The 214,858-nt window shown below is 52.2% G+C and overlaps 7 protein-coding genes, 1 non-coding gene and 1 pseudogene across 26 annotated transcripts; 6 read left to right on the top strand and 3 right to left on the bottom strand.

The window, feature by feature from the left end:
• Positions 1-31,699: 31,699 nt before the first annotated feature.
• LOC123611813 (5S ribosomal RNA) lies at positions 31,700-31,818 on the bottom strand (annotated as a pseudogene).
• A 6,720-nt stretch (positions 31,819-38,538) lies between these two features.
• Positions 38,539-118,146, top strand: ARHGEF18 (Rho/Rac guanine nucleotide exchange factor 18). 3 transcript variants are annotated; one of them, XR_012501661.1, is made up of 29 exons: positions 38,539-38,916; positions 51,946-52,067; positions 56,496-56,755; positions 57,531-57,681; positions 58,343-58,457; positions 59,112-59,169; positions 59,512-59,556; positions 60,107-60,184; positions 61,105-61,207; positions 61,348-61,489; positions 98,902-99,040; positions 100,441-100,553; positions 100,710-100,850; positions 102,202-102,452; positions 103,112-103,237; positions 104,669-104,786; positions 105,676-105,924; positions 106,906-106,982; positions 108,423-108,601; positions 109,359-109,450; positions 111,465-111,647; positions 112,338-112,475; positions 112,737-112,861; positions 113,548-113,604; positions 113,697-113,744; positions 113,865-114,335; positions 114,685-115,018; positions 115,148-115,909; positions 115,998-116,029. XR_012501661.1 is itself a non-coding variant. In XM_074350935.1 (29 exons), the coding sequence occupies exons 1-29, from the start codon at positions 43,886-43,888 to the stop codon at positions 116,147-116,149; spliced, it is 4,260 nt and encodes a 1,419-aa protein (XP_074207036.1). In that variant the 5' UTR covers positions 43,810-43,885; the 3' UTR covers positions 116,150-118,146. The 3 variants fall into 3 exon arrangements, 1 of the variants encoding a protein (XP_074207036.1); XM_074350935.1 differs by lacking the exon at positions 38,539-38,916 and adding an exon at positions 43,810-43,961 and having other exon boundaries at positions 115,793-115,909; positions 115,998-118,146; XR_012501660.1 differs by lacking the exon at positions 38,539-38,916 and adding an exon at positions 43,811-43,961.
• On the bottom strand, positions 97,791-97,867 carry TRNAS-AGA (transfer RNA serine (anticodon AGA)). The gene has a single exon. It is a non-coding gene; the product is annotated as a tRNA-Ser (tRNA).
• Positions 118,147-120,026: 1,880 nt separating the features above from the next.
• On the bottom strand, positions 120,027-127,024 carry PEX11G (peroxisomal biogenesis factor 11 gamma). The gene is made up of 5 exons (XM_010966795.3): positions 126,892-127,024; positions 125,385-125,570; positions 123,906-124,084; positions 121,225-121,287; positions 120,027-120,603 (listed from the first exon to the last, which is right to left on the bottom strand). Exons 1-5 carry the CDS (start codon positions 126,949-126,951, stop codon positions 120,372-120,374), a joined length of 720 nt encoding a protein of 239 aa, XP_010965097.1. The 5' UTR covers positions 126,952-127,024; the 3' UTR covers positions 120,027-120,371.
• Positions 127,025-133,537: 6,513 nt separating this feature from the next.
• Positions 133,538-137,984, top strand: SAXO5 (stabilizer of axonemal microtubules 5). Its single transcript, XM_074350934.1, has 8 exons — positions 133,538-134,090; positions 135,207-135,313; positions 135,406-135,506; positions 135,749-135,861; positions 135,943-136,052; positions 136,399-136,600; positions 137,163-137,248; positions 137,757-137,984. Exons 1-8 carry the CDS (start codon positions 133,538-133,540, stop codon positions 137,982-137,984), a joined length of 1,500 nt encoding a protein of 499 aa, XP_074207035.1.
• Positions 137,985-143,208: 5,224 nt separating this feature from the next.
• Positions 143,209-147,230, top strand: ZNF358 (zinc finger protein 358). Of its 4 annotated transcripts, none has more exons than XM_074350927.1 (3): positions 143,220-143,363; positions 145,070-145,132; positions 145,413-147,230. In XM_074350927.1, exons 2-3 carry the CDS (start codon positions 145,123-145,125, stop codon positions 147,152-147,154), a joined length of 1,752 nt encoding a protein of 583 aa, XP_074207028.1. In that variant the 5' UTR covers positions 143,220-143,363; positions 145,070-145,122; the 3' UTR covers positions 147,155-147,230. The 4 variants fall into 4 exon arrangements, with proteins under 4 accessions (XP_074207029.1, XP_074207028.1, XP_074207031.1 ...); XM_074350930.1 differs by having other exon boundaries at positions 143,233-143,363; positions 145,070-145,175; XM_074350928.1 differs by lacking the exon at positions 145,070-145,132 and having other exon boundaries at positions 143,209-143,363.
• A 1,773-nt stretch (positions 147,231-149,003) lies between these two features.
• On the top strand, positions 149,004-156,810 carry MCOLN1 (mucolipin TRP cation channel 1). 2 transcript variants are annotated; one of them, XM_074350932.1, is made up of 14 exons: positions 149,007-149,173; positions 150,500-150,705; positions 151,448-151,615; positions 151,704-151,869; positions 152,261-152,369; positions 152,612-152,708; positions 152,913-153,012; positions 153,170-153,276; positions 153,381-153,530; positions 153,681-153,782; positions 154,169-154,291; positions 154,627-154,842; positions 156,350-156,480; positions 156,579-156,810. In XM_074350932.1, exons 1-14 carry the CDS (start codon positions 149,143-149,145, stop codon positions 156,613-156,615), a joined length of 1,743 nt encoding a protein of 580 aa, XP_074207033.1. In that variant the 5' UTR covers positions 149,007-149,142; the 3' UTR covers positions 156,616-156,810. The 2 variants fall into 2 exon arrangements, with proteins under 2 accessions (XP_074207034.1, XP_074207033.1); XM_074350933.1 differs by lacking the exon at positions 154,627-154,842 and having other exon boundaries at positions 149,004-149,173.
• Positions 156,811-156,831: 21 nt separating this feature from the next.
• PNPLA6 (patatin like domain 6, lysophospholipase) lies at positions 156,832-179,472 on the top strand. Of its 9 annotated transcripts, none has more exons than XM_074350924.1 (34): positions 156,832-157,022; positions 158,251-158,319; positions 158,655-158,742; positions 158,876-158,958; positions 159,141-159,238; positions 161,107-161,247; positions 161,335-161,494; positions 161,817-161,897; positions 162,087-162,215; positions 162,580-162,660; positions 162,754-162,916; positions 163,272-163,355; positions 163,663-163,772; positions 163,891-164,058; positions 164,141-164,218; positions 169,076-169,281; positions 169,497-169,628; positions 169,708-169,831; positions 170,284-170,397; positions 170,670-170,745; positions 172,444-172,587; positions 172,817-172,880; positions 173,184-173,352; positions 173,521-173,703; positions 173,829-173,947; positions 174,147-174,303; positions 174,587-174,703; positions 174,787-174,856; positions 175,299-175,415; positions 177,223-177,524; positions 178,370-178,486; positions 178,732-178,828; positions 178,940-179,049; positions 179,178-179,472. In XM_074350924.1, the coding sequence occupies exons 2-34, from the start codon at positions 158,293-158,295 to the stop codon at positions 179,250-179,252; spliced, it is 3,984 nt and encodes a 1,327-aa protein (XP_074207025.1). In that variant the 5' UTR covers positions 156,832-157,022; positions 158,251-158,292; the 3' UTR covers positions 179,253-179,472. The 9 variants fall into 9 exon arrangements, with proteins under 9 accessions (XP_074207025.1, XP_074207023.1, XP_074207024.1 ...); XM_074350922.1 differs by having other exon boundaries at positions 158,514-158,742; XM_074350923.1 differs by lacking the exon at positions 156,832-157,022 and having other exon boundaries at positions 157,899-158,319.
• A 20,093-nt stretch (positions 179,473-199,565) lies between these two features.
• CAMSAP3 (calmodulin regulated spectrin associated protein family member 3) lies at positions 199,566-214,015 on the top strand. 5 transcript variants are annotated; one of them, XM_074350915.1, is made up of 19 exons: positions 199,566-199,834; positions 204,882-205,135; positions 205,388-205,510; positions 205,598-205,693; positions 205,878-205,910; positions 206,805-206,852; positions 207,109-207,247; positions 207,832-207,971; positions 208,058-208,151; positions 208,233-208,287; positions 208,429-208,502; positions 208,819-208,888; positions 209,035-210,439; positions 211,759-211,898; positions 211,981-212,288; positions 212,609-212,705; positions 213,055-213,167; positions 213,255-213,373; positions 213,457-214,015. In XM_074350915.1, the coding sequence occupies exons 1-19, from the start codon at positions 199,687-199,689 to the stop codon at positions 213,760-213,762; spliced, it is 3,762 nt and encodes a 1,253-aa protein (XP_074207016.1). In that variant the 5' UTR covers positions 199,566-199,686; the 3' UTR covers positions 213,763-214,015. The 5 variants fall into 5 exon arrangements, with proteins under 5 accessions (XP_074207016.1, XP_074207012.1, XP_074207013.1 ...); XM_074350911.1 differs by having other exon boundaries at positions 208,984-210,439; XM_074350912.1 differs by lacking the exon at positions 205,878-205,910 and having other exon boundaries at positions 199,567-199,834; positions 208,984-210,439.
• Positions 214,016-214,858: the final 843 nt, after the last annotated feature.

The following is a 214,858-nucleotide window of genomic DNA, read 5'->3' as shown; positions in this document are numbered from 1 at the left end:
TTTGTTGGCCCGAAGCAGGGCCCACTGTTCTTCCGACCCAAACCTATCCCTGCTTCCTGGCCTTTCCCTGGGCTGTTCCCCCAGGCCATCTTTCCAGCGCCTGGCTCCACCTCTCTGTTCCAATAAGCCACCCCTGACCACCCTTTGCAAATGCTCCCCGTCCCCTCCTTCCTTGGTGCTGGTCCCTGTTTCTACATCCCACCAGTGTCTCCATCTGAAATTTGGAGTTATTGTGTGTGTGTCTTTGTCCCTTCCCAGGAAGGCAGAAATCTTGTCAGTCTTGTTCACAGTTTTACACCCCGGTGCCTGACATCTCCATGGCTTAATAAATATTTGTTGAATGGAAGGATCAACATGCAGTAATGGGGATTTGCGGTGAGCAAAATAAACACAATCTATTTCCTTGTAGACTTCACAGTCTAGCGGGAGAGAGTGCTAGTAATTAAACATCGTACGTGTTGTAAGGTGGGGTGGGGAAGGAGGGAAGGAGGCTCCAAAGAAGTGATTTTGAACTGAAATCTGAAGATGAGGAGGAGCCGGCCAAGGGAAACATCACAGAAGTGTTCCCGGTAGAGGGAACAGCACGTGCAAAGGCCCAGAGGACAGGCTGGTGTTCTCACAAATGAATCAGGCACTGTAGCTGGAGCACGGGCAAAGAAGAGGGGAAGCTGGGCTCATAGGCAGGACTAGAAGGGGTAGAACATCGGATACACGATGTGAAAGGTTCTCCCCACCCCTGCTTTTATCCTAAAAGCAACAGAGAGGCAATAGAGGGTTTAGACAAAAGTGCTAACATAATCGGATTTTCTTTCCAATGTATCTCGGTCAAAAATGGAGCAAGAATGGACCCAAGGAAGGGGAGAGGGTATAGCTCAAGTGGCAGAGTACATGCTCATGCATGAGATCTGGGAATCCCCAGTGCCTCCTCTAAAAATAAATAAATAAACCTAATTACCTCCCCCCTCCAAAAAATCATTAAAAAAAAAAATGCAAGAATGGATCCAAGGAGAATGAATAGGAGGAAGTTGCAGTCCCAGGGTTTCAAGAATTGTGGATTAGGTAAATGTTCCCCTTCCTTCTTGAGCTTCCCTCTGATGCACCAGAGTCCCCACAATTCCAGACAGGCAGCCCACGCTGAAATTCCAGGCCACATGCTGCCCTCTGGAAATCCTTCTGCATGCAGGACTTCCATGCTGGGTGTGAAGTCAGAAGAATCATTCAGTTGGGACTTGCTGGGAGAAGATTAAGACACCACCACTTCCTACAAATACTCACTGTTTCTTTTGTGAATTCCCTTCCTTCCCCCCTACCCCCAAAAAACCCAAGCATCTAAACACTGAAAGTCAACCTCTGCCTTTTATTAAAATCATGAGAATGGAAGTAAAACATCACCATTCGCTAAAATCCAAAACAACTGACTCCTGCACGAACCACAATGTATGCTAAAACGAACAGTTGGAGGTTTGAGAAGTAACACGATATTTCCACGGTCTCCAAGTACCTCTGCACAGGACACTTGCCAATAATGAAAGAAAGGATAAACAGTAGCTTCATAGAGGAGAGACCTGGCAGGCATTACCCTAACTCAGCGATCAGAGTTGTTCCTGGATTTTCTTTTGGAGCTGCACACTGAATGATCAATGTAGGGGTTAAAAAGCTTAATATCTGCAACTTACTCTCAAATGGTTCAGAAAAAAAAGAGAGAGAGAGAGAGAGAGGACAAAGCAGATTGATAGAAAGCGTGAGAAAGTCGGTAAATCTGGTTAAAAGTGGGCATGCAAGGATTGACTGTACTATTGGGGCAGCTTTTCTGGAGGTCTGACATCAGGTCAAAATAGAAAGTTTTAAAGTTTTGATAAATTGTTTGGGACTTTTTGTTTGGCTTTGTTTTCTTCGTATTAACGTTTTAAACACACTACTTGGAAGGCATGGGCTAAAGAGAGAGAGATCGTTTCACAGCTCATGCATATAAGCACCAAACACTGCTCTACTTCTGTTTTTACCAAGGAGGGCTTGGGGGGCCCCCACCACCACCCTGCTGGGGTCTTCCTTTAACAGGGCCCTTCGGTGCAGTCTCCCTCAATCTAGCTGTTTTCTGTTCCATTAAAGCAGGAAACCAAATATAAATCCTAATTCCCTTGTTGTCACGGAAACTTGCTTTAATACATTACGTTTAGGAGGGGGAGGGGGGCGTGGGGGGACTATGGACTGATTGCACTTGTGAATAGTAGTGCAAAAACCCAGCAGCGAGGATTTACTGCAAGAACCAGGCAGAAGATGAAAAGAACACGACACTTCTACCAGGATCAGGTTGGAACGTGAGCCAGGAAAGCGAAGATGGTTCAGTGCTAGGGAACTTAAGTCATTAAGATCGCAGTACTCGTAGGTCCAGGAAGAGGAGGTGCACGGGCATCTCCATGCTGCTAAAAATGTACTTGATGAATTCCACAGCCATTCAAAAATGAAACTATACACCCCTACGATGTGGAAATTGTGCTTCATCCTTGCAAAGCGGAGAACATCTCTTTAAGCAAGACGCAGATCCCAAATCTAAAATCTAAAAATAACTGAGTTGACTATGTCAAAATTATGCTGGATGAATAGCAAAAAAAAGCGTACATGAAGACAACCGTCAGATTTTTTAAAGTGAGAAAAATATATGCAACTTAAGTGACAGATAAAGAACACTGTGTTATATGATGTTACAGAACATATGATACATAATATTAATTTTTTTCAGCGAGAAAAAAACACATGAAACTCTTGTTTGCCAAAATTAAAATGGCAATAGATATGAATCGGCTGCTCACAGAAACAGACCACTGACAAGGGAAAAAAAAAAAAAGAATGCAAAAGGTGGTCAAGTGTATAAAAGGATGTTCAGCCTTCCTCATAGTTAGAGACGTGCCCGTGTCATTTTCACCAAGTTTGCCAACAATTAGGAAATCAGGAAACCCAATCCAAAGGATTGTGAGAATACATCCATACATTCAATACATTGTGAGAACACTTGGATACATGAGTTCGACCAATTGTGGGGGACGGGGGGAAGCAAGCAATTTGGCAAAAATTTTCTTTTTTTTTTATTTTTTAGGGGGAGATAATTGGGTTTATTTATTTTTATTTATTAACAGAGGTACTGGGGACTGAACCCAGAACCCCGCGCATGCTAAGCACACTCTCTACCACTGCGCTGTACCCTCCCCACCATGACTTTCAACGTGGAAATTGCCTTGATGCTTTTTCCCACTGGTCTCACTTCTAGGAAATTACAGGCTGCACAAACATCCTCCCATGGGTGTAAAAAAGAAATATTCACAAGGATATTTATTGCAGCAAAGCCTGGAATCAACCTGAATAACTTTCCCCCCAAGAAACGGGGCTACCTAGACATTCTCCTGAAAATACCTAATCAAGTCAGATATTTCAAATTTTCTGGATTTTCCTTGTACTTTCTCTGTCTTTTCTTTCTTCTCGGATACCACTCCCATATGATATCTGTCGACAAGCCATAGGAACTTGCAATATTCTCTTATGTGTTTTTCGTGGACTTTATTTTTCCTTTGGGGAACTTTAAGGAGATAAAGGCAGGATGGGAAATGGACAGCTTGCTGTCTGCCCATCCTGCTCCCCGAGGGTGTGTTTCAGCACGCCCACGTGGCTCTGTGAGCCTTAAAAATGCCCATTTCTGACCCTTATTCAAACCCACTGAGTTATTATTTTTCGTTCGATTGTTTTTTATTGTGGTAAAGTACACATAACATAGAATTTACCATTTAAACCCTTTTAAAGTGTCCGGTTCAGTGACATTCAGTCCATTCACAGTGTTGTGCAATTTTTACCACTCTCCAGTTCCAAAATTTTTTCATCGCCCTGAACGGAAACTATTAAGCAATGATTTCTCGTGCCCTCTCCCCTCAGCCCTGGGCAACTGCTAATCTACTTTCTGTCTGTATGGATTTGCCTGTTCTGGACATTTTATGTAAATGAGACCATATAATATGTGATCTTTTGTGACTTGCTACTTTCACCACTTAGCCTAATGTTTTCAAGATTCATCCATATTGTAGCATGATTATTACTTTATTCTCTCTTACGGCTGAATGATATTCCATTATCTATTGGATTTTGAATGCTCAGACCCACTCCAGGATCCCATCTTGCACCCACACTTGAATCCACATTCCCTTTTTTTTTTTTAATTGAAGTATAGTCAGTTACATTTGTCAATTTCTGGTGTACAGCATTATATCCTGGTCATGCACATATGTACTTGTATTTGTTTTCACATTTTTTCATTAAAGATTATTATAAGATATTGAATATAGTTCCCTGAGCGCTACAGAATAAATTTATTTTTTTATCTGTTTTTATATACAGTGGTTAACATTTGGAAATCTCAAACTCCCAAATTTATCCCTTCCAACCCCCTCCCCCCCAAGTAACCATTAGATTGTTTACTATGTCTATGAGTCTATTTTTGTTTTGTAGATGAGTTCATTAGTGTCCTCTTTTTCTTTCTCTCTCTCTTTTTTTTTTAGATTCCAAATATAAGTGATATCATATGGTATTTTTCTTTCTCTTTCTGGCTTACTTCACTTAGAATGACATTCTCCAGGGACATCCATGTTGCTGCAAATGGCGTTATGCTGTCATTTTTATGGCTGAATAGTATTCCATTGTATAAATAAATTTTATCCAGTCATCTGTCTATGGACATTTAGGTTGCTTCCATGTCTTGGTTATTGTACATAGTGCTGCTATGAACATTGGGGTGCATGTATCTTTTCCAATTAGAGTTCCCTCTGGATATGTGCCCAGGAGTGGGATTGCTGGAATACACAGTATGTCTACCTTTAGTTTTTTGAGGAATCTCCGTACTGTTCTCCATAACAGCTGCACCAAACTGCATTCGCACCAGCAGTGTCGGGGATGGACCCACACTTTCTGAAGCCTGCGCTGTGGCTGAACTGCAGCCCGTGGGGATTTCTGAGTGAGGGGCTTCTCTTGGTTTCTGAAGCTGTTGGGCCATTGGTAAAATTGAGGCTTCCTCTTAATTTCAGGGAATTTAGACTGTGACTGGACTTAACAAATAAAATGCTTAGGGGATGGGAAAGAGTCCATGGTGAGCTATTTGTACCTGAATAATACAAAAATATTAAGAAAGAACCACCAACGTATCTGAAAACGTTATCACTGTGATGTTTGCCTCCCCTCTGCCTCCTTTCCTCCTCGCAGCATAATTTTCAAGAAAGATGAAAGATACTACATAGCACAGGGAACTATATTCAATATCTCATAATAACCTATGTTGAAAAAGAATATGAAAAGGAATATATAGATGTGTGCATAACTGAATCCCTGTGCTGTACACCAGAAACTAACACAACACTGTAAATCAACTATACTTCAAATAAAATTTTTAAAATCTTTTTAAAAAGAAAGATGAAAGATGTGATGGAATGCATGTAAAATACTTTTATTTCTCAAAAGTATTTCCTTTAATTGTTGCAATGTAGAGGATTCTTCCCTACTGGCTGAGAGTGACAGTTACCAGAATCTAGATGGAAAAGAATAGTATATAAAAATGTATAATGAAAAGAAAACTGTTTTCTAATATAAATAAATAATGGAAAAATATTCAGTGGGATTCTGTGACCTTAAGAAAAGACAAATTAAATCCACATATGCTGAGATGACAAAATCTCCAAGACATAGATTATTATACCTCCCAAAATTAAATGAATAGCAGTGTAAGTGGAATACCATCATTTGCATTTTAAAGGGGAGGGGGAGAGGTGCGGCACCACAGTGAACATATCCACATTCACAGATGTTTCTAGATTCATGAAGTATCTCTCAAAGAAGACACGGGAAACTGGTAATCCTTTTTTTATCTCTTTGGATTGTTTTAACCTGTATGTTAATTTCCTTTTTAAGAATCAGCATAAGACAAACATTTTTCAGAACAGCATCACCATAGCTACAAAGGGACATAAAATAAAATACAGAAGAAAATTTTAAACACCAATAGCTTTGACCTATTAAAAAAAAAGATAGTATTTATAGTGACATAAAATAAGACTTGAATATATGTAAAGAAATATACTTTATTTCTGGTTAAGAAAAGAGAATATTGTATAGGAGCCATTCCTCCTCCCCCTCTCCCAAAATAATTTATATATTAAAATCTGTGTCTAAAGAATATAGGAAAATTATTCTGAAATTCATCTAGAGAAGGGTTTCTCAACCTCAGGACTATGGATATCTAGGGTCAGATAACTCTTTGTCATGGAGGCCGTCCCATGCATGTGGGACGCTTAGCAGTACCCCTGGTCTCTAGGCCAGTAGCACTGTCCCAGTTGTGACAACCAAAATGCCTCCAGGCATGGCCAAGCGTCCCCTGGGATGCAAAATTCTGATGGAGAACCACTGGTCTAAAAGAATAAGCAAATCAGCATTGAGAAGAAAGACTCAGAATACAAGCGTAATTAGGAAAGGCAGTAACACTTTCAGATATTAAAATGTTAAAATCTTATAAAGCTAAAATAAATTTAAATAGACACAAGTGTAGGCAGTTGAATCAATAGATCAGGAGGAGTAACTGAGAAATACACCCTCATTTCTAATCACGTATTTGTAAAGGTGACCCCCAGTCAGCTGGAAAGAGAAAACTCTTCAGTACCATCGTTCAGTAAAAGGAGCCTGGATAATGGTTTGGTAAATTGAGAAGGAATTCTATAGAGTCGTTAATGAATGGATTTCAAAATTACATCGAAAAGTGCACTTAAATGTAATTTGCTAAATTGAACATTTTTAATTGTCCTGTTCTTCTAGAACAATCTGGAAGAATGTAGAATTGAGTGTGTCTTAATCTTCCAGAGAGAGCACTTGCTAAGCCTAAAGTCACCCCAAACAGGATCATAACGACTTTAAGACTTCACCCCACAAAAATAAAAATGTCGACACACCCAAAAAGAAATGACTAAAATGAAAACATAAGCAACCGGAGGCAAGAACACATTCAAGAAGCGTGACACAAAGAGGTTCTTATCGATGTCGCATAAAGGGTGTTTGCAAGCTGATAAGGGGTTAAGAAAGATACCCCAGCAGATGACAAGCAAATGCCACCAAGGGGCTGCTTCCAAGAGAAAATGCAACCACCAAGAAACTGAGGATTCAGCTTAACTCTTAACCGAAGAACCAGGAGTGAGAACAATTCAGGTGAGGGCGCTCATTCCTCTACCACATTTGCCGGTTTAAAGATGAGGCACAGAAAGACAGAGATGACTGTCCGATCCAGCGAGCCCACTCCTAAGTGCGTACCCCCCAAGAAGGGAAGGCAGGGCCTCCGATGCTTGTACACCCGTGTTCGCAGCAGCATTATTCACAACGGCCAAGAGCTGGAGGCAACCCACGTGTCCATCAGTAAGTGATGGATAAACAGAATGCAGTCTGTGCATACAATGGAACACTATTCACGCTTAAAAAAAATAAATTCTGACACCTGCTACCACATGGACGAGCCTTGAAGACATGATGCTGAGTGAAATAAGCCAGAGCGAAAAGGACAAATATTGTTGGACCCCATTTCTGCAAAGTAGCTACAGGAGTCAAATTCCCACAGAGGAAGCAGGTTACAGGTTACCAGGGGCTGGAGGGAGGGGAATGAGAAGTTGTTTAACTGTACAGTGTTTGGGATGATTTTTTTTTTTTAAGTTCTGGAAATTTGCCAAGAGATTAGATTGTAAGCATTCTAAAAAAAAAAAAGTAACTATGTGAGACGATGGATGTGTTAATTAACTGGATTGTGGCAATTATTTCACAAAATATCTATATGTCAAATCATCACATTGTACACTTAAAATGCAGACAATTTTATTTGTTATGTAAAGCTGGGGGGTCAGTTCTGGAAATGGACAGTGATAATAGTTATACAAAGTTGTGAATGTATTTAATGTACTGAAATGTACACTTTAAGTCATTAAAATTGTGACTTTTATGTTATGTATATTTTATCATTTTTTTAAGGAACAAAAAAGACGTGGAGGAATCTGCAATGCATCGCCCTAAGCGAAAGGAGCCAGTCTGAAAAGGCCATGCGTGTGAGTCCAACTACGCGACATTCTGAAAAAGGCAGAATTACAAAGATAGAATAAAGACTGGTGCTTGCCAGGGGCTCAGGGGTGGGAGTGGAGGGGAGGGTGAGAGGGATAAATAAAAGGAGAGAAGGGCTTTTTAGGGCTGTGAAACTATTCTGTGTAGTCCTGCCATGGTGAATTCATGTCAAAATCAAAGAAGACACAAGGCCAAGAGTGAACCCTTGGGCGAACACCCAACTTCAGTTCAACATTGGCTCCTCAGTTGTACCAAAGGCACCACACTACTGTGAGAGATGTTAGTAACAAGGAGAGTTCAGGGGAGAAGGAGGAAAAAGTAGGTGGGAACTCTATACCTTCTGCTCAATTTTTCTGTAAACCTAAAGTTACTCTGTAAAAAAATTTTTTAGAATAAAATTATTTAAAAATTTAAAGGGGGCTGGTATAGCTCAGTGGTAGGTTCAATCCCCAGCATCTCCATTAACAAAAAAAGAAAAAGGACGGAAGGAAGGAAGGAAGGAAGGAAGGAAGGAAGGAAGGAAGGAAGGAAGGAAGGAAGGAAAAGAAAGAAAGAAGAAATTAAATTTTTAAAATTTTTAAAACAAAACAGAAGAATACATCTGGGACCCCAAGGCCACATCAGTGGGATGCAGTGAAAACAGCCGTTGGTGGGGAGGGTTGGAGATGGATCCAAAAAGCCCTTTCCTGTCTCTGAACTGTTCCCAGGCGGGGCATGTGCCAGCTCTGACCTTGAACTCCACCCCACCCCCACCCCCACGCGCCCCAGTGTGAAGGGGCTGGCCTGACCCAGGCGTCTCCTTTGACTCCGGGACCCCCACCCCACTGCTGGCTACCTTTCAGCAACTTTAACCTCAGCTTTGCTGTACCGTCTCCAGCCCTGAGTCCTGAAACCAGTCCTCCCATCATTCATTTAGCACACATTTACTGGGCATTTACTAGGTGCCAGGCTGAGTGTATCTGTTCCCTGCTGCTCCTGTAAGGAACTGCCTCAAACTCACAGGTTTAAAACACATTTATTATCTGATGGCTCTGGAGGTCAGAGGTTCCAAATTGTCTGGCTAAGCAAAAATCAAGATGCTGGCAGGGTTGGGGTCCTTCTGAAGGTTCTAGAAAATCCATTTATTTGCCTTTTCCAGGGTTCTGGAGGTCGCCTGTGTTCTTTGGCCCACAGATCACTCCTCCAGCTTCAAATCCGACAACGTCAGGCCAAGTCCTTCTCACGCTGCCGTCTCTCTGGTTCTCTCTCCAGCTTCTCTCTTCCACAGTTAAGGACCCTTGTGATTACACTGGGCTCATCCAGATAATCCCGGATCATCTCCCATCTCCAGGTCAGCTGATTAACAACCTTAATCCCTCTTTGCCACGTCAGCTGACATATTCACAGGTTGGATCAGGAAGTGGATGTCTTTGGAGGGGCTGTTGTTCCCCCTTGTGGACATGGGCTTAAGTAAAACAAACACGATCTCTGCCCTTGTTTGCAGAGCTGACAGGCTAGCGGCCGAAAACAAGCCATAAACGTGGGGTGGGAGGGAAGCGATAGTAAAGATGATTGCTGATAGCAAGGAAAGCTGTGAACAGAATGAAACAGCTGGAGCTGCTAAGAGGGGATAGAAGTGCCACGTGCAGGAGGATGAGCCCTGCGGCGCGCCCCGCGGAGGCCGCCCAGCGGCGTGGCACTGTACTGGGAAGGCCCAGCTGTACCCGGCTTTTGCGTTAAGGCCACACCGCTAGCCGGAGGGAGGAAACACGAAGACTCATAAGTGCATGTCGCCTTCGATGCTACCCCTCTGCCACCACCTCTAGTGACAAAGTGGCTCAGTGAGACTCCAACTAAAAGCCGCAGAGATCCGGGCAAAGGGGGCGTCGTAAGGAGCAGGGCACAGCCCCACCCCCAGGGTGACTAACGGGAGGCAATGTGCCGGCATATAAATGTGTGAGGCTCAGAGAGCAGACTGGACTAGAGGGCCTCCGGGGAAGAGAGGGGAGCCCCACATGGGTGAGGAGGTGGAGGAGTGACCCCAGCCTCCGAAGTCCGGTAAGGAGGGGTTAGAACTAGATCCCGAATGCGATGGGAAGCCAGCCACGGGAGGGCTTGAGACAGAAACGGGGCGCCGTCCCTCCGTACCCAAGCTTCTCCTCCATCATTTTTCCCATCTTGGTCAAGGGAGGTTCCTCCCCTCCCGCTGCACCAACCAAAATAGTCATTGGAGTCACCTTATCACTCACTTCCAGTCCTTCAGAAGATTTTGTTGACTCTGCCAGCAACATCCATCCACCGTCTGATCACTTCCCCGACTTGGTCCAGTCCCCATCATCATCGTCTGCACCAGTGCTGTCCCGCCATCCTGCCATCCTGGTCCCCCTGCTCCCGCCTTCGCCTTTCACAGTCTGTCTTCCCCTCTTCGACCACCAGAGGGCGCCAGTGAGCACCTGAGTCAGGCCCCGCCCTCCTCTGCCCGCAGCCCTGGGGGCTCCCACCTCCCTCCGTCAGGGTGGAAGTCCAGGTCCTCCCTGCTCCCGTCGCCTCCCGGGACTCACCCCTTCCCGCTCCCCCACTGGCTCTTGCTCCAGCCTCCTCACTATTCCTCCAACGCCTCGGGCAGTCCTGCCTCAGAGCCTTTGTACCAGCTGTTCCTTCTGCCTGGAACACTCCTGCCGCGATATCCCCATGGCTCCCTCTCTCCCGTTTCGTCACCGCTCAGGGAGGACTGCTCCGATCACTCCATTTAAAATCCGCAGGGGAGTGGGGAAGGGAAATAGCTCAGTGGTGGAGCCTATGCTTAGGATGCACAAGGTCCTGGGTTCAATCCCCAGTACCTCCAATAAAGAAAAAGAAAAATCTATATCACATCCCCAGTGGTTTCTATCCCCCATTCCTCTGTTTCTCTCCCTGTGATTTTTGTTTATTGTTTGTTTGTTTTTTTAACATTTTTTATTGATTTATAATCATTTTACAACGTTGTGTCAAATTCCAGTGTAGAGCACAATTTTTCAGTTTTACATGAACATACATATATTCATTGTCACATTTTTTTCTCCGTGAGCTACCATAAGATCTTGTATATATTTCCCTGTACCAGTATAATCTTGTTTATCTTGTATACAATTTTGAAATCCCAGTCTGTCCCTTCCCACCCTCTGCCCCCTTGGCAACCACAAGTTTGTATTCTATGTCTATGAGTCTGTTTCTGTTTTGTATTTATGCTTTGTTTGTGTTTTTTTTTTTTTTTTTTTAGATTCCACATATGAGTGATCTCATATGGTATTTTTCTTTCTCTTTCTGGCTTCCTTCACTTAGAATGTCATTCTCCAGGAGCATCCATGTTGCTGCAAATGGTGTTATGTTGTCGGTTTTTACAGCTGAGTAGTATTCCATTGTATTCTCTCCCTGTGTTGATCACATCTGAATATGCTGTCAGTTCTATACTTTTATCATTTCTTGCCTGGCTTTCTCCTCTCAAGCACAAGATTCATAAGGGTGCGTGTCTCCCATGCGGAGCACCGCTAACCCCAGAGCGTGATTACTGAGCAAGGAGCACCCATTAGCTGGAGGGATGGGCGACCTCTCTTCTAAGATCACTTCGGCTGTTGGTGGAGAATGCATTCTGGAGCAGGGGTGGAATCAGGGGTCATGTGGTGCAGCTGTTGTAGAAAACAGTTTGGTGGTTCTTCCACAAGTTGAGCACAGAAGTACCATCCGAGAGAGCAATCCCACTTCTGGGTATAGACTCACAAGAACCGAAGGCAGGGTCTCGAGGCGATATGTGCGCACCCGTGCTCCCAGCAGCATGGTTCACCACAGTCGGAAGGTGGAGACAACTCAAAAGTCTGTTGATGGATCAACAAAATGATGGTGGTGATGGCTGGACAAATGAGAACCCACTTAATGAACTGGACACTCAAAAACAGCTAAAGCGGTAAATTTTCTGTTATGTATGTTTTGCCACAATAAGAAGATAAAAATAAATCTTAGGGGGTCAAGGGAAAGAAAAAAAAAATTACTTAGAAAGTAATAGCGTGGTGGAAGATAATTTAGTGACTGGTGAGGACAGAAGACTCCTTAACGGATACTTAGTTCATCGCGTTTACCATGCCCAGGTGCTCTTCTCAGTATTGGCACCTTGAATTGGTCCTACAGACAGGGAAACTGAGGCACAGAAGCTATGGCCACACAGCTGGCATGTAGACAACAGTAGGACTAGATTTTGAACTCAGGCATCCTGAACCACCATAAGGCTGGTCCTTTACCCTCCCCCTTCCCACTCTACTCACTCATCTGAAAAATGATTTAGGCTTCCTATATGTCATGCATTGAGTCCAATCCTTTGCATATATTAACAGAGGTATTCAAACATCCATATGTGGTAGATATTATTTTTTGTGTATATATTTTTTATTGAAGAATAGTCAGTTTACAGTGTTGTGTCAGTTTCTGGTGTACAGCATAATGCTTCTGTCATACATGAACATACATATATTCTTTTTCAGACACTTTTTCACCATAAATTACTACAAGATATTGAATATAGTTCCCTGTGCTATACAGAATGAACTTGTTATTTATCTTTTATGTATACTGGTTAGTATTGGCAAATCTTGAGCTCCCATTGTATCCCTTCCCACCTCCTTCCCCCCACCTGGTAACCATAAGTTTGTTTTCTATATCTGTGAGTCTGTTTCTTTTTGGTAAATAAGTTTGTTTGTCTTTTTTAGATTCCACATATAAGTAATATCATATATTTTTCTTTCTCTTTCTGGCTTACTTCAATTAGAATGATGATCTCCAGGTCCATCCATGTTGCTGCAAATGGCATTATTTTACTCTTTTTATGGCTGAGTACTATTCCATTGTATAAATATGTGTGGTAGATATTATTCCCATTCTACAGATGAGAAAACTGAGTCATGCACTCTTCTACAGAGGCTCTGACCTTCTTACTCCCCAGCTAGAAACCTTCCATGATGCTCCACTGCCCTCAGGCTGAAAATCTGAGTTCGCCTAAGCACCACATTCAAGGCTCCTGTCTAGCTCAGTATCTTATTTTCACTTCTCAGTGCAGCACATGCCTTTGCCTCTGGCCATTCCCAACTTTTTGCAGAGGTGAATGGAAAAACCTTTTTCCAGCCTCACAGTCTTTGCACGGGCTGTGTCTTCTGCTTACAAAGCTCTCTCCTTCAGCCCCATGAACCATGCTGTTGCAACGCCCAAGGCTCACCTCTGCCCCAGGTATTTTTCTCTGTCAGTTCTTTTGTTAATGTCTCCATTGGGATTGTAAGCTGAGAGCAGAGACGTGTGTTAGTGAGATGCTAACAGCTGCTAGTGTTAGAGACTCCAACTGGAAGTGACTTAAATCTTAAGGGACAAATACTGTATGATCTCACTTCTATGTGGAATCTAAAAAAGCTGTACTCGGAAAAACAGAGAGGAGAGTGGCGGTTACCAGAGGTGGGGGTGGGGGTGGGAGCTGAGGAGACGTTGTTTAAGGGTTCATACTTGCAACTAACTTATAGTGGATAAATACACCTAGAGATCTAATGTACAGCATAGTGATGATAGTCAGCGATACTGTATTATAAACTTCAGAGTTGCTGAGGGTTGCTTCCTTAATTATTCCCACCACAAAGAAGAAAAAAAGGGAAATGATAATTATGTAATGTGACAAATGTGTTAGCTTAACGCCGTGGTGGTAATCATACCGCAATATACAACCTAGACAACTGCCTTTCATTTTAAAAGATCATTTAAGGGAACATATTATCTCATAGAACAAGGAGGTTTGATGTGGGGTGGCTCCAGCATTCCAAAATTCAGCAGAATCAGAATCCAAATTGTTTCCATTGTTTCACCCTTTCATCAGCAGTGTGTTAAGTGAATGAAGATGCTGAGTTCTGTTTGGGGACACGTTGAGTGTCAGGAGCACTCTCCTCCGCGGTTGTGACAGTCAACAGTGTCTCCAGACTCGGCCAGATGTCCCCTGGAAGGCAAAATGACCTCCAGGTGAGAACCGCTGCGTTAGGATAACGCCAGCTGCTATAGCAAGTACAGCCCAATGTTTTAGTCCCTTCCTGCTCATTTATGTGACTGTCTCTTTCCAGACCTCAGTTTCTACTTCTGTAAAATGGGAGCTCTGGGTTGACGGCTGATGATTTAGGGATGTAGCCCCCTCCTGTCTTGTGCCTCTGACATCCCTTGGCTCCCTGGCACGTGTTTGCAGCAGCATCCCTTGAAAGAGAGGGTGGGAGAGGGAGCAATCCAACTGTCCATCAGCAGAGAACTAGGTAAATAAACACTAAAGAACATTCACAGCGTAGAACAGGGGCTGGTTTTCCTACACAAGGTTTTATTGGCACACAGTGATGCTCGCCCGTCTCTCCATGGTCTGTGACCACTTTGCACTACAACAGCAGAGTTTTAATTGCAACAGAGACCATCAATCTGATCCATAATGCCTTCACATTTACTCTCTGCCTCTTAAAGAAAAAAGTTTGCCAAGTCCTTCTGTGGGATATTATACCATCCTCAGAAGCGGCGGGTTGCCTTTCCGGCCCCCTCCAGGTAACGACATGGAAAGATGAAAACAATCTATTATTATGGGGGTTTTATTGCACAAATTATGCATAGGACAACTCCATTTTGGCAAAATGTTATGGGTATTATTTATTTACTTGAGTCTAGGTAATTATCTTAATTATGGTGATGATTTTATGGTTGTGCAAGTATGTACGTCAGAACGCATCAAAAATTTGACTTTAAATATGTGCCGTTTATCGTACGTCCGTTATGCCTTAACAAAGCCACTAAAAACAAAAACAATGGAGATGCATTTAGTCCAAAGGGGCTCTGCTACACACACAGCTGCCAAAGAGGATCATTTCCATCCATCTGGATCCTTCATCTCCCACCTGTACCACGAAGCGCCTCCTCCCCGAACACCCAGCTCCCGCTCCTGCCCCCTAGAGGCCGTTCTTAACACTGCAGCCATGGGACTTTTCCCACCTGGGGTCCCTCCCGGGTCTCCGGAGGGCTGGCAAGGCAGCTCCTGGCTCCCTCTGCTGACCTCCTACCACCTGCCTCTGGCTCCCCATGTTCCAGCCTTAGGAGGTCTTCCAGCATCACTGTGTCCCCGGTAGGTGGAAGGAGTCTTGGCGCACAACAGGCATTCTGGGAATTTATTGTTTCCTGCACAAATATTTATGGAGCGCCCACTTCGGACCAGTTCCTCAAGTTGGCAGTAGAAAACTTTGGTCTCTGCCTTCACGGAGCTTACAGCTGGATCAAACAATCATACAAATAAATATACGAATATGTATTATGATATATTTATTAAACATTTTGTTTATTCAATTATGTCATAAATGTACTGATTATATTACATTATGAAAATAATAAATATATTATTACAAATGCCATTCATTTGTCTGCTTAACCGCACCGTGCCAGTGATCCGTTCTAGGACACACCTGGCCTTTCATCCCTCTGTGGCTGGTGTCTCAGCTGGAAAGAACCTCTTCTCCATCTAGAAAACTCCTAGTCATCCATCAAAGCCCAGCTTAAAGTTTCCATCCCCTGACTCTCCTCTCTCCTACACTTCATGAAATTAACACCTCCCTCCACTGCGCTGCTGCGGAAATAAATGAACTGCTGAAGCATTTAATTCAAGAAGTCAGAAAGGGAGAAATAAAGCAAGCTGAGGAAGGAATTCATAATGAGTAACAAACCAGTTCTCCACCAATGAGAACACATAAAAATATTAGAATAAAGAAAGGAATTCAGGAACCGAAGAGTCATATCTCTAGCCAGTTTATTCAAGAAATACAGAAATCAAGCACAGTTACCTAAAACGAGATATGAAGGGATTTTTTAAATTAAAAAATATGACATACAACTCTAGGCTGAAAAAATCGAAGAATTTCTCATAAATGTGAATGAAATCATAAAAATTTTTAGGGATATAAAAAACTAAAGTGAAATTGAGCTTTCTACAAATATATGCATTACCAACATTAACTCAAGAAGGAATAAAACATCTGACTGAATAAATAAATCATGATGGGAAAAAACTAAAGATGTTATAAAAAAATAACCCCTCCCCAAAAGGTCAATCTCAAATGGTTATGCCATTTAACCTTTGAAAGTTCAAGCTTCAAAAGTTCAAGAAATAGGTAAAGATTTCTAAGCTAGATGGAAAATTTGCTAATCATTCCATAAACAGCCCGACCCTGATACAAAACCTGACAACCTAGAAAAAAATGTTTGAAGACTAAACACACCCCCAAAAAAGAGCAAAAGTACTAAATAAAACCCAGGTTCACAGACTCTTTTTTTTTCCCACACTCTCATCCATAATTCTGAAAAACCAAAACGCTCGGCAAAGTGAATGTTTTGGCTAAGTTTGGCATCAAAACTAAGTTGGTAACCAACGTGACCCAAAGGCATGAGAGCCTCTTTATGTTGATGACAGAAAATGTGAGTATTCCTGCATTTTATTTTTTGCTGCTGAAATATTAATGTGCTTGATTACAAGGTCTCCTGCGTAACCCACTAGGGATGTTATGTGACAGACAGTACGATAGTATATGCACTCTGTTGTACATGTATGTGTTAAAATAATCATTTGCCATGACTGTCGAGATTTATGCTGGGAATGCAAGTATGAATCAGTGTTGGCTGCTGAGTCACAAGAAGCAACAGGGTGCATTTCCTCCCGTCTCCTCACTCGGCGATACCACGTTGGTAGCTTGAAGTCATCCGTGGGAAGAGTATTTACACCACAGAAATTATTAAATGCTTGTCAGAACTCCCGCCCCACCCCACCCACCCCACAACTAACCAGCTCTCTACTGAACACTGAAAAGTCTTTTAAATAAAACTCACTCTCAGTAACTAAGAGAAAAAACAGTAGATGCTCACCACCAGAGTAGTCAGAAAGTTATTTGATAAAAATCTCGATCCATTCCTGATAGAAAAATTTATTAAGTTAGTAATGCAAGAACATTTTTGTTGTCCGGGGGGGACGTGACAGCACACGGCTAAACAAAGAGGCTCAGAAGTTCTGTTCCCTTTTTTTAATCTGGATTCTTCCACTGGCTCGTTTTTCTTGAGTTCTCTGAACCTACATTTCCTCCTATGAAAATAGGAATAGTAATAGTACCTACCTCTCAGGGCTGTTTGAAAGAATTAAATTAAACAGTTCTATAAAACGCTTAGAAAAGTGACTGGCAGATAGAACCTCACAAATGGTAGTTATTGCTGCGAATTGATAAATATGAAACCATATATAATACTTTCGTGACAGTGAGTTGTTTTATCTCAACCAGTCTATTTTGTTTAACAGAGAAACATAAGCTTACTTGTTACAATTAAGGAAAGGATATGTCCCCATTATTAGTTGACATTTGGATGTTCTAACCATCACAATGAAACAAGAAAAATTAAATATCAAGAGGAAAGGAAGGGAGGAGGGTATAGCTCAGTGGCAGGGAGCATGCTTAGCATGCATGAAGTCATAGGTTTGATCCCCAGGACCTCTGTTAAATAAAAAATAATAATAAATAGTACTAATAATAAATAAGTAAACCTAATTGTCCTACCCCAAAAAAAAGAGGATAGGAGATCAAATAATCTGTATTTACAGGTAATAATCTTGTTTGCCCTAGAAAATCTAGCTGAAAAACTATTCAAGTTAACAGGAAGTCAGGAAGGCAACAGAGAACAACAAAATACACAAATACTAATCAGTTTCTTACAGACTAGCGATCACCAAAAAAATATTCTTGGGAAATGACTCATTTTATAATAGCAACCCAAAATATGTACAAGCTAGGAATAAATTTGATCATAGCTATATAGAGTTAATGTGAATGAAATCATGAAAATTTTAAGGGATATAAAAAACTAAACAAATAAATATTCCTGAATGAGAAGAATATTATGAAGATGTTGTTACAGCACAGATAACCAAAAAAAGACAAATTTATAGAAAAGAACAGAAAAAATCCTTAAATAGACCCAAATATAAATTATTATTTGCATTTATAAATGAGGAACTTCAAATCAGAATGCAAACGGCTACTTATTCAATAAAATGGATCTGGGACAACTGACTAAACATTTGGAAAAAAAGCTACATTTGACCTTCATTTCAACCCTCACAACCAAATAAATTCCAGATGGATAGAGAAGTTAAATGTAAAAAAAAAAAAAAAAAATTGCACTCACACACCACAAGAAGAAAATACAAAATGAATATTTACCAAAGGCGTAAATAATAAAAGAAAAGACTGAGAAATTTGACTAGATAAAAATTTTAAAGTTCTGGGGGGAGCCAAAACTATTTTCAAAAAGTTAAAAGACAAAGGGAAAACTTGAAAAGGCTAAAGGAAGCTTTATATGTGAGAAATCTTAGGAATTAATAAAGAAAAGACAAAAGACAAATGACCAAAAGACACATAAAGAATGCTCAAATATGCAGATACTGACTACTACATATGAAATAGATAAGCCACAAGTTTCTACTACAGAGCACAGGGAATTCTATTCAATATCTTATAGTAACCTAGAATGAAAAAGAATGTGAAAACAAACATATGTATGTGTATGTATGACTGAAATATGATGCTGTACACCGGAAATTGACACATGGTAAACTGACTATATTTCAGTTAAAAAAAAAAAAAAGAATACATAACTTCATTAGGCATCAAAATTTTACAAATTAAATTTCTTTTCCTATTATTTTTCATTATAGGCTATTACAAGGTACTGACTATAGTTCCCAGTGTTCTTCAGAAGGACCTTGTATGTATAACTCAATCACTATGCTGTACACCAGAAATTAACATAGCATTGCAAACCGACTATACTTCAATTTTCAAAAATAATAAATCAAAAAAATGTTTAAACAAAAAAATTTTACAAGTTAAAATGAGATGCAGTATTTGTCTATCAGTTTGGGAAAGCATATTAATACCCAGTGCCGTGAGAATATTGGAAAACAAGGAAATTCGTGCATAGCATGTAAAAGAATAAATTGGGTCCATCTTTTCTGAGATCGATTTTATTTTAGGTATAAAATATACACACCATTCTACCCTGAAGTCTTCCGAAGATTCATTTCTGTGACCCAAGAGTAGCTATTCACTCAAAAGAAATGAAAACTATGTTCACCAAAAACAACCCTTATGGGTGTGACTGTGTATAGTGGCTTTATTTATAACTGCCAGAAACTGGAAGCTACCCAAATGTCCTTCCACAGGTGAATGAATAAACTGCGGCTTAAGCCAAATCCTAAAATGTTTCTCAACAGCAGAAAGGAACAAATGACAGACACACACAGCTACAGAATCTCAAATGCTTTTTGCCGAGTGAAAGATGCCAGGTTCAAGGAACTAAATCGTGCGTACCTCCATTTATATGATATTCTGGAAAAAGCAAGGCTATAGTAACAGTAACAGACATCAGAACAGTGGTTTCCAGGGATGTGGGTGGAGGAAAGAAGTTGACTGCGAAAGAGCCTGCAGGAATCTGGGCAGACGATGGAATATTCCATATCTTGATTATGACAGTGGTTATATACGGCTTGTATTTGTCAAAACCAAAAACAAAAATTACAGACGAAACTGGGAGAATCTTACTGTGTTTGCATCATACCCCAATCAACCTAAAAGTTTTTAAAGAATCATCCATCTTAATGAAGAGTACATGCAGAGAACTTTACATACAGGCAGTAACCATAGCATAGCACATAAGAATACATCATTCAGTACAACCTAATTGTATAGTATCTGAGACCCGACACCGTAAACCATGGAATATATTCCATATGGGATCCTGGCTTGAACCCTGGAACAGAAAAAGGACGTTCGTGGAAAAACTGATGAAATTCAAAGAAAGTTTATAGTTTAGTTAATAGTTACGTACCATGATGCTAATTTCTTTGTTTTGATCGCAGTTCCATGGTTGTATAAGGCAGTAACTTTAGGCTTTAACCACTTTTCTGTAAATCTAAAAATTATTTACCAAATATATTTTTAAAGACCGTTTAAACATTTATTTATTTTCTTAAATCTAATTTATTGGGTCATTTATTACTGGTAGAATTATTTTTTTCTTTTTTTTCATTGAAGTCTAGTCAGTTTACAATGTTGTGTCAATTTCTGGTGTTTCAGTCAATTGTGTACATACAAATATTCTTTTTCATATTCTTTTTCATTCTAGGTCACTATAAGATACTGAATACAGTGCCCTGTGCTAGACAGTAGAAACTTGCTGTTAAACATTTGTTCTATAGACATTGATAAGAACTCTGGCTACGTGTACCAAAATGTTGACGTAAAATCACAGCCGGCTTTTTTGTTATTCCCTTTATCCGCTCTTGCATTTTTTCACAATGTAAGTACACATGACGTGTGTAAATTTTTTTAATGGTATTAAAATTAAAAAAACAAGAAGTCAGTATGATCTTGCATGAAGCTTGGTCTCTAAGCTCACCTTCTGAGTTTACTAGTAATAAAGTACCTACTGTGTGCCAGATACAGAGACGACTTTTGGACAGATAATGTCTTAATTTCACACAGACGCACACACACACACACACACACACACAAACCCCGAAGTGACAGGCTGTGTGTTTTCATTCCGAGTCATCAGTGTCATGAGACAAGACCATCCAAGCCCAGGCTCCAAGAATTGCATTGGTGAGTTGTGACTACATAGTAATTTCCTCAAAGAACAAGTGGGCACATGTTTTCAATATTACTGCACACTTAGCAGTTCAAAACAACCCTCATTTACTGGCTCACGGGTTCCGTAGGTCAGCAGTCCAGACACAGCTTAGCTGGGTGCTCTGCGAGGCTTCAGTCAAGCTGCCGGCTAGGGTGGAGTTCTCCTTTGCAGCGTTCAGTTCCTTGCAGGCATTGGGATAAGTGCCTGTTCTTGCTGGCTGTTGGCCAGGGGACACCCTCAGTCCCATGCCCTGTGGCCCTAGGGTAGCTCACAGCTTGGCAGCTGGCTTCTTCAAAGCCATCAAGGTTGAGAGAGAGAGAGAGAGAGGAAGGGAGGGAAAGAGGGAGGGAGAGATCCCTACCGTTTTAACATCACAGAATCCTGAGCGCATAGTCTCAAGCATCCCATCACTTCTGCCATGTTCTGTTGGTTAGAAGCAAGTCACAGACTGAGCTCCCACTCAAAGGAGCGGCTTCCACGAGGATGTGAATCCCAGAAGGGAGCCACTTCTGGAGGGGAGGGTGGCATTCTAGAGTCTGCTTGCCTCTCTAAATCTAATCACTGCTTCAACCTCGTTTTAGCAAAGAATCTCAAACACAGCAGCCAAGAGATCCCATCGGGGATGAAGGCTGGGAACACTAGGCTGGGAACATCAGAACGTTAGGAGCTGCCCAAGATCACACAGCGCATCAGTGTAGCCAAGCCTGATGGGCACATATGTATGACTGTGACACCAGTCTCCAAGTGGGGGGTTTTCTCCCCAAGCAATTCTCAGACAGCAGCTGGGTGTCCGGCAATTTGACTCAGTTCTGACGCTATCTATCGAGATGGCAGTCAGATCCCACAGGTTAAGAGCTCAGCCCCACAAAACTGTCCCTCCCCCACCTTCAGGTGCCAATTGTAAATCCAGGTTGTCACCTGTCCTTCTGGCCGAACTGCTTATAGATCAGAAGTTCCCAGGCACCCCTCCTGGGGTTTGATTAATTTGCTAGAGCTGCTCACAGAGCTCAGAGAAACATTTTACTTACCAGATTACTGGTTTATTATAAAAGGAAATAACTCAGGAAGAGCCAGATGGAAGAGATGCACCCGCCAAGGTGTGGGGTGATTGATTCAACCTCCAGCCTCTGTCTCCTCCCCAGAGGTCAGGGGCTGAGATTGAGAGTTCCAACCTTCTAATCACCTGGTTGTTTCTCCTGGGGACCAGCCCCCATCCTTTGTCGACCTAGGGGCTTTCCAAGGTCACCTCATTAACATAACAAAAGACACCTTTATGCTCTCATCACAGGAAATTCCAAGCATTTTAGGAGCTCTGCACCAGAAATGGAACAAAGACCAAATGTGTATTTCTTCTTACAAATCACAAAATTGTAATATGCTACACCAAGCTGTGGCTTCCTCCTCCAGGAAGCCTCCCCTGATGCCCAGCATCTCTCCCACCTGTAGTCGGAAGAAGTGCCAAGTGGCATTTTCTGAGCTGAGCTCAGACCCTCTTCAGAGATGCTAAAAGCCCTTTGGTCTCTCCATTTCCCCTGCCACTACTCTGTCCACACAGTGACCCTGTTGGGACCCTCAGTCAGAATCATCTTCCTAAACTCACCCCAACCTCCCTGACCCAGGGGTTGTGATTTGGCCTCCAGCCCTGGCCCAACTGACTCGGTCACCCTCACAGATACGGGCAGGTGGCCTCTGCATTCTGTTTTGTCATGTTTTTTAATTCTGGTAAAATCCACATAGCACACAAATCACCATTTCAGTCGTTGATAAGTGTACAGTTCCATGGCGTTAAGAACGCTTTCAATGTCGTACAACCTTCCCCACCATCCGCCTCCAGAACTTTTTCATCTTCCCAAACTGAACCTCTGTCCCCGTGAAACACTGGCTCCCCCTCCCCCTCCCCAGCCCCTGGCCCCACCACCCTGCTTTCTGTCTCTATGAATTTGGCTCCTCTGGGGACCTCGTATAAGTGGGATCACACAGTATTTTGGGGTTTTGTGACTGGCTTATTTCACTGACCATCGTGTCTTCAAGGTCCATCCATGTTATGGCCAATGTCAGAATTTCCTTCCTTTTTAAGCCTGGACAACACCCCCTGGTATGCAGAGGCCACGTTTGTTCACCAGACGGCCCTCAGTGGGCACCTGGGTTGCTCCCGCTTCAGGCTGTTACGCCCGTGCGCACCTACACATCCTTCACCTAACGCAGCGCTGCCGTCTGTACTCACCACAGTGTGCCTTAGTTCCCTAGGGCTTTCCTTGCTGCCGCTGCAAGTCTGTGCCCTTTAATATCTGCCCTCTCCCTCTATCCCCCATCCCCGGGAAACCAGCGTTTCGCTCTGTTTTTACAAGCGGTATCATACAGTACCTGCCTTTCTCTGATTTATCTCACTTAGTATAATGTGCTCAAGGCCCATGCATGTTGCGGTAAATGACAAGGTGTCCTTCTTTCTCATGGGTGAATAATATGTTTTTATGCCATATCTTTTTTATCCATTCATCCATCAACGGGCATCTAGGTTGTTTCCGTATCTCGGCCACTGTGAGCAGCGCAGCAATAAACATGGGCGTGTAGATATCTCTCTTATATTCTGTCTTCATTTCCTTTGGGTGGTTACTCAGAAGTGGAATTACTGGGCCATATAGTATTTCTATTTTTAGTTTTGAGGGGAACCACCCTACTGTTTTCCACAGCGGCTGGACCGGTTGACGTTCCCGCCTGCAGTGCCTGGGGCTCCCTTCTCCCCACATCCTCGCCAACACTTGTTACCGCTTGTCTTTTTGGTAACAGCCATTCTAACAGCTGTGAGGTGCTATCTCAGTGTGGTTTTGATTGGCATTTCCTGACGACTAGCCACGTTCAGCACCTTTTCCTGGACTTGTTGACCATTTGGATATTTCTTTGGAGAAATGTCTATTTAATTTCACTATACATTTTTTTAATTAGATTGTCATATTGTTTTGATTTTTTTTAAACAAATCTCAGTTGACAAGGGAAAGCAGTGCATTGGAAAGGAACCAAGTAGAGAGTGTTCGAGCCACCTACAGACTGTGTGCTTGAGGGGAAGATACCTACTTTCTCTGAGCCTCGACCACCTCACCTGGAAAATGAAAACACCTCCCGGGGAGGGGATGGAGATTCAGCGAGGCTGGCATGTGGCACGTGCTCGGCATTGACTCCGTGGCATCGTGATTACTGTCACCTTTGAACTTCAGCCTCTCTGGTGTGAACTTCCTGGTCTGTGCCTCTCCTTTGTAGTTAATACATGGCAGGTTCTCAACATATTTCTGTTGAACGAATGAATCCTTGCATTAATGGAGCTGTATGCCCACGGGCTCTTCCATCCTTCCTTCCGAGATTTCTTTGAGTGCTTGATCAAGATAATGAACAACTTTTGAGCCCACGTGTGCCAGACACTGAATTCTAAGCACTTCCCGTGGGTTTACTCAGAATTAAGAAACATGATCATACCTATTTTATAGACCAGAAAAAGGAGAGATGGAGATGTTAAATTGCTTGCCCACATGGATGGTAAGTAGTGGAGTTTGGGATTCAGTTGGAAATAGACTGGCCAAGACCCTGACCACACAAAGCTCCCATTCCAGCTGCAGAGAAAGAACAAGCCCGGTAACCATGAAGAAATTCAGAGTCATGAATGTAATAAAGAAAATAGGGTCAAGTGATGTGACAGTGAGTGATGAGGCCAGTGATTCCTCTTTGGAAAATGGGGAACACTTGACCTAAGACCCAGTGAGTGAGAAGGGACAGCCATGAAGATCTAGGAGGGAACAGCGCCCTGGGGAGACATTAATAGCAAGTGCAAAGGCCCTGAGGCTGGAGAGAGGTCTGTCTGAAGGACAAAAGAGGCAGCTGGTGAGGCTGGAGGGCCAGGAGCAGGAGGAGAAGGGTCCGGTTTGTTGGGAAGAAAATGTAAAACAGCGTTTATAGCACCTCAGCCTTGGGCCTGGCACCCAGCCCATACTCCATAAATATAAAGATTGTTAGGACTGCATTCAAAGAGGTGGGAGCCATCTTTGCTGAGCTGGAGGCTGAATTTTGGGAAGTTCCCTGGCCTTGAGGCGTGGCTGAGGGACAGTCAGCTGTGGGAACCTCTCCAGGGCCTGGCTCAGGAAGACCCTGCTGGGAAGGCCCTGACCAGTGGATGCATCCTCTTTCCTCAGGTCCTCAGACGCGGCCCTGCCTTCACCCACACCCACCTGCCGGGAACAGGGCTGGAGTCACCACCAGTTTCCCAGTTCCCCAGGAAGCCTCTGTCAGATGTCAGTGACTTTTTTTCACACAATAGCCAAGCTCAGGAAAGGAACAACAAAGGAGAAGAAGGATGAGGGGGAGGAGGAAGAGGAGGGGAGGAGGGGCAGGGGGGAGGGGGAGGGGGAAGGGAAGAAGAAAAGAAAGGGAAAAAAGAAAGAAACTGTTCAAAACATCTTTTTTTTAAGAATTCTTTTTTTTAAGAATTTTTTTAAACTTCTATTTATTTTTTGTACATGGTGGGGGTGGTAATTAGGTTTTTATTTATTTATTTTATCTTCAGAGGAGATGCTGGGGGTTGAATCCAGGACCTCGTGCGTGCTAAGCACACACTCTACCACGTTAGCTATACCCTCCCTGCCCCAAAACATCTTTATTCTGCATAACAGAATCACTTTGCCATACACCTGAAACTAACACTGTAAGTCAACTACACTTCCATAAAATTTTTTCTAATCTTTATTCAAAATACTTGTAGGCACACACTGCATTTAAGGCACACACTGCATTTAAGACACACTGCAGTGACTGCCGAGAGTACAGGATTCTTAAGAAGCCAAAGGATTGACAGTTTAATGGACGCCTGTGCCAACCAGAGACTTAAGATCCTGAATGGTGGGGCATCATGAGCCCTAAGCCCTGGGTCGTAAGGCTGAGCAGCTCTGTTCTGCTTGATCAGAAAACACGACTGTAATTCTCTGCTCGTCAGTCTGTCAGGAAGTGGAATCCTCTTCCCTAGCCAGGGAATCTGGGCCAGCCGTGTGAATTTATGACTTGGTGTGACCGACAGAATGTGATTTCACCATCTAACCACTAGCACCACTAGCAAAAGCGTGGAGGGTTCCAGTTGCTCCATGATTTTGCCAACATTTGGTATCTTTGGAAATGTCCACTTTGGCCATCCTGGTGGGTGTGTTGTGGTGTCTCGTGGTGGTTCTAATTTGCATTTTCCCAATGACTAAGGAAGCTGGGCGTCTTTCGTGGGCTCACTGGCTAGTCATCTGTTCTTTTGTGCTGAAGCATCCATCAAGGCTTCTGCACCTGAGATACCCTTTGTGTCTCCAAATTCAGCCCATGCTCTGGGATCCTGCCTGTTCCCCAAAACCCTCACTGGAGAGTTTCTCAGCCTCAGCACTTCCGACATCTGAGGCTGGCTCACTCTTTGCTGTGGCTGGGGAAGGTGTGGGGGGTGCTGTCCTTGCCTTGTAAGATGTTTAGTGGCACCCCTGGCCTCTACTCACTAGCTGACAGGAGCATCCCCTTCTGCAGACGTGACACTCAAAACCATCTCCTGTCATGTCCCTGGGGGACAAAATCACCCCCCAGTTAAGAGCCACTGGCTCAGAGTTACCCAAATTTGACTTAAATCCCTCTGGGTCTCCCCAGCTCTGAAATGGGGACACTGTTGACAATGCCTCTCAGGGTGTGCTGAGGGTTTTGTCCCAAAGCCTCCCAGATGCGCCATCCGGGTACACACCAGCTGCCCGATAGCACGTGTCTATTTTGTTCCTATCAGCCAGTTCCCCGTGGGAACCCAGCAGTTAGGTGGTGGAGCTGGATCACACCGGCGGAATCAGCTCCTGAACATCTCGGTATTTGTGGGCCCAGGTCTTGCCCCCTGGGAGCCAGGAGCCCCTTCCAAGAAGATTGTTCCCACACCAGATGGCTCTTGATCCCTCCATGGGAGCCACCGGGAGGCCCGGAAGCTGCCAGAAGGAATTTCCTCCACTGCATCCCGGTTCTTTGAAGGAGAGTTTGCCTTGGGGGGTGGCCAGAGGGGCTCGGGGTCAAGGTTGGGGGAGAGAGGAAGTCACGTGGGGCCAAGCTCCTAGCGGGGTCTGACATGAGCCAGTGCTGCAGGTCAGGAGATCCCCTGGATCAGGACAGGACAGCACTGAAGGCACATGGGTGCCACACACGGAGGCACTCACACTCACGTGGGTGACGCACTCACACTCACATGGGTACACACTCAGGCACGCTGGGGAAACGCATGTGTCGGCGTGGACACACGCACACTTCTGCACATTAGTAAGCACGCAGACAAGAATACTCTCAGATCACCCATGCAAACACACACACCGACATGCCTGGGTACAGGGGGGCACCGTGCGATCACACGCTCACGGACACGCCCCAACACAGCCACGCGGGCTCAGGTGCGTGCATGCGCCTGTCGGGCCGAAGCGCACAGATTCCTCTGCACGCAGGTACCCCCGTGTGGGAGGACACACGGGGACACGTGTGGCAGGCACCTTGGCCTCGGACACACGTTCTGACGTGCTCAGCACACACAGGCACATGCACGACACATGCAGAGATGAGCTGTCAGGCTCACAAACGTCTACTGAGCGCTTTGTGTAGCGCGGAGGCGCTCTGCGCGCGGCTCTTGGGGTCCGTGGGGGTTAATAAAACGAGCTGGTCTTGCCCCGCGGACGTGCGGAACGCGAACCTCAGCCCTCCTGCCAACACAGACCTCAGGTGCGGAGAAGAGCCGGGGAGACACAGTGCCCGAAGGGGTCCACCGGGGCCGGGGGGGGGGGGAGTGGGGGGAGCTCGGAGTCTGGGGGGCGACTTCCGCGTGAGGCTTCGACGGTGGGTGGGCTGTTTCGCAGACACGCACACAGGCCGCGCCCAGGACACGCGCACACGCTGGTGGACACACACACACGTTTGCGCCCCCACCTCCCTCGTCCCCCCAACCCCCGCACTTTCCCCGCACGATTTTTATCCCCGAAGTAGCGGGAAGAGCCCCGGAGGACTCCAGGGGAGAGGACGAGTCAAAGGGCCACAGAGACGCGCCTCCAGGCCTCTCCTCGGGCCTCCAGTCCGAGGGCTCTCCCGCCTGCTCAGCGCCCCTACGTGGGGGTCCCGCGAGTATCTCGCACCCAGCACGCTCACACCCAGAGTCTGGCCTTCCCCGCAGCCGGCTGCTCCTCCGTCTTCTGCATCTCAGTTACTCCCCTGGACCGGAGCGGGTCCACGCTCTCATCCAGGCTCCGGCTCTCGCCCCCACTAGCTGTCCTCCCCGAATCAGCCACCAGAGGGCGCGTGTGAGCACTCGAATCAGGTCCTGTCCCTCCTCTGCCCACAGCTCTCCCGGGTTCTTACCTCCCTAGGGGTAAAAGCCTGAGTCCTCTTCTCGGTCCACAAGGCCCTGCATACGTCCTTGTCCTCCCCCTGCCCTCACCTCCTTCCTTTCCCCCCCGGCTCACCCTTCCCCAGCTACACAGGCCTCCTTGCTGGTCCTCCAACAAGACAGGCACAGCACTGCCCCAGGACCTTTGCACAAGCTGTTCCCTCTGTCCAGGCCATCCTTCTCCCTGATATTCCAATGTCTCACTCCTTTAACCTCCTTTGGTCTTCATCTTTATTCTCTGTCCCTTGCCTCTCAAAAGGTCACTCCAAACAGGGATGTCTGTGGGCTTCATTCTCTGCTGCTGTCCCAGTTCCAAATGGTGCTGGTGCCAGTGCCAGGGACATATTCCATAAATATCCCTTAAATGGTGAGTAAAGGTTAGACATTCTTGTTGCTGTTCTTAATCTATTTTTTGTCTGTCACTTCCCCCGGGACAGGGGCTTGCTCCTCCTTTTAACAAATATTTATTGAGCACCTGCTGTGTGCCTAGTGGACAAAGGAAAAAGGCACACACACACAAAAAAAAAAACCAGAAAACCTACTTTCAAATGCAGAAGGCAGATCAATGTATACAAAGCAAGAAATGATTTCAGACAGTGGCAGGAAAATACAGACAGGAGAGAAAATACAACTGGGGGGAGGTTTGCAGAGTGGCTGGAGGGGAGGCAGAGAAGCTGAGAGATGGGGTGAGGGAGGGGGACAACGTTAAATCAGGCTGGCGCTGTCACTGCAGTTCCAGCTGTCGTGGGCAAATGAATGAACGAAGAAACACACACAGAAGCAGAAGTATGTGCTCCGTCCAGCGGGCAAGACGCACACCCCAGGGCCGTGTGCACACATGTGTCCAGAGGACCAGCCCCCCACCCCCCGCAGACCTGGGCTTCCTTGACCCCTGAGTCCAGGAGGGCGTGGGAAGAAAGTTCCCTGTGGCTGAGACGCCCTGCCCTTCCTCCAGGGTTCCCAGACGCCCCGCCACGGGCTCCCCCGGAGGAAAAGGAAGAGCGTCAGCCCAGGGCAGCCTCTGCCTGGTGGGCCAGCTGCTGGGGTGGGGGGCCTTCTTCCCGGCCCTCTCCCTTCCAGCGTGACCGGAGGAGTTGCTGGAAAATTCCAGGCACAAGAAATGCAAAGGGGGAAATGGTGGGAATCAGGCGGGGATGTTACACCCACAGACTAGCGGGAACTGAGGCCATGCGTCCAGAGCGCTGACCCAGGAGCCTCCCCCAGGGCCTGCCTGCTGGGGAACCAGGCTCTGATCCAGGAGGCAGCCCCGAAATCCAGCTCGTCCTGCCTCCTGTATCCCCCTCAAAGCCACCCCCGTCTGTCCTCCCTGTGCTGGTGCTAAGCGGCCGCTCTCTCCTCATGGGTAACAGCACTCCCCGCTAACCTGCCTTCCGCCTTCCTGGCGGCACCCCCTCTCCAGTCTCCCTTCACCCAGCCAGGGGCATCTTTCTAAAACAAAGCCTAGACTTTGCCAGCCACCCCCTGCATAAAGCCTCCCATGGCTCCCCCATTGCCCTGGCAGCAAAATCTAAATTCTTTCCAAACCCACATCCTCCGACCCAGCACAGCATGGCCTCTGCCTCCAGCTTCCTTCATTATGGCTTCTCCCTCTGTGGTTCTCATTGCTGCAGGCAGGACGAATCACTCTGGGTTCCCCCACAGTTTGTCCCAGGGTCCCCCAGCCTCAGGCATCCTTCAAGTGTCTGCTGAGCATCACTCCCAGAAGAGGCCTTCCTGGACTCCCAAGTCCGAGTTCACCCAGGCTCCCACGGGAGCACATGCTATGCTGCTCTGTTCTCACCCGGATCTCTGTCTCCCCAGCAGACCTGAGCTCTGCAGGGGCCTCCCGCACGTGGCACAGTGTCTGGTCCAGAAGAGATGCCTGCTAGATAACACTCACTGTCCTGTACAGGGAGGTGGGTTTCAGGCCGACTGTGCCAGGCAGGGGCCAGCCTGCTGCTGGCCTAACCCCTGTCCCCTGGTTGAGGGGGGTGGACGGCTACCAGGCACTTCCTGGTAGCTCTTCACTGTCCACACTGAGGGCGGACACAGACGTCTTCTGTTTCCTTAGCCAAAATGATCTTCATGGGCCAAAAAAGAAACTTTCCCAGCGGGGCAAAGTGCAGAATTAGAGTCTAAATGTGAAAAGCCGAACTCCCCCTAGCATGGGTGGGGGGCTTGGATGGTCCCGGTGCCCGGATGCTCACTACCTCTCACCGTTGATGACTCTGATCGTTGGAAGGTAGGTTTTGGCCCCATCTCTCTCCAGCCTCTGTGTACCCCTCCCAGCAGCCGAGGTCGACCCTTGCCCTGCCGCAAACAAACCTCAAGAGGGAGCTTTGGATGGAAGAAGTCACAGAACTTGAAGTCATATGGTGAGACGCTGGCGAGGACAGCAGTGCCCCAGTGATGTCCAGGAAGGCTGAAGACCTGAGCTGGGGGAGCCTTGTGGAGAACGCAGTGGTGGGAAGGGAGCAGCTGGGGCATGGCGCTGCGTCCCCTGGCGTGTCTCCCGTGGGTGCGGGTTGGGCAGAGGCCATCCATGCCACCAGCCACATGAGCCCAGAGCCAGGCAGGGCCAGCAGTACAAGCGCATGGGCAGCACCCCCAACCTGGCGGCTGACGCAGCTCCCCAGAGGCTGTCTCTCTTAATGTGCCCTTAATCAGGCAGATGCGCTAAACGTTCTGCCCACCACAGCCCCTGGTGGGCAGGGTGTCACAAGGCCTCACCTCACTGACCCTCAGTTTCCTCATCTGCAAAATGGGGCCACTGGGACCCACCTCCCAGGGTAGCTGTGGAGATTCAGTAAGTCACAGAGAAAGTGCTCACAGAGTGGTGACCTGTCTTGTACGATGTGTAACCAGCCCTGGAAGCCACTGCAGGACGCATCTTCCAATTGGAAGTATGTAAGGATACAATACCACGCTTCTGTGGGCATCTCGTTATGAGAACGTTGGTTTCTTGGGTTATATTAAGATGCGGTTTTCCTGTTGAAGACTCTCAAGTCCTCTGTGGTTTCTCTGGGGTTTCAGCAGCAGGGGAAGGAGCGGGTCCTCGGTGAGGAGGCGGCAGGAGAAGGAGCCCAGCCTCCCCCACCTCACGGTGTCGTCTCAACTTGGAAACCAGCCCCCAGGAGGTCAGGGGTCACCCCAAAGTGTCCCCCAGAAGGGCTGCCACAATTGGCAAATAAAAATATAAGCTGTCCAGTTGCCTGTATTTTATCCGGCAACGCTGAGTCTACAGGCATGCTAGGGACCCTCTCCTGTCTGAATAAATAATGTGTCCTGGGTATATGCTGGTCTATTTTTGTAAGGGCAGGAGTGGGTGCTGTTTTGCAAAAATACAAATTGATGAAAGGCATTAATGAACTAATCTTAGCTTTGGTTTTTCACTTAAAAATAGTTGTATTTAACAAACAAATAAATAGTTGTATTTATATTCCAAAACTTACCCTGCAGCACTCCGTATTCGCATGTGGTCTCCCATCCAAGTACTTACCAAGCCCCATCCTGCTTAGCTTCCGAGACCAAAGGAGATCAGACACGTTCAGAGTGGTATGGCCATAGACTAATTTTAGCTTTTTGCGCACACACACACACAGAGTTATGCAGTTGAAAGGGGACCAGAAGAAAAATATTCCAACACAGGGACTTGCAAGTGCAAAGGCCCTGAGGCTGGAAAGCTGTCGGCAGAGGAAGCTGTGAGAAGGCCTGCCTGCTGTCTACACTGCTGCCATATCCTGTTCCGAGCCCTTTATCTGCATCATTTCATCTAAACCTACGACACGGGACTGTTACAGAGGGGCAACTGCAGCACAGAGGTAGTTGCTTGTCCACACAGGTGCACAGCAAGGAGTTGGCAGAATCAGGAGTAGAACCCAGACCCCCACACTCTTAACCCCCGCAGGCTCTATCACCTTCACTCTCCATCTGTGGATATTTAAAGCCCCAGTAGAAATCATCCACATTTTCTGATGTTACAGATATAGACAACAAACTAGTAGCTACCAGTGAGGAGAGGGAAGGGGTGAGGGGCAGGACAGGGGTAGACGATTAAGAGGCACAAACCACTAGGTATAAAATAATTAAGCTATAAGGATATATTTTACACTGCAGGGAATATAGCCAATATTTTATAACAACTTTAAATGGAGTATGATCTATAAAAATATTGAATCACTATGTTGCACACATCAAGCTAATATAATGTTATCAATTAACTATACTTCAATTAAAAAAGAAAGAAATCAACATCGATAAAAGTAACCATTAAAATTTTTTTCTGATGCTATAAAGGGGCCCTAACACAATGAAAAACCACTTACAGAGCAACTGGAAAGGCTAAAATTAGTAAGTGACAACACCAAGTGCTGACTAGGCTGTGGGGCAACCAGAACTCTCAAACATTGCTGACGGGGATGCAAACTAAATGCCCTTCAGTGGGTGAATAAATAAACAAAACAGTGGTACGGCATGCAATGGAATACCACGCAGAGATAAAGGCAATCACTGATACACACAGCAACATGGGCAAATCTCAAATGCATTACACTGAGTGGAAGTAGTCAGACAAAGCTAAAAAGCTGAGTGATTCCGTTTATATAATATCCTGGAAAAGACAAAACTATAGGGACAGAGAAGAAATCAGTGATTTCCAGGGCTAAGGAAAGAGGATGCCTGCAAAAAGGCACGAGGGACTTTGTAGGGGGCAACTGAATTGTTCTATGTCCTGATTATGATAGTGGATATATGACTGTCTGGATTAGCCAAAACTCATGCAAGCGATAAATTTGGGAGTTTGACATTTGCAAATGTTAACCACTATATATAAAAATGGATAAAAAACAAATTTCTTCTGTATAGCACAAAGAACTATATTCAAAATCTTATATTAACCTTTAATGACAAAGAATGTGAAAATGAATATATGTATATATATATGCAAAACTGGGACATTATGCTGTACACGAGATTGACACATTGTAATTGGCTATACTCAACTAAAAAATTTTTTTTAAACTCATTGAACTGTAAGCTAAAAGAACTGAATTTTACGATATGTAAGTCATGTCTCAGTTTTTAAACACTGAAAAAATGGGGAGCCTATACTCAGAAAATGGGACCCTATTGGGTATCTTCCTCCTTGGGTCTTACATGAAATGGGATGGGAAATCCTAGAATGTAAGCTCTACTTCTGAAACAGGATGCCAGGGAGCATGACAGAGATGCTAAGGGGTGTTGACCTCAAACAATCAAACAATCAGTTATTTTATCAGCAAAATGGGTTTATTCAGGTACAGCAAAGAAATTTGGAACACACAACCAACGTCAAATCACAGGCAAATCCAAAGAACGAAGAAGAGGAACCTTCTTTTATAGAGAAGGGGAAGTTGGGTGGGGCTGTTATGAACCAAAAGTCCATTGGAGGAAACTGGGGAGCTCGAAGTATCATGGCTTTTTATTGGCTGAGTTGTGACAGACTCTCATTGGCTGAGCTGTTGCTGGGCAAGAAGAAATCCCTCCTTCGCCCTGCTGGCTAGCAAAGCAGTAACCTTCTTTCTGCTGGGGATGCAAAGGAATACCTTTTCCTGCTGGTGATGCGATTGACACAGAGTGATAGGGCATGAGAGCTCCTCCTTCTGGCCTCCTGACTCCATTTTTGATGAGGTTTCTATTTATTAATTTTCACCCAGGCAGCCTCAGCTGTTTACGATCTAGCCAAGATAGGGGAAGAGTTTCTTAAGTATATGATAATATGTACCAGTACCCTTTTCTCTGCATCTCTGTCAGCAGTAGGTGTTACCATTTTTTAACATTTTTATCACTTTCTAAAGCATATTTTATGACAATTGCTTGAAAAAAACCTTTGTTCAATTTTAGAAAATATTGGATTTCCAATATCAGGGACAAATTAAACCTGTAGGACTTCACCAATTTCCTGATTTCCGCTACAATTTCAACTACAGTAAGATGATAATTAAATACGTGTTTCCACTCTTTTGTTGTTGTCGTTTTTCCCACTTGCTTGGGTGTGAAGTGATCCCTCACTGTTACTGAAGTGCACACTCTCTGGGCTCCCGTGACTACACTTTCACGTGTTCTTTGGCACTTGGTTCAGGGAAGGGCCTCTTCATAACTTTTCTAAATTTCCTGTTTATCTTCTTTGTCTTTTTCTCACCAATGTGTAGAAACTCTTTACATTTGTATATAAAGGTACGCACCATTCTCAAACAGCTAATTGATCTTATTGTTTTGGTTTATAATACTATTCCCCTAAAATTTTGTAGGTTTATATATAATCATATGTTTTTGTCTTTTCTTACACGTCTTCCAAATTTCCTGTCTTAGATTTTTTTTAAAGCAGGTTTTTAACCCTAAGTTGTAAAAGTAGCCTTGAAATTCCTTCCACAATATATTTGAGGGGTGGGGAGGTCGGTTTCCTTGTAGTCTTTGCTGGAGACGCCCTGGGAAAGTACTGCCCTCTAGTGGCTATGAAAGTGATAGCAGCTACAATCCGAAATAAAAACCATCTCTTGACGCTAAAAACAAGATCCATTCTCAGGTTTAGGCTTAAACTCTCCAGCAGCTGTTACCCAAAGGGATTGAAATCAAGGACTCAAACAGGTATTTGCACACCCGTGTTCATATCAGCGTTATCACAATAGCCAAAAGATGGACACAACCCAAGTGTCCGTCGACAGATAAATGGACGAACAAAACGTGGTCCACCCACACGCAGTGGAATATTATTCACATTATTCAGCCTTAAAAAGGAAGGGCACCCTGACACCTGCTCCACCATGGATAAACTTGAGAGCATTACGCTCAGTGAAATAAGCCAGACACAAAAGGACAAATACTGTTTTTTTTTTCTTCTTAGCCATTTTCTTTTTATTTACTTATTTATTTTTAAGTGTTTTGTTTTGTTTTGTTTTTCTTAATGGAAGGAAGTGAGGATTGAACCCAGGACCTCATGCAAGCTAAGCGTGTGCTCTACCACTGAGCTATACCCACCTTACCCGCAGGACAAATACTGTTTGATTCCACTAATATGAGCCCCCTAGAAGAGAAAAATTCATGGAGATGAAAAGTTAAACATGTCACTAGGGGCTGGGGAGGGGAATGGGGAGTCAGTGTCTCAAGGAGGCAGAATTTCAGTTTGGGAAGATGAGAAAGTCCTGAAGGTGGTGGTGTGATTGCACAACCATGTGAAATGCACTTAATGCCACTGAACTGCACACTTAAAAATGGTTAGAATGGCACATTTTACATTATGGATATTTCACCATCAAGGGAAGCAGGAAAGGGTGGTGCGGGTAGAGGGGAGCCCTTGTGGAGGTGAGACAGGGTAGTGGGTGGGGACAGGGGAGCCAGGTGCACACAGCTGGGGGGTCTGCATCCAGGAGGCCAGTGGGGGCCTCAGCAGGGAGCCGACAGCACAGTGGGGATGGAGGCCAAGGTGCAGGGGGTGAGAAGCCCGGACTGAAGCACATGGACCATAAGAGGGAGGAGCAGGACAGGGGTGGCAGGGAGGGGGCCATGGAGTCAGGAGAGAAGCCTGAGAAAGTTTAAATTCTGGGGAGGCAGAGCCTGGAAAGGGGAGAGGAAGAAGAGAGACAGAGAGAAAAGCAAGGTAGAGGAGGGAGAGACACAGAGAGAGAGAGAGAGAGAGAGAGGAGGAAAGGTGAAGTGAGCCAGGAAGACAGAGAGGCAGAGAGCAGCCCCTTCCGGTCCCGGGCACAGGATCCTGAACCTGCCTTCCCCCCCATCACTGCCTTGTGATGGCATCTGTGTGGGTCTCTGAGCCTCCTGCCCGCTCTGAGCCACCTTGTCCCCAGTTCTGCCCGTTCATTCCCTGCTTGAGCCCCTCCCGTGGTGCCCATCCATCACACCTACAGTCTGGGTCCCCAGGGTCCTGCAGGTCTGAGCCCTGCCAGCCTCACTGCCTCTGACTGTCCCCACCAGCCTCCCTTTATTCCTCACACACATCAAACTCAGTCCTGCCTCCAGGCTTTTGCCCCTGCAGGTCCTGCCACCTGGAATGCCCTTTCCCCAGATTTTCATTTACACGCCTGGCTTCTTCTGGGCGGGCACTTGGGTCTCAGCTCCACTGGCCTCCCCCACCCCCACTCTCACCCCCACCCCCGCTAAAGCAGCCACCACCCTCACCCAGTCTCTGTCACACCATGGTGTTTACTTCCTGTCCCAGCAAAAAACACCATCAGAAGCTACCTCGTGGGTCTGTTTCCTGGTTCACAGTCTGCCTCCCCCACTGAACCGTGAGCTGCCCCAGAGCAGGGGGCTGTGTCTGCCTTGCTCCTCCGTAATCCCCGCCTCCAAAAGGGCCTGGCAGACAGTGGGCACTCAGTGGGCATTGCAGTAAATAATAAACTGGTTACAGAATGTGTCGTGCACACAAATCTGTGTGCTTTCATGTGTCCTCGTGTCCCAGGTGTATCCACGTTGGTACATTTCTGTGCACTGTCCTGTGTGTGTCCCTGAGGACAAGCATGGAGCTCTGGGTCACAGCGGGTTTGTGTTAAAGGGTCTCTGGGTCTGGGGGTTTGTGGTTTTGAGGGAGTGTCACACGGCAACCAGTGTTTCCCGGTCTTCGTGTGTGTTCTCACAGGTGCCCAGCATCTGCTCTTGGCTGTGTCTGTGTGTGTGAGTGACTGTGTGACGCCCTGTCTGTCCAGAGGTGTCCACTGTGTGTGCGCACGCGCCTTCACGTCTGTTCTGTGTGTCCGCACGGCGGCGCGGGCTCGTGTGTGGCCACGCGTCTGTGTTAGTGCCTCCTTGCCCGCCCCCTCTGGGTGCGTCTCTGCAGATTCACACTGTGCCTGCGAACCTCTCAGGTGTCCTGCGTGTTTCCCCGTGGGCTCCTGCATTCACGTGTGTGACTGTCTGTAGTGTCACGAGTGCATGTGTGTGTGCCCTGTGGGTGGCGGTGGGCTGATAAATGGCTAACAGCCAGCTCTCAGGTGGGGGCCGCTGATTTGTAACATCTGCCCATTTGCATGCTGTCAATACCCTCCCCGGGGTCGATTTCAAAGGACCAGTGTGATGTCACTGAAGGCGAAATTGCAAAGGCGTGGCACGGCATATATCTTGATGGACAGATCTACATAGATACGTAGGTGCAAAGCGTATGGAATGCCTTTATGTGCTGTGTCCATCAAACACTTTCCGCACCTATAAATAGCTTCAGGAGCATGACTAAGCAAAAAAGGTACCCAAATAACTAGGAAGTGAGGAATCACTTCTTTTTAATTGTATTGTGGTAAAACACACAAGACACAGAACTTACCACTTGAACCACGCTGAAGCGGGCAGTTCAGTGGCACTAGCGACACGGTGATGGATTTAAGGGATCATTACTCTGGTTCTTAATGTAATTTAACCACAAATTCATATGACTACACTTTTTTACGATGGCGGCTTATAACCACCGGCTCACAAAATTCCTACACGTTTAAGAACCGGGTCTCAGGAGCCGAGAGGGCTGGCTCTGCCTGTCTCCGTGTCTCCTCACAGACTCCCACTGGCCTCAGCGTCCAGGTGTGTGTCCCGTGCGTGTGGTTCCATGAGTTTGCTTGCATAATGCTGTGTGTGCCTGTGCACTGACCTGTCTCCGAGTGTAAAGGAGCTTAGGTGTGCCTTGCACACATGCAGACGTGTCCGCGGGGCAGACCGCCCTGTCCTCACACCCCTGTGTCTTCTGGACCCACAGGTATCTCGGCATCTGCAGGCTAGGGAGCCCGTGTCTCTCTGCAGGGACCCACGTGCCCGAGTCCCCCCTGCAGCGGCCCTGCTGGAGCCAAGCCTGAGCACTTCTTCCTGACCCCACCCTGACCGACTTCAGGTCAGCAGTTGCAATCAGCCGTGATGGGAGTATTTCCATCACAGCAATCAGCAAATACTCCACATCTGGGGTTTCTGGGGTTTTTTCGGTCACTAGAGGTGGTTGTTGGGGGGAGGGTGGAGCTCAGGGGTGGGCGTGTGCTCAGCAAGCACGAGGTCCTGCGTTCCATCCCCAGGACGGCCACTGTTTTCAAAAAGTTAAATAAAACTAATTACCTCCCCCGCAAAAAAATTTAAATGTAATTAAATAAAAAAAAAAAAAAAAAAGAAGTGCCTGTTACACCTTTAGCAGCTCAGCACACGGCCCCGGGCGTGTGAGCGCCCGTGTGCTGCGGGCGCACGTGACGGCGTCTCCGTGCAGCTGTGCGTACCGTGTGCTCGGGTGAGGCCCTAGCGCCCGGTTCCTCCTCGGCAGTTGGTTCCACAGGAAGCTGCCGGGGTGGGGGGTGGGTGCTGAGGCTCCCCCACCCCTGCGCCCGGTGCCCTGCCCCGCCTCCTCAAGACACCCACACGGCCCCGGCGCCGGGCCGAGGGGGCGGGCTCCCCCCCTCTAAAGCCGGTCCTGCGGGGGGGCGCAGGCCCCTGCCTCCGCCGCAGCCTGGGGGTGCAGGCGCCAGCCAGGCGGGCACGCAGCTGAGGAAGAGGAAGCCGGGGCAGAGTTGGGTCATCCTGCGGTTACCCCGGGCCCTGGCCCACAGATGCTCCCCAGCCCTGGGCGGGTCAAAGCCCTGACCCTGGGTCGTGGGGGCTACAGGAGCCCGTAGCCGGGCTGGCAACCCACAGCAGCGAGGACAAGGCTCCGTCTGGTGAGTGACCATCGCCGGGGAGTGGGGGACAGGTGCACCAACAGAGACAGGGCGGCAGTGGGGCCTGGGGGACAGCAGACAGGCCATCCAGAAGGTTCTTCTCCACCTTCTTCTGGTCGGCCTGCTTCCCAAGTGAGGGGGGGAGGCTCTTTGACCAGCGTGTTTGTTCTGCAAAGGTCTGTGGTCGTAAGAGGTCCTCCCAGGGGGGTGGGGTCCATGATGGACGACAAAGCAAGACAGGAGGATGGAGTCCCTTGCGGCCAGCGTTTGCATGGGGGACAAGAGCCAGGGATGGATGCGGAGGGCGAGGGGATGAGGCTCCTGGTGGCAGAGTCGCCAGGAATACTTTGCTTCTTAAACCAGAGATTTGGGGTGAAGAGAAAGGCCATGGCCCTCCCTGAAGCCAAATCCGAAAAGTGGGGTCAGGGAGTCTGACCTTCAAAGCAAACTCCCCTCCAGGCTGATGTCTGAGAGCCAGTCCTGAGCAGGGCTCCACCCAGGTCTTCCGAGGTCATCTGAGGAGGAGGACCCTCTGCCCAGGCAGCCCTCCAGATGGGAGTCTTCCCTGAGGGGAGGCGCCCCCGGGGGCTGCCGTAGCCTCACACAGCCGGCTGCTGCGGTGGGGCGAGGTCGGGGAGGAAGGCTGTGGTTTCTGCAGGGCACACCCAGGCCTGCTGCTTCTGCCCAGCCCCTGGTGCCAGCGCGGCCACCAGGTGGGTTTCAGGCACCCTGGGGCCTGGGAAAGGGGTCCGGAGCAGCCAGGAGGGGGTGGATTTGGAGTGCACAGCTGGGGCCAGAGAGGATGGAGCTGGTGAGTTAGGCTGGGGTTATGTCGGGGGAGGCCTTGAATGCTGCCCTCAGAAGCCTGACTCTCCACGGAGAGCTCCGCTGGCCCGGCCGCCTGTGGTTTGTGGGGAAGGGCCTGACAACCAGTGGCGGCCGAGGAAGCGCTGCCCCTGCTCTCAGCCACCTCTGAGCTAGCTGAGCCCCACCGTGCGTGAGTCCCTCTGGGGGGCTTCCTGGCAGAGGCAGGCTTTTCGCTGGACCTCGAAGCGCCGGTGGAATGTCAACTGCAGACCCATCAGAGTGTCTGGTCTGGGCCATTTCCCACATGCCCCCCGGACCCCCCACCCCTGCCCAGGGCTAGACACCTGCCAGTACTCCGTGCTGTTACTGTGATGACAGGATGTCTGTCGGCCAGTCATGGGCTCACACCCCGGCTCCCCTGCCTCTGTGTGGCTGTAGGCAAGTGACCTCACCACTGGCTTTTTGCTTGCTCCTCCGTAGAAGGGTTGTCGGAGACCTTGCATGTGAAATCATGACCCGGTGCCCAGCGTGCAGTGGGCGCTTCGAAAACATGGTCAGCTGTGCTCATTCTCTCATATTCTGTCCCTGTCCCGAAGGCTGGCTTCCCTGAGCAGCCCCTCTCCAGGCCACATGCGTGCATCCTTGGAGACTTTCTGTGGCACCCCAAGGAAGAGGGGTGAATGGTGGGTCTCAGCCTCTATCCAGCATGCGGGGTGGGGCTTTGGAAGAGTGCCAAACAGAGATGGCCACCACCTCCTTGGACTCTGCTTGAGGTTGGCTCTTCCTCAAGAGGGGTGGGGTTTCAGCATCCACAGGAGGGTGGGAACACAGCAATGGGGTTCACTTTGGAAGATCCCTTGGGACCCCCCATGGAGAAGCAGCTGGATTGAAGGGGAGAGACTGGGGACTGGGAGACTGTCTCAGGAGAAGGTGGTGGCCAGACCAGGTCAGGGCAAGGAGGGCACAGACTGAGGGGAGGACCGGGGACAGGACCTGGGGACTCTGGTGGCTCTAGAGAGGGTCTGGGTCGTTAGGGAGTCCAGGACAAGGTGCTGATTTCTACTTGAATGATGGGCTAGAGATGGGGGCTGATTGGTTGATTTCAGAAGAGGCTGTGTTTGAGATGATGGTTATTTAACTGCCTTGCGTCTCAGTTTCCTCATCTGGACTATGGGGGTGAGGGAAGCGCCACTACCGTCATCCTGCTGCGGCTGTGAAGGCTGAATGAGCTACTGCTGTAAAACCTTTGGACCAGTGCCCGGCGCACTTGGAGGCTCTGGTCAGATGTGAGCTTGTGTTGCTATTACTTCATCCCTGGGCTTCAGGCTGGCATGACCCCACCCCTGGCCCCCTAGTTGGCATCCCTCCCAATGCCTATCTTCTTACCTGTTCCCACACCTGCCCACCTGGACTCCAGGCTCACACAGTCTTCCAGAATCCTGCCTCTCCCCACCAAGAGGCGGGTCAGGGTGGAGCCCCTTCTGCCTGGACCTGGGCTGCTTCCACCTGGATCTCTCTCTCCTTCTCTCTTTCTCTCTCTCTTTCTCTCTCTCTCTCTCCCTCTCTCTTGACATGCACCTTGGGAGCCCTGAGCCTCTAGGAGAGGATTCCTTGAGGATGACATACAGGGGAGACAATAACAAAAGACCACATAGAGACCTATAAAGAGAAAACTGAGGAACCCCAGTTGTTGGAGCCTTCCCAACCATGTGAGCAAAGATGCCTTGTAGATGGCCCAGCCCCGACCCATGCCTGGCTAGGATCTCATGAGCAGTCCTATGCCAGAACCACCCAGTCAGGCCATTTGCAAATTCCTGTCCCATGGAAACCTTGAGAAGTAATGAAAGATGGCTGCTGTTTTAATCCACTAGGTGTTGGGGTGATTTGCGATACAGCAGTAGACAACCAAAACACCCTGCACTGCACCCCAAAACGTAGTCGCTTAAAGCCACAGCCACACATTTAGCTCACGGTTTTTCTCCTTCCAGGTTTATTGAGATACAACTAACGTGTGGCACCGCATAAGTTTAAGGTGTGCAGCGTAACAATCCGTCCTGCGTACAGCATGAAATGATCCTCACACTGTTTCGTGAACATTCATCATTTCATAACAGATACAAAGTTAAAGGAATAGAAAAAAATTTTGTGCGTGGTGAGAACTCTTAGAATTTACTCTTTTAACAAGAGTAAGGTGAGGAATGCAGGAGGTGAGGAATGCAAACTTAGAGCACAACAGAGGAGGTGATATTTTTAAACCTCCCTGAGCTGTTCTCTGGATTTCTACGTGTGCGTCTGGCTGTTTGTATATAACTGCCTGTTTGCGCATGTGTGCGTGTGAACGTATGTCCAGCTGTTTGCGTGTTTGTGTCTGCCATTGTCTCCACGCACTGGAGAGTGTGTTTGGCGGATGTTGGTTGAATCGAGTGTGTGTCTTTCTGTGAGTGAAAGGTTTGGGGTCACCTACTCATAATAAGATAGCGGAGGTGGTAAACGGGGAGCAGATCGGATCCCTAGGGCTACTGGAGAGAGCATGGAGTGGCCGAGGACAGAGCCCTGGGGACACAGAGTTTAAAGGTCACGCAGAGAAAGGAAGAGGAGCCAAGTCAGGAAAGGAGACTGAGAAGGAGCGGACAGAGGAAGAAGCAGTGTGGGAGAAATAGATTTCGAGAGAGTGTCCAGTAAGGGTGAGACTGAAAAGTGCCCATTAGATTTAGCCCCGGCAAGAGCTAGAAGACTTGAGGAGATGGAAATAAGACTTCAGTGAGTGGTGGAGTCGAGTAGGTGTGTGCAGGTGAAGACAGAAGTGTGGGTAACTCTTTGAGAAGGGAGGGTGGAGGCTGAGAATTCCCTGAGGAGAGAAGGGACTGTCAGGAATCTTTCAGACACTCATGGAAATGCAAGAAAGGAGGCTTCCACCACCAGGGGGCAGCACTTGTATGGACAGGCGCTGGCTGGCAGGCACACAGAGACACAGACGTAAAGACAGAAAACACGCAGACACAAAGAAACCCAGGCAGACACCAAAACCTCCTCACAGATACCAGAAGCAGGTCTCCCCAAGTCCCAGATGGGTGAGTAGATCCAGCCCCCCAGAGACTGTACACACACACACACACACACACAGAGGATCACAGAGATTTTTAAAACCACTGAAATCGTATCATTCAGCCATTTAAAAAAGGAAAGCTTGCCATTTGCCACAACATGGATGGACTTAGAAGGCATTATGCTAAGTGAAATAAGTCAGACAGAGAAAGTCAAATTCTATGTGATCTCATTTATCTGTGGAATCTTAAAAAATAGCAACAACTAGACTCATAGAAAAAGAGACCAGATATGCGGTTACCAGAGGCAGAAAGGTGGGGCCGGGGGCACTGGATGCAGGTGGCCAGAAGGGGCAAACCTCCGGTTTATAAGATGAGTAAGTCCTGTAGGTAACACCTGCTGTGTCGTGTGTTTGAAAGTTGCTAAGAGAGTAAATCCTAAGAGTTCTCACAAGAACAACAACAAGAAACCTTTTCGTCTTTTTTCTTTTTTCATATCTATACGAGATGATGGATGCTGACCAAACTCACTGGGCTGGTCATTTCACAGTACCTGTCAGTCCAGTCATTATGCTGCACGCTTTAAAGTGATACAGGGCTGAATGTCAATGATGGCTCAATACACTGGAGAAGAAACACTTAAATGCTTATTTATAGCCCCCCTCCATAGACAAGTTGACACTCAAGACTTGAAAACACACACTTGTGCTGGCACACAAATGCACGCCCAAGCATAGAGACAATGACACACACACACACACAAGCACTCAGACACTCACGCGTACCTGGGCCCACCTAGGATTCAGTCTATGCTTGTTTTCTGAGGACCCCTCACACTGTGCCCTTCGGCTCCTCCTGGGAATGTCTTGTCCAGCCGGGGTGAGAGCCCCGGAGGGCCAGGGAGGTGGGGATAGTGCTAAGGGCTTGGCCCCCCCCAAAGCTGGAGTCCCCGGGGCCCCTCTGCCCCGGCCCCAAGTTCCCGTCAGCTGATGCAGCTGGCAGGCCCTGCCAGCAATCTCCGCCCCTCTTGCTGGCAGCCTGGCCTGGCAGGGATTCCCAGCCGATTGCCTTCTTCATCCCGCTGTTCACTCACTCACACTCTCACACAGTCAGCCCCCATGGCTAGCTCGGCACTCAACCACTCCTGGCCAGCCCTCTCCAAGCTCTGGCTGAAGCGATGGGCCTTCAAGAGAGGTAAGGGGGCAGGCAGTGAGCCGCGGGCACCAGCCACCCGGGTAGGGCTCCCTGGACAGCCTGCCCACCGTCCCATCTCGCGCCTTCCCTAAACCTCGGGCACAGGCTCTGCCTGAGCCAGCCCCAAATCCCATGATCTCTGGCTCCTCAGGGCCCCCACAGAACATCACGGACTTGTGGGGTTCCTCTTATCTCAAGGAAACATCTCTCCAGGCTCAGCCAGGAACTGGTCTCAGGAGGTAAATTTGCTGCCCTGGGGCAGCCTGGTGGCCTCCTGCGGGGCTCCCACTGCTGTTCGCTCCTGGATGGCTGCCGGACAGAGGCGCAGGGAGGCAGCAAGAGGAAGGGGTTCTAGCAGACAACTCTCTTGAACACACACACGTCGGCTAGTAGCCCTCCTGCGTCCTGGGGCCTCAGTTTACCTCTGTGGGGGCTGGAGAGGCCCTTTTATTATATCCCCCAAGGCCTGGGTGAATTGCTTTCAGTAAAAGATACTTCTTAAATCTCAGCAGGAGTCTTTGAAGACAACAAGATGGTGCCCAAGGCTACAGGGCATGGGGGATAGTGTGATAAGAGCCCCTAGTACCCCCTGCAGAAGCTGAGTATGTGTCCATGAGTGAGTTTCCACGCAGGAGGGGAGCCGATGAGAAGATTCATTCGCTTGTTCATTACACACACTCTGGCTGAGACCCTACTGTGTGCCAGGCACCGTGCTAGAGGAGACAGGAATACAGGGGACCTGGAGGCTGGGGCTGGGGAGACAGAGGGCGACCTGGGGGTTGGGATGCAATGGAAGAGCGGTCATAATGGTGAAAGTTGCTGCCAGTTGCTAAGCCCTTGGGAAGCTGGGCTCAGAGAGGATGCGTGATGAGCTCAAGGTCACACAGCAAGCACACACTGAAGGAGGCGGGATTTGAAACCGGCTCTGTTCCAAGGTCACCTTTGTGGTGTGTTCTAACCAGAACAAAGCTGCCAGGGTGGGCAGCTGGAGGGCTTAGGGAGGCTTTTTGACCCACCAGTGGATGGCAATGCTAGAGAATTAGTGCATCGACCTTGGATAACCAAGGTGCCCACCTGGGACCCAGGTCCTTAGGAAGGTCTGCGCACTCCTGCCTGCCCAGCCCACCCCGCCTCCCTGCCCAGGCAGGTTGAGGCTTTGATTTATAGACTGGCAGGTAGGGAGAGTGAGTTGTGGGAACCAGTGGTGACTCTTAAACCCTTTTATGGCTGGTGCTGCGGGGGCTGCTGGTGGAAGAGGCTGCCTGGAACCTGAATGCAGGCTGATAGGCGGCTCCTTAGAGAGAAGCATTGAGGTGGGGAGCAGAGAGTGACTTCGTAACAGCGTCCTTACAATCTTGAGCACTGGGGGAAGAAGGGCCTTTTTGTGCCCCTTTTAAGCAACTGTCTCCTGGGCTCCTGATGGGACCTCCTGGGGAAAAGAATGGAGTGGCTCTGGGGAGGCAGACAAGGCTGGGGAAGAGGGACTGGGACCTGCAGTGAAGTCCCTGGTCAGGGCCCCACTGCCCCTTCCCCTCAGTTATTCCAACTACCATTCTGGCTATACTTTTTCACTCATTCCCTAGGATGTAACAAGTGTGTGTATACTGAGTGCCTTCTGTGTCTCAACTTGGTTTCCTTCTTGTCTGGCTTCTCTGCCACAATTCTGTCTCCTTTCATCTACATTTCTCCCCTCCTCATTTCCTCAGAATGCCATCTCCCAAATGTAATGGCTCACTGCCACTAGGTCACTGCCACTCCACTTATCCCAACTACCCATCCATTCATCCATCCATGCATCTCCATATCCATCCAACCAGCCAGCCAACCAGCTATCCATCCATGTATCCATGTATCCATGTATCTATGTATCTATGCAGGCATGCATCCATCCATCCATCCACCCATCTAACCATCCACCCATCTAACCATCCAACTATTCATCCATCTAAACATCTACTTGTCCACCCATCTAACTAGCTGGTCAGCCAACTATCCTGGGAATTCATTGCAGGTCCCAATCCCCCTTCCCCGGCCTTGTCTGCCTCCCAAATCCACTCCATTGTTTCCCGTAGATCAATGCATTTGTGTATCCATCCATGCATCTAACCATCCATCCATCCATTCATTTAACTATCTACCCATCTAAACATCCATCCATCCAATCATCCACCCATTTATCCATCCAACCAGTCAACCAGACAACTCTCCCTTCAGCTAGCGAGCCAGCTAACCAACTATCCAACCACCTATCCATCTACCCAACAATCCATGCATTCATCCATCCAACCATCCACCCTTCTATCCAACCGTGTATTTACCCATCTACCCCTTCATCAGCTCATCACAGGGTAGCTTTGTGGTTATGAGTCCTTGCTTTGGAGTAAGAAACACCTGGGTTCACATCCCAACTCTGCCTCTTGCCAGTCTGCTGCGACCTTGGGCAAGACAGTACGTCTCTCTGAGCCTCAGTTCCCCTTCCGTAATGTGGGAACTCAGAAGGATAGAGTACGCGAAGTGCTTGACAGGTTTAGCATGAGGCAAGGCATACTGGAATTGATCAACACACGTAAGATTTTACCACTTGGAACCTGGGATGTAAAAGTGGGTTGGATACAGTACCTGCCTTCGTGGACCTCATAGTCTGGAGCGGCGGTCAGGAAACTTTCTCTATAAAGGGCCAGAGAGTAAATATCTTCAACTTTTCAGGTCATTTGATCTCTGATGCAACTACTGAACTCTGCTCCTGGAGCACGGGTAACCACCGTAGACAAGACGCACACGCGTGGGCATGGCTGTGTGTTACTAAAACTTTATTTACAAAATCAGGTGTTAAGCCAGACTGGCCTGTGAAATCCCAGTCTGTAAGTGAACAAGTAAGCCAGTGGAAGTACAGCAGGCAGTAGGAAGTGGTTGCAGATCAACCCAGTGTCCTCTGGTTGAGACTGTCTGCAGAGGATCAGAGCCTTTGGGAAAGGATGGTGGGAACAGCCAGAGGCACGCAGGAGAATAGTGAGCTGGGGCTCATGTGTGAGGGGGCTTTGAGAGGGTAGACTGAAAAGGGTTCAGAATGTTGTTCTAAGGGAACTGGGGTCTACGGGGTGGGGAGCAGAGGAAGGGGAGTGACTCTCTGAGATGTTGTGCCAGGAGGACACACCAACCACTGGGGCAGAAGATGGCAACTGGGGAGCACTGATGCTTGTGGTCGGCAATTCTGCAGGAAAACCTCAACAAGAGCTGCCATTGTGTAGAGAGAGCAATAATGGAGGCTGACATTAAGACGGTGGCAGAGGCCAAAAGAAGAGAGGATGGAATAGAGAAATTTCATGGGGGTGAAGTTGACAGGGCTTGGTGTCCTGAGGGGCGGTGAGGAAGTGAGGCTCGTCTCCAGGTTTCTAGTGGGGTCACTGGGAAGACAGTATGGCCACACTGATGTGGGGGCACAGAAGGAGGATGGAAAACAATGAGTTTGTTCTTAGCAGCTTGAAGTTGGCGTATGGGTGGGAATATCAGGCAGGGATGACCAGAGGCCACTGGAGACAAAGTCTCGAGCTTTGGAGAGAGAATCTGTCACCAGAATCAGAGCTCAGTGTGCAACAGCAGAGTCAGGGCCTGGGGTCAGGGTTCAGTGCATGACCAGGGTTGGGGTTCAGCTTGTGGCACTAGGATGGATCCATGTCACCAGGATCAGGGCTCAGTCAATGACACCAGGATCAGGGCTCAGTCTATGACACCAGGATCAGGGCTCAATCTGTGACACCAGAATCAAGCTTCAGCCTATGACCCTGGGATACGGCCTCAGTCTGTGACACAAAGATTGGGCCTCAACATGGGACACGGGGATCAGGTTTGAGTGTGTCATCAGAGTCACACTCAGCCTGTTCCTGGGTCAGGAGCTTCCAGGGAAAGAATAAACTCAGCCCTGGTCTTCCACCTTTAGCCTTTGTATTCCAGACCTGCAGGGTGGCAGGTGTAAGGCATGAGGTTCTGCCTTTGGCCTCTACAGGCTGTGGGAGGCCTCAGTCCTCCATACAACCCCTGCCTAGGAAAGCAGGGAGACCCTGCAGCCTCTCCTGAGGCCCCCTGGGGACTTGGCTGAGGGATGGGACTGTCTATCCAGGTGGCTTCCCCTCCCCTTCCCAGCTCCCATCAGCCTCCAGGACCCACCCCCACGTCTGGTTTTTCTCCTCCTTCACAGCCTGCTTGTTTTGCTCCTACATTTCCCTGAGTCATAGATGCTGCCTTGGCTGCCGGGTGGGGAAGACGGGAGATGCGAGGCTTAGTGAGGGCAGCAGAACAGGGTCACTCAACCAGCCTGTGAAAGCAGTGATGGTGGAAACCACGGCACTGTCATGCACTGTGGCAGGCCAAGGGTGTTAAGGCTCACTTAGCTTTTTTTTTCTTAATCGAACTATAGTTGGTTTACAATATTGTGTTAGTTTCAGGTGTACAGCAAAATGATTCAGTTAGATACATATTCTTTTTCATTATAGGTTATTACAAGATATTGAATATAATTCCCTGTGCTGTACAGTAAGTCCTTGTTGTTCATCTATTTTATATACAGTGGTGTGTATCTGCTAATTCTATACGCTTTTTTTTTAATTGAAGTGTAGACGGTTTACAATGCTGTGTTAATTTCTGGTGTACAGCATAGCGATTCAGTTATACATATATGTATATATATATATTCCTTTTTCGTATTCTTTTCCATTATAGGCTATTACAAGGTACTGAATATATCTCCCTGTGCTGTACAGTAGGACCATGTTGTTCATCTATTTTATATGTAGTAGTCAGTACCTGCAGATCCCAAACTCCCAATTTATCCTTCCACCCCTCTCTTTCCCTTCTGGCAACCGTAAGTTTGTTTTCTATGTCTGTGAGTCTGTTTCTGTTTTGTAAATAAGTTCATTTGTGTTCTTTTTTTAGATTCCACATATAAGTGATATCCTAGAATAGTTGTCTTTCTCTCTCTGACTCAGTCCACTTAGTATGATGCTCTCTTGGCCCATCCACGTTGCTGCAAATGGCATTGTTTCATTCTTTTTTAAGGAACCTCCAAACTGTTTTCCATAGAAGGCTCACTTATCTTGAAGTAAATGGAGCTGAAGCCTCATGTGCATCTGCCCCATCAAAGCTCAGTAAGGGGCCCCAGCATACAATTCACACATCAGACAATTCAGCCATTCAAAGTATCCAGTTCAATGGTTTTTAGAATATTTGCAGCCTTGTGCAACCATCACCATAATCAATTTTAGAACATTGTCATCACTCACAAGAGAAATCTGTGTGACTGGATAAAGAAGTTGTGGTATATTTATACCACAAAAAAAGAATAAAATAATACCATTTGCAGTAACATGGATGGACCTGGAGGTCATCACTCTGAATGAAGTAATTCAGAAAGAGAAAGAAAAATACCAAAAGATATCACTCATATGTGGAACCTAAAAAGGAAAAAGAGGACAATAATGAACTCATCTACAAAATAGAAACAGACTTACAGACATAGTAAACAATCTTATGGTTACCAGGGGAAAGGGTTAGGATAAATCTGGGAGTTTGAGATTTACAGATGTTAACCACCATATAAAAAATAGACAAAAAACAAATCTCTTCTGTTTAGCACAGGGGACTGTATTTGGTATCTTGTAATAACCTTTAATGAAAAAGAATATGAAAATGAATATATGGATGTATGACTGGGGTGTGATGCTGCACACCAGAAATTGACATGTTGTAACTGACTATACTTCAATTAAAAAAAATAGAAATCTGTACCCTTCAGTTACCATCCCATAATTCCCCATTTCTCCCCAGCCATAGACCATCACTCACCTACTTTCTGCCTCTAGAGATTCATCTACTCTGGACATTTCTTATAGGTGGAATCACATAACATGTGGTCTTTTGTGACCGACTTCTCCTACGTAATGTCTTCAAGATTCATTCATGTTGTAGCGGGTGTCAAAACTCCATTCCTTATTGTGATCGGATGATACTCTATTGTTGTACATTTTGCGTATACATTTATCCATTTATCCATTTATGGAAACCTGGGCTGTTTCCACTTTTAGGCTATTAAAAATAATGCTGCCAAAAACACTCACGTGTAAGTTTTCAGGTGGACCTAAGCTTTCCATTCTCTTGGGCAAAGACCTGGGAGTGGAACGGCTGGGTGGTGTGCCAACTTTTTAACTTTTTAAGGAAGTTCCAGAATGTTTTCCAATCTCCTTGTGTGTTTTATGCATGCACGCATGTGCACATGTAACATCTTTCCATTTGTCTACTTATCAAACGTGTTTATTTCTGCCTGGGCTATCTTCTGCTTGTTCTCGTGACTTCCCAAAGACACAATTTTCCATTCAGAATTTTGTATTCTTTTTCTTAAAGAAGGCCCCTAAATTATACAGGTGTCAGAATTGGGGGCAGGGTGTGTACATTCACGGCTGGGACGAGAGGGAACGTGAGTGGGTACAGACAGCTCGCCTGCCATAGGGATAAAAAGGGACATCATTAACACTTCTGTCCGCCAGCAGCAATGGTGACAGGCAGGGCGGCCACAAAAATGTGTCACCCCATCCACATTTTTTGGAGGGTGAAGGGTGCTGGGTGGGTACGGTTAATCGTTACTTGTCTCAGTAGCATAAACCAGGACTGTCCCGGGACATGGGGTCACCCAGCCATAGGGGATTCAAGCTAAGGAGTGAATGAGGACCTACTGGCACTTTGTCCAAAGGCATCGCTCTCCCGTCCCCACCCCAACCTCGGCCCCTCCTGGAGCTGCTATGGCTCTTACTGCGAACGTGCTGCTCAGTCTCTCCGTGTATCTCCCCACCAGTCTCCTCGCCTCCACCTTCACCCACCTCCTCTAGCCTCTCTCCTCACCCCCTGGTTTCAGCAGAGCCCAGGATGTCCTTGGAGGGGGCCATGGTGTGAAGGAGTCTAGCTGTCAAGGCAATGCAACACGATGCGCACGATAGAGGCACCGAAAGTGGAGGGTGGGCGGAGATTTGTGGAGCCAATAGGATGAGTCTTCGGGGAGGCGGTCCTAGAACACAAATGGGGGCTCTTAGGCAGTGGGTCCTGCAGGAGCAAGGACAAGGTACAGAAGGAAGATCCTGCTGGACGTCAGTGGCTGGACCAAGACATTCGACCTTCTTCCTGCAGGCGGTGGGGAGTCTCCGAGGGGACTGGAATAGGCAGGGGTGACGTGCTCCAGCTGCAGTGTAAGGGGCAGAGGATGGGGCACTTGTTTCTCCCACAGGAAAGGGCTTAGCCCAAGACCTGAGGTCAAGCCAGGGCACCCTCCTGACCTGGATGGCAGGGAAGGTGGCCAGGTCTGGCCAAGCATCCCAGGATTGAGCGCCATACACCCTGGGTCCTGAAAGGTGGGCTCCATCATATCCACCTTCCAGGTGAGGAAACTGAGGCTCCGAGAGGTGCCTCCCCGAAGGTGTGCAGCCATTAGTGGCAGGTCCAGGCCAGGACACGGTCTGATTGACCCCAAAGCCCTTGTTTTCTCCTCTATGCTGTGCCACCCCGAGGTCCCTGGAACTCAAAGTACAATGTAGGGGCAGAGGCACCATCAGAGACCCTCTACAGGTGGACACTGGGTCCTTGCATTCGGCCTTAGGGGCCCATTCTGTCAAAGGAGGGCTTTTTACTACAGCAGACATGGCAAATCGATTTCAACTCCTGAGCCAACTGGGATCAGCAGGAGATAGCTGCCCGGAAATAGTGTGCTGGGGAGAACTCCGGCAGGAAAGAGCCTTGCGATTAAACAGAAAATTTGCTGCGGGCTCCGGATGAGCGGTGGGAAGTGGTGGCATGTATGTTGGCTTAGAGATCATTGAAACCATCCTCCTCCACCACCCCATTTTAGAGATGAGAAAACTGAGGCCAGGGGGAACAGTGGCAGATGCAGAATCAGGCCTCCCAGCTGAGCCCTGACATCTTGTCCCTCCTTCTCTCCCACCCGCAGGCTCCGAGCCCAAGCCATGTGTCCAGCCCTTTGACTCTGAAGCTGCGGACTCGGCCACTAAGAGCAGCAGGGGAGCCTGGAGGCCTGAGCACCCAGACTTCTCCGCCATGGGGGATGAGCAGGCAGGTGTCTGACTGCTGAGACGGGCAAGAGCTGATGTCGCCAGTGGCAGCAAGTACACTTTATTTAGCACTTGCATTTTACCAGGCACTTTGTGTGCATTATTTCAGGGAACCCTCATTAAAACCTGGCGGAGCAGGTTACTATCTCATTTTACATTTGAGGAAATGAATCCTTCCTGGAACAAAAGAGGGAGGGTGGGATGAGTGGGGGAAGAGTTGGTGGATGGATGGAAGGAAGGACTGACAGAAGGGATGGATGGATGGATGGGTGAGTGGATGTAAGGAAGAAACAGTGAAGGGAAGGAAGTGAGGAATGGATGGATAGGAGGGTGGTTAAATGGGTGCATGGGTGGGTAGATGGATGAATGAAAAGGGAAGAAAAAGCTCTCATGGGGAGCTCTGAGCTAGAACAGCCCTGCGGGGTGGTCCCAGACCAGGCTGAGGTGGCCAGGTCATTACTTCCCCACATCAATCAGTTGTGGCCCATGGGCTGCCCAGGAAGGGATGTGACTTCCCAGAAGGGGGCTGACAGCTGACAGCCATCTGCTGACAGCCCTCCCAGCCTCTGGGACAGCATGTCCTCACTCATTTTACCTGCACAGCAATCCTACAAGAAGGCAGCATTACACCCATTTTAGAGATGAGAAAACTGAGGCTCAGGGTTAGGAACTTGCCTGGGGTCACAGTAAGCTGATAAAAGCTATGCAGAGACACAAACCTTAATTAAGGCCTTTCTATCATTCAAGCCAAACCATCTGCCCCCCGTTATTTATTTGCTGTTTTATTTGAAACCAATTCCCTTTTTACATGATGAAGTGGAATCAATATGCTTGAAGTTGCTTTGGTGTGCTGTTTTTTTCCCAATATACAATGAGATAAATAGCTATTTAGATTTTTTTTTTAATGTTTATCCCTGTACTATCTAAATCTGCACGTGGTAAGCCTTTCTGCAGAGTGGAAATTCCTGGGGCGTCTCGCCTCTGGGTCTGCCAGGTGGGGGTTGGGGGGAAACCCATCCCCTAGGTTTCCCCAGGGTCCAGGCAGCAGGATTCTGGATTCATTGCATACTCTCTGGGGTGTCGGGGCCAGCGTAAGATGTTTAGTCAGATGCCTGGAAAGGCCCCCAATGGGCAGGCTCCCATTTCTCACCCAGGAGCTGTTGGAGGAAAGGGACGAGCTCGCCAGCAAAGGATGAAGCCACGGCCCCACCCCCTCCCCGTGCCTGCTGCAGGGAGCTGGGACAGCCTGTACCGCAGCTGCCCACCACCCCTCCGCTCAAAGCCCTGGCCGGGTTCCCACTTCTGCCTCCTGTGAGGGAGGCCAGATACGGGAGAAGGGGGTGGGGACGGCCAGCCCAGGCCAAGAGGCTGTCCTGACGTGTTTATATTTACAGGCAGATAAAAACCAGAGACACGAGGGAACCTTTGGGGCCGTGGCAGAGGAGACAGGAGTCGGTAGAGGTTGTCCAGGCACCAGTGATGGGTTGGAGTGATGTGGGGGAGGCTGCCACTGAAGTCACAGGAGGGCCAGGGGAACCGGGGCCAGAGGTGTGGGTATTTGGACAGAGACTGAAGAAGAGAGATCCTTGTATATGAAAGACACAGGACGCAGCAGCAGGCAGAGAGGGAGCAGCCAGGGACCTGGGAGGGAAACAAGATTAGAGGATGCAAAGGTGGGATGCAAGAAGGGGGCAGTGGAAAACAGTGGGCAGAGGCTCCAAAACTCAATCAGAGAATTGCAGTAAGATCCAGCAACCCAGCTGCTGGGGATCTACCCAAAAGAGGTGAAGGCAGGGACTCAGACATACGTCTTTCCTTGTTCACAGCAGCATTCTCCATGAGAGCCAAAAGGTGAAGGCAGCTCAAGTGTCCATCAGAGAGTGAATGGATAAACAAAATGTGGTTTTGTTTATAGCCATGCCATGTGGTCCATCCATACGATGGAATGTTACCCAGCCTTCAAAAGGAAGGCAGTTCTGACACCTGCTAGAATTCGGATGAACTTGAAAACATTATGCTAAGCGAAATAAACTAGACACAAAAGGACAAATGTGGTACAATTCCACTTACATGGGGTCCCTAGAACAGGCACATTCAGTGAGACAGTAGATTTGAGGGTACCAGGAGCTGGCAGAGGAGAGAACGGAGTGTGTGGGTAAGGACCTTCTTTGGGGGATGATAAAAAAAAAAAGTTCTGGAGATGGATGGTGGTGATGTTTGCATCACAGTGTGAATGTCCTTAATGCCACTGGATTGTACACTTAAGAATGGTTAAAATGGTGGATTTTGTGTTAGGTATATTTTACTATAATAAAAAACGCAGGAGTCAAAACTATGGAGAACTCCAAGGCGGAGACCCTGCATAGCCCTTATAACGCCCCTCCTCACCAAGCCTTAGCAGGGACCGCCCTCCCCTTAGAAAGACTGGCCATGACCAGCCAAATGGTCCCGGGGGACGCTTGCAAAATTGAGCAAATAAAATTCCAGGACACACAGTCAGACTTGAATGTCAAATATTGCAATGTTTGGAATATGCTTATACTAGACAAAAAATATTAGTTGTTTACCTGAAACTCAAATTTAACTTGGAATCCTGCATTTTCTCTGGCAACGGTATCCTGGAGCAGGAAGGTGGGGGTCTTTTGTAGAGTTTATGAAAGGGGTCAGGTCCGTTTCATGGGCCCTTCAGGCCACCAATTGGGACAGTCCATCAAAGGCTGCCTGAGAGCACATAGATGCATGGGGCCACATCTCAGGGTTGGTTTTGCATGGACCAGTAGAAGAGGCCCAGACACCTACCGACTGAACCCTATCTGAGGACACTGCTAACAAAGACCAGGAAAGGGACAGTCCCTGTCCTGCAGATCCTGACAGCCCAAAGTAGGGACACCTTATCTAGACTGAAGGAGTCAGGAAGGCAGCTTGGAGGGCACACCCAAGCTGGGTTTTGAAGGATGAATAGGAGTTCACCAGGCCACCTCTGGGTGGCCAGGGAGAAGAAGTTCTCCAAGGAGAGGAAGAGGCAGGTGGAGGGGGGGGAAGAGACAAATAGAATGGGAGGGAGAGAGAAGGGAAAGGTGAAGGAAGCAGAGGGAAAAGAAACAGAGGAGGAAGAGAGTGAAAAAGAGCATAAAGCTGGGAACCAGACAGATCTGAGCTTGAGGCTGGCTGCCTGTGTGGCCTAGACAGGTCCTTTTTCTTCCCTGAGCCTCAGTCTCCTGATCTGGAAAGTGGGATAACAACGCCCCCTGGTGGAGCTGCCGTGCAATTAGGGATACCGCCCGTGTGGTCCTGGGTGGCGATTTGCCGATGCGCTCTGGCATCGGATGCTGCATCATGGACCGCCTCTGTGTATCCCGCGTGTCTGACAGCGCCTGGCCCGTGGCTGCCCCGCGGGTGGGTGGGAGCAGGAGACCGCAGGGGGCCAGAAGCAAGAGGCGGCCGGCCCTGGGGCCCTCTGGGCTGTGCTGACAAGCTGCGGCTTCTGTTGCCGGGGAGGGGAAGGTACTGGAGGGGATTTAGGAGCTCAGAGGTTCCAGGCTACATCGGATAGGACTGAGCCGGGGTAGGTGAGCAAGGTTCAGGGTCCAATGCTGTTGGGTCTTACCTAACATTTTGATAATTTGTTTCATGGTGAATCTCCTTGCATTACTTTGAGATTTTCTTTTCTTTTCTTTTCTTTTTTGATATTGCATTAAAGTATGATTTTCTTGATTCCTGAGTTTAGGGACAACCCCTTCAATTTTGTGCCTGGGACACTCACCTCCCCTCCCCTAGTCCCGGGCTGGGAGGGAGACTTAGGGTCCAGAAGTCCCGTGAGGAGACACCCCCAGCAGCCCAGGGGAAAGACCGGAGGCCCTGGCATTGCCTGAAATTCCACCAGGAACGTCAAGGATTGCCTCGCTCCGCGGAGCGTTTTCACCTACTGCTTCACAGATACGATTTTTTCTTTAATTATTATTATTATTTATTTATTTTACACGGGGAGGTAGTTAAGTTTATTTTTATTTTTATTTTTTTTTTGGACGGAGGTACTGGGGATTGAACCCAGGACCTTGTGCGTGCTACGCGTGCTCCCTGCCCCGAGCTAGTGCTACCTCCGCCCCCCCACCCCACACACAGATACGACGTTAAGTGAGCCTTAAAACAAGGTGCGCGAGCCGCCAGGACAGGCTATCGTGGCCGTTTCATAAGATGATCAGACAGAAAATCAGCGAGGGAGGTGGAAGCCCAGATTTCCGGTCCCTGTTTGGGGGTGAGGCCTTGAAGGCCTAGGTTAGGCCCTGCGTTGAGGGGACGACCCCCCATTCTCCCCCGCCTGTCGGGAGATGGGCTCTGAGCCCAGGCTGGACGGGAGGGGGTGGGCAGGGTCTGAGTGCGGAGGGCCTCTGCTGCCCGCGTCAGTGCCTTCTCCCCCGCCTGCCTGCAGGAGGCGGCTGCTCCGGGGCTGCTCGGCGAGAGCGCGGAGGACCTCAGCCTGGACCTGGGAGCCCTTCAGGGCAGCGAGTATCTCCAGGACCTGGGTCTCGGGGTCCTTCCACTCAGCCAGCCTGGGGAGGCCAAGGCCAGTGGCCCCCCCAGCAAAGAAGCCAGAGGAGACTCGCCCTTGTCCAGCTCGGCAGGGTCCCACAGCCTGTCTCGGAGACGCAGCTGGGAGAGGCCGCGGAGCTGCTCGGAGAGCTGGCGGAGGTCAGCCCCCAGCGCGGCCGCCTTCAGCGCACCTTCCCTCGCGCCCCCAACGCCAGGGCCCCAGGCCATGCCGCCCCCCCGCCTCTGTGTCATCTAGCTTAAGGACACCAAGGCCGAGTGCTTTATCTGAGGCAACCCAAAAGGCCTTCTCCCGAGACACACGCACATCCGCACACAGAGCCCGTGTGAACATACGGATCCGGGTGCACGGATGAGCGCGCACACGCTGAATGAGCTTGCACCCCCCCAAACTGAAGACTCTGCGAGCATCCCGCAGGCACACTCGAACACGGATGTGCACACTGGGTGTACACGCGCATGCTGCGCCCGCAGGCATGCACCCTGCCCTGTGCAAATCCACACGGAGAAGTCTAAGCATGTGACTTGCACGTGTGCATGAAGCCCCAGATGAACTTGCGATCAAAACGCAGCTGCAAGCTAGGCACCACACACCCTCCAGTGGCCACCCCAAACAGGGGAGCAGGGTGCTTTAACTGCACCTCCCCATCACTCCCTCCACCCCTCCCAGTCTCCCCAAACAGAAATCCAGTCTAGGTAAAAATAGTGGGAGTGCCATCCACCTGGAACTTCCACAGCGGATCCCCCAACCGGGGTCCCCACGGACCCCTCTGAGACTGGGAGATCTGGACCCCTGTCTGTGCCCCACCCCCAGAGGGCCACCTGCGGGTTAACCCCAGCCCCCGGGCCGGTCACACCAGAGCTGGGGCGCCCTGACCAGGCGGAAGAGACTTGACCTCCTCCCTTCCACCACCAGGCTCAGCCTTGATGCCTCAGCTGTGAATGAGGGGCCCTGTCTCCCCCGGACGCTGGCCAGCCTTGCGCTGAACCTGCCAGGAGGGGGCCTGCAGGCCTGGACCCAAGAATGTCTGTCTGGGGGTGGAACCCCCACAGAGCAGCCAAGCAAGGTGGGTGCAACCCACAGCCACCCAGGACGATAAGACACCTCTGGGCCCAGGGCCCTGCGTGCAGGTGGGAAGGCGTGCCTCACCCACACCTGGTGGGGCTGACGCATCACAGCAGGGTTGTCCATGGCGGAGCCCATGACTGAGGGGTCACTGATTCCTGAGATTCCAGCCTAGGCCTGGGGGTCCTTCGCTGGGGTAAGGTCTGCAGGAAGGGACCGTTGGCCACCAGTGCAACCCCTGGGCTGTGGAGCAAGGGGATGTCTCTGCATCTTGGCAGCTGGAAGGAAGCCCTGTCTGAGTCTGGAGTTTGCAACTGGGGACAGCTTATTTCAGGTCTGGGATTCTAGCCCATAGCTGGGGACTGTGGCCCATGCCTGGGGCTCCTCTGCCCATGACCATGACTTGAGGGGAAATTCCTAGCCATGGCTGGAATTTGTGGCTCAGAATTCCAAAACTCTGGTCCACAGCTGGGGGTGGTCCTTGGCAGGACTGCAGCCCAGGGCTGGGGCGGGCATGGCTCTAGCCCTCAGCTGCTATGAGGACTATGCCCCGTAGGTGGGGGCAGCTCCCGTCTGCAGCTGGAGGCTGGGGACCCTCGATCTGCAGAGCCTGCCTGCAGCCCCAGCTGCCTCTGGCCTAGCGAGATGCTTATTCTCTGCAGGAATGTGACAGCCCCGAGAAAAGAGTGAGGTCACGGTCGGTTCCCTCGTCCTTTGATGAGATCAGCTCCCTGGAAATCTTTCCGGCTTTGGAAGTGCCCACTCCAGCTGTTCAAGGTAGCTCAACCTGGGGATTTCTTTCATTCAAACCAAGGAGGGTAGGAGGTTTCTGCTGCAGGGCCCCTGGATGGGGCTGGTGGAGGGGGCTTAGGGCAGGAATGGACAGACTATGGGCAGGGGAGTCGGGGGCGGTCCTCCAGCACCTGCCCCTCCCCCTCCCCCAAGGCCTAGAGCCAGGGTGGACATACCACTGCAATGACCCCCCCAGGGCTCTCTCTTCTCTCTCTCATTCTCTTTCTTTATCTCCTTCTTTGTCTCCGAATCTCTGTCTTAAGAGCTTGTGTCCCTCGGCCGTCAGACAGACCTACATGCCAAACCGGAATCTACCACTTTCTAGCAAGTCTCTGAGCCTCCCCAGCTTTCTCCATAAGAATGGGACCCTGTCTCCTTAGGGTCATTTGCAGGGTTCACTGAGTGCACACACGTGTAGAGTGCGTAGCACATCTTAAGCGCTCATGAGATGCTGGGGGCACTTCCATCCCTGGCTCTCCGGCCTCTTCACACCTCTCTTCCCCCAGAGTAACAAGCCCCACCCAGACAGTCTCCAGTTCTGCAGGGGTGGGGTGGGGTCAGGGTGGGGCACCATGCAGGGCTGGTCCTGCCTCAGGGTCCCCTCACACCTGTGCCTCTTGGGGTGGGCGCCACTTCCAGGCTTGGATCCACCGGTGCTGGAATGCATGGAAAAGGACCACGTGGAGCCAGATCATGTGTGAGTGTCTGCCGCTTGGTTAGGGAGGGACCCCAGTGGATAGCTGAGGTGTCAAGGCTGAGGGAGGAGGGGCACAGGTTGGAGCATTGCTGATGTAAGTGACCAGGGCCCGCCATGGTCCCTCTAGGTCCCCCTCTAACCTAGATCTCTCCCACACCCTCCTTCTCCCAGGGGAGGGACCCAAGACCCTCAGAAAGGTTCTCTACAGCATCAGGAGAGGGGTTGGAGCCCCTGGTTAGGAGCTGCATCGGGACCTGGGGCCCGATGGGGCAATCGCAGCCCGTCTTGGGGAATGTCTGTAACCTGGGGCAACTGTGGGCTGTTTTTGTTCCCCAACCCCAGGTTGATTGTCCAGCAGGTCCTTCAAGAACTTCGACAGTACCATGGGTAAGTAGGGGAGGAGGATGGGTGTGAGGGAACAGGTGTGGGAGGACAGATGAGGAAGACAGGTAGAGGTGGGCAGGTATAGGAGTGGACAGGTATGGGGGACACGTGGGGAACAGATATGGGAAGACAGGTGGGGGACAGGTATGGAGAAGCTGGGGAGAAATGGGAGGAAAACGGTGACAGGAGAGGTGGGAGGAGGCATAGGTGCCGGAAAGGACAGGGTCCCTGAGTTGGGGAGCAGCGTGTCGCCACCAGTCCGTGTGGTACCTTTGTACAAATGGGGAAATTTGCTTCTTTCCCAAAATACTGCCATGTTAGAAAATCTCCCTGACATGCTGATTTTATTCGACCAAGGTGTGTTACCACCCTCTGCTGGAAAACCCACCACAGGGACCATGTACACAAGCCCAGGTGTGGAGGGATGTTCAGATGAGGCACGGGGTGCACACCTATCAGTGGAAGCCGCGGTGGCGGGAAGGCAGAAGAAGAGGCAGCTGGGGGAGGGAGGAAGGGCTGCTGACCCAGGTATTGGGCCCCTCTGATCCTGCAGGGCCCGGCAGAGGGCTCGCTTGTCAGTTAGCCCTGGAGGAGCCCATTCGAACCTCACCTGGTTTGAGTTCCTGTCTGAGTGAGTATGCAGAGCTGCAGGTGGGGAGCTCTGTGTGGGCTCTGATCTGGGGGTGGGAGCTGGGACCCCCATCCTCTCAATGGAACCACCAGGGCAATGGTGGAGGCGGCAGCTGGCTGGGGGTTCCCCATACACCATGGGAGGGCAGAGGAAGACTTCTTGGAGGAGGTGATGACTTGAGGTGGGTTCCAGTGGAGGAGTAGGAGTTCACCGACACAGGGAGATGAGGCTGAGGGAAGGAAATAGGTGCCTTTAGGGGAAGGCTATCAGGCTGAGGCTGGGAGGGGCCAAGAGAGGGAAGTCAGCAGACGCCACATCATCCCTGGGAAGCTGAGGAACACAGCTCTTTGGGGACTGATGGAGAGCGCTGTCAGGCTGGGGTGCAGAATCTCCCTCCAGGGAACAGATTCTGCAGGGACTCGGTTTGTTTGTCAATGACTTAGTATGTATGTATTAAATGAGGCTGTGCCAGTCACCCAGGAGAGGAAGGACACTGACCTGGGGCTGGAGAATCTTCTGGGAAGAGGGGAGCAGGATTTGAGAGCCCACAGGATCCACAGGGAAGATGGACAGAATTTCTAGGCTGATTAGACATGGAGGGGGCATGAGTCAGAGAAAAGAGGCAGGGACAGACAAGGCCCATCTAAGGAGCTCAAACTCGAGACCATGTCACATTCCCCTCTGTAAACCCAGTCCCCAAGGTTCCCAGAGCTTTGTCAACATCAGTGAATGTTTGTTGAGTGAATAAGTGAGTGAGAGAAGGAGGGAGCAAGTTAGGGACCACAGCAGGGATGAAACAGAACAAGGCGGGACCCCAGGGAGACAGATTCCACGTGGATCCCAGGAGAGACCCACAGGACTAGCTCAGAACAGCCCTCTGGGCCTGCTGCACCCTCCTCACTGAACTTTCCTCCCTGTAGGAGCGAGGACAGCACGAGCAAGATAGAGAGGTGTGACAGGAGCGCCAGGGTGAAACGCAGACTGAGCTCCCTCCGCAGTCGAGTCACCAGACAGAAGGAGAAGGTCAGGGGGCCGGGCCAGGGCTGGGGGGACGCCTCTCTGCCTTCTTCAGCTTGTCAAAGTGGCCCTGGCCCCAGAGCCCTGTGACTCGAGGTGGGACTGGATGCTCAGGGCATTCTAAAGCCCACTTCTGTCCCCAACAGGGGAAGAGCCCAGTACCTTTGAAGGACAAGGGTCAGGATGCTCGAGAAAGGAAGGAGTGTGTCAACGGGCACCAGCTGGCTCGGGGAACCTTTTCTGGCCACTCCAGCTGCCCCCTGTGTGGCAAACCCTTTCTGAGCTCTGGTAAGTCTGGTGGCCCAGCCTGTCCCTCTGGATGGCAGCCACTTTCTCTGCTTTACTTCCCATAAATCACCTTCATTGCCTCCTTCACTCTGTATCCTCATCCCATTTCACCCTCTCTAAGCTCTGGCTGACCCTGGCTACCTGGACAGCACCAGGGATCCAACCCTCAGAGGTGGGACCATTTGGTTAGCTCAAGGGTCCCCCAAATTCCCTTTAAGTCTCCACTTTTGTCCTTGCAAAGGTCCCTTTGCAAAATCCAGACTTGGGCAGTGTATTAGTTAGCTAGGGCTGCATAACAAAGTATCACCATCTGTTGGGCTTAAACCATGGAAAGGCGTTGTCTCACGGTTCTGGAGAAGTCTGAGATCAAGGTGTCGGCAAAGCTAGACTCCCTCTGAAGGTGCTAGGGAAGGGTCCATTCCAGGCATCTTTCCTGGCTTCTGGCAGTCTGGTGGCTTGTGGCAGCAGAACTGAAGTCTTCACGTGGCATCCTCCAAGTGTGTGTATCTATGTCTCAAATTCCCCTTTTCATAAGGATACCAGTCAAATCACATTAGGGCCCTTCCCTACTGCAGGATGCCCTCATTCTACTAAATACATCAGCAAAGACTCTGTTTCCAAATGAGGCCACCTTCTGATATACTGAGGGGGGTTAGGAATGCAACATACGAATGCGGGGTGCGGGGCTGGGGGCACAATTCAGCCCATAACAGGCGATTTCCTGCCTCCCGGTGCTCTCTTGGGAGGTAACAGTCCCTACTTGGGTAAGCACACTGGGTTCCAGAGTCCCTAGAGGGAGGTAACCCCAGTCTTTTCTGAGACTGAGAACTTTGCCTTTCTGAAAACCAGTGCCACTTTGTATGGGGTGGAGAGGAGGCGCTGGCAACGGCGTGTCGGAAGGATGCATGTGCAGTTTGCAGGCAGAATTCAGCAGTAGGCTGCGGCCAGCAAATTCAGGCAAGTGCAGGGTTCCTTGACCTTGACACTGTTGATATTTGAGGCTGGGTATTTCTTTGTTGTGGGGGTCGGTGGGGGGTTAGGTTTCCATGCATTGGAGGATGTTGAGCAGTGTTCGTGGCCTCTGCCCATTAGATGCAATTAACACCCCTCCCATGTGTCATGACAACCAAAAATGTCTCCGGATGTGGCCAGATGTCCCCCAGGGAGCCAGGATTGCCCCAGCGAGAATCAGTGGGCTACTGCGATAGAGAACTGGCCTCCAGGGCGGGCAGAGCATGGAGGGCTGCACCTCCCCCCACAGGGCAGGTGCCTCCAGGTGACCTGAGCTACAGGTTTTGCAATTCTTCCTTTCCTGGCCCCACACTTACGTGGGCATTTCCTTCTTCCTCATTCCTCCCTCTTTCCGGAGCACTGTTTTGCTGGGTGTCCTGCTGGTGGTTGCTGTTGGCAGGGGTGTCCCGTTTTTCTTCCATCGGCAGATCTCCAGCCAGCTTGCTGACACGTGAGCTGTCTTTCACCAAGGCTGATGCAGGCTTGGCAAAGTCCTCAGTGCACTGGCTTCAGCGTCTTGAAGTCCTTTTAAGCAGCAGGTGACTTCCTGTTTCTTTCTCTCTTCTTCTTTGGGACAGGGCTGAGATCTGCTGGCTACGGGGACCTTCCTGGAGAACCAGGATCAAGCCCCCAGAGCCTTATCTCAGGCATCAAATTCAAGGGGCAACTGGGAGGTTGGCAGAAGGAAGGAAAGATCCAGAACTGAGCCATGGACAGTGTGTAAATGAGTGGCTACATCCACATGACAGTGGCAGGGTTGAGAATGTTGTAGCATGACCGCAAAGCTGAAAATACTTACCCTGTGGCTCTTTATGGCCAACGTTTGCCCATCCCTGCGCTAGCTTTTCCAGCAGCAAGGAAGACCCGGGGAAGTGACTTACAGTAGCTGGCAGAGAAATAAGCCCCCTACACATCTGACCTTGAAGAACGAGGGTTCCCATAGGCACGAATTTCCTGAACACCACTTTACAATCACAGAAGACTTTGCACAAATAATGAGAGCCATGGGTAACATTACTGTACTAAGCACGTACAGTACCCCAAACCACCAAGTTCTTTAAGTGGATTTCCTCATTAGCACTCACGCCCACACTGTAAGGCAGACATTAGTGCCTCTGCTTTCTACAGATGAGGAAACTGAGGCCCAGAGGAGTTAAGTTCTGGCCCACAGGCACACAGTCAGAATTGGAACTCAAGCCTGAGCCTTTGGTGACTGATCCATCGCCACATCACACCATTTGATTTCTTTTAATAATATAAACTAATTGTTTTTAGTTGTACCAAAGGCAATATTTTATATCTTAAAAGAAAATTAAGTTACAGACAAATGGAGAGCAAAAGTTTCACATACCCAAGACACTTTGTTGTTTGATGCACTTTATATCACTATTTGGGACAATTTTTAAGGCCACCAAAAAAGATAATGATAGCTCTGTACAATAGTATTTAAAATAACAGAGTAGAGGGAGGGTATAGCTCAATGGTAGAGCACATGCTTAGCATGCATGAGGTCCTGGGTTCAATCCCCAGTACCTCCATTAAAAACATAAATAAATAAACTGAATTACCCCCCCCAACAAAATTAAAATAACAAGAAGATGAAAACACTTTTATTTTGCATTTCTGCAAACTATTCTACAGACAGCAAATACGTGCTCAGCTGTTTATTCCTTTGCTTCAAAATAAGCTACCAGTAATTCTAAACCAGGCAAAAATGTGTTGTTCCCAGATGAAATATAATTGGTCATACTTGTAAAAATGTTTTGCAGTGAGTCCTTGGCTTCTATGAAAACCCAAAAATAGCAAAGGAAAGACTAGAGTTTATTTTCAAATTCTATGACTAGTTTCCAATAATCTCTTATCAGTAGACTTCCAGGCAAAATACCAGATACTAAGGATCAGATTTAATTCTTGAGGATAAGTATGAAACTTGTGGATTGCTTTCTGTGGCTAGCATAAACCGATGAAAAACCAAATGTAGAATGCCACACAAGGCAGGCAGGAGCAATAACTTAATGTTTTGTTTTATTATATGAAAAGTCAATGCTAATACTCTAGAGAAATTAACACCTACCTAGGGAATTTTTTTTTAACTTAAGTATAGTCAGTTACAATGTGTCAATTTCTGGTGTACAGCATCATGTCCCAGTCATACAGATACATCCACATATTCATTTTCATATTCTTTTTCATTAAAGATTATGACAAGATACCCTGTGCTATACAGAAGAAATTCAGTTTTTTATCTATTTTTGTATCTAGTAGTTAATATTTGCACATCTTAAACTCTCAAATATATCCCTTCCCACCCTCTTTCACCCGGTAACCATAAGATGGTTTCTTATGTCTGTAAATCTGTTTCTGTTTTGTAGATGAGTTCATTTAGTGTCTTCTTTTTTCTTTTTTTAGATTCCACATATGAGTGATAGCATATGGTATTTTTCTCTCTCTTTCTGGCTTACTTCACTTAGAATGATGATCTCCAGGTCCATCCATGTTGCTGCAAATGGCATTATTTTATTCCTTTTTATGGCTGAGTAGTATTCCATTGTATAAATATACCACAAGTTCTTTTTCCAGTCATCTGTCGATGGACATTTAGGTTGTTTCCATGCCTTGGCTATTGTACATATTGCTGCTATGAACATTAGGGTGCTGGTGTCTTTTCAAATTTGAGTTCCCTCCAGACATATGCCCAGGCATAGGATTGCTGGATCATATGGTATGTCTACCTTTAGTTTTCTGAGGAATCTCCATACTGTTTTCCATAATGGTTGCACCAAACTACATTCCCACCAACAGTGTAGGAGGGTTCTACTTAGGGCATTTTAACATTGTAGCAAACCAAAAGATCAAACTTCAAAATGACCAGACCTGTAACTTGGAACTGAAATATTCTGCTGCATTTTGGCATCACACCCTAACTTAGAGTGTAGAACGATCTAAGGAATCTCAGCACCACCTTGGCACGATAGAATAGCTCCTCTTACCTCTCCAGTGGTGGGGAGACCCCTTTTCTCCCTGAAGCTTTTCATATTAGATTTACAAAAGTGCAAAAAAAGCAGAGAGAGCCCCCTCGTACTGTTTGCCTAGCTTCCCCTCCTGGTAACATCTTATATGACCACAATACATTTGTCACAACTTAGAAACCAACATTGGTTCAATACTATTAACCAAACTCCAGATTTTATTCCAATTTCACCTGTGTTTTTTTTTTTCCATCAGTGTTCTTCTGTTACAGGATCCAATTCAGATACTACATTATCTTTAATTATCCTGTCTCCCCAGTCCCTCTGGTTTGTGAGGGTTTCTCAAAACTCTTCTTACTGTCCATGATCATGACAGTCTTGAAAGAAGTATTAGCCAGGCGTCTTGTGCAATGTCCCTTAATCTGGGTTTATCTGTTTTTCTATAATTAGAAAGGGGTTATGGGTTTGGTGAACCTTCTTGTCCCATCATATCAGGGGTAGGGGGTTAGTGCTATCAATATGACATCCCTGAGGATGTTAGCCTTTATCACCTGGTTAAGGTAAGGTCTGCCAGGTTACTAATTTTCCCCTTTCCTACTCGTCTTGGGAAGTGAGTCACTCAATCCAGCCTACTCTCAGGGTGGTAGGAATTAAGTTCCACCTCCTGGAGACACCATTTGACTTTCGGGACAGCCCTCTGAGATCAAGCAAGATTTGACTTTCTGTAAAAGAAATGATGTGGGTAGCACTCACCATGGTGCCTGGTACACGTGGGCAGTGGTAGCATCTGTCATCATCATCATCATCATCATCATCATCATCATCATCATCATTTCTTGCTATTGAGGCAAAGCCAGCATCTAAGTCACAGACCCCAACCCTGGGCTTTGACCACATCCCCCACACCTGTCTAAGAAAGCATGTGAGGCCAGAATGACTGGGTCTCACTCCCAGTGGCTAAGAGCAGGCACTGCCCAGGTGTAACTCATCACAAGCCTACTACCATTGAAAGTATTCAAAGCCAGATGTCACTGCCTGTCCCCTTAAAGAAACAGCCCCACAGTAACTTAAACAGAACAGGGAATGAGTCATGCTCCAGGTAATTGTGGAAGGTGGGTCTCCAGGGTAAAGCTGAGATGCTTTCCCTGAGACCAGCCCCACTGATGGAGCACCATTCCAGACAGTCTTGCTCCTGGCCTTGACCTCTGAGGCCCCTCCAAGGTCTGACCTTGCCTACCCCTCCACCCTTCTCTCCCACTACTCAGCCACCAGGCTCCATGACCCAGCCACCCCGAAGTCTCGTGGTTGTCCATGCACATCACTGTGCCTTGCTCATTCAGGACTGTTCCTGGAACTGCCTCCGCCAGCTAATTCTTACTCACCCTTTAAGACAAAGCACAGGGCCACCTCCCCCAGGAAGCCTGCATTTTGACTATATATGTAAGGTGACTATATATGTAAGTTCTGAGTGTCTCTAAGGCCAGTTGCTGTCAGTCAAGGGCCATTTTGCACCCCAAGGAAATTTGGCAATGTCTGGAGACACTTTTGGTTGTCAGGTTGGAGGCAGGTGCTATTGGCATCTAATGGGTAGACACCAGGAATGCTGTTCAACATCTTCCGATGCACAGGAGACCCGGAGACAGAGAATTATCCAGCCCCAACCGTCCATAGTGCCAAGATTGAGAAACACTGCTGTGGATGTGAGTTCCTTTGTCTCCTTAGCCTTTGGCAGAGTCCCTAGTCCACAGTAAGGACTCAGTAAATGCAGAATGATTGCATGGATAAAAGACAAGACATACCTCTCCTTTGTTAACAGGCCCCTTGGAAAAAAAATGGTTTCTACCTTTAGGGGAGAACTATGTCAACCTGAAGAGTTCTCTAACCAAGGTGGCTATAAAAATAAGGATCATGTCACTCCTCCTGCTTAAAATCTTCAATGGCTCCCCATTGCCTTGAGAATAAAGTCCAAAAGTCACAACAATTCAGAGAGTGAACATTTACAGATCCACTGAGACCTCAAAAGTACCTATGTCAGGGCTTCTGACCTCAGCTGGGGTGGGGTGTCTGATGAAGTATGTCCTTGCACTTCCGGAACCTCCAGTTCTCGGGACATGCTCCCTCTCCTCATCATGAAGACTGGACTTAAGCTGAAGGCAGGTCACCTAGGGACTCTGCCACCCCAGTTTCTGAACTGAGAGCTCTCAACCATAGATTGTGTGCGTTTTGAAGTGAGTTTCATTTGGGGCGCTTTTGGCCTGGTTGACCAACCAGCTTGGACCTAAGGTGAAAGGCTCCTCTCCTGGTTCCTGCCCACTCCCTCCACCTATGGGGAGCCTGGATCAGACAAGAAGCCTCAGGACTGGGATGTCTGATGGCACCTGTGTGGGAGTGTCTGGCGTATGTTTCAGACTCTGAACACCTGTTTGGGGGTATCTGAAAGCATCTGTGTTGGAAGTATGTGGTATGTGTTTTGGAGGTATCTGAGAGTTTCCATGTGGGATCTCTGCTACCTATCTGGGTGTCTGAAAGCCTGTTTAGGGGTATCTGATGGCTCCTGGATGAAGGCATCGGGTACTTTGGGGATATTTAGCATGTTTTTCAGATTCTGAATAGTCTGGGGTATTTAACAGACCTACGTGGGGTGTCTGACCTATATTCGAGTACCTGAAACATGTTTTGAGTACCTGAAGGCATCTGCCTGGGGGTCTGGTATGTGTTTGGAGCATCTGGGGATGCCTATGTTGGGATGTCTATGATTCACTTTTCCCAGACTTGTACTCTGCACTCCTGTAACATACGCTGCCACTTCTTCGCAAGTGACAGACCTGTTCTCTCCATTTCTAGTACCTTCCCCTTTCAAACTTCTTGCTCCCGGATTCATCCCTTTTAGAAGCCTTCAGGCTCCCCGCTACTTGCCCGCCACCGCCTCCAGGCACCCCTAGTTCCCCAGGTCGCCCCTAGCCCCGCCAATCCTCCTTGGGTCCCCTCTAGGCGCCCCCCAGTCCCGCTGACACGCCCCTCAAGGATGGCCCTCAGCCTCCTCGCAAGCACCCTCCCACTTCAGTCTCCACGCCCCGCCTAAGGCCAAGCGAACAGCCCCAGGTTCGGCCTGAACCAGTCCTTGGTTCCCGGGACCCACGGATCCTCGAGGCCCCGCCCCCTTCCGGGCCTTCACTCTCGGATCCGCCCTCGGGGGCGGGGCGCGCGTGCGCAAATCGCCGGCGCGGCTTCCCGCTTCCGGCTCGCGCTGAGGGCGGCTGTGGATCCCGGGAGCCCGGGCAGCCCCGGCGGCGGAGGCACTAGCGGAGCTGCGGGCGGCGAGCATCCTGCGGGGTACCGAGGTGAGGGCGGCGGGGCGGGCCCGAGGAGGACGGGGCTCGGGAGAAGGCCTCAGGCCCGGGAAGGTGCCGTCGGGCCCCAGGGGCGGCCTGGGGCGCGGGACCCCCGGGCGGCCTCGGCCTTGGACCCAGCCCCCGGCCGTCTCCCCCAAGCTGGCGGGCGGGACCTGCAGGGTAGGCTACCCCTTCGGTGCATGTGGGCTCCGTTTAGCTGATGCAGAGTGCAGACGATGCCCGCCGGCCCCGTCCCAGCCCCAGCCCTTGGGTGGTGCAACCTCCTTCGTTCAGAGGGAAAAGGGCACCGGTTCCAGGTTCTGGAGCGTCCGGGGCAGGACCGGGGATGCGGTGATAACCATAACAATACCCAGCACCGGGGTACTTGAAGCCTTGGAGTGGCACTCACTCCACGGGGCAGACGTCCTCTCTGTCAGTTGAGCGTCAGAGCAACAAAGCCAGACGAAGTGTGTGCGCTTTGGGTCTTCCTTACTCCTCGCTCCGGTTTCTTGTGGAAGAATTTAGATGGTGCGCTGCAGCTCTCATTGGGGGCAGGACTGAGAGACCGTTGGTTCTTGCACGGTTTGTTGTAGCTGTCTTACCCTTGTCTGTTCTACCTGGTGCTCTGTTGTGATGGAAGCAGTAGAAGAGAGCGCTGGCCCGGGGGGGGTAAAAAGTATTCTAAAGTTTTACCTCGAAAATGAAGAACGCTTTTCCCCCCTTTGCCTCGTTCGGGGAGAGGGGAACTCCAGCCAGGAGCGTTGAAGGGCCGGTCTCTTGTTGACTAGAGAGAGTTCAGGACAGGTGAACAGCCTTATGGCCAAGGGCGATCTGGGGATGATTTTACAGGTATCCGGGTGAATGATTAATTCCGGAGCCGTATGGAGAAGTGTCAAGGCGCGGGCTTCAGTGTCGTATCAAACCTGGGTTCTGGTCCCAGCTTTCACCCCTAAGCCCCTGCCTCGCCACCTTTAAAACGGGAATAAGGTCTGGTTCGGGGTTTGATGAAATCAGATTGTGAGGTGCATAGTGGAGTGCCTGGCACATGGTGAATGCTTCCTCCGGAAATGTTATATATTATATGCGTATGCGTATATCTGCCCCCTCCCCCGCCTGTATTTTTAAGTTGATGTTCCAAGTAATAAGGACTCTGGAAAATCTTGAGTATCTCGGTTGTTGTTTGGCCTGAGTCAGAGTTTACACCTTATCAATAGTTTGCTATCTACGGGTTAAGCCCTGTTGAGGGGGGAAAAAAGTTGTTCTAAAGTGAGTAAGAGCCTATAGCCGGTCAGCATAGCAAGTTTAATTCTTGTAAATATAACTTGTTTGGTTTTGTATAGCTTATTTCACTTTTTTTTAATTGAAGTACAGTTACAATGTGTCAAGTTCTAGTGTACAGAATCATGTCCCAGTCATGCATATATATACATATATTCGCTTGTTTCAGTTTTAAACTGCATACATGAGAGAAAGGGAGAAATGATTCTTTGATTGTTTTCTTTCGCTTTTTTTCCTTAAGTTGACTCGAGGATGCCCCCACTTTGAAAGTTGTAGCGGCGCGTACATTGTTTCTGGCAGAAACTGTGGTGTGATTTTCCTTCTTGTCACACAGTAGTGATTTCAGCAGGGCCAGTTGCCCTTGTCACCAGCCTCTGGGACTAAGGCTGTGGCCACCAGCTGTGCCTCCCTGGGTGTTTACGTTCCACGTTTTTAGCATATTTTTGATCCTTGGGTCAAGGTCTCCTTCATTCTTCGTCTCTTATCCTGGGTCCTGTGTCCATTTCCTTCAAATACCGCTGATGACTTTTGAAACATTTTCATCTCGGGCTCTCTGAAGTCATTTAAAGCCCGGAGACCTTTGTCACATCCAGCCAATCATCGTTTCTTTGTTACTTGTTAGTTAAACTTTACTTTCCCCCTGAAAGTGGCGAAGAGCTGCTGTGTTTTGAAAACTTCTCCAGGTGCAAAGCAATTCCAGTCAGCTCCTGGAGCTGCCTGTAGGAGTTTGTTGGAGGAGGAATGCGGCCAACCCGTAGGGGGAGAGGGGTGGGGGGGGGTGCCAGCGACACTGATTAAAATAATGTTCTCTGGGAGGTCTCAGTGAGAGGACCCCTGCAGCCTGGCTCATTTTCCGTAGTTAAAACTGCCTGGATGTAAACTAAATTCTCCCTGCTTGCTTCTCTGCTTTTGTTCTTAGAGTCATAGTTTTCAGGGAGGAGAGAGTTGCAGGAGGTTATGTCCAAAGTAGCAAATGCAAGCTGACTTACCATCATGTCTTGAAATAAATACTCTAAAGGTTTAGCTAAGAGTATATACATTTAACACATTGTGGGCGGTTACATTTTAAACGCATGTAACTTTTTTTTTAAAAAATGTAACAGCTTTAGTAAGGTATAATTCATGTACCATAAAATCCACCCGTTTAAAGAGTTCCTTTATGAGGGTTTTAGTACATTCACAGGCTTAGGCAACTGTGACGACTATCTAAGGCCAGAGCATTTTATCAGCTGGTCATCCCTATGCATGGGTTTCTGGAGGCAAGAAAGGCAAAAGAGGGAGGTAATCTAAGCAGGTGCCCCCTCCAATGCAGTGTGGGACAGAGGGAGGGAAGGACCATGTCAAATTACTTGGCGGGAATCCAGCGTGATCCTGCCCACAAGGACAGTTACGCACTGTTTATGGATAACTCTAATTTGCTGAGGTTAATTTTCAGAAGGAAATTGAATTGAGAAAGAAGACTAAATTGGGAAGTCACCCACAGAAGGGTTAGCATACTCACTAGTTCCCTCACAAGCGTGGAATGGGTACCAGACACAATGGAGAGCATCCCTGAGTATCAAAGTGCTAAAGGAGCAGCCTTGGGGAGCTCCCAGTGCCAGGATGTGGGGATTGATGGTGAGTCCTTGTGACCCTTGGCAGTGTCCACGTGGGGGCTCCTAATCAAGGACTTGATTGAAAGATGGGAAGATGACCAAGTGGAGACCCTCAGACACAGCAGGTGGGACTGTGGACTGGGGCCACCACTTTAGAAGACAGTCTGGTGATTCCTCAAAAAGTTGGATGCAGATTTCCCATAGGATCCAGCGATTCCACAACTAGGTATGCGCCAAAGGGAAATGAAAGCTGAGGTCTGCACAGAAACTGGCACAAAAATGTTCCTAGGTGCATTGTTCGCAGTAGCCAGAAAAGTGGAAACAATCCAAATGTCCATCAGCCAATGAATGGGCAAAGAAAATGTGGGCCATCCACACTGTGGAATATTATTCAGCCATAAAAAGGAGCAAGGCACTGACACATACCACAACAGGGGTGAGCCTTGAAAACATGATGCCGAGTGAAAGAAGCCAGTCCCAAAACACCACAGAGTGTATGGTTCCATTTATGTGAAATGTCTAGAACAGGCAAATCCATAGAGACAAAAAGTTGGTTAATGGTTGCCTTGGGTGGAGGGAGGGGGAAGTGGAGAGTGGCAGCTAAGTGGTGCAGATTTTCTTTTGGGGTGATGCAAAACGTCCTGAAATTGTTTGTGGCGATGGAGGTACCACTCTGAATAGACTAAAAGCCATCGGATTGTACACTTGGGTGAATCACATAGGATGTGAATTTCATCTCAAGAAAGCTGTTAAGGGCTGGGGTGGGGGTGGCAGAGAGAGGCTGCATGAGAGTGGAAATGGCGTGGGGATGGGACAGAATTGTTAGAGGTGGTTTGAGACTAGGTAGCTGGAAGGCTGAGGGGTAAAGATAAGAGAACCCTAAAGAAAAGGGGAACCACTCAGCAAGACATGACAGGAGGCTGGATTACTGACCCTTAACAGAGTCTCTTTCTCCTGAAGTTGATTATTGACTCGGGTCCCTGCCATGCGGGAGATGGTTGCAAATACTCTGTTCCATCCATTGTGGCAGACGTTGAGGCAGAGATGTGGGGCTGGAATGTCACCACAGATGTATCTCAAGGATGGGCGGGAGAGCCCTCCATCTCCTGTAGGAGTGGTTGCGCTGAGCGTCTGCAGCAACTGGCAGAGAGGGAACAGCATGTACGAAGGCTCAGAGTCAGGAAGCAATGTGCTGTTGATCAGGTAGAGCTGAAATGGACATTTTATAGGCTGGGGTGTTACCATAGAGGACTCTATGGCCATTTGCATCCGTAGGTGGAGGATGGCTTGGAAGAGGCGGCAGCTGGAGACAGGGAGGCTGGCTGGGGGATGATTTGGGCCCAAACAAGGACAGCTTGGAAAGAGGATAGACTTCAGAGTCTAGTCAAAGGTAGATGTGTCTGGACTTAGTTGATAGTGTGGTGGGGGAGTGTGACGCAGGTGACGTAGGTGACTGTGCAGATGATCGGCCCTGAAGTCATCAGCTGGTAGAACTCTCCCTTACCTGGGCACCTGCAGCAAGCCAGTGGCAACACTCATCAGCATGACTAGTTTGGATCCCTCTGGAAATTCATCTTGCATTGGAGAGATGGAAAGCTGTGTTCCCTGCCCTCAGATCAAGGGTCTCTTCCTCCCACCTTCACCCGACCCCGAGATCTTTTGGGGCTCAGAAACAATGAAAGGGACCTGGAGGTTGTAGCTCTTTGGGATGGAGTGAGAGCAGGGCAGAAGGACAGCAGTTTATTGAGAAAGCAGTCATCACCAACCCTGGCTTGTGGTAGAGGAAGGAAGGAAGGAGAGATGCAGAGAACCCAGCAGCTAAGTGATGCAAAACCCATCAGCAATGAAATCTGACAGTAGAACGGCCATCTGGTTGATGCGCTTATGTAGTCACAAGTGGGAGCCTGGGGAGTTTGACTGCCATCAGCCCAGTGGCTTCCACTTCCGGGGCTTTTCTGGCCATTCCCAGCAGCATCAGCCCCCACCCCACCCCCTCCGTGTGTTAAGTACGGAGAGTTGTAGCTTCAGAGACTGGAGGGACATCTGTGTCTCTCCTCTGTTCTGTGATCTGTAGCTGGCCTCTCCCACCACACTGATCTTGTGAAAACATCACCCAAAGAGGCCCACACCCTAACCCCCCAGAACTTCAAATATGTGCCCTTCCCATGACAACAAGGGACTTCTTTGGGTGTGATGAAGTTAAGGCTCTGGCGCTGGGGAGGTGATGGTGGATTCTCCAGGTGGACCCCGTGTCATCGTGAGGGTCCCTATGTGAGGGAGGCAGGAGGGTCTGGGTTAGAGAAGGAGACGTGATGATGGAAGCAGAGGTCAGAGAGAGGTTAGAAGATGCTGGCTTTGAAGACGGAGGAAGGGGCCACTAGCCAAGGAGTGCAGGCAGCTGCTAGAAACTGAAAAGAGCCAGGAAACATTCTCCCCAAGAGTCTCCAGAAGAATCATAGCCCTGCCGACCCATTTTAGACTTCAGAACCAAAAGAGAAGAAACGTGTGTTGTTCCCAGCCACCGTTTGTGCGAATTTGTTACAGAAACGATAGGACACTTGTCCACCCATTTTTTTAAAAATTAGACTTATTTATTTATTTTTAATTAGGTTTATTAATTTTATTTTCTTAAAGGAGGTACTGGAGATTGAACCCAGGACCTCGTGCATACTAAGCACACACTTTACCACTGAGCTCTACCCTCCCTCTTTGTCCATTCAGTTTTTGTCTCGTTTGCTTGGAAGCTCAGCCTTCCCATTTGAGTTGGGAGTGCCCCCCAACACGCACACACACACCGGCCCCACCTCACCGCCCTTTCCAGCCCTTCCTTCAACCACGGACTCTTCTAACACTCCAGGCTTTTCTCAGGATTCCAGCTGCCTCAAGCAGGCCCTTATCACCCACCTTCGCTGACCTGCCCCGCGGGCCCTTCTCCACACACACCCGGGAGCACCAGGAACCGAAGGGTGGTGGCAGGGAGCGCAGGTCTGCTTTTGTGGTGTTGGAGATGATACTTAAATACTCAAATCCTCAGTTCCCTGTCTGTCAAATTAGAAACATAATAACACTCCTTATTTCATAGGGTTGGAGTGTTTTTCTTTCTAATTGAAGTATAGTTGATTTACAGTGTTGTGTTAGTTTCTGGTGTACAGCATAGCGAGTCAGTTATACATATGTATGTATCATTGCAGGTTACTACAAGCTATTGAATATAGTTCCTTGGGCTCTACACTATGATCTTGTTCATATAGGGTTGTTGTTGCTTGTGGCATGGGCAGCAGTGTTTGGGTGTGTTCATTCATTCATTCATTCGTTCAGCAGATTATTCCTCGGCACCTGCTGTGAACCAGGTTGCAGCAGTAAACACAACTTTGCTCTTTTTAAAAAATTTATTTTAAAAAATAACTTCTTTCACAATGAAAATATATATATAAACAAGTATAATTTTTTTTTAAATGAAGGGCAACCACAGTGGTCTGCTTAGAAATTTGAGGAGCAATTGTAAGTCACATCCGGCAAGTCAGTACTTTTAAATTTGTCACTTGCCCCAACCGATTTATTAGCAGGAAGCTCAAACCTGCCTTGTGGTGTTTCCCCATCTTCTAGAATGTTCCAGAAGCTCCAATCAAAGGGGAGGGCCCCCGGTTTCCCCACTGGCTGGGGAGAGCTCTGCCACTCAGAGGGTCGGCCACTCTGCCCCTGATTTTTTAAGTTGAGATGTTATAATTTCCTATGCCATAGCGTTCACCCTTTTAAAGTGACTCTGTGGTTTTCAATATATTCAGAGTTGTGCAGCCATCACCACTGTCTAATTGTAGAACATTCTCATCACCCCAAAAGGAAATTTCATTCCCAATAGCAGTCACTCCCTGTTTCCCCATCCCCAAGCCTTCGGCGACCACAAATCCACTTCCTGTCTCTATGTATTTGCCTATTGTGGACATTTCCTATAAATGAATTCCTACAAGGCATGGCCTTTTGCATCTGGCTTCTTTTATTTAGCATAGTATTTTCAAGGTTCAGCCATGTCGTAGCCCGAATCTAGCTATCTTTAATGTGTAATGACATAAGCCTTAAAGGAACGGTGACGTGGGCCATGCCTGACGTGTGTGCAGGCTGCCCCTGGGACAGCATCCCATTTCACTCAGTTGACCTGACAGAGTGTCATCTCCTGGGTGTTGATTAGTTTCCTGTCCTGTCTGCAGAGAGGGGGTCGGTCCTCGCTTGAGGGGCCCCTCAGCCGCTGCCTCTGCATCTGGGTCCTTGCCATGCTGGCCCATAAGTACCTAGTGAGCTGAGCAACTGGTCTACTGTCCAAATACACAGAAGCAGTTAAGGTGAAACCTGAAGGCTTCCTCGATGGTAAAGCTAAACACTATCCCTGGAGATTATAAAAACCAAAGTTGCTTTCCGTTGGTCTGGAAGGTTCACTTCATAGATGAGCCTGAAGACAGGGGCTTCTGGGATTCTATTGTGTGTTTGGTTTTGACTGTGACCATTTTACACAGTGACCCCGTAAGCATGCATAAACATACACACACACACACACACTCTCTCTCTCTCTCTGGATTCCAAAGTTTTACTCTGTTCTTTGTGTCTTTTACATTGAAGTATAGTTGATTTACAATATTGTGTTAGTTTCAGGTGTACAGCAAAGTAATTCGGTTCTACGTATCTATATGTATGTATGTCTTTTAAAAGTTCTTTTCCATTATAATTTATTACAAGATATTGAATATAGTTCCTTGTGCAACTCTGATGTTATTTATTCTATTTTATTATAAACTGTTTTCCCAACTCACAAATGGGCCATGGTCACAGGGTCAGAACCTCGGGACCCCAGTGCACCAGACAACAGGGAAATCTTTAGAAAAGAGTGAAACACTCGGCAGCACAGTTAATAGCTTTGACTTTTGAGGAACTACATTAGCTTCCTAAGGCCACTGTAACAAATTCCTACAAACCGGATGGCTTAAACTAACAGACATGCATTCTCTCGTGGTTCTGGAGGCCAGAAGTCTGAAATCGAGGTGTCTGCAGGGCCACCCCCCCTTGGAAGGCTCTCGGGAGGACCTTCCTTGACTGTCGTCCGGCTTCTAGAAGGCGGCCCTAGGCTTGCCTTGGCCTTGGCTGTATGCCTCCTTTCCCTGCAGCAATATTCACTTGGTCTTTTCTTCTGTAGGTCTCTCTGTCTCTGTCTCTGTGTGTCTCTGAGTCCAAATCTCCCCCTTCTTTCCCTTATAAAGACACCGTCACTTGGGCCGAGGGCCCACCCTAAATCCAGGATGATCTCATCTTGAGATCCCTCAGTTGATTACATAGGCAGAGACCCTGTTTCCAAATAAGGCCACGTTCTGAGTTGCTGGGTGGATGTGAATTGGGTGGGGGGACCCTATTCACCCCATCTCAGGACCGTTCTCGTTCCAGTGGCTTGCAAAGGAAAGCAAGTTTACAGTAGTTATTAGTACTCAATTCTTACATTCTTTAGAACGCGTAGTAATTTTCAGATATTTTAAAGTTAAGATAAGTGTTGAACTTCTGGCTCACTCTTGGGAACCCAGTAAGTGAGGAGAGGAAATCTTAAGAACTAGTTTGTTTCTTAAAAATCTTCTAAATCTGAATCCTCTGTGACTATAGTTTACTACAAAGTATAAACAAACAGGTACCTAATATATTCCGATGGACCCAATGCTTGGCTGTTTGCCTGTACTCTATATAATCTATTCTTTCTTCATGCATTCAGATACCACCCTCATCAAATGCAAGTCTTGTCACTTTCAAGAGGAAAGCAGTGTTCCCTCTGCCTAGTCCTGCACCTCGCTTACATGAGTACACCGAAGTGTTTTCTTCCTGACCTTGAGACATGAGGTATATTAAAATATATTCATGCTCACACCATTGCAGTACTAAGAAGGAATACTGATGAAGGTCTTTGCAAGGTCCTGGAATTTTCCTAAAATAGAAGCTGGTTGCTGACTTACATGCATAGTTATAGCTGGCATTCTTAGGATCGTGGGGATCTTGGGAGGCTCCAAGACCCACCTCCTACCTGCTTGCTCCCAGCATGGGCTGTTTCAGGGCTCTGGAATTCAGTAATGACTCCACGCAGTTAATCCACTTCACTGCTCACCTTATTCTGTTCCCCTGTATGTGTCAGGGATTAAAAATGGGAGCTTCCCATGCCCCATGAGACCTGCTGCATGCATTTTGCTTGTTGGGGCTGGGCCCTCCTTTTCAAAACAAACCAATTAGATACGGTAGACCAGGGAATGGCAGACTTTTCCTGTAAGGAGCCGGATAGTAAACGTTATAGACTTCCCAGGCCTCGCAGCCTCGGTCACAGCTACTCACAAAGCAGCCCCAGACAACAGGGAAGCCCATGGCGGGGCTGTGTTCCAATAAAACTTTATTGACAAAAACCGGGTGGCCAGCCAAGGGCCAGAGTTTGCCAACCCCTACAATAGACTCCTGGTTTTCACTGTTCTCTTCCTAGGGCGGTGACTCCGATCTTGTAAATTTGGTGATAGACACAGGTCTGGGGCAGGAATTCCTCGCCTGATGAGAGCTTGCACTGGGAACTCCCTGCCAAGGGTCTTTCCAAGCCCCACTCACCCCTGCCAGCACTTCCATTGTCTTTTTACAGAAATGCAGTGCCCTCGAATAATTTCCCCACCCTCTGCAAGCAAACAGGTTGTTTTTTTTTTTCCTGGCATGTTTCTTTCGTGCGTTTTTCTTTCCTGCCTTCTGCCTTTAACAGAATGCATTTTTATCTGCTGAAAGAGAAACCCATTGGCCTCTGTCAAGTGTTTGATTTCCTCTGCCCTCCTTACAGCCACCTCCGCTAACATTTGCTCTTTATTTCCCGCATTCAAAGTTTCTTTAAAATAATAACAACAACAACAACAATAATAGTAATGCCCATTGGGGTTTTCTGGAAGATTTCAGATGTGTAGTGGCTACACCTGAATTAATCTTTTCAAAATCACTTGTTTTCATTGAAATGTTTTGTAGTCGCGTCATTTTGATTTCTGTGCAGTCATTAGAATTAACACAGTTGTTTAAAACAGGCCCGTGGAGAAGGTGGGGAAGGCGGGCTGCCCTTCCTGGTGAGGCCTGGGGCGGGGCGGGGGGTAGAATTGTTTCGCTGGGGCCCCTGCAGTCCGCATCTGGCCTCGAGCCCAGAGCAGGGAGAGGTACTTATTCATAAGGCATGTGCTCGCTCATTGGTTTGTTTTGGAAAGGAGGGCCTAGCCCCAGCAACTACCCCTGGATGCTGCTGCAGGTGCCTCTTCCTGACCCCAGGATGGGGTGTGACATGGGGCAGAGGGAGCGGGTAAGCTCTGGGACAAGCCTGGACAGTGCAGGGCGTCTCTTCTCACGTTCTTTCCCAGCCGTGTTAATATCGCAGCGTCGAGGTCACACCTCAGGCCTCCTGGCCAGGTTTGCCTGTTTGCAATCTCACGTCGAAAGGCCGCCTCCCCTGGTGACCAATGACATCCTTCAGGGGTGACTCTTACTAGTTCACTCTTGGCAAAAAGTTCCGGGAACACCCCCACCTGGCCCCCATGCAGCAGTTAAACTTGTTCATTAGAATGACTCAAAACACCAAACAGAGTGGTTTTGTTCCATTACCCATCTTTGTCGAAGGCTTAGGGGATCTGAAGAGTTAGTGCTTAAGGGTGGGGGAGGGACCTTGCAGGCCACTTGTAGAGCCCCCCTGGGGTTCCCTGTGTGTTGTAATCAATCTCTTGATGAAGCTCTTGGGGTCCCGTCCGCAGGACAGCTGTCAGGGGCAAAAGCAAAAAGAGGTTCTTAAGCGCTGTCTGTGTCTGTCTTCTGACACGGGGGTGTCAGGTTCGTGGCAGAAAGTCTGAATCCGCGATTGTCAAAGGGCAGCTGCTCGGAAGGTCGAGTCTCCCACAGCACTAGTTGTGCCTTCCCTTAGAAAACATTTTAACCATTTTGAAGTGTACATTGATGATACTGTGTATCCATCCCCGCCATCCATCTCCTGGGCTTTCTCCCCAGACAAATCTGTCCCCATGAAACACTCACTCCCCCTCCCCTGGCGCCTGCCATTCTACTTTCTACCTCCAAGAATCTGACTACACTAGGTCCCTTATATATGTAAAGTCGGGCAGTATTTGGCCTTTTGTGACTGGCTTATGTCACAGAGCATGGTGTCCTCAAGGTTCCTCCAGGTTGTAGCATGTGAATTTCCTCCCTTTTTAAGGCTGGGTGACATTCCATTTTACTGCCCTATGACATTTTGTTTATCCATTCAGCTGTCAATGGACACTTGGGTTGCTTCCACCCTTTGGCTGTTGGGAATCACGCTGCTGTGAACACAGGTGTGCAAATACCTGTCTGAGTCCCTGCATTCAATTCTTTGGGGTACACAGAAGTGGAGTTGCTGGGTCCTGTGGAGCTCCACGTTTGACTTTTTGAGGAACTGCCAAACTTCTCCACAGCAGCTGTACCATTTTACACCCCCCCAGCCATTTATGAGGATTCCAGTTTCTCCACATCCTCACCAACACTTGTTATTCTCCACTTTTAAAATGTGTACCATCCCCGTCGATGTGAAGAGGCATCTCATTGTGGTTTTGATTTGCATTTTCCTAAAATAGTGAAGTTGAGCATCTTGTCATGTGCTTATTAGCCATTTCTCTGTCTTCCTTGGAGACATGTCTACTCAAGTCCTTTGCCCATTTTTGAATGGGACTGTTGGTTTTTCAATCGTTGAGTCATAACTCCTCTACACTAGTTGTGTCTGACGCTGTGGGGTGGCAAGAACTTAAAAGCAAGCCTCAGCTACCCGTGACCTTTGACGTCTCCAGGCATCCCACCAGAAAGCTGGGGACTGATAATTGTGACCCCCCAGCCTGGGAAGGAAGCGGAAGAATTGGCCCGGTGCAGCCTCCCAGCCAGAGACCAGCCAACCTGCAGTCACCCCCTGTCACCCAGAATCACCCCGGAGAGTGGGCTATGACAGAGCAGCTGCAGTCAGGAGCCTTGAAACTGGCGTGAATCATTAGGGAGAAATAGTGTCACATCAGCCTGACTTCCTCTCCTGGCAGATGGCTGTCGAGTCCAGCAGACCAGGAAAACGAGGTGGAACGTGGGGAGGTGGCAGGTGTCTGAATCGGATCCTGGACAGCATTCTTGGGGGCAGGATGAGAAGCACACCCAGATGGTAGGATAATCCTGAGCCAATCACCCTGTGGCCGTGTGTATAACTAGTGGAGGAAAGTTCCCAAAGGGCGCCACTTCATGGGTGCACAAGTGTCAACGCAGCGGGAGCCTGCCCTCAGCTGCCAGCCTCTGCTCTGTCCTGACTGGTCATTTGCCACGGTATTTAGAAAGAGAAAGACGTGGAAAGTTTGCTAAGCAAAAGCTGGAGGGGTGGCCTTCATCTCTGTGTCAGCACATCAGGGTCCCAAAATCTCAGCGACTGAAACAGTTGGCTAAACCAGCCAGGTGGACTTCGGAGAGAGGAAGGCTGAAGTTCCCAAGCCGGGGTCTGAACCAGCCCTTCCTGGCCCGGGCGCCACGGACGTTTGGGGCCAGGTGATTGTCTGCGGTGGTAGGATGCCAGGCCACATCCTTGGTGGTGACCCGCTTGATGTCAGGAGCACCCCTCCCCCAGTGGTCATGATCAGAAATGTTCCCAGAGCTGCTGTATGTCCCCTGGGGGACAGAATCACTGCCACATAAGAACCACTGGTCTAATAAGCAACTGCTTAGGATGGGGACATAGGACCAGATAACAGCCTGTGAGAAAACAGCTTAGCGATTTCAGTTAATAATAACAGGTTAACCCAGCGGTTGTGATCTGAGCTGCTCCTTTCCCACCCCCACCCCCACCCCCACAAACAGAAGGCTTTTCGGGTCCTGCTTGCAACAAAGCAGGGATTCTGTGGGTAGCTGGTTGCGAGTCTTGTCCCATTCAGTCCCCAGGCAACTCTGCAGAGCTGTCTCCCCAGCCCTGGAATCTCATACACTCCTTGGCTTCAGGCACCGTCCTCTGCCCAAATTTCCATCCTTCGTCTAGTCCCCTCTCCTGAGCGCCACACTCCCGGGTAGCTGCTGCCTCCATCGCCTCAGGTCCTGAGTCCTGAGTCCTGACTCCCACCCGCAGTCAGTTGCAGTCAGCCTCGCCACCTCTCCCCTCTCCTGGCCGCAAGCCTGCCCCTCCCTCTGCCTTCCCCTGTCAGGCCCTGGCACCCTGCACCCTCGGCCCCTTCCAGCCTGCTCCCCGGTCGCATCCACTGCTCCCAGAGGCAAAGCTGATTTTGTAGCCTCCTGCATAAACCTTTCTGTGGTTTCCGTTTCCGGGATAAAGTGTTATCCCCAAGGCCCACGTCGGAACCTTCACACACAAAGGCGGCCCTCCACCCACTTCATTTATCCTCTGCCCACCCAGACCAGGTGCCTCCCGACCTCCCTGCCTCCCGACCTCCCTCCCTTCAGCAAACACGTTTTGAGCATCCACCCTGCGCCAGGCCCCGTGCCAACAACTGACGACACAGAGCTCCCCGCCGCATGGTCTCCTCTCTAAGTAAAGGTGCAGATGCAGTTCACGCCTCGCTGCTTGTGGGTTCCGGGTTCATGTTTCCACCCACGAGTGAAAATTGATCTGTCACCCCCAGGTCAGCGCTCACAGCGTCTTCTCGGCCATTCCATGGCTCGCACAGAGCAGCAGGACATTTGAGTTCTCAGCCAGGGTTGGGCCAGGCACACTCTGCCTTCTTGTCTTAGCTTGTTCTGTAAACAGGCATCCTTTTTGCAGTGTATCCAGTGCTGCGTTTTTCGCATTCTCATGCTTTCTGTTCCCGGTTCCAAGTGCTGCCTCATGTCCTCCGCGTGTCAGACCGCTCTGTTGAGTGAGGCGAGAGTTACAGAGCTGTTGGCCACAAGTTTAATGTTAATGCATTGACAGTATTTATTAACTAAGGCACCTTTCAGCAGAAACACACATCACACAAGGTTGTGTATTAATGCTTCGACGAAGATAATGGCCTGAGGCTCTTGGAGCCTAACTCCAGATTTGCCCTAGAAGTCAGCGTTCACCGCAGCCTTGTGGACGTCACCACTGCCAAGCGGGTGGGGAGACCTCCCAGACTGGGCCTCCTGCCCCCTCCCCATCACTCCTGCGTTGCAGGTGTGTCTTCTCTCCAACCACATTTGTCCCCTGCGCCCCCGACACACCTGCAGCCCCTTCAGTGCAGCGCGGGGAGCCCCAGCCACTGTAAAGGGAACTCCTCATCCCTAGCCTGTCTTGGGAGCATGTCCTTACCCTTAATTGGAGGCCTGCCACCCTCCCGTGCCTGCTGCAGGGCAGGCATCCTGTCTCCCTGTCTGACTGATCCTCCTTCTCCTCCAGACCCCCTCTCTCTTGGGATTCATCATCCCAAGGAGTCACCCCAGTTTGTAACCACATCGCACGCAGTGCCTGCCCCTGGGGCATTCTGCCACATGCTCTGGGCCAGCCAGCTCGAGGACAGATAGGGTGTGAGTGAGTCACAGGAGAAATCCGGATAGAGTCCGCCCAGGCAACCCTTGCCTTTTCAGTCTTTATTTTCTGAACTCCACGCGCTGCACAGTTGGTGGCTGCCCACAGGAGGGCTGAGCCCAGGCTGAGGCCCCACCTCCAAGATGGTCAACTCATCAGAAAAGAGCCACAATTATTTTTAAAAGTCATATGCCTTAAATACTTTATTTAGCTTAAAGCAGATAAATGTACTTGGAGTGGCCAGTCTTTTGGTACCACCAGCCCCTCCTTTAATGGAAATGCTTCGTCTTTCTTGCTTTAAACTGACCCGTGATACAGACTCTGCTCTCTAATTTCCATTTAGTCAAAATTTCAAGAAACCTCAAGCTGTCCAAATGCTGCATCCTTTGAAATAATTTTGGATTTATGAAGAATTAAAGATTGCCTAGAGAGTTCCCATATACCCTGCACCCAGCTCCCTGCTAATGTTAACTTATTTTTTTAACTATAAAAGTCAACCACCATTGCGGACAATTTAGAAAATAGAAAAATGGAGGGAAACACCCATAGTCCCTTGCAGCTACACACAGTCATTTTGTTGGATGACCTCCCAGGGTTTTCTTTCTTTACACCCGTTTCCCCACGAGGTTGGACCTGTTACTACAGTCCTTTAAGAGGCAGTTTGGTGATGTCCATCTAACATAGTAAAGCATTTCCAACTTTGCCTCCGCAATTCTGTCCCTTCACGACTCTGTGGAGACTATGTGATCGGAACGCATTCCCCGACAGCTGGGAAGTGATTGCAACAAGACTTGCAAGACCACAGCAGCATGAAAAAATGTGAAACGCTGGTATATTCGCTGTGCTGACGACCGTCACCACACACAGCCAGGCAAATACAGAGGGGGGCACAGAGACATTGTAAATGACAGGAAGGTTACTGGTTGATTTTGATTTTAATTTTTCCTTCGAAAAAATTTTTACGTTCACTCTCATACTGCGAAGTGAGGGATCAAATTCAGGTTAACAGTGACATAGGTGACATTTTTTTCATGCATCCTTATCAGTGCTTCAAGAGGGCTGTTTCTTATCAGCCAGGAATCTTTGTAGGTGAAGAGTTTGTACCAGATTTGTTCTTCAGGACCATAACATGTGACTGGCTGGGTTTATGCCCAAGAATGTTTTGCTTTGTTCTTTTTTTTTTTTTTTCCTTTCCCCCTACGATGACTCGCCTATAGCAGTTTGCCTTAGTTAGTTCTTATCTTTATTGAAGAAGAATAATTTGGAGAAATGCCATCTAGCATTAGACTGATTTAGAGATATGCCTTATTTATCAGTGGAATAATTAAACCAGTGCCCCTCCCCCCAAAAAGCCTTTGAAGTTAATTTTTATTAAGAATGACAAGAATTTACTCCTAGTCAGTGTACCAGCTACTTAATCGACAGCTAGTGATTTGGGCACTAAAATCTAGCTCTCTGTCTGATGGTCCCACCTCAACTTCGTTTTCCCCTTTATACAAAATCTGAGTAATATTTTTCTACACATCACGTTGCTGAAATGCCGCCACACTGCTTGGGGGAAGCATCGGGATGGACTGGCTGCTTCTGCCGGGATAAAGGTCTCACATTAGTGTTTCCAGTGAGCAGCATGTGCGTTTTATGCCGTGAAACTTTCCTGACTCTTAGACATCCCCAAAGGCAAAGCCGCTTCCAGTGGTTGTCGTGGAGACTGTGGCTTCTCACCACGCTCCGAGTTTTTCCTCCGTGTGATCAGAACGTTTTGATCATGGGTCACCTCGCAGTGTTGAAGGATTCTGAAGAGCCTCCTGAATCTCTCAGAACTCTGGAGCTGGAGGAGCCTGGGGGAGATTGAGTCCTGATCTTGGGGATTAGAGATGAGTGTGCCAGTGGCCCTTCCCTCATTCATCCCCTGACGACTAGAGGTGGCATGACCTGTAACCCCGACTCCAGACAAGTCACGGGGTTCCGTCTGGCCTGCTGGCAGACACAGGACCTTAAAACCTGCCAGGAAAGCCTACCCCCTGGGGCCAAGGGCAGGCATGTCCACCCAGCTCCCAAGGGTGGGGAAGGCTGTGGGTACCATAGAGAGGAGGGGGCTGTCCTCATGAATAGGCCAGGGTAGCAGTCACAGCACAGAGACCCAAGGGGAAGAGTGGGCTTGGGCAAGGCGGGGGGTGGGGTCAGCTTCCAGGGCACACAGGACGGGGTGGGTCCTGTCGGTGCAGGAGCTGGGTCAGTAGGCAGCCTATCTGGGATGAAGAAGGGCATAAAGTTCTGGGGGCGGGGAGTATCTTAAGACACAAGCCATGAGGGTTGGGAGACCCTCACCGTCATTTTCTGACCACATCCTTCCCCACCTTCAAGCAGAGCCCAGTCTGTTACATGGAGTTGTTTTTTGTTTTGTCTTTTTTTCTGTAAACAGAAAGGTGGCAAGTTACTATTTTTTAACTTTTTAACGGAGGTACTGGGGATTGAACCGAGGACCTCATACATGCTAAGCACACGCTCTACCACTGAGCTGTACCTACCCCTGGCAAATTGTCTTAAAGGTAAATCGCCAAGAACGGGCTGGCCCTCGGCCCCTGCAGGCCTCGCCTCCGAGTATTTGGCCTCGTCCTTCCTGGCAGGGCCGCGGTCTATCTGTGTCCCCATGTTGCAAGCTCAGAGAAGGACAGTGAAACCAGCACCCAGAATGGGTGACACCTGACCCTTGCCCTCAAGGAGGTGAGGGTTCCACGAGGGCAGAGGCGGTGCGATGGAAGCTGAGTGCACCGGGGTCAGGGAAGTGCACAGGGAGACCTCGGCCTCGAGGGTGGGGATCAGGGCGGGACGACCCAGAGGGACTCTGCCTGGCCCCAAAGCTGGAGAGGCACCCAGGGGCTCCGAGTCTCCCCAGTGCTGCATGACTTGGGATACAGGCTGCAAATGGTGGCGAGAGGTGAGGCGGAGAGGGGCCCATGCCTCAGAGAGCCTGGCACAGCCAGGCCAGAGAGGTAGGACTTTACACCGAAGCCATGGGGATGCTAATCAGGTGCCTGGGGCGCCGATCAGGCAGCAGGTAGGACAGAGGGCCAGGGGTGGCAAGTCTGGGCAGGCAGCCACCCGAAGAAATCACAGCCTTGGCTAATGGCCAGGGCTCTGTCTTGCTCCCCCAGGGGGAGGGCCCTACACAGATAAGAGGAGGTCCCAGTGACAATGGGGGAGAGAATGAGTGTGTGCGGAGGGGAGGCTGCCTCTCCCGGGAAGTGTGTTGAGTCCAGGTTTCCGGGTTGGGGGAGGCCATGTGGTCCCAACTCATCACAGTGCTCAGTGGAGATCTTCTGAGCGGACCTAAGACATCTGAGAATTCAGACCCTCGACCCTGCTTGCAGAGTGCAACCCAGTAAGCCCCCCAGCAGCTGAGGGTGCAGTGCTTGACCAGCCACCGGCCTGTTCTCAGGAAGCCTCTGGCCGGTGTGGGGGGAGGACTTGGCCAGCCTGAGCTGTGGTGGGGGGCAGTTGGACCACATGGGGCAGGGGACCCAGCTACTAATAGGAATTTCTCCCAAGAGAGTGAGTATCCACTGCGGACGAAGTACGCTACGCGGATGTCCATCCCGATTTAATTTATAACTTCGTGAGACACAGGAAGTACCCACGGAACACAAGGAGTGTTCGTGTTTAATAAGTGATTTGACAGCCGTTGCAAAAGAAAGAAATGGTAAGCACTTCCCGCAACATGTCTTAACAGTCCGTTTATGACACATCTTAAGCAGAAAGGCAGGATGTAAAATTGCAAGTTCAGTGGGCGCTCACCCACGTGTTAGGCCAGACCGTGCGGAGGGGTCGTTTTTGTTGGTCAGAAGTGGTGGGCGACCAGCAACAGTGTGAGCTCACTGCAGTGAACAGAAATAAGAGTGGAAAGGAATGTGCTAAACAAGGAGTCGTGGTTCCTTCTGGGTTTTGAAATACCGGGCGGTTGCCATTTAATAGTCACTAGTAAAACCAGAACTTCCTCAGTTCCGGGAACGTCACCCCTGGCGTGGTAGATCCTCCCCGCTCCCCCGGGAGAGACCACATCCAGGCCTGCGGGGGCCGGCCCTCCGTGGGGACCACGCTGGCCTTCCTTTCTCCAAGCGTCATCCCCAGCCTTTAGCCCTTCTTCCCGAGTCCTGGCCAGGACCCCTCGGTGGTTCTGTCAGCTCTCTGGGCGTGCCCCACTCGGCCAGCCCAAGTTGGCCCTTGTTCTGGGATTCTGGGTCCCCTTGTATCCAACCCCCCACGGTACTTGTTAGAACACAGCTCTCTGGGTGCCGCTCTGAGCCAGTGAACTCACTGAGCTTGGCCCAGGCCTGAGATAAACTCCCGGGCAGGCTCGGCCAGCCAGCAGCCTGGCCCTCCTGACTCTGGCTATCACACCGATGTTGACAAGACCTAAGATGACCCAGCCCTGCGTGCGCCAGGCCGTTGACTTCCTGAGGCCGCCAGCTTGGTCTTTCCCCTCCGTGCCGCTGCTGCGGGTGGGGGTCCACGACCCCGCCCGCCTCTGCTGAATGTCTTCGCACTTCCGTCACTGTAGCCCATCAAGACAGCTCTGTGTTGGTCCACCTCTCTGTCTGTCTTTCCAAACGTAATTCGAGGCAGCTCCTCTGTTCCACATCACTCGTGAATTTGGTAAGCGAGCCTCCTACGATCTCCTCTCAGGCGAGGCTGCGGACAGAGCCCTTCAGCCCTCCGCTAGAGACCCTCCTTCCGTTACCGAGCTTAAGTGTGGATGCTCAGCCAGTTTTAAAGTCGCCCAACCTGCACTCATCAGTTCTCAATTCCCCATTAAATTTACAAGGGTGTCATGAAGGATTCAGCCAGCACCTTGCTGATACCCCAAGGGCCCGTATCTACCACCCCCCTGCTCTGCCCAGAGCCACCCAAGATCGGTGACCCATTCGCTGCAATGGCTGTAAACGCCTCCTGTCTGTCCGCTCCACTCCAGGGCTGCAAAGCACAGCTTTCAGAGCCTAGTCTTGGTTTGTTCAAGGAAACGAGGAAACCCAGGATTCATCGCCTGTTTCCCAGGCTCACAGCTCACAAGCCACTTTTTGCCACAGATTAACATCGAGTTTGTAAGATTAACTTCCTTCCTCCTTTCTCAAATCAGAATTGCTTCGCCCTTCTGTCGTCCTCCCCTCCCCGGCTCCCCAGAGTTGCCCCACACGGGTTCAGCCAGTCTCCCTGCCAGCTGCCTCCGTGTCTGAGGTGCGCATCACCTGATCTGGCGACTTTAATTGGTGCAGCAGGTGTCCCGCGGCTGCCACGTGCTGGGCACTGAGAAGCCAAGGTTACCTGCATGTCCCTCATCCTGCCTGGAGCTTCAAGGCCCTTCCAAGGGCATTTTCTCCATTCCTTCCCAGTCAAAGTGCCATCTCACCATGAGGGGAGACAGAAGTAAACCACAGAGAGTCTCAGTTCTTCTCCATCAGATGGTATTATGTGGACACACTCTGGGTCCCTAAGTGCTTTCCTTTTTTTTCCTGTTTAAAGTGGTAAAATACACATAAAATTTACCATCTTAACCATTTTAAATGCACAGCTCAGTGGCATTCAGCACGTTCACACTGTTGGGCAGCCCTCCCACCTCCATCTCCAGAGCTTTCTCATCTTCCCAAACTGAAACTCTGTCCCCGTGAAACACTGACTCCCCAGCCCCCTCCCCCAGCCCCTGGCCCCACTATCTACTTCCTGTCTCCAGAGGAATCTGACTCCTCTGGGGACCTCCTATGAGTGGAATCAGACAGTATTTGTCCTGTGACTGAATTATTTCACTGAGCATCATGTCCTCAAGTTTCATCCATGTCGTAGCAGGTGTCAGAATTTCCTTTTTAGAGCTGAATAATATTCCATTGTGTGGCTGGACCCCATTTAGTTTATCCATTCATCCATCAGTGCACTTGGGTTACTTCTACCTGTTGGCTCTTGTGAATCACACTGCTGTGAACATGGGTGTCCCTAAATATTTTCGATTATCACCCCCTCCCTCTCCCCCCATAGGGGCCTGGCCCATTCTTGTTCTTTCTAAACATGACTTGGAGCACCCCACATGCACACAGACCTCTTAAAAAATTCTTCTTCTGTTTTTAACAGGGCTCAGTTCAGCCTAAACTTAACTTAAAAAAAAAATGAGCCTTTTGTTCGGGAATAGTTTTCAATTTATAAAAAAAGTTACAAAGTCAGTACAGAGTTTCCATATGTCCCACACTCAGTTTCCCCTGATGCTTACACTACTGTTGACTAAGTGCCACCCTTCATTCAGACTTCACTGGGTTTTCTGTTCCAGGATCCAGCCCAGGATCCCATGTGGCACTTAGTGGGTTTAACTTTTGAGATACTTCCCGCCATTACCATCATTTCAGTTACACATTGTCTGGTTCTAATAACCAGCCTTGGACAATCTGAACTTAGTGATCTCCCTGTGGCAGGCAGCCCATCACCCTCATCCTTCACATCCTGCCCCCTTTTCTTACTCGTCGTGATTCTCCTTGAAACATTTTCCAGATTTTTAAGACTCTCACTTTCCCCTTTACTCTCAAATATCAGGTCTTTGACATAAACCTCTCTTTTCTCTGAGCCTTTCTTATTCCTCTCAGAAGTCAACTTTTAAACAACACAACACACAACAAAGGAGGGATTATCTATAATAACGGCAGGCAGTAACTGTTACAAAACATTAATGTGTTTTGGTACCAACATACTAATCAATACTGTTAGAGAAAAGGAAAATGCAGTTCAGGTGGGGAACCTCCAAGTTCTCTGCCAACCAACCCATTTCAGAGATAGGAAGATCCTTGGCCATTTATTTTTTGTTACTGTTTGTTTTTGTTTTAATTTTAAGGCGCACATGCTTCCTAAATTGTAACATTCAGTAATGTAACGTTAACAATGGCACATTCTTAACATTGGCCAGATACACGCACACAAAAGATCACACAGTTTCCTTTCGTCTAGACCCAGGCGAACAATTAATTGGGCACAGTTCTTTCGATAGGCAAGCAAGATACAGTCAGCCCTCGGTGTCTGTGTTCCACGTCCTCCATTCAGCCAGCCAAGGATCAAAAATATTTGGGGGGGAAATACTCCAGAAAGTTCCAAAAAGCAAAACTTGAGTTTGCTGCTTGCAGGCAACTATTTACATAGCATTTTCATTGTATTATGTATTGCAGGTAACCTAGAGATGATTGTTAAAGTATGCCTGAGGACATGCGTAGGTTACATGCAAGTACAGTCAACCCCTGAACAATGTGGGAAGAAGCAGGGCACCAAACCTCTGTGCAGCCCCAAAATCTGAGTGTGACTTTATAGTTGGCCCTTCGCATCTGCAGTTTCACCTCCTCAGATTCAACCAACTGTGGGCCGGATGGTCCTATGACACATGTATAGTGAAAGAAAGTCCACTGTGAGTGGGCCCTTGCAGTTCACACCCGTGTTGTTCAAGGGTCACCTGTACAGTGCCATTTTATATAAGGGACTTGAGCATCCTTGGATTTGGGATTTGGGCATCCTCGGGTGTCCTGGAACCAATCCCTTGCAGATACTGAGGGCCTACTCTATTTAATATTTGTGCTAATAACAAAGCAAATTTTTCTATGCCTCTTGGTGATGTTGGGGAGTTGCTCACTAAGGGCAAATTCTGCCACGAGGCTGGGGACAGCTGAGGCCTTCAGTTTCAAGCCCGGGGCCAGCTGGCCACTCGTTCGGCCAGGTGTCATTTCCTACTCGCCACACTTCCGCCCATGTCTGTTTCACTCGGTAGCCCCCCAGGAGGCTTCTACACAAAGTCCCCAGGTTTCTAGCCAGGAGAAGATCTTGCTCTCGGCCTGTTCTCAGTGGAGCAGCCTCACGTCCCACTGGGTTGCTCACTTTATCTTCCCTTCTCATTGCTTTTTATACTCATCACACTCTTGTCTGTCTCCCAGATTCAGGCATTTCTCATTTTCAATGGTAACCCTGTCTGAATGTCTTGAAGCCTGCTTTCTTACAAAGAAATCTTCCCAGACCCTCCTCTTTGGGCACCAGAACTGTCCACTTAGGTCTCGGTTACATGTCCATAACCTCCTCCAGGAGTCCTCCCTAAGGGGCCATGGGTGCCCTCTGGTCTCCCCTGAAAGGTGAAGGGATGGAGGAAAGAGGAAGGCTGCTTGTTCTTTCTGCCGACGTATCCGGGGAGTGATAAGAAAGGCTCTAGAATTAGATGAGTTCTCAGGAAACGCGGTTTTATTCATTGTGCTCTGGGTGGAATTGCTTGCCCCCAACCCCCATGTGAAGCCCTGACCCCCAGAGTGATGGTATTAGTAGGTGGGGCCTATGGGAGGTAACTGGATTAGATGAAGCCATGAGGGTGGGGCCCTCACCATGCAGTTAGTGCCCTTATATGGAAGAGACACCAGAGAGCTTGCTCGCTCGCTCTCTACCGTGTGAGGACACAGCGGGAAGGCAGCCATCTGCAAGCCAGAAAGACCTCAGCAAGGGCTGGATCTGATGGCACCTTGATCTTGGACTTGCCAGCCTCCAGGAACTAAGTTTCTATTGTTTAAAGCCACTCAATCTATGTTTTTTCATTATGGCAGCCCGAGCTGGCTACGACTCTGGGCACATGTCCTTTCTATTTTGTTGTTGTTGGTGGTGGTGGTGGTGGTGGTGCTTTTGTTTGTTTCACACTTTTTTTTTTGAAATCCTTACAGACTCACAGTAAATTGCAAAGGTGATACAGAGAGGTCACATACTCTACCCCTCACCTGGTTTCCCCCACATCTTTGTGACTATAAAAGGATATCAAAACCAGGACATTGTCACTGAGGAAATTGTGTGAGTCTAGTCCATGCAGTTTCATTACATGTGCCGATTCCCACAGCTACCACCACCTTCAAGATCCAGGACTGTTCCATCACCACAGATCTCCCTTGAACTCCCACTTTATCATAGTCTCATCCACTCTTATGCCCCCCGCCACCACCGTCAACCCCAGCAACCACAGATCAGTTCTCCATCTCTATAATTTTGTCATTTCAAGAGCATTATGTAAATGGAATCATACAGTGACCTTTTGAGATTGGCTGTTTTAAAATCACAGTATAAAGCTTGTGAGCGCTTTTGTTGCGTGTTATCAGTAGTTCCTTTTCCTCGCCGAGTAGTATTCCGTGGCACAGATGGACCACAGTTTGTCTTAACCATTTACTCAGAGAAGGGCATCTGGGCTGATTCCTGATTTGGGCCTGAAAGCTGCTGCAAACAGACATGAACAGGTTTTTCTCCCAACCTAAGTTTTGTGTTTCTCTGAGATACATACCCAGGAATGCAATCATTTGGTTTTCTTTACAGACTGCCCAGCTGTTTTCCAGAGTGACTGCACCATTTTACATCCCCACCAGCAACACGTGAGCAATCCATTTTCTCCACATCCTCGCCGGCATTTATAGTCGTCAGCATTTTTTTATTTTAGCCATTTCAGTAGCGGTGGCTCGTGTTGGTTTTAATTCGCAGTTCTCTGGTGGCTAAATGATGTTGAACACCCAGTCACGTGTGTTTTACCATCCATGTACCTTCTTCAGTGAAATGTGCCTTCGTCTGTTTTGCTCATTTTCTAAGTGGATTGTTGGTATTTTTAGCACAGGGGTTTGAGAGCTCATTATATATTCCAAATGCTAGTCCTTGGCCAAGCAGTTTGCAAATGTTTCCTCCCACTGTGTAGCTTGTCTTTTCATCCACTGAACAGGGCCTTCCACGAGCAAATGATTTTAAATATGATGAAGTCAGTTTAAAGATTTTTTTTTTTCTTTTGTGGATCAGGCTTCTGGTGCCGTAGAAAGAACTTTTCCCCATCCAAGCCCTAGTTCCTGAAGACTTTCTCCTACGTTATCTATGAGACGTTTTCTGGTTTCACATTTCCCGTCTACACCCGCAGCCCAGTTGGAGTCCTTATTTGTGGAAAGCATGAAGCTTAGGTTGAGGTTTGTGTCTATGCCCACTCCTGGAGGCACTCTTTCGATTTTAAGTTCCAGAATTATCCATAGAGTAATACAAAATATTTTGTAGAATCATGATTTGCAAGGATATTGCTTGTCAGGAAGATACTGCAACTTTTTTTAATGGTATTTGCTGAGTTTGACGTAATTTGGGGGTTGGGGGGCTTGTGTATTTCCTTTATTAGATCATTTCAAGTTTACAAAGAATATTCTTCTCAATCACACTTATCTTCTAAGCCCCAATATGCCTTTTTTTTTTTTTTCTTTCCTTTGTCCTGTGAGGCATGGGGTTAAGATTTGGGTGTTTTTCCCCCTCCTATATTTTTATTCTCTTCTTGGCTTGTGTAACATCAAAATGAACCAGAGCAGAGAAATCAATGAGTTGTCTCGGCATTGATTTAATCTATTCTCAGGTGGCCGAAGAGCCGGGAACTGTGAACTGGAAACTTCATTTTGTATCAGATTTTCTTAATTGTCTCTCCAACACTTGCCTGCAGCTCGGGCTTGCTAGAACTCTCCAGAGACAGGCGGCCCGCTCAGCCTGAAAGAGAAGTCTTCACAGACACAAAGAATGGGGCAGGGGAGGGAGACCCAGGACCTCAACAAATATGAGAAAAGGGGCAGCTGTTTTGAAGCCAAGCCTTTGAAACTGCTGGGCGGCTGGGGAGGGCTGTTCCTGCCTAAAAGATTCTGTCAGTCGGTCCATCTGCATGGCCTTTTGCAGAAAACCACAGGGACTTCTGTGCCCGGCCCAGCTGCCTTCCGAAAATGTTTCTAGTTGCTCTCCCATCAAGCAGCAAGAAGAATCTGCCATTTAGAAAATAGAATTCTTGCGCAGAAGTCGATATTTCTAGAAGCCAGGGTGCTTCTGGATTCTAAAGGACAATTTAGGAGCAATCAAGAGCACCACTTGAGTGGGGAGGGTATATCTCAGTGGTGGAGAGCGTGCTTGGCATGCACAAGGTCCTAGGTTCAATCCTCAGTACCTCCATTAGAAAAATAATAAATGAATAAACAAACAAACAAATAAATAAATAAACCTAATTACCTACCCCCTCCAAAAAAAAAAAAAACCAGGATGGTCATTTGATATGTCATAATGTGTTTCCTTGAAAAATGACTTCGGCAGATTCATAACTATTAAGTCTTTTGTCGATGGTTTTTCCTTGCGAGTCCTTAGGACGCCTGTGGGAGCTGCTGGGGTCTTGCTTGTGTATCAGAGGATTTACAGGCTACGGGTCGCTTGGGAGCACAAGTACACTAGAAATTAGCCCCTCTTCACCTGAACTTGGTAGTGTGGGGTCTGTTCAAGTACAGTAATGTAGGCGGGTCGTATCTGTCATACAAGATTAATCATCTAATTTGCTCACTCTTCATTCAATTCAAGGAACAAAGGTCTAAAAAAAAATTATCAGAACAGGCTGCTTGCCTGTGATTTTTGCTGGGAACGGGGTGTGTTTTTTCCTCTGGGTCAAGAAGTTTTTCCATTTTCACTGTTCCCTTCTCGTTTTCATCCCTGCCTCTCCTCTGGGTCCCCCATGTGCTGTCAGTCCCCGCCGTGGGCCAGATGCTCGCCCGATCGATGGGCTGGCTCAGCGGTGGGCAGACGGTGCTAATGAGGCTCCGAAGCAGCCCCGATGGCTGTGCGGACAGTCCGCTCTGCAGCCCGGATCCCAGCGCCACCCTGCCGCCCACCTGCCCCACCATGGCCGTCTGGTTTAGGAAAACACAACAGCAGGATAAATATGTCTTCCTGGCCCTCTCAGAGCCAAGAGCAGCATGACTAGCTCCTACAGTGTGTGGAACGTACAAGCCCTTGTTTGTTCTCTTCCTTCAGAAAGATGGCTCTTCCTCAAGGGATTTTACCAGTTTGACAGCTTTACCCGGATCTAATTCACATACTATACAATTCGCCTATTTAAGTGGACAGGGCAGTGGCTTTTAGTGTATTTAGAGTCATCACAATCGCTTTCAGCATCCCCAAAAGAAACCCCAGACCCATTAGCCGTCCCCCTCCCATTTCCCCAGTCCTGGGCACCTGTTAATCTGCTGCCCGTCTTTATGGATTTGCCTGTACATTTCCAGCAGGTGGAACCCTGTGTGGTCTCCTGTGCCTGGCCACTTCCACTTAGCGTACTCCCCGGGTCCCCCCACGCAGCGCGTTTCAGCACCTCAGTCCTCCTGTGGCTGAATAGTATCCCGTCGTGTGGTTGGGCAGCGTTACTCTCGGAGGCTGTCTTTGCAGATTCACCGCCTCGCTAGAATGTACTTGTCATCCCAGATCAGTACTTGTGGGGTTTTCACAGTCACGTGCAGAGACGTGTGCGGTGAAACCTGTGAGTCGCTCAACACACACACACACCCCCAGCTGAGGCTGAACAGGCCACACCCTGCCTTCCTGCTTCACTTCCTACTGTAAACACGTGTCCTTTTTTGTGGTGTATTTGGTGCCTCATTTTTCACTTTTTGTTTTCGGCTTTTTGTTGGTGATTTGGCTGTTTAAAGGGGCCCCCAGGTAGAGCGCTGAAGTGCTGTCTAGTGTTTCTAAGTGCAAGGAGGCTGCTGTGCACCTTGCAGAGAAAATCTGTGTGTCATAGCAGGCTTCGTTCAGGCACGAATAAATACACAGTGCTGAAAACTGGCCACAGGTTCAATGTTAGTGAATCAACAGTATTAAATAAGACATCCTTCAGTAGAAACACACATAAAACAAGGTTACATGTTGACTGGTTGGCAAAAGTGTAGCCAGAACTCACCAGAACCTACACTTGTATCTCCTGTGGGAGCAGTGGTTCGGTGTTAGCGAATTCAGGGTTCACTGCAACTTTACTGAACGTCACCCCCGCGAATAATGAGAATCGACTGTAACTGTTTATTCTGGAATCGTTCAAGACTTACAGGGAGTTGTAAGAATAGACGGACTTCCTGTGTACCTTTCATTGAGCGCGTCCCCATCATGATAGCTGACAGAACTCTAGTCATCAAAACTAAGACACTGGCAGTGATACGATGTTCTCAATTCAGGGACAGATGGGATCTGGGTTTTCCTAGTTGTTACGTGCACTCTTGTGAGCACCAGTGTGTACAGATCTATGAAATTTTATCCCCGTGTGTTGATTTGAGTAATCAGCACCACAGTCGAGATGCAGAATTGTCCCATCACCCTAAATAAACAATGATTTCTTTTTCTTAAATTGTGGTAAAATATACATAAATGTAAAGTTGACTAGTTTGACCATTTTTAAAGAGTACAGTCCAGTGGCAGTAAGGACATTTGCATTGTTGTGCAGCTGTCCCCACCATCCCTCTCCAGAACTCTTGTCGCTTTCCCCAACTGAAACTGTTCGTGTTAAACAGACTTCTCCATCCCCTCCTCCCCGCCCCTGGGAACTGCCCCATCCTACTTTCTGTCTCTATGAACCTGACTCCTCTAGGGACCTCCTAGAAGTGGAATCTCAAAGTATTTGGCCTTTTGGGTCTGACTTATTCCTCTGAGCACAGTGTCCTCAAGTTTCATCCATGTTGTAGCAAGTGTCAGGATTTCATTCGTTTTTGTGGCTAAGTAAAATCTCATGAAAGTGATTTCTTGGTACCTGTTTTGTGGGAGGCACTGTCCTCCATTCTACTGGGGAGACACACAATGATCTGAACACCTGAGTAAATTGGATCCTGGGTTTGGGGGACCAGCTCATCATTCTTTCAGCTGGAGCTCTATCCCGTGTGCCCTTTTGAGTCCAGTGTTACCTGGTGTCCCTAATCATGACTCTGAGACATGAAAACCTCAGAGTGTCTCCTCAGTCATCAGAGGAAGATTTAATTCCACTTACCTTAGATTTACCATTACCGATCATTTTTAAAGGGTTCTTTGGAACCAGTGATTCTTAGAGAATATTTATGGTGACTTTTTCTTACATGGGCTGTTTGATTAAAGCAGAATCCACCCAACTTCAGGCAAGACCTTGCATCACAGGAACGAATCTATCAGCCAAGCCAGGATGCCAGGCAAGGGGTTCATTTCAGCATTTGTCCCATACTTGTACGTTCAGATCATAATTGCCTGGGTGGAGTTGAATGCGGTGTAGAAATGCCAGGAAATGACTGCCCTGGACCATAGAGGCCTCGATTTGTGATTTTCACCATTGTCAACGGGGGTTGGTGTATGAGCCACAGCCTTGTCACCTGTGTCTACCATGATCATGTTCATTGTTAGCCATTTATGATCATGATGTCAGGATGTCTGAGGTCCCTGCCCAGACGGCATCACACCGCTCAGTGGTTGATCTCAATTTACAAGTTTTCTTCATCACTTCTCTCCCGGGAGTTTTCTCTGTGACACATATCTGCCCGCACACTTGCGACCGCCCCACATTTCCACCTGAGTTCAGACTCACTCAGCATGCTGAGTCCCACCCCCCAGAAAAGCTCCTGAGAGAGGCTTTCCTGGAGGGCTGGCCCTGCACCCACAAGGTTCACGGTCTCTGTGCTGCTCAGAACCAGAGTCCCAGCTACTTTAACGTAGAGAAACTGGTGTGTGGGTGCTTTGGGGACCCAGGAATCAGGTCGGGGGGCCACTGAGGGGAGGCAATTATGTTTGTTTATTTATTTATAATGGAGGTACTGGGGATTGAACCCAGGACCTCGTGCACTCTAAGCATGTGCTCTATCTACCACTGAGCTATACCCTCCCCCTGGACAGATTCCTTTCAATGCTGCTATATGTCTTAGAGCTGAGCTTTCAAATGTGATTTTCACCCTGAGAAGAAATTAGCCAAGCGTCTTGTCCCAACTAGGCTTGATTTAAATGGTCGGCTTGTCCAACAGGAGGTGAGAAAAAGCATCCCAATTAATGAGAGCTTGGCTTTCTGAGAGCTGCGTCTCGCCACCAGTGGAGAAGGTATCGGTGGCTACAATGCATCCTGACATCGCAAACTCTTAATCAGCACATGCGTGTGAACAACCCTTCGGAGCCCCTGTCATGTGTTAGGTTGGCTTACAATCACTGTGTAAAATAGGATCAGAGCCTCCCGTCTACCTTAGGGGTCAGATTCGATCAGAGCAATTAACCAACAGTGGCGCAGGCAGCTAACATCAGGGACCCCGCACTCTCTGTGTCTCAGAACCATCCTGACAGTCAGCCTTAGATTAATTACAATCACACGTGTGATGTCGGCACGGGCTGCTCCCAGCACAGAGCCCCCTACTCTGTGATCTTCAGACTGGTGAGGGGAATGTGAACCCCTCTCTGCTTTTCACCCACCGCTCAGACTAGAGGAGTTGTTGTATTACTGTTATTTTACCAGAGGAGGAAAATACTTTGCAATTTCCCCCCCAAACGGTCACAGTGAAGACCAATTTCCTGCCCTCCGGACCCGCTGCTTCAGCCAATACAGTAAGAGAAGCAGCTTTACATTTCTAGAAGGATCCCCAGGAGGTATAAAAAGGGCAGAGCCCGGCCTCGCGCCGAGACCCAGCCGTGACCATGGGGAACGCACATTCCAAAAGCGGCGGCAGAGACAGCGCGCACCACGGCCGCCCCGACCTCTCGGTCTACGGCTCTTTTCCCAGGAAGTGGAACGAGACCGTCTTCCTAGATAACGAGCTGTTGACCTCCAAGATCCTGTCGGCGCTGCGGCCTCAGTCGGAGCGGGGCCTCCGGCCGGGCCACCTCCACTACCCCGCCCACTTCCTCAGCACCAACTCTGTCTTTGCCTCCGTCGCAGCATCCCTGAAGGAGCACCCAAGGGCCACCCTCTTGTCCGATGGCAGCCCGGGCCTGTCCAGGAATGTCGGCATGACGGTCTCGCAGAAGGGGAGCCCGCAGCCTGCACCCAGCCCGGCGGGAACGGGGCTGAGACTCGGGTAAGCCGCCGGGGGCCGGCGACGGCAGGGGGCAGAAGTGGCGTTCCTCCCCGGGGACCCCCGCGGGCAGCCTCTCCGAAAGGAGACCCTCGGGACCCCCAGCCAGCGGCGAGACTCTCGTTAACACCTGCTCCGGAGGGTCAGTCCTTGTGCTTCTTCACAACTGGTGTGTCTTGCGTGTCCTCGGTCGTCCAGAGCCAGTTCGCTTCACGCTCCTGAGGGACATGGCCAGGGCTCCTTTCTGTCCTCCAGACGATGCTAGAAGTCTGCTGGGGTTGCCGTGGGGTTTGCATTTGTGCCGTAACCCGGTTTTCCTAGGATTTTGAGGTGGTTCCCTTAATACGGCATTCAGCAGCTTGTAGGTAGAAAACCTCATGTGAAAACAAGAGAAAAAAGGAAAGTCATTGCAGTGATCCTTGCATGAGTTGGTGGGGAAAGGAGTTGATTTTCTTTTTCTTCTAGGAAAGATTTCCCCTCCGTCCCCGACTGGGAGTGGGGCTGTGTCCACCTTATTCTGAAAGAAATCGAGGGGCTCCGGTGGATGCACATAATTAACACACCCTTAGAATATATTTGAACATTAAATTCAAGTTAGTTTTGATGGCAGATACAGAGAACAAACTAGTGGTTACCAGTGGGGAGGGGGGAGGGGTGCAGGACAAGATGGGGTAGGAGATTAAGAGGTACAAACTACTATGTATAGAATCAGTTAGCTGCAAGGATATCCTGCACGACATGGGGATTATATTATAGCCAATAGCCTATAATAACTATAAATAGAATATAACCTTTAAAAATTGTGAATCACTGTGTGGTATACCTGAAGCTTATGTAATCACCTATACCTCAATTTAAAAAAAGAAGTTAGTTTTTATTAACCATTTTTTAATTGAAGTTTAGTCAGTTTACAATGTTGTGTCAGTTTCTGGTGTCCAGCATCATGTTTCAGTCATTCGTGTACATACATACGTGCGTTTTCATACTCTTTTCCATTATAGGTTACTATAAGATATTGGTTATAGTTCCCTGTGCTGTACAGTAGAGACTTGTTGTTTACCTGTTTTATATATAGTAGTCAGTATCTGCAAGTCTCCAACTCCCAGTTTATCCCTTCCCACCCCCTTTGCCCCCTGGTAGCCATAAGTTTGTTCTCTATGTCGTGGTGATCCGTTTCTGTTTTGCAAATAAGTTCATTTGTGTCAAAAAGAAGTTCGTTTTGATGGGAGAAGTCTTGATGTCACGTTGACAGACAAGTTAAGGCTTACACTTACACCCAGAAAGCTCTCACATCGTATCTAATTGGACCGAGCAACAGCCTGATTGTCTCTGTAGAATGTGTGTGTAGGTCTGTGTGTCGGATTCAGCTTTTGAAAATAATTGGGTTTACGATTTCCGTCTAGACCGGTCACAGGAGAGATGGATGAGTCCGACTCTGTATTTCTGAAACTTAAGCAGGCAGCCGACGACTCCCTATCGCTCACGTCTTCGAATGCTGAGGCTATTTTTATAGAAGGTACAGTCACCCTGGTTCTGTCCTGTGTGTCCCATGGCCTTCATTCACCAGGAAGTGCTGGGACCCACATCTGTGGGTGCACGGGACGGGCTGGGGCTGCCCAGAGCCAGCCAGACCCCGGGCCTGTGAGCAGCGGCCTCTTGACCTTCCCCCCAGACCCCTACACTGCCTCACTAAGGAGTGAGATCGAATCAGACGCCCATGAGTTCGAAGCTGAGTCCTGGAGCCTTTCTGTGGACGCAGCGTATGCAAAGAAACAGAAGCGCGAGGTGGTGAAGAGACAGGATGTGCTTTATGGTAAGTGGTCCCGGGCCGCCGCACTGTCCCAGCACTGACTTCCTGCCTTTTTCTTCTTCTTTCTCTTCTTGTTTTCCTTTTCACTTCATCTGGGAGCCTGGGCTCCATTGCCAGCCCTCCCTGAGACCGCGTCACCCACTCCACCTGTTCTCCCAGGGCAGCCCTGACTTCCGGGTGGGGTGGAGGTGACCGGGGAGCACTTTGTGAGCGCCGGTCCCCGAGGACGAGGGTGGCCGAATGCCCAGTCCTGACTCAGCCTCACCTTGCTGGTGACCCTGAGGGAGGAGGCTGCCGGGCCCTCCCTGCCGCCCCTGGTGACCACAGACAAGCCCGGGCGTGGCTGGGCTGGGGGTTTGGGAGGAACGTCCCTCTCTCCCGCCTGTGACTGTAGCACCAGGTCCAGGATGGGCGCCCCTTCCCTCTGGCCGTTGGAGAACCTGGCTGAGGGCGGCTGCTGTCATGAGAGAGGACGTTGCAGTCACTGTGGAAACCGCAGCTCCCAGATACCGCCTGTCCCCAGGCCAGGTGCCTCTCTGGATGCCGCACTTGGGTCCCTCCAGGCGCCCCCGCACTGCTCAGCGGTGTCCACTCATCCATGGACACCCGCTTCCTTCCACTTTTCACACACTGAGCTCCCTGCCCAGGCCAGAGCTGGTTGGGATATGGGCGGGGAGGAGAGCCCGAGGCCAGGCAGGGGTCCTGCAGGGAGGGCCAGAGGGGACCAGTCCTCTGCTTGCATCCCGGCAGCCCTTGATCACGTTGTCTCCACTGCTGGGTAAACACAGACCGATCCCAGCCCTGTGGCTGGTGGCCTGGGGCCTGGCTGGCGCTGTTGACTTGTTTCATCTCTGACAGTTTCAAAGGCTTGACTTAAACGACAGAAAAACTCCCATCACAAAGGCTGATCCTTCTTTGCCTTTAACAGTGAATTAAAATCCTCACTTGAGCTCCGTTTTTTCCATCACAGTCTGGGGCTGGTCCCTGACATGCACAAACGTGTGAGTTTCCCATCCTAGGGAGGGGTGTTCATCAAAATAATTTTCTTGCTTAAAACAGCCTGCAAACGTCCTCAGCTGACTTTAGACAAGAAACCCCCCTGTGAATTTGAGGTCCCAGTGGACATCCCGGGTCCTCTCTTTCCTGATGTCCCTGAACCCCTTGCTGCCTCCTTGAGGTGGGACCCTGGCAATGCTGGGCCAGGGAGGATGGGAGGCCTGGCCCCTGGGTGGCAAGCCCACCAAGCCAGCCTGGCCCATGACAGGCAGGCAGCACACAGAACGCCATTGCAGGATGAGGGAGGGAAGCCAGGGTGTCCTCCCCATGGGTAAGTCCTACGTCCATGTCCCCACAGAGCTGATGCAGACGGAGGCACACCACGTGCGGACACTCAAGATCATGCTGAAGGTCTACTCCAGGGCCCTGCGGGAGGAGCTGCAGTTCAGCCCCAAGGCCATCGGCCGCCTCTTCCCGGGCGCAGATGACCTGCTCGAGGTGCATGGCCACTTCCTGTCTCGGCTGAAGGAGCGCCGCCAGGAGTCCCTGGAGTCGGGCAGCGACCGGAACTACATCGTCCAGAAAATCGGGGACCTGCTGGTACAGCAGGTGGGCGCAGCCGGGCAGCACAGATGTGCCCCCGGCCTATCGCTTTCCTTCCGATAAAAAAAGAACCAGCTGCCCGAGAGGACGGCAGTCCCGGCCCCTTACAGCCGCGCACGCAGCCCACAGGCTAGGAACGCGGACGCCCAGATAGCAAACACGCTTGTCCAGACACTGCCCGGTGTGGGTTCTGGGCTTTTATTTGTTTGGTTGGCTGGTTTTTATTTTTCGGTCCTGACGGCTGTGTTTTTGGACCAAAGCCATCCGTGGCAGGGGTGTCGACCCCGAGCTGACCTCCGAGTCGACTTCTGTGCCAAGGCCGAGATTGACAGGTGCTCGAAGCGCCCCCAAATCAGCTTGTTAGGATCGATTAGAATAAGACTGCTTTTGCTCTTGAATTTTTCTGACAGTCTTCAGCTTAAATTTATTTGTCCTGCTCAGATTTCAGGAAGTTTTACAGGCACCTGTCACGGATAAAAATTTTCTTCTTTTCCCTCTTTGTCCCTCACGATGGGACAGCCTGTACCAAATCATTTCTCTGTCAGAACGTGAGCTTGAGAAGTCAAGTTAGTCCGCGTTCTGGCAGAGTCAGGAAAGCCAGAGGGACACGTGCCCTGGCCGTCCCCGGGGTTCAGCCCAGTAACATCTCCACCATCTCTCTTCAGTTTTCAGGTGAAAACGGGGAGAGAATGAAAGAAAAATACAGTGTCTTTTGTAGTGGCCACAACGAAGCTGTCAGTCATTACAAGTTGTTGCTGCAGCAAAACAAGAAATTTCAAAACTTGATCAAGGTAAAAAGGAAACAAAATACAGATTAAAAATGCGTTTTCTTCGCGGTGGGTTTTTCCCCCACAGAACTGAAGACTTTGGGAGAGCTTGGGATTATAAACGACTTGTTGTGAAGCTTCAAGTTTCTGTTTCGTTTTCAACCACGAACTCATTCAGAACATGGCAGTGAAGTCTCCGGGAAATCCCAAGGTGTAAACAAATCAAAGCAAAGCAGACCTAGGGCTTTGTTCCTGCCGCTGAGGGTGGCCCCTGAGATGCCCCTCGGTGGATGACCTTCATCCCTCAGGCTGTTGAGGTGACACACATGATTGCAGGGGGCCACACCGCCCTGGGAACCGCTCCTCCAGAGCCACACACTCTGCCTTGGGTGCCACGGCAGATGCAAAACCCACCTCAGTCTAAGCCTTTGCCCCTCCCTCACCTCCTCCCCATCTGGTCCCCATGTGTCCCCCGCAGCCCATGGAATGAGCCACACCTGTCTCCTGCCCAGCAGTGTGCAGGTGCTCACAGCCCAGAACCGAGTCAGAGGGTCAGACAAGGCCCCACCTCCCATGTCCCAGGAGGTCCTCCCAAGTCAGGACCCTTGGGCGCTGTCAGCAGCCCCACACAGCCTTACCACCTGTGGCCTTTGCCCCAAGAACTTTACCCTGGAGTGATGTCCAACAGCTGCCGGTCAAGACTTAAGGATGACAGGTTTTTAAACTTCACTCCATTATCCTTGCAGTGGATAGACGTGAGCAGGGGAGCGTCATGTGGGGGCCTGGATTCATCTGGTGATGGGCGGTGGGAGAGGCCACCCGACATCGTGAGCCGGTAGGACCGCGAAGTGGGAGAGGGTCCAAATGAGGCAGAGGGAAATGGAGACAGCCCTCCGTCCCCGGCATCTCACCAGCCCCGGTGACTCCTCTGGTCCTCCTGAGAAGTGGCTCTCTGCGATCGCTGGCACTCCTGACACGCACGGGAGAGCAGTGGGAGCAGAAAAGCAGAATATGTGATGTGCCCCAGAGAGCACAGGAAGCTGCCCTCGGCCCCTGCCAAGGAGTGGCTTCAGTGACCGCATCATGGGCGCTCAGCCAGCGGCGTATGCCAGCAGCCACCAGGGAGCAGGCCCACCCGGTTCTGGAAGGTCCCGACAGCCGTCATCGGGGTTAGGGTCTGCACACGTGCACGTGTGCGTGCACGTTGGACAACCCTGTCTTCCTGACAGGTTTTAGAGGGCCCCTCATTTTGCAGCAGGTGAGGCTGCCTTTGCCTTTGTGGCCCTTCTGTGTGCAGTGGGCGGTCCCTGCTTTCAAGTATCTGGTGAAGCGGCAAAGAAAAGGTCCCCGTGAGCCGGAAAAGGAAGGACTCTCGGCCCCAGTATCCAGCCGCTGACTGATTTGGCAGGAGATAGGATGTCAGTACAGCATGGCCTTGTCTTCTCCATTTCGTAGAAAATCGGCAACTTCAGCATCGTGAGGCGGCTCGGCGTGCAGGAGTGCATTCTTCTGGTCACTCAGCGCATAACCAAGTACCCCGTGCTGGTGGAGCGCATTATTCAGAACACGGAAGGTACAGTAGCTCCCCTACTGCCTGGCCCGTCGGGGCTTGGGGGGCAGGGGAGAGTGCGGATCTCTGTCTCCCTGCCCCTGACCTAACAATGGGTGGATAAACGCTCCTCTGTGATCTGTCCCTGGATCTCCAGGTTCAGCTGGACTCAGTGATCACAAACTGAGCTGCCACCTTGCAGAATCCACCATGCTGGGTGCTAGGGTCCCCAGCTCAAGAAAGATGGGGTGCTGGTCTCATTTGCCAGCCCTTTCCCCCAGTCCCTGCACAGGCAGGGCTGGAGCTGTCCTCAGTCAGCACTGGAGAGGGGATGAGGATGGAAGTAGTGCCCTGGCTAAGGTCACTCCTAGGTAAGCCAGGCAGGCCCAAAGGTGACCTCTGTGCCACATGCCTGGAGCCACAGAGGGCAGAGAGGAGGGCCCACAGCTTGACCAGGGCAGTGCTGACCACACCTTCCTCATCTCCAGGGGATTTGGGCCATGCGAGAATGCGCAAAGATCCCCTGCCACAAAAGCCCATGTCCTTGGCGTGGGAGGAGCCAGCTCTCGGTAATGGCAGGAGGTGGAGGGAGTCTTATGAAGAGCTGGCAGGCACGGGGGAGTCTGCCTGCCAGGGCGTGGCCCTCGGAGCTGTGCAGGGCCGTGCCTGTCACTCGGTTTGCGCCTCAACCTCTATGTTCAGCAGAAGCCTTGTCTTGGTGAAACCCAAATGCAGGGCTGTTGCATTTATTTTGGAGAAGCATTTACATCTTAGGAGATTCAAGCTGGAAGGTGATTCTTGACAAGGTCCTTGGAGCAGTGGCCTCAGGGCACACCTCCTAGACCCCATAGCGTGCCCGCCCCCGCCATGTTAGCACAGACAAGGGACCCGCTAACTCTGCTGTGTGTGGCAGCTGGCTCCGAGGACTACAGAGACCTGACCCAGGCCCTGAACCTCATCAAAGACATCATCTCACAAGTGGACGCTAAGGTCAGCGAGTGTGAGAAAGACCAGCGCCTCAAGGAGATCGCAGGGAAGATGGACCTGAAGTCCTCCAGCAAACTCAAGAACGGGCTGACCTTCCGCAAGGAGGACATGCTGCAGCGGCAGCTCCACCTGGAGGGCCCTCTGTGCTGGAAGAGCACGTCCGGGCGCTTGAAAGGTAAAGCCCTGCCTCCGGCCACCTCTGGCGGGCGCTGTCTGGGGTTGGCGGGCACCATCTTGGAGTAGCGGGCGCCATCCTGGGTTGGTGGGCGCCATCCCGGGTTGGTGGGCATCACCTTGGAGTCCCAGGTGCCTTCTTGCCTTGATGAGCGCCATTTTGAACTGCTGGTACCGGCTGACACAGAGCCACTGCAGCCTGGCTGCTCCCTGCCTGATGGGAGGTTACATGCTGAGTCCGGATGGGTACAGGCAGCCAGAAGTATAGCAAGGACGAGGTAGTCGTACCAACACCCCCATTCTCCAGTGATTAAGATGGTGAGGCGCTCACAGGGAGGGTCACGAGGAAGAGAGCATACTGAATCACTGACTTTCAGACAGAAACCCAAGGCTTCACAACACCCCAAATTTGGCAGAGGCCCCAGGGTTCTAAACAACAGTAATGGGCCCACCTGCTGAAGGTCCCTGGGGTGGGTGGGAGATGCCACCTGGGCTGCCAGCCCCAGTGCCCCCCGCACCCCACTCACCGCTCAGGGTGAGCTCTAAGTGTTACTTTCAAGATCGGTCATGCGGTTCCAGACCAGAGAGCGCTCAGGACTCATCCCTGAGTTTCCTGTCCATTTCATGAGCTTCCAGAAACATCCTGATCTGTCCGTAGGCATCAGGGTCTTTAAAGCTCTTTAGGGGCGTGTTGCAGGTGGCTGAACGACAGAATGTGTGTGTTCTTATTAAGCCTGCAGCCCCCAGGAAGCTCGGGCGGGAAGGGACAAGAGTGTTGCTGCAGCAGGAAGCAGGAGGCGAGCATCCTGTGGCCCAGGTCCCAGGGGACCTGGGAGCAGGAAGAACAGAGGGGTTCCTTCCCGGTCGGGAACTCAGAGTGGGAGAGGGCGGGGCCGAGCCTCCCTGGGCTTCCCGTCCGCCTGGCGGGACCCGCGGGGCCGCGGGGCCGTGTGAGCCGTTTCCTTCTGTGTTTTCCCCGTAGACGTCCTTGCCGTCCTGCTGACTGACGTGCTCTTACTGCTACAAGAAAAGGATCAAAAATACGTCTTTGCTTCTGTGGTACGTGTCCTGCCTCTCCACACAAAAGGCCGCCCGCGGGCGGCGGCTGCCTGGAGGGCGGGGTGTCTGGGAGAGCACAGCCGCAAGCACCCGCCCCACCACGGGCCAGGAGGTCGCAGGGAGGCAGGAGCAGGGTTAGCCGAGATGGGGTCCTGTCTAGCGCCCTGCGGAGGCTGCAGGGCTCTGGGCCACCATCCTGTCCAGTTCCGCCTGGCTCTGTGTCTCCGTGGCTCTTCCCCTCCCAAGTGCTGGGAGAGAACCTCCTGTCTCTCACAGGCCCGCATCCCTTCCAGGAGAGCCCGTCCCTCCTCCCCAGGGATCTAGCTTGTCACTGAGTTTGCTTGTCACGCAAACTCAGGCAGCCACGGCCCTGTGAGTCCACAGCACGCTGGTCCCCGAACACCCTCATCACAGGGGCCAGGCCGGCCATGAGCTCCTTGAGGGCAGCCGACTTGGAGTCGGGCTGGGTTCCATCTGTCCTGCCTGCTCGCCTGGACGCCACCGCCGCCCGGTCCTTCAGACCCCGCTGCAGGGTGGGGTGTGTGTCAGGCACTGCCCCCCAGGAAGGAGCTCAGGGGACCTGTTTGCCTCCAGGTTTACCCAGAGAGGGAGGTGGCCTTTGTCACTAAACTCTAGAATCTTGTACCTTTTCCCAGAAGTGCCCACTGGCTTCTCAAGGAGTTCCCACGAGCTCGGTCAAGCTGTCTTGCCAGCTGTCTGTCACTCCGGAACTCCGCACACCCCGTGTGTGTTGTCTGTTCACTCTCACGGGGGCGATGTGACCGCTGATCCACGGAGTCCCCCTCCCCGCTTCCTCACCTGGTCGTCCCCCTGTGTGTGTCTGTGGCCTGGTCACCTCTTCTCATGAGGACACCAGTCACTTGGACTAGGGCCACCCTAATGACTTCATTTTAACTTAATTACCTCTTTAAGACCCTGTCTCCGGATACCATCATGTTCTGAGGTTAAAACCTCAGTATATGAATGGGGGGCAGGGGCAGACACAAGTCAGCCCATAACAACCAGTTAAAAGCACACATTTCACTGGCCTATCAGAGCATTCCCCTGGTGGAATACACTGCAGGTTGGGAGAGCTGGTGGTTGGCTGCGGGCGTTTGGGGCACAGGGTTGGGAGGAGGGTTTATTTATCATCACAGACTACACACCCGTATATCTTCTGAGTGTTGCACAGTGTGCGTGCGTTACTGATTATAAACCATTTTTTAAGCACATTAAACAGGCACGTCCAAGGGGTATGAGGCAGTCATTGCAATAGTGTCTTTTCCCCAGATGGCAAAATATTTCTGCTTTGAATCGTCCAAGGATAAGCGGGGTGCACAGCCCCCAACCTAGTCCCCTCCTCCTCCAACTCGCAACCCCTGGGCTGTGGGGGTACAGCTGGCACAAGATGACCCCCCGCAACCCGTCCCGCCCCTGCAGGACTCGAAGCGCCCCGTCATCTCGCTGCAGAAGCTCATCGTGAGGGAAGTGGCCAACGAGGAGAAAGCCATGTTCCTTATCAGCGTGTCCCAGCAAGGGCCCGAGATGTATGAGATTCACACCGGCTCCAGGGAGGAGAGGAACACCTGGATGGGCCACATCCGAAGGGCTGTGGAGAGGTGAGGGGCCCGCGTGTGCCTCCCTCCACTTCCAGCTCTTCCCTTGGCCTTGACTGCTGGCTCGTCGGCTGTGCCCTTGGAGCACCTGTGAGGGTTCAAGGGGCCGCAGGCAGCCAGGAGACCCCTCTGCTTTCCGCCCCCTCCTGCCCCCTCAGTGCTCTGCCCGTCCCCTTGTCTAAAAGGGATAGGTGGTGCCATTCCGGCTCCTTCTGACAACGGCTAAAAAGGCCCTATGTCCCTGGCCTGGGGTCGTGGGCCGGCAGTGCCGACCTTCTGCACTGGTGGGCTGGTCTTCCTTGCCGGGCCAGGACCCCTCTGGACCCCGGCCCTGTGCCTCTGGGATGCCTGACTCCCGGCCCGCTGACAGACGTCCAGCCAGCCTGCTGCTCCCTCTGTTTATGCTAGAAACTTCCCAAAGCCTTAGTCTGCTCAGAGCTCACTGGATGCTCAACTCCAGCTCTGCTGGGCTTGCAGCCTCCCGTACCCGGGAGGCCCCCAGGGGATGAACTGCCCCGAGTCTCCCCTCTCCAAGTTACGGCCAAGCCTGTAGAAGCCGTGGCCGGTGACGCCTGACACTTGGAGACTGGATGAACGCCGACAGCTGTGTTTCTCTCCTGCACCATTAACAAGCTAAATCTCTCACCACATCAGAGATGTTCTTTGCAGCCGGTTCCACAGATGATGAATGTCTCAGTGCCCATTTCAGAGGCAGCCTGTCCGTGGGGCACTCTTGCCCACCTGTCCCCTCTCCCTGCAGCTGTCCGGACGAGGAGGAGGGGCCCTTCAGCGAGGCCGAAGAGGAGCGGAAGATGGTCGAGGCCCGCGCCATGAGGCTGAGGGACTTCCAAGGTAAAGGTCAGGGGTGGTCCATCCGACCTCTAAGCCCATGACGCGTGTCCCTGGTCTGGTGACAAGGCCCACCAGTGGCGTTTCTGTTCTGTCTCATCGGGACTGGCCATGGAGCAAATCACCACCCAAGTGACCAGGACTTTGGCTGTGGTCTTTCGGTGTCCTGCAGCCCTGTGGGCTGTCCCGTGGGGCAGTGATCTTCCGGGGAGCATGTGGGTAAGGGAGAGTGGGGCGCTAGGGTTCCTGAGCCCCTTCCCGACACGCACACTGCCCCTCCCTCCGTCTTCACCCAGGGGCACACTCGGCATGGGTGTCCCAGGTCACATGCGTCAGACCCCACAGGGCCCAGTAATAGCCTGGAACCCCCCTGGCTCCTTCTGGAGCCAAGCAGAACCAGCCCATCCCGGCTTTGTGACGAGCGACACCGGCTTCCTCTTCCACTTCGATTTTTTTTTTTCCAACTACATTATGGAGGTACAGTTCACATACCATACAGGTCACCCCGTTAAAGTGTGCCGTGCTGTGGCTGTAGCGTATATCACAAGGTTGCACAACCATCACCACAATCAGTTTTAGGCCTTTTGCATCACCCCCAATGAAACCCCATCCCTATTATCAGTCACTCCCGCGGCCTCCTCCCCCAGCCCCTGGGAAGCTCTGTTCCATAGTCTGTCTGTGAATTTACCTCTGACAGATATTGTGTATAAATTTGTCCTTTTGTGACTGGCTTATTTCACTGAGCATGATGTTGTAGCAGGTGTCAGGATCTCCTTCCTTTTTAAGGCTGCGTAATATTCCAGTGTGTGGATGGACCACATCATGCTTATCCATTCTCCTCCCCAGTTTTAACAGATAACTCTGAGACTTCAGCGAGGTCGTTGTCAAGAATAAGTCTCAGCACTTCGTGGTCTCAGTCAGCTTCCCTCTTCCCTCCCACTCAGTGTGATATTTATTTTTAAGTGAGGTAACATTTAAGCAATACATACATAAAAGTAGGTAGCATGTGTTTTATTTCTCTCTGTGAGACAGGAGGCAAGTTTAAGGAATAAAAATATTCAAAAGAAACCGGGGAGAACCCCACAGACCCTTGAATGTATAATGCTAACGTAGCATTCGTTTCCTTCCATTCTAACTCTTTTATTTCTGCCAGCTGGTAATAAAATGATGTGCCCTGCATAGACAGCATCTCCATGGATGCCACAGAGTCATGCTGTCATATCTCTTCATCATCCATTCTCGACAAGATTCTTAGTGAATTAGAAAGAGATGTTTTCTTTATTGAGCTATCCCTTCCCATCTTGGATTAAAAGCCAGTCTCATATGTCACAATGGAATGTCAGGGACACTCCCACCAAAATCAGGAGCGAGGCAGGCCCCCCCGCCCCACCTTTATCATCTTCATCCTGGAAGTTCCAGCCAGAGTAATAATGGGATGTAAGACACCGTGATCGGGAAGGGGGATCGCAGAATTATGTTTTGCATGTGACATGATTATTCGCCTAGAAAATCCAGTCAAAGCAACTGGAGAACGATAGAAGCAGCAAGAGAGTGCAGTCATTAAGCTGGACGTGGTGTACATATACTGCCATCATGGGAACTGGGGATTTGTGACAAAGTCTGGTAACACAAGTCACAGTCATGGCAGTGGGGGAAAAAATAAGGTGCAAAACCCAGAGACTTGTGAGAAAGAAGACTTTCAAGACTGGAAAAGTAAGTCTGAAAAGGCTCTCAATTTGTCCCAGACTAATAAAAACCAGCCTGTCATGGTCCTCCCCCACCCCCCTACCAATTATAAAAATTGATTTTTATAATTAAGGGAAACTGTGAGGAGACAGGGCCACACCCTCACCTGCCTCCTGGGAACATTGGACTAAGGGAACGGTCCACCTCGGGACGCGGCGTGGGCCAGCGGGGCCCCCGGAGGCCAGCCCTGCCCTGCGAGGCATCCTTACGCCAGCTCTGGGGGAGCCCATCCCAGAGAAGGCCGACCACCACCTTGGCCATCACTTTGCAGAGCGACTGAATGCGAAAGACCAGCAGATTGCCCAGAGCCTCGGCGAGAAGCAGCAGATCTACCTGGAGATGGCTGAGATGAGCAGCCTGGAGGACCTCGCCCCGTCGCGGCTCCTCTTTCGGGGAGGGGACCCCCCTGAGAACCTGAATGGAGAGAAGATTCTCAAGTCAGCCATGAGCCAGAGTAAGTCGGCCCGCCGGCCCCCGTGCTTCTGTTCTGCCTGGTGGGCTCCTCGGGGCGCCCCAGGCCGGGCACACGGCCCAGTGTGGCCCACACGCCACCCTGCCCAGCGCGCTTCTCTCTGGCTCTTTTCTGCTCAAGCGGAAGGTCCTTGTACACGGTCGGGTACGAGCCGTCACTGCAGACTTAAAGGTCCTTTCACATCACTCAGCCAGCACTCCCAGTGCCTGCCAAGTGCTGGGCCCGGGGTCTCACTTACTGAGATGGTTTCTCTTCTGTCTGAATAGTGGGTCTCTGATGCTACTACCCCCAGAAAAGCGTGCACACACACGTTTGGTGGGTCATTTCAGGGGCTCCCGGAGCCCGCAGCCACAGGAGGGCACTGGCCTGTAAGCAGCTGGCTTCCCGAAGCAGCCAGGGTCCCCGTGGCGCACCAGGGAGCTTCCCCGCAGCTGCCAAAGGCCTGGAGCACCCCATCCACACGTGCTCAGCCTCTCCCGCAGCCGGGGTTGCTGGGCCCTGGGTGCAGCAAATGTGCGGGGAGACAGCAGTCAGGGGGGCCGAAGCCACACCAGGAGACTGTGAGGGGTGACTGGCACCTGGCACGGCCATGGCCCTGTGTCCTGGCACTGCCCTCTAAGGCTCACAGCAGGTCCACTGGGTCACTCAGCTCCCCTCTGTACCCTTTCGCAGTCGAGGACATCCAGAGCCTGATCTGCAGGCGGCTGGGCAGTGCCAACGGCCAGACAGAAGAGGTGGGCAGCTCCGCGGCCCCACCCTGGAGAGTTGAGACCTCTGGGGGCCATGACAGCACGAGCAGCCTGGGCAGGGGTGAGTGGGGCCACCCCTGATCGGCGCTGGGGCTTTGGGGACCAGTGGAAGGTTGGCAGCAGCAGGAGGGCATGCAGATTCGCAGAATGTCACCTCCGCTCAGCATCCTTGACAAAGGCCTGGGCATCTGCTGCTCAGTGTCCCTGTTGCTGCTACCCCTTGATCTCCTATAAACTCCTACCTGGGCTGGGCCAGGGTTGGGAGCAAGGACTCCGGCCCCACGGGGCTCGCAGCATCTCACACCCCTGACCTGGGTTTCAGATGGCAGTTTTAAGAAGAAGGTCTGCAGCAGCGACCCCGGCCCCCGAGACTGGCAGGGCCCCGTGCGCAGCCCGGACCCGAGGCTCAGCGACACCCCGGGGGCCCCCGAGGAGGCACCGCAGGCGGTACGCTGCCTCCTTGGCTACTCCTGAGCTCGGCGCGGAGTAGGCCCGAGCCCTCTCAGTTACTGCTAGTGAGGGGGTGCAGCCTGTGCTCGGCTTGTCTCGTTTCTTTCTGTCTTGGGGCAAATAGCGACGGGCGCCACCCCGTTTTATGGTGAATGGTAGTTAATGTGCAGATCGACCTCCTGGCAGGTGACCCTTCCCTCCAGGCCCCGGGAAGGGCAGGGACGGGCCGGGAGGGGCGGGGCAGGAGGGGCCCAGGAGAGAGGCAGGGAGGGGTGGGCTCAGGGCAGCGGCCGTGGCCTCAGCAACAGATGAGAGGCCCTGTATGGGGGCCACCAGCTCTTGGTCTGCACAGGCGTCCTAGCGCCCACAGTGGCGACATCACGAGCTGCTCCCTCCCCTTGGACTCAGGAGGCCCGCTCTGACCAAGTGTCAGGGTCAGGGTCTGGCCACCTCTGAGGCCTGGGTCCCTCTAAGCCTCCTACACAGTGGGCCCATGCCAGCCCTGCTGCACCTCCCAGGGGCCACCCTGTGCCCTCATCTTCCAGACACCCAGACTGGCACAAGTCAGGTCACCAAGCAGGGCCTGTCCCATGCTAAGGGGACGTCTTACCGATAAGAAGCGGGCCCGACTCCAGCTGGATGGGTCCTTAGAAGCCCTTTGTGCATTGATGCTGTCTCCACAGGCGGAGGGACCTGGGACAGAGCCTGGCCCCCGGCTGCCTGCAGTCCTGGAGTCGGAGGTAAGCTCGGGCTGTGTGTCTGCCCAGGGCCGGCACGCCCACCCCACAGGGCTTCGTGCAGGGAGCCGGCGTCCCTCTCCCTCTCTCCACAGCTTGTCCAGCGGATCCAGACGCTGTCCCAGCTGCTCCTCGACCTCCAGGTACTGGGCCTCCGGGGAGCGTGATGAGCTGCACGTGCCCTTTTCCGGGTGGAGGTTGGGATCTGGGGACCACCAGGCTCTTCCCAAAGCCAGCCCCTCGCCGGTCCTCCCTTGCCCCAGGCGGTCATCGCCCAGCAGGACAGCTACGTGGAGATGCAGAGGGCCGCCATGCAGGAGCGCGAGAAGCAGTTCCGGCTGCAGTCCACGCGTGGGAACCTGCTGCTGGAGCAGGAGCGGCAGCGCAACTTCGAGAAGCAACGCGAGGAGCTGGCGGGCGTGCAGAAGCTGCAGGGCCAGCTGCGGCTGGAGCAGCAGCGCTGGGAGCGCGAGCGGGAGCGCCAGCGGCAGGAGCTGGACCTGGCCTCAGCCCGGCTGCAGCGGCGCGAGAGCGAGTCGCAGCAGCTGCAGGAGCGGCTGAGCCAGGAGCGCGACGAGCTGGAGCGGCAGCGCCAGGCCTACCAGCATGACCTGGAGCGGCTGCGCGAGGCCCAGCGCGCCGTGGAGCGGGAGCGCGAGCGCCTGGAGCTGCTGCGGCGGCTCAAGAAGCAGAACACGGTGCCCGGGGCGCTGCCGCCCGAGGCGCTGCCAGAGGTGAGCGCCAGCCCGCGTCCTGGGCAGGTGCGTACGCGCACGCGGGTGTGAGTTGTTTGTGCATGTGAACGTGAATGTGACCGTGTACCTGTAAAAGCACATAAGAACATGTGTGCGTGCAGGTGCGAGTGTGTGTGTATTCGTCTGCATTTTGGGGACAAGCAGTTTGAGTGGCGGCTCCGTGCCAGATCAGACCCTCCCAGCTAAGCGGCAGGCCAGGTCCATCCATCTCCATCTACAAAGGCCCCACCCCAGCAAGGACCCCTGCAGGGCAAGGTTCCTTGTGGGGACCAGGCCGGCCTCCAGCAGGAACAACGGCACTGGAATGTGTCTTCTGTCACTCTTTCAGGCCCTGCCCCCAAGCCACACCCCCAGCTTCAACGGGGAGGGGCTGGAAGGGCCCGCAGCCCCAACCAAAGCTCCAGGGCCCCGCGTTAGCACCCTGCTGTCAGGCGCCGGGCCCGAGTTCGCTGAGCGCCCCGAGGTGGCCCGCAGGGACAGCGCCCCAGCCGAGGGCCGGCCGGCCAAGAGCGACGTGCCCATCCAGCTGCTCAGCGCCACCAACCAGATCCAGAGGCAGGCGGCTGTGCAGCAGCAGATCCCCACCAAGCTGGCCGCCTCCACCAAGGGCGGCAAGGACAAGGGCAGCAAGAGCCGGGGCTCCCAGCGCTGGGAGAGCTCAGGTGAGTCAGGGCCTCCTGCAGCGCCCCCCCCCTTGGTGGGTGTCCGCCCGGCCCGGAGCCTCTGGAGGGGCACCGGAAGGAGACCTGGAGGCAAGGCTGGTGATGGAGCTGAGGCTGCCTTCCACACAGGCCACGCCCCACGTGGACGTCTCTCATCTCAAGAAGGAAAACTGAAATATCAAACCCTGGCTCCTTTTCCTGCCTTGGCCCTCAAACCAGGATCAGGGACGAGGGAGCATCTTAGTGATTCAGGAAGGGCCCTTGGAAACCCCTGGGGAGTCCAGCACCACGGGCGGGAAGTGCATCACCACGGGCGGGAAGTCACAGCGACCCACGCCAGTGCTCCCCCGCTGAGCCCGCCCTGCGCCGGTCCAGCTGCCGCGGTTCTGCCAGTGTCCTCACTCCACGGAGGTACACTCGGCCCTCGCCCCAAAGCACCCTGCAGCACGTGGTGCCCCATAGGGAAGGCCCTGGGGAGCCTCCCTGGGATGCTCTGGGGAGCAGGGCCTGTGTCCCAGGACGCCTGGGCTGCAGGGTCAAGAGACCTCCCATCTAAAGGTTGAATGACCCCAGCAGCCTCTGTGGTCGGACAGGGGCTGTTCTCCCTGTTTTTGGTCACTGAATTTGGGGCTTAGTGTCTGAGTGGGACCCATCCCTGGGAACGGGCCCTAGGGGTGTGTTGAGGAGTGAGGGAAGTCCCTCGCCAAGGTGGTGGCCCCTCCTGGGCCAGGAGCCAGGCCCAGCACCCCAGGCTGCACTTCCTCCCTCCACCAGCCTCGTTTGACCTGAAGCAGCCGCTGCTTCTCAACAAGCTCATGGGCAGAGAGGAGAACGCCTCTCGGAGCCGCCGCTCGCTGAGTCCCGTCCTGGCCTGTGCCACGCCCCCCCCAGGTGAGCCAGCACTCCCCCTCCCCCGCAGCAGGGCCACCCACGGGTCCTGGCAGCTGCTGACACCCATAGCCCCCTCTCTTTCTTGCAGACCCCTGCCTCCCAGCCCCAAGCCCGGCCCCTGCTGAGGTCCCCGCTGAGTACTCCCCCAAGGCCTGGGGGGCATCCCTGCCACCCGTAGCCCTGCCCTCCACACCACTTGACAAGGAAGAAGCCAGCAAGGAGGACGTCATCTTCTTCTAGGGGGCGTGGCCCGAGGTGCAGGCCCCTCCCTGTGCTGCCCTCCCACCGTGTTCTCTGGGACCCGCCCCACTGTCTCTCTCCCCTTCCCAAACAGGCCTCCATCCACGACCACCTGGCCAGGGCGTGGCAGGGCTGGTCTGAGGCTCTCTCTGTAGGATTAGCAGTGGTGCCTGGGCAACTTTGTAAACCTATTTTTTTTATACAAAAAGGAAAGTTTTTAATCGAAGATTGAACCAGAGCTAACCCAAGAGCTGTGAGTGCAGCACCCCGTTTGGGTGGGGGGGAGATCAACTGCAGGCTGTCCTTCCACGGGAGTGACCGGCGGTGGTGGGTCCACGAGGAGCACGGTGACAGGCCAGGCCCGTGGCCTGAGGAGGTGCTGGCTCCGGGCTAGGCTCCACAGCTACCAGAAGGCACTGCTGGCGCCAGAAGGGCCTAGTGGTATCAGCTCTGTCCACAGAATCAGGCAGAGCTGCTTCCAAAGCAGAGGTCTGCATGTGTTCATGGTGGGCCTCCAGGCCAGGACGGGAGCCCGGACAAGGGGTGGCACACAGCGCCCCCAGGACGGAGGGCCACAGGGCAGGGCAGCTGGAGAGGTTGGCGGCGGTGTGCTCGGCAGGCTCTGTAGGTGCACAAGGTCGTCCTGGAAGGGCCTGACCGTCACTCATTTTTATTTGGTGGAGGTTTTTAAGACCTGCTGTTGTCAAACTTGGTGCTTTCCCGAGGCGCCGCACCAAGGCGGCATGGTTCTGTGGGCGTCTTGGACACCAGGCACCCAGGAAGCCAAGACCAGAGCTTCAGCCAGGGCTGGCACACACCCAAGGGTCCCAGCCCAGGCGGAGGGGCCTGAGTCCCTGTGAGACAGGCCAGTTGTCCCAGGGCTGCCAGGGGGAGCCCCCAGGCTCATATCCCCAGCCAAGGGGCAGGTGCTGGGACCATGCAGAGCAGTGGCGTGAAACGCTAGAGCGATCACACGTGGCCTAGTCGGTGACTTTTGCCAGCGAGCAGACAGATGGCCACCTGGCAGGCACCTCCACGTCTAGTGAGCTGTCACAGCTCATGGTCAACTTCCCCTGGAGGAGGGCGAGGGCCACCAGTCCAGCCTCTCGGCCATAGGTGTTGGAGATGTTGTCACATGTCCAGGAACAGTCCAGCGGTGGCAAGAGGTCAGATTCCTGTTCCAGCTCTGGCCACACTCAAGCTTGGGTGCCGGGGGTGGGGGGTGTCCCAGCCTTCTCCTCTACCCCTGACTCCCCCATGGAACCCAGAGTCTTCTGAAGCCACGGAACTTGCCAAAGCACTGGTGGAAGACTGGGTCCTCGGTGGAGCAGGAGCCTGGGCCCAGCAGGGGTGAGGCAACACGGCCAGCTGGTGACAAGGAACTGGCAGCAGGTCCGGACCTCTCCCGAGCCCGGTAACTGCCCTGGCGTCTTCAGCTCCTCTGAGAACCTCCCCAGCCTCACCCTTGCCTGCGGGCCCGCAGCACCAGCAAGGAGCCAGGAGCAGCATCGTCCCCCACGACACGAGCGAGCTCCTCCGTGCCACACCGACAGTCAGTGTTTGTGTTTTGTACTGAGACGCATTGGAGCACTTTAAAAAGTTGACTTTCAGTTCCTGTCCTATTGTGAAGAGGACATTCCTGGGCCATGCGGCCCCACCCACGGGCTCCATCTGACCCTCCGAGAGGATTCCTTGGGCGATAAGGAGTTCAAGGAGGTTTCTGACCAGTGCCAACGGCTGGGCAGCACCGTGGGCACATCCCTCCCCGTACCGCAAGGTCACTCCTGGGTCGAGCCCAGTGTTACCTGTAAAGTTGGTGGTTGAGCAAATGTTCTGATTTCTGTGGGATCTGTGCACGTCTTTGTTAATTGTGACCATGATCTTAGTCCACCAGACAATTATTTCTACAATGATCGCAGCGTTTCCTCACTGCAGGGTATTTCAGAACCACTCTAGAACTTAAGACCTGATTCTAGCAATAAAAGTGTCTGAGATGAGCTGACCGGGGTGGCTGTTCTTTGGGGTTTAGTTTTAGGATAATCTGTCCAAACGTTGGTGCTGTAGTGGTGCATTCTGGCAGGGGCCCCCTCAGGCCCTCTGCTGCAGGAGGCCCCTGGGAAGGCCTGGTCACCAGGCTGGGATGTCCCGTCCCTCCTGGCTGGCCCCAGGACACCACAGCAGCCGCCTCAGCTGCTGTCACCTCTCCTGCTGAGGGCAGGCATCAGGCCCGTGCACCACTCTCCCTGCCTGGAGGCTGGGACACATACCAGGCAAGTGACACAGCCCCCCCCAGCCCTGCTTGGCACCAGCTCAGACCAGTGATTAGATCAGTCGCACAGAGAGCCTAGGCCAGGCCGCCCCCTCTGGTTCTCTGCAAAGCCCCAGACAGTGATGGCATCTGGACATTCAAGGTTGGAGGCAGTGGCAGTGCCAAGGTGGCCTCGGTAGCCCCTAGCAGCCTCCCACATGAGGCCAAGGTGCAGAGAATGCCGCCGAGTCCTCCTGCCCTGGCTGGGTTCCCTCCCATTTAGGCCCATCCCTGTCGTCTTGGGATGTCAGCCTCCTCACAAGGTGCGGCCCTGCTGGCTTCCGGGCGCTCCGGGGCCGCCAGCTTCCCTGCTCATTGACGGAGCTGTTTGCCACAGGTGCGCTCCCCGCGTCCTGCTTAACAGCTGGAGATCCTTCACGGCCCAGTCCCTCGAACTGGCTTGCTTGCTTCACCCCAACCTGACGGCCAGCCCCGGGAAGGGCCCTGGGCAGGGGATGTGGCGCACTCCAGGCAGAGCCAGACCCGGCTCCACCGCCCAGCCCTCCCGGCTGTGCCCAAGGCTGCGCCCGGCCCTACTGCCCAGGCCCGTGGGGATGCCAGCCTTTGGGGGTACCTGTGACACACCCAGCTGTTCACGTGGCTCCCTGATAAACACGCTGTCTTACAGGTGTTAACTCACTCAGTCTCCAGACAGGCAGGCAGGTGCTGCTCCGACCCCTACGCTAATCTTGCAGGTGCCCCTGGGCGCTGGGAGGGGGTCTCTGCTGAGGCAAAGCATGCCCCCCTTACAGGAGGGGAGAGGGAGGCTCGCCGGGCCCGGCGCCTCCAGAGGGCCCCCAGGTGGAAGGGCAGGGGGCTTCGGCCAGGGGTGTCTCCTGCACCCCGTGCCACCTGAGCAGCCCTCCATCCCAGCCATTCCGAGCCACGTCCCTTTATGAAAGAACAAAATGTGGCTGACACCACAGGAGACTTCGGGGGCTGTAAACGCTGCCATTGGTTGGCTCTTCGGGCGCCTGTGAGATGAGGGGGGGAGCCCAACGCCCCCGCCTTCCCGCCGGGGCCCAGACGCGGAGGTCACAGGAGTGAGGGGCGGGTGCGGGCCAGCCACCAGCCACCACCGCCGCCCGAGGCCACACACACGCAGCCTCCCAAACGTCAGACTGGAAAAGCAGCTTGTCCCGTCCCCGGGCGCTCCCCACGGGCAGGGAGACGGAGCCTCGGGCATCTCCACAGGCGCTGGGAGCCCACGAGATGCTCAGACCGGCCCCAAATGGCCACGGCAACCCTGGCAACTACCCTGACCCTGTAGCTGAGTGGGCGATGCTTCAGCCACGACACGCATTCCGAGATGCCCAGGGGCACAGACGCGGGCCTGGCCCGGCCCGGCAGAGGCGACATCCACGGCCGGGGTGCCTGAGCCCGCGAAGTGGGAGAGCTGCCCTCGGTGGGGTCAGCAGCGAGAGAATGTTCCAGAAGGTGGGCAAGGAGGTATGGCTTCCCACTGTAGCTCCATGAGGCACAGGGTTGCCCCACCGGGCCAGGGAGAAGTGTGAAGGACAGGCCGCAGGCGGCGGGGTGGGAGTTTAGGAATAAGCTCTGACACCTGGCTGGGCACCAGCACCACAGCATTTCATTGATTCTCATTTCAGCTTTCCTCACGCTGTCCCGGCCCCCCTGCTCGCCTCAGTTAGAATACAGGCCTCTGGCCTGCAGCGGCCTTTTCCCCTGCACGCCAGTCTCGGGGCCTTACCACTCTGCTCAGGAGAAGCCTCCCCCGCAGAGCTGGGTCTGGGGGACCTCGCCGGCACACCCTGCGCATCCTCGGCTGCATCTCCCCGCACCTGGCCTTGATTTGCTTGATTAGAGAACCGGCCCCCTCCCGGGTGATCACTGCTCCGCGGGGAGGGGCCCCCATCAGGGTTCTGGTTGTGTCTGAGGACTCCCCAGGCCGTGTCAGGAGGCGGCGTCAGCCTGGCCACTGGCCTGGACTGCCTGGTACATGCTGAGGAGGGAGGAGACGGTGCCCAGGAGGCCCACCAGCCACGGGGGGAAGCGGCCGGCCCACAGGACGCCCGGGGGCAGCCAGTGCACCGCGTTCGCCAGGTCAGCCAGGTTGCTCAGAAGAGCCAGCGCCTCCGACCGGATCTGGGCCTCCACGGTCCTCCGCTTGCCCCGAGGCCGCTGGCTGCGGGAGCAAAGAGGGGGGCTCAGGGAAGGCCAGGAGGCACCCAAGCCTAGCCGCAGGGGCAGGGTTGAGGAGTGCTGGGGAGTCGGGAGGGCTGGTGGGGTCTCTCAGGGGGACCATGTCGTGGTCACACCCGCCAGAGGGAGCCCACGGCTTGAACAGAGCACAGCCCGGCGTGGGGTCTCAGGTCTACACCTCCGTCCTCCCAAACCTCCAGAGTTGGGCAGGGAAGTGGGCAAGTTCTGGGCATACGCCAGGCTGGGACCTACCCCATGTTCCTTCCTGACCCTGGTCCTCAGGAAACTGGCTCCATCCCCCATCTTCCTCCCTGATGGGGGGGTGGCCGGGAAGGCTCAGCCCTGGAGTCCTGGCTCTGCCACCTCCTGTCTACGGGGCCTCAAGTAAGCCTCAGTTTCCCCAGCTGTAAAAGTGCCACCATCCACCTGGAGGCTGCAGGGAGGCCCCATGACCTGGCCCACATCACACCCCAGCACGGGGCCTGTGCAGGGCAGGGCTGACCACTGGTGACTGAGCACCTCCCTGGCTGGGGAAAGCCAGGGGGGACCCCAGACTGCGGGAGGAAGTCAGCCTTTCTCCTGGGCGAAACCCCGGGCATCGTACCTGGTGAAGGCCGCCGGGGGGCTCCTCAGCCTCTGTCTCAGCTTCAGGACCATCCACAAGGACCTGCAACACCACAGAGGCTGGGGCAGGAGCGGCAGGGGAGGCTCGTCCCTAACGCAGACCCCCACCTGCCCACGTCGTAGGTTCGGGAGTGTCCAGTGCTTCTGACACGGCCAACCAGGCCCCAGCCCACCTCTGCGAACTACTGGCCCGGGACCACGGCTCAAAGGAACATCGTGCCACACGGGGTGTCTACGGCCCTGCTGGGAGGCCGCCCCTCTAGACGAGGCTGATTCCCCTCCCTGCACCCTGGCTGGCTCACCTGGTAAATGTGGACCAGAGGAGCACCGTGGCTGTCCCCTCCCCCTGACACAACCAACCTGTCTGAGGTGAGTCGGAACAACCTTCTGGACCCTGAGGGCTGGTGTGTGAGACTGAGGAAGCGGCCGCCAGGAGGGCGTCCTCCAGTGCTCCCTGGGGACTCTGGCCCTGCACGATGTCCACCCAGGCTGCTCCGCCCCGCCCTTGCACCCTGCACCCTGGGCTGTGGGGAGTGTCGGTGAGGGAACATGCCCAGTCCTGCCCAGTGGAGGGCTGACCCCAGCCAGACTTCCTGACTGGGAGGTCCAGGACCTGGTCCCATCTCCCCAGCCACTGTGTGCCCATCCAGGTGACATGTCCTGAGGGCAGGGGACACAGGGCAGCACCACTTGGGGAACTTAGAGCAAAATGCTGACTCCCAGGCCCCCAGGCCCAAAGAATCAGAACCTCTGGGTGCCTGAGCCTGGTATCTGCCTGTCAACACCCTCCCAGGTGACCGACTCTCTAGCACCCTGGGGTCTTAAGGACCCCTGGTCGTTGGTGAGTACACACCAAATGCTCCCCAACCCCCACACCCGTGGCCGTGCCACACACAGAGAAATGATGGGAAAACTAGATGCTCTAAAAATGAACGGAAGAATAGAGCACAGAGGATTTCAGGGCGGTGAAAATACTCTGTGTGGCACTTGTCCGGTGGGTATGTGTCATTATACACTTGTCCAAACCCAGAGAATGTACAACACCAAGACTGAACTCGAACGTCAGCCACGGACCTGGGCTGATTATGCTGTAATAAATGTAGCCCTCCGGTGCCAGGTTGACAGTGGGGGAGGCCGTGCAGGGCTGGGGGTATGTGGGAACTCTTACTTTCCACTCAGTTTTGCTGGGAACCTAAAACTGCTCTAGAAAAACAAAGTCCATTTGAGAAAAAAAATGAATGGAACTAAGGCTGCCCCTAAAGCAGGAACGGGAAGTCTCTCGGAGCCGAGGGCACAAGGCGCACGGAGGAGAGGCCCTGAGCCGGGGCCCCCAGGGAGCTGAGCCCCAGGGCGTCCGGAGCACGGCCCACGGACCACCGGAGGCCCCGAGCGTGCACATGGACACCGTGACTGTGAGGGGAGTGGGCCTCAAGGGGGAGCCGTGTCAGGGAAGCAAGGAGAGCAGAGGTAAGTAAAACTGAGTCAGCAGTGTGAGCTCAAAGGCTTGGAGGACTCACTGAAGCGTAAAGAGTGGGCAGCTCTGGGCTGGATGACGGGGTGAGCTGAACAAAACCCAAAGTGAAAGATTCATTGGCATTCAAGTAGCAGCAGACACAGGCACTGCCAAGCACCCCAGGGTCCGAGGCCGCCCCTCTTCCCCTCACGGATATGAGAGCCCTTTACTGCCCTGAACTCGGGCCCTGGAGGCACTGCTTCGCCTCTGCTTTCTGGGGCAGGAGACTCTGAACAAAGCCACCCAGAAAATCTGTCGAGGGGAAGATGTTTGGGAGGAAACCATTATTAGAAACCTTATGGGGTTTTTGGAAGCACAGAGCCAGTTTAGAAACTCCTGGCTGTTTTATCTGAGGTTTGCTGATGACAACGCAAGCAGGACTTGGGGACCCGGGTGAAGGCAGCTACGTGAGCTACTTCTGTCCAGGCTCCAGAGTTCTTTTTCCTGGGTCCTGTGGGCACAGTCACGCCCCGGCCCCCAAAAGATGTATGGACTTCCTAGTCCCTGGCACCGGTGATCTGTTCCCTGGCACGGCAAAAAGGACTCTTTGCAGATGGGACTGAGCTCAGGGGCTGGAGATGGGAGATAACGGGGGGGCCCAATCTAGTGTCACCTCAAGGGTCCTCATAAAAGGGAGGCAGGAGGCTCAAAGTCAGAGATGTGGCAACAGAAGCAGAGGCTGCACCAGAAACTGACACAACATTGTAAACTGACTATATTGCAATTAAAAGAAAAAAGATTTTTTTAAAGTAAAAAAAAAAAATAAGCAGCAGCAGAGGCTGGAGCAGTGCACTTCAAGGATAGAGGAACGGGCCACCAGCCGAGGAATGCGGGCCGCCTCTAGAAGCTGGAAAAGGCCAGGGACAGAGGTCCCTGGGAACCTCCAGAAGGAACACAGCCCTGCCGACACCTTGATTTTTAGCCCAGCGAGACCCATGTAGGACTTCTGACCTTCAGAACTGTTAGGATGATCTGTTTGTGTTGCTTAAAGCCACCAAGTTTGCGGTAATCTGTTTCAGCAGCAACAGGGGACAGATACAGCGAGGTGGTGACAGAAAGAGGAGAGGCAGGAGAGGAGAGACCCCTCCGCCTCCAGCCTGTCTGCCCGGCTGCCCAGGGGCCTGCCTGCGGGCAGCGACACCACTTACCTAGCAATCCCCAGGAGCAGGGAGAGGCCCCAGAAGGCTGTGCTCAGTGTCCACCACCAGGCAGAGTCCACGTGGAGGATTTTGGCATCAGAAGCCCAGGCGATGTGCTCACAGGGGTAGTAGAGCTGGTCAGCCAGGTTTCCCAGGACAGACACACAGCGCACAAAGATGTCCTCTTCCTGCAGGACCGGGAGAGAAGGGGCGGGGGGGTGGGCCTGGGGTCAGACCTACCCACTGCCCATTTTAGGGGCCCAGGCCATGCCAGGTGGCAGTCACAGGGCACTGTCCAAGCCTGGCAGGCCGGCCCATGGCTGGCCCTGCAGGAGAAGGCTCGATTTCTGCCTCCCAGCCGTATGGTCAACACTGCCCAGTGGAGCAGTGGGTCTCAATTCAGCCACACAGTGGAATCCCTGGGGGGGCTTCAAAAATCCCACACCACAATTTTTTTAAGTTCCCAGACGATTCCCACGTAGGACAACCTGGGATGCCCTGCATCAGAGCCTTCCTACCCCGAAGGCTGCCAGTTCTTGTTCTTGTTCTGGTGAGGGATATCCCAGATGCAAAGGGCCCTCCACCCACTGCCTGGAGACTCAGGGGAGCCCTCACAGAGGAGGTGGGGGGCAGTCCTCCGGGGATTCACCACAAGCACACTCTAATCAAAGAGGAGGCTGGAGAGATGGGCGTCAAAACAGGTCCAGGGAAACACATGAGACTTGGGATGATCAGGCCACAGGCTCTGGGGCTGGATAGGGGAGCATCTGAGTAAGGGGCTCAGAGCGGAGACCCAGGAGAGCAGGGGGAACAGGCAGGGCAGCCCAGGAATGGGCATGACTTGGCCAGGCTGGCCCTGGGCAGCTTCTCGGCCCACCCCCTGGGGGGAACAAGCTTGTCCCCAGGGGAGGAGCACTGCTCTAGACCTACCAGAACTCCTGTGGAAGGATGCGGTGCAGTTGTAACAGCAAAATATTATAATCTCCCAAGTCAACAGGGAGCGGTTAAATACATCACCATCTGGCCATATGGCAGAGTACTATGTGGTCATAAAGAAGAAAAAAGCTCCTTTTGGACTGACGTGGGATGACCTCCAAGTCGTAGTGTTAAGTGAAAAAAGCGAGTGGCAGAACAGTGTAAATGACACACAACTATTTACATCAACAATGTGTATTTGCCCGTGAAGTTACAGATCTCATGATAAAAACACGGGAAGCTGACAACAGTGGCTGCCTCTGAGGAGGAAAACTGAGGGCTGGGGGATCAGGAAAGAGAGAGATTTTTTAAGTACACAGTTTTTTGGAATGTGCAAACCTACTAGCTATTTTTTTTAATTTAAATTGAAATGAGAACATTTGTCTCAAAAAACAAGTGAAACTGAAAACAATAATAAACCGCCCCTGCAGTTGCTTTTATAAAGACAAGTCCATAAGGCACTGGCTTCCCGGGGTCTGCACCCCCTCCCTACGGCCCCACGCACCCCATTACCTCTGTCCCCAGGCCGTACTGCTTAGTGTAGACAAACATGGCCGCATCATCAAAGAGTCGCAGGATGGTCCTGCAATGGCTGAATTGGGAAGACAGTGCCAGCAGGCGCGTCCCCACTTCTGACCTGGCAGATTGTTCCACCAGGATCCCGCCCACCAGCTGGCAGCAGTACCCCAGCGTTCGGATCTGTGGGAAACCAGAGGCAGTCAGTGTGGCCCTGATCACCCCTGACCTGGCCGTGGGCCCCGTGGGATCGAGTGGGAGGAAGAGTCTAAATCAACAAACTTCCAGTAAAAGCCAAAAGTTTCAAAAGATATTTGTAGGTGGGACAAGTGGAGAAACATATCATTGTCCAAAAGGCATTGCGGAGACTAATGGGACTGCTGGCTCATGTCACCAAGGGGCACAGCCTTTGGAGACCAAGGTAATGGGGACAAGAAAAAGAAAACCCCATTTGCCACCTCCTGGATCTTTTTCCCAACAGTCAGGAGGACTAGGTGGAAATGTATATTTGCATCTATCTGGCTGGACCAAAGCCCGTGGCTGGGCTGGGGGGTGGGGAAGTGAGTGGGCATCAACCAAGTGGACAAAAGGATAATCTGCTTGTATTACTTTTGTGAGAATGAACTCACTACTCACTGGGGGGTTTAGGGGCACTGTGAACTACGTTTATTTATTTCATCTGCTTTTCAGAAGTTGCTCTTCCCTGTTGTTTTATATATTATTTTTACTTGTAATTGCTCTCCAGAGCCTTTGTAATAGCAAAATGCTGCAACTTAAATGTCCGGCTTGGGGGGATTTGTTAAAACCTGAATGCCCAATCACAGTGGATTTGGTTGGATCTAAATGCCCAGCCACTGATACGTTCCCTGATACAGCCTGAATGCCTACCTGTAAGAGACCGATTGGGACAAGCCCACAGTCTGACCTCAGAAGCCTGGAAGGAACAACCTAAATGCCCAGCCAGTGGAGATGGTGGTCAGAACTTAAACATCCAGCTGTAGGGGAAGCCCTGCAAAATCTTAAATCCCCATATGATAACTGTTTCAGATAACCCAGGGACTAACTACAGAGGCCCAGTCAGATTTAAATATCCAACCATGAAGCTGTTTGGCATGGAAATGTCCATCCAGGTTGAAGTGGCCGGAACAACCTAAGTGCCCAGTTTGGTCAGAACCCAAATGTCCAGCCATAGGGGGAGCCCTGCAGCACCCTAAGTCCTCCCATGACATTGTTTGGAACTCCCAACGGCCAATTTCAGTGATCCAGTCGGATCCCAAATGTGCAAACGTGAGGATCTGGTTGTACGGTAAACGTTCAGTCGCACTGGGTTGGCCGGAACAATCTAAATGTCCACCGCTCGGGGACAGGGTTGGAGCCCAGCTCGGTCAGGGCCTCTGCCAGGGGGGATCCTGAGTGACCCCGCTCCCTCTCTGGCCTCAGTTTCCCGGTCTCTGAGCTCCGGCCCGACTCCGGGACCTCTGGCCGCGCTGCACCCCAGCCTCACCAGGCGGTCCCGGCCCCTGTACGACTCCAGCGCCGACGCCAGACCGCTCAGGGCCGCCATGGCGACTCCGCCGTGACGTCCCCGCGACTTCGGCGAGCCGCGCCAGGGGGCGGGCCCCGCGAGAGGCCACGCCCCCCCCCCGGGAACGTTGTGCGCAGGCGCGGCCGCGACCCTTTGTCCCGCAACCAGCCCTTTGTCTGCCGCATGGAGGGACAGGGTGTGCAGCTGTGGCGCCGCCACGTGTGTGCACCCCCGCTCCTTTGCACCCAGGAGGGCCCCGGGAGCTCGCAGCCTTCTGCCCCGCACTGGCTCGTCCTTTCAGAGTTAACCAGCTATCCACCAAAAAAATACATATTCCAAGCAAAAGCGCACCAGCCTGTTTACTGCGGTCCAAGAAGGGAAGCTTCTTTGTAATTTTTTTTCATCACCCTTTCTGTATTGTCTGCTTGTCAATAGTGAGCACGTATGGCTGCTGTGATACCGTGTAAGGCATTATTAGAAAATTAAGGAAATGCATAGAATCCTTCTAGAAGAATAGGCAACAATCTGGTAACTGGAATTGCACCGGAAAGGATAACTGGGTGGCTGGTGTCGACTAGAATAAGAACGCACACCGTGAGCTGTGAGTTTCCCCTTTATTTGGGGGCTTTCTGAGGACTGTAACCGAGACTGCCCCTGGGGTAGTTCTGCCCGGAAGAAGTGGAGGGAAGGGATACATGGGATTTGGTACGAGGGTATGTGTAATCAAGCACACATCTCAATAGAAGGTTGCTGCTAGTCAGGAGGAGCAGATATCATAGTTAATGATTTTAGTGCTTTTCTTCAGTATGGAAAGATGTAAGAATCCAGGCTCATAGAAAATTTTTCCTGAAAGTATCTAACTGAAAGGCCTGTTCTGCCAGTTTTCCCAGAGCACAGAGAGCCTCATGCCTGATCTCCACCCTGAACTCCTTTCAGGGTGTGCTGAAGACCGGCGACTGCAGTGGCCAGTGACTCAATCCTTGTAGAGGCGGATGGCGGGCGACATTCTTTAGCTGTCACTGGGCAGAGATTAAAGTTCACCTTCGTACCATTTTATAGCTCTTGAATTTTATGCACTGCAGATTACATATGCTATCCTATTTTTCCTGAGGTTAAAATGATAAATAGGGGTCAGGGAAAGATAAGCAGGTTTACCAATAGGCAGACACAAAAATGCATATTTTACAAGGTGTGAAGTTGTACCTGACCGTGGTTTTGTTCTGCATTTCCCTAATGGCTAATGATGTTGACTGATTCCCTTTTATTAAACATTTTCTCTTTATTTCAATTCCTATTACTCTGCCAGCCTCACTCACTCCTTTCCAACCACATTGCCTTCCTCCTGTTTCTTGAACTTACAGCCCGCACCTGCCTCAGGACCTTTGCATATGCTGCTGTTCACTCTGCCTGGAAGGCTGTCCCTCACCTCCTCCTCGTGTTTACTCAAATGTCCTCTTCTCATAGGACCTCCGCATCACACCCTCCTCAGCAATTCCTACCCACATTTCTTGCTGCTTTATTTTTTTTTTAGCTTGTTACACTAACATAACTGTATATTTTGCTTCTTTACCTAGTCGTCTGGTTATTTGTCTAGTTACCTGGTTATTTGTCTCTCCTTGACAGAATTTGAACTCCACTAGGGCACGGATTTTGATCTGTCTCGGTCACAGCTACATCCCCACAGTCTAGCACAAAATAGGTTCTCAGTAAGTGGTGTTGCTTGTGGGGCTCAGCATCCTGTCCAAAGCTCTCTGTTCATGCTCCATCCACACTGTCCTGGGAGACCTGGTCCTTGCTCACGATTTCCCTAGCCACCTCTTTGCTGGCCTCTTCCCACTCTCTCTCCAGTCCTTCCCTGTGTCCTGCTGCCACCTGTCCCCTGGACATTTCCCCTGCGAATCCCACAAGCCCCCTCGCACTCAGCAAGCCCCAGACTGATGTCAGCATCACTCCCCAAACGTCTGGCTCTTCCATGCCCCCATCTCAGGGCTGCCCCACCTATCACCCAGCACCATCATGCTCACCTCTTTCCCTCCACAAGCCCCTCCCATGTCCCAACAGTCACCAAAACACCCCTTGAACCCAGCCACTTCTTCCCAGCCCACAGCTCCCTCCATAGGCAACCCCCATTCTCTCTCTCTCCTAGACCCCAAGCCCTCCATCCCAAGGCCTGCCTTCCCCATTATATCCCAAGAGACTCTTTAACCCTCACATCGGTTGGAGGGTAATAGCTCAGAGGTAGAGTGAATGCTTAGCATGCAGGAGGTCCTGGGTTCCATCCCCAGTACCTCCATTAAAAATCAATCAATTAATTAAAATAAACCTAATTACCTCCTCCCAAAAATAAGGAAAACCCTCACATCTGACCACAGCCCTCCTTGCTTAAGACCTGGGTGCAGGGGTCTGTGCGCCCCCCCCCACCCCTACCAATTGGAGATACTGTTTCATCAGCAGAAAAATGTCCGAGCCCAGCCTGAGGCCTGCAGAGGGAAGGGAGCCTCAGGCTGCAGAGCTGCCGCTGCACAAGTGCCTGGATCCCTTCTTGAGCCTGTGCTGTCCCCATTGGTCTTGTAACAGCACGATGCATTTCTCTGCGTGCCTGTGGTGTGCCAGGCCCCATGCTAGGCACCAGGGAGACAGCAGTGAGCCTGGCGGGCCCGGCCCGGCCCTCCAAGCACCCTCCAGCATCTGGTTAGGGCCGAGCTTGACCTTTGAGAAAGAGACAGGAGCTGGCCCGGCATCCACAGCTAGGCGCTGGTGTTCTCCCGCTGGACAGAAATAATTTCACAAAACGCCAGTGTCAGACAAGGTCGCTCTGTGACCGTGGTGGACTAAGACAAAACAAGCCCACTCCGTCATCCCGTCTGAACGCAGACAAAACACAAATGTTTTCCACACCACAACAGCGACCAGACATGGCCTGTCCTGGCTGATCGGAGTGACTCCTATGTCATCACCAATCAGCACTTTCGTCTTGCTTCATTCCTTAGACCTCTGTATCAAATAATTCAGCTTCTCTGTAACAGCGTTACCTACCCCTCCGTGCTTCCTGACAGCATCTGGGAGCCCCCAGATCCTCCTTTCCCCAACAGGCAGGGAAAATATCTATTTGCCTCAACCTGGCTGGGCTGAAGCCCTCAGCTGGGCCCTGGGCTGGGGAGCAGGTGATGGAACCTCAACCCAGCAGACAAAACAACAGTTGACTTGAATTTAGTAAAAAGGAATCCACTCAGTACCTAAGTCCTGGGGCTCCAATTCAAAGTGCAGGGACCACCCCAATGCTCACAGCAGCACTACTTACAACAGCCAGGACATGGAAGCAACCTAAATGTCCACTGACAGATGACTGGATAAAGAAGATGTGGTGTACATATATACAGTGGAATACTCAGCCATAAAAAAGAATAAAATAATGCCATTTGCTGCAACATGGATGAAACTGGAGATCGTCATTCCAAGTGAAGTCAGCCAGAAAGAGAAAGACAAATAACATATGATATCACTCATACGTGGAATCTAAAAAAAAATGACACAAATGAACTTACTTATAAAACACAGGCTCACAGGCAAGGAAAACAAACTTATGGTTACCAGGGGGGAAAGTGGGCGGGAAGCGATATACTGGAAGTTCTAGATTTGCAGATACTACTCTATATAAAATACATAAACAAGAAGTTTCTACTGTATAGCACAGGGAACTATAACCAATATCTTGTAATAACCTATAAGGAAAGAATATGAAAACGAATCTATGTATGTCTATGTATGACTGAAACATTATGCTGTACACCAGAAATTGGCACAACACTGTAACTGAATATATACGTCAATAAATATATATATATAACAAGGTAAAGAAATTGCTTTTTCCTTTAAATTTTTTTTTGTATTGTAAAATACACATAATATAAAACTGACCATTTTAATCACCTTTAAGTGTTCGGTTTAGTGGCATTAAGTACATCTCCATTTTTAAAAAATGTTTATTTTTTATTGAATTATAGTTGGTTTACAAGGATGTGCTAATTTCTGATGTACAGCATAGTGATTGTTATATATATATATATATATATATATATATATATATATATATTCCTTTTCATATTCTTTTTCCTTATAGGTTATTACAAGGTGTTGTATATAGTTCCCCGTGCTATACAGAAGGACCTTGTTGTTTATCTATTTTATATACAGTAGTGTGTGTCTAAAAATCCCGAGCTCCCAATTAAGTGCATTCCCATTGCTGTGCAACCATCACCACCATCCACCTCCAGAACTTTTTCATCTTCCCAAACTGAAACTCTGTCCCCATTAAATATCACCTTCCCATTCCCCCATCCTGATATATTTTATGAATTATTTTTATTTGTCAAAACACCTCAAAAAAAGAAAGACAAGGTGGAGAGGGTATAGCTCAGTGGTAAAGCGCAATCTTAGCATAATCAAGGTCCTGGGTTCAATCCTAAATAAATATATAAATAAACCTAACTGCCTCCCTGACAAAAATAAAATGAATTTAATTTTTTAAAAAAAGTCACATTTCCAACCAGTAAAAGCATCCAACACAGAGCAAAACCCCGCTTTTTTTTTGTAATTGAAGGAAAGTTGATTTACAATGTTGTGTTAGTTTCTGGTGTACAGCAAAGTGATTCAGTTTTACATATACATATATACACATATATTCTTTTTCATTATAATCTATTACAAGATATTGAATGTAGTTCCCTGTGCTATATAATGGTCCTTGTTGTTTATCTACTTCATATATATTAGTGTGTATCTGTTAATCCCAAACTCCTAATTTATCCCTCTCCCTCCTTTCCCCTTTGGTAACCACAAGTTTGTTTTCTATGTCTGTGAGTCTATTTCTGTTTTGTAAATAATTTCATTTGTATCATTTTTTAAAGATTCCACATACGAGTGATACCATGTGATATTTGTCTTTTTCTGTCTGTGTGGGAGCCCATGATTGGGTTAACAAATTTTAACAGACCCCAGCCGCTTGTCTCCTTTAAGAAGAACAAATGTGCTTAGTAACTGCTTTGCAAGCAGGCTCCTGTGCGTCCGTCCACACTCCTGTCTCCTTGCCCTAAAAAGCAGAGACAATGCTTTGCTTGCATAGTTGAGGTTTTAGATAGCACTCTGTCGGCCAGAATCCACATGTCTGACTTACTTCACTCTAGGTCCATCTGTGTTGCTGCAAATAGCATTATTTCATTCTTTTTTATGGCTGAGTAGTATTCCATATAATATATATATATCTATATATCCCACCTTCTTTATCCATTCATCTTTCGATAGACACTTGCAAAGCCTTGCTTTCTTAAACCTCCCTAGAAGTAACTAAGACAAGCCCAAGTCTGATATGTCAGTGGAGTAAACTCTCCCCACTGCAATGAGTAAGAAGCCCTATGTGTTCAACACATGTGTGTTCCTGGTGGAGCTGGGGCTGGCAGTGGGGAGCATGGATGTCTTTAAGGCTGCCTTGGAGGTCTGTGAGCCCTGGGGTGGCATTAAGTGATGCAGTGTGACTCAGAGAGGTTGGCCTATCCTGTGGGAGGAGCATTAGGAAGCAGATGAGAAGGAAAACCTGGGGAAATCATGACAATGGACACCAGTGGCCTCTTGCGTCAAATCCTCACCACTGAAGTTGTTGCCATTGCCAACCCGATTCTCCAGATGACAAAACTGAGACTGCAATAAGTCAAGTTACTGGTCAGGCTCCCTCCAGCTCTCAGGAGGCAGGATCCCCTGGCCTTGCTCCTGATTTTCCTCCCAGCTGTTTCCAGAGTTGCTGGGGGACCATTGTGACAGCATCGTCTGGGGCAGCTCTTCGGGTCACAATGGGCAAAGCTGGACCACCACAGAATGCAGCATTGTATGGAATATCTGAGCATTCTCTGGAAGACTGGAGGCAGAGGGAGTCTTGAGGGTCAGGCCTATGTAAAGCGCATTTTCTAAGACTCAGTCCCCATGCCCCTTCTTGAGGTAGGTACCCCACCCTCATCCCTGATGAAGCAACTGAAACTCACAGGAGCCCAATGACTTATTCCAAGGTGACCTGGCTAGTAATTTCACCTGTCAAATTTTCCTGTAACCTATTTGAAATCTTCTTGACTTTCGACTATTTCAGGTGATAAAAGGATTGAAAAAGCAACAAAATATACACTGAAAAACTGTGGTTTCGTTAAAACTCTCGGTGCACGTTTTCTAAAAAGATCGACATGAGCAAATAGCTGTGGGCTGAAGTGGTCTGGGAGGGCTTCCTGCAGGAGGTGAGCCTGAGTCAGGGGAGCAGGTGACATCTGAGGGTCTAGTCACTGAAGGGCAGAGAAGAGGGTGAGAGAGACACCTCAGCTCTGAACAAAGGCCACAGAGTCCCACTGGGTTAAGCGGGATGCTGGGAGCCTGGAGGAGTGGGAGGCGGGTAGACTCAGACAGCTTGAGGACAGGTGATGGTTGCACAACAATGGGAATTGCACAGGGGCTGCACCTGTTTCTTATAATGTCCCCAACCCCGAGCCCAGTGCCTGGCACACAGAAAGGAGTAAAAGGGAGCACTGTCCTCAGCGGACACTTGCTCAGGCCCGTCTCCCCCGCGCAGGTGGCGCCACGTCGTCCCGCGATGGCCGCGGGCGCCCTCCTGCCGTGCCCCATGTCCCGGCTGGACTTCCTCAAGGCCTCGCACTTCGCGCTGGGGCCCGACGCGCGGCTGCACGTGGGCGCCACGCAATCCACGTCGCATCGGGACTTCCCCGCCTACTCCGGCGTGACCCGTCGGCCTCCGTGCCAGCCACTGCCCCGAGGGTCCCTCTTCCAACAGGACGCGCGCGGGGCGGGCGGGGAGCGCGTGTCGGAGACGCACTGCGTGTACCGGCCCCCGTCGCCGCCGGCGTGGAGGGAGCGGGCGCGCACGCCAGCCATGCAGGCCCGCCACCTGCACGTGCACGCGGACGCGCGCGCCCGCACCGGCCTCTCCACCGTGCGCGCCGACTTCGGCTGGCCCGAGCTGCCGGCGCGCGCCAGAGAGCAGCTCCGCGGCGCGCGCTTCAACTTCGACCGCGACTCGGTGCCATCCGGCGACCCAGCCAAGCTGCGCATCCCGCCCACCACGCACAGGGAGTTCTTCCCGGCCCACGACGTTTGCCCGAAGCCTCAGGAGCCCTGCTGCCACCTCGGTGAGCGCGCGCCCGGGCGACCTAGGCAATTTGCCCAACTTACTGATTCTCAAGGCGGACAGGGATTCTGCGACCTCCCCCAGCGGAAGGTGTCTGGGGATCACTTTGGTCTTCAGAACCCAGAGGGTGCTACTGTCCAGGAGTGGAAGGAGGCCAGGGATGCTACTAAACATCTGACCACGCATAGTACAGCTCCCTACTGTCAACAGGAAATAACTATCCAGCCCCAAATGTCTACTGTGCAGAGGCTGAGAAACCCTGGAGCCTCCCTGAGCCTCAGTTTCTGCATCCACAGAATGGGCATGTCTCCTGAATCACTCCAGGGTCCCGTGCAGTGGGCAGGAGTCATGAATGCTGTTCTGGGGTCAGACATCTGCTAAGTCACCACCACCACCACTACCACAGCCCTAGCCCTGCCGCCTTAGTAGTTGTGTGACTCTGAGCAAGTCGACCTCTCCAAGACTCAGTTTCTTCATCTGCAATGTGGGTGCAACAACGGGGCCCCACTTTATTGTTACTGGTGAAGCCAAAAAAGCCCAGAGTGTACGATGCACCTGTCATATCGTAAGCACTCAGCAAAGAGTACTCTCATTTTCCCAGTTCTGAGGCTCCATAGGAGTCCTGGGGGACATCACCAATCAGACACCCTCCAAGTTGGGCTCTGGATTGTCAGAACTGGATTTGACTCCATTCTGACTCTGAATTTCTGTGATTTCTGGCAAGTTATTCGACCTCTCTGAGCCTCAGAGAGGCTAAAAGTTGTGGGAATAATACGAGTAAGCCCCCCCCCCATGGGGTGCAAAGCACTTAACCTCAGTGCCTAACTCAATACTTGGTGACTATTCTTTTTTGTTGTTGTTAATGGAGGTACTGGAGATTGAACCCAGGGCCATGTGCATGCTAAGCATGTGCTCTACAACTGAGCTATGCCCGCCCCACCTTCCTGGCTGTTCTTGTTCTCATTATTTTTATTATTTTTGGTGTTTTCCAGACAGGCGTTAGGCCAAGCTAGTCGGGACTGCCCACTTCCCCGTCCCAGGCAAGGAATCAGATCCCAGTGGTCCAGAGGCTGCAGGAAATTGATCTCATTCTTCTTCTCCTCTTGCTCATCCTCAGGGGGTCCCAGTCCCCTCAAGTGGGACTACAGGAGACAGGACGACTGGACCTCTTACCAGAGACAGTTCCAGGCCGAGCCAGGCCCACCTGCCTTGATGTGTAAGAGGGTGTGTTGAGGCTGGGCTGGTGCTGCTGGCAGTGGGTGGGGGCGGCAATGGGGGCTGGGTGGTCTTGACCTTCCCACCCCGTCCACCCACAGGCCTCCTCCAGCGTGGAACTGGGAGACATCAAGATTGGCTATGGGCCCATGAGTCCGGAGCAGAAACAAGCCTACAGGCCCCAGGTCCTGCCCCCAGACAGGTACAAAGGGACCATGGCCTCCTACCAAGATGGGGCAAGGGCAGCTTGTGGGGTGTGCCACCTAAGGCTCTGGGGCCAATTCTGTGTCCTTGGGCCTCCATCACCCACAGGCAAGGTCCAGATCTCCCACCACTAACATCCCCTCTCTTGGCCATTGAGAAGCCTGCCTCTCTCCCTTTTCCTGGGAGGTGTAGGGGCCCTGATCAGACAGCTCCTCACTGCCCATCCCCCCTTATCTGCAGGTATGACAAGGCCCAGGCCTCAGCCCACATCCACTATGTGAATATTCGTCCTGGAGATGGCCTCTTCCATGACAGGACCACCAAGGGTGAACATTTCTATGCCCAGGAGCCAGGTGAGAGCTGGCTGCCTGCCCTGCCCCTCACACCCGCAGCAGCCTCCCAGAGCTGCTCAAGACCTACTCTGTCTCTGGCAGAACCTTTTGTTCTTCACCACGACCAGACTCCGGAGTCACACATTCTGGAAGGAAACAGGTACCCTGGTCCTGGCAACCTGACCACCTCCACGCACTTCTTCCACGGCCAGGTCAGCAGGAAGAAGCAGAATGCAGCAGGGCTCATGAGGGAAAAGGGCTTCCCAAGCAGAGTGAATAATAGCAAGTGCAAAGGCCCTGAGATGGGGGTGAGATTGACATGTGTGCAGAGATCTCCTGGATCTACTTGCATGATGTAGGGTAAGCCACTTAACTACTCCAAACCCCAGTGGCTCTCTCTGTAAAGTGAGATAACAGTACCAACTCCCAGCACCATCACGCGGGACCCAGAGAGGGTGTAAGCCGTCCAAGGTCACGCAGCACCCACTTCTTCCCTCCATCATGATCTTGGGACATCCCTGACTCGGGGAACTTCCCAGATGCCATGTGGTCCTACAGCCGCTGCCTGCGACCAAGCCACCCAGACGCCACGTGCCTCATGAGAAGCTGCAGAGTCACATAACCCTAGGGGAGCCGTCGCTGTTCGGACAGTTCTTCCAGACCTCCATGGGTACGGACTATTCCCCACCTGGGATACCAAAGCCGCCGAAAGCGCCCAGCCTCCACTTGCAGCGGAGCAACCTGCCTTGGGACACCGGAGGTGAGCGCAGCCACTCCCCACCCGGAAAGCCCCGCCCTTGACACAACCGTGGCTCCGCCCCTGGCCAACCCCGCCCCGCCCACTGCCTGACTCTGGCTCCGCCTCCTGAAGAGCTAGATCCCACCCCATGGACCAAGATCGCAACTCTGTCCCTGAACAACGCTGCTCCCGTGTGATCCCACCCGCACTCTGCGATGGCCCCATCCCCTGCATGACTCCGACCCTCTGGTCTGGCCCCGCCCCTCTCCATATCCACCCTCTCCTGAGTCTAACCCTTCATCCTCTGCGAGACTCTGGCTCCGCCCCCTGACCCGCTAGCCTACTCTTCTGGCCCCCTCTCTGTCCCCAACCTCGGCTCGTCTGCCCTAGCCCCGTCCCTGGCCTCCTCAGCCCACCCTGGCTCCCCCCTCCTCCCTGACTCCTAATCCGTCCCCCTCCCCTGACAACGTCAGCGTTAGCCCAGGAACCTTTACCCTATGCTCAGTCTCCCACGACCCTTTCCCCTGGACCCTGCCTATCCTCCCTCAGCCCCTCATCTCAGCCACCCCACTGAAATCTCCAGAACCAGATTTTTTAACCATGAACCAGAAGATGCTGATGCCGCACAGAACAGCTCCAGCCTCCGTGACTGAGGAGATGCTACAGCGGGTGAGGGAGGGGGAGAGGGTATCTCTCTGACCAGGTAGCCCCTCCCCCAAGTCAGTGTAGCGTTATCTCAGGAAGATTATACCATCACTTCAGGCACAGAATTAGTGTCAAGTCGGCTCAGGGTCACTCTAGGGTCATCCCAGGCTCAGGGTCATCTTAATGTCATCCCAGCACCAGGTCATCTCCAGCTCAGCCGAAGGCTCATGTCAGGGTCAACTCATCAGCCACGGTTGAGGGTTAGGGCAAAGTCACCTAGGGTCAACCCAGCCCTGGGGTCATTCCAGGGACCCACCCGGGTTTCTCTCCAGCGTCTCATCCAGCTCCTGGGTCAGCCCAATCTAGGGCCCCCTTTTGCCCCCCTCCCAAGGACCCAATCATCAGCCAAACTGGGCTGAGCCTCTCCCCACTCTCTGCTGTCCCCAGGGTGGTGCAGGGACTACAGGGTGGCCTGGGTGGGCCAGCCACCCTCCAGGCTGCCCTGCTGAGCTCCCCCATCCTGACTCCACAGTGCAAGTATAGCCACTGGGAGCCCCCACTGGGTGAACAGCGCTTCTTCTCAACCCAAAACAGTGATGAGTTTCCCTTCAAGTACAAGGGCCCAGCAGTGCTGAGACGGGAAAGCCTCCAGGAGAGTCATGTGCCACTGGGCTTTCCTCACCAGTGGGGCTGTGGTGCTGGGAAGGTAGACCCTCAGGCCCCCCAGATCCCTACCTACCCATGCCCTAGCCAGCAATAAACACTGCTTTGGCAACATCCCACCGCTTGCCATCAATTAGCCATGGAAGAGGATGGGGTGTTTGTGGGGGCAGGGGCATTACAGGAGAGAATGACTCCGTGGAGAAGCCCTGAGCAGATACTTCTGCAGACCCTGGGTCTGGGGACCACTCTGGGCAGGGAGACCATCCCAGCTTGTGCAAAGACTGGGTGGTTGGACTCCGTGTAAGGTGTTCAGGTGCAGCAACAAGTTCTGAATGATGTGGGAGGATGGACTTAACCATGCTGAACAGAGGCAGTGTGGTGATGGGTTGAGAATGTAAGCTCTTGGTGCTGAATGGACAGAGTCCAAATCTTGACTCCTCCGTGTACTGGAAACAAGTCTTGGGCAAGTCATTTAACCCCTCTGAGCCTCTATTTGCTCCTCTGTAAAATGGAGATAAATAATAGCTCTCACTATCATTAGATTGTTATAAATAAGAAATGTTCACACTGGTCAGTGTGGGTGGCTGGGGGTCAAGAAGGGACAGTGCACCTTCTGAAGATGAAGGTAAGGAGGAGAGAGGAAGACAAGGATGTAGGAAGGAGCTTTTGATTATTGAGAGACTAGATGGCACTCAGAAGGTGCATGGAAGGATAGATATGCTGAGAATGGCCCAGTGATTTCCCCTATTGTGGTCAGAGGCTGTAAAGCTGAATGGTTGGTGCATTGGCTGGCTGGGCAATTAGCCTCCAGGTCACAGCTGGGTCCAGGGGCAAGTCAACAAGAGTCATTAGGATATGATCAGGTCCAAGGGGGTAGCTGTCCAGCCAGAGACAGAATGAAAAGGGTGGAAAAGAGAATGGGGTGGAGCCCTGGAGCCAGTGGATGACAGGGCTTAGAAAGCATGTCCTGGACCAGTACCTTGGACAGCACCCCATTTTGAAGGTTTTGGGGTATGGTGAGATCAGCACCAAGAAGCCAGCTCTATCTGGGATAAAATGAGCCTTGGTGGCCGTGCCTGGGGACTGCCTCTGTAGGGTGTTGAGAATGTGGTTTCAGAGAATGAACATAGCTCTCTAACCCTGTAGTCAGACCCTCAAAGACCAAAGCCCCCAATCCAATGGACCAGTGACAGCCAATCTCAAGCCTGGCCAGGAGCCCTTTCCTCATGGGCATCAATTCTCTGAGGCCAGCTGGTCATTTCCTCTTCTCCTTGCTTCCACTAATGATATAGATTACACTCTTCTGAATTATCTCATTCTAAAACAGGATTTCTCAATCTTGGCTTTATTGGCAGTTTGGATAGGATCATTCTCCATTGTTGGAGGCTGTCTTGTGCATTGTTGGATGTTTAACATCATCCCTGACCTTTACCCATCACATTCCAGTAGCACACTCCCTCTCTTCCACCAGTTGTGACAACCAAAAACATCTCCAGACATTGCCAAATGTCTCCTAGGGGGGAAGAGTTGCCTCTGGTTGAGAACCACTACAATAAACCCATCCTACAATGATTCCCAGGATAAAAATCAGGCTTTCCTGGTAAAGATGTTCTGCTTATTGACCAGACTATGTATACAAAAAGGCTTTTCCTTTTTACCTTGCCTGCCAGGAAGCTCAGAAAGCTTGCTTTGGTTCCATGTAGCTGTAGTTGCAGGATTATGTGTGCTTCTTCCCAGTTCTAGGGGTGGTTTAAAGCAATCCAGACACCAAGTGAGAAAAATGGGTAGGAGTTATAAGGAGGAAGATTTCAGCACAACAGGAAGGATTTTCTAACAATAAGATTGATCAGCACTGGGATGGGTTGCCAAGAAAGAACAGAAACTTTGCTGGAAAGTTTCCAGTGCTGAGACACTACATCATGCTGTTTCTGGATGTATTTTATGGATTTATGTCTATCCTTCCTGTATCCCACTTACCCCACCTCCAAGAAAAGGCATTTCATAGGAACTACAAAAACCAAAAAGGCTTATGAAATAAGATGAATAAAAAATAGCATTGAACATGGGAAAACAGATGAATTTTGAAAGGAAAATATTTTGTCAATGGTAAGCATCACCAAGCAACAGCCTCATCTCTTTCTGTCCTTGAACAAGTGATGTCATGCTCTGACCCTCACTTTCCTCATCCATGAAATGGGGAGGGCAACAGTTCCTCCTTCATGGAGTGGTTACAAGGAGTAAATAAAATGTGAATGTACCATTCTTGGCACAGGGCCTAGCACTTGGCTGTAGCTCAATAAATAATGCCTAAATTTTGTTACTGTCTTAGGTCATTTTCTTTGCAAATAACAGAAACCAGCTCCAGCTGCTCAAGCAGAAAGGGATTTTGTTGACTTAGAAACAAGAAACTCCTTAATTAGGTCTAGCATCAAGCATGTGGTTCCCCATCAGACGCATGCTCTCTTCCTTGCTGTCTCTCAGCCTCGTGTCCCTCCAAGCAGTGGCAAAAGAGAAAAACTAGAAGCCCAAATCCTTATCATTAAAGCCCCAAAGGAAGGGGTGGGGTGTTCCCCCCAACTCCTCACATTGGAATATATGAAACAGTCTGATTGGCTCATTTGAGTCCCCTGCCCAGCTGTGAACCAATCATGTGCCCAGAGGGATGGAATGCTGTGATTGGATGCCTGGGTGATTTGGTTCCTCCAACCTCACCAGGATCTTGGAGTCTGGAGCTCAACCTTAGTGAATCCTGTCTCCTAGCAACAGACCTGTGCCTGCCCATCCCCATAGCATCTGTATTGCCCCAGGTTACAATCTAGAGGGTGGAACGACTCAGCCAATAGGCTCTTCCTAATGAAGGTAATTGTATATTTATAGGCAGGAGTGTTCAGTGCTCAGTGTTTGAGAGTAGGCTGAAACATCAAATGCCCACCAGTTCTCTGATAATCCCAATCTTACCTCTCACCTCATTACTAACATCCTCTTTTCACTCAGGACAGAGAATTCAGCTCTGGCAATCTCACAAAATTGAGCAAGTGCTAGGCTCTGCTTTAAGAAGGAGTGTATAGAGGGAGCTTGTGCCTGTCTTGGAAGACCTTGCTGAAGGCTTCATGACAGCGTCCACATATCCCAGCATCCTGATATTTTTCTCCAAAGCTACTTAAGCCAGAGTCTCGGGAGACACAAGGTTAGCGTGCCAAGAGAAAATAGGCAACAATTTAATCAGCTGTTTTTCTTCCACATAACAGAGTTCTGCTTTCCTGAGGATGCCTCTTCCATGATGCTGCCACATACATCTGGGGAGGTCGTGCACTGCACAAATCTTGAAGCCCTGTTCACTTTATAATGAAGATATGTGTATGTGGTGGCTATGACCCTCTACCTAACCTTGGCTCAATTTCAAATTTTAAGCTATTTCCTTCAATACCTTTCCCTTTCGAGGAACTAATTTCTAAATTAGTCAAGACTGTCATGGATGCAAGGGACAGAATCCCACTAGCTCAAATACCCAGGAAATTTGTTGGCTCCTGGTATTGGAAAGACAGAGCTTCTGGCTTCAGGTGTGGCTATATCCAGGAGCTCAACCAATATAGCCAGGGTTGTCTCTCCAACTCTCACCTCTGCATCCTGTTATAGATTGGCTTCAGTCTGCAGACTGTTCTTCCAGACAACCAGGGAAGGTGGCTACAGGCTGAATGAGGCCCTGTGTACAGCTCATGATCCCAGAGGAAGAATGAGACCCTCCAGCATCATGGCTTCATCCCAGACCTCATTATTGTTCAGGGGGCGGGGTTCTCTGATTGGTAAGTTTAGATCTCATGGTGCTGGGGGCTGTGTTAGACACAGGTCCATCTGGAGTAGTGAAGGGGGCTCCACAGAGGGAAGACAAGGTGCTGACAGAGATACTGGGCAGACAGAAACGACAGCTGTCATTACAAGTATTATTTGTAATGGGATCAGCCAGGAGGCGGCAGGATGAGGAACCAGCGGCATAATCCAATTGCGATCTCAAGTCTCTCAGAGCTGCTGAGAGCTTTTCCACAGAGAGGTGGCAAGCAGGTCCCAGGCCAGAAGTCCAGCACAGATCTAGAAGGTTCGGGAAGGAAGAGCAAAGACTCCTGGAGGCCTCATTTGCTTGAGGCTGCATTCAAGGTTAGGTGGTTTGAAAACTCACCAGCCAAAGACCATCGGACACTAAACTGTAGTCAAAAAAAAATTTTTTTTTTGCTTGCTCCAGCAAGGAAGATCCCACAGGGGAAAGAGTAATTGGGGGACAGGAGGGCATCTTATAAGATTCAGGCTTGAGCTGGGTAGTTTTAAGGAGAGTTGAGGCGAGTACAAGCAACCCTAGCCTAGTGCTGGCAGGAAGCAGGGGGCAGGTCTGTGACGGGGTATTGGTGCTTTTTATCTCAGAGGTGGGAGGATGGACCCGGGGCTGTCATTGGGAAGAAGCAGCAGTCATCATCAGAGAAGGATGTGTATTCATTTTTGTGGCTGCAAAGTGTCCTTGTCTCTATCTCGGCTCAGACGCGGTCACAGAGTGGCCTTGTGTGATGATTGTTTATATTTTGTGACCGTTGTTTATGTTCAGTGAAGAACATCCCGGCCCAGCTGCCAGCTGCGGGGGCTGCGTTTCACTCCCTCTTGACAGGGATCTGTGTCTCCAGGTAAAGTCCGCCCAGAGTGCTTCCCAGGCCTGGCCCTGGCCTCTCCAGAGGGAGTACCAGGCACGGGGAGTCTGCTGGCGACAGCACTGCGCCACTGGGTAGGAGGAGGGAAATATTCGGTGTCCCCAGCTCTTTTCCTTGGAGGAGGAGTCTTACGGGGAAACAAAGGCTAGACTGGGCAAAGATACACAAGTCTGAAAATTCTGCGTCTTGGCTTTGCCGATGTGCACTGCCAATCTACAAGAGAGAGATAGAACGTTTGGTGTTTCTGGAACAGAGATGGAGTCACAGACATGGGCGGGAGGCAGAGACGAGGGGAGAGAGAGGAAAACAGACAAGACAGAGACAGAGGGACAGAGGCAGAAAAGGGGACAGGAAGAGAGGCAAAGATTGAAACGGAGGGAAACACACTAACAGAGGGATAAAGGGACAGACAGAGAGAGGCAGGGGCGCAGAGGGACGGAGAGGGGCTGAGAGAGTCGCAGAGCAGGAGAGGCCGCGGCGGGGACAGCGCGGGCGGCGCGCGGCGCAGACAAAGGCGCGGCCGCGCGGCCAGGTGGCCGGGCCGGGACAAAGGCTAGCCCGGGGGGCGGGGGCAGCGATGGCGACGGCCGAGGCGGGCCCGGGCGAACTACAAGTCCCAGCAGCTCCCGCTGCGGCCCGCGGCCGGCCCCTCTCGCTCCCCGGGAGCGCCTGGCGGGGCCGCTGGGCCGAGGGGGCCGCCGGCGGGGCTGGCGGGCGGGGGGCTTCCTGCGGGCCCCGGGGGCGCCGGCGGGCGCGGCGGGCCGGGCAGGGGCGAGGGGCGCCGGGTGAGTGTCCCCGCGAGCGGGCCGGGCGGGCGGGGGCCGCGATGGGGGGCGGGCGGGTGGGGATACCCCTGCGGCGCGGGGCGCGGCCCGGAGCGACCTCGGTCCATACCCCCTCGCCCCGCGCCGCGCCCGCCCCGGCCCAGGAGAGCGGGGCCGCGGGCGCAATGCGGGGCGCCGCGCGACCCGCGGGCCTAGCGCTCCCGTTCCGCCTCTGCGGACCCGGGGGAGGGCCCGGCCCGAGCTGGGCGCCGTCCATCGGGAGGTATGGGGGGCACCCCTCAGCTGGGCGGGTGGGAGTTCAGGAGCCCCCTCCTCTGGAGGCGATCCGGGCCCCCGCCCCGTCAGGAACCCAGGAAGGGCCCCAAGTATTGTTCTCCCCACTCTCCAGCCTGGGGTCGGGAGTTCAGGAGGCTCTTCCTCAAAAGGGGCATCCAGGGGTTCCCTCTGACCCCCAGGATCCCAGGTCTTGTTCCCCTCACTCTCCAGTCTTGGAATCTAGAGTTCTGGAAGCCCTCTTACCCGTGAGGTGATCCAGGCATCCACCTTCCCCCCAGAAATTCAGGAAGGACCCCAGTTATTTCTCCTTCTGGCTTCCAGCTCAGAGATGGAAATTCAGGAGCCAATTTAAGGGACCCTCTGTCCCCCAACCCCTGGGAAATCCAGTAGGGGAGCCAACATCACCCCACCACCCTTCAAAGTGGGATCTGGGTTGAGGAGGTGATCTAGGAACTCAGCCCTCTCTGTTTGCATCCCCCTACCCGGCTCTGGGGTTGTGGCTCAGGATGTCCCCCTCCCCAGAAGGAAAACCAGAAGTCCCCCTGCCTCCCAGGAACAGATCTGTTGTTTGCCCCCCAACCCCCTGCCAGTGTCTAGTCAGGGGGTGAGTAGCTCTAGACATCACCCTACTACAGGGAATTCTCCCCCTGCTCCCCAGAAGGGGTCCCAGCTATTGTTTGTCCATCCCCCTCCCTACCACCAGCCATGGAGCTGGAATTCAGGATCTAGAATTCTCCCACGAAGTTACCAAAGTCTCCTGACACCCATCCCCATACCTCAGCCATGGGGTCAATCATCCAGGAATACTCTCTTCCTAGGAGATGGCCCAGGTGTCCCCCCAGTAACCCAAGAGAAGCCAGAGGTATTTTTTGCCAACCTCCCAGTTAGGAGTCAGAATTCAGACTCTTCTATCTAGTTGGGCAAACATGTATATGGACACCTGTCCTTACCCTCCTGGCTAATGAGTCCATGGGTCTCCCTGCTCCCTCCAGAGGTCCCACGTATTACATCACCATCCTCACTCTAGTTGTAGAACTCAGCGGTCAGCGTCTTCCATCTAAGACAGAACCCAGGTGTTTGGACACTTAGTCCTATCGCAGAACTGTGAGGCTCGGGATTCAGGTTGTATCCTCCCTGGGAAGTGAGCCAAGGTCTCCCTCCCCTCCCCCAGTGACCCAGGAGGAGGACCAGATGTTGTTTGCCACCCCCCCACCCCCACCCAGATCAAGGCTTCAGAGGTCAGGATGTTTCCACTCTAGGAAGTGAGCCAGAGGTCACCCTCCCTACCAGGGACCCCCAGATACGTCACCCTCAACCATGGGATTCAGGCCATGTACTTAGTGACAAGCACATGATCCCAGATACCCACACTCTTCCCGTGAAGGGGCCATGGTCCAGGGGATAGGCATCCAGGACTCTCTCCTCCACAGGACCCAAGCTTCCCAGGAGAGGAGGAACCCAGGATGGAGAGAGGGGCAGAGCCATGGAGCTGGGTACTGGGGACCTCTAGTGCTGGGACCCATGACTTCCATCCAGGTGTGGGGCTGAGTAAGGAGGGGCCCCTCATGTCCCACTAGGGTTCCTCTTCTCCCTGCCCTGGTAGGGGCAAATGGAAAGTCTCCCTCAGTACAAGACAAGAGAAGAAATCGTGTGTGTGTCCTGGAGTGGGATCTGGGGTGTGGCCTGGTCCCCTCTCCCTTCCCTGCCCAGGCTCCAAAAGAACCCCTATTCCGCAGAACCTACCTCCACCCACCCTCTGTCCTCATCCTGCAGACCCTGCTCCTGAAGCGGCTGGCACTTCCACACCAGGGATGCGGCGCTCCGTCCTGGTCAGGAACCCAGGCCACAAAGGACTGAGGCCCTCTTACGAAGAGCTTGACTCCGACTCAGAAGACCTAGACCCCAACCCAGAAGAGCTAGACCCAGTTTCTGAAAAGCCAGAGCCTGACCCGGAAGACCTCAACACTGTCTCTGAAGATGTGGACCCCAGCTATGAAGATCTGGAGCCTGTCTCCGAGGATCTGGACCCGGATGTGGAAGCTCCGAGCTCCATCTCGGGGACCCGTGACTTGGATCCCCAAGATCTTGACCCCATGTCTTCAAGTTTTGACGACCCAGACGTCATCGGCCCCGTTCCCCTGGTTCTTGACCCTAACAGTGACACCCTCAGTCCGGCTGCTGCTCCAGACCTGGATCCCCTCTCGTCCGACCTCACTGCCACCCCCGAGGTCCTGGCCACCAGCCCAGCGGTGCTCCCCGCACCTGCCAGCCCGCCCCGGCCCTTCTCCTGCCCCGATTGCGGGCGAGCTTTCCGCCGCAGCTCGGGGCTGAGCCAGCACCGCCGCACCCACAGTGGCGAGAAGCCGTACCGCTGCCCCGACTGCGGCAAGTCGTTCAGCCACGGCGCCACGCTGGCCCAGCACCGCGGTATCCACACGGGCGCACGGCCCTACCAGTGCGCGGCGTGCGGCAAGGCCTTCGGCTGGCGCTCCACGCTGCTGAAGCACCGCAGCAGCCACAGCGGCGAGAAGCCGCACCACTGCCCCGTGTGCGGCAAAGCCTTCGGGCACGGCTCGCTGCTGGCGCAGCACCTGCGCACGCACGGCGGCCCGCGGCCCCACAAGTGCCCGGTGTGCGCCAAGGGCTTCGGGCAGGGATCGGCTCTCCTGAAGCACCTGCGCACGCACACGGGCGAGCGGCCCTACCCGTGCCCGCAGTGCGGCAAGGCCTTTGGCCAGAGCTCGGCGCTGCTACAGCACCAGCGCACGCACACGGCTGAGCGCCCGTACCGCTGTCCCCACTGCGGCAAGGCCTTCGGCCAGAGCTCCAACCTGCAGCACCACCTGCGCATCCACACGGGCGAGCGGCCCTACGCCTGTCCCCATTGCTCCAAGGCCTTTGGGCAGAGCTCGGCGCTCCTGCAGCATCTGCATGTGCATTCGGGCGAGCGCCCCTACCGCTGCCAGCTCTGCGGCAAGGCGTTCGGCCAAGCCTCCAGCCTCACCAAGCACAAGCGGGTGCATGAGGGCGCGGCCGCTGCCGCGGCTGCAGCTGCGGCTGCTGCCGCCGGCCTGGGCCTCAGCCCTGCTTCCATGTTGAGGCCGGGGCAGGTCTCGCTCCTGGGTCCTGATGCAGTCTCTGTGCTCGGCTCTGGCCTGAGCCTCAGCCCCGGCCCCAGCTCTGGCCTTGGCCCTGACCCTGGCTCTGTATTGGGCTCCCTCCCCAATCCCAACCCCCAAACCATCCCTGGCTCTAGATCTACCCCCACCCCTGATTCTGTCAAATCTTCTAACCCTGAGCCTGGGCACGAAACCAATTCTGACCTTGCGGCCAGCCCTGACCACAGATCTGGTCCCAGCCCCGACCCGGATACTGTGCCCAGCCCTGACCCCAACTCTGAGTCCCACCCTGAGCCTGGCTCTCCCACCCGTGACACCGTCAGCCCAGTCCTCCCTACTGGCGATAGTCCCAAGTGGGTGCAGGAGCAAGGGGCACTGCTGGGACCGGATGGCTGACGAGCAGGCTGGCACCCACAGGCGCCTGGGAAACTTGTATGTTGTGCAGTTAGTAAAATCCTCCCACTGCCTCCTGGCTCTGTGTCGTGGTTCTCCTGTTCTTTTTTCTCCAATGCACAGCCTCTTCCTCGGGAGATGGGAAGGTATGGCCTGAGCCAGCCATCCCTCTGGAACCTCAGTGTCCTCGCTTCCCCCATGACCTCCTCCAGACCTCCCAGCTTCCCCGACTGGGTCTCACTCCAGTCGATTCCAGCAGTCACCACTCTTTGCTCCCCCAGACCTGGTCACCCGTCAAGGTCAGACTCACCCTGCAGGTGGTCTAAGCAGAATCCTTTCCTTTTGGACTTGGCTTTTCCATGAATGTTGGAACGTCTGGCATGTTCACAGTCTAGTGGGCTGATAATGGAGGCTGATACAAAACCATGTGGGCTGTCCTGCCCCATCTGCTCCCCTAACTTACCCCTAGCCCTTCAAAGCCTACATTATAGGTACCCCATGGGACAAAGGAGGTGGCTCATTTATGCATTCAGCAAACATCTGTTGATGGCTCAGTCTCAGCAGGGAGCAAGGTAAGCATGGCCTTGGCCTTCACTGAGTTCAGAAACATTTGTGGGGAGGGTCTAGCTCAGTGGTAGAGCACATTCTAAGCACGCACAAGGTCCTGGCTTCAATTTCCAGTACCTCCATTAAAAAATAAAATTAAACAAATAAACAAACAAACCTAATTACCCTTCCCCCCCAAATTAAAAAAAAAAATTTAAAAAGTAATTACATGGTACATTCGAGAAGCACAAGACTTCTGATTTAGATAGGGGACAGCTTTCCCGAGAAAGGGCTTTATAATTCCCTATAACCAATAATTTAATCATCAGTACTGTTTGCCCAGAACTGTGTTATGGTCTTGCATTTTCTCATTTAATTCTCTCAACAGTCCCATGAGGAAGGTAACTATGACTGAGCATCCCATTTTGCACAGGAGGAAACCGAGGCACATGGCATTCAAAGGACTTTTTGGAAGACACAGAAGTGATTGGGAGCGTCTAGATTTAAACCCCAATTTTCTGCACTCCAAAGACTGTATTGTTAATGTTTATGCTCTAGGGTAAGAAAATGCAAAGGCCCTGGGGCCACTGAGAGATGAGTTGGGGAGGAGGTGAGGGGGAGGCCTGAACAGAAGGCCTTAGTAGACTGAAGTAGGGAGTTTGCTTGTCATCCCAGAGAAATGGGAAGCTGCTGGTAGGTTCTGACAGAGAACTGATATGAATTATTTTTTGAAAACACTTCTGGCTGCTGGGTGGAGAGTGGGATGGGGGCGGGGAGACCAGGCATGGAAGCCTGAGCTCAGGGAGGTTGTTGCAGTGGTCCAGGCCAGGAATGTTGGGGGACGCCGGGCTGATAGCCATAGGACTAAGAGCGTTCCTACTTAGGAGATAATTAGGAAATGAAGTAAAATTTGATGATAGTTCAGATGAGACGCAGAAGCGGAAGGGGTTGAGAGTAACGCAGGGTTTCTGGGAGGATGGAGCCGGCAGATAGAATTTGAGATACAATGTAGGATCATCACCTGATCCCCCAGAGGGTAAGGAGTCAAGTACTGGACATAGAAGTCAAGAGGTTGGCACTGGATGCGGGCATGACAGAGCCATGACCGAGCCAGGCCTACGTTGGCACGCTCACAGCCTGCCCATCCCCCAGCAAATTCCCACCCGTCGGCACTAGGACCTCGCGACCGCCTGGGGGCTGCAAGGCGCCAGTTAAGGCACGCATGCGCGCTGCTCCAGCAGGGGTCGTCGTGGCGCAGAGGGCGGGACCGGATCCCGTCACCTGGCTCTCTGGCCGCCCTGGTCACATGACTGGGGCGCGAGTCAGCTGATACGGGAGGGTTTGAAGCTGCACCGCGAGGGAGAGAGGCCGCAGTGACAGCGGCGGGCGTTCGGACCCCGGCTGCCCCGCAGCGCCCGCCGGCGTCCGGCGCTCCCCGCCCCGGCATGGCAGGCCCCGTAGGCCCGCGCGGCTCAGGTGAGGGCGCGGGCGGCCCCGCGGGTCCCCGAACGCTGGCGGCGGTCGGCCGGCCGGCTTTTCCGACCTGGGGCTGCGGAGCTCCCGATTTCCCTTTCCTCAACTCCCGTGCTGACCTCCCCGCTTCTCCGTGGCGGCGATATGGGCAGACAGCCCCTAGAACCTGGGCGGCAGGTGGGCACCAGCTTCTCCGATCTCAGAGTGGCGGGACTCCAGACTGCCCTTCCCGAACTCAGGCCCTGCTCAGAGTACCTAATCTCAGGTAGCTGGCGGAACGCCAGCTTCTCCGACTCGCGGCGGCGAGGGTCCCAAGATTTGCATTCTGAGCCTAAATTCGGATTGCTTAGCTTTGCTGGAACTCAGACAGCGGGCCCCAAGCTTCACTACCCGTCACGTGTGACTTCCAGGCCCTTCTTCCCCAAACCAGGAGGCAAACGTCAGCTTCTCTAAACTCAGGGGGAGTACTGGAGGAATTGAGCCCTTGAACCCAGGCGCCTAACTCAATTTCAGACCTCCACACCCAGCTCAACCTTCCTGAACTCAGTCGCCTCCTGCAGGGGAGCCTGGAGGAAGACGCTTTGTGTTGATCTTCCCTTCTTAAGCCAACTGGAGACACCTGAAAGGTGTCCTGGCTGGTAGAGTCTGGGGTGGGTTAGCTTGGGAGGTGGTCCAGCCTCCAGTTTCCCATCCGACTGTCTGGTAAGCAACCACTACAGCATCTGAGCTCCAGAGGGACCAGCCAAGAGCTGGCCCTTCCTGCAGGACAGGTTCTGACAGTGCCCACATTCATCCTGGTGGCTGCTCCAGGCAGGGGACCAGCCAGGCCCTGGAAAGAAGCAGGGTTCTCCCAGTGGAGGTGTGTGTGTGTGTCAGGGACAGTTCTGGACTGCTGTGATCAGCTTTGACCCCAGCAGTTGCTGAAAACTTGGACTTCCCTCTTAGGCTGGTCAGAATGGAAGGGAGTAAGCAATGCTTAGAATAGCCTCTATTCACTGTGGAATTATTGAGACTCAGAGACTCAGTGCTTTGTAAGTATCAAGTCCTCAGCGTCCTGGTGAGAGATTTTATTGCCCCATTTTGCAGAGGAGGAAGCTGAGGCTCAGGGCGGCTGAGTGCCCTGCAGCAGGGTCAGGAATCAACTCAGGCCCTTTTAAGTAACTTGTAACTTCTGAGCAGCACTGCTGCACGTATCCATACAACGCTGCGGATTTTCCTGTTTTCCTTAGATCTCTCAGATCTCTCTTGGCTGGAGGATAGGACCTGCCTCCCCAGTTGGCAGGTGAACCTGCCTAGGCCTGGTCCCCACTGCCCTCTCCCATCCCACAGAGACAGAGCGCCTCCTGACCCCCAGCCCTGGGTATGGGACCCGGGCGGAGGCTTCTCCGGCCCCTACCACCCCTCCGGAAGAGGAGGACCTCCGCCGCCGTCTCAAGTACTTTTTCATGAGTCCTTGTGACAAATTTCGGGCCAAGGGCCGTAAGCCCTTCAAGCTCATGCTGCAAGTGGTGAAGATCTTGGTGGTCACTGTGCAGGTGAGACCCTTAGGGGCCCCAGCAGGATGGTCCTTGTGGCCGCTGTTTTCCTTGAAGGAGAGTCTTGGAGCCGGAACCTAGTCCTGACTCCACAGCAGTGTACTGATAGTGACAGTGACACTGATCAATCAGGAAGACCTCTGAGATCTGCATGGGAGCAGCTCATTTTAACCTCACAGATGCCCTCTGAGGTCCTGGCAACTGCTGTCGCCCCATTTTATAGATGAGACAACTGAGATCGAGAGAGTTTAAGGGACTCATCCAAAGTCACACAGCAAATGAGCACTGGGAGCTGGCCCTTGGACCCTGGCGGTCTGATGTTGTGCTGACTCCCAAGGGAACTGATTCAGTGGCTGAAGAGATAGTTGTCCCTCCTTCCCTTGCCAGGCCTTGCGCTGGGCTCTCAGGACTCCAGTGTGAATCAGACCCAGCCCCTGCCGTAAGGAGCTCTGGTCTAGTGCTGTGGCTTCGGGCGTGTTACCACGCTTATTTCCCCTTGGTAACATGGCCCAATAGTGGTACTTACCCTGGAAGTTTGGGTTTAGCACAGAACCCAGCATCCAGTAAACACAGAATGAATGTTAGCTGTTGCTGGGAGTTATATATGCAGCCACTGTGTGCAGCACCTTGGGGACGTAAGGTGTGCATGCCTTTATGGGGTGGGCCCTCTCCTCTTCCTCTACTCGTGCACCATGGGAGGCCCCATCCCAGCCATACCAGTCCTCCCTGTCCCTCCCACCAGCTCATCCTGTTTGGACTCAGCAACCAGCTGGCAGTGACCTTCCGGGAGGAGAATACCATTGCCTTCCGGCACCTCTTCCTGCTGGGCTACTCGGACGGGGTGGACGATACCTTTGCAGCCTACACGCGGGAGCAGCTCTACCAGGCCATCTTCCATGCCGTGAACCAGGTGCGGGTGGCCAGGAGCAAGTGGGTGCGGGTGGGCCCACGGGGGAGAGCGGCCAGGGCTGATGGACCCTCCCTTTCTTGGCCCACAGTACCTGATGCTCCCCGATGTGTCCCTGGGCCAGTACGCCTACGTGCGGGGCGGGGGCGGCCCCTGGGCCAACGGCTCAGCCCTGGCCCTCTGCCAGCGGTACTACCGCTGGGGCCACGTGGACCCAGCCAATGACACCTTTGACATCGACCCGATGGTCATCACTGGTGAGTAGGCAGGGTAGGGCTCAGCTGTTGGGAGCCCCGGCTGCTGGGACTCAAATCCCAGTCTGCCTCCTGCTCATCTGGGAGGTGGGGTTCTCGTGATCGTTAATAATTTGATGATTAGAAGAATGCTTGGCAAACAGAAAGAGCTATTATATCTCAGTGTCATTAATTCACTAAACATTTGGGAGCCCACTGAATGCCAGGCACTGGGGTACGTGTAGCTAATGAGACAGACTGGGCCCTACCCTCAGGGGAGACAGCAGGAGCAAACAGCAAATATTCAACTACAAACAGGGAAGTGATGTAGGGAAGGGGGCTGTCGGGGACTCTGGGGAGACCTGCTTGTGCCTCCCCCACCCCCAGTGTCCCTTCCCTGACTCCCTGTCCTCAGACTGTATCCGGGTGGACCCCCCTGAGAGACCCCCTGTGCCGCCCACTGATGATTTCTCCCACTCGGATGGCATCACCAGTTACAAGAACCTCACGCTCAAATTCCACAAGTACTGCCTGATGAAGGGGGCTGTCCCAGGGCTGGGCCGAGGGTGGGGGAGGCAGGACTCCAGGCATCCTGGGGTGGGGGGGTAGTTCCCCACAGCCACTTCCCCCAGGTGGAGGATGCCTGCCACGTGACACTTCCTCTGCCAGCTGCAGAGTCAGGGTGGGGCAGGAGCGCTGGCCCGGGGGGGGGGGGGTGAGAGGGACAGGCAGAGCCCCCTCCCCCTCACCCAAGCCTCCCCCCCAGGCTGATCAACGTCACCATCCACTTCCAGCTAAAGACCATTAACCTCCAGAGCCTGATCAACAATGAAATCCCAGACTGCTACACCTTCAGCATCCTGGTGAGCCCACGGTGCCTGAGGTGTGCCAGTGATGGGGTTGGCAGGTGGGAGGCATAGGGCTCCTGAGCTCTGAAGCTAGGGACCCTTGGCCATGGGCAGCATGGGGGTGATAGGGGAAGCAGGGGCTACAGAGACCATCTATCGTCTGGGAGCTGGGTCTACCAAGGTTTACCCTCCCCCTCCTGTCCTGCCGCACCCCTGCAGATCACATTTGACAATAAGGCACACAGTGGGCGTATCCCCATCAGCCTGGAGACCCAGGCCCACATCCAGGAGTGTAAGCACCCCAGCGTCTTTGGCCACGGTGAGCCCCTGAGCCCCAGACCAGCACGGACCAAGCTCCCTACTCACCCAGAGAAACTCATGAACCCGCTGACCAGCCAAAACCAGCCCCTTAGCCCCCTAGGCCTGGCCCAGCTGCCTTGCCCACCACAGCCTAGCCCTTGGCCCCCTCCCCACAGGAGACAACAGCTTCCGGCTCCTGTTTGACGTGGTGGTGATCCTCACCTGCGCCTTCTCCTTCCTGCTCTGCGCCCGCTCGCTGCTCCGAGGGTTCCTGCTGCAGAACGTGAGAGCCGCCCCCTGCCCCGCCGGGCTCTGGGAAGGTCAGGGCCTCAGTGGTGAGCATCCTGTGCCTGGATCAGTCCCCACCCCGCCCGCCTCTTCCTGCAGGAGTTCGTCAGGTTCATGAGGCGGCAGCGGGGGCGGGTCATCAGCCTGTGGGAGCGGCTGGAGTTTGTCAATGGCTGGTACATCCTGCTGGTCACCAGCGATGTGCTCACCATCTCCGGCACCATCATGAAGATTGGCATCGAAGCCAAGGTGGGTCCTGCCCACACCCTGCCCGGAGCCCCATCATCTGCTCCCGGAGACCTTGGTCCCCTTCTCCCCCATCCCTGCTGATGCCTGCGCGGGGCCACATCCCCAGGGAAGGGCCAGGCCTGATGGGGGTGACACTGCTCCTGCCCCTAGAACCTGGCAAGCTACGACGTCTGCAGCATCCTCCTGGGCACCTCAACGCTGCTCGTCTGGGTCGGCGTCATCCGCTACCTGACCTTCTTCCATAAGTACAATGTAAGCCTCAGACTCACAGCCAGGGCCTCTGAGACGCACGGCCACCTCTCCCTTAATTCCAACCCACAGCCCCAGATCAATTCACTCACAGATGACAGTCACCAGCCCCTGCAGAGGACCTGCCATGAGCCTCTTCCCCATACCTGGCCACCCCAGGCAGACCTGTCACTGCACCCAGGCAGGGGCACAAGCCTGCTCGTTCATACCCACCCCGCTGGGTCTAGCCATGGGGCCCCCTCAGCTCCAGCTGGCCCCTTCTTAGCTCCCCTCGCTTCTGTGGTCACCCCAGTGTGCCCTCAGACAGGCCCTGCCTTCTTCGTCCCATCCGCACGCCCACCTGGGTTGTGGCTATGCCCTCACAGCTGTCCCCTACTTGCTGCCCACAGATCCTCATTGCCACACTGCGAGTGGCCCTGCCCAGCGTCATGCGCTTCTGCTGCTGCGTGGCTGTCATCTACCTGGGCTATTGCTTCTGTGGCTGGATCGTGTTGGGTCCCTACCACGTGAAGGTAGGGGTTGGCCAGGACCAGGGGGTGGTGCTTGTGACCCAGTCCCTGGCACCCCTTCTCACTTTAAGCCCTCTGACTCCTGGTTTATCTGTTGTTGACCTGGTGACACTGAATGACCTATCTCGACCTGTGTTATCTGACCAGCAGGTCAGCAACAGTTCTGCCCACTGTCTCTCTGACCCCTGCTGATCCTGCCCTTGACCCTGTGACCTTGTCATTATTCAGTGACACCCCCCCAGGTGGCCCCGTCGTGCCTGCTGGTCCTCTGTCCACCGTCCCCTCTGACAGCCATGCCCTCAGCCCCCTGTGACCCCATAACTCCCTGTCCCCGGCAGTTCCGCTCACTGTCCATGGTGTCAGAGTGCCTGTTCTCGCTTATCAACGGGGATGACATGTTCGTGACCTTCGCGGCGATGCAGGCGCAGCAGGGCCGCAGCAGCCTGGTCTGGCTGTTCTCCCAGCTCTACCTGTACTCCTTCATCAGCCTTTTCATCTACATGGTGCTCAGCCTCTTCATCGCGCTTATCACCGGGGCCTATGACACCATCAAGGTCAGCCGCCGGCCTGCACGCCCCCTCCCGGCCGGCCTCCCCATGGACCAACCCACCCACACACACAGGCCCCGACTGGGGCTCCAAGCCCTTGCAGTTGTATTGGGAAGACATGGTGGGGTGAGGAGAGGACACAGGAAGAGAATGAGGGAGACTCCATGAAGCCAAAGGAGAGGGCGACTCAGAATCAGGGGCCAGGCAGGGTTCCTGCGTCTGCTTTGACCAACAGGGAGACCAAGTCACAGAGTTTCAGGGATTTGCCAAAGGTCAGCTTCTATGCAAGCAGTGAAGTCTGGCTTAGCCCAGGACTATCTGATTCCAAAAGCCCTGCTTCCAGCCACTCTGTTCTGTGGGGGCTGTTTGGGTCTGGGGAATGGTGGTGGTCCTGCAGGTTGTGGGGGTCAGAGCAGAACATGGGGTGGCAGGTAGACAGAATCTTTTGGCAAACATATTTGAGGACCTATCTCATGCCAAACCTTGTGCTGGGTGCTGGGCATCCTGGAAAGCAGGTGTACATGGTCTGTCCAAGCCCACTGCGCAGGCAGTCTGGTGCACAAACGGAAGTATGATGACCGACCAACGACGGGTGTAATGGAAGTATGGAAAGTTACAGAGGACCCCTGCTTTAGACTGGTATTGAGGTGAGCCCAGGAAAGTTTCTAGAATGTGCTGTCCAGTACTAATGTCTAGCCACATGTCACTATATGAATTTTGACTTTAACTAAAATGAAATACAGTTCTGAATTCAGTTCCTCACTCATACCATGCACATGGCAAGTGCCCAAAAGCCAGTGTAGCTAGTAGCTACCAGATGTGGACAGCAGAGAGATCAAACATTTCCATCATCTCATAAAGTTCTGGATTGGTGAGACAGGAACCCCAAGAGAGAGGGAGCACCAGGAGAAGGAGCCAAAGCAAAAACCTAGAGCCAAAAAGGATTTGGAGAAGAGAGAGTGGCCCCATGAGGTTGAGAGGGGTGAAGGCTCAGCTGAAAGCTAGAATGTTCACTCCAGCTGGCAATGCAGGTGTGCACCCCGCTGTGCCCGGGCACGGATACAGCCATCCCACAGGCATGCTTCTGTCACTGAGGAGGCCTGGCGGTCCTGCTCTAGCACTGAAAGATCACACACGTGTGTCAGCCTTGGGTGTACAAGCTTAGACCTTGCTCCCACTGTGTGTACTCAAGTCAGTAGATGGTTGTCAAGCATCCAGATTGTGTCAGGCAAGGCTCCAGGCGCTGGAGCCACAGCAGAGGGCAGCAACTGACCGATATGCAGGGTGTGCACACATTCAGTGGTCAAGGATCGTCTCCGTGTGAAGCGAACCGTGAGGAACAACAGGTGGAGGGCACGGCAAGTCAGAGGCCCACAGGTGGGAGCCTGGTTGGTCCACGAGGAACAGAGAGGAGATGCAGATGGCTGGAGAGGAGGGGGAGGGGAGGGCACAGCTCAAGGGCTTTGGGAGGCGGAGGCCACTTTCATGTCGGTGTCTGGGCATCTCTCCCCAGCACCCAGGCGGGGCGGGCGCCGAGGAGAGCGAGCTCCAGGCCTACATCGCGCAGTGCCAGGACAGCCCCACCTCGGGCAAATTCCGCCGCGGGAGCGGCTCCGCCTGCAGCCTCCTCTGCTGCTGCGGCAGGTTCGGTTCGAGGCCGGGTTGGAGATTGGCTGGGGGAAGGGAAGCGGGCCGGAGGGAACTGATGCCTTCTGCCTCCGCTGACACTGCCCTTCCTCCAGGGATGCCTCGGAGGAGGATTCGCTGCTAGTGAATTGACTCGGACCTGGATAGCCACCGGACGTCAGCCCCCGGACTGCGGAGACCCATGCTTATTTATTTTTAGGGTTTGCTTTGAAGGACCGGCTCCCTGCTGCGCCCTGTGCGGGCCTGGGCCAGTCGGGTTGGACACGAGTGGGACAGGGGTAGGGTGGGTGTTAAATAAACGGGAAAATAAATGTGTTCTCATTTCTAGCGGGAGGGGTAGTCCCTGCGCCAACTGGCTTTCGGTCCCTTTAAAGCGTCGCCACACTTAGCGTGGCGGACTCCGCGAGACCTTCCAGTCATGGCGGGGGGCGGGGCTGTGGCGCGCCCTGCCGTGAATAATTTAAAGGGGCCGCGCCTGCGGCAATGGGCTGAACGCTAGCGGAGTTGGCGCAGTGTGGACCCCGGCTGCGGGCCCCTGGGTGAGTCTGGGTTTCCTTCGCCCCCGCAGAGGCGGTCGTTCAAGGGTCATTAGCGAGCCCTTGGCTTTACCAAGATCTGTCCTCCGCCGATTCCCGGTAGCTCTCGACTTTGACGCTTCCATCTCCCCAGCTCCCGGCAGGTGTTTTCGCACCGGTATCCAGGTGTGCCCGAAGGTAGAAGGGGACTAGTCCCCCGCGGGTAACTAGGTAACGTCTCAAAGGCCCAGTAACTCCCCCAAATTTCCATTAATACTCTAATGGCGAGAGAAACAGCCTCAGCCTCCCAGAAAGTCTCAGTAATATTCCAGCATTCTTCAGTATCATGCTTGAAAGACTCTAGGGACATGCCCACCCAGCGCCTGGTTTTCCCAGTAATAGCCCTATATTCCTCAGAATCTCTTAACTTTACAGTGACACCCCCCCCCCCACCCCCGGGAATTACAGCGTCCCTGGTTGTCTCCCAGCAATGGCGCCAGCATGGTTCCCAGAGACCCAGTGATGCTCCGCACCATCCGAGACCCCATAACTTTACTATTACGTGACAGTAAATCTACAGCATCAACCAGTAACACCTTGAGGACCCACCCTACTCCGAGCGCCCCAGGGTCTTTCTGAGACCGTGGCATTGCCCTACGATCCCTTGTGCTGGAGCTCCCTGCAGCACTCTCGCGTGCCCCCGACCCTAGGTCTCTCCGGAGCCAGGCTTGGGCCGGGAGCCAGGCATCTCCTCGACCCCATGACTCGTGAGCCCAGTTTTCCTGGGGTGGGGCATCCAGTCATCGCAGGGGTTGCGGGGGTGTGGCCTAGGAGTCCGTGGTCCAGGACTGATGAATCCCGCAGAGGCTGGGGAGGCGGCCACGTGCTGGAGGGAGTCAAACCCTTCAGGGACTTGTTCGCTGTCTGGTGACAGTGGGTGTCCAGCCGCCTGCCCTTTGGTCCCAGGGTTGGGTAGGCAAGTGGAACATCTGGTCGGCCCGGTGCGTAGGTAGAGGAGCCTCGCGGGGAGCCCAGGACCCACCTCACTCCTTAGTCCGGGCCCCAGGTCAATCTACCCCACCCCTCTGGTCCAAAGAGCACCCCCAGCCGTCCCCCCACCCTGCAGAGAAGCTGCCCCCGCAGCCGGCACGAAGGGGGCAGGGCTTGTGCTAAGGGGCGGGGCTTGCAGCAGGGGAGGGGCGGGCCCAGGGAGATGACTCGCTACGGGTTCCTCCCGCTTCTTATTCTCCAGGACTCCGGACTACCAGAACTGTCGCTCAGCCTGAAGCAACTAATGGAGGCCCCGCTGCAAACAGGAATGGTAAGAGTTGGGGTTTGTGCGGAGCCGCGGGGACTACAACTCCCGACGTGCTCAGCGCGCATGAACACCGTCCCGCGCGAACCAGAATGCGTCTGTTCAGGCGGAACTACGTTTCCCGGCGTGCGCTGCGGGCCGCCGAGCCCTTAGAAAGAGTTGTGCCCCACCGGAGAGAGCAGCGCTGGCCCGTTTTGCAGATGCAGACATCGAGGCCCGAGCGGGCTGTGACTTCGGGGGCGGACTTGGCTCGGCGGGAAGGGGTCCAGGGCGTCCCGGCCCCCGAGGAAGGCTTGGCGGGACGAGGATGTGATGCGCAGCCAGTACCGTTCGTCCCGCAGGTGCTGGGCGTGATGATCGGGGCTGGAGTTGTGGTGCTGGTCACGGCCGTGCTCATCCTCCTGCTGGTGCGGAGGCTTCGAGTACCGAGTGAGGACCCGGAGGGCCTTCTGGGGAGGCTGAGGGGTGGGGATCTGCTGGAGACTGCGCGCAGCGTCCGGGTCTCTGGCCGTGCGGAGTGTGCGTAGAACTCAGAATACCCCTCTCTGCACTTACTCCCCAGAAACCCCAGCCCCGGATGGCCCGCGGTATCGGTTCCGGAAGAGAGACAAAGTGCTTTTCTATGGCCGGAAGATTATGCGGAAGGTAAGTCTGGGACCCCATGGGGCTCCCGCTGGCCACGCAGAGGCCCTGCCCTTTCCTTAGTTACACTTCTTAGTAAGCGCGCCCTCCTCCTTGATCAAGGGCCTTTGGATATGCACCCTCTCTTCCCTAGGGTCTGAAATGGCAGTTGACGCATCTCCCCACCCCACCCTTAATCCTCCCAGGTGTCACAATCCACTTCTTCCCTGGTGGACGCCTCCGTCTCCACCACTTCGCGGCCACGCATGAAGAAGAAACTTAAGATGCTCAACATTGCCAAGAAGTAAGGATGTGCTGGGTGTACGTGGTGCTGGGGGCTATGTCTGGGGCTTTTTGAGTGATCAACCCACACCCCCACACTGAAGGGTGTATCTTCTTTGAACTCTACGGACTGTCTTAGGAGTCGTCCCACATTAGAGGGACTATTCCAGAGTTCTGCACCAGACAGGCTGCCTCTGTCCCCTGAGGGCTTTCTCAGAAAGTGATGTTCCCCTACCACTGGGTTATCTGTGAGTTATTTAATTCCTGATCACTATCTCGGATGTCTCTTTGGACACTTAGGAGTCAAATCTGGGGTCTCCCCATGTGAGAGGATTTATGCCAGGGTGTCTCACTGGGGCTATCTCAGGGTGTTTCTGTGACCTGCTCGAGGAGCTGTCCCTCGGGGTTATCTCAAGGATCTCTCTCCATCAGAAAGCATCTCTCTATGTCACCTCCCTTGGAGTTCTTCCCACACTAAGGAGGCTGTGTCTGGGGTTTCTGTTCCCCAGTAGTTATCTCAAGAATCTTTTTGCAGGGGAGGGTGTAGCTCAAGTGATAGAGTCCATGCTTAGCATGCACAAGGTCCTGGGTTCCATCCCCAGTACTTCCTCTAAAAATAAATAAACCCAATTACCTCCCCCCTTGCCAAAATTAAGTAATTAAATAATACAATAATTAAACACACACACACACAAAAGAATCTCCTTGCAGATCTTTTTAAGTTGAGAGCTGACTCTGGGGTCTCCTGACGTCATAGGGTCTGCTTGAAGATCTGTCTCAAGTTCTCCTCACACTGAGGGGCCACGTCACAGCTGTCCACCACCAGCAGGTGTGTGCAGTCACACCGTTCTGTATGACTTGAGTAGAAAGAGGAGCTGGATTTTCTATGATCCATTGAGGGTCTACATCTCGTATCTCTCCACCTTGTGGGGACCATCTCCATGTCTGTACACCTTCGAGGAGCTACCCTGGTGTCGTCATGGCCTTGAGAGGGCTATCTCAGCTCTCTCTGACCTGGGCAAGGGGCTAGCCCAAGGACCTCCCTGATCAGAAGGGGAGCCATCTCTGGATTCCTCTATAACATGGAGTTTAACTCAGGGGTCTGCTCATACTGGACAGTCTCCCTCAGGCATCCTGTGACCAGTGGATGGACTGTCTCAATATTAACTGTGACTTGGGGGAGGAGCTCCCCCAGGCCCATGATTAGCTGAGGGGCTGTACCTGGATTCTCCACATGTACCAAGGGCTATCTCAGGCGTCTCTGTAACCATCAGAGGGGCTGTCTCAGGGTTGTCTGAGACTTGGAAGGAAAGGCCATCTGAGCAATCTTTGCAAAGAGCATAGAGGCTGTGTCTGGGGTCTCCTGATTGAATGGAAGCTCCCCCGGAGGTCTGCCTACATGAGGGAGGCTCTATCAGGAGCCTAGTCTATGATTGCTAGACAGGCTATCTTTAGGGTCCCATGGCAAAACAGAGGTGCTTTTTCTGGGATCTGCCCCTATCTTGGAAGCTATGTCAGGGTTCTGCCTAACTAGAGGGTCCAACTAAGGAACCTGTGACTAGTAAAGGGTGATCTCAGGGTTTTACATCAAGGGTCAGAAAGTTTTTTCTTTATAGGACCGCATCTTGGGCTTTGCAGGCTGCATACAATGCTGCTGCAACTACTCAGCGCTGATGTTGTAGCCACAGATGACATGTAAATGAATGAATGTAGCGGAGTGCCAATAAAACTTTATTTACAAAAAGAGGTTGCGGGCCTGATTTGACTGGCTGTCCAGAGTTTGCTGCTGACCCCTGTTCTAGAGACCCCGGGGGAGGGCTCTGTGGGGGTCTCATGTCTGCCTGAGCTCTCTCCCTGCTCCCCACCCCCGCACCCCTCTCCTCCCACCAGGATCCTGCGCATCCAGAAAGAGGCGCCAACGCTGCAGCGGAAGGAGCCGCCACCCTCCGTGCTGGAGGCTGACCTGACGGAGGGTGACCTGGCCAACTCCCACCTGCCCTCCGAGGTGCTCTACATGCTGAAGAACGTCCGGTCAGTGTCAGGGCGCAGGCGGGGGCAGGGGTGCTGCAGAGCTGGGGCTGTCCTGACCTGCATCTCTCCCCTCTCCCTGTCCGGCAGGGTGCTGGGCCACTTCGAGAAGCCGCTCTTCCTGGAGCTCTGCCGGCACATGGTCTTCCAGCGTCTCGGCCAGGGTGACTACGTCTTCCGGCCCGGCCAGCCCGACGCCAGCATCTACGTGGTGCAGGACGGGCTGCTGGAGCTCTGTCTGCCGGGACCTGTGAGTGGGCCGCCCCTGGGGACCCTGCGGGTGACGGGTGCTGGGGATGGGCACTGCTTTTGGTCAGCAGGGTTGGTGGTCTTTTGAGATGAGCCGGCAGGAGTCAGGATGGATGCCCAAGGGCGTGTGGGGTGGTGTACACAGTCAGTAGTTGGGGTTAGCGATGGCTAGGAAGTGAATGCTGGTCAGAAGGTTCCCTGGGGTCGGGGGGTCAGCCATCACTGGGGTGAGTGAGAATGAGGACCAGGGGCGTGATCAGGGGGTGGAAAGTGAGTTGGCAGGGCAGAGGTAGCGCTGATCAGTGGCCGCCCCCGTGTCTCAGGATGGGAAGGAGTGTGTGGTGAAGGAAGTGGTTCCTGGGGACAGTGTCAACAGCCTTCTAAGCATCCTGGATGTCATCACCGTGAGTGACCACTATGGAGGGGAGTGGGGAGGCAGGAGAGGAGGACACACTCTGAGGGCCCCAATCTCTGACGCATCCGTGATGCTGCCAGTGGTCCCTCAATGCACTGGCATCAGGAAAGGTTGCGGGAGCCGTGAGGGGGCTCACAGCCCCTGACCTTCATTCTCGTCACAACCCCTGTGCCCCCAGGGCCACCAGCACCCCCAGCGTACTGTGTCCGCCCGAGCGGCCCGAGATTCCACGGTGCTGCGGCTGCCGGTGGAGGCCTTCTCAGCCGTCTTCACCAAGTACCCCGAGAGCTTGGTGCGAGTGGTGCAGGTCAGTGGCCGTCCACTTCCTTCCACCAACCCTTGCCCATCACAGCCTCCTGTGGGCTGGGACCCAGCCGTCCATGGGCCCTCAAGCTGTGTTTATCGGCCCTGAGCAGCCAGCCCTCCCTGGCTCCCCTGACTCCTCCCATCAGCTCCCTCCGCCCTGTCTCCCCTGGCTTCTGCCACCTGATTGTGGCTTTCTCCCCAGCTCCTCGGGCCCTGCCCAGCCCCTTACTACTCCCCAACTTGACCTTCACTCCATCTCCTTCTCCCTCTCTGTGGCCCCACCCCGTTAATGCTAGGTCCCAACTTTCTCCTGAGGCTCACACTCTTTCTCCCCTGCCCCTCCTCTGCCAACCACGCCCCCGCAGATCATCATGGTGAGGTTGCAGCGGGTCACTTTCCTGGCGCTTCACAACTACCTGGGTCTGACCAACGAGCTCTTCAGCCATGTGAGTTGCGGGGAGGGCACCCGGGCTGGCATGGAGTGTGGTGCCTGGTGCCTGCCTCCCGGGACACGCTGCCAGGATCCTCTCTGCCTCCAGGAGATCCAGCCTCTGCGCCTCTTCCCCAGCCCGGGCCTCCCATCCCGCACCAGCCCAGTGCGTGGCTCCAAGCGGGTGGCCAGCACCTCAGCTACTGAGGAGCCAAGGGAGACCCCTGGCCGGCCACCTGACCCCACTGGTGCTCCACTGCCCGGACCTGCAGGTACCCAGGATGACCCCTCCCTGGCCCCCAGGAACCCTAGGCTGGCCCAGCCCACTGTCCCAGGAAGCCCAGCCTCTGCCCCCAGTCCCTTTCTTAGCTCCTCTGAGACTCGCACCTGACCTGCCCAGCCTCCCAGGGACCCCTTAGCTAGGTACCCAGGTCTGACTCCTGTCTGGTCCCCCAGGACCCCTGGCCTCAGTTCCATGGGTCCGTTGGAATCGCTTCTCCTAGTCCCCCACTCCCCAGGGATTCAGCTAACCCCTCCCCAGGCCCCCCTCAGCTCAGCAGCCCCTAATCCTAGCTCTAGACCTGAGGGCTCTGAGGGGAAGGAGCCTGAACACATGTCTCTCCCCAGGGGACCCAGTGAAGCCCACATCCCTGGAAGCCCCCTCAGCCCCCTTGCTAAGTCGCTGCATCTCCATGCCAGTGGACATCTCAGGTTTGGGGCACTGGGTCGAGAAGCGGGAGGCCATCGAGCTTCTGGGTTGAATGCGAAGGCTGCCAGCCTTCATTTTTCTTATCTGCAAAATGGGAACATTGGCAGCCCTTGTTCATGACTCTTTCTGCGGGTCCCCTTTGAGATGGTGCCCTCCCAACCATGGTGAGGAGGGTTCCGAGGGGGGCTGCAGTGACTGAGCAGTCACGTCTGTACAGACATGGTCTGTGGTACGCAGGTAGTGGCTGCTGAGACTCCGGCCACGGTCACTCTCATCTTTATTGCATTTATTGCCTCCTGCCCACCGCAGGCTTGCAGGGTGGCCCCCGCTCAGACTTCGACATGGCATATGAACGTGGCCGGATCTCCGTGTCCCTGCAGGAAGAGGCCTCAGGGGCACCCCAGGCAACCCCTGCTCGGGTGAGGCCTTGCCCACTCCCCCACCCCACCCCCACCCCCTCCTAGGACCCTGGCTTGGCCAAAGGTGGAGGTCCCCGAGGAGGAAGTGGGTGGTGGTCACAGGCTGTGTCCCACACAGACACCTACTCAGGAGCTCCGGGAGCAGCCGGCAGGCGCCTGTGAGTACAGCTACTGTGAGGATGAGTCGGCCACTGGCGGGTGCCCCTTCGGGCCCTACCAGGGCCGCCAAACAAGCAGCATCTTTGAGGCAGCAAAGCGGGAGCTGGCCAAGCTGATGCGGATTGAGGTAGGCAGCCAAGCAGGTCTGGGGGACCAGATTGGGGTGGGGAGGCCTGGCTGGGCCGGTCTCAACCCCCTTTCTTCCCCAGGACCCCTCCCTCCTGAATAGCCGAGTCTTGCTGCATCATGCCAAAGCCGGCACCATCATTGCCCGCCAAGGGGACCAGGTGAGGCTGACCCCTGACCTCTGTTATTTTGGGCAGGGAGTGTAATTAAGTTTATTTATTTATTTATTAATGCGGATTGAGCCCAGGACCTCATGCACACTAAGCAAGAGCTCTACCACTGAGCTACACCCTCCCCTGCCTCTCCCTCTAATTGTGCACCTCTGACCCAAGACCTGTCTGTCTGACCTCTGACCCTTGCCTTTTCACCCTACATGTAGACCTCTCGGTCTATGATTTCCAACCCCTTACCTTCGGATTCTGTGCCTCTGACTCCAGCCCTCCCACCCCATGTCCTCCGGGTCTATTGACCTTTCACCTCCAACTCCTGAACGCGTTACACTGGGACCTCCTCCCACCCCGTTTAACCCCTCTCACCTGCCCTGGCCTTTCCCGCAACCTCTGTTTTCTGCCCCTTCAACTCTGACAGACTCTGATGCTGTCTGTTTCTTGTTCTGGGTCCCTGCTGGGGTGGGTGCTCAGAAAATGGGTACAGATGAGAATCTGGACCTGGAGGCCATGAACCAGCCCCGCAAGCTGGATTTCAGTGCCTCCTGGCAGGACGCAGGAGGTGTAGGAGACTGAATCCCATGATCCCTCCATCCTCCATCCAGGGAAACTGAGGCCAGTCATGATGTCACAGTCCAGGAGCACAGAGGAGGAGGGCTAGGGAGGGAGCCAAGAGTTGAAATCCAGACTCTACCCCGACTCCCCATGTGACCTTGGGTGAATCATCTCGAAACTTCTCATCTTCCTCTCCTGGGGAATGGAGCTCATAGCAGTAACTACTCGCTAGAATTTGTGAGGATTAAAGAGGAAATAGTTCTGAGCTGCTAAGGTTTGCAAGGGTGACCAGCCAGCATAGGGCTGGGGCAGCGGCTCACAGCAGGGTGGGGTGGGTTTGGGGGACTCGGGGGTGACATGACTCAGGCATTGAGGCCGAAGCAGCTCCCCAGGCTTGGGGGAGGGAGGCCTGGGCTTGGAGGAGTGGGTAGGGATGTCCCCCTCTGTTAGCTGGCTGGGTCATTGCTTTATCACTTGATCGGTTGATTCAGTTGTCACCTCAAGCTACTTGTTGCAGTGGGGGCTCCTTTCTGCAGAGGAATTTTTGAGCTTTTTTTTGGGGGGGGTTATTAGGTTTATTTATTTATGTATTTATTTAATGGGGGTACTGAAGATTGAACCCAGGACCTGGTGCATGCTAAGCACGCACTCTCATCACTGAGCTCTACCTCCCCCACTGCAGAGGAAGTTTTGTGCCAGCCGTTTGAGGTTCTCGGAGGACTGGCTGAGGAAGTGTTGTCATGCCAGGGCTCTTAAAGGGGGCCCTGGGCCCTGCTTATCTGGGCGATTCTGCTGGGCTTAGCACATCCCAGCCCCAGCCCCAGCCCCAGCCCACTGCCAGACCAGGCTGCTCTGTGGCCGCTCTAGGCTCCTGGGGCCTTCAGGACTTTGTTAAGAACGTTCCTCTGCTGTGCCCCCTCTGAAACTTGACCCCAAGAGTTTCCAACCCTGGGCAGTTCTGCCCCCCAGGGGATGTTTGGCAAGGTCAAGACATTTTTGATTGACTTGGGAGGGTGGTACCAGCATCTCATGGGGCCAGGGATGCAAGAATGTAGAGGCCAGCCCCCCACAACAGAATTGTCCAGTCCTAAATGTCAACAGTGCCAAGGTTGAGGAACCCTACTCTACACAAACGTTTCCCAAAGTGTATTTCATGGAACGCCTACATCACAAGGGATTTGGGTCAAATAGGTTTGGGAAACGCTGGCTCTCTTAATCCCTTCTCAGAAGCTCGCAGTGAACATCATTAGCACATTCAAGGTTCTGAGAAGTCCTGCAGCAAAGAAACACTCTTCTCAATGTGAGGACAGCCTGATGTTAGTCACTCCTGTTCATGTCCCAGATGCAGTCTGGAAATTCTGTCTTAGGAGGTTCTAGCATGTTTATTTGTCTCTTGGGGCTGTACCCTCCCAGGGGGTCCTTGCAGTGTTCTGGCGCTCACTGGGGCCATGTAGGATATCAGACAGGTTTGTGTGATGGATGAGGAAGGAATCTGTCTGTCTCTGGGAGTTTCAGTTCTTTATTTAAAAGTGTGGAACAGAGAGGTGTCCAGTGGGGCAGGCTAACCAGACGGGACAGGGGCACCCGCGAACTGAGCATCTGCTATGTCCCAGGCTCTGCTGGACAGATGTCCCGGACCCTGTGCTGCCTGTGGCACAGGCAGTAAACACCAGTGGGGTCCCTGCCTTAGGGAAGCTCACAGTTCTGACAGACATTACACTCAAAGGTTTACATAGATTGTTGTAAAATCACACTTGCTTCGTGCTACAAGGAGATGTTCTCAGCTCTACAAGACTGTTCTAGGCAGGGCAGTGTCTCTGAGGAAGTGGCCTCCAGCGAAGGAGGAAGAATGAGGAGTAATTAATTAGGTGCAAGGGGAAGGAAAGAGCATTCTAGGCAGAGGGTGCAGGTTGTGCAAATATCCTGTGGTAGAGATAGTCCATTTCTAGGAAACGAGGAAATCAACAGGGATGGAAGGGAACTGGGAGCAAAGGAGATTTTTTTTTTTTTTTTTGGTGATAGTTCTATTGAGACACAATTCACGTATTTTATACAATTTACCCATTTAAGGAGTACAACTCAGTGGGTTTTTTTCTTGGGTGTTGTTTTTTTTTTTTTTTTTTTTTGAGTAAAGGTAGATTTATTTAGAGAGATACATACTCCATAGGGAAAGTGCTGGCTGTTTCAGAAGGCAAGAGAAAGGCCACGGGGTTGGGTGTTTAAAGTAAAAGTAATTACACACTCCACAGATAGAGGGCAGTCCATCTCACTCAGAAGGGAGATCGGCCAACTCAGTGGCTTTTAGTATGTTCAGAGGTGCGCAGCGACCACTGTCAATTTTAGAACAGCATCTTGAAAAGCAACCCTATACCCTTAAGCCATCAATCTCCTACCTCCTGACCAGCCCCAGCCCTAAGCAACTACTGCTCTTACACATTTCTATAGATTTGCCCATTCGGGACATTTCATATAAATAGAATCCTACAACATGGGGCCTTTTGTGGCTGGGCGTCTTTCACTTAGTATGATGTTTCCAGGGTTCCTCCACGTCGTCAGTGCCTCATTCTGTTACAGCTGAGTACTATTCCATTGTGTGGACGGACCGCATTTTGTTTCTCCGTTCATCAGTTGAATGGACATTGAGTTATGTCCACCTTTTGGCTATTCTGTGTAATGCAGCCATGAACGTTTACGTACAAAGATCTGTGTGGACACGTTTTCATTTCCATTGGGTAGATACCTAGGAGTTGTATTGCTGGGTCATATGGCAACTCTATTTTTATTCATTTATTTATTTTTTATTGAAGTGTAGTTGATTTACAATGTGTTAATTTCTTGTGTACAGCAAAATGAATGAGTTACATGTGTGTGTGTATATATATATATATATATATATACTTTTTCATTATAGGTTATTACAAGACTTTTAATATAGTGCCATGTGCTTATAGTAGGACCTTGTTGTTTATCTATATTGTATATAGTAGTTTGTATCTGCTAATCCCAATCTCCTAATTTCCCCGTCCCCCTTTCCCCTTTGGTAACCGTAAGTTTGTTTCCTATGTCTGTGAGTCTGTTTTTTGTTCTGTAAATAAGTTCATTTGTGTCATTTTTTAGATTCCACATACAAGTGATGTCATACAATATTTGTCTTTCTCTGCCTGCCTTACTTCACTTAGCGTGATCATCTCTAGATCCATCCATGTTGCTACAAATGGCATGATTTCATTCTTTTTTATGTCACAGTAATATTCCATTGTGTATATACCACATCTTTATCCAGTCATCTGCCAACGGACATTTAGGTTCCTTCCGTGTCTTGGCTATTACAACTCTATTTTTAATTCCTTGAGGACTGTTTTAAATTTTTGCCAGACTGTTTCCCAGTGACTGCACCATTTTACACTCCCACCGGCAGTGTATAAAGATTCCAATTTCTTATATCCTCTCTGACACTTTTTGATTCTAGCCATCCTAGTGGGTGTGAAGTGGCTTCTCATTGTGGTTTTGGTTTGCATTTCCCCAGTGAGTATTGATGTTGAGTATCCTTTCACATGCTCCCTGGCCATTCATAGACATTCTTTGGAGACATGTCTATTCAGAGCCTTTATCCATTTTTTACTTGAGTTATTTGTCTTTTTATTACTGAGTTGTAAGAATTCTTTACATATTCTGGATACCAGACCCTCAGCAGATATATGATTTGCAAATATTTTCTCCTAGACTCTGTGGGCTGTCCTTTCACTTTCTTGATAGAGTCCTTTGAAGCTCAAATTTTTTACTTTTGATGTAGTCTATAGTTTATCTATTTTTCAGCTTGTTGCTTGTGTTTTTAGGGTCATATCCAAGAACCCATTGCCAAATTCAGGGTGACCAAGATTGACCCCTGTATTTTCTTCTGAGAGTTTTATAGTTTAAGCTCTCACATTCACGTCTTTGATCCTTTTTGATATGGCGTAAGGTGCGGATCCACCTTTATTCTTTTCTATGTGGCTATGCAGTTGCCCGGCACAAGCAAAGAGGATTTAAGCTCAGCTATGCTCCTGTGAGCCAGTCTTCGCAGCCTCTTGCTGGCTGTGTGGAATCCATGGGCCTTAATCTGGGCTGAGTTGGGTGATTGATTAGCAATGCCTGCTCTGGGTGCCCAATGGGAATCACATACTGCTCAGCTCAGTGCTAGGGAAAAGCTTCACTTCCTCCAGCTTTTCCTTCCTTAACCTTTCCTATGAAGTGTATTGACCTGAACTGTGGGCGGGGTGTTGCCCCTGAGCCTACCTCCTGGCCCTTGCCCCGCAGGATGTGAGCCTGCACTTCGTGCTCTGGGGCTGCCTGCACGTCTACCAGCGCATGATAGACAAGGCCGAGGACGTCTGCCTGTTCGTGGCGCAGCCTGGAGAGCTGGTGGGCCAGCTGGCGGTACTCACCGGCGAGCCCCTCATCTTCACGCTGCGAGCCCAGCGCGACTGCACCTTTCTGCGGATCTCCAAGTCCGACTTCTATGAGTACGACTGGGCCCGATGTTGGGGTGGGAGTGATGCTCAGAGGGCCCTGACCAACTCCATCCTGCCTTGAGTGAGGCCATCCCTCTGAATACCCAACATCTAGGGCAGCTTTGAGCCCTTCCTGGCCCACCTTCAGGCCATCACCGCCCTCTCCACTCCCTAAGGGCTGTTCCAGGGCGCTCCTGGCCCATGTACACCCACCTCTTCGCCTACAGGATCATGCGTGCCCAGCCCAGTGTGGTGCTGAGCGCCGCGCACACCGTAGCCGCGAGGATGTCGCCCTTTGTGCGCCAGATGGACTTTGCCATTGACTGGACGGCAGTGGAGGCGGGACGCGCACTATACAGGTGCAGCCCCCGCCTCCACCTCGCCCCTCGGGCCTCGTCTACCACGGCCCCTACTGTCTGACCCGCGCCCCCACCCCAGGCAGGGCGACCGCTCCGACTGCACTTACATCGTGCTCAATGGGCGGCTGCGCAGTGTTATCCAGCGTGGCAGCGGCAAGAAGGAGCTGGTGGGCGAGTATGGCCGCGGGGATCTCATAGGAGTGGTGAGCGCGGCCCCATTCACTAAGCTCTGACTTCTCCCAGTCCGGTTTCCCCCACCCTCAACTTACACGCCACCCCGAGTAATCTGATGGGGTAGTGAGCGCGCCCTCCCCTACCTCTGACCTTTCACCATCCACTTTCTCCAGCTCCTTTCCATGGGGCTGGGGTGGGAGTAGGGGTGGTGGGGACAACCTCATCAGGATGGTGAGTCTGATCTGACTCCGTTCCCAGACCTCTCTCCATCAGAAGAGGGACCTTGCTCGGTGCGGATCATTGCCCTCTCCCTTTCCCTAGAGCCCTGAGATGGGTAGTGAGGCTTAGTTCTCTCCACCCCCATCTCTGGGGACTCTCTGAGTAGGACAGTACCGCCTCCTCTCTGCACCCACGGTCGTCCTCCCCCTTACCTATCAGCCTCCTGGCCCAAGCAGCCCTGATCATGCACGCAATCCCCTAGGTGGAGGCACTGACAAGGCAGCCACGCGCCACGACGGTGCACGCGGTGCGTGACACGGAGCTGGCCAAACTCCCCGAGGGCACCCTAGGCCACATCAAACGTCGGTACCCGCAGGTGCAGTTCACTGGGTTGTGGGCTGTTTTCCTAATTGGGGCGGGATAGATGGCAGTGGGGGCGGGGCCCCAGAGGAGGCAAGGCCTAAAGTGTAGAAAGGCGGTTCGGATGCGGGTGGAGACTTAGGGAGGTTGTGAAGCCTCTGAGTGAGAGCGAGGCTCGGGATGTGGCCCAGATAACGGGGACCCAGGCGACATGGTGGAGGAGGGAAAGGTGGCACTCGCCCAGTTGCTCCTCCAGTGTCACTGGACCACCGGCCTCCAACGCCGCAGGTCGTGACCCGCCTCATCCATCTGCTGAGCCAGAAAATTCTGGGGAATTTGCAGCAGCTGCAAGGACCCTTCCCAGGTGAGAGCCTGCTGGCGCCCGGGAATGCTGGGGGTTGTAGTCCAACAGCCTAGCTGGTGCTGAGAGAGGGAGCCATGAGCCTAGGGCATCCTGGGAAATGGAGTCCAGCGTGTATACTACGCCCTGGGCGGGGCTTGAAGCAGGAAGTAGGTGGGTGTCTGAGTTCCGGTGCATGCGCGCGGGTGGAGTTCGGGTTGGCTCCAAGTCCTAGCTCCAGGGCGTGCTTATTCTTGGAATCCAAAATATAAGTCGTGCTGAGAGGCCGAGTCTTTAGGGAAGAGCTTGGCTCTGGGTGTCAGGCCTTGCCGGGAGATGGAGTCCTAAAGTGCTTGGGGAAATATAGTCTATGGGATGATGTTTGGGGGCCCAGGGCATGTTGGGAAGTGGCTTCGTAGGTTACTGGCGTGTGGGAGTTGTGGTTCCCAGTTCCGGCGAGTAGGGCAGGTGTGGGTCCCTTCCCAGGGCATGCTAGTTTCCATCAGCTAGGATACACTGGGAAACAGATTCGAAGTGTACAGAAATATACGGACCTGAGGGTCCACATTATGGCGACCTGACCCTGGACCAGCCCAGCAACCTCTACTCCTTTTTTCCCATCGGCCCCGCCACCGGGATCCCCAGCGTAGGGGCAGGGGTGAGCCATGGCCAAGAACTGCCCCCACACCCAGGGTCTTCCCGGACAGATTTTCCCTCCAGTCCTGCGCCAGGCGCACAAATACCCATTCAACCCCACCTGGCTGCCAGGGCCAACCTTGGTGTGGTTCTGTGGCAGCTGTAGGGGCAGGGACTTTAAGATCTCAGACTCTTTAGAACTTTTCTGTAGATGCTCTACAGAAAAGGAAGTTTCCTGTGAGCACCTAGTCAGTCCATGCCTAGCGCTGTGCAGGACACAGGGATGGGAGAGTTTAGAGACAAACAAGGGCCCTAGGGAAGATTACAGCAAGCAAGACCTAGTTTTTAAAATACGAAGAAAGAATACAATGTCTGATTAGTACTGTGAAGAAAACAAAAGAGGATCTTGATGGTATGTGACTTGCAGGCGGAGGGAGGCTTTTCTGAGGACAATGAGCTGAGACTTGATAAATGAGATGGGGCCAGACACTGAAGAGAACTCTGATGGCTCAGCCTACGGGGTTTGGTGGTATTGAAATGCTTCAAGGAGGAAAGTGAGTGAGGGGGAGGATGGGCGCAAGGGCTGGAGGCCAAAGGCATTTGAGCGTATTCATACTGTTATGGGAAGAGTTGGAGGGGAGGAAGCAGTGAGAGTCCAGTCAAGAGATGGGAGTGGGTGGCTTGGTTTGAGGTGTCAGTGGAGGAGCTGGGAAGCAGTAGATGGGTCAAAAACGTATTTATTTCTGTCTAGTTTTGCATTCAGATCCCTTCCATGGACAGAGGTACCAAGGTCAGAATGGGGTAAGGGCCCAGATGGGTCCGCAGAGGCAGAGTGGAAGACAGGAATGGTTGTAGAATTGTGTAAGGGAGCTCATTGAGGAGATTGGGCCAGAACCAAAGGTCAGATGGCCTGGTCTTATCAAGGATAGTGGTTGAGGCTGTGGGCCCAGGATTGAGGCCAGGACCTTCACTATGGCATCACTAAGCCTCAGCTGAGGGACCAGGGGCAGGGATTTCTGTGAAGATGGAGAGTCGACCTTTCCAGACACAGGACTGCCCAGCAAATACCATCCTTTGGGGTCTCAGCAGGCTCGGGACTGGGTGTCCCCCCTCACTCGGAACTCACCAACCCAGCCAGCAATCTGGCAACGGTGGCAGTGCTGCCCGTGTGTGCCGAGGTGCCCATGGTGGCCTTCATGCTGGAGCTGCAGCATGCTCTGCAAGCCATTGGTCAGTCTGGGACTGGGCGTGGGCAAAGACAGGACTTTGTGGTCTGTGTGTGGGAAGGTGCATGTTGGGGGAGAGTGTTGGCCAATGAATGGAGATGCCTGGGTGGCTTGGGTCGGGGTGAGGGGCTGGAACAGGGTCATGGGAGCAGAGTGGGTGGTATTCTTTTCTGGGAGAGGTCTCCAGCTCTGTTGACCTGGGTTCCTAAACCCCCTTCCTCCCCCATCCCCAGGCCCCACACTCCTCCTCAACAGTGACATCATCCGGGCACGCCTGGGAGCCTCTGCACTGGACAGGTGTGTGCTAGCGGTGCAAGAGGGTGCAGGGTGGCAGTGGGGGGGTGCGCTCATGAGGGATGAGCTTGAAGGCTAGAAGTCTTTCACCTTATTCCAGTCCACATTGTGAAACAAGGAACGTGTGCCTTAGCCATCTGGTCATTGGGGAGGCGGGGAGACCATGGGGTGAATCCAGGGTACAGACATATTAGGAGGGCTTGGATGTCTAAGTCCCCCTCCCCACAGCAATGGAGCTGCATGGTCTCTGGGGACATGGGACCCTTGATCAGCCCCTGGATGATACTCCCCACACCCCACCCCTAGCATCCAAGAATTCCGGCTGTCAGGGTGGCTGGCGCAGCAGGAGGACACGCACCGCATAGTGCTCTACCAGACCGACGCATCGCTGACACCCTGGACCGTGCGCTGCCTGCGCCAGGCCGACTGCATCCTCATCGTCGGCCTGGGCGACCAGGAGCCCACGCTGGGCCAGGTCTGGAGACCATGCACAGTGACCCCATCCCCAGGACGCCACTCCCTGCCTTCCCAGTGCCTGCTCCGGGCCACATGCACCCTCAGCCGGTGGGGCTAGGTGACCAGGTGTGGGGAGCAGGGAGGAAGCCACCAGCGTTGGTGACTTGCGTCCTCCGCTCCCTGGCAGCTGGAGCAGATGCTAGAGAACACGGCGGTACGTGCCCTCAAGCAGCTGGTCCTGCTGCACCGTGAGGAGGGCCTGGGCCCCACACGCACCGTGGAGTGGCTCAACATGCGCAGCTGGTGCTCGGGACACCTGCATCTGCGCTGTCCGCGCCGCCTCTTCTCTCGCCGCAGCCCGGCCAAGCTGGTGAGGGGCCCTCTACCCAAGGGGCGTGGCTGAGGGACCAGCGGGGTTGGGGCAGGGACAGGTCCTGATGCCGCCTGCTAAGCCCTCATCCTCATGGGCCGCGTCTCTGTCTCCTCTCAAACCAGCACGAGCTTTATGAGAAGGTTTTCTCCAGGCGCGCAGACAAACACAGCGACTTCTCCCGCCTGGCGCGGGTGCTCACAGGCAACACCATCGCCCTGGTGCTGGGCGGGGGCGGGGCCAGGTGAGGGGTGGAGTCAGCACTGGCTAGGGCGGGGCCAGGATACCTGAGGGGTGGAGCTTCCTCCCCGGGCATAGAGGTGGGGCGGGCATAGAGGTGGGGCTGGCACCAGGTCCATGCTTGAGGGGGAGATGGGAGAAGATCCCTGGAGGTGGGGCTTAGGATATCCCCAGTGAGTCATTGGGGCTCCTCCCCCTCGCAGGGGCTGCTCACACATCGGGGTGCTGAAGGCATTAGAGGAGGCGGGGGTCCCTGTTGACCTGGTGGGCGGCACGTCTATCGGCTCCTTCATAGGAGCCCTGTATGCCGAGGAGCGAAGCGCCAGCCGCACGAAGCAGCGGGCCCGGGAGTGGGCCAAGGTGTGTGTTGCAAGGAGGGGATCCCCCACCCCAGGAACACCCTGAAACTTGATCCCAGAGGGGCTGCTGGGCTTCTCCTGACCCTTCCTGACTTAAGCTGTGAACCCCACCTGGATTCAAATAGACAGAGATACCTCCAGGACCTTGGATGACCCTCTGTGACTTCCTGGCTAGTGATCCTGGTCCCTAGCTCCCATCTGGAACAATCAGGACCCTTAGGGACACCTAGGTCAGTGACCCCAAGGGACTCCTGTTTGACCCCAGCTGGCCCCCTTGCCCCTAGAGCATGACTTCAGTGCTGGAGCCCGTGCTGGACCTCACCTACCCTGTCACCTCCATGTTCACGGGGTCGGCCTTCAACCGCAGCGTCCACCGTGTCTTCCAGGACAAGCAGATTGAGGTGCACCCATCCCCCCCATGCCCCCCCACCCCTCCCCCACAGGAGTCCCCACTCCTCCTGGACCTTGGTCCCTGTCCCTGCAGGACCTGTGGCTGCCATACTTCAACGTGACCACGGACATCACTGCCTCGGCCATGCGTGTCCACAAAGATGGTGGGTGCCCCCCAGCCGAACCCACCACAACCACAGTGGCCGTGTGGGAAGTGGGTACGGGGGTGGGGGCAGCCGAGCACCTGGGACACTGTTAACATGAGTGACCCTCCGTCCTGGCCTGATTGATTGGCGAGCACTAACCACCACCCACTAATGCCCCAGAGGCCCCAGGTATGTCTGTCCTCGGGGGGGGCCAGGAGACTCGTCGGGTGCCTCACCCCCTCACACCGTCCCCGCAGGCTGCGTGTGGCGCTACGTCCGGGCCAGCGCCTCCTACTGCCCCTACCTGCCCCCACTCTGCGACCCCAGGGACGGGCACCTGCTGGTGGACGGGTGCTACGTCAACAACGTGCCAGGTCAGCGAGCCCACCGGGCTGGCAGGGCCTCCGAGTGTGTCTGAGTGTGCCTGTGCGTGTCTGTGTCTGTGTGTCCCGCCGGGCAGGCTCCCTGTGGCGATACGTGCGTGCCAGCATGACGCTCTCGGGCTACCTGCCGCCACTGTGCGACCCCAAGGACGGGCACCTCCTCATGGACGGCGGCTACATCAACAACCTGCCAGGCAAGTAGCCGCCCACTCGCCCCGAGCCCGGACACCCGGGCGGACACGTAGTGGGCACGTGGGTGTGGACACCCAAGGACAGGAAGGTGTGCAGGTGAGGGACGCACCCACGTGCAGCCATAGATACACACACACGGCGAGGAGCACACAGCTAGCGGGGGTCACTTCTGGGCATGTTCGCCAGCTACCTGTGCTCACACACACATTCTCACCGATGCTCATCTGGCAGGTGTGATCAGATGCACGTGCACAGACAAACACAGGAGTTGATGACATACGGCATGTGTCCTCACACGCCAGGCTCTCTGCCCACCCCACACACACCCTCAGACTTGTATGTGTGGGCACATGCAGACAGGTGGGGCTCCTCCATGACTTTTAAGCTTTCTTTCCCATCCGTGGACTTGAAGCGTGTAGATGAGAGGCCGGGAGTATTGCAAATTAAAATGCCACACACCCAGAAGTGTACAAACACAAGTACACTGCACAAACAAGCATACGCTGGCTACACAGATGCTCACAGTCTCGCAGACCAGGGACCAGCAAGCTACACCCCACATGAGAAGCCCAGCCCCCTGCCTGATGTTGTAAATAAACTCCTACACAGCCACACCCAGTCACTTCCCCTCTGTCTGTGGCTGCATCTGTGCGGCAGAGTTGAGAGGTTGCAACACAGACCACACTGCCTGCAAAGCCGAAGTTATTTTTCCTCTGGCCCTTTTTAGAAAGTTTGCCAGCTCCCACCACTGGTGTCTTGTGCAGATACCAACACTAACACAACCACATGCACATGAGCAGGTTTATACAGAAACTCACAGGCGGACAGGCACACGTGGATGCACAGGAAACACACAGGCATTGATCTAGGTACACGTGGACTGAAAGGAATAGTTAGGCCTGGGTGTGTGCACAAAGGTGTAGCACACCTGGAGGTGGGTGTGTTCACAAACGTACAGACAGGAGGTGCACACACCTGACAGGCATGCGTACAGCACACACACACACACACGCACACACACACACACAGGCACACACACAGATCAGCTTGTGAGGGAGATGGGCAAAGTCTGACGGAAACTCAGGTGTCTTTGGGGGCTGGACTTGGCTGTAGGACCCTGTCCACATCCCTCCAGGCTCCCCTAGACCCACCCCAGGGACCCTCAGGAGGGCACACGGACACACAAACATGGACCCACGGCTACAGCACCCTCCTCACTGGGCCATCACCCCCCCTTCTGTCCTGCTCCTGTCACAGTCTCAAGGTCTCTCTCTCCACCTGGATTCTCTCTCCTTCCATATCTCTGGCCATAGATATCTCCTCCTCACCCACAAACCTCTGTTGCTCCCTCTGGTCCCCTGAGTGTCTCTCTGCGGCTCTGTCTCTTGTGTCTTTATTCCTACGTCTCCTTGTCAGTTTCCTCACACCTCATCTCCCTGCATCTCTGAGCCTCTGTCTGTTTCTGTGACTTTCATCCCTTCATCTCTGTCTCCTGGCATCCTTACTACTCTTTGTCTCTCTGCATCTCTCTCCTTCCATGCCTCTGTCCCCTATGTGTCTGACCTTGGTCTCTTTCCCCAGTGGCTTTGTCCCTCTCCCTTCTCCATTCCCCTGGTCCTGCTTCCCCAGACCTAAAAACAATGCAGGCATCTGACCCCACCCCCTCCACACCCTTTGTATGCTGGCATGTTGTTCGCGTGGGTTTTTTTTTTTGCATGACCACGTGCATGATGGTGCTTGTGGGACTGGGTTGAACTTCCCTGCCCGAGTCCTGGTGGGGAGCAGCCCGCTGACCCCCTGGCCCCACAGCGGACATCGCCCGCAGCATGGGTGCCAAGACGGTCATTGCCATTGACGTGGGGAGCCAGGACGAGACGGACCTCAGCACCTACGGGGACAGCCTGTCTGGCTGGTGGCTGCTGTGGAAGCGGCTGAACCCCTGGGCAGACAAGATCAAGGTTCCAGACATGGCTGAAATCCAGTCTCGCCTGGCCTATGTGTCCTGCGTGCGGCAGCTGGAGGTGGTGAAGTCCAGCTCCTACTGCGAGTACCTGCGCCCGCCCATTGACTGCTTCAAGACCATGGACTTCGGGAAGTTCGACCAGATCTATGTGAGCGGGTGGGAGCGACTCGCTGCCAGTGTGGTGGGCCGGCAAAGCTTTACTACTGAGAGCCCAGAGCAACACGAGGGAAAGGAGTCTAGGGCTTCATTTGGGTTCTGTAGGGAATAGAACGGTAATCAATTAGTGATGTTTGCAGTGAGTGTGGCAAGGGGGTGAGGCTGCGCATGTGCTGTGTATGAACTAAGTTTCTCATTATGTGCCAGCTGCACTGCCTGAAGCACCGTGTAGATTTCCAATGCCCTTTCCAATGTTGCTGGGATTGAGAACCATGATCAGTTAGTAATGTCTGCCATGAGTCTGGGATATACTTGGACAGAGCCGCATATAATGTGCCACTGACCCAGAAAAATGTGTCCATACCAGCTGAAAAAGATCAGTAGCTGCTGCCCAGAGCCCTGAGTAAAGACGTCCGGTGCTCTTTCTGGGCTCACTGGGAAGGCGTGCCGTGATGGCTTAGCGGTGTCTGTGATGGGTGTGGGAGACAGTGACACTGACTTGTGTACTGCTCATTTGCAGACCTTGAAATAAGCTTGTGCTGTCATTTGGTACTTGGCACACTGCATGGGGCTGAGGGGGAAAGAATGGGTAAAGATTGATCGGTAATGTCTAGCAGGGGCACAGGCTAGGAGACATGGAGGTGAGTGTGCTACAAGTGAATGACTCTGAAATAGGTTTAGCCTCAAATGCCAGCTCCCCCAAAGCGTCAGGCCTTTGAAGGGCTAGGGAAGGGGCAGACAGGTTGGAGATAAGCAGAGAGGACAGGGGAGAGGAGAATATCCCTGGGGGCTGGGAAGTGTGTGCAGACATGACCCCAGCCCTCTCGTTTCATGCAGGATGTGGGCTACCAGTATGGGAAGGCCGTGTTTGGGGGCTGGAGCCGGGGCGACATCATTGAAAAGATGCTCACAGACCGGCGATCTGCTGACCTTAATGAGAGCCGCCGTGCAGACGTAAGCCTGTGACCTCCTCCTCCTCCTGCGATGGGGCCACTCTGACCACAGATTCCCCCAGTCCACTCTGGGTCTCCCGCAAACCTCAGTTGACCACAGACCTCCCTGGGTTTCACTGAGCCCCTCAGACCAGAGCCCTCTCCTGCCAGAATCTCTGAGCCCACAGGACACTGCCAGCCCCCAACACTTCAGGCCCCTGCAGACCCCTGAGAGCTTCCCGCACCCCTCCCTACCCCACCCCACAGGTGCTCGCCTTCCCCAGCTCCGGCTTCACCGACTTGGCAGAGATCGTGTCCCGGATCGAACCCCCCACGAGCTATGTTTCAGATGGCTGTGCTGATGGTGAGGGGCCGAGGGCATCCCCAGGACAGAGGGGCTGGGCCTGGGGTCAGCGTCCGTGGATGGAGATGTCAGACCAGCCTGAGCCCCTTCCACCTCACCCCCCAATTCCAGGGGAGGAGTCAGATTGCCTAACGGAGTACGAGGAAGACGCGGGACCCGACTGCTCGCGGGACGAAGGGGGCTCTCCCGAGGGCGCGAGCCCCAGCACTGCCTCTGAGATGGTGAGAGCAGGTGGCCTGGAGCCCCCAGGAGGTGGGAAGACAAGGCTGATGCGTGCTGAGTGACGTGACATGTGCCGGTGTCCTGGGCTGTGTGACACCCATGTTGGGGGTCTCTCTTGTCCCCGCAGGAGGAGGAGAAGTCGATTCTCAGGCACCGGCGCTGTCTGCCGCAGGACCCTCCCAGCTCAGCTACGGATGCCTGAGGACCTCGAGAGTGGTCCTCTCCTGGGCTGGACTAAGGGTGGGCCCTGTGGGGATGATTCACTCCCTCTCTGCCTGCTGCTATGCCTATGACCCCTTGGGTCCTCCGTGACCTCCAGCCCCCAGGGCCCACACACTGGACTGCCCTGTCCCCCAGGGGATGGGCAGCGCTGCACTGATAACCTTTGACCAGTTACTCCAATAAACCTTTCCCTCTCGGAAGTGGCCTTATGTCATCTTTGGGTTCAGAGGGTACCTCACTCCACCTTCCGTGCTCAGGACAGCTGAGGCTAGGGCCTGAAACAGCCTTGAGCTTGTCGCGATGTCCCAGCCTTGGGCTGAGCTTCCCCCACTGTGAGTGGCCATCCTGGAATTCACCTGTAGCCCCACTCGTTGCAGGCTCCAGGCCACAGGGCCTCCAGATGCTGGGTGCACCCCCCCAGGGATCACAGAGGCCCATTCTGGCACCCCTCATTTTCTATACTAGGTTCCCTCAGCCTCTGCCCCTCGACTGTGCAGGTCCTACTGTGTGCAGGCGCTCCATATTTTCGGTAAGTTCCTACCACACATGCTCCTAGGCTTGGTTCCTGAAAGACACTCCATACACACACCCACATATGGGTGCCCTGGTCTCAGAACTTTACTCTGAGTCTCCTAGACATTCCCCTACTGTGTGCTCAGCTGAGGGCACAGAGTGAAGCAGTCCCCACTGTGTGCTGAGACCTGACCCCAGGGGCCCTCACTCACTGTCCTGGCATCTTGGTTAAGACCTTAGACTGTGGAGCCAAGCTCCCTGGGGTAGAATCCCAGCCTGGCCTCTTACCAGTGGCCTCAGGTTCGTTACTGAGCCCCTGAGCCTCAGTGACACCACCTGTGAAGTGAGGCTGCTCATAGTACCTGCCTCATCAGGTGCTACTGTTACCAGACTCTACCTGGGCCTCTTGGGGCTCCCAGCCATTGTCCCTACTGTGTGCTCCAGGTCACCACCCCCACCGCCATATGCTGGACCCAGAGTGGGGATGTGGCAAAGAGTGGGCTCATTCATAAGACTATCTTGAGGGCAGCAGAGAGCCCTGGAGGATTTTTTTTCAGCTGTGTGTTTTATAAAATGTACATGGCATAAAGGTTATCATTTTAACCATCTTTAAGCGTACAGTTCAGTGGCACTACATACGTTTCTGTTGTGCAACCATCATCACCATCCATCCCCAGAAGTTTCTCACCTTCCCAAACTCAAACTCTGTCCCTGTTAAATGCTAACTCCCAACCGCACTCTCAGCCCCTGGTTTGTCTCTATGAATTTGATCCTTCCTCAGATCTCACATGAGTGGAATCATACAGTATTTGTCCTTTTGTGTTGGTCAGGCTTATTTCACTGAGCACCATGTCCTCAGGGTTCATCCATGTGGTAGCAGGTGTCAGAATGTCCTTCCTTTCTGAAGGCTGAGTAATAGTCCATTGTAAGGATGGAGCACGTCATTTTTATCCACTTATCTGTCAGGGGCACATGGGTGGTTTCTACTTTTTGGCTATTGTGAATTATGCTGCTTTGGACACAGGTGTACAAATACCCCTGCTTTCAATTCCTTTAGGTACATAAGAGGTGGGCTTGCTGGATAGTATGGTAATTCTGTGTTCAACTTTCTGAGAAACCGCCAAACTCTTGCCCCCAGTGGCTGAACCACTTTGTGCTCTCGGGGTGGCCAGGGAAGGCTTTTGAGCAGAGGAGAGAATAGTCAGATCTGTTTCTGGAAGCGGATGGACTGGAGGGAGCAGAGGTTGGAGGCCAGAGATCAGGGAGAGATGACGAGGCCCAAATTAGGACAGTGGACACAGAGACGGTGGGGAGGGGACAGTGCCCAAGAAACGTGTGCGAGAAAACTCAGCAGAACATAGAGACGGATGCACGATGGGGGAAGAGACACAGAGGAGGATGAGGGGATCTTGGCATAGGTGACTGGGGAGGGGCATCTCTACCTTGACGGGGGTGAGGGGAAAGGAGCAGGAGGAATGCCAGGCTCTGTTCTGACCACATTGTTTGGGGAGCCAGAGGGACCATCTGGGGGAAACAGCAGGGGCTCTGGATGTTTAGGATGGGAACTTGAGAGAGCTTTGTGCCAGGAACATGTCTGGAGGCATCAAGACAGCGGTGGAGGCTGTCTTGCGGGGTGGGTGAAGTTGTCTAGAGAGGATGTGAAGGGCAAAAACAGCCCTGGGGCTCACGTACAGCCTGTCTCTATGTGGTCCTCTGATGTCCCCTCCTCACATTGAAATAGCTCATGATTTGAACTAGCTGGGGTGGGTTGAGCATCCTAATGCTTAGTAGCTCTGTGAATTTGGGGGTGCTACTCTTCAGGGGGGCTCAGGTTAAGCTGGAGGTGGGCTGCAGCTTCCCAGAGCCCCCAGGTAAGTAGGCTTGCCAGAGCTCCCATAACAAAGTAACCCAGGCTGAGGGGCTGAAGCAAAAAATGTTTATTTCTCTTACTGGAGACTTAGAGGTCAGAGATCAAGGTGTTGGCTGGTTTCTTCTGAGCCTTCTCTCCTTGGCTTGTAGGTGGCTGTCTTCTCCCTGTGTCCTCACATGATCTTCCTTCTGGGTGTCTGTGTCCTGGCCTCCTCTTCTTATAAGGACATCGGCTACAGTGGACTAGGGTTTACCCCCAATGACCTCGTTTTAACTTACTTATACCTCTTTAAAGGTCCTATCTGCAAATACACTCACATTCTGAGATACCACGGTGTCTTACCCATTCAAGCCACTATAACCAAGTACCATGGACTTGGTTTACAAACAACAGAAACAATTTTTTTTTGTTTTTAAAATTGTACATTTTATTGACATCTTTGTTGAAGTGTAATTCTAAGCATACAGTTAAATAATTTTTAGTAATTTTATAGAGTCATACAACTCGCACTACAATCAAGTTTTAGAACATTTTCAACACCCCTCAAAATTCCTTCAAGCTCATTGCAGCCTCTTGTCTCCTCCCCAGACTCCCACCAGCCATCTGTCCTAGTTTCTTCTCTACACATTTGTCTTTTGGTGGGTATTTCATATAAGCAGAATCATATACAACACAGTCTTTGGTATCTGGCTTTGATCAGCTTGTTTTTGAGGCTCATCTATATGGCAGCATGGATCAGTACCTTCCTCCTTCTTACTATTAAACAATGTAAACAACAGAAATTTTTTCCTCACACTTCCGTAGGCTGGCAGTCCAAGATGAGGTGCCAGCAGGGCTGGGTTCTGGAGAAGGCCACCGCTAGCTGTATACTCAAGCAGCACAAAGAGGGCAAGGGAGCTCTCTGGGGTCTCCTAAGGACACTAATCCCATTCATGAGGGCTCCACCTAATTCCCTCCCAAAGGCCCATCCGATACCATCACATCGGGTGTTATGATCTCAATGTAAAAATTTGGTGGTGAGGGAAGTGGGGATCCAAACCTTCAGTCCGTTGCATGGGGATTAGAACTTAGGTGTATGAATTTGGAAAGGGTGGCACAGTTCAGCCCATAACACCAGGAAAATGTTTCCAGCATGGTAAGGCAGTGAGGGACACAAGTCTGGAGTCAGACACCTTGTTTGTATTCCCACTTCTTCCAGTTTCTAGATTTCATGAGCAAAAGACCTGGCTTTTCTGAGCTTTGACTCCTGCTTGAGTATTTTTAGTGCTTCTATAACTTTTTACCACCAACTTGGTGGCTTAAAACAACACACATTTATTGTTCTGAAGTTCTGGAGGTCAGAAGTCAGAAATGGGTCCCAGTGGGCTGAAACCAAGATGTCAGCAGGGCTGAGTTCCCTTCTGGAACCTCTGAGAGAAAATCTGTCTCCTGGCCTTTTCCAGCTACTAGAGGCCACCTGAATTTCTTGGTTTATGGCCCCTTCGTCCATCTTCACAGCCAGCAATGGCTAGCTGAATCTTCCCCACCATGCATCACTCTGACCTCGGCTTCCATCATTACATCTCCTTCTGTGCCTCTGGCCCTCTTGCCTCCATAATATAAGGATCCTTGTGATGACATTGGGACATCGGGATAATCCAGGATCATCTCCCATCTCAAGATCACATCTGCAACAGGGGGTAGAGTATAGCTGAGTGGCAGAGCAAGTGCTTAGCATACAGGAGGTCCTGGGTTCAATCCCCAGTGCCTCCATTTAAAAAGTAAATAAATAAACGAATTACCTCTCCCCCAATCACCCCCCCAAAAAAAGGTCACATCTGCAAAATCTCTTTTGCTATGTAAGGTGGCACATCCACAGGTTCCAGGAATTAGTACACATGCGAATTTGGAGGGGAGTAGACATTATTTGCCCATCACAGCTCCCCTCCCCCAAATACACAAGCTAAGCTGATAGGAGATCTTCAGTAAATTATGGTTATTAATAAGATGATCAATCGGTCATCACTGATGTTCTCACTATTCATACCAGGAACTTCAGCACCTCAAGGATAGGGAACTTAGTCACCTGTGTCCCCATTGTGGAATTAATGACTTCTCCCTTCTCTGGAACCTGGTTTCCGTATGTCAGTACCATGGACAGCGAGGGAGCTATCCAAGGTGCTGCTGAGGCCCACCCACCCCTCGCTTCCTTCCCCTCCGAGCCCCCGACTCCACTGTCCCCTCTAGATTTGCGGGGGGCACACTGAGCTGAAAATGCAGCCCAAGTCTGCTCCCTGTCAACATCTCCATCCTAACTGCCTTCCACTCCACCCTCACTTCCTCCACCAATTGAACTAGCATTTCTTCTGTTATTCAAACTCTCCATAGATTCCTACCATGGAGCCCTTTGCACTTTGTGTAGCTGAATAAATCTGTCCTCACATAGCCTCTCTTCAGGTTGGCTGAAGCTACTGCCTAAGGTAGCTTCCCCATCCCCACTGCCCCGTTTTCTTGCCTTTTAACCAAGGCAGAGAGAGGAGGGTAAGTTACACAATTGCTAAGGGATGGAGCTGGGACTCATATTCATAAGCTTACCCACCATCCTATGTTATCTCTCCAGGAAGTAGATTGGTTGAGATTCCCACTCTAGGCTGCATTCCTGGAGACAGAGTTTGATCCTCAGGAAAGAAGTCCTCCATGGACCTAGAGGGAGACCCCGGGTCACTAGAGCTACCCAGAATCAATGTTTCCTAACTTCTCTCACTGATCCTGGGCAGGCTGGCACCTCCCTCGCCCTGGAATTGGAATGGAGCCTCTTATGGGTTGAATTCTATTCTCCCAAAATCATATATCGAAGTCCCGATCCCCAGTACCTCCGAATGGAACTCTACTTGGAGATAGGATCTTTAAGAGATAATAAAGTTAAAGTGAGGTAATTCAGGTGGGTCCTAATCCACTATGACTGGTGTCTCTATAAAGGGAGGGGAAATTTGAACACAGATCCACATAGAGGGAAGACGATGTGGAGACAGATCATCTACAAAGCCAAAGAACACCTGAGACTTCCAGAATCTAGGAGCAAAGCATAGAACAGGCTCTCCCTTACAGCCTTCAGGAGGAACCAACTCTGTTAACACCTTGATCTCAGATTTCCAGCCTCCAAAATTGTGAGACAATACATTTCTGTTGTTTAAACTATCCAGCCTCTGGTCCTTTGCTATGGCAGCCCTATCAAATTAATATACAGCCCTTGGCTGGACCCAGGAGCTATGATGTAGATAGATTGGTGTACTAGTCAGAATAATTTAGATAATGTTAACTGGGGGGACTTAAACAATGCAAAATTTATTAACAATGCAAAATTTATTTCTCACTCCCAGGACATATACATTGCAGACCATCTGGGGATTCTTTCCCATTTTCCTCACTCCACAACCCAGGTGATAAAGCAACCACTACCTGTAGTTCACAGTAGCAGAGGAAAGAACTCCCTGGAGGGCCTCACACCAGCAATTAAATACTCTGGCCTGGAAATGACACAGCCTTTCTGCTCACTTCTCATTGGTCAGAACAAGTCACATGGCTGTACCCAAGCATGATGAGACAGGAAAGAACAGCCCTACCATGGGCTCTCAAAAGAGAGAGCAGTAGAAATATTTGATGACAATTCATGACTAACAGAGTTAGTTGGGTTTTCACTGGAGCTTTTGGGGCTGTCCAGGATACTTCTTGCTAGTTCCAGAGCTAAAGGCTTAGCTAATGGGGTTCCAGTGAAGGCTTGGGTCCACAGAAGTTGGACAAGAGGAGTGGAATTAGAGGAGCCTGATGGAGCCAGGCTCACAGGACAGTTTTGTGTGTGTGTGTTTGTGTGTTTCTGGCCAGGTCTCTCGAAATGGCCATACAGAGGTTAGTCAGGGAAGCACCAACCAGGTTGGATCCTAGGACATCTCGGAAACTGAGTTAAAAGGCCTCTTAAACATGGAGTTAGCATAAGACCCAGCGATACCACTTCTATGTGTCTACCCAAGGAAGATGAAAATATTGTCCATCAAAATCTTGTAGCATGAAAGTGCATAGCAGCGTTATTCTTAATAGCCAATCAGATGCCCCTCAACTGATGAATGGATAAAAAAATTGTGGCATAATCCATACAATGGAATATTATTTGGGCCTAAAAAAGAATGAAGTATTGATACATGTTAACAATGTGGATGAAAGTTGAAAACACCATTCTAAAGGAAAGAAGCCAGATACAAAAGGTCACATATTGTATTATTCCATTTGTACGACTGCTCCATTCATGTGAAATGTGTAGAAGACAAATCCTTAGAGACAGACAGATTAGAAGTTGTAAGAGCCTGGGGGGAGGGGGAATGGGGAGTAACTGCTAACGAGCATAGGATTTCTTTCTGGGGTAATGGAAATGTTCTCTCTTTTTTTTTTTTTTCAGCTGTATCAAGGTATAATTGACAAAATTGTAAGATAGTTAAAGTGTGCGAAGTGATGAGAACGTATGTATTGCAAAAGGATGCCCCCCCATCTACTTCATAAACACATCCATCACTTCACATATTTACCTTTTTTCCTTTTTTCTTTCTCTTCTTGGTGATAACACTTAAATTCTACTCTCTTAGCAAATTTCAGTTATACAATACAGTGCTGTCAAATGGTAGTCACCATATTACACTTGTATAATATGGTGGGGGGGATAGGAGGTGGGGGGAATGGGAGTTGGGGGGAGTTGGGGAGTGGGCGCGGAAATCTGCCCCTTGCCAGCTAGGTGACTCAGATTTCCCACATTTGTCTTTCACATAATTTTAGTCTCCGAGTCAAAGGGTTTCTATGTGATTTAAATAAAATGGAACAGAGCTCCTTACAGGAAGACACACGTGTGTACACAGACACAGGCACACACACACACACACACACACACACACTCCTTCCTGGGTCAGTTTATTTCCCTGCCACCAGGGGGCGATCCTGCTGTGATGTTTGGGTGTCTGATCCCAGGACTGGCGCCTTCAGGGGTGTTTTCCTCTGCTGACTATGGGTGGGTTAAGTATGGAGTCCTAGGTAACTGCTTGCTTTTTTTGTCCTTTAGGGTAAACATTTATTGAGGGGAGTTGCTTTGTCTCATTCTAAAATACTAACTAGTGTGCTTAGAATAAATTTTAAAAAAAGATAAAGCATCAAAATAAAGTTAATAGGCATTCATCTGGAGATATATTTTCATGATCTATTCCCATTAGAACATTTGGAAAACACGGGAGTATAAAAAAGAACCTAAGTCATCTGCGTTTCACTCCCCAGATATGAACACGGCTAATATTTTCTTTTCTTTTCCCAGTTTCTTATGCTACGTTCAGTATAAAAGTCCCAATTTGGCTTTTATTGAAACTCAGAGCCGTGAAAGAAAAGACAGACAGGTTTGATGACATGCAAACGTGTTGCACAAAGACAAAAGGCCAACAGAGCAGCAGCCTGGAAGGAAACATTTGCAACATAAATGGTAGGCAAAAAGGCAATAATTGCTAATTTTTATTGAATATCTACTGTGTACCAGGTACTGTTCTAGGCACTTTAAATACCCAAAGTAATTTAATCCTCAACCCTAAGAGATGAGTACTATTATTATCTATTTTACAGATGAGAAGCAGACACAGAGAGGTTAAGTAACTTGCCCAAGGTCACACAGCTGGTAAACTGCTTGAATCAAAGCAGCTTGGCTCCAGGATTCATACTCCTAACCCCTACACCATCATGCCTCTTTATGTAAACTAGGTTGACATCTGGACTGTGTAAGCAAGCTGGAAATGCAAATGGTAAAATAATAATAATGACAGTGACATGCTCAGACTCACTAGTAATCACACAAATTTGAGTCCTCATTCTTCAATTTGGTGAACGTTAAAAATATTGCAAGAGTTGGGGGGAGGGTATAGCTCAGTGGTAGAGTGCATGCTTAGTATGCACGAGGTCTTGGGTTTAATCCCCAATACCTCCTGTAAAAATAAATGAATAAATAAAAACCTAATTACCATCCCCCAAAATATTACAAGAGTCAAATCTTATGGGGAATAGGATGAATAATACACATTGCCACCCTCTTGAGTGGGGCAAGTGTAAATTATTGAAACTTCTTTGGAAGGGAGTTTGACTGTGGTTGAACAAAATATTTATTTTTGAAGGGGGGAGGTAATTTGGCTTTTTATTTCTTTGTTTATTTTAATGAAGGTGCTGGGGATTGAACCCAGGACCTCATGCGTGCTAAGCACATGCTCTACCACTGAGTGATCTCCCCTCCTCCCGCACAATATATTTAAAGCACATAAACTTTGACCTGGCTCCTCTACGTCCAACAATTGATCCCACGAATATATGTGCCCAAAGATGTGGGCATCGTCGAAGTCTGGCTTGCCATGATGCCATTGCTCATAAAAGCGCAACATGGAAAACAGTCTCCATGACTGACAATAGGGGCATAGTTCGACAAATTAGGGCATGCAGGCTGTGGGAACGCAGCACAGCCATTAAAAACAATGAGACAGACCTATATTTACTGACATGGAAAAAATCCCTCGGTTTATTGCTCTGTGGGAAAAAAAGCCACGTAACATTGCATACAGTCTGACTGCATTTATGTTAAAGAGCCCGAATGATATGCAAGTGTGTGCATGCATAAGACGCCCTGAGAGTCTATTCCAAACAGTAGATCCTGGTTCCCTCGTGGAAACAGGTGGTAGGGTGACAGCTGAAGGGGGATCTTCTGTATTTTCACTTTCTGTATTGATTGACCCCTTTACAATGAGATTGTACTATTTCAATAATTCTTGAAAGCCCCAGAAAATATCTTGTTGTTCGATATTCCTATAAAACATGACTCCTCCTCCTCTCCCCTGCCCCCATGTCTGCATAATTGTTTAATCAGTTCTCTCCTGCTAGACAGTTAGGTTGTTCTAACTTTTCACTGTTACAAGTGAAATTGGGATGAATATCCTTGTGTGTTCATCTGTCCTTGGCTCTGTGATGGAATCTTTTTTCTTTTTTTAATGGAGATACTGGGGATTGAACCCAGGACCTTGTGCATGCTAAGCACGCGCTGTACCAGAGCTATATGATCCCGGCTAATTCTGTTTTTTTTTTAATTGAAGTATAGTTGATTTACAATGTTGTGTTAGTTTCTGGTGTACAGTATAGTGATTCAGTTACACATATATACATACTTTTTTCATATTCCTTTTCATTACAGGTTATTAAAAGCTATTGAATATAGTTGCCTGTGCTATACAGTAGGACATTGTTGTTTATTTATTTTATATATAGTAGCTTTGTATCTGCAAATCCCAAACTCCTAATTAATCCATTCCCCAACTTTTCCCCCTGGTACCATAAATTTGTTTTCTATGTCTGTGAGTCTGTTTCTGTTTTGTAAATAAGTTCATTTGTGTCATTTTTTTTGATTCCACATCTAAGTGATATCATATGATTATACCTACTTATTATATGGTTTCAATTTTTACTCTTTATTCTTTTATTGATCTGGAATTTATTTTGTTACATAATGTATGGTAGGATTTGAACTAAACTTTTCTCCAGTGGTAAACCAGGTGTGCAAGCTACATTTACTGAATATTCCATCGTTTCTCCACCAATTTGAAATGCAATCTTCATTATGAATTATTATTGAATATTATTATAATGAATTATGCTACATTTTGTAGATAAAAAGAGAGATACACAGATAGATTAAAACTAGAATCTATTCTTTTCTATTAATGTTTCTTTATTCTTATGATAGTACCACACTATTTACATTATTGTCATTTTATGTTAGGCTTCATTCTTCTTTTCCAGAATTTTATTGTGATATTTATTCTCCCAGATATATTCTAGGTCAGCCTTCTAGGTCTTCCCCCAAATGGCTTCCCCCAAGCTCACTGAAATTTTTATATGTAAGTATTTTAATCTATAAGTCAATCCGGAGAGTATCAACAACCTTATAGTAAAAAGTCCCCATCCAGGAATGGATTTTAGTCCTCCATTTAATATGAGCCCTCTAGAATTTTGTTCCACTTGTCCTGCACACTTCTGGTTAATTTTATCTCAATTTTTGTTATTATTGTGCATGAGTATATATTTTTTAAAAATTGATTATCTCTGGTACTTAGAAAAGCGACTGAATTTTGTATTTCTATTTTGTAACTGGCCACATTTATTATTTCTAATAATTTTCAGTTGGTTTTCTAAGTAGACAATCATGTCAATGACAGATTGTCTCTGTTCCCTGTTAATTGCCTGTCATTTCTGATTCCTGCCTTGTTGCATTGGCTAGCACTTCTAGAAATAAAACTGAGCACTACAGGTGACATTGGCCTTCCTCATTCCTTTTCTAATTTTTGTGGGAATTCACCTGGAGCATGGTTTTGGCTTTGGTTTCAGAGTTTGTATCAGGAAAGAGTGTTAAATTGACTGATCCTCTGTAACGTACAGTGACAGGTGTGGCAGGTGAACTGGATTTGAAGATGTCTCCATTGTCTCGGGACCCTCTCACCTCATCTGATGGATTCTGATAGAGGCCCGGTCTCTCTGTGACCATTTTGAAACTGTCTCATAAGATAAACTTGGGCCAGCATTTCCCAAACTGAATTCTATAGATTCTTTCTAGGAGTTGGGTAAAGAGGGTCTTTGTATAAAAGCGGGAGCTCAGTCAATGAGTTAAATGGGCTTTCCTTATTTATTCAACAAGTGTTTGTAACAACTGTATGCAAGTACCGTGTTGGAATCTGTGGCTACAGTAATGAGAAATTAAAAATACAGTCCCTGCCCTTACATTTCTGTGGGAAAATGAAATTGCTGCATCATATAAGTGTGCGTTTAACTTTATAAGAAATTGCCAAACTGTTTTCAAAAGTGGTCACACCATGTCACAGTCCCAACAGCAATGTATGAACGTTCTAATTGCTCTACATACCTGCCAATTTGTGGTATTGTCATATTTTACTTTATTTTATTTTAGCCATTCTTGTGAGCATGTAGTGGTATCTCATTCTAGTTTTAATTTGAATTTCTCTCATGACTGATGATGTTGAACATCTTTTTATGCACTTATTTGCCATTTGTATAACTTATTTGGTAAAGTGCTTGTTTAAACCTTTTATCCATGGAGGAAAATGGGCTTTTGTCTCTATTAACTTATAAGACTTTTTAATATATTCTGGATACAAGATTTTTTTTAAAAAATCAGGTATGTGTTTTGAAAATATTTTCTCCCAGTCTGAGCTTGTGTTTTCACTTTCCTAACAGTATTATTGAAAGACCGAAAGTTTTACATTTGTGTTAAGTTCAGTGTATCATTTTTGAATGATCTTTTTTGTTTGTCCTACCTAAGAAATATTGGCCTAAACCCAGGACAGAGATTTTTCTCTTATGTTCTCATCTAGATGTTTTATAGTTTTTACTTCTAGATTTAGGTCTATGATCTATTTTGACATTTTTTAATATATGGTGTGAGGTAAGGGTCAAGGTTCATTTTTTTTGCATATAGGTACATAATTGTTTCTGTGCATTTATCAAAAAGACTATCTTTTTTTTTCACTGAATTATTTTGTCACCTTTATCGAGGTCAATTGATCATGTATGTGTGAGTCTACATTTATGGACTTTATTCCATTCTATCCACTCCACTTATATATATATATATATATATATATATATATATATATATATATATATATATATATATATATATATATATATCCTTATACAAATATAATTTTGTTTGTTTACTGCAACTTTATAATATGTCTTGAGATCAGGTAGTTTACGTCCTCCAACTTCATTCTTCTTTTTCAAATTGCTTAAGCTATTCTAGAATCTTTGCATTTCTGTATAAATTTTAGAATCAGTGCATCAATCTCTCCAAAAAGCCTACTGGAATTTTGATTGGAATTGCATTGAATCTATGGATCATTTTAGGGAGAACTGACATATCAACAATCTTGAATTTTCTAATCCATGAACATAGTGCATCTCTATGTTTATTTTGGCTTTCTTTGATTTCTCGCAACAGTGTCTTCTAGTTTTCAATATATAGTCTTGCACACACTGTTAAATTTATCTCTTAAGTATTTCATATTTTTGATGCTATTGAAAATGGTATAGCTTAGTGGTAAAATGATAAAAAAGCTAAGTATGCACTCTACCACTGAGCTATACTCCTGCCCCCCGAGCTGTCTTTTTTTTTCCCCCTGGGGGGAGGGTTTACTTATTTATTTATTTAATCTGACTCCCTCGCTTGTGCCTCCCTACACGCATACCCTGGGGACTGCTTTCCCCAAGGTCACTGTTGAACACTATGTCCTTGTATCTCCTGGGACTACCCACTCCTTCCCCTACAGACCCTCCACGTCAACCCTGAGCGCTGGGGATCTCTTTCACCTTCCGGAAGCCCTCACCTGCTCTGCCTGGGTTTCATTTTCCTCAGGGCTTCAATTTCTCTGACTCCCACCACCCAGGCATCTCCAGCCCTGACCATGACTCTTGAAGGGCTCCCACAGGGCCATCAAAAGATCCCAGAGTTTGAGTGTGATTTACTTTTTCCAGGGTGTCCCTCAGCTGGGGTTGGCAGGGGTGGGTGGGCAGAGCCATGAGTTCAGAGGCTGCCTCAGAACCTTCATTTGGACTGAGTCCCCAGCAGTCTTCACAGCCCCCTTCTTTCTGTACCTTTTCTTCCAGCCTCCTTTCCCTCCAATCACCTTGGACTTTGTTTGTTTGTTTGTTTGTTTGTTTGTTTTTGTGGGGCAGGGAGTGGAGGTCATTAAGTTTATTTATATATTTTGATGGAGGAACCCAGGACTTCTTGCCAGCTAAGCACGCGCTTTACCACTAAGCTTTACCCTCCTGGCTGTTTGTTGTTGTTGTTGTTGTTTTGTTGCTTGTGAAAACACTGCCTCACTTCTGTCTGCCTGCAGACCTCCTCTTATCAGAGGAAGGGAAAGAAAGGAATGAAGAGGACAGAAAATTTCTTCCCATCAAGGACATGCACAGGACAGAAGGCACACTTGAGATAACCCCCCTCCCTTGACCTACATCAATACGGAGTGTGTGCCTGAGTGTGTGTGTGAGGGTGTGCCTGCACAACATTTGTGTTCGTGAGTGTGACTGTGTGGGTATTATTGAGTATATTGGTAGAAGTCCAAGTATATATTTACAGATATTTATTTAGTATTTATATGTGGGTCCATTGCATGTGTTTATTACAGACAAATTTTTAGAGCAGTTTTAGGCCCACAGCAAAGTTGAGCAGAGAGGAGAGGGTATAGCTCAGTGGTAGAGTGCATGCTTAGCATGCACGAGGTCCTGGGTTCAATCCCCAGTACCTCTATCCAAATAAATAAATAAATAAATAAACCTAAGTACCCCCCCCCAAAAAAAAACCAAAAAAAATTTGAGCATAAAATACAGAGATGTCCCAGAGACCCCTTGCCCCCGTACAGGCAGGACTCTGCCACTGTCAACATCCTCCTGCAGAGTGGAACTTTCGTTACAATGGATGGGCCTGCATTGACACATCATTATCACTCAGAATCCATAGTTGACATTAGAGTTCATTCCTGGCGGTATACATTCTGTGGGTTTGGACAAATGTATAATGAGTGTATCCACAATTATAGTATCTTACAGGGTGGTTTCACTGTCCTAAAAATCCTCTGTGCTCCACCTATTCATCATTCCTTCCCTTCTAACCCCTGGCAACACTGATCTTTTGACTTTCTCCACCGTTTTGCCTTCTCTGGAATGGCATAGAGTTGGAATCAGGCAGTATGTACGTAGCCTTTTCAGACTGGCTTCTCCCACTTAGTAACGTGAATGTTAAAAAGTTCCTCCATCTGTTTTCCTAGCCTGACAGCTCATTTCTCTTCAGCACCGAATAATATCTCATTGTCTGAATGTCTCAGAGTTAATGTATCCATTCACCTGCTGCAGGACATCTTAGTGGCTTCCAACTCCCATTGTGTTTCTGTGCAAGGGAGGAAAGGGGCCAGATTGCCCCTTTGGGACTATGGTACATTTGCAGAGACACATGGGGTATTACTCATGGTGATATGTAGAAGATCATGAACTTCTGCCCTCCTTCACGTCCCTCCGGGACCTGAAACTCAACCTGTCCAAGATGAAACTCATCATCCTCCCCTCCCTCACCCAACCTGGCCCCTCATCTCACGTCCACATCTCGGCATATGACTCCACCATCTACCCAGTTGCGAAAGGCAGAGATCTGGGCACCTCCCAAAACTCCTCCCTTCCTCTCCTGGCCTCCTACTCCCATCAGTCAGCAAGTCCTGTCAATTCTCTGTCCCCAGTACATTCTGAACCCTTGCTCTCTTGTCCCCAAAGCACACACTAGGATGGGCCTCCTAAGCCCAGCTTCCAGGGTCCACCTGGCACCAGCAGGATTGTCTTAGAGATCCCAAGCCCCTCAAGGCAGCCCTGAGGTTTGCAGACACCCTTAGGTCTTTCTGGGCCAAGTTTCCAGATCTGACTTCGTCACCTGCACTCATGCATGGTTTTCAACAGGAGAGTGATCGATTTCAGCCAACCGGGGGACATTTGGTAGTGTTTGGAGACATCTTTGGTTGTCACAATTGGAGGGGTGGCTGCTACTGGCATCTAGTGGGTAGAGATCGGGGATGCTGGTCAGCACCCTACAATGTGCAGGACAGCGTCCTCCCAGCAAAGGATGACCTGTTCCCCAACGTCAATAGAGCCCAGGGTGAGAAACATTGTTCTAGAACGACTCAAATCGATCCACAGACCAGCACTGGTCCTGGAACTGCTGATTACAGGTCCAAATGAGAGAGTAAAGAAAATAATAGTGTTTAGAAACTTTATGGTAACTGGACATTGTCATTTTATAGACTATGGGCTTATGTTTTGCGTGTTTTGTAAATTCTTTTTTTTTTATTATTAATAGACTTTTCTAGAACAATTTTAAATTTACAGAAAACTTGAGCAAATAGTACAGACAGTTTCCTATACTCCCTCTCCCAACACACACACACGTAGAGTCTGGGACATTTGCTACAATCAATAAACCAACATTGATACATTGATACCATATTTATTGTTAATTAAAGTCTATCTTTGGTTCATATTTCTCCAAGTTTCCCCTAATGACCTTTTTCTGACTCAGGATTCCAGATGATATTTAGTTGTCATGTCTCTTTGGGATTCTCTCGGCTGGGACAGTTTCTTGAGTGTCCCTCATCTTTGATGACCTTGACAGTTTTGAGGCGTATGATCATGTATACAAGAGGATGCCTCTCTCTATTGGCATTTCCCTCATCTTTAGACTAGGGTTATGGCTTTAGGGGGAGAAAGATCACAGAGGCAAAGTGCCATTTGCATCACATCATCTCTAGAGCACACGCTAGCAACCTAGTTATGACTGTTGGTGTCGACCTTGGGTTTGTCAGGTTTCTCCACTGTTTCCTTTTGGAAGGAACTCACCTCGTGCCACTCCACCCTTCCCGAGGGGTGGAGGGCCTGCAAAAATTATCTGGAATCCTTCCACATCTGTCCTTCATTTGTTAACGTATTCGGTCATTTCTTTGCATCAGCGCTAACTCACGGGTATTTATTTTATCCCTGGGGTTATACTCCGATACTATATTAATTTTGTTTCTCAGATTGCTCCAGCTTTGGCCGTGGAAGCTCTTTGAGTTGGCTCCTGTCGACCAAGGAATGACCTACCCCCATTGCCTTCTCATTCTGTCACTATGCATGTCTTTTTCAATTTTATTTCCCTAGAAATTCATTCTTTTATTGCATTTTATGAACAAAAAAAAGTGGTCTGCACTGGAGAGATTTTGAGAAGCACTCCAAGACCTTCCAGCGTCTTCCTCTACATGCCTCACTGACACCCCAGCTACAGTGATCTTCCCGGGGCACCTTCTGGGCAGCTTGTGGCTGCCCGAGGGCCTTTGCAGCTTTCCTCGCCTGGAATGCGCTTCCTTCGCCTGTCCCATTTTACCATTCCTGTCTCTATTCCATCTCCCTCTCCTAAAAAAAGTCTCTCTGTCCCAAGCTAAAGCAGCCTCCAGGCTGGTTATCACTGGCACACTTGCTTTGTTTTATTGCGTTCCCAATATTTTGTCCCTTGCTGAAATGATCTCTTTGATGTATTTGTTATTGCCTCTACATTCAAATGTCATGAGGACAGGGGCAGCTCTTGGCAAGTACAATACTATTTTGTTTTGTTTTGAAATTATTTTGAAATATTTCAGCAATGTCTCCCTGAGGTCCCTGGGGATCTGATAATAATCTCCCTGTACTCTGGCCAAACTTCAGAAGGGTCACCATGGGCTACTGTTTGGGTAAGGAGGACAAAAACAGTGGCCATACCTGAATCCTATCACCACAGTTTGCTATGGGCTGGAGGTACAGAGAGGGGACCCCAACCTTCCTCCTCTGCTCCAAGATCCCCACAACTAAGGCCTCACCCAAGTCATAGATATTTAGAGAAATTAGGCCAGTCAGGGTGGACCCTGGGTCCAGGTGACTTGGGCTCAAAACTTCCTTCCATTCTCTTTGTCATGTGACTTCTGGGCTGTCAGTCTGTTTTTCCATCTGTAGAATGGGTATAAGACTCATGCTGCTAGGTTTTTGGGGAGGATTAAAGGAGATTGTGCTGGGCACATAACACTCTCAAGAATTGTTACCTGTTAGTATGATCCCCAAAGTACACACATATGCAGAATTTGGCTGATGACTTGGGGGGGGGGGATGTGGTTCACACAAACTGCCAAACCTAGTCCTGAACCTTTGACTTATAAACCCTTTAAATCATCCTCACCCCCACCTTAATAACCAGGGCCTATCTAATGAGTTAGGAGGCATGTGAGCAAGGCCCCAGATGAGTGAGGAGGCGGGAGGCAAAGACGTGGGGAGGATCGGAGGGGGCTGGTGGGGGCAGGGGGGGCTGCCCTGTGCACACAGGGGAGCCAGTGTGTCTGGAGTTAGCCGGGCAGCAGGAACAGGCCCCCAGGGGTAGGTAGGACCTTGATTCCTGCAGGCGTGGGAGGGGCGGTCCAGCCCAGCCAGGCATTCCGGTCCGCCTAGTGTGGGGGCTGGGCCGCGGGAGGCCCTGGGAGCCCGTGGCGGGGACATTGCGCCCAAGTCTGACGCTGCCACCGTCGCTGGAAGCCCCCAGGCCCTCCCGAGGTGGGAAGCCTGAGCGTGCATGGTCACAGTGTGTTTCCCGGGCGAGTGCGCCAGCAAGCGGCCGGCACTGCCTTCACCCATGTTTGTCCTTGGGGTCCACAAAGGTCATGAGAACTTCCCAGGAAAATAAACGCACGTGTGTGCCGGCAGGACCCGCCACGCCACGCTCCCAGGAAACCACGCCCTTCCCCGCTGGGACACCTCCTCATGCCGGGAGTCCCAGATCCCCGGGCAGTGCCAAAGATGGTGAAATGCAAACCCAGTGGGAAAAGGGACCTTTTCTTTCAGAGGGACCAGGACAGAGGCCCAGGCACATGCACCACACACAACCACACGTGCGCTCAAATGCATCCACACTGGCCCCTTTGTGCAGGCGCCCACACCCACTCCTGCACGGGCACATCCGGACAGGAGGGCCCACGCCCCAGCTCCCCTCCCTAAGGCACACCCACCCCCTGCCCAGCACATGCTCTGGACCAGGAGACCCACACCTCCGACACACCTGTGCAATGCAGGTTAAGGGGACCAGGGATTTCTACAAAGGATGAGCTCGGGGACCACCATGGTGGGGAGGGGGGGTCTCAGGAACCTGACATGCTGTAGTGCTTTCATATCTCATAGAATTTTTTTTTAATGGAGGTATAGTCAGTTTACAGTGCTGTGTCAATTTCTGGTGTACACCATAATGTTTCAGTCATACATGTACACAAATATATTCCTTTTCATTTTCTTTTTTTATTATAGGTTACTATAGGATATTGAATATAGTTCCCTGTGCTACACAGTAGAAACTTGTTATCTATTTTATATATAATAGTATCTGCAAATCTCGAACTCCCAATTTATCCCTTTCTACCCACTTCCCGCTCTGGTAACCATAAGTTTGTTTTTTATGTCTGTAAGTCTGTTTCTGTTTTGTAAATACATTCATTTGTGTCATTTTTTTTTAGATTCCACGTGTAAGTGATGTCATATAGTATTTTTCTTTCTCTTTCTGGCTTACTTCACTTAGTATGACGATCTCTGGATACATCCATGTTGTTGCAAATGGCATTATTTTATTCTTCTTTATGGCTAAGTATTATTCCAGTGTATATATACAACACATTTTTTTTATCCAGTCATCTGTCAGTGGACATTGATGTTGTTTTCATGTCTCATAGGATTTTATATAATCAAGAAAACACTGTTTGTTCTGTGTGTGTGTGTGTGTTTGTGTAGTCGTCAATGCACAAATTCACTTACTTATATTCCCTTACATGGAATTCACTCACTAGGTCTCACTGACATATGACACTCTAGATGCACACAAATACCTAGCTTTACACACCCACAAACACAAACACTTGTGCACTCACAGTTACACACAGCTGAGAGGCACACAGCAGATGTTTTGACAAAATCACCACAGAACACACAAGCAAATATTAAACAAATACCCATAAATTGGGGCTCATTTACAAATATACCCAGTAACACCCACACAGTTGCAGTTGTGTACACAAAGCTGTGCTCATACACACAAATATATTCACACACACACCTCCTTGCCCACATACACAATCAGAATTGATATATCACACACACACAGAGATTTGCTCATACAGATATGCAGTTCCCAGGTAAATATGCACGCTTGCTCTCTCACAAGTGCATCCAGAAATGTGTTCTTACACAACCATACCCACTTCTGTGGTTTCCACACCCTGCCACACCACTTTAGGTTCATATCATTCACTCAAAAGCAGTCACCCACAAATACACTCACACGTAAATACACATATATGCACAGAACACCTTCCGAAATGGCTCACACCCATGTGCACACAACCACACTCATATATACCAATGCACCTGGACAGAAGTACAACCCCACCTACACACAGTTGGAGCTCTGCCCCAACAAATTCTGTTGATACAACCAACGCACACGCAGACATTGGCAAATATACCCAGTAACAGCCATTCAACCACACTCATAGATACAAGCAGTCACGCTCCTGCATACACACTCCCAATTTCTCTCACTTACTCCTTCATCGACATTAATCATGCCCAGATACAAAACACAAGTACGTTTAGATGCTCACGAATACGCACACTCACAAATGCACTAACAAAACAGTTAGACACACACCACTCCTATAACCTCAGGACGATGACACCTATACAATACAGCTCCTTGTACACACAACACACATCAAAAACAAGGACACACACCACCCGGTCACGCTCTCACAGATACGCACACGCAGACACCCTCAAATACACTCCTTCACCACCCAAACACGTCCAGAGACGCGTGCATTGATAAGAATACAGACACACGTTCTTGTACGCTCATAAGACACAATCAGAAACAGGTGCACCCGCGTGCACGCTGCCTCCAGGCCGGGAATGACCGGCTCACACTCATATCGAAGGAAACACACTCGGGCCGGCACACACGCCCGCAAGCAGAGGGTCCCTCATCCTCCCCGGTGCGCGCGCGCACACGCGCACACACGCACGCGCGCACACACATGCCTCCGCAGCCTTCCCCGCCACCACCGCAGTCTGGGCCCGCCCCACCCTGCGGCGAGGGGAGAGGCGAGGCGAGGGGACCCTGTCGGGGGCCAGGGCCGGGGGCGGGGCGCACCTGGGCTCCGCCCCGGGGCGGGACCGACGCTGCGTCGTGAGCGCGAGCGGCCGCACCTGGCTCGGCGGCGGCGTTGGTGGTGGCGGCGGCGGCGGCGGCGGCGGCGGAGGCGGCGGGCCCGGTCCGGGTGCGAGCGCGGCGCAGCCCAGCCCGAGCGAGCGCGGAGCCGGTGCCCGCAGCCCCGGCGCCGCCATGGTGGAGGCGGCGCCCCCCGGGCCCGGGCCGCTGCGGAGGACCTTCCTGGTTCCTGAGATCAAGTCCCTGGACCAGTACGATTTCTCGCGGGCCAAGGCTGCAGCTAGCCTGGCGTGGGTGCTGCGGACCGCGTTCGGGGGCGCAGGTACCGGGCCGAGGGTTGGGGGGGGCGGCAGGTGCGGGGGGCGGGGCGCCACGCCGGGGAGGCCGGGGCCGTGGGAACAATAGCGCCGGCCGCCGGGGGTCCCCGGGCCCAGGCCGCTGCGCGCCGGGCCTCTGGGCTTCCTGCTCCGCCCGGGCCCTGGACTTTGCCCGCCCGGCTGCGGGAGCGCGGTGGGGGTGGGGCCGCCGGCCCGGCCTCTCGCTGGGACCCGGGCGTACCGGCCCCCAGGTGAGCCACGCAGGGTCTGCGGGCCGGTGGTGTCTCCCGGTGCGGGCCTTGCCTGGCACGCCCTCCCCCTCTTAACACACATCACGCGCCCGCGAGGACCCCCGCCCACGTCCAGGACCCCTGACACACACCTCGCGTCCGCCCTGCCTGCGCTGCGGGCGGCGAGGGGAACTCCGGGAACCCCCCCTCTTTGGCCTCCATGGCTCCGGCCAGCGGCTGGCAGCTGTGACTTATTGCCCCATTTTGCCTAGGAGGCGGGCGAGCCCAGGAGAAGGGAAATGGCTTATCCAAGATCGTCAGGGATGGGGGCCCAGGTGCAGGGCCTTCTCCCGGTTCCTCCCCCAGGCCCACACGTGTGAACTCGGGCCACCCCAGAGGCCAGGATGCGGGTGGGTCCCTAGGATATTCCAGGCCCTGGGCAGGCTCAGTCATGGCCCCATGCCAGAGCTGGGAGCCAGGGCCTGGCCATGGGGAAGACGAGTTAATTAAGGTTTGGGCCTTCAGGGGGGACGCCCTACCTTCCCACTGGTCCTTCCCACTGCTCTTGGCACCAGCTGGGCACAGCCCATCCCCCCTTCCGTGGCCTTCCCAGATCAACCTGTTCTGGGTGTGGGTCTTGGTGACAGCTGTCCGTCTCCTGGTTCCGCCCTAGCCTGTCTCTCCCAATCTCTTTCCCTGCACCCTCCCATTGCAGAGCCCACTCTGAGGCCCACTTACCCCCAAGGAGGAAGAGAGGGGATGAGTGGAGAGAAACCCAGATCTGCCCCAGTCCCTCATATCCCAGGTTATGAGGCCACAGAGGACTCAGCTTTGGGAGTTTTGGGGTTTGAATCCAAGCTCCACCAGGATGTGGATGAATTATCTAAGCTTCTGTCTACGCCTCTGTAAAAGATGGCATTTGTTCATTTATTTATCCATTTCACAAATGTCCAGGAGGCATCCACTAAAGGCCAGGACAGTGCTGGGGTGATTGGGGTCCCAGTACCTTCCTCACAAGGTTTCTTGAGAGAAACTGACTGCAGAATTCTTCCCACTGTGTCTGGAACACAGTACACGCTACGTGGATCTCGCTATGCTGCTGCTGTGATTGGTGGTTTTTTTTTTATTATTAATAATTACATTCATCCATCCTGGCCAGGGGACAGAACTGAAATTAACATTCCATTTTGCAGAAAGACAAGTGAGGTCCCCTGAGGAGGTGCCCTGACTCACCCACTTCTATTTTCACTGACCCAGCTCCCTGTGTTGTGTGACATCCTCTCTGAGGTTCAAGTTCAATCTGCCCCCCACCCATTTTTCTATGCACAGAGGGGGATTGAGGAAGGTGGGACACCCAGAGAAGGAAGTGGGGAGCAGAGCGCTGCTTGGTTCATGAACTCTGGGACTCTTCACTGATGCCTGTTGAGTGCTGGGCCAGTGCCAGGCACTCAGGATAGAGAGGATGGGGATGGACTCCGGAGAGAGGGGGATGGGACTTGAAACCAGATCTTTGCACTTAGAGTGACAAAGTCTGTGATGTAGAGGCGGTTAGCGCAGGGGCCCAGGGGAGGAAATCCCTGAAATCTTCCAGGGAGAGGAGGAGAAGGGAAGGCTCCTAAGAGGAGGGAGCATTTGAACTTTGAAGGGTGTGTAGGAGTTTGCTAGGGGGAGAAGACCACGCACAGACCTGGGGTGTGGACCAACAGGGAGTTCTCCGAGAAGATTGTGCGGGTCCTCATGGTGGCCGGGAGAGCAGGGAGTTGAGGGAGGCTGGGGAGACTGAGGAGGCCCTCTCAGGCTGTGGATGGGGATCCGAGGGCACTGGGGAGCCACAGAAGGTGTTTGAGGACTGACAAGATGAGATCGGATCGTGCAGTTGCCTGGGGGGAATAGTGGCTGGAGGGAGGGAGTCCTGGTGGCCCCAGGGCACAGGTGTGAGGATGCTGGGCAGGAATGCAGCGGGGGAGGCGCTCTGCAGAATTCTAGCTCAGAGATAAGAAAGGGTACCATCTTTCAGTGAGTTTGGGAAGCACCACGTGCAGTCCCTCATGCCTCCAGAGTTCATGAACTCTGGGACTCTTCACTGATGCCTGTTGAGTGTTGGGCCACTGCCAGGCACTCAGGCACTATGCGTGATGCATAGGGAACTAGGGTCCCGTCTGGCACCAGCGCCAACATTTACTAGCTGTGTAATCTTGGCCAAGTTATCTTAGCTCTCTGGGCCTTGGTTTTCTCATCTGTACAATGGATAAGAATACGTCTCGTAAGGAGCCAATGACAAATGCGTGTGCGAGGTGTAGGGGTGTCACGAGAGCTGGCTGTGCTTTAGCCATGCTGCCCAGTACGGTAACCACGCGGGCTACATGGCTGGTCTGAACTTCGAGGAGCTGTAAATGTAGAATACACGGTGGCTTCTGAAGGCTTGGTACAATAAAGAAAATGTAGAATAGCTCGTTAATAATGTTTTTATATTGGTTGCATGTTGAAATGATAATATCTTGGATACACACTGGGTTAAAGATATTGCTAAGTTAATGTTACATGTTTGTACTTTTTTTTTTAATGGGGCTACTAGAAAATTTTAAACAGTCTGTGGCTCGCATCGTATTTCTGTCAGACAGTACTGGCCGACAATAGCAGGTGCTCAGTATACGTTTTACAGTGGAGAGCGGTGAATGGCAACTGAGGATGAGTTTGCCTCTTAGGGGACATTTGGCAGTGTCTGGAGACATTTTTGGTTGTCACTGCTTGGGAGGAGGGGGCTTAGCATCTAGTGAGGAGACACCAGAGATTCTGCTAAACATCTTACAGCGCACAGGGCAGCACTCCCCCTCCACCCCACCCCACCAATTCCCCGTACCCCTAGTCCCACTGAACACAAAATTATCCAGCCCCGGTCGTCACTTGCGCCGAGGCAGAGACATCCTCGTACAAGTCAGTATTTGATAAACATTAGCTATTGGTAGCTCTAGCTCAAGTTGTTGCCTCCAAGGCCCTGACAAGTCCTGCAGGAAAGAGACTTGTTTAATTTTGCTGATGGGAGCAGGAAACGACCAGGGGCTGGAGAGAGAGGGAGGGAGGAGCGTTTGGCTTCGGGGATGCCAGAAGTTGAAACCAGCTGACTGACTGGATGCTGGAGTGGGGAGAGTGAAGGATGGCGATCTCTCACGGGCGATGGGGACAGAGAGAGAAAGAGCAGGCAAGATGCTCAGGATTACGGGTGATGTACAAAGGGCAGTGGGACACACTGCCTGGGCTACAGCAGGTGGCAGCGCTCAGATGGCCATGGAAGCCATCACAGTGGCAGGGGGCCTGTCTATTGACAAGGCTGCTGGGACAGTGCTGTCAGGAGCCTGGCATTGAAGAGGCATATGGGGTGGAGGCCCAGCTTGAGTGGTGGGAGAGAGAAAACGATGGGATGCTGGGAGACGCCAGGGGGAGGAAGGCTTCTGGAAGAAGGAGGTGCTCGGCTGGGAGCCCAAGGGAGATAGTGGGCGTTGGAAGGCCCCAGCCGGCCTTGGGGAAGCTGGAGCTAGGAGGTCAGGGGCAGATCAGGAAGGTTGGGGTGGGGGTAGGGTGGCAGGACAGGGAACCTGCAGAACTCTTCTTTCTGAGCTGAGAGGGGCAGCGAGACCAACTCTACTCAGGGGATGGGAGTTCTGTGGGAAAGTCACATGTGATATTAGGGGGTGGGGAAAGAGTGGGAGGCGGCAGGCAGGGGCTGAAGGCAGGGATGCCCGGGTCATTGTAGGTGAGGGCATGGGCCTCTGAGGAGCATTGCTGTGAAGACAGACACCTGAGAAAGGCTTGGCACGTCATGTTCAAATATTTTTAAGCAACACACTCAGACCCCAGTATACAAAGCAGCAACCCATGAAGGCCGACTCACCCACACTGGCCTCAGTCACCTCCTCCTCTATGTCCCGGATCTTCCTTCTGCCCAGATCAGCTTGTTCTGATTTTTCTCCTCCCCACCCTTGGGTCCTACTTGGTTGGGGCTCTGCCCCCGCCGCCCCCTCCTTCCCTCCACATGGGGCCTCCTCAGGCCTCTTCCTGCCCTGTCACTCTATTTCAGATGAGGGAGGAGGCAGGGTTTTCGTGGTTGCTTCTAAGCCCAGCCCCTCCTGTACCCCCGTCTTTCCCCTCACATGGACGGAGCCCTGGTGCTTCTCTCCCCCCACCCCTGCTCCCTTCAGGCACCAGGTTCAGATCCCCCCCAAGATGTCTGCAATCTGTCCACCTCCCCCATTCCATGCCCTGATAGCCAGCTCCCCACTCCACAGCTCATCCCACCCCAGCGTCCAGGCTGAGAGAGGGTATAGTCTGCTTAAGGCCTGGGTTTGAATCCCAGTCCCAGCGTTGAGCTGTTTGGCCTTAAGCAGGTTACTTTCCTTCTTAGTGCCTAGGTTTCCTCATCTGTAAAGCCGAGGTACCGCTTGTGCCCAGGCTGCTTCTTCCTAGGGCTATTGTATGGCAAACCGGCTCCCCGTGAGTGGTGTGGGGCACCCTAGGGGACCGATTAAGCGGTATTGTCTTTGTTATAGTCCTGAGGTGAGGGGAGAGGGGTGGTGACAAGGGCCTGCCCATCTGGCCTCCGCGCCCCCTCCCCTCCGGGTCCGGGAGCCTGCCATCTCCCCGCGGCGTCGTGCTCTCCCACCTGCTCACCTTAGAGGTGCAGAGCCCCCCTCCTGGAACACCGGCACCCCTCCCTCAGGCAGACTCCCCTACTCGCCCGTCCTGCTCCCCTCCCCTTAACTGAGGCCTGTGATGGTGTGTGTGGAGGAGGGTTGTGCCGGTGGCCCTGACCCTCCGTTACCCGCAGAGCATGTGCCCTCGGAGCTGTGGGAGCCCTTCTACACCGACCAGTACGCGCAGGAGCACGTGAAGCCCCCGGTGACGCGGCTGCTGCTCTCGGCCGAGCTGTACTGCCGGGCCTGGCGCCAGGCGCTGCCGCAGCTCGAGACACCCCCCAGCCCCTCTGCGCTGCTGGCCCTGCTGGCTCGGAGGGGCACGGTGCCCGCGCTGCCTGAGCGCCCCGTGCAGGAGGCCGACCTGAAGCACCAGCCTATCCTCATGGTAGGCCCCGCCCCTGCCCATTCAGCCCCGCCCACCAGGTCTGGCCCCTCCCTCCAAGCCTGGTTCTGCCCCGAAGGTGGTACTCTGGACCCCAGGTCTTGCCTACATGGTCCACCAGGTCCCAAGGCCTAGTTTGTGACCTCAAAGCCTGGCCCTTCCACTGCGAGCCCCTCCCAGCTCCGGGTTCTTGGGAGGCGGAGGGGAGCCTCCAGCCCCATCTCCGGTCTCACCCTTCAGCCCTTGCCCCCACAGGGAGCCCACCTAGCTGTCATTGATGCCCTCATGGTTGCCTTCGCCTTCGAGTGGACAAAGACACTGCCTGGTCCCTTGGCCCTGGCCAGCTTGGAGCACAAGCTTCTTTTCTGGGTGGACACGGTAGGTAGGGTTGGGCGAGACAGGCCAGCAGAGGGGGAGGCCAGGATCGCCCAGACATTGAAGCACTGACCTCTCCCTGCTCCGCAGACCATCCGGCGGCTGCAGGAGAAGACAGAGCAGGAAGCTGCCCAGAGAGCATCCCCCGTGGCCCCTGCAGATGGGGTGGCCCCAGCCCAGCCCTCGGTGAGGCTGGGGCAATGGATGGGCAGAAAGAAGGGCAGACCCTTGAGGGCTGGGTGACAGGGTGGGGCTGCACCTCGAGGCCATTCCTGCACTGGGGGCTGGAGGTGACTCTGTCTCTCTCTCTCCCTGTACCCTTTCCCCTCTGCCCGCTCCCGCCACTCTCCCTCTGTCTCTGTGGCATCAGTGCCCCACACGCTGGTACTGGAAGCTGGTTCCTGTAAGTGGGGCCATCTCTCTGCCCCGTCTGCCTGCCCTGCTGGTCGCTCTGTCTGTCTGTGTGTCTGTTTCTGCCTGCCTGTCCTGCTCCCTCTCCTACCTCCCCTCAGATGTGAGCAAAGGAAGTGGGGCCCCAGCCCTGAGGGGCAGAGAGAAACCCTCTGGGGACCACAGGAAAAGGGGAATGTGCTGTTAACCAAGAGGACAGACTTCTCTGCGGTTACCTGACAGGGATGACCCTCCCCTCCCGTGAATCAGGAGGGCAGAACACCCTCAGCTTGTCCGCCTGAGCTGAGGCGGGGAGACCTCTGCTGCTTCTGAAGGGAGGCCCCCAGCCCACCAGACACATGGATCTTGAGCCCACCAGGCAGGGCACATGGGGATCCCGCTAGCCAAGAGGAAGACCTTCAAACCCAAAAGAGGGTAGAAGAACCTTCCAGAGACTCCAGCTTCCCTAAAAACAGCTCCCAGCTCCCAGATTTGGGGGGAGGGAATGTCCATCCCTGATGTGCAGTGAGGGGGGTGCCTACTGCAGGTGGGGTGAGGCTTTGGGCTGAAGTCCCTGCCTTTGCTCACTTCAGGGTCTCCTCCCCCAACCGTGGGGGCCTGGGATGGGGGTTCCTCTCCTTTGCCTACCTGCTTTCTCTGCATCCCCTTCCCCAGCTGGGGCCTGGGTCTTTTGGGGGGAGAGGAATCCCTGCATGAGAGGCTGCTCTGTGGGGTCCCTCCAGGCTGGGAGGAGCTGGGGTCCCCAAAGCCGGCCAGAGCCCAGTCGGAGCTGGATGGCCAGGGCTCAGGATGGGGTCAGGGCTCTCTCCCCCTGGAGGTGCGCTTGGGGGCCCAGCAAGTCAGCACCCCTCCTGCCCTGCTGACAGCTGCTCCTCTCCCCCCCCAGCACGCAATTGCCTTCTGTTTGAAGGAGTCGGGGAGCAAACCCCCCATGGTAACGTATCCCCCGCCCCAGGGTCCCAGGAGTCCCTGCCCTCAGCCCCTGCTGCTGGCCTGGCTGCTCGCAGACACCTCCTCTGCCTCTTGCTGCTGCCCTTCCCCTGCTCCAAGCTGGCCCCCCACTCTGGCTCTGGGACCCCCCGGCTTCACGCCCCCTCGTGGCGGAAACCCTAGGCCTCCCCATCCAGCCTGCATGACTGCTGACCTAGAGGCCAGCCTGACCCCTGACCTGACCCAACTCCCACCCACAGATCCGATATCGCAAGGACCGGGCCGTGGCCCGACGAGCCCCCTGCTTTCCGACCGTGACCAGCCTCCAGGACCTGGCAAGTGGGGCTGCACTGGCCGCCACAATCCACTGCTACTGTCCCCAGCTCTTACGACTCGAGGGTGAGTGAATGGGCCTGAGCCAGCCCCTGTCCTAGGCGTTGGCCTCTGTCCCTGGAGTAGTGCAGTGATTATGAGTACAGTTCCGAGAATTGGCAGACCTGGGTTTGAACCTCTCTTCCCCTAATTAGCTGCGTGACCTTTCACAAGTGTCTAAACCTCTCTGTGCTTCATACAATTCATTCCTGCAGCAAGTATTGATAGAGTGCGAACTGTGTGCCAGATCCTGTTTTAGGCAGCAGAGGTCCAGCCAGAACAATACAGACATGCTCCTGACCTCAGGCTACTCACGGCCTAGCTGGGCGAGAAAGACAATAAATTCATCTAGAGGAGAGTTCTGGATGTTGGGTGGGCAAGAAAAGCTTTTGGAGTTGAGTTCTTTGGAGACTAGCGCTCCAGGCGGTGGGAAGAACAGACGCAGAGGCTTGAGGAAAGCCCTCTCACAGTGGCCACCTTGTGAAGGGGGCCCAGCACAAGGCCCTGCTCTTAGGCAGTCCTCCATGGGTGCTGGCTGCTGGGCCCTCGCTTCCCCGGGGCCCCGTCCTCCTTCCCTTAGAGTTGGGGACCCAGGCATCCTGTCCCTACAGAGGTGTGCCTCAAGGACCCCATGTCTGTGGCGGATAGCCTGTACAACCTCCAGCTGGTGCAGGATTTCTGTGCCTCCCGCCTTCCTCGGGGCTGCCCACTGTCTCTTGAGGACCTGCTTTATGTCCCACCGCCCCTCAAGGTAAGGCCATCTTGGGGCCCCGTGGGTAAAGGCGGGGGTCCAGGGCTGTGGGGGTCCTGTTGGCTGACCCTGCCTTCCACCTCCAGATCAACCTGATGGTGCTGCTAGCAGAGATGTTCATGTGCTTTGAGGTGCTGAAACCCGACTTTGTGCAGGTCAAAGATCTGCCTGATGGTCATGGTGAGGCCTGGCCCCAGGTTCTGGGCTAGGGGGCTGGGAGGGGAGGCCAAGCCCTGCCTGACCCTCCCCTCTGTGCTGCAGCTGCCTCCCCGAGGGCCACAGAGGCCTCTCCCCCTCAGAACACCAGCGGCAGCAGGTATGGTTCCCAGATTGGTTTGAGGCTGCGTGGCTGGGACGGGCTCCTCCTCCCGCTGGGACGAGGGCAGGGGGATGCTCTGGTCTCTACTCCCGGGAGAAGAGGGGTGGGAGCCTTTGACTGATGCTCATCTCTTGGCAGTTCTCCTGTCTTCAACTTCCGCCACCCACTTCTGTCACCCGGCGGCCCCCAGTCCCCACTCCGTGGATCCACAGGTGAGGGCAGGGGGATGGCTTGTCACTGGAGACCCCCACCCAAAGACTGCCCCAGCTGACCTCTTGCTGTCTCTCATGAGTCCTCCATTGGGTCCCGCTGGCACCTGAATGACTCCTTGGTGATACTCATTGACCCCCACAGTGACCTCCCCAGTGGCTCAACAGAACCCCCTAGTGACACCAAATGGCCCCCAGCTATCCATTCACATAATGACACATCAGTGACTTACCCATTGACACCCCATGGCTGACCCCACCCAGGGTCCCCAGTGACCCCATAGTGACCACTGCCTGACTACTCCTCACCCACCCCTAGGCTCACTGAAGTCCTCCCCGTCCATGTCCCACATGGAGGCACTCGGGAAGGCCTGGAACCGTCAGCTAAGGTGAGCACCTCACAGGGGCCCGGGTGTTGGAGCAGGTGGGGTTAGGGTGGGATTCAGCTTGTCCCAGGGGCTGACCCCTCCCTCTGGCCGCCCAGCCGTCCCCTTTCCCAGGCTGTGTCGTTCAGCACCCCCTTTGGCCTGGACAGCGACGTGGATGTTGTCATGGGAGACCCTGTCCTGCTCCGCTCGGTCAGCTCAGACAGCCTGGGCCCCCCACGCTCCGTGCCAGCCCGGACCCCTGCCCAGCCATCCCCGGAGACTGGTGACCTGCCCACCATTGAGGAGGCCCTGCAGATCATCCACAGTGCCGAGCCCCGGCTGCTCCCGGATGGGGCTGCTGACGGCAGCTTCTACCTCCACTCCCCTGAGGGGTCCTCCAAACTGCCGCTGGCTTCCCCCTACCCACCCGAGGGATCCTCAAAACCACTGCCTGATGGGCCCACCAAAGCACCTGCCTACTTGCCCCACCCTGAGGGCCCCTCAAAGCCATCTCCCTGCCTGGCGGGGGAGGTATCAAAACCTCCAGCCCTGCCTGAGGGCTCCCCGAAAGCAGCGGCTTCGTCCCCCGCAGCCAGCAACTCTGAAGTGAAGATGACCAGCTTTGCTGAACGCAAGAAGCAGCTGGTGAAGGCCGAGGCTGAGGCAGGGTCTCCGGCGGCCACTCCAGTGGCACCAGAGGCCCTGAGCTCAGAGATGAGTGAGCTTGGAGCCCGACTGGAGGAGAAACGCCGGGCCATAGAGGCTCAGAAGCGACGGATTGAGGCCATCTTTGCCAAGCACCGCCAGCGACTGGGCAAGAACGCTTTCCTGCAGGTGCAGCCACGGGAGGCCGGCGGGGAGGCGGAGGCTGAGCCAGGCCTGGCTCCTGGTGGGGAGCGGCCGGCAGGCGAGGGCCAGGGTGAGCCGTCCCCACGGCCGAAGGCAGTGACCTTCTCGCCTGAACTGGGCCCGGTGCCCCCCGAAGGGCTGGGGGACTATAACCGGGCAGTCAGCAAGCTGAGTGCAGCGCTGAGCTCACTGCAACGGGACATGCAGAGGCTCACGGACCAGCAGCAGCGGCTCCTGGCCCCACCCGAGGCCTCAGGGCCTGCTCCACCTCCCGCTGCGTGGGTCATCCCTGGTCCCACATCGGGTCCCAAAGCCGCGTCCCCCAGCCCCGCCCGGCGCACCCCAGCCACCCGGCGCAGCCCCGGGCCTGGCCCCAGCCCAACACCCCGTAGCCCGAAACACGCACGGCCAGCGGAGTTGCGGCTGGCGCCCCTGACGAGGGTGCTCACGCCTCCCCACGATGTGGACAGCCTCCCCCACTTGCGCAAGTTCTCGCCGAGTCAGGTGCCTGTGCAGACACGCTCCTCTATCCTCCTGACCGAGGGGCCGCCTCCCGAGGAGCCCGCAGCCCGGCCTGGCCTCATCGAGATACCGCTGGGCAGCCTGGAAGAGCCCACGGCTGAGGACGAGGGGGACGGGAGCCCCCCTGGTGCTGAGGATTCCTTAGAAGAAGAGGCATCTTCAGAGGGAGAGCCCAGAGCTGGGCTGGGATTCTTCTACAAGGTGAGAGTCACCTGAGCAGGTGGGGGAGGGGTCAGGTGGGTAGATGGGTGGATGGTCAGGGAGGGGGAGGTGTGTGGACAGCTGGTCACCTGGATAGGACTTTTCCAATGGATGGACAAATGGAGCTGGTGGAGGAGCCACAGGTGGACAGGTGGTTAGCCGGGTGGGAGTGGGCAGACAGACAAGGTGTGTGTGGCCAGATGGACACATAGATGGGGTGGGTGGATAGACAGAGGGAGAATGGGTGGGTAGACAGATGGACAGGGGTGGACAGATAGATGGGAGAGTGACAGCCAGGTGGACAGGAGTGAATAGATGGACAAACGGGGCTAGGGTCCTCCAGGGCATCCCCTCCCTCCTGCTCTCTCCTTCACCATCCTCCCCTGACCCGCCCCACCAGCATGGCCCCACCAGTCCCCCTTCCTGACTCTCCCATGTTCCATCACTCTTCTCCCTCCTCTTGGCACTCCTAGCTTGGCGACCACCCCACCACCTCTTACCTGGACACCTGCAATCCTGTCCTTGATTGGTCTCCACCGCCCACCCCTCACCACACCAATCCCTGGCCATTTCCAACTGAATAGTCAGCAAGATTTTTTTTTAAAAAAATGCAAATTGGGGTGGGGAGACGGTATAGCTCAGTGGTAGAGCGCATGCTTAGCAAGCACGAAGTCCTGGTTTTGATCCCCAGTACTGTTAAAATATAAATGCAGAATTCCCTTCTCCGCCAAACTTTTTAATGTAAATTAGACCTTGTCCTTCCTCTACTTAAAATACTTCTGTAGCTCCTCTTGGCTCTTAGAATAAAAGTCCTTCCCATGGCCTTAAGCTCAGCTCACCTCTGACCTCATCCTATGCTATCATCCCAGCCACACCGGCTTCCCTGCTGTTCTACACTGCCAGGCTTGTTCTGACCTCAGGGCCTTTGCATTTGCTGTTCCCCCTGCCCAGAACGCTCTCCTCACCGCTCACCCCAACCCTGTTCAGTTCTTCTCTTCATTCTCCAAGGTTGCTTCCTCCAGGAAGCCTCTCTTGGTGTCCCTAGGCTAGGATAGGTCCCTGCCCATGGTGTAAGCTGATCACAGCTTTTGCTAGTGTTCACCACTGTTGGTGTGATATGTGATCATCTTCTCCACTGGGTTAAGTGTTTTGTGTGCCCAGAACCCAGCATGGGGCTATGCACAAAGCCAGTGCTAACCAAATGCCTTCAGATCGATTACAAAAACTAAAGGATAGGTGAGTGGCTGGCAGGCTGGGTCAACAGTTCAGACTCCAGCCAAACCAGGGGAGGGACAGCTGGACTTGGTGCCTGCCCCCAGGATGAAGACAAGCCCGAAGACGAGATGGCCCAGAAACGAGCTAGCCTGCTGGAGCGGCAGCAGCGGCGGGCGGAGGAAGCACGGCGGCGGAAGCAGTGGCAGGAGGCCGAGAGGGAGCAGCGGAGGGAGGAGGCGGCGAGGTGAGGCCAGGCCCAGTCTGGGGACCCCTGCCACCAGTGACCCTGTGACCTATCTGACTGCTTCAATTCCCTTGCTCTGCAGGCTGGCCCAGGAGGAGGTGGCCCCCAGCCCCCCAGCCCCTGCAGCTCCGACGGCCCCTGCAGCAACCCCAGCCCCTGCTGCCCGCACCTCGGCAGAGGAGGAGGTGGGCCCCCGGCGGGGGGAGTTCACGCGGCTCGAGTACGAACGCCGGGCCCAGCTGAAGCTGATGGATGACCTCGACAAGGTGCTGCGGCCCCGGGCTGCAGGGAGCGGGGGGCCAGGCCGGGGTGGACGGAGACCCCCCCGGCCACGCTCCGGTTGCTGTGATGACTCGGCCCTGGCTCGAAGCCCAGCCCGAGGCCTGCTGGGTGAGGCCCCCATGGTTACATGGGGAGGTGGGGGGTACATCTGCAGGGGTGCAGGGTAGGGGCCAGTATGTGGGCTCATGGGGGTCAAGACTTCCAAAAGGATGTGCAGGCTGCAGCGAGGTGAGGCTCACCGGGCAAACCCCTCCCGCACAGGTGGGGGGGGGAGGCCAGTCCCCATTGGGGCTGGGGCTGCACAGGGTGAGGGGCCTGGGCAGGGCTGGCCCCACATTCCCTCCACCACCTGCTAGGCAAGGCCTGCGGGCATCTGTAGAGGTTAGGGGACTTTGGGTGGGGCCTGACCAGACACCCTCCACTCCTAGGCTCTCGGCTCAGCAAAGTCTACTCCCAGTCCACCCTGTCACTGTCCACTGTGGCCAATGAGGCCAATAACCTCGGTGTGAAGAGGCCCACATCTCGGTGAGTTCGGCCTGGTGGGCAGGCGCCTGCGTTCCAGGTGGCCTGTGTGTGTGTGAGATGGAGCGCACAGACCTAGCAGTGTGACATGGCATGAGTGTATCTGCCACCAAAGGGATGAAAGGACGCATACCTGACAGGATCCGAGAACAGGCCTCTCTGCCTGAGTGTCCAGCGTGCCTGGGGCCGGGAGAGGGCACTGCGTGGACTTGGGGGCACATATGTACAACATACGTGTACATGTCCCACTGTGCCGTGTTCTGGGCTTGCCCTTCCCCAGTCCCACGGCATATGGGCCAGGAGGCTTCGTCCACCATTGACTGCACCCCTGTCCCACCTCTTCCCCCTGCAGGGCTCCATCTCCATCCGGCCTCATGTCCCCAAGCCGCCTGCCTGGTAGCCGTGACCGTGAGTGGGAGAACGGCAGCAACGCCTCCTCCCCCGCCTCGGTGCCCGAGTACACAGGTAGGTGGGGCTTTGGGGGACGAGCACCGGCCTGCCTGCAACACCCCACCCGCCACTATCATCCCAGCTGACCGCCCCGCCCCCTAGGGCCACGGCTGTATAAGGAGCCCAGCGCGAAGTCCAACAAGTTCATCATCCACAACGCCCTGTCACACTGCTGCCTGGCGGGCAAGGTGAACGAGCCGCAGAAGAACCGCATCCTCGAGGTGCGCCAGCGCCTGGGACGAGGGGGCCGGCGGGTAGGTCGGGGGCCCCCCGGGGCTGGCTAACCGCTCCCACCGCCCACCAGGAGATTGAGAAGAGCAAGGCCAACCACTTCCTGATCCTCTTCCGAGACTCGAGCTGCCAGTTCCGGGCCCTCTACACACTGTCGGGGGAGACAGAGGAGCTGTCGCGGCTGGCGGGCTACGGCCCCCGCACAGTCACGCCCGCCATGGTCGAGGGCATCTACAAGTACAACTCGGACCGCAAGCGCTTCACCCAGATCCCCGCCAAGACCATGTCCATGAGCGTGGACGCCTTCACCATCCAGGGACACCTCTGGCAGAGCAAGAAGCCCACTACTCCTAAGAAGGGCGGCAGCACCCCCAAATAGCCCTGGGTGGTCCGCAGGCCGGGCCCCGCGTGCTCCGGCCGCCGCCCTTCTGGAGGACAGCCTAGAGGACAGTCCATCGGTATTCCTGGGTCCTGTCTGTCCCCGGCCTTGTCTGGGTGGGGCTGGAGTCCCCACCCCCTAACTTCCGTCCCATCCTGCTGTGGGGGCTGAGCTGGGAGGTTCAGGGACTCAGGGCTCAGCTCAGTCCTCTGTCTGTCCTCCCCACCTTCTTGAATAAAGTAATTTAAAGAGAGCTCGACCATTGGCATCTCCCTGAGGAATCCAGCAACATCTCTGCCTAAGAGGGTTTTCCTACTAGCTGGCACTTTCTTGTCTCCTGTCAGCTTTTGAGCCTGCTCCAGCCTCTCCTCTGCCCCCTCAATGGCCTGGACACGGCTCCGGCCAAGGTCCAGCACTTCCCTGCCAGGGCCCCACGGCTGCTTCCCAGAAGCCTCTTAACTGACCTCCTGGGCACGTGAGGCCTCTGCCCAGCCCTCCCCGCCCCCACTGGCTTCATTTTCCTCCTCGGTGGCTGTTATTATTGGCCTCCCCTGGCATTTGGTCCTCGGCCAACTGCTAAACTTGATCTCTCCTCCAGCCACCTGCCTACGTTTCTAGGCTGGGTGACCGCCTCTGGGCCAGGGATTACTGTGTATCTCTCCTGAGCAACATGGCTCAGGGTCCGGTTGCCTCCCTGGCCGGACGTCTCATGTAGGAACTACGCCACAAGCTTGGGCCAGGCCCAGCTCCTGTCTCCCTGCAGCCTGGGAGCCGAACCAGCCTCCCAAACACCCAATCCTGCACGCTCCACTTCCTGGTGGCCTCTGTCTCACTCACTTCTCTCCGTCCCCGTGACCACCCCCCAGTCAGGCCAACGGCCTGGGCCTCCCAACATCCCCAGTCACCTCCTGCCACAAGCCGGTCCCCACAGCAGCTTGCCTGGCCTGTCAGGGCACAAATCTGATTAAGTCCCTGAATGCTGAAAATCCCTTAATAGTTTAGAGCCTGCTAATGGCTTCCCAGAGCTTAGGACTAAGGACCACACCCTGGCCGTGGCCCACAGCTGAGATCTGGCTCCTGGCCGCGGTCCAGAGAA

The sequence above is a fragment of the Camelus bactrianus genome, chromosome 22 (assembly GCF_048773025.1).
Source record: "Camelus bactrianus isolate YW-2024 breed Bactrian camel chromosome 22, ASM4877302v1, whole genome shotgun sequence".
Taxonomy (NCBI): domain Eukaryota; kingdom Metazoa; phylum Chordata; class Mammalia; order Artiodactyla; family Camelidae; genus Camelus; species Camelus bactrianus.
The sequence above is the reverse complement of the archived record's forward strand: the minus strand, read 5'-3'. Positions and strand labels throughout refer to the sequence as shown.

Bases quoted from the DNA above. Each gene is read 5' to 3' on its own strand.
- ARHGEF18 (XM_074350935.1), top strand. From the start codon at position 43,886: ATGGCTAGCTCGGCACTCAACCACTCCTGGCCAGCCCTCTCCAAGCTC. The intron at 56,756-57,530 runs GTCAGCCCCCAG...TTCCACCACCAG, and splicing joins TGCTCGGAGAGCTGGCGGAG to GCTCAGCCTTGATGCCTCAG. The intron at 113,605-113,696 runs GTAAGCTCGGGC...CTCTCTCCACAG, and splicing joins CTGCAGTCCTGGAGTCGGAG to CTTGTCCAGCGGATCCAGAC.
- PEX11G (XM_010966795.3), bottom strand. From the start codon at position 126,951: ATGGCGGCCCTGAGCGGTCTGGCGTCGGCGCTGGAGTCGTACAGGGGC. The intron at 125,571-126,891 runs GTGAGGCTGGGG...GGTTTCCCACAG, and splicing joins ACAGGGGCCGGGACCGCCTG to ATCCGAACGCTGGGGTACTG. The intron at 124,085-125,384 runs GTAATGGGGTGC...CCGGTCCTGCAG, and splicing joins AGTACGGCCTGGGGACAGAG to GAAGAGGACATCTTTGTGCG.
- SAXO5 (XM_074350934.1), top strand. From the start codon at position 133,538: ATGGCCGCGGGCGCCCTCCTGCCGTGCCCCATGTCCCGGCTGGACTTC. The intron at 136,601-137,162 runs GTGAGCGCAGCC...TGAAATCTCCAG, and splicing joins CCTGCCTTGGGACACCGGAG to AACCAGATTTTTTAACCATG. The intron at 137,249-137,756 runs GTGAGGGAGGGG...CTGACTCCACAG, and splicing joins CTGAGGAGATGCTACAGCGG to TGCAAGTATAGCCACTGGGA.
- ZNF358 (XM_074350930.1), top strand. From the start codon at position 145,103: ATGGAGAGAGGGGCAGAGCCATGGAGCTGGGTACTGGGGACCTCTAGT. The intron at 145,176-145,412 runs GTGTGGGGCTGA...CTCATCCTGCAG, and splicing joins GACCCATGACTTCCATCCAG to ACCCTGCTCCTGAAGCGGCT.
- MCOLN1 (XM_074350932.1), top strand. From the start codon at position 149,143: ATGGCAGGCCCCGTAGGCCCGCGCGGCTCAG. The intron at 153,783-154,168 runs GTAAGCCTCAGA...TGCTGCCCACAG, and splicing joins CCTTCTTCCATAAGTACAAT to ATCCTCATTGCCACACTGCG. The intron at 156,481-156,578 runs GTTCGGTTCGAG...CCCTTCCTCCAG, and splicing joins CTCCTCTGCTGCTGCGGCAG to GGATGCCTCGGAGGAGGATT.
- PNPLA6 (XM_074350920.1), top strand. From the start codon at position 158,406: ATGCGTCTGTTCAGGCGGAACTACGTTTCCCGGCGTGCGCTGCGGGCC. The intron at 158,959-159,140 runs GTAAGTCTGGGA...TAATCCTCCCAG, and splicing joins GCCGGAAGATTATGCGGAAG to GTGTCACAATCCACTTCTTC. The intron at 179,050-179,177 runs GTGAGAGCAGGT...TTGTCCCCGCAG, and splicing joins CCAGCACTGCCTCTGAGATG to GAGGAGGAGAAGTCGATTCT.
- CAMSAP3 (XM_074350911.1), top strand. From the start codon at position 199,687: ATGGTGGAGGCGGCGCCCCCCGGGCCCGGGCCGCTGCGGAGGACCTTC. The intron at 205,694-205,877 runs GTGAGGCTGGGG...CTGTGGCATCAG, and splicing joins TGGCCCCAGCCCAGCCCTCG to TGCCCCACACGCTGGTACTG. The intron at 213,374-213,456 runs GTGCGCCAGCGC...ACCGCCCACCAG, and splicing joins AGAAGAACCGCATCCTCGAG to GAGATTGAGAAGAGCAAGGC.